This window comes from Passer domesticus, chromosome 1, assembly GCF_036417665.1.
Source record: "Passer domesticus isolate bPasDom1 chromosome 1, bPasDom1.hap1, whole genome shotgun sequence".
Lineage (NCBI taxonomy): Eukaryota > Metazoa > Chordata > Aves > Passeriformes > Passeridae > Passer > Passer domesticus.
The window spans coordinates 122,432,046-122,680,224 of record NC_087474.1 but is presented as its reverse complement, the minus strand read 5'-3'; the positions used below and the strand labels follow the sequence as shown (position 1 = coordinate 122,680,224).

The following is a 248,179-nucleotide window of genomic DNA, read 5'->3' as shown; positions in this document are numbered from 1 at the left end:
GTCACATAAACAATAAGGTCTGAGTTTTAATAATTGCAGCCTGTGCTGCAGAGGGCCTTTACAAGTGCTGCAGTACCACTTTAGTTAAAGGCTATGCAATAGAAAATAGGCTATAAATACTGACTAGTGAGGTTTATTTGTATATATTTGGGGGTGTGAATGATTGCCTACTTAGTTTTATTGAAAAAGAGGCAGACATGGATAGATACTCTCACAAGTAAGGTTATAGACCTGGCATCCTATTAGCTGATTTGGTTTACTGTGCATCAAGCAGAAGTATTCAAAGGGAATTTTAGCACGGTTAGACTAAACTACTGATTGTCTGATTGGCCTTTAGATACACTGAAGACATTACATGTTTCGCCATATGATCAGCATAAGCAGGATATGCTTTTTTAGTTTGTTTGGAAGTAGACCAACTGCTGTACTGACAGGTCTTCATCGTTATCTCTGAACAAGACCCAAATCTACTGACCAATTTACTGTCCTGTTGTGTAATAGCAGAGCTCAGTCTGAACATCTATTATTAGGATGCTTTCACATGAAATTAATCTCTGCAAATGCATGGTAGAGCTGTTAATCAGCACTGTCAACACAACTGTGTGGCTCATCCAGTATGGGGTTTGTTGTACAAGTATAGCATTATGTTGCTTCATCCTATTATTCTGTGAAGATACAGCTATGATGACAGTGTGTTAGCTCTACAGTTCTTAATCCCTATTAAGCCCATCATGGACGCTAGGATGCTTTTCTTGGTGTTGGCATAAAAAAATTGTTGTACCAAAAGTAAACGTGGAAGTGCGTGGAATTGCTACACAAGCATAGTAGTGCTGAAAATACATGTTAAGATAATTTTCCAAAATGTGTCTGCTGAAACTCCAAGAGACAATCTGATGACACTTTTTTGTTTTCTTTGATTTTTTGTTTTTGAGCTCAGGACTAATCGTAATGATAATCTCAAAATCATGAAGGGGAGCAGAGGGCTGGATTATCGCTCGTATGAAGGCAGGTTGAGAGAGTTGGGGTTGTTCAGCCTGGGGAAGAGAAGGCTCCAAACGGGCATTGGAGCACATTCCAGTACCAGAAGGACAGTACAAGAAAGCTGGAGAGGGACTTTTGATGAGGCCATGTAGTGACAGGACAAAGGGGGATTCTTTAAACCAAAGAGAGTAGGTTTTATTAGATATTAGGGAGAAATTCTTTACTGTGAGAGTGGTGAGGCACTGGAACAGGTTGCTCAGAAAAAGTTGTGGAGGCCTCATCCCTGGAAGAGTTCAAGGCCAGGCTGGATAGGGCTTTGAGCAACCTGTTCTAGTGGAAGGTGTTCCTGCCCATGACAGGGGGATTGGAACTGGATGATCTTTAAGGTCCTCTTCCAACCCAAACAGTTCTGTAATTCCATGATACTTTTCTCATAATGGATTATTTGCTGGTCTGCCTTTTTTTTTTTTTTTAACATAATTTTGCATTGCACAGATGGTGCAGATTTTCCAATTTGCAACCTTGAATTTTGTCACAGCATACCTTGCATGCATACCATTTGTAGCTTCCTGAAACATTTTAAAATTGTTAGAATTATCTCTTTATGTGAGAAAATTGGTCAGAAAGATGTAACAAACTTTTGAACTGTAGGGAGCTTTTTCTTAAAACCTGAAGTATTTACTAACACTTCTCACTTTTGCCTGTGTGTGAAACATTACAAGGTGAGATGCCATTTGGAATTAATATTAGGCTGCATCTATAAAGAAGACCAAATATTTTTTTCCCCATCATGAAGCTGAGTCGGCTGTTGTAGAGCAGTTCCTGTTCCACTGGGCCTTGTCCCTCCGTACCAGTTACTGTAATGAGTGAATGCAGCACTCATCAAATGACCTCTGGCTCTTGTTTTCCTGCTAAAACCATGCCATGCTCTGAAAACATGAGATGCCAAAGTTCTAACAAAACATGTATTATTCAGAGAAGATTTTGAAAGTTTAAAAAAATAGAAGCTGAACTGTGTTTACCTAATTCCTTTTAATGAGAAACACAATGTCCCAAACATCAGGGAGGGTAGGAATTTACAATTTTGTGTCATCTTTATACAGAACTTGTGACAGATGAATTGGGATGCAAATGGGACTAATCATGTATTCCAGATGGATATGCTCTTCTGTTTCTTTCAGTAGTGTTTTCTTAGTTCTACACTTTGCTCAGAGCAACTTATTTTTCTTTCAGTTACTTCCAAAGTGGGAACAGAAATGGAGACCCCAAGGAATATTTGTTTGTTCTCTTTTACAGAATCACAGAATCAATTAGGTTGGAACAGACCTTTGAGATTATCAAGGCCAACCTATGACCCAGCACCACTGTGTCAACCAGACCATGGCACTGAGTGCCACATGTCCAATCTTTTCTTAAACACCTCCAGGGATGATGACTCCACCACCTCCCTGGGCAGCCCATTCCAATGCCCAAACACCATGTCTGTGAAGAAATTCTCCCTAACGTCCAAGTTAAACCTTCCTGATCTATTTGAAATCTACCAAATGTACCTAGAAACACTTCTGAGTTATTTCTGTAATGAAGTTGTCAGCTCTCCAGACATTAATGATCAGATTTCTCCCTACCATCTGAAAAACACTTTCTTGGCAGATCCACCAAAACCTTTAAAGCATCCTGTCCATTTACAAATGAATTAATTTTCTTTTGCTCATTATGCAGTGGATTAATTTTAACTAGTGGGCACAGCATTTGCAGATTTGCTTGGTTAATGCTTTTTACTATAGATTTCCACTTTCCAGACAGAAATTTTGGTATTTGATCAGGCTTTGTCATAACAAGCCTGAGGGAAAAGACTGACTGCAACTTGGCTCAGTCTCTGAAGGCATTAATGAAAATATAAACCAAGTCTCACAGCTGAAGCAAGCACACACATACCCAAAACTACTTTTGGAATCCTGATTCTTGGCAATCCTGAGTCATATTTATGAAAATAAAACTTCCTGGCTTCTTTTTCTCCTTGCAAAACCTGACACCAGCACAGAAGCATAGCAGCTTTGATGGCATTTCCAGGACCAAGGTTGCTGTCTGAGTTGAGCAGTGGTGAGGGCACTTATCCTGGAGGACCAAGCTCAGCAGAAGACCTCAGGAACCCTCAGGGTTTGTTTGGAGCAAAGTGTAACTCAGTATTATGTAGAGGAAGATGTCTAGTAGTCAGTGCTATATTACACTCATCAGGTATTGCCCTTCCAGGCTTGTGGTTTCCTCTCAGAAGCAAGTTGGTAGTCATGCTTGCTACCCATTTCCTCTCTCTGCCACTTGTCTCTGCCAAAATCTTTTGTGTAACCATACCCTGTGATGATACCCAGGTCTTCAGGACAAGGCTTAAATCCCACTAAAGCTTTGCCTTCAGAGGAGGGTGAAGCAAGCTCAACCACCTGTGGTTCCCTGGGCCTGCAGCAGTGTGTGGTGTGGTGCTGTGCTGCGCTGCCTTTGCAGAGCAGCCAGAGGAAGAGGCAGCAGCCTGGCTGACACAGACACTCTGTTTCCAGTGCCTCACATGCCCTGGAATGTCTTGTTCAGCTCAGCTGTGGCCAGACAGACACAGGAAGTTACAGCCGAGGAGCTAATGTTAAGTTCGGGTCTTTGTGCACATCCCACCACCTCCTTAGGATCCTCATACAGAGCAAACCTGATAAGGGAAGGCTGCTTTTCTGAAAAGAGAGGAAGCTTTGTAGAAAGAACTTCTGGTATTTTTCTGTCATCCTACAGTATGCACAAATACCATTTCTAGGAGGCAATAAGCTTTCTGCATAGCAGCTGTAATTAATGAACCAATAGACACTTAGACTGTGTGATTTATTCCACCCTTCTGGTGCAGCAAAGGGTCTGAATTTGTGCTGAAACCACTTTTAAATTGCTTTGGTTACTCTGTGCCCAGTGCTTCATTTGCAAAACTCTCCTTTTGAGCCAGTGGATGTACATTTTGACAAGCACTTAAATTTGGAGGATGGCTTTTGTTGCTGTCTGCAGCAAGGTGAGTCAGAAGAGCCTTCCATGTGGGCAGCTAAACACCCACCAGGGCCCAAAAACACACTTCAAGAAAGAATGAGAGTAGAGAGCTGACCTAAAAAGGCAGCCAGAAGATCTCAGCTGTTGGAATACATCAATCCATCTTTAGTTTCTTAACTCATAATATCTTACATTAATGGCTACAGGACCAGATACTGTCTGGCTTTACACAGCAGCATTGGTAAATATACATGTGTGTTTTTATGATGCCCTGTTTCTTTGGTATAAACAGGAACATGGAACCTACTTCAACTGCTGATGCAAGGAAATAGCAGACCATTATTATTCAATCCACCTGGGCTTTGCAAATGTCAAGATGATATCAGTCATGCTTGCTTTGTCATTATTACACTTAAACATTTTTATTAGCTGGTGAACCAAGCAGTTTCTGTAGATGTGTTGATTTCTAACAGATTGCTCCTTTAAATCACACAGCAAAAATGGATAGCAAGAAAGTAATTACTTCTGTAGCCCAAGCTCCTAATTTTAATGCAGATCTCTGCAATTGTTGGAACTAGGTCTATAGGAAATTTTTATCAATTAATTTGCTCATTTCTGAGGATCTGGGCCCCATTTCCAGTATCTGAAGTAGGAGACAGCACCTATATTAACAGCATGCTCACATTAGGGCAAATAAAGCCAGAAACACTCAGGTTCCTGAATAATGTTTCCACCTCAACAAATATTTTTTATATTGTGTATATCAGAATATTCCTGCAGTCCAGAGAGAAATAAAACCCACACAGGATGAACAGATTTCACAATGAGGAAACCTGATATTTTCAAATATAAAAGTGTAGTTCACCTGTAGAAAGGGGACATCCCAAAAAACTGAAATTTTCATACTGGGGCTTTTCTTCTGAAGAAGCTTGATTTCTTTGGCAGGCTGTCCTGTTTCAACAGTCCCTCCTCCTTTCCAGGCAGCATGCCAGGCAAGAGACAGCAGCAGAGACAGACACTCAAAGGAAAATACATGAGTGTAGTATCAGCTCTTTTGGGACAGAGTGAGGGCCTGCTTCCATCAAATTTAATCAGATTTAATTCTCAAGCCGCTGGGAGCAGCTACTGTTTTGCAATTGGAGAGAGGAAAAGATGTTTGGCTGAGTGCAGGCAGGATGTGTTGGAGAAGGTGGTGGTGATTCAGCCCAATATAAATGTGCCACTGCTGGGGTGGGGCAAAGTCAATTTTAAGAGGTGCAGCAAGTGTTGGCAGCTGCATGAAGTAAATTAGTAAGTCAAATGAAGAAAACATCACTGGCTCCAGGTAATTCATAGCCCATGACCCAAATTTCCCTTCCTGGCATGCCATACTGCTCTGTGTATGTGCTGGGTTTACCTTAAATTTTAGCAGAAAAGCTGAAGGTGTATTTCTCCCAAGAATCCATTTGTGTAACAGCAGCACATCTGGAGTAGAAATATTTGATCCTGTAGAGGTTGCTGGGCTGTTTTTTCCCCTTCCTTCATTACCTAAATTTTTTGTTTAGTGAGCACTGCTGCCCCATTGCAACCATCCTAGTATGAAATCACCAAATTCAGCTGCCACTAGCACAGACATTACTTAGCAAGGCAGATTGTCTTAAGTTAGAAAAGCTGTCAAAATGCGAGATCTATGAGAAATAGCTAAGTCACTTGGTTTATTCAGCCTAGAAAAGCAGAAACTGAGGGGAGACCTCATTGCTGTCCACAAATTCCTCAGGAGGGGAGCAAAGGGGCAGGGACCAATCTCTTCTTTCTGGTGACCAGTGACAGGGAATGGTCTGAAGTTGTGTCATGGGAGGTTTAGGCTGGATATTAGGGGAAGGTTCTTCACCCAGCAGTTGGCTGGGCACTGGAACAGGATGTCCAGGGAAGTGGCCACAGCACCAAGCCTGGCAGAGTTCAAGATTTAGACAATGCTCTCAGGCACATGGTGTGACTCTTGGGGATGGTGCTGTGTGGGGCAGGGAGTTGGATTTGATGATCTTGTGGAATCCTTTCAACTCAGGATATTTTATGATATCTCAACATGGCTTAGATACTGCAGTTATTACCCTTTGTAAGAGGAAAGGAATTTTTTTTTATATGCCCAATTCCAATAACAATAAGATGTTTCCCCTGGCCAGCCTGAAACCTGCCCACCCCATGGCGTTAAGTCTGCTCAGTTCACATTTACAAATGCCATAACGCACATAATGGAAAACCCCAAACATTGCATCTCCTTTGCTGGCATCTGAGGGCAAGGGAAGGAAGGATTTTTAAACAGGGAAGCTTGCAGTGTAAAAAGGTTTGCTAACACTTTGGCCTCTGTTTTTTTGTTCTTTTCCCCCAAGCATATTGGTGGTAAGTAAGCTTGCAGTTCGTGTTTCCGATGTCAGGAACAATAAGGGCACAGGGAATTTAAAAGCATTGCTGCCTTGGCACAAGTGGAAAGTCGCATTGCTGAAGCAGAGATTATTCCTTTGAACACTCTCTAGCACCTCTGAGCACTCACACCAGATGCTGCATCCGTGTTCTGACAGCTCTCAGGAAGAGCTCAGACGGGCGCCGTGCGCCGTCCGAGCCAGCAGCAATGTGAGCTGGCACACAGGGAGCCTGTTCTTCTTGCAGCCTGATGTGGACTGAAAAAGCCAGCATGAAAAAGTTCTCGTTACAGCCTCTGCTTAAAAACCAGACATGTGGGACCTGGAAAGTGCCAGAACAAGGAGCACTGCCCTGCCATGTATAAAAGCTCAGCTCTGGCAGGGCGTCAGGACATGGTTACCATGTCCCCAGCTCCATTCGCCGCCCTCCCTGCCGTGCCTGACCAGCTCTGTGTCCTTGCTGCCTCTGCTTTCTCCTGCTGCACAGTTCGATCTGTGCACTCATGCCTTGACACTTTGTATATTTGTCCCAGGCAGTTAAAGATAAATAACGGAGAGATCCTGAGCCTAGAAGCTTCTCTGCTTTCTTCCCCCTAACCAGCTGCCTTCACAAGAGGCAGAGCATCTCCTTTGGGCCTGTCTTCCTGTCTGAATTCAAATGGCAGTGCTTTAGTACTTCCTTTGAATCAGGGTAGTAGATAATGCAGAGCAAATGACTGCTTCTGATAACTCAGGTTTCCGAGAAATGTCAGATAAAGTCTTCAAGGCAAACTGTAATGAACACAAGGCTTTTATGTTCTTCCAAGATTTTTTGTTTTTCTTGAAGGCTGCCCTGTTTTTTCTGAGTCTTCCTTTAGGAAATATAAGAGCTATAATCTCAAAAGAGGTTGCACATGTGCACACAAGAAAAACTATTCCAAAGGATAAAAGTGCAACCAAAACTTCACTTCCTATTTTAATTCTGCTTCAGGCAGAAATAAAAAGAGAGTATATTATCTCTGTGCACAGTCAGAAGCATCCTGTAGCATAGGCTGCTGGTAAAAATGAATTATCTATGCAAGAAAAGTTAATTAAAGAAAAGGTTTTAGGAGATCTGTATTCAAAACAACGTTGAAAAAGTGAAATTTAAAATTGAGGTTTCTCCTGTCCTACTTGCATGCACTACCAGGGCAATGGCATACCTGATTGGAAGCACAGTGCAGTGACTTCCAGTCACTGCTGAGGGAGGAGATGTGCCATGCTGGATCAGACCATGAGCCATGGCACCATCCAAACCGTGCACTGGTGAGGAGTGCTGAGTCCAGCTTGCCCTTGTGCAATTCCGTAGGGCTGCATGGTAGGTGAGACGAATCCAGAGAAAGCAGCAATTGTCCTGTGCTGAGCAGGAGGCACAAGAGCCTTTAAATTGGGCAGGAGCCGGAGGTGACCTCCTGTAGGGGCTGGGAGACAGGTTCAGATAGGAATGGTCCTTTCCATTCCCTCCTCCCCAGCCCACACTTTAAAGTCTCACCATCATGATGTGTCAAACAATCAACCAAGCACCAAGAACAAATACTAAGGACCATGTTCTTTGGATCCCCAAATTTCCAAGAACATTTCTCACTTAATTGCATATTATCTGAAGATGTCTGATTCTAGACATTCGTACAAAGATGTCAAAGACAGAAGTTTCACCCTGAAATTCTTCCTGCAACAAAGCCTCACAGAGGTGCTCTACAGGCAAGGTAAAATAATTTCATGTGCTAAATAATACACCAGTATAATGAAATCTTGTCCCATTAGGGTGTTGAAGAAATTGCTGTCACTGAAATCTCATGTCTTATCAGCACAGACTAACAGTTTGGGACCAAATGTAAGAAATTGATAACTACATAAATGGAATGAAGTTGGATAATTATAACTTTCAATATGAGATGGGTCAGATATATAACCAAAAGCCCATCTAAAGGCTAAACCTGATTCATTATTAGTTATGAGTCACACATAGGAGTTGATGCTGCTTTAAAGAAAGATATAACCATGAGGCATAATTATTCCTCATAGCTTGTAATGCCCTGCCTGCCATCAGCTGGGGCAGAGAGGGGAGAGCTCTAACCCCTGTGTGAACACCAGTGCATCTCATAGGAGGCAAAGCAGCCCATTTCTGCCTTTAAACCATATAATGGAACTGAAGCTTCAATCTCATTTTTGCTTTACAAATACAGCACACCCTGCACTGTGTAAGCTGCTCATGGGGGTAAGATAATTGGAGATGTCATTAAAGGAGGTCATTAAGACATGCTACGTGATTTATGCTAAAGCAGAGTTTAAGCACATGGCAGTTATTCGTGTTCTTGAGAAATGCTCTAGGATATTATAGAACAGCTAAAGAAGGGTCTCCTTGTTTTGAGTTGGGTTTTTCTAGATTTTAAAATATGGGCACATATAAAAGTCACAGAAATTCCGAGTCAGCACAACAGATCCTGTGTTGAAACTGCAGGCAGAAAATGGCACAGAGTACCTAACAAAACACTAACAGACAGGGAAGACGAGAGATGGGTTCATTTTCCTGCTTTTATCAGGACATTGTTAGAACATTGCTCAGGACATCAAACTCTGACAAAACATCACGAAATGTTACCTGTAACATAACCACAGAGCTCCTCACAAATGCTGCACCAACACAGTCAGCTGGAATCAAAGTCAGCACACAGAGGTGACAGAACTTGAAATGTAGTCTCAAACATAACAGATGGCAAGCAGAGCCCAAAGCAAAACAAATCCCCAAAGGAAAACACAAAAACAAATATCAGAGACAAATGGGCATTTAAAATAAATGAAGAAATGTATACAAAAGGAAAATGCCTTAAAGGGACAATCTTGGAAGAGTTACAAAATCATCAGACAAGAAAAAAAGATCAGTAGGGATAAATGTAGAATAGAGCTATGTAATGCTGCTCACTCAGTCTGAAGGAGACTCCAGATGTTCCCTCTTACTTTCATTTAACTACAAGTTGTGAAATGGCTGGTTTGCAGGGGGTGGCTGAGCTGAGGCTGGTCATGGTGCCTTTTGTCTCACTACAAGAGTGAAGATGCACTTAGGGAACAGAAACTACATTCATTCCACTGCAGTGATGGATCCCCTGGCCTGGTGGAAGAGTGCACAGAGCTAATGGAGGAATCAAGTAGGGTCAATGCTGGTGAAGATATAGAGGAACTACAGGCAGCAGCTAGAGCCCCACTAGTCATGGGGCTAAAATGAAGTTAGGTCTGCATTGAAAGGATTGGTGGACTTTAATGAATTGATGAAATTCTAAATTTGGACTGCTTATTGTCTTTACAGACATAGGAAATTTAAAATTAGTACAAGACTAACATGCTTAAAACTATGAAATAATTTGGTGATGACCTGCTGGAGACTACTATATCTGTAATAAACCATGAGATCAGTTCCAATTATTTATAATAGTAGTGTACTTAAAACTTATCCTTCCATGCTTTGGGACATTATCAGTGATCATGACTTCTATAAACTGGTCAAAGTAAGTCCTGTGAGCACACATAGCAGTCACACAGCAGTGGGAAGCAGCACATGTACCTTGGGTATGATCATGGCAACAAAGCCTGTGCTCACAGTGCTTAACAAGAACCTGATTTAAAATAAACGATCTGGCTGCTGAAAGACATAGTAAGCATGAGCATCAATTTTTTTTGTGTAGCTTCTTGTGGATGAGAAATCCTTCTGCCTTGGATGAAGCTTAGCACTGGAGAGCAGCCCCTGAAGCCAACAACATGCACAGCCCGCTGTGCTAGGTGGCAGCAAAGGCAGGGAAAGCCACCCTTCCAGTCGGCCTGGCTCTACATCCTCCGGAGCTTTTTGTCAGCAACTGAGCTCTCTCGCCATTGGAACAGAGTGCATGTGAGCAGCTGGGAATAACACTAATGTAAAGTAGTTAAAAAATGCATTATTTTGTGGAGAACACACTGTAGAGAGTAGAGAACTTGAGAGTTTTCTTACCCCAAAACCATGCCTGAGAGTAGTTTTCCAACCCATCTTCACATCAAACCTGAGTTCTGTGCTTGACCGTGGGTCTGAAATATTCCCACAGCAAAAGTACTGTACATCAGTTCTTACTTTTCTGCTTTCCAGCTTTGTTTCTGAAATCACTGAACAAATGCTGCTTATACCTGTTCAACATTCTGGAGGAAAATAAAAACCTTCTTATATCTAATCTACCTTTCCAGGTTTCCCATTGCTATAGTAGGAAGACACTGCTCCTTCCCATGCACACAGGTCTCTAGGTGGATTATTAGCACAGTACTAAGCTCAGCCTCTTACTAGCTCCCAAACTAAGTAAAGTAGGAGAAAAACCCTGCTTGAATAATTCTGCCAAGACACCCAGGACTTCTATTACCAAATCCCTATAGTTTTTCAGATTTTCTTTTTTTTTTTTTCCCCTTGAAACTATAGACATGTCAATTTGTTTAAGCCAGGAGAGACAAGTTCTCTGAATAAGCACTTTTCAAGCCACTTGCAGGTTTTTTTCTCCCCTTCTATTGTAAAGAATCTAATTAAACTGTCTACTACCTTTGTTCAGCCTAAAAAGAAGCTGCTCTGATTCTTTCATGTAGGGATGCATTAAAAGTCCCCTGAAGAAAGCTTTTTCCCTGGAGGTAAATAATTTGTATAAACCCATGCAAAATAAATCCCTTTTACCCCAAGATAACTAGACCCCACTGTGGCAGCAGCCCACCCAGTTAATGTGTCCCATGCAGCCTACATTTGGTGAGAGAAGTAGGAAACCATGCTAAGGGAGGGGGAAATATTTTAAAGTATGTTTCTATTACTGGCCTACTGGTTTTGGAGCCTTTGGTGGCGATTCACAGGGTTACAGGGACTGAGGATTTAGGACTCGCGTGAAACAATCCCAGTAGTGCTGCTGGGCTGCTGCTCTCTTCATCATGTTTTTCCAAGTTAAAATAACAAACTACTCCCTTCAAACCCTTAGCCACACAACAGACACAAATGAGAAGCAAACCCTCTGGGAATCTGTCAGTCACACATCATCCCTACTGGCAAATTCACTTACCAAGATACATACACATATATTCTTTTGTCTCTTTGAACATGTGACAGTTATTTAATTGTTTTGTGGGTTGTTTCCCCCCTCATCTCACTTTCTTGATCACCTGAGGAAGGCCAAGAAGCAGCATCTAAGGAGTGGGAACCTGGCTGTGGGACAGAAAGGCTGAGGGATCTAGGAGCTTGCCCTTCTGCTGCTAAGCTTGCCCTTACCTTTGGCTGCTGCTTGAGGTGGCGTTGCACACACAAATGTGGCAATGACTTCCAAGAAGGTTATCAAGGATATTGCAGATGCTGCCAAAGACAGCAACAACTTGTGTAATAGCTCAATGATTTAAGCAGTTATCCAGGAAGCAGAGGTAGAACCATCTGCATCTTCCCTGGATGTTTTCCCAATTTTTGGGGGCAGGAAAAGCTTGGGTTGAGGCTCAGCTCTCCCTTCTCCACTACTCAGTGAGTATCACTGAAAGGTGATCCTTTCAGGGGTCTGAAGGGGGTGTGAAAACAACAAAGCACCTTCTTCTGTCTCCTGTGGCTGGGGCCCTTCTCAGGTGATGGAAGAATCCTGGGTTTCTGCTGGTCTGTTCCCTGGGCCAGGGCAGCTTTTTGGAGACCTTTCAAGACAAGGAGCCCCATCCGTGGTGGCAAGAGCACCCTCTTCTGCTGCTCTGGGTGGGATGTCTGCTGGGGTATCTCATGCCATCCTCAGTGTCCCTGCTGGGGCAACCACCTGTAAGGTTGTCCAAGCTCCAGGTAAAGTCTTCTCCCAGTCCCAGGGGTAACCTGGGAGCCACTTGCATCACTCTCACATTCAGGGATGGGAACTCCTGTGGTAATGCTGCTTAGAAACACAAAATGATTACAGGTGGAGAGGATCTCTAGAGATCATCTGTTCCAAACCATTGCCCAAGCTGGACTAACTTTTTGCTAATAATTTCACAAAGGTTAGCACCCTTTTTCTGATGCACTAGGATAAAAAAAGTTTTAAAAAGGACTCAAGAGACAGGGTAAAATGACCACAGTGTACTTTATTTAATGATTTTGGTACCTTGTGTTGCAATAAAATAAAAAAAAATCTACAAAATCCAAATATATAAAATTTTCAAGTTTCCCTTTTAAGTTTTACAAGAAAAATCAAGTTGTAACCAAGGAAATTTGTTAGTATGAAGCACTACTTTCAACTTCATTTCATCACAAATTGCAACTTACTTAACAGACCAAAATAACTATGGTACTGCAGTACATCAATTACTTCACACACTGTGTTCTTTACTATAGCACATGTAACCTCCACCACGGGAGGCAGCGGTCTCTAGCCAATAAAGACACTCTTCACAATCTGAACTCTAAGGGAATGTTTGTATACATGGATTCAGAATATATATATTTACAGGAAGATTTCTTTTTATTTTTCTTTTTTTTTAATAACTATTTCGATTCTTCATTTCAAATAAAATACCAAATACATTTTTACAATGTTTACAAGTCAAAGCACAAAGTTCTGCAATGATTATCATTCACCTATAGTCACTGTGCTTGTACTGGGGTGGGGGGGTATCTACACTGTTCCATGAAGACAAATGTGATCTTCCGTCACTTTATTTCCGCAGTGGTGACTAAGGAGTATAAGCACAGTAACAATTCTTTTAGCACAATCAGTGTATAATGCAACAGTTTACAACAGACAGCTGAGAAACTATTGGTCCACTCTGGTCAATTTGCTGTTTATCTGCCAACTGTTATGTTAGTCTTTGTCACATAAATTGTGTACAAGAGAAGAATTAAATAACACAACTTGAATAGGAAAGAGCATACATTTTTAAGGCAAATTAATAAGCAGCTTATGGTGGTTTTTTGTTAAACTATACCTCAACACAACCTAAAAATAAAATGTATGTTCTGCAACTGTCAATAATTATGTCTTCTTAAACTGATCTCCTCTATAAATTGATCAGCATGGCTTTGAACCTGGTTATTCAAAACTGAAATAATTCCTCTCCCCAAATCCCCAAATATAGAAAGTGCATGACTTCATATGCGCCAAAACAAAACAAAAGGTAGCTGAGGTAGTTAGATGTAAAATGTATTTATGAAAAATAACTGAAAAATTTAAACAAGGACATATACAGTAAAAACCCACTTATTTGGAATTAATTTTATATCAGGCAACAACTTAAAGCAGGAAAATTTATGACTTCTGAAAAAAAAAGCAATAAAAACATATGAATGAAAACAGAATATACTATTGTAGTTTTAATTTCAAGTATTTGAGTGTATTTGCATGTGCATTTTTTTTACAGGCTTTGTATAGTATTAGGAAGTCATTTACTTTTTATCAGGCATCACATGAGATCTGGTTGATCTCTGGGAATGAAGCTCCTGGAAGGTTGAAATGTACTGCGGGTGCCTGAAGGAATGCCACCATGTGTGCCTGGAAGAACCACCATCTCACCTTGGGTGAACTTCTACACACCCACTCTCTGCTGAGCTCACCTGAGAGTGACAGGGCAGGGATCCTGTGCCTCCTGGGGACTGACTGGATAGATGTCCTGGGAGCCTGCCTGGGATGTACCCACATGCCTGGATCCATGCAGGATGTGTCCATGTGGTGGGGATCCTGCACGTGATGTTCCTGCAGAGCTGGTGTGTAACCCAGGCAGTGACCCTGTGCACCAAAGAGAGGATCAGCTTCCACTTTGGAGCACAGTCACAGCTCCTCATGGGCCTTCCTGCCTGTGCATTTCTTCCTGCACCATTGCATTTCAGCTCTCACGGGAACCTTTGCTCATCTGGAGAGGGGGACTGTTACCACTCTGGCAGACAGGACAGTCTCCAAGTGTTTGCTTGATTCCACTGAGGATGAATTGGGATTTTGGCTCACATCATGGACCCAGGGCTCCAGAAACAGCCCTGGCACAGAGGCAGATCCAGCTTTCCCTTCTATTCCTGTCTAGAAAGACAAGCATGCAGATTTCTTTAATGAAATGCTCAAATGGAGTGTGCAGGTGCATGGAAAGTCTTCAAGCTCTGGGAATGAAATTCACAAAAAAACCCACCTACTTGTAGGAGACAGACCAATTTGGAGATGTGTTCCTGCCTTCAGTAACAACAACTCAAACCATCACATTACTAAATGTGCAATGTGCTGGCTTTTCTGAGCCCTACTGTTAGACCCCTCTGCTGATGGCCACAACATGGGTATGTGCAATTTACTATCATGAATTCTGCACCTGACTTGAAGAGCATCACAGCAGTGAGCATCACAAACTGAAATAGTTCTCATGTGAGTAGTTTTTCTTTTTTTTTTTTTAATTGGCCTGTGAAAAAGTAGGATTTGTACTTCTGAACTCTGTGTATATGCCATCATTTATTCTTATTTTCTATTAAACAAGGAAATCCCGAAACCCTTTTTTCCCTCCTTTTTTTTTTTTTCCCCTTTAATTTTACCCTTCTAAGCTTACTGTATTATAAATATAATTTTCAAAAGTGAAGTGTGATTTTGGCCAACTTAATCTCTGGCAACCCAAAATGAGGAGTCACTAATGTTCACAGAGTGCTGAATGTATGTATTACGGTGGCAGAAATGGTAAAGGCCAATTACTCTTGGACATCCTGCACATCGTGGCCTTTTAATTTTTCCTACTAGAACTAGATGGAAAACTAGAAGACTGGACAGTGAGATTTCTTGATGTGGCATGATATTGCAGCTCTCCCCAAAATTTTTGTCAGGAATTTCTGCTCAGTTGCCCACATTGTTTCATCATGAGAGGGAGTTTCTCAGAGAAGTCATGGTTTGATAACTTTATATAAACCTAAGCAGAAAAAGATGCTCTGATTTTAAAGAGGGGAGAAATATTTTTTTTCAGGTCTGATTTCATAAAACACAAAGATGCTAAAAGGCACACTTTTGAAATGGATGTAAAAATTATTTTTCTGCTTGTGAAACAACAGAAAACAATCCTCTACAGCCTAGTAAATCCAGCTTGATGTTTCAGCATGTTGGCATTGTGAGTACTTGGCATACGTAGACATCCTCTTTACTGTGTCAGAACTTTTATTTGCCACACTTCCTTTCAAAATACAAATAATATTTCCAAGTCTCAGTACTCACAACCAACATTTGTCCCGAGAAGAAGCAACCCCCCTTCCCATCCCCAATTCAGTTGTGTCACTGATAGCCATTGGAGAAACTGGAAGAGAAGAGGATCTACCTGCACCTCCCTCATCCCTACCCTTGTGCCATTGAGCTGCCTCTGTCCAATTGCTGTAAGACTCAGCAGCAAACAATGAGATTAAATTTGTCAGGATACAAATGCTAGATCCATTTTCAGTGATTTCAGTGGTGAAGAATGGCAGGAAAGTACCATGGAGGGCTGGGTAGCAGGCTAAGTAGAAATGCAGGACTCTTGCCTGAGCTTAGGATAAAATTCCACTTCCCAGGTTTTTCCCTGAAGTCCAGTGGCTTGGACTTCACAGAACATTTGTCTTGAAACCAAAATTGAAATATATAGCTCTAGTGACAGTTTTTATTTCATAGAAAATATTAAAATATAATTAATATATTCAAAAACTATATGAAAATTTAAGCAGACATTTTAATTTATCCTGGAATCCGGTGAGGTATCTTGGCCTCATCCAGTGACTAACAGAATTGGAAGACCTAGAAGTGCTTTAGTATTATTTCCAGTAGACTCTTATTTTATAATATAAAGCCTGATATTTCTTCGTCAGACATTTTCAATAACTTAGCCAGATCAGTATTAAGTGCACAAAGACTGAAAATTTCACTTGACAGTAAAGTTCTAGTGCACTGTAAAGTAGCTACTGAAGAGATTCCTTAAAAATAAATTTTACTTAGTCTGGCGTTGCAAAATTTAAAAGCAAAATGCCCGTGTGCTTTCTCCTGGGGCTTATTGGACTCCACTAAAGTCAAAAGAAAGTTATTAATTTTCTGTGGTGGACCTTCAGGGAAGCCCTTTATGATTATAAACTGCCTGTAATCAAATCAAGTCCCAGTATAATAAATGCTTCTGTCCAGAGCATTGGTGTAAATATGACTGATTGACTTATTGACATGTGCATCAGGCAAAGTTTCTCCATTAGTGTTCTAAGAATGTCTTTTGGTTGCCTTTGGTTTTGTTTTTCTTTTTTTTTTTTTTTTTTTTTTTTTTTTTGCTTAGCTGTAGATTATTGAAGACGATTTTGTAAGCACAGCTGTTATCAAGTCTGTCTTTTAGGATCATTTGCCTCTTGTGAAATTGCTTTGGAAGGCTCCCTTCTTTTACTAACAGCCAAGAAACACTTTTGCACATTTTCCCAAACCAAATCAAATCCACCAGTCAACCTGAAAACAGATTTGGAGTTCTGTATATTAAGAAATAGAGGGTGGAAAAACACACAAATTAGCCTTATCTGAATATAAATTTTGCTGTAATGAATGGATAATATGATCTTTTAAATTATTACTGGATTAATTAATATATTTTGTAGGAATCCATTTGAAATATTCAATATGAATTAACTGACATGCTCCTAGTGCATTGCAAATTTCAAGAGAACAATGAATGCTGAGAAAGAACAATTAAAAGTTGGGGGTCCTTTTCTTTTCTTTTCTTTTCTTTTCTTTTCTTTTCTTTTCTTTTCTTTTCTTTTCTTTTCTTTTCTTTTCTTTTCTTTTCTTTTCTTTTCTTTTCTTTTCTTTTCTCTTTTCTTTTCTTCTGCATAAAGTTTCAAAGCATAGCTGTACTCTGGAAAATTGCTACAAAACCAATATGATAATGAACTGTGTTTATTGCATTCCAGAGGACACCATTTCCAATGTACTCAGCTTGCAGTAAGGAGAGGAATCTCCCATTTGCTAATGCCACAGGTCAAATCCAGAAGCCAAACTGGGTTTTGCTTGGCTCTGCAGCATGTGCAACAACAGTTGTTAACATTTGATTAAAGAGGCAGGTGAGCAAGCATGGGAAGAGCAGCAGAGGCTGCCCCTGTTGAGACTATCTCATACACAGAATGGCACCTGCAGGAAAACACAGTGATTCTCATTTGTTAGAATAAATATTAGCTTGTTAATAATGCAGAACTTGGAGAAGACACTACAAAATATCTGTCCTCTCAAGCAGAACAAATTACACGTGGGACAGTCTCTGCCCTTGAGAATCAATGGGAATTGATTTAAAGGAACTGCGGTCCTGGTAAAGGAGAACTGTGGTGGAATGGCAGATCCTTGTTTGCTAATCCAACATGATCCCTATTACAGGCTGTTCTGTGAGAAATTACCTCAGAAACAAGAGATACCAATTTTTAGGTTGCTATGGGCATATACCAAGGCTGTGGAATGATGAAGTAAAATCAGCTGACCTGAAGTAAAATCAAGATATGACAGCGGTCTTTAAGAAAATTCCTGCTTTGCAATTGAGAAAATTACTGCAGTGTTTGAATTTTAACTCAGTTTTCCATCTTAACTATAGAAATTACCCCATAGCCAGGTGTTATGCAAAGGAATTTTTGAGTTTTGTATTATGACATGAGAAAAGAAAGTTTCTTAGATAACCTGAGATTGCCTTTTCTCATTGGTGAGGTTTGTATATGAGACTCACACACACAAGAAAAAAATGGAAGCAAGGAAAAACATCAGAACAGTATCTAGCAAATGTTGCCAACCTTTCTGAGTAAATCTTTGAAGAAAACAAATCTATTGTAATATCCCACACTTACAGATCATGCATGAGGTTACAGATAACTTCACAGCGTTTTCTACTGAAATCTGAATGAGACTGTTTCTGCTACTAAACAACAAGAATTGATGGTAACATCTAATATAACTGGAAGTCTTTCAACAGTAATTTCCATGAGGAGCTGAGTGACAGAATACCTGAGCATGAACAAATGCTATGAAGGTTCACCTACTCTAAAGCTTCACAGCTCTTTCCTAATTATAAGGCTTCTACCATATCTACTGATCTCCATTTTCTCCATTTTTTTTCCTGCTCTAAGCCTTTACACTGTCCCATGCATGTGTTCCTCAGCTGTGCATGAAGAAGTGGATGTGAGGACTATTAGCAATAAAGGAACATGTACCTGCAAATCCACTATTTGCTCATGGATGTACTGTGTGAGAAATTGAGAGCATGAGAAAATGCACAACCAGTTGAGCAACCAAGCCCATAATACTTCATACACAGAAAAGACCATCTTTTGAGCCTGTTCTAAACTTTATATTTCTTGTGGAAGCCATCTGAGATTTATCCTCCATAAAGAAGGCAATGAGGTTCTCTGACCCATAATCTATTATAAAGATCTATAATTTCTAAATCTAATGATCACTGGCATAACTGACATACAAAATCCTTGTCTTCGAGGCCTTAGTTTGAGATACTTTTGTATCTTATTGCTAATAAACAATAAAGAGCAATGAAGTTATATCTAAGAAATATCTTTCACTGTCTCCCTGTGTGTTTCAGTTAGTTTGTAACACAAAGAATTTTCTCAGTCAATGTCTTTCCCCAAGGAGAGAGTAATTGCACCATAAGTAGTATTTTGGCATCAAGGTTTGTTGGTTTGAGTTTTGGGTAGCTTTTTTTTGGCTGTTAAAAGACTCTGCTCCTCCTTTTATCCACTGAAACACCAGGGGCAGATTTTCCACAGTGTTTCACAAATATCTCTTAATCTTGACCAGAGGAATCATCCTTTTGCTTTCATGTCTTTTTGATCTCTGGCCTCCTTGCTAAGATCACTAAAGAAGAGGCTTCTGCAGTGAAATGTGTGTACAGATCATTCACATGCCCTTCTGCACAGGGCACACCCTCTGTAGTCTGACTGGAGGGGGCTGTGACATCATCCCACCTGAAAATTCTGTATCAGGAGGGTCCCAAGCCAGAGCCCTTGCTGAGTCCCATGTTGCCATAATTGTGTTCCTACAAGTACCAGAGTTAAGTTAAATATTAAACCACCCACTCATTCTTGCTGATTTTTACAAAACTGCAAATGGACTAAGCTACAGTATTTCTGATGATGAAAAAAATTAAATGCTTTGCTAATCACAAGCCTTCCATTATTGAGATACCTCTGTAAGTAGCATTGCTTATTTTTTTAAACTTCTGCTTCATGGCAAAGTAGCTAAAATCCAACTGTGTGTTAAAAGCAGTGAAAACCAATATTTTCTTCATTCATTCACCTAGTTCTTACAGCTGTTGCTAAATGCTGTATGTTTTTTGTTACAGTAATTTCTCCAGGATAAACTGTTGCAAAATCAGTAAAGTCATCCCAAAAATGAAATTGTACTGCTGCTGGATAGAATGACTTTTTGGCTGATAAGATGAATAAATGACCAGAAGGAAATGTGGCCATTTTCACACTGACGGTAACTAAAGCTGTCTCAACCCTAGCAATCCTCTTTAAAATACAACTCCTTGCATATATGAAACAAATCAAATAGATAAATATTTCACAAGATGAAAGCTTAGCTAGGATGAATTCACTAATGTTGCATTTCTTCTACATCTCTCCAGTGTGGGGACCTCACTGAACACAGCTAACAATGGCTTTTTTTTTTTCCTCCTGAACTGATTAATGTTTGCTCACAGAACCTTGATTACTGTATTACAAGCCACACATTTGCAAGATTTAAAATGTCTGCTGAATTAATTAGCTGCAAATCAACCCAGGCAGAGCTCGACAAGTTCTAAGCAGTTCCAATAAAATAAAAAATAGGGAATCGATAGCAACCACAAATACATGACAATATGTTGGCACTTTGTGACTATAAATAGTGGCAGCTGCCCTCTCTGCTGACAAAGGAAGATTTTTCATTGTCCATATAGTGCTATCTAAAGGCTAAATCCTGTCCAGATTGGTGTGGTTGTCTCACTGACAGCTTAGGTGTTCTCAGTGAAATATATCCCATGGGCCAGCCCAATAACCCAGCGAGAACTGGAGCTGGAAACAAGCTGCCTGCTTTGTCTTCACTTTGAGCCAGAGTGAACACCACAGTGCAGGTGCCAGGAGTGATCCCAGCACACATGGATGTTGGCTGACAGGAGGACGAGGTGTGTCCCAAAGTGGAAATTCAGGGAATGATGTTGAAAGTCATTACTGACTACTTTTGAACTCTTCCTCTGCAGTTACGGTCATTATCTTACCCAGTCATGACAATTTTAGATCTCTCTGACCATATAACAGATCTCCTTGGAAATGTACTAGTTTTTTCAAACATTGTCCTTAATGCTGAATTGTGACACAGGTCAGGAACTCTAAACATATGTCTAGAGTTCATATATATCTGAACTTCAGAGAAGCATCTGCCTTCACTGGCTGATAGTCTCTTCCACAGCTTCATAAAATTTAAAACTAATTTTCATCAAATATTTTCTGGGAAACAGTCTGGGATTGACACATAATAATGTAGAACATATTGAAAAAACCATCAGTGGTTAGAATTTCAGAAATAGTTACTGCATATGTATGATACATTTAAATTGAGTATCATTTTCAAATACATGCATTTGAAATTTATCTTCAATACATAATCTGTGCAAGAGCAAATCTTTCGTTCCAACAGCTTGCATCAGGAAACTGCATATGTGTTGGATAACAAGCCCAATTAGCATTCTTCAGTCAAAATGCAAGTAAACCATCCTAATTATTGCAGGTTGTTTCCTTCATAAGCTATGACAATGATAACTGATAGTGCAGCAGATACAACCAACATTACATTACATGAAACAAAAGTTTAATTGATCCCTTTGCCATTTTTATATGATTGTTTTTTTCCTTAAGTAAATGTGATAAATTCTTTTTTTATTTCACACAATTATCTCTGCTCTATACTTTTACCAAAATATTTAAGAAATGAAATATAGTGTTAGACATATATTCTCCATAACTTTTTCTTAATGTGCTGGCACATTAAATCACAAGGCTGTTTCCAATAATGACTGGAATGTATTTTCCAATAATATAATTTTTTATTTTGCAGTTACCACTTGGTTATCCTTGATGACAATGCTGTTGATTCTTTTTTGTTTTAGGCTTAAGATTTGAATGAATTGTAAGATTGAATCCTAATAGAATCTCAGGACTCACTGTTGTGTGTATACACAAATACACACACACACACACACACACACATGTATATATACACACATGTTATATATATATATAAATAATGCATTTGAAACTGTAAATTTGCTCCCAAGCATGAGATAAGGTCCTACTATTTTTACTATGATAAAACTGAACACTTCCACACAGAGTATTCATTATAGTGTGCTGTGGACACTGAATATGTTGCATTTCACCACAACCTGGGCAATCTTCACACAACAGTGGTCCAAATATCCAGAGAAACCATGTCTGCTCCACATGCTTTGCTAGATGGCACAGAGCCTGTTTGCCTTTTGCTCAGCCCAAACTGATCCTTGTTCGGCAAAGTAGCTGGGATCACATGTATGAATCTTGGGCTCAGGGAGCTACAGATAAGCTACAAGTGTAGCTCTGGTGTCCATACAAAGTCTGGCTGAGCTCCAAGGAAAAACCACGTGAACGCGGCCAGAACAGCACACAGTGCATTAATAGACCTGATTCAAGGCAGCATGTAGAGATTCAGGCTTTGTCACAGTGCTAACCATGTTCATATAGCTTTTGGTCAGGTTGGAAGGTGAGCAAAGTGATTTTTGCTTCTGCCTCAGATGTTTACTGCAGACATTACCCTGGCTGGGTGTAGGCCATGGCACTGAATGTGCTCAGCAATTTCAGAGTCCTCAACACTAAAGGGATTGAACATGTCAAAATACTAGAAGTATGTCTACACTGCACACGTCTTCATTTATATGTCCACATTTACATTTTCCACAAAGAGGAAGAACTGTTCAAAATATGAGGCAGAGAGCACTGCCCTTCTCCTCATCAGCGTGCAGCCCTATATCCCTCCCCTGAGAGACAGCAGCTAAAGATATGAATCATTGCTAGCTGAAGAGATCACTGTACCTGGCTCTCCCCTTGGCCTCTGCTTACCACCATTTACTGCTGGAAAAGCCCTCAAGAGTATTTCAGTGCAAAGCTCTATCTGATAGCACCACAGAGGACCCAATTCTTTCAGGTAAAATGGGCAGGAGAGCATCTGCTCATAGGATCCTGGCAGCCTTAGGTGGGAGATAGCAGCTGAGCTAACCTTGTGCTGTGAAGGCCAAGTTGTATCTGACCAAGTCCAGGAGGCAAATCTGAGCTCCTTGAACATCTGGCATTAAGATGTTCAGGAGCTCCCAGTTAGTGCAGTTTGGAGGAGCAGTACGAGCCTGAGACCCCCGACGTGCCTGCGCCCACCTCTGCACCTGCGCTGCCATGGGCCGGCTGTCTGGTCCCCAAGTGTTGTGGCTTTCATCCAGCCCATGCACAAGGTTTTCCTCTCTCCTATGAGCTCTTTGGCGCATGGGGTGGGGAAGAGAGTGCTGGACTATGGCCAGGCTTTGCCCTGAGGAGGCTTGTAGCACACAGACACAGCCTATGCCTTGCCTTAGCACTGTGTTATGTCTCTGCAGGCTCTTCTGATCATTCAACTAGCAGCTTTTTTTACCTTGAGGAAATCACTTATCTGTGAAATTCTGTTTTGCAGTAATGTTACACACGAGGTGGCTGAATGGACACACCTATTTTATGCTAAAAATGCTTCTGTGAGGTTTAGTTCAGTGGAAAAAAAACTACCCCAAGCTCAATGCTTTGTTAAAAGGATGTGCACTCTCCTATAGCAAAGGGATCTTGTGTAGAAGAGTTGCTAGCATTCCTAGAGCTGCAGCATGCCAGAAGCAATTGTTTCCAAAGTTATCTGAAACAAGAGGCTGAAACCTACAGACAGAGAAAACTTGCAGCAGTCATATCTTTCTTTCTATGAATGTTGCATTTTGTTACATTGACAAATCTGTTACATTTTAAAAATTATTCCAACCATTCCTTGAAATGAGATTTTTGGTTACACTTTAAAGTTTCTTGGCTGATTTTATTTTACCCTGCCTTGCACGTAGAAGTTGAGATTTGATCTTTCTATTAGCTGGTCACTTATATCACAATTTATTGTAAATCTCTCTCAATGAATATAGCAACTACATGTATAAGTCTGTTGCAATTATACACAAGCTTCTGTTTGACTTCTCTGGCTCATGCAAATCACCCTATAAGTGTGCTGAAGAGGACTTTTTGCCCTGAATCTTGCATATCTGTTGCCTTTGCCCCAGGATTCACAGTAGGCACACAGTTTACTAATGGGTGTATAAGATCTTATGCGTAAGAATGAAATGCTAAGCATTTAGAACAAAATTAAATACAGGAGCCAAGCTTACACAGTTCGAAAAAAATCCTTTGAATGAATGTACTGGTCAGGAATTGGCTTTTGTAAGAATCACTGGAAATGATTGGTTTCAGAGACATTTTTCAAAGTCTTCTTAAGAGGATCACAAAACAGCAACTCAGTCAAAGTGGGTATAATCTGGAATGTTTGAACTAAAACGGAAAGAATAAGAAATCTTTGATTCATGCTGAGTCAGCACTAAGTTTAGTGCGTGTATTTCAGGCTGAGCCAAGTGCCATGCAGGCTTTTTGGCATTCAGCAAACCTCCAGCTGAGCTCAGTTTGGAGTGAAGAGGTGAAGACTTCCACTACCATGGTCTGAATTCATGTAGTTCACTCTAGGCCAGGGTCTGACTTTAACATATTCATACCAGTGAAAAAACCTCACCAAAGTCCTGAACTGTGGTCACTGAGGTAAAATAAATGGTAGGGGACCCCTCATGTGTTAAAACAGCCTTGCAAATCATCTCTTCATCAGTGACACCATTCCCCTAACTTTGCATGAACAAGGCCTTGTATTGTCATCTCTGTCTCTCCTGTAATGAAGTCTGCTCGTGCCAGATGTGAGAAATCATCTCAGAAGCAGATCACTCAGCAATCTGCATCCAAGTGAAAATGATGGCAGAGTTTGTTTTAAAAAATCACTACAGGGGAAATGCAGTAATCTGTTGTGCCTTTTTTTATTCCTAGATTTAAAAGAATCTGTTCTCATTTTGCATTTTATCTCTTTTATCAGAATAAAGAGGAATGGATTCCATACCATAATGAAAAGACATAGTCCTATAAACAATCAAGTGAGGATTTTATAGTTTAATGTCTCTGGTATACAAATGGCTGTTTGCCCCTTACTCCATTTGGCTTTCTGCTGAGAGCATGGGCTCTATGTGAGCTAGTATAATTGCTACAAGTAGTGAAATTCAATGGCTTATTGTGTATTTAGACAATTCTTCCCATGTCCTGCATTGTTACACTGCAGAATTAGTAATTGTGGTGTTGGGCTTGTAGATTTATGGACAAGGATTGCCATTAATAGCATCACACACATCTTGTAGGGGTTTAACTTACACAGGCTTGTTTAGATGGATGCACAGATGCAATTGACTCTGCTTCCCACCATGCACAGGAGTAAGAGAGGCAGCAGTAGGACCCCAGGAATCTGCTGAAGTCTTTTCCTTGGCATTGTGCGGGCAGTGCAGGGGGTGCAGAGTAAATCACAGAATAAATCTCAGCCACTCTGGATTGCACAACTTCAGGCAGGGATCAGAGAAAGGGCAGGGACTTTGGAAGATGATTCACTGGCAGAGCCAACTAAAACTCAGTACAGTGCCACTTTTAAGGCTCTTTAGGAATGATATGATAAAATCATAAACACTTCAAACTCATTTAATTTGTGTTCTAAAAACCCCAACAGTCTAGTTATGAATATTTTGCTGGCCAATAAAAAGTAAATGAACATATTGCATGATTGGGAGTCCCTTTCCAAGTAAAGAAGCACTTCTACTTTTATGAATTGCTCTTCTGGGGAGATAATGATGTATTGGAAAGACCATCATATGGTTTAAATTAATACAGGTTTAATAGCTATTCACCACATATTAAAAATTAAATTGCCAATAAAATTGTAATTTTCCTCCTCTGCTTAAAAGTTTACAAAATCAGGCAGATGAGACCTAGAATTAAATTTTGGAAGGAAAATTTTCTCCAATTTTATGAAAATTAATTAATAGAAAAGTTGTTGGTTTGACAATGAAAACATTGTATATATGCCATCAAGTCCATAATAACCCAAGAAAAGAAACATTGCTCTGTCACAGGAAGCATATTTAAATTGACATAAACAAAATTGGATACTAGTAATTTCATTATTAAATATGCATGGAAAGAAAGTATTGCACATATTTGTAAAGAAATTTTTAAAGAAAAATTATCCCATTACAGAATAAACAGCTTTTAAAATAAGTAAAAAGTTTTCTCTTACATTTTCTTACACGTTTTCTGAATGAACATGGGTATACATTACCTTTACTTAATTAGTGATAGTAGCTGAATTGTCTTTTCTGCAACAGACAAATCCACAACTCTCCAAATTTTAGGACCAAGTTTTTAACCAGATAAATTACAATTAAGTCTACTGCTAAGTTTGTTTGGTTAATTAGAACAATGCTCCCGTAAGTCTTACTGCTAACAAATAGATGTGATTGCTTTTCTTTGCCAGAATGTAAATATGAAAATGTGAACTTTTTTATATTCCTGTATTCTGCTGTGAAATTTAAAATGCTTGATGTTTTCATTATTTGAAAAGCAAAAGTTCAGGTTTTTTACAAGTCCTTTTTTTTAAATTTTATTTTTGCTATTGCTGTCTCAGTTGAACTTTATTGATTTTAAAACTGTCTGTGGCAAAAAGAAGAGTGCATATTGATTATTAACTGTCCATAAGGCCATAATGGAATTTCAGCATGGACTATGTTTATTCTTGGCAATTTCTATAAAAAATTCTTACGGCTTTTAATATGATGACTCACAGCAATGCAAATTAGGAAACTGTCCATGCAGTCATCAGTGTTAATATTTAAGTCACTGCCCTGTTCTCAGTGCGGGTGACACTGGTGTTGTGATTGTAAGAGAGCAAGATTTTGAAGAGCAAATTTTGACTTAGTGCATAAGGACTTCTACCTCTGCTTCAAACCACCAGACTGAATTCTGAGGACAAGGTGTGTATATGTAGTGCTGCATATATATAAATATATGTACACAAACACACATATATATGTCACTCTGCACTCACACCCTGCAGTAGTTTCCTTTAAATAAACTTTTTTGCAAACATTAGTTAAAAAAATTAAAAATGTTATGAGAGTAAAGAAAATAAATGCTAGGCATGAAAAACCACATGGATAAATCACATCTCTGTGTCCTTCCTTCCAAAACCAAATAAAAGCAAATCAAACAAACTCATCCCAAACCTTCTTCAGAAACCTTGCAATGCAAGCACTGGTGAAGACCTTAACCCTTTAAATTCCATACAAAGCAACTTCTCTTCAATTCTGTAAGCCTGGCCAAAGGGCTCAGAGCTCTGAGGAAGAGCGAGAGGATGAGAGGGACTTGAGAAGAGGCAGAGCTTCGCTGACAGCAGTGATGCTGCCTCTGTCCCCAGGAGCTGCTGGTGGGAGAAGGCTGCCCACTGTGCCTCACTCAAGCTGATAAAGCAGCACCAAACACTTCAAACTGTCTCCAAAAGAAACCCTCACATCTTGGGTCACAGAGCTTACATTTGCCTTCGTTGTAAAGAAAAACAGCAATTTTCTTGCGTGAACTGGAATTTGGTTCTGGAGTGAAGGGTCTATTGAATGCAACAGGACAAAGGACTTCCTTCCAAAATATTTTTTTAGCATTTTTTGCAGGGTATATTTTCTGAAAAAACATGAGTGCTTTTCTCTGAATAATCAGCTGTATCTCCATGAGGAAAAGGGTAATCACTTTGTAAAAAGCTTCAGGTTTGGACTATCAAAGATTTGATTTCTTTAAAAAATTTTTATAGAGGCAGTTGGCAATTGCTTAATTTGAAAATACCTAAGAAACCCCTGAAGCATAGTTTTTTTTCTCATCTGTGTAAAGTTCCCTCTGCTTTGCAGATTCCTGCACTTCCACAAGTTTTTGTTTAGAGGAACTTGCCCCAGCAAAGAACAACAGGTATTGAATATTTCGCTAATAAAAAAAGTCAACATTAAAAATGGCTAATTGAACACATACAAACAAACATAGTCTGTGTAACCTTGGCCATTTCACAGTACAAATATTTGTAATAGGAAAGACAGAAATTTACCCAGCAGCATACACAGCAGTGACTACACTGGATATATCTGACAGTCCAAGTATCAGGTCTTCTCCATCCTGACAATGCCATTTACAACAGTAACGCTTCAGTTCTGCTTTGCTCTCCTAAAATGGATGGAAATAGTTATAGCAAATTGTTTCTCATGGAATCACTTGGCGTCTTTACAAGCCACTTACATTTGAAGCAGGATCCACAGTTTATAGAGTATTCTAAAAGTACCCATGTAGGCTTTCATATGGCATTACACTGCAAAACAAATCCATAATGTGTGAAAAGCAGGTTTATGTCAACCTGCAAAAGCCATTTGATAAAATTCATGGACCAATTCTTAAAATCTAAGCTATAAAGAGAATGAAATGTATTAAAAGATTTGAGGTTTATAAAAAGTAACCTTTTATACCATATTTTTACTTTACAAAAATATTAAAATAATCCATGAGTTTTTAATTCTGCACCAGCTTTAAAAAAAATACTATCAAATTTTGACTTGCACCTTTAATGCATCTGAAAGCACCATCAGGGGATACTTTTAACATAGAGTATAATATCTTTAACTAGATTTAGGGAGGTATTTAAAACCCAAAAACTTGCATCAAAAGTACTCTGTTACAAGAGATTCTAATTTTTAGACACGTCTGGACACCAGTCTTGAACAGGTAGAAGAGGCTCTTCCACATAACTTGTTTATATTATACTTCTGTGAATATACTTACTAAGAGGTGGATGAAAGCCTTTAAAAGACATCACTTTCACCTTCAGGGGGAAAAATCAGAGCTGTCTCTACACATTGAGAGCTTGCTTGGTCTTTCCTGCTTCTTTTTCTGGTAGGGCTTGTGCCACTTGTTGTGTCCCTCAGGCAATATCAACCTTGCAGTTATACAATGTTTGGCACTAGAAGGGTATGGCATGTCAGTCTCTTGTCACACCTGCATACATTCACACACTGAATCATGTGTTCTCAGTCCTGGAACAGAGAAGTTTCAGTGTGTTCAGCTCCTTGTGGTTTCTTCTGAAATATCTGAAAGGGGTCCTCCAAAAAGTTTAGAATATGAAAACTATACTTCCTTGTTCTTTTACCTTTTTTTTTTTTTGCAAATTGTACACTGAATCATGATTATCATTTAATGAATATCACTACGTGCTAGAGCTCCTTATTTCTCCTCAAAACCAGAAGTGAGCTGCATAGAGTTTCTGTTGAAAATAATATTGAGAAGTTAAATTACATTTAAAAAAGACTTTGAAATTCCACAGAAAACAAACAGTTCTGGTAGTGTTAATTTTAATGACCTAGTTAATCAGAATTTCGTTTATTTTCCATTGACAGCCTTATAAACATGATGATGTTTCTTTTTAATTAAGAACTATTTTGCAAACCTATTCTAACCTGAATGGTTGATTTATGGGAGTGTTGAAGACTACTAAGCTCCTGTTTTTTGCCCCAGAAAACAGTTTTCCTAACAGCAACACTGTGTGCTACAGTATTTTTGAAAAAGTGTGGTTTGGTTTTTTTTTGCCATTGATTATGGAAATATCAATAATTCATTTCTAAAATAAAATGCACTACTGGCTGAAGCTGAAAGCTCTGGTCAGAGCCTTTATATTGATTTGATTGTAAGTACTGTGCAGTCAGAGTTTCATAGCAGTGAGGGGTGGTGGGTGAGTTCCCCCTGCTGATGTGACTGATCTGTATGTGTGGGTCAGGGTTTGGGTTTTTTTGAGGCTTTCAGACGATGCTGCTGTATCAGTGTCCTGCAGACAGACTGCACACAGTGGATCAAATGATAATCATGATGATAGCCAGACTAAGAATGCTATAGCTTGCTGCTCTACTTGTAGTACACAGTTTGGTTGTTCCTACAGCCCTACTGTCAACCCTTAATTTGGACTGTAACGTTGGAGCTGCTCCAAGCTGTGTTTTTGCTTTGTTTACAACGTGGTTTCATATTCCAAGCGCTCCTGAATAAGGGCATCATCTTTATACTGTAGCCGCGGAGGAGCAGGGGAACATTCAAACGCTAAGATCGCCTTCCTTAGGCTCCTGTCCAACACATGTCTCTCCCATGCTGGGTACCTGTTCCTGAACAGATCGATTTTAATGACAGACTCCTCAATCCTTGGTGGCCGGGAGGAAGGTGTGGATGGTGCAGTGGGTCTCACCTGAAACACCGGCACACACCCGTCCCTCTCCGCAAATTTTTGATCCCGCTCGCTCGTGACGCTCCGGTTGTTGGAGATGGAGCGCAGCGTGCTCGTGGCCACTTCTGGGGGAAGGGTGAAGGCAGCGGCAGGGTCCTCACAAGCACAGCTTGGTGACTGCCCAAACCTTGGTCCGTTGGGGTGAAAGAAGGCATAGTACATTAGCATAAAAACAATGCCTGTTAAAAAGCTGCTGAACACTACACACAGTGCTGGTATGGCAAATGCATCGGAGATTGGAGGGGCCTTGTACAGATACCAGAGAACACTCAAGGCGGTGTTTTCTAAAAGGATGACAAAATAGTAAATGAAAAGCCTACAGCGTGTCCTCCCTTCCTTGACGTTGAACCAGCTGAAGATATAGATTATCCCAACAACCATGTCGAAAACTATCTCCTCCCATTTAGTGATGCAAAACTCTGTCTCGCAGTGAACGATCCAGAAGGTCATGATGCACCAGTGCAGCACGATGAAGATCCCAAAGTACAGCTGGAAAACCGAGGCAAACAGAGCAAAAGTAATGACCCTTGCTGCAATCGTGAAGAAGTGCCAGCAAAACTGGATTATAACAGCCATATAACTGATGGGTTTCTTGTCATCTCGGGAGTCACGGAGGGCCTTTTGGTAGGAAGCCAAAGCCCAAGCCAGGGATACAAGGGATGCTGCAGCAGTAAGACCTAGGAGGAAACAGGAGATGCAGTTAAGGTATAATTAGTATGTCAGCACTTGGCTGAAAACAATGAGATCCTTGCTGCTTTAAATATGTTCTCCACCACTGGCACAATAAAACCTCTTCCCTCTCCTTTAGCTCAGAGAAACGAACCACTGCTGCTGAGATTTCATTGCCCAGTGCCAGATACACACAAACAAGAGCAGCTATTAAACCACACTCCAAACCTCTTCTCTAGCAATTGCATCTTTGAAACACATTAATTCACAACTTTGAGCAAGTAGATGTCTCTGTCACCTGGGTGATTTAAGGGGACCTGCTGTGGTTTATGTTGTCAAGAAAGAATATGAATTTTCTGATTTTGATAAGTCATTAAAGAAGCCTAATATAATGCAACCAAGTTTTTCTAATTAACATGCCAGCATCATCTACATATAAACTAAATCAATGACAATGTGAGCATAAATCTGCATTAAATCTATTAAAAACAAATTTATGTTACTTTTGTTACATCAAAATTTAAACTGACTGCCTTACTTTTGATGAGGGAAAAAATGCCCATATTGATATTTTCACCCCTTTTAAACAGAATTTTAATAAGTAGAAAATGTCAAAACTTACTGTCTCCAATCTGGAAATTAAATTTATTTTAAAAATGTTGGAAATTTTTACATAATTAAAATAGTGAGTAAAGATACTCTTGAAGTAGGGGGCTATTTATTTTAATTTATATAGCCATTCTGTCTCCAATATATCTCAGAATTGCCTATTTACAAGGCCCTAAATGACAATATTTTAGTAAAACATGACAAATATTTAGAACATTCAATATGAAATTATCTCTCATGAGATTTAAAACATTAGTTTTGTGAAAATACAGAAACTGTAAAACAATTGTTAAAAATAGACCTTTCTATGCTTATTTTAAACGTGTATTATTCTTTTCTCCTGAAGGGAATTTGATTCTTATCAGTAGGTAAATTTAGGAAAAAAAAGTTGCTTTGAAATGAATCTGACCTTCAAACGAATCTGTTGCTTCCATACACTACCAGAAAAACACATTCCCATTTCAAAAATGGTATAGATCAGTATAATTATTCAAATGATAAATACTTACATAGCATTCTGGTAGAAATGCATGATAATTCTTCTTTACTAGAAGATTCATTTTTATTTACTTACGCCTTGTATCCAGCTGCTTTGGATGGAAATGCGAATTGCAATTGAAATGCAAAATCCTTGCCTTTCAAGTGTATTTATTATTTAAATAAAATTGCAATAAATGTTGTATACAGAGGAAAAATGTATCAAGCATTTTATATTTAAAATTGGTTTACTACAAAAGCTAATTTTACATACAGCTAATGAATGAATTCATAAGTCTCAGGATCCCAGACTGAGAATTTATTCACAGGCCATTTAATGATAATGATGCTTCAGCTTATTCTATTTCTAACCAGTTCCTTAACTTTGAACTAGTTATTGAAGTAAATCAAACTGGCATGAAGAAAACATTTCTTTTGTCAGCTGTTAAAAGGTGTTTAATCATTTCAACAAGCTTTAGTTTTGGATGCATAGCCAGTATTTTTCTTTCCAATTAAACAGCTTTCTTTAGAACTTAACAATCAAGAATATATTTTGTAAATATTATAAATTTTAAGAAGTTGTATTAATAGAAAAGGTTAAATTTAAGCCTAAATACATGTTGCTATTTACTTTGAAAGAAAACAAAAAGGAATTATTTTAAAAGAGAAAAAAAGTAAGTTTTGGAGATAAAATCTATTTAAACATTTCACTTGGTATAACACACTAAGATTTTGCTCAGTATGTAGTATAGAGAGAATAATTGCTTTCAGGAGGGATTCTGTCTGCCAGTGTTTCTCTCTCTCTGGCAGGGTGCTAATAATGTGAGCTCCCATGAATCCATGATTTGAAAACCCCCTCATTTTAAAAAATAAAAATAATAACAAACAATCAGCAGAAATATAAGGTGCTTAAGGAACTTAGGATTCCAGGGAGAATTTTTATTATAAAACTTCATTGTTTTTCTTCCCATGCAGATGCCTGCATGAAAAACCACCAAAGTTACTTCTGGAATCTTCCTTCATGGACAAAATAATCTATCAGCAATGAAGACAGGAAAGAGACGTGGTATAAATTGGTGTTTTCATTTCTGACATGTATATTTGCTTTTTCACACTGAGCTGCATTTCTGTATCCATTATCTCTGATGACAACCCTGGGAGCTGAAAATGTAAGTTCTTGTTTTCCTGTAGGAATGTTTTAAGTATTGAAAAAACACAGTTCATTTCCCTCATGAAATGAAAAGCTGGGAAAGGTAGATGAATAGGATAAAGAATCTTCCAATACAAACAAGCCACTCTGAACAAGAACTCAAGAACAGAATTATCAGCACAGGAAAAAATAATGTGAGCAAGAAATCCATATATTTTCTTTGCAAACCTAACTATAATGACCTCACACACTCCCCCAGAGGTTTGAAGAGATATCATCAGTTTTGCATTAGGAAGTGTAAAATCATTCAATAGTGCACACAAAATACAATGTTAAACTCACAGGAATTTCCACTGTTCTAATGCTAATTAATTCATAGTCACTGTCTGGGACATAAAGAAGCAAGTACAATAGCTATGTAATTCTGTTATTTAAATAGTCATTAATAGGGAATCATCATCTGCTTTTACAGAACAAACTCAGGGATACTGGCATACAGGAGAGAAAAGGAGACAAGGGAATGTAGAAAAGGGAGGACTTGCCAGTTAATATATTATGTATCTGCTCTTGGCTATTGGTGGTGGTATTAGGGATATAGAATTAAGATAAAGTTAAATGCTTCATGGACTCCATCCACTTTTCTTTATTGAGGAGACCAAGCACTAAAGAATTCTTGAAAGTAAATTAATAATGAGAAGAATGATGTAGAAGTGATGCAAATGGCAGTTTGCTAATAAATGCCACTATATAAATAATTCACTGGGAATGGTTAGAAATAAAGTGAATTATTCTAGTACTAAATGGATAATTAATTAATTAGAATATAATGATGCATTTGCTGAGTATATGTTCATATAAACCTCTTTATCCCTATTTCAAAGAGGAACTAAAACAAATTTCTATTACTTTCAAACAAACATTGTAGCAATGCAGTTGCAAGTCAGGATGACTTATTTGCCACTCAGAAATGAACAGAGATTGGACAAGATCTGTGGGGCCACTGTTCATGAAGAATAAGAATCAGCTTTCCCACTTGCTCATCTGCAATCTCTGCACTTTTTTTGGATACTGCAGCAGCTTTCTGCTGTATTTGACTCTCTTGTATTATGAATCTTATATTTAGGGTCTTGATCTTGGAAATTAACACTAAATAGCCATTCCCAGTGAATATGCACACAAGCAACTATATGCTCATCCACTACAGACTGGTACAAGAACCAGAAAGCAGGAATTCTCTAAAATGGCCTTGGGAAGCATGAAAGGCATGCTCATGTTTCTTTCTTTTCTAAAGCTCAACCTTTAAACATTTTCCACAGTATATGATTTGATCTCTGAAGTTATGTCCTGAAGTGGAAAGAGATGCAGGCTTTGCACAGGAAAAACATCACAATTTGCATCAGCAAAAGGATGCTTTTGTATGGTTCTAAAGTGGACACCTGAAAGACTCTAAATAGCAAAGAGTGGGAGTGTACATCCCCACTTTCAGCCTTTGCAGCATAGCCCATCCACAATAGTCACAACAGCAAGAAAATAGTGCATTGTATCAGGACCACATTCTGCCAGGAACTAATTATAATCTGTTTTGAGTGAAAAATACAATTTAACCTCTTTTATTCTGTGAATGGTTTGCATTACTTAATTATATTATTTGAATAAAAGAATGACATTTTTTAATTAAAAATGAGTTTTGGATGTTCTTAACATAGTGAGAGCATATTAGACTTTCTGTCTGATAAATAAAGAACAGGACTGCTTTGATTCAATCATAATTTTAATTTATTTATCTGAAATTATTAATTTCCCCATATATGATATGTGCTTGCATTTTATAGATCGTGGCATTTCTCTATGTATACTTTAAATATAATACATAATACACTACAATGAACTACAGCTCATTAAAGGCAAGATAAAAAACTAACACACGTGACTTTCACAAGTGAAAGCAAATGCATATGAAGGAAAAGATAATGTATAGAGAGATGAATACCTTCACAAATGTAATACTGTTTCAAGGAAGCAAGCAAGCTTGAATAACTAGATGAGAATCAATGGAATTCTCCTCAATGGCATTTTTGAGAAACCTGATTTGGACTTGAAAGATTAAAGGTATCTCCAGGTCCATAAATGACTTTTTTTCTAATCATATCAGTACATAAAACCAATATAGCACAAGGACAGAACAGCTCGAGTCAGCTGGAAACCCTACAAACGAATGAACTGATCTGAGAAAGTGCTCCTTGACATTCAACCTGATTTCAGAAACCAAACTCCTGCCAAGGCATCTGTCTGCTTTATCCTTCCTTTAAAACTTGTACTCATCCCACCATTTCCAGGAGTAAATTCATCTAAAAGCAGGAACACCAAATGCAGCAGGACATCTAGGTGTGAAAACAGTGCCTGGGATGTGAGACTTTGAAACATTATTTTAAGAAAGCCTATTTTTTGATTTTCCTTCTCAGCTGGAGAAGTGACATTATATGCATCCAAGCTTCCAGGTGCTTCTCTGAACCACAGCCAAGGATCTCTAATATTCACATCTTAGTCCTTTAGGAAACAGCACATCAAGACTGTATCCCCCCAGCTTCAGAAAAAGTCTTGCTATATTTACACATCTATTGCCACACTGCTCTGCAAGTATAGGCATAAGCTAAAGATTCATGTGGAGGCAGCCTTGCAGGCAATTTGAAAATAGCCTATGGGTTTCTGCACTAATTCTTTTGTTCTCAAACACAGTGTGTGAGAGCAATGTGTGTCATGGTGTATATACTGTGCTTCCATATGTGGTTTAGTACACAGGAGGCTTTGCAGGCTTTAAGAGCAGCTTTTGGTCATATCAAGGGCCATGTGTCCAGGTCATGTTGTCAGTATTTCATGCTCATGGATCTCATTCCCTGATCAATACAGTGAGATGAAACCTAAAGATGAACCTTATTTTTGTTTCATGCGTTCCTGTTTTCTAAAGGGATAACAGTATAAACTCTTGCTCTCACCTGGGATATTTTCCCATAAACATATTGCCAAAATAATCCTATTACTTTCCCACATCAACAAGTTTGTCATGTATTAGCTATCATAAACCAAGATCAAAGGCTTTCTGTTCAACTGAAATAAGCTTCCTGAGGTCAGAAAAGCACTTTTCCTTTTTTCTTAACTCCCACTATATCTGATTGTGACTAGATTGAAACGGCACCCTACTGAAATGTTCCACTCCTGTGGTTTTAACACTCAGACTGTTTCCTACCCACAAACATGGGAGTGTCAGTGTCTGAGGATGAGTCTCCAGTAGGTCATATTTCCAGTTTTTGCCACAGGCTTCATTTATAGCTGAGGATTTTCAAGGCAACATAGATGGTTTCATCAGCTTGCCAACATTCAGCTTAACTTTCTCCCACTGCTCACTGATGTAGATTAATGCGTCATAATCTGTGTCAGGAACTCCTCCTTGTTGAAATGTAAGTCAGAATTACATCTGATATTACTCCTCCTATGTGTTACACAATACTCACAGAACATGCTAGCATATATATATATAGGAATAACGTCTCCTATGATTCCTCTCAGCTGCTTTCAATAGACACTTCTGGTGTTACAACTTCCAGCTGCTTCTTTAATTTGCCTCTCCACAACTTGTCATTGCCCTGAAAATCAAGAAATACTCTCTGTATTGTATTACTTTCAGCCTTATTCATTTTACCTACTCCTAATTTTTACCAGAAGTGGTTTGGACTCTGTGTGGAGGACCAAAGTTAATTGGCAAAAGTTTGGCTTATTGTATGTATTTTTAGCAGTTTCTTAGGGGCTGTACAGGACACCTGTTTAATGATTTATCTCCTGCTGCACTCAGAGTCTTATCCACCTTAGCAAATCTAACTTTTAGACAGTGTTGAGAAGCTCCTGCTGAGCAGCAACTCTGGTCATAGCTTTAAATACATGGACAATGGTCATAATTTTATTTCAAGATAAAATCAAGCACGGTTTCCCTTTGTCTTGCCTCTAAATGCAAACTAACTCTTTTACCCAGTTTTTGTTGTTAATGTTTCAGGAATTGTATTAGAAACTATGAATACAATCAATACACATAGAGAGAGAAAACTTGGTATGCAGGGACCACAAGAACTATGAAAGTTGGCTCTCTCCTGTCTTTTAAAAGACCCCAGTAAGTAATTGAGATCTCTCTTTCTTCACAGACACCAAAAGCTCCACTACCTTCTCCTCTATCTGTAGAAGTAATTGGCTATTTCAGATCCTTGAATGGAAGTCTCACTGTCAGGATACCCCAGCTAAGGCCAGTTACTAGCTCACATGCTGGGTGATCTCTTCCCCTTCAATTACACTTTTCTAAGATTTGTTATTTTCTTGCTCTACTAAAGATATGTTAGACTTAAAACTTTGAGTATAGGAGTCCTCATTAGCCACCAATCAAGTCCAGTCCTTCACTGGCAGTGACAACCACCAGGTACTCATGTGTGCTGAGCAGTCTGTGTGCTGCCAGGCTTGGCAAGGCAGCATGAGATCATTTTGCCTGTTAGGAATCTAAACTTAGATTCTGTACTTTCACAGCTAGACTCCTTGTCTGTTAGGTAATTTGGTGTCTTTTATTCTAGTGAAGTATGTGCAGCACAAACATACCCACTGACTCCAAGCTCATTTCCATGATTTCTACATTTCAGGGCTTTCAATGCCTTGAGCCTGCTGCAAGAAATCAAGGGATTATCTGGAGGGTACAGCAACCCCAAGCAGAACAAACCCCCTGCCATTAGCTCTTAAGAAACATCATGACAACCTAATGCTAAGTTAAATATAGGGCACCACCTATGGGAGGCAGCTCCACCTGTGCAAAGCACTGCGCGCACAGACACCTTCCCCAGCACCCACGGCAGCAGGAGCAGCCCGCTCCCTGCCACCCAGCAGGAGAAAGAGAAAAAGATGGAGCTTACTAGACATGTAAAAAATCCTGTTAGAACTTAACTCTTGAGGAAATGCCTTTCTGCTGGCCCACATTTCTGTGATTTCACTGGTATTCTTCTGTTGAGCCTTTACATGCTTTTGCTTATGAAGCTTCTGTACAAATTCTGTCCTCATACATTTCACTGATTTGGAAGAACCAGCCACACAGATTTTCTTTCCATGGCATCTAACAAGAACAACTGGAACTCTTTTAATGGGAAATGCTTTGGAAAAATATTAAAGTGACCCACCCCCTCCACCCCACCTCCCGACAATATACACAGTAAATGCCATTTGGATTATTTAAGTCTTCTATTAAAGAATACACAAAATTAAAAAAAAATATTACTTATTTGTGGGAGTGCAGAAGCATGAATAGGGAGAAAATTAGTATTAGCATTTGTTTCTTTTGCAAAGCCACTGTGCCACCTGCCCCAAGGTCTGTATGCCATCCTCAGCTCACAGGGCAGGGGCCTGCCAGACCTTGGTGGCTGGCTTGGCACTGCTGCAGGTGTGAATTGAACCCACAATCAAAAAAGGGCAAGAAAGTAAAACTTTGGACTAAAAACTCTCAGAGCAACAATACGAAACTAGAACTGAAATGATTACAAAATTTGGAAATAAATCTGTTGAAGCAAAAGTATGGTGGTGCTACAAACAGTAGTGGTTTCCCAATCAATTTTCTATAAAACTTTTTCCTAATTGTTTTCTAACTGTTTTCTAATTGGGTGTGAGGTGCCCAAGTGTTGTCAGGGAGACCCATGGGGTAGCCTCCATGAGGAGAGGTCAGAGCCTGTCTTATGTGGGACATAGTTGCTTCCAGCCAGTTTCCAGCCAGCTCCAAAGTGACTCACCACAGGAAGCAGCTGAGCCCACCAGCCAATATGTTGGTGCCTCTGGAAAACATATTTAAGAATGGACATTTAAAAATGTCTAATAGGCAGAGGAGGGGGAGGGGAATAAGGATGAAAGAGCAGCCATGTAAGCACTAAGGTGAAAGAAGAAGGAAGGGGATGAGGTTCTCCAGGCAACTCTGGGAGAGAATCATAGTAGAGCAGCTAATTTCCCTCTGCCTGTGAAGGACCATGATGGAGAGTATTTACAGCCTGCAGCCCCTGGATAATTCTTCAAGGAAAGTATGGCCTTTGGAGAGCCCATACTGGAGCAGTTTTTTCTTGAAGGAACTATACCATGTACGAGGGATACCACGCTGAAGCAGAAGAAAAATGTGAGGAGAAAGAAGCAGGAGAGAGAAAATGGTAGTGACTGACTGCAACTCCCCATTCCCCATCCTCCCATTCCACATGGAAGGGAAAGGCAGAAAGGTCAGGGATGAAAGAATGAAGTTTATTCTGGTAAAAAGGGAATACAGGGGGGAAATCTTGCTTTAATTAGTCAATGTTTCTCACTATCCATGTGTTTTCACTGTCAATAAATTATATTAACTATTATATTGAAAGCTGAATCTGTTTTGCCTGTGGTGGTAACTAGTGGGGTATCTCCCTGCTTTTACCCCAGCCCACTAGGTTTTTTATCCTCTTTTCTCACCCTGTCCTGTTGAAGAAGCAGAGTAAATGAACAGCTGGGTGGGTGTCTGTCTGCGGTCCGAGGTCAACCCATCACATGAATCACCTCACTCCAATATATTTTTGCATGCACAAACTGTACATATGGCCATGGCTTTAGGGGCCAGGTTGTATCTGTTCCCTCCAGGATCACTCAAGAAAACTATTTTTTCCTTGCACAGGGATACATGAAACATTCCACAAAATACTGTAAACCACCCTCCCTCTGAAGTGTGTCTCGCCACCTGCCAGTGACCTACAATGTACTGGCTGCCTCAGGAATGGATGTCTGGGAATATCAAAGCTGTCACATTATTTCCTGAGATTTAATGAGAGGATGTGGGAGAAGAATGCACCGAACACCCGGGAGAATTGGAAGGTTACTACAAACACAGTTTTTCAATGCCTGTAGAAAAAAGTACAAATTCTGTAAAAAGAAACACCTATAACATTTTTGTGTTTTAGTTTAACATAGTCACAACAAATTCACCATCTTAATTTCTTTAGTGAAACCTGTAAAAGATTTGATACTTTAGTAATGTGCTTCATAAATGCAGAGATATATTGAAAGTGAGATAGCACTGTAACAGTGTAAAATATAAGCCACTGAGCATTGCATCATGGACACCGAGTGAATCCTATAGTTGTGTTCAAAGAAGTGAATAAGAATTCAAAAGTTTCAAACAAGGGCAAAACATCCTTCCAAAGGATATTTTCCTTGACTTTAAATACACACTTTTTTTCAGTCTGAATTTATCTACCTTTGATTTTTGGCCATTGATTTGGCTGAAGTTCCATAGGGTTCAAATGATTTAAGGATAATATTTCATGGAACTTCAGAGTTTTAAAAATTAAAGGTTTCCAGGGCATCCATTTTTTACTCAGAAACCCTCAGTACTAAATAGCTGAAGACAATTTTCCTAAGCCTGAAATGAGCTGATGAAAGATATATATTTTTACTATTAACCAAGATTTCTGATGTGTTTTCCACAAGCATCCCACAAGCAAAACAGCTTGAAATAATCATACTGGCTGCAATATGGTGGAACATATCAGAAATAGTATCTAGCAAATTCAAACTATCTCTTCTGAGTATTTTTTCCAAGACATAGTAAATATCCTAAACTACAAATAGTACTATCACACTGGCTCTAGAAATGTCTGCTGAGGATTTGGAAAAAGAAAGGCTAAATCAATGTTTCAAATGCACCAGAGATTTTAATTTTTTTAAGATACTACACTAGGTGTGGCCAGCATCTAACACAGACAAGACTAGAAGCCAAGAAGCATTTTGGTGTGAAAAATATCCCAAATATCTTATACTAAGTTTCATTACAAATCAATAACAAGGGACCAGGCCACTGGCAAAAAAAGATATTGACTCCATACAAAGATAGCATGGGGCCCTTAAATCTCCTTAAGTCATGATTTTAGAATTGGTTTTCAGTGGTTCATATTGGCTTTCTGAAAGGGGATAAATTTCAGCCCTCATTAAGGAACTGATATTTCTCCCACTTGCACATTAAAATCAGTCTGAAGTTAGTACCTTATTTGACACAATTTCTCTAAGAAATATTTGGTATACGTAGCATTTTTTTGTGTTTGTCTTTTAAACTTTAAGCTCATAAGAAACGTTGAGGATAATGCCTGATATGGTGCTCAGGGACAAAACACAATTAGTGTCACTCTGAAAAAGAAATCAATTTAGTATTTGTTCAATCCCACTAAGCCAAGGAAAAACTAGACCTGTTAGTTCATGTTAGTACATGAAGAAGTTTCCTTTGGATCAAATTCTTTGCTATGTTTCTTTCACTTCGATAAAAGTCCAAGTGTATTTTCACAGTAATTCATTAAAGAGACTTATTTTTCTGTTTGTGAAAAAGCAATCACTAACCTCTTCTCCTCCATCTCAAAAGAAAATCCATATTTTCACCTACTGTGGAGATAATGCAAATTGAAGCAAAGCCTAACAAACTGTTTTGAAAAATATTCAGTGTATTTTGAAGATTAATTCTGCTTCCAGCTCATGCTATGCTTGGATTATTTTAGTTCTCATATTTACATCTTTGTCTTCAATATTAGTTGCAAAGTTATTAATTTGCATTAAGGAAGATCTACAACTATATATCTACTACTCATATATACCTATGTCTCATATAGTTGGAATATATACACACAATATATGCAGGTAAGTATTACACACATTCTGTATGTGTGGCATATTTAGAGTTATATACTACATGCACACATAACAACCAGCACAACTTGAATATACCAAGCAAAATAATGACTCAAAATTTCCTCCGAAAAGCTTTTGCAATATTTATCTGTGTCTTGTGCCAAAAATTTGCTCCTTGTTGCAACTTTAAATGAATCTAATTTCCATTTCTGCTGCTTGTCTAGAAGATTGAAAAAGTTCCTCTGGCTCCTGTCATTAAGCTTTTTTTTTCCAAATGTATAAGTACCCAGAGAGAGTGATTGAATTACTTCTTCAGCCTTTCCCCAATATTCTAGTCTTATGAGTTCCTAAAAGACATATATCCCAATGGTTGATTGATGGCCTCTGAGACCATTTTTTCCTGTCCTTTGAATTTCCTTGAGTAGCTCCTTCCTCCAGGAGGTGTGAGTCACAGAACAGGGCACAGTGGTCTTATTGATGGTGTTCAAAGTGGCTTGATCTTTTTAATGTGTCTACTGTATATTTTTTTTTCTCTTCATGCATGGATCAATATAAGGTTCCAAGTGTCAACTTGACACTGAGATCTCACAAAAAAGCTCTTCTCTCTCTTGCTATGCCATCTTCTGAATTACTGTTTTCTAAGACAGACAATTTCCCATCCTATGGGTGTATTTCTGATTGTAAAATACACTTTCCTGTATTAAACCATAACCAGTTGGTGGTGATAAGTTTTGACCAGTCAGTGAGATCAGCCTGTGATGGCAGCTCTCCTAGGCACTATCAGCTACCCTCACATCTCTGTGCAAAGCCTGGAAATGCCAGTCACTGGAAACCCAGCTGGCAAATGATACATGTCATCATCCATAAGGCTATCAAACAAGATGAGAGCAAGGACAGGCATTTAGTAGGTACTCCTGAACACTCCCTCACTTTTTCTTTCCTAATTTCCATATCCATCTAGATGACAGATTTTAGTATACTTTAAATGAGCTCCACTCCCTCCTGCTTCAAGATCTCATGTGATTTTAAGTCATATGAACTTAAAAAAAAATATTTATACATTATTCATTGTAGTTGCTGTGATTGTTCTGATTTCTGAGCTTGTCAGTGAATGATTACAGGTCTGGATAACAAGACCTGATATCCAATAAACAAAAAGGTTTGCAGAATTCTACTGTCTCACTTCTTTGTTACCCGAGTACACAGTTGACATTTGTATTATTTTCTGCTGAACTAAAGTCAGGATAATCTATATTAATGTTTATTTCTGTGTACACTTCCTTTTAAAATTTTAGATTTGTTTCTTTATGCATCTGCACATCAATGTGCTCTATGGCAATTTTTAAGAATGACCAACTGATTTCAACAGAATTTGTCACAGAAACAGATGTCTCAAAGATACTAAATTCGGTGATGTTTAGGGAAGACAGCAGCTAGAGAAGGGCCCAAAGAAATGTTCCCACTTAAAGTATAGTGAACTTCAGGCATTTCATTTTAATGCCTGAATTTCAGGCATTTTTATGCCTTCAGGCATTTTTTTTGCAACAGCTAGGGACCAATTAGTAAGTGAATAAATATGTCCCTGGCAGCTGGCAAATTCACAAAGATGGAACTTTGAGCAAATCCCAGCAGATATTGCCTCTTAGCCATCCAAAGCCAAAGTCATGAGAGAGAACTCAGAATAAAGCAGGGAGTGAACAGCACAGTGTGACAACCCAGGGGATCTGAGAAAAATTGATATATTCTCAGGGCAGTGGTTAAGGCAGGGAATGAGGCTTCATTATTTTTGCTGCTTAAAGAATGTATGTTAATAGGCACTCTTCTTGAACTCATTTACTTCTCCAATATTTTGTTAAAATGTAATGTTTCAGTGTCTCCAGACATACACGGCAGGGTCCTCCAGGCTGGAACGTGAAATAGTTTAGGCTGGACACAGAACACAAAAAGGGCCCTGCAACTGGAGTTCAAAGACTTAGATCATGTTTTAAAGATTACTGAACATCTACCTCAAAGTGCAGATAAATGAGTATTAGTTTTAACACCAGTGTGACTGTAAATCAGATTCTCTGCACACACAAAGGGGGGGTGGAGTGACAGTCAGCTGCATGCCTAATATTTATATGATTCATTGTTTTTTTGATACAGTGTGACAGCAGATTAGCAAGGCATTTTTATGACACTGGTGATCAAGAAGTTATCAATTCACATCACTGGGACATTTTAACAAAGATTATAGCAATAATAAAGCATTCAATCTATAACAGTTACCTAAGTATAAAATTTGATATAATAATCCAGTAACAACTGATAAAAGCCCAGAAGCAGTAGTTCTAAATGTATTGGTGAAAATACTAGACTAATAGGATATGGTTACTCTGGTCCACCTTATTAATTCTGATTTGGAAAGGAAGGAGGATAGTGTGCATGCCCTCGACTGGGGGAAGGTGTGCTAGGAAATATGCTATTTCCCTTCAGCTCTGGTAGTTGTTTGGATGTGCAACTGTGAATGACTCTTCATTCAGCCTGCAGAAAAAGAGCTTATCTCTGCTACTGCACCTAGATAACTCATCCCTCTCAGTCACTTAGGAACATAACTATTCTTTAGAAAACAAAGCTCATAGAAAGCCCTCTGAGCCATGCCATTAACACACTGCCAAGCAAAGAATCAAAATCAACACCATGACAAACTAATATCCCATTTTGAGATTTGAAAGGTAATATGAAAATACACTTCAAAGAGTTCAGATTCCCAGTTAGAGAAAAAAAAAAGCCATGATCTATTTGAGTAAATGATCTTCCACAGAGAGATGAAATAAATAGGTTAGGCAATTTTACATTTTTTAAAATAATTGTGGTTCTTACTAGAGTATGCACAAAACACCTTTCCCCAAACACTCCAGCACTGGTGGGAAAAAATATTTCACATTAATCAGAAATCCATTCAGTTTGTATGTAGATTGTCTCTATGTCTCTACAAGTTTTAATGTTAGGATACCAAGATGAATCCTATTTTGAGCTCCTAGCATTTAATTTGAACTCTTAGCACTTCTGGCCAGGTTATACTGTAGTGAGTTTCAGATTTTTCTATTGCTGTTCCTGATTGGTTTGAAACAACATACTATGGGCATTGATAATAGTCAAGGAATAAATGCAACACATTTGCAACAACCTAGCATACTTAAATTATTACTTTATTTCCAAATATTAACCTGATCTGGGAAACAGAAGACAGAAATTTTGTTTTGATCGTGTTTAGAACAGTATATGAATACAAAACTGTCCTTATTTTGTTCTTGAAAAGCAATGTCTATCAAGGGGAAAGAGTGTGATTTAATTCATCTTTCTGAGATACTAAACTCTTCCTTCTCCTCTCCAAAATAATTAACCATCTTGTTCATTTCAGTTCTACATATTTTCCTTCTACTGTTTCTGACCCCAAAAGGATTCAGCATCACCTCCTTCCCAAATGCTTCCTGACACACCTTCCTTTTTTTCTGTCACCTCATCCACTAGGTTTCCAAACTGCTTTTTTTCGCAATGCTCCTTATATTTCTTGCTTTCCCACAGGTTTCCCAGCTCATGTATTTGTTTTCTGTAGAGGTGCTCCATATTCTTAGCTCTCTTCCTCCCTTCCTATGTCCATCTCATCTGGTATCTCCACATCCCTGTACCCATCCCATCACTGGGACAGAGTGCCCAGGCATCTGCATTTAGATAAAAACTCTTGATGGCTGGAGCATTGAGATCAGTGCTGTCTGGTTCAGAAATGTGTTGTGGTCTACCATAAAACCAGAGACCTACCTTTTCATGCTCATTCTTCTTGGCAGCTCATTTGTCCTGTCCCATCAACTCACTGCTCTGGTTTCCAGCCTGTGTGTAGTCAAACACAGGTAGCACCTATTTGCTGTTCTTCATGCTTTCCCTCCAAGCCAGCTCATCTGCTTTCCTTAAACAGACAGGGTTTTTTTAAGTCCTGGTAACTGTGGTTATTCTTTAATTTTTTTTTAATTTTTTTTTTTGTTATAAGATCCTGCTACAGCAATGAATTTCATAGGAAACTAATATTCTTATGAATTTTAAAGCAAGTTTTACTGGTGCTACCTGCCTCATATTTTAATACAAGATGTCATATTGAGGACAAAGGTCTGCTTGTGTGAGTAACTGTCAAGCCAGCAAGGAAACTCACTACTTTCTAGTTTTTCCAAAGCAGCCTTTATTATCTAGGGCATTTCAATTCACTTTCTTCTGTTCTGACTACCACTCTTGTTTCCTAAATGATGTCATCAGAATAACCCCTGCCCTGTGCCTCTATACATTTTATTACCTCTCTTTCTCATAATGAGGTGAGAAAACTCCCAACACAATAGTCAAGTAATCAGGTAAAGTTCCATAGACTGCAGGAATATATTTGTAATTATTTGCCATCACACTGTTTTTCTGTCTGCATTAAAATAATTTATGCTATTCACAGAGTACCTAGATCCATAAATTCATAACTTAACATTAAAATAGATAAAGTCATAGGCATGATCTCAACACTGCCTATTCTCAGTGCAAAGAGTTCATAAACTGCGTACCTCAGAGGCTTCTGGGAAATGCAAAAGACATTTGTACAAAAAATTGTGCCTGACAATATTCAGTTAATAAAACACATAATTTCTGTCCCCAGTATAAGATTCCATCTCCTTTTTCCATGCTGAAAAGGTGACAAAATTTATAGCTCCATTGTATTCCTTTAAGCTCTTCAAGAGGAGAAACGTTGGCTCCCAGAATGTACCTGTTCCCGTGAATGGGACGTTTAACAATTCTCTGCAGATCTAACACCTTTTCTCAAAATATTTTAGTATTCTCTGCAGTCATCGCATTATTCTTAAAATAGCTGATGAAGAATGTCAGTATGACATCCATTTTCCTGATGCATGAACCAGAGAAAAAGGAGCTGAATGATTTTTCTGAAATATCAACCTACGAAGCCTTTTCATGAGTAGGAACCCAGGAGTTTTAAAGCAGAGCCTATTATCCCAGGCACAAAGAGCACGGCTTCCATGGCACCTCAGTACCACGTGGCAGCAGACTCCTTGGCTAAACTTTCACACACCAAATTATCTGCCAGCACTACAGTCTGTGCCTGCACTGCAGACATTGGCTCATCAGCATTGAGCTGGATCTTCGGACTTGGTTTATCTCAATTCTCTGGCACCTCAAAACTTTCTAATAGAAGAGGTATGAAGTACAAATAACTCTCAGTGGCAAGGATGGAACAAGTTCCCCATAAAGAACCCTCCCAAACAGTCCAACTATAACACATTTCTGACCTCCCACCTCTAAAGTAAGTACAGAACACTAAAACCTCCCAATAATACTTCCAAGACAAAACAGCCCACTCTATCTCCTTCCTCCCTAGAGAGGATGAGAGAACAAACATGATACATTAGTCATAAGCTCTAAGATCAAAGGAGACCAAGATCATCTTGTCTGACTTATTGTGTAAGAGGTCAGTAGGATTTTGGCAGTTAATTCAGGCTTCTTTCCTGAGCAATCAGTTTATCGAAAAAATATACAACTTGTATATTTTGGGAGTCAGTTGAGTCCCACTAAATCTATCAAAAGCAACTGGGCTTTGAAAATAGGTGAAAGCATGAAGGAGAGAATGTTTTTGAATGATGCTTTTTACAGTTGTGGGCAGTGACAGGTATATATTTCATTCTTTCAAGCACTTGGCTAGCAACTACAGTTCAGAATTATCACAACTGCCATTTCTCAAGAGCTATACAAATCAAGCTGTCTTACCAACTTAGCAGCTCTCTACATTCTAGATCAAGAAGGGCTTAGTTTATCTTCTTACAGCTGGAGGTGATGCTTTGTGCCTGTGCTCACCCAAGAGAGTGTTTAACCACTGTGTTTGAAGCACGCTGAGAATGCCTGCTGCGAACACTGGCATGCCTTTGGCTGAGTTTGAGAGACGTTTTCCTGGAGTTTTTCCAACCTTAGATGCCATTCACAAGATTATGACAGTGATATATTTGTTCAAGACTTCACATTTGTGCACGCAAATTTCTAACGGGTTTTGGGCCAGTTCACTGGCAATGACTGTTAGGTGAATTAATTCTTAGATTAGTTTTGCAGAGGCATAAAATTCCAGTGGCTTTCCTCATCTGAGACACTTGAGGACTGAGCATAAATTCTGTGATCATAAATTTGATGAGCATAAATTCTATGGATCATTAGTGATATTTGGTTCACTAAACCCTTATGGGCCTTTTTAAAATATCTTGCCTGGTATACTCAGTACAATTATTCAATCAAACACTGCAACTTGAAGTCATCATTTTTGGCCAATGGCACATTCCACATTCATGTCTGGAACTTCTGAGCTATACAGGGTATATACTCTGATGTTTAAATAGCAATTTAATAGCAACACTGTCTAAATAAGGATATTTGCCTAAATAAATTTTTTTCTGAAATAAGAAAGATTTGCCACTTGTCTTTAAAAGCTTCCTTTGTATCTATAGGAATCAAGCAGCAATTTTACTGATATATTTGCAAGTAGAATATTAACAAATTTCCCTAACTCTACAAAAGGTATTCTAGGTATCACCAAGCTGAACTGAATTATTACTGCATGGTAATAATGTCCTCAAAATAGAAGTCTATAATGTGAACACTTAAAATCATGTAATGAATGCCAATTATTACTGGACTTAGTGTATAATTACAGAAACTGGAGAATATTCTGGGCTTACAGTTTCTCTATTGTTGGACTGTTTGGTAAACTTGACTGGCAGCTTCTCTGCTAATTTTTTTTTTAACCAGAAGGGAATCAAGCCATGCAGCTATTTTGAGTGACAGCTAAAGAATACTGACTAATGAGCAAACACTCCACACTGCATTTTAAAAATGCAAACACCATCCAGGAAAAGGAATTGAAGTAGCCAATTTGTATAATAAATTACTTTATAAGGCATGCATGATAACAGAAATGAGGAAAAATGGGATGCCAATCTAGGTGGGCTCGATGCAGCAGGCATCCACAGCACAGGATGCCTTTACATCATGAAAGGCAAACACCACATACCTTGGCTAAATTTTCAATTAATTAAAGAAGTTGCTAATATAATTAGCTCGCTCATATTAGCTTTCCCAGGATGAAATTAATGAAAGAACCCTTTGCACTTTTGAAGACAGATACTTACATAATCACATGCATTTGCCATAGGAAATGTAGGTCCTTGGCCTTCAGAGCAGGAGGATGGATTGAGGGAGTCTGCCAACATATTATCCTGGCATAAATTAAAGGAGCTTGAAGGTGGCTGTCATTTGCCTTTGCTGCTGACAGTTTTAAAGGATTATTGACTCAGCTGACAAGCTTTGGAGCAGTGTAGCCACGTCTCCTTTCCCAAGGCCACAGTCTTTGCACAGGAGGGACAGCTGCTTGCCTTCCAGGGCATCAGGGGATTGCTGCACACCAGAAAGCTCTCCTGCAGTCCCTGGCTGTGAATTAAGGGCTGCTCCACCGTGGGAGTAATTGCCTGTGTTTGTGAAATAGGTCAGCCTGCCAAGCAATGCACGGCTCTTCCCTCAGCTGCAAAGTATCAAAGCCTTAGAGAACCGCCTAAGTTAAATGTTTGTGAGAGAGGACAGAAAGGGAGGGAGGAAAGCTGAGCAAAGGTCTAATGCATTGTAAGCAACCAGAAAACACCCGTGAGTCTTTCTGTGAGGAAAAAGAAGGCTCACCAGAACTGCTTTTCAGTAGAGGCACATAGTGACACACAAGGAAAAGAGTACTGCTGAGGAACATAAAGAGCTGGTTTTTAATATAAATTCCTCTTCTGGTTGTACTTGCCACCATTTCACCTTGGGGGTAAAACTTCTTGTTTGTTGACCCCTGGTACAAGAAGGTGCAAAGGAAATGGACCATAAGAAATTTGTGAAATGTCTGGTTTCCAGTGTCAAAAGTAACTTAAGCTTCAGCAATAATTAAGTGCTTAACGCCCCTGATGTCAGTGGGAATTAGACATTAAAGCACTTCAGATGAAATCCTATGGGCCAAGATCTCCACATCTAAAAATACCATTGATGTTAAGCTTGCTATAAGACTCCTACTACAGCTCAAAATAAACCCTTACCTTGAATCCTTAGTGCCAGCTCCAATTCAGTTACAGTTTTGGAAATGTAACCTGAGGGAATGTTGACCCAGCCCCTTGCTGAGAACTTCTTCACTGCCTGTCTGGGAAAATTAGGTTTCCCAAGACTTGAACTATGTTTTCAGTGGTAGTGTTGTTCTGCTAACTGTTGAAAGCTTCCTGTGCTGTTTCCAGGGTTCTATCCAGCTAAGGTATCTGCGTATCTCTTTTCTTACTTTGGTCACGAGCTTGCTTTCCTTCTGTGCTGAAGATCCTACTTAAACAATAGAACTCAATGAAAAGTCCAAGATAAGGCTAAAGCACCATTAGAATGATCTTCCAGGAGGCAAAGTAGACATGGCCAACTTTTCTTCTGAATTCAGTCAGAATAATACAAATGCTCAGAAGAAGCAGCAGTATAACAAATGGCTTCACTAATGTTTACCCAGGTGAAACATCAAATAGCAAGCCCAGAATATGTTTAAAAATCCTATCCATGATTCTGATGGAAGTACAATTTTTTTTACTGCTTTTGTAATATCTCCTGTAATCCAAATGAACCCTGTGCCAAGTTTCTTATTTTAAATTTTTTTGTTTTATTCAGAAAAATTTCAAGAGATGTTGAACATACTTGGGGAATTTTCAAGGTTAATTGTCAAATTCTTCATGACATCATGTCAACTTCTCTGTGGTAAATATAGGCTTGTAATCAGCAGACTGTCAACTGTATTTATTTATAAGCCAGTGTTCCTAGAAACACATCTAAAGGCTATACTTAGAGGTTGTGCCACAATACTGCAGTGCTGCAAAAACTGGTCACATATGGAGGTAAACAGTTTTGAAAGGTTAACCCTCCTCACTTGTGATATGCTCTGACATCCTGTGGATGCCAAGTGGCTGAACACAACACAAGAGGAAGAGCTGTGGGTATGTCAGAAAAACAGACAGTTGCTTATTCTGATGAAAATTTACAGCTTAAAGTGGTAGGAAGGAAAATCTGCAGGGTACTGTAGGAAGGTCAACGATATGGATAAGACCAGGAACAGACTCACAACTGACTTAGTCCTCAGTGAATTTTATGCCTGAGATCCTGAATATATATTCTAAGTAGTCAATTATTTATATTACATAGCATGCAAGTACATTTATTATAAATATGTTTTAAATACAGTATTAGTTAGAAAAGGCAAGGCACCTAGTCACTCTAGACAAGCATGCAAAATTCTCAAAGAGATTTTCATGGTCTAATTTTGTGCAGACTTAAAATAAACATGTCTCACACTCATCTGTTCTGAGAAAATCTCCTAAGCAAATATGAGCTGAGTGTCAGTAAATTCAGTTTGGTATGCACTCCTCTTCGAGCTAATAGAGCCTATACTATCAAACAACTCTCTCAGTTAAAGTTCCCTCAGTATTTATGACTGAGCCTCAAACATCCTTGAAAAGTATTATAGTATTTTGATTCTCATTTTATAAATTAAAAACTGAGACACTTCTTTAAGAAATGTGGCTTAAGCTTTTTCTTTAGTGTTTGGCAGTGATGAACCATTAGTTCATCTCATTCTCTCTATGCAGCCAGGTTAGCTATTTTTAGAAACCAAATGCAATATGACTCAAGTCTTTGTCCTTGGTAAGAGATATCTAGGTAAAATTTAATGGCTGGGGATATACAGATAGCTGGACCTTACATCCTATGAAACTCCAACTGTCCCAACCAGCATAATGGCCTCCAGGAGAAGTTGTAAGATTAACCCATTTTCCCATGTCTCTTTCCATAGAGACCTGCAGAAAAGGTCCTTTTCTACTGGGCTCTGTGTTCTCTTGCTAAAAAGAGCAGATAATTCTGTGGTCAAGAATATTTTACAGAAAGCATCACTCTTTTTGCCTTAAGCCATCAAAATCTGCAAATACATGCACTGCTGTGATATTTCAGAAGGCATATTCCATGGAGGCAAAGATAAAATAATGAAAAGAACAAAAACCCCTCACCCAGTAGATAAGGCAAAATTCATACCAGTCACATGTAATCCAAGATGAAAATACACCACTTTGTTAATGTCCAGTGAATTAAAGAGAAATGGTAGGCCATTGTTTATATATCCTTATTCTTCCCAGGTAGAATTGTCCTCTTCCTACATTAGCAGCCTTGTTCAGGGTCATTGTAAGGACACCTGGAACTGTTCTTGATGACACTTAATATGTTTGAGAATATGCAATGTTCTTTTCCACAGAAATGTGTTGTGATGATCACAAAAGTACAATTCAGAGATGCAAACAACCTGTCCATATAACTCTGCAAAACCAGATTGTTCAACTTGATTGATACATAAAAATGTAATAGCAATATCATCTGATCATTGAAGATATTAATTTAGAAAATTCATCAAAAATTAAGGAAAATTCACCCAAGTTTAAATCTATACATTTCCTAGTAGAGTGTTTTTATAACAGTCTAAAAATAAAAGAGGTCTTGTCAGAAAGAAGCCTTGAAAGAAAATACTGTCCTTAAGGGTTACTAAAAAAGGAAAGTTAGTTCACAAGAAAAATGTTCTGCCTTGTGCAGGCTAAAATAGAAGAACCAGCAAATTCCATACAGGCCAATGTAGGCTTCCCAGCGAAGCTATCTCCAGTGTCTTCTCTCCAGACCAGCTGGTAAGGTGTGTGGTTCTGTGTTGCAGGGTATGGCTGAGACTGTGCATCATTTGCACAGCTCTGCAGCACCATGTCCCAGTGTGTGCATGTCCCCCCACGCTTTGCCTATTCCTTCTGGCAGGCTGTGCTGGTTTTGGCTGGGGTAGGGTTAACTTTCTTCCCAGTGCCTGTAGTTTGGATTTGTGCTGGACACAGTGATGATAATACAGGGATGACTTGGCTTGCACAGAGCCAAGGCCTTTTCTGCTCTTCGTGCTGCCACACTGGTGAGGAGGCTGGGGGTGCATGGGAGGGTGAGAGGAGACACAGCCAGGACAGGTGACCCCAACTGACCCAAGGGACATTCCAGACCTTATGGCATCATGTTCAGTATAGAAAGACAGGGAAGAAGCAGGATGGAGGGATGTTTGGAGTGATGGTGTTTGTCTTCTCAAGTTGCTTTTATGTGATGGAGCCCTGGTATCCTGGGATGGCTGAACACCTGCCTGCCCATGGGAAGCACTGAATTAATTCCTTGTTTTGTTTTGCTTTTGTGCATAGCTTTTTCTTTCATTATTAATCTGCCTTTATTTCAACCCATGAGTCTTCCAGCTGTTACCCTTCTAATTCTCTCTCTGATCCTTCTGGTGGGGGAATGAGAGAGGAGCTGCGTGGGGCTTGGTGCTTGCCTGGGGGTAAATCATGACACAGACTGTGCTGTGCTGGCTCACCCGACTTTACATTGACTCCACGATGATGATAAGGGAGCATCCTCAAAGATAATGGTCCTGACAGGACTATCATTTAAGGTTAGGATAATTTTCAGATGGCTGATGTAATTTCTACAGGAGTCCATGCTATCCTTGAGGCAAGGGAGTGAGGCTGATGGAAACCTAGGCCTTGCCTTGGCCTCACCTTGAGAGGTGATAGCCATTGAAGAGTCATACAGAAGTGTTTTTTTGCTTAGTTGAGAGAAGTATCAGAAAAGGTATGATATTTAGAGGGCTGATTCAAAAGACACAGAAATCATCTTGTGATAATTCCCAATTTTATAAAATATTTTAAAAGTACCCAATTACCTGCAAAGAACAGTGTTAACGAGTAATTATTTTTTTTATTAATATAACAAGAGAAAAACATAAACAGCAATGAAGAAAGATTAAGAAGATAGAGCTGCCACACAGGCTCAGGCAAAGATGCAAGAAGCCTCATATGTGAGATGTAAAGAAGCCTCTGGCAATGGCCCAGATCAGTCACCTAAGGAAAGGTACATAAATAGGACAGCTGTACTCTTCTCTTTCCCCAAATGTGAACATAGAGCATTGAAGGCAACTGACACATTCTCTTTCATGACTGCTCTCAGCTTTGCTCTGGACTTGTCTAACATTTACCACCCAGAAGATCCTCACACCTTAAATATACCCTATATGAAAACCACCTCTGTTTTTTCATTCTTAATGTACCATCTGCTAAATTCCCTTCTTAGTCATCAGACAACGTACCAAATGAAAATGCAAACCACTGGTTACTTCTCATTGCACTCTCAAGTTCTTATTTCACATACACCATGTGAGCTGTCAGATTTCAGAAAGGGCTGAAAACATGATCCACAAGTGTTGAATGTCTTCAGTGTAATAATGCACCCACTTTTGTTCTCCAGAGAAGAGGAGCTGCCACTAGGACAAAGACACTGCAGAGCTGAATCAGGCACCATGTGATTGACTCATCCCTGGTGGACAAAAGCCAATGTTAGGTTTTTCCTGCTGCATAATGGGCTATTCCAGTCAGAAAGATGAAGGAGAAAGATGACACAGCTTTTCAGAAACTCCGTAAGGATGAGACTAACCCAAAAGGTCTGCCTGTACAATACTTTCTATTTATTTGCCAGTCTTCGTTTTCATACACTGTAAAGAGCAGTGAAATAGTTAATAGACTGGTCTCAGTTCAATAACTGCCACTAAAAACCTGACAACATATTGACACAAAGAAAATATTTCATGGTGCTCAACACCATTTATTCAGAATTTCTGAAAACACAAGCATACCTCACCTTCTTCATCTGGAGTTTCCATTTACTTAACAACTAGAGGAATTAGGAACTTTAGATATAACTCAGCTGAGATGCTGGAGGACAAAATACCAACATCAAACAAAACCAAGTTACCTTTGAACTCATCTGAACTGAGCTTCTGGCAGAAGCAACAGAAGCTTTCATGTGAGATTTTTCTTACTTTAGTCTCAGTTTCTGAGACTGTGCAATTTCACAGCACACACCAATATGTCAGATGCATCCTGTTGAAGAGGGAAGAAACTAGAAGATAACCAGGATGATTAAAGTCAGAAGATTTGCATATATGTCTTATAGACATAGGAAATAACATGACAAAATGGAAGCCTTTAATATATCAGTCACTCAGTATCTCTGTTTATAAACCAATGAAGTTTGAGGCATGAGGCCTCCTGATGTCATTGATAAGAAAAATCAAAGGAGTTAAGAAAACAGTTAAAAGCCACATATACTCTCAACATGTCCCTTTGCAGTGGCCTTGCATAGAAAGCAAAAAGAAGATCTTAAACCTGCTTACCCGAACTTCTTTCATTACTAGATTATTTTTCTGGTTTCCTCCAGGAAATAACTGACATTTCCTTGTAAAGTAAGTGATTATTTTGAATTGATGGCAAAATCAACAGGATGTGTATGGGACCTACTGCCCTCAAATTCCCTAAATGCTGCTTACTTGGACAATTGTTCTAGGTTCAATTTTTGCAATTAGGCATTTAAAAAAAAACCCTGTTGACCCTAGAGCTGTCATGGTATTGTATTCTGAACCAGCAGTTCCAATTAGCTTTGGCAAGTATTAGTGACAGGTACGTTAGCATGAGGGTCCATGCAACAAGTTTTTCTTTTTCTGAAGCAGTTCCATGCACATATTTCTACAGTTTGTATAGGAAATTTCCCCACAGGTTAACAGAGGGGCTATGTATATATACACCATAGGGGCTGAATCTGTCACTGATTTCTTGGCAAAGATGACCAGCTTGTGGCTTTTCCAGAGCTTCATCATAAGAAACATTCTGCAATGAGAGCAATGTTCACTGTAGTATACACCACCAGTTGAAAATATATACAGAAAAAAACCCCATATTCAGTATTTAGTACCTTGCACTGTTACAGCATGTAGCAAAAAAATGCTAAGAAAACACCTTGCCTCAGTAATCCTTGGCTGCAACTTAGGAAAAAAAAGAAGGAACCTTCTACCTGGAAAAATCTGTGTTGTTGGAAATAATAAAGCTCTATTGTATGGAGTCTGAAGGGTTTGCCATTTGAATAGACTACAATGCTCACCTTAGTTATGGTAGCACCTTGCTCACTACATCAATTTTCATCTTCTAAAAAAATAGATTTGGTCAATAGGGGAAATAGCATTTTTCTGATCAACTTGCACTGCCTGCATGATGTAATAGATGACATAGGGGAAGTTTTCTGCTTTATGGTGACCAAATGGGGCAATAAGAGCCTTTGCACTAATTGAGGTTTAGATTCTTTATCAGACAAATCCTGACCCATTTCAATATAGTATACTGATATATAGATATCACTAAAGATATCTTGTATAAAGTCTAGCTTAACTTCTTCCTTGTTTGCCAGTAATTGATGGCCAGGCCAACTCTGATTCATGGCTCATAAATATATCTTTCACTTAGCTGATAGAACATGCTTCTTTCAAAAACATACATAGGATTCATTGCTTTGTTGTGAACAATTACTAATTATTGCATTATTTAGATTCTTAGAACAAATAGGTTTCTGTCCCATGGTCTCGGTATTTTCATTTCATTTAATCTCACAATCAATCTAGTGTCTCCCCCAGCCAACAATAAATGCTGTGACAAACAAATTAAATAAAATCCTAGTCACTATGCCTAGACCCCTCTATAAGAAACTTATGCAAATATGAGTTTTCCAGAGAGTTTATAAGACAGACAGAGACCTTAATCACACAGGAGATGCAGCCTAGAGCTCAGAAGTTCATGATAAAAAGCATTTTGCCAAATGCACAAACCTGTACCAAGGGAGTTGCAGTACTTCAGCAATACCAGCTGCAACAGTACGAAATGAGTTGTACCAAATTACTCAACTTAAAGTGATAACAGCTGCTGTTTTGGCATGTTACTTGAAAGGGAGAACATGGAGAAGTCTTGCTTCCTGAGCTATTTTGGTATCTGCCTGCTGTGTGGTGAGAGACTGAACTCTGCAATGACAATGTGAGTTTAGACACTGTGCTTAAATGCCCTAGAAGCACAAGGAAATGCAGTTGCTTATAGGCAGCCAAAGGAGAAGGAGAATACTGTATATGCCTGTGATAAAAATCGTGCTGTCCCTGTTTGCTAACATCAGTAAGATCCCCTGCTCTCTCTATGAGCTTTCCTTCCATCCATCACCTTTCAGTCTGGATGGATTTATGCATGCCTCTTACAGAACACCACACAGCTGTGAGCACATCACGTCTACTTGTAATCCATACTAAAAAGACCTCATGACAGCAGAGCAATTACCCTCAGGAATTCATTAGGTTCTGCCTGAGGACAAAAGAGGAACATTGTAAGGACCACATCACCCATCCTGTTAGACCTGTGCTTCACAGTAAGACTGCCCTTCACAGTAAGAGTTCGCAGCTTCTCATAGCCCTACAAGAATCAGTATTTGCAACTTGTCCCTTCTCCTGCAAGGAATGGGTGAACAGGTCATGTAACTTCTTTTCCACATTCAGATTCCAATCAGATTGCTATCATTTCAGTACCATTTTGAGGATAGTATAGATCTGAGATATTTTATTTACAAAATAACTAAATGAGGAAACTAACAACAACCACTGGGATGAGCCTTCTAAGTCCATTTGTGAGCAGCAAAACAAACCATTGTTGATGTGGGGAACTGCCAATGCATATGAGAGTTTCTCTGACTATTCATCTGCAAGTCTGTGAGTAAGAATAAAAGCCAGTAAGGAGTTGCAGAAATATTCAAGATAACATCGTGCTGCCTGCTATTGAAGCAACAGCAATAGAAAAACTGTTCCCAATTGCCACTGTAATAATTCACCAAGAATATGACTTCAATAAACACATAAACTTGTAGTGCTGCTTCATGGCCAGTGAACTTGCGATTTTCTGAATTAATTAAATTGCAGGAAAAAAGCATAGTCTCAGGGAAAATTCTGCCTCTGGTTGTCCCAAATACAACAGTTGGCTTGGTAGGAGAAGCATTATAGTGTGTCTGCATTGTAAACATTATTCATTGGGAATACCAAATGGAAATTGAGGCTAATATTCATTCCAGGGTTGTCCTATCTACAAGCATCAAATACATATCAATGGGAAAAAACAGTACTGTAGTGGCAAATTGTATTATTTTTCTCTGGTTTGGATTAATACAGTCTTGTAGTCTGAGCAAATTTTAATTGCCAAACAGCTTTTAAATAAGAAGAGTTAAATGCAAAGAGCAATTAAGCATGTGATAAGTATTTTTTCTCACAAACAGCTGTTGAATTTCTAATTCTGATGTTTCTTTGATTCAAAAACTCCCAAATGTTCTTTGGGTACCAGGTAAATATTTAAAAGAAGAAATACAGCATTTATATGATGTGGATGATCTCTGATACTGTTGCTTAATTAAACAATAAGGTTTACAGAGGCACAGCCCAAGGCACAAAGCTCTGTTTGATTTAGAATCTGGCTATCTGACAGTCATCAGGGTGTGGAAAAATGTTCTTAAACTAACAGCCACCTTTCAGTAGTTGACAGGCATCAACCTTACCTGTAGTAAGGTATGTCAGAGAGAGACCCTAGAGTCTAAAAACTCATTTTGTTTTAGTGACAGAACTAGAAAGAATTTACCGAAGGGTTTTCTGCTGGATTTGTGCATGAGTCATGTTTACATTCTTATGTTGGGTATAGTTTCTGAAGAAAGTGTAAGATGTGCATTTCATAATGGTAAAGTTTCATTTGGTATCTATCACTGTAGTGCTGTGTAGCTGAAGTATTTTGATACTGGATATCCATGCTGGCCAAATTCTTGAGAATTTAAACTGAGGAATACTATAGTTAAAAAAACAACAAACTAAACCAAACAAACAAACAAACAAAAGAACGTGCTACAATACTACAACCTGAGCTAAAGAATCTAGATTTGAGAGGCAGCACTGTAGAAAACTAGGCACAGCTGCAAGATGACCTCCTATTGCATACTTCCTAATGGGATGCACAACATATTATTGACCCAAGTAGAAATCAAAACAAGTTAATAACTTTTAGATTGATATGTTTTTGCTGCAAACTCTTTCAGGACCTTTGGCTCATATGTAAGAATACTTACATATTCCAATTAAATATGAAATATAAATACTAATAATATTACATGTATTTGCCAGTGCAAGTTGACATCATAACTGTAAGTGAAATTTATTTACAGTGATTTATTCACAGCCTACTAGAGATTAGATCTTTCTCATACTTGTCTCTGAAGATTTTATAAGCTATGTAGGATTAGACTAGGTCAGATTTAGAAGCAATTTAGAGGTGCTATGAAAATTTAGATATTCTGGTTGAATGTCTCAATGCCAAAGATTCGGTCTTTTATCCAAGTAATTTCACTTAAGCTGAACTGTGAGTATGTATAGAGACTTCAAAAGGACTTTTCCTAATGTTTGAAAATTGAGTACAAAAAGCAGTTGAAATGTAAGCATGGTGTTTCTTTACTAATATGAAAAAGTTCTGCTAACATTACTTGCTTAAAAGTAATTCAGTGCAATTTCAAACAAAGGACTTCAGACTTCTCCAGAAATCCCAGCTGCAAGTATAGTTGATTCATGGAAGTGGATACAGTGGACACACAGCAAGATTTTGGTACGTAAGCATGATGAATGCCTGATTAGTACGTGTGGCAATAAACCATTTTTAATTTGCCAGAAGCAGAAGAAAGGGCACTGCTGTCTTATCTTGTGTTCACAGTCTGGCCCACTTTTCTGCAGGCCTCTGCAATACTGAGGCAATGCACTGAGTGCCTGGCATGAGCCCTGGAGCCTCCATCTATCCATTCTTCCATGCCAGAAGTCCCCTTCAATAGCAAGGTTCCCTGTGAAGGCCGTGTCAGAGGTTAAGCTGGCACAGATGGGTGTTGCACTGGGCTCAGTAATAACTCCCTAGGGATCAGCCATTTTACCAACTTGTGTGTGAGACCTGGCTAAGCTCTCCTTCCCCTCTTTCCTCTGCACTTTGCCCACTGTGGGTTAGTAATGCCATTGCAAAGGAAACCCTTTTCTTTGCTCTGGAAAGGTAATAAAAGAAGCTGCCTTGGTTTTCTCAGCCCCTGCTGATACAAACACAGTTAGACAGTGCACTACTTAGGCACTCATGGATGTGAAACAGCTCAAATGCACCTGTTGAGTGGGGGTCAGATAAACACTGATCCATGGACTGCATCATCACTGCCATTGCAGCTGTTAAGAGGACTTATACAGCAGATGGGATGCTTGGAATTGCTAAATGCAGGTTACATCTTTCCCAGGTAATATTCAATCTCTCTAGTGCATTTTTTAAAGGAATGTCAGGCTCATTTCTAAGACCTATTTTGATAGTACTGGTAAGATTCTGATCAACCAAGCTCTTTGTAGACAGACTCAATAGTTTGCAGACACATAATGGTCACTACAGATATTGAGAGTTGCTGATAAAATCTTAAATGAAGAATTAGTTTCTGCCAAGTTGGTCATCTAAGGCCATGTCATTTACCCTTATTTCAAGGCAGCAGTCATGTGCACATCTAAATACATTTTAAATGTTGATTTTTGATACTCTTAACAGCCTGAGAAATCCTTGTTTTATTATTACTTTTACCAGGTAAAATGTTAGAAATGTTGCTGGTGGCCTTCTTATGTCAAAATGTCTTGTCTTTCCTTTCCTGTCTTCCTCCTACTCTTAAAAGTGCCATTCTTAAGAATGAACAAGTAGCTTTCATTCCATATGATGTGATTGAAGATATTTATTAGCTATATAGTCCCTAACATGGACAAATAAAAGTGCCCAGATTCAGCTGAATACATAGATGAATATATAGCTTTAAACAATCTAAAGTAACCACGTTTAGGAAAGTATTTGAAGTGAGGTGTATTTTATAGTAAACTCCAATAAAAGCATTCAAATACTTAAGGCAAATAACTTGTTTAAGGATTTTGCTGAAGCAGAGTCTAAAGGAGAAATACAGATTTGAAAGACAAAGTGATCTACAAAAAATTGACTATGGAGTGCTAGGGTGATTTTTTTTTCTTTACTTGGTTTATATTGTAATTGGTTATATGTTAAGATATATATATATTAACAATTAAGATACATAAAAGTTTGTGTGTGTGCACCTTCCTATTACTTAGGTGTGCAAATGATTAGTTTATGCAAAATAAATTACATGCTGACTATTTACATGGTGACTGTGGATTTCTCTAAAAATGGTGCCTTAAAAATGGTTTTTTGCTGCAAAGGTACTGGAAGAACAATATTGCAAGAAAAGTGAGGGTCACGGTTTGTTTGTTTCAAATCCAATCAACTTAAATGTACAAATTAAAAGTGCACTGCTTTTGCTGCCAGTTATTTAAATTTAAGATATTCTTAAAAGTGACATTACTGTCTTACTTCAGCTACCATGAGAATTGGGCACCTGAAATTTAGGGCTGAACCCTGGTTCATAGAAAGGTGTCTTGGTGCTCTTTTGACTTTGTAAGGGGCAAAAAGCTTTCCCAGGACTGACACACTGCTGACTGACACAGAATTTTGACCATAATACTCCAACATGCATTGAGTTTCAGGGACAAAACCAGATGTTTTTCAAGGGAAGAATGGGGAGCAGTAACCTGTCTTGCTGTGCCCTGCTAGCCATTGTTTAAAGGTGCTTGAAGACTGAGAGAAAAAAAAAAGAATTATTTAGACCATGCACAAGCTGCAAAAGCAACACTCCTTTCAGATTTGTTAGAGGCTGAAGGACCATTGTGGTAAAGGCTGTAGTGGTGTTCAGGTATTGTGTTCTTTGTACAGCTTAGACTGGTTGGTCATGAATGACAGCTGCATGAAACTGCAATAAAGGAAAATGGGACAGATGGTTTATAGTCAGACTCAGTGTGTCACCCTGACTCCTCTAAAATGATATTATTGGACAAGAAAATGGACTGTCTGTGTAGTTGAATGAAGAAACTTCTCAATGTTACTTGAGGAATTGGAAAACATCTGTGGTTTTTAAGCACACCCAGAAAACCTAGCGCTGTTAAAAATCAGAATATGTATGCTTGGTTACTTTACATCCCAAAATAACCATGTGAGCCTAAATTGACAAAAATCTAGGGGGAGGAAAGAAGCAATTAAAGCTGCACAAAGAATTAGGTTGGCTGTGGTTATCGTAGGGGGTTGCTATTTTCTTCTTTTCGAGGAAGGATTGAGATCAGCTGTAAGTTGTGTCATTATCTGCAATTCTTTTAACAGCAGCATGGTGGAAAGCTGCCAAAGCATTTAAAATTAATTCAATCAGGCTAAGAGGAGTATGTCAAACTGACTTCTTTGCCTGCAAATTACAAAATTATCTGTAGTTAAAATTAGCTTCTAACCATCCTGGAGAGGGAGGAGATGAGCTCCTAAAAACCACTGTATGCTGTGATGAGTCTGTGATAGAGACTTGATGTCCCATCAGCAGGACTTGCACAGTCACTTGCTGTTGGTAGAGCTGTTGAGGTGTATACATGATGCACATGTGATTCCCACTGCAAAATGAAGAAGGTGATAATAGTAACTGTAAACTAAGAATAGAAGATTATTAACATGAAAAAAGCTAAAAACATCTAGATACTGAGTTATGTTCTCATTTCTCTTGAAAAATCAGCATAGCATAGCCTACTTAGCTCTTGCGGAAAGTAAAATTAACTTTTTGACTTATTACTATTGGCTAGAAATGCCAATAAAATTTCCCTTAGCAAATTTGGTTTCGGCCACATCTATCTTCTGTCCTTCAGCACAGGGACCATTACAGTCAATTACATTGTTATCTGACTCAAACATGTGGACAGCTCAGTCAGTGACCTTAATTACTTTCTCATCAAAGCCACGTTGGACAGTCTCTGAAATTCCTTCTTTGCCTCCTAGGACATTGTAAAGGACAAATGATTTTTGCATTCTGTTCATCAAACATGACAGGAAATCTTTTAGTTTAGTTATCTCAAGTCAAGTTCTACCAAAAGAAAGGAACTATACCTGGATTGTCAGTGGGCTCATATCCTTTGAGATCTGGCAAGCATTGTATACCTTCAGCTTCATGGTTTATTTTCAAAAATAACAGGCAAAAATACACATCTTTACTTGAAGTCTGAAATCAATCTATATGAACAGAATCCTTTCCTTAAATTATTCCCTTCACAATGCAAACATATTTTGAAGTCGTGTCCTCTGGAATGAAGGTTCACAACATCCTGTTCTTACATGCAAACCAGTTGTGCCTTGCTTTAGCCTTGCCAGAACTGCTGGATGGGGCATGTATGTTTTTCCACACTGAGTAGGGTTTCTGGTCCTAACTGTAATTGCCAAGACACCTCTCTGCAGTTATTTTCTAGCTTGCTCTAGAATTTCAAAACATCACATCCACAAAAGCAAAAAAAAAAACCCCTCAAAATATTTGTAGATTATTTTGAATGTGCAATGAACTTAATAATACTTAAGTACTTCTTAATGTTACTAAAGTCCATGGACACGTGGATAAAGAGAGAAACAGGATGCAATTACTGGGTGTTCATAACATCAACAAAAGGATATTGCATTATTGTAGAAAGCAGGACAAATACCTATAGCAGATGCATCTCACAAAACTACTGAAAATAATTGCCCCAAGGGGCCATAATTAAAACTTTTCAACCAAGAAGACTTATTTCCACAGAAGGTGTATTTGAAATGTCACTGATTTCTGTTGTATAGTTATAGCTGCCAGTCCATGCATCTAAAGGTGACATTTGAGCCAATGTTTGAATAAAAATAATCACAGTCTTTGTCTGAAGTAAATTTTATGAAATTATAGTCTAAATACTGTTGCCTTTAGAACAAACAAAACTGCAGCTGTTCATTTCATAAAAAACAGATTTAGACACGTGCAATCAGGGCAAGAACTGCTCAGAGATGTGATAGCTCTCTGATTGCAAAAGGGACAATTACTCCTACAAGGTTTCTAGAATCAATGAGGGACCTGGGTTACCTAGTCAAACTCCTGTTCAGAGCAGCATCAACACTGAATACAAGCCAAGACATTCAAGTCTTTTGATAATCTCCAAGGAGGAAGGGTTCACAACCTCTCTGGACAATCTGTTCCATGATTGTCTTCTTGATGAACTTTTTGTTCCCTCTTACATACATCTTGTTTCAATTGATGATGACAGATTCCCATACTCCTGTGTTGTGCAACACAGAGGAGAGCATGCCAACAGGAGGGAACAATATTTCCTACACATTTTTCCCAAGTATATCTCCTACTGGCCACTGTCAGAAATAAATTATTGGTCTAACATGACCTTCAGTTTCATCAGGTGCAGTGCCTCAGGTTCCTATGACAGAACCTCCATCACTTTTCTACATAGATCACTGAATAATAACTAGTAACATTACTAATATTACTAACAATACTAAAATTATAATACTACAATACTAACATTACTAACATTACTAATAATTTTTAACACTTCTGCTGAGCTAATGACTAACATATAAAAAAATGAAGGAAAATAAATGGTCTAATCTACAGATATTACAAAAGATGTTTGTCATTAAATGCCTTGCATATAATCTAGAAAATTGTATTGATTTTCTTGAGAACACAACATACAGGATTCATAATTTAACAACAGAACCTGGTGTATTACAGAGCAGGGATGAGGAATGGGAAAGAGCACTGGGAAAGAGCATGCAAAAAACCATGTAGGTGCCAAACTTGCATTTGTTAGGAAATATGTCACTCTGATTCTGAAGCGGAAAGTTACATCTCCCATTGCTGTAGCACTTTTGCACCTCTGTCCTTACATAAATGTGCAAGAAGAAATTGCAAGCGGTACAATGGAGGCGGGGGTGCATGATTACAACCACCCCCACTCTGGGAGGCACCCAGGCATTGCTGAAAGAAACAACAGGTTTAGACCTGAAGGAGTGCAGTTTGGAGGTGATGCTGAAGCTGTTGCAACAAGTGACCTGACAAGTTGATTAGCATGGGACATAAGCATGCATACCATAAAGGGTTTGGGCAATGCAGTGGAGTGCTATCAGAAGACAAGACTGATCAATAGGGCTTAAGCAGAACTGCGGTCAAGCATAAAAGTATTGGTATTGAGTTTATGATCTGAGCACACTCGCTTGATCTCTTCAGAGAGTTCAGATGGACTAGCAGAGTGAGCTCAAATGTACCATTTAAATATGTCATATTAATTTTGGTGTTTGAGTTGCATATAGAGGCACATGGGGCACTGTAAAACCTGCTATTTCTTTAAGAAAATAATTTACTTTAGGGTAAGTTTGTAGAGGGAAACAATACCTTTTTACACAACAATACCACTTATATCCTCAGAGCATCATGTTTCCAATGTTATTTGAAATTATTTTAGACAAGAGAGAAGTGGATTGTATGCCATCCTTAGAACTGTGATCCTCATAGGCTCTATCAAACCATACAGTAGCAGTCCTCAATTGGCATTTCCCCCCCCCCCAAAAAAAAAAAGAGATTTGAAGTACATGTTATACAGAAAAGGCTTGCAGAACATTTACTTGAATTTAAAGAAAGCCAAAATCTAATCCCAAGTAATTTTTTGTTATAAACACAGAGTAACTTGTATATACTCATTAGAAACACAAAGCATGGCAGATCTTTTGCTGTTTTTAATTTTAATTTCTTAGGTTATAAAATATTTTAGGCTTGGTTTATAATACAAACAGTGGTGGGGTTTGTTTTTTCTTGTTTCTTATTGAGGTAGTGCATGGAAGAATATATCTTTGAGCACTTATAAAAAAATAATCATTGAGGCACTGCAAGTAGGATATGGGAAGTTTGTACAGACTTCACAGTTGTGCTGTGGACTTCCTCTTTTACTCTGGACAAATGTTTAAAAAAATCTAATAAACTCCTCCTCCAAACTTTGTCTGTTTGCATATTAATTTCTCTTGAGAAGAAACAATAACGTAACAAATGAAGGCAGAGTACAACACCGACCAAGAGAAATGCAAATCCTCTGCTTACTGTAACTACATGCACTAGACTGACAATGGTGCCAGTTGGTTAAAATATTAATTGCTGCAAGTATGTAATTTTCTCCCTGAATACACAAATATTTTGTCTAGGAAGCTGTAGAAAACTTTTACAAGTCCACATATGAGCAAGCTTCTTATGCATTTTTGTGTGGTATAAGGGATTTCAAATTTTAACATTTAGTGTATGCCACTAGTTCATACATAAGTGGTGCCGCTTAAACTGGTTTAAGAAGTTGCCACCCTCCCTGCCTTGAATTGGTTTACACGTCCACACCTCCCCCAGTGTTGTCATGGCATATCTGAAATCATGGCTCTGCAGCAAACTGGATCAGTTATGTCATCCAGTCAAAACTGTTTCTGTCCATTCTGTTATTCTTCAGCAGGATTAGCTCTGCACAAAGAGTGAGGGTTGGATGGCTGGACCCAGTGGTTAATGGGTTGTGTTCTGCCTGGAGGCTGGTGAGAAGCAGAGCACCACAGGGGTCTCTCCTGGGACCTTTGTATCTTTGGCAATCACTTTGGAGGATGCAACACTGCTCACTCATCAGATGTGCTGATGGCACCAAACTGAGGGGCCAGCCAATATGCTCCGAGGCAGGGCTGCTTCCTGGACAGGCTGGAGGAGCAGGGCAACAGGACACTTATGAAATTCAGTAAGAACAGCATAGTCCTGCCCCTGGAAAGGAAGAATGGCTGGCAGCAATGCAGACTGGGGACAGATTGGTGGGGGAGTAACTCCAATGAAGAGGCCCAGAGGACCATGGCAGACATAAAAGTGGGACATAAACCTCATGTTCCCTGGTTGAATGGCATCCTGAGCAGTGTCATTAGAAGCACAACCTTTAAATTGAGTGAGCTGGTGACTCCATTTATGTAGCAGCTGTTAGGCCACATGTACATATGCACACACACATATATATACACATACATACATACATACATACATACATACATACATACATACATATCTACATGTAGAGTTAGGAGCCAGCATTACAAGATGCATCAGCTGGGTGGAGCTCAGCAGAAGTTCACTGCCATAGCCAAGGGCTGGAGCCCTTAGCATGTGGGAAGATGCTGCAGGACCAGAACTTATTCAGCCTGGAGAACCTATGAGATTGCCAATAAAATGAAGCCAGGCTCTTCACAGAAGTGCAAGGTGGAAGGATGAAGGCAATGATGTTAAGTTGAAACATAGAGCAGAGTTAAAAACCTTTTTCCCCAAGAGGATAGTGAGGCAGTGACACAGGCTGCTCAGGGTGGTGGTTTTACAGTCCCCATCTTCAGAAATGTTCAATATCTGACTGGATAAAACCCTCAGCAGCCTGGTGTGACCATATAGCTGCATTTGTTTTGAGCAGAGGCCACTTACAACCCCAGTGACTCTGTGATTGACATGAAAGTCAGGGAATGCTTGAACTGGCTCTGCTATGGATGAAACAGATATGGAAGTGTGTTATTTATCCCCAGGATCATGCAGTGTATTATGTCAGCAAATGAAACACAATACTTTCAACCCCTAAAAACACATGAAAGAGAAATAACATAGTATTACACTCTTAACCACTGGATAAGCAACACAAGGAAATTCATTACTAGAGATTGTGTTCATCTCTTTCCATATATATAGTCTATATTTGTTTTTATTTATATCTGTGAGTATGCAAAGATATCACTGCTTGAAAGGTTTGTCCCATGCAAAAATTACTCTGTACAGAGTGTTTGCTATGGTGTTGCTTACGTTTCATAGCTGACTCTACAGTGAGAAGAGTTAAATGTTTTAGAAGCTTTTAGAGGGCTAGAACTGGTAATAAGGGTGTGGAGAGATCTGGATTATGCATCCCTGATTATATGAAATTAGACAAGCTGATCGATGAAGCTGATCTCTGCATCACACTCGTGCTGTCCTACATGTGCATGTAACTATCTTGGATATATTAGGAAATAATTGGCTTGTTGTGCTTGTGTGCATTGTATTTCAAGAGATGGATAAAATGCCTGATTTAAGAGAAAAATAAATATCAAATCTCAATTCTAGCAGACTCTCCCATGAAGCTTGAGATATAAATTACCAGTGTTCCTTTAACATTGCATTATAAGGCAGGCATGCTTCATCCTCACCTTCTCAGATGAAGAAAGAGATGAACTGAAATTGAATGGCCTGCTCAGGATCACATGTTAAATCTCTGATGAAATCACAAAGAAAACCTGCATATTAAGGGCAGCATGTCCTATCTCTTTCTAAGCTTATCTTCAGTCATCCTGTTCTGCTAAATAAGAAGGTTACAGGCTCAGAGAACCTCGTTTTCTACCTGCATGTGAACCACCAATTACAACTTACCATATTACCAGTTATTAATTCAGTTATTCCTTAACGTAAAACTGTTCCTGTCTGTGCAAAAACATGAATGCCAGCTTTGCCCTGGCAGGCAGCATCTGCAATTGGAATGGAGTCTCTGTGAAAGATGCTGATATCCATTGGATACCATCTTGTAATTTAGTTTTGTATGAGCAGAAAAAGAGATCTTGGGAAAGGAAGAGCAAGAGAGAAAAAACAGAATGAAAGGGAACACCTTTGTGTGTTATTATATCTGCAATTTCCAAGTTGTGGCAGAAAAACCAAAATGTGGAAAGGAAAGATTAATATCAACAGTCATACCAGGCCACACAAAGTTCAGCCTGATCTGCATTGTAAACTTTCTGGAGACAAACTTATGCTTAGTATAACAAAGTGGAAATTTTTTTGTATAGTTCACTGTGTCTCCTAAAGTAAATCCATAACAAAGTACACTCAAAATACTGTATTACATGATAATATGGAAAGGGAAGCATCAAAAAGCTTTATGACACCTTTTTTTTTTGCCTGGCTTTTGCAAAACACCTTCAAAGTTCATTCTGAAACACATACCCAGATTTTACCATGTACACCACCACAGAAACAGCTATTTTATTTGTCATTTAATTAATTAAAACTGTCATAACTTATTTTAAAGATGCTATATTTGGGACTTTAAGAATTTCTCACTTGATTTTTTCCCCAGCTTAACAGAGCAGCTGGAACATTAGTAATAAAGAAAGGAATCAAAGATTTGCTTTTCTTCATTCTCCCCAAGGATAAGCAAATGTATTTAGACAATGTATTTTCAAGTGAAACAGACTATCATGTGTAGATACTTCTGTATCAAGCTAGAACTAAAGTATTTGTATTAAAAGAGATTCAAATCTACTTGGCAGAATTTTTCTTACTACATTAAGAGATTATGCATAGATAACACATATTCAGAGAACCAGATACCATTACATTATGGTATGAATAAATACCAGCTAAAAATCTGGCAAATTGTAAAGTTCTCTCAATCAATAAAAAACAAATGTGAAAACTTAATTTAGTGGAGAAATATGCATGTAACTATATTTTTTTTCCCCTGTGGATATACTTTTCTCACTTTCTCTCTGTCATTTTTGGAAAGTATAGTTAGTTTAGCCTGCCTTCCTATGAAAGTTTCTGAGATCCTTTCAATAAAGCAGCACAGGTGAAGAATCATATCTTTATCTGTGTTCAGAGAGTGGGTGGGCACAATGTGCTTTTGCCTTAGGTCTGGTACTTCTCACATACATACTCTGTGTCTTAACTTTTCCCATTTGGAGGCACTGACTACCTTCACTCTTCTGGGTAAAGTACTGTCTTTCTTCTTGCAAGGGCGAGGACACTGACATTGGTTCTCATCAAGCTTTAATTTAAAGAGGAAAAAAATAATCAAAACATTATGTGCACACTCGTCTGCCCTCAGCTCCACAATTCATCATAATTCCAAAACATTTAATATGTGTTTTCATCTGAGAATGGGTCTTCTGGGCAAATGACAAGCTTGTGTTTTTTTGAGGTTTGCCCTGCAGGACATGGTAGACAGGAAACAGAGATTAAATAAAAATGACATTAAAAAAATCCTAAGTACATCAGTCTCCTAGGAACTTTGCTGTCACTACTTTTCAAAGATGACCCAACTTAACCCTGCAGTGGGTGTCAAATGCTACCAAAACACAGGAAGTTAATTTATTTTTGTCTGCTGTGTGAGGGGAAGGTGTGGAACAGGGAAAATTTGTCCTTTCTGAAGAGCAAAAGACCAACAAATTCATAGAAACCTTAGGAAATCTAGTAGTGAGGCAGTGCTCCAAGGCTGACAACCAAGTAAATGCAATACATTCCTCATCAGCTTGAGGGACATAGAGAAGAAATGAGTGAAACTATCACATGTGAAGGGATACAAAACATTTCTTTACCCCACGCTGACCTCACCTGATTTCTGCAAAGGCCAGCACCAACCCAATCCATTTCTGTGCACTCAGTCTTCAACTGGGAGTGATTATCTGTGTTTAGAAGAGGTGGGCATGTCTGAAAGGTCAGCTGTTCTGCACCTTGGTACCTCATTTCCCAATGTGGTGGGAATAAAACTGGTTTTGATTGGGGCCATTCAGTAAGAATAAATGTGAAATGTGGTATGAGTCGTAGTCCCCCAGAATGAAGCAGCATGATTTTATGCATTAACCACATTGCTAAAGCATTCCAGCCAGGTTTAGAGTAGATCCTTCCAGCCTACTCAGGAACAGGGGCCTGCCCTAGATGGCCTCCAGGTACCCTCTGCTGAGCTCCCTCCCACCACTGCTTGTAGACAAGTGATTGCTCCTCACAAACCCACAAACCTCACCAACCTCAACAAACCCACATCATCATCACAAGGGTGACCAAAGTGAGGTCAAACCCATCATCTACAACAGTAGTTAGGAAAAAAAAACATGTAGCGCTCAGGTGATGGCTGCCTTGTGAGGGGCAAGACCAGATAAAGATGATTAGAAACCAGTTGTAGGTATTTCTCAGGGTGGTCTCAAACTGTTTCGTCTTTGCTTTTACTGGTGCCCAGGCACCAGTAAAATTGATTTTTAAACTGCTCATAGTTTCAAAAGGACCACATGTTGACATCAAGAAAACGGTAACTATCACTGAGGGTTCAAGAAGGAGATTGGTAGGAAAACTAAAGAAGATAAAATGGTTCCAAAGATCAATGCATGAACATTACAAGTCTTGAAATAAATTTGACACAAGGATGATACCTGTTTTGAAAACCCAATTAGAATTTTCAAAAGCAGGCTCTGGCCTGAAATGACTTTGAACATTTAAAAATGCCCCCACTGAGATAATCTGGGTTTGAGACAAATACAAAACAAAAGAACAAATTGCTGTTCCTTGGTCTTGGTCTGATTTTCCAAAAGTTACCACACTATGCATACTATTTTCAATTCATGAACTGTTTATGCATTATTTCACAGCTATAGTACAGAGAATTAAAGAAATGCAGTGCTGAAATTACATGCATCCACAACCTGCACTGTTTCTCCTTTATAAAGGTGGGCAAAGAGTTGCTCTCATCTTGATTACATCTGTGTATATCATCAGGAAACTGAGGGTGCACGTCTGTTGAATCACAGGACTGGATAAAAATAGATTTATTTAGTCACTGGTACAATTAATCACATGTCTATGTATATATAGATACATACACAAACTATTTAAAGACTTAAAATTTCCGTAGATATGCATGCACTTCAATACAGCACATCTGATGTTAACAAGCAAAAGGGTCACAGTAATTAACAGCCCAAGTGTAAAACACACTTACTGTTGTGTGGCTGATGAGACCACTGAAAATCAGATGGTTTTGGTGTTAGGTGAGAGGCCGCCACCCTGGCTGTTGGGTAAGGGTGGAAGGTGACACACAGGCACACCGTCTGGGGGAATGACCTGACTGGCTTTTCTGCTGCCCCCATCATGTGTCCCACCACCAAGGAAGAAGGTGAGGAGGATTCTTCCCATCGTTCTTTCCTTCTCCTGGGCTCAGACTCCCTCTCCTGGCTTCTAGTACCACTGCACCTTGTCCCCCCTTTTTAATCCTGTGCAGAGATTAAACGTGCCTTCAGCGTCACTGCTCCCTACAGAAACGTGGTGTCAGTTTGCCAGGGCTCCAGCACAGCCCCTACGTGTATCAATATGGACCTGCCTTTTGCTGTTTTCCCATGTTTTACCTCTAGCATAGAGCTACCCAACACAGATGTCACCAGAACAGGGGGACAGTTCACAGTATGGGGATCTGAAGGGATTTTTGGTTTCCTAGGTGGGCATTGCTCAGAGACTGGCTGGGCATCACTTTGCTTTTGGAAGCTGGTGAGTGATTTGCAGCAGCAGTATAGATTTTTCTCCTTTGCTTCACTTATTAAGCTGTCTTTATCTCAACTGTCAGGAGTTTTCTTGGGTTTACTCCTCCTGTTCTCTTCCCTGTACTCCTGGAGGAGGGAAGAGGAGTGAGTAAATGGTTGTGTAGGTACTTGGCTGCTGGCCAGGGTCAACCCACCTCAGCAGGATTTTACCCCAGTCTTGTAAAACTTTTACAAAAATGTAAAGAATGTTATGCATATTTTTCTGTCGTGCATAGAAACACAAGAGATATCTATTTAAAATATGATTTTGTTAATTAAAAGGAAAAAGAGAGGGATTATTTAATTGCCAGCTTGATTGTAAATTTTAACATTAAAATGTATATTTAACCAAAGTTGTCTTCAATTATATGCCAAAGTTTAAATGTGCAGAAAACTGCAGAAAAACTGTATTTCCTAACCAATCTTTTACCTTTATGACTGTAACACTAATCAGCATAGCCAGCTTATTTCTATTGCATAGAAAAATATTACCGTGAAGAATCTGAAGGATTTTTTTTCAGCAGAGACAAAAAACCCTCAAATATCTAAAGTTGGAGACAAATTTTCACTCCAGTTCCTACTTGCTATAAAGACTCAGGCATAAAAGAGAGAAAATGAATGTTCTTCCTCAACTGAAGATTTTACTTCTCAGACTTATTTATTGACGTATTTATTGGAGTAGGCATAGTGTCATTGTCTTTTAATAATCTTTGTAAATTAAGTTTGTATGTAATATACTTTTGCTCAATTATGTCCTTAATTTACAACATTTCTACTAATATTATCTTCTTCTTCTGCAGTCCTGTTTTGGTGATGACTTCTGGAACCAGGCTGGGTTGCTGCATCTCCATGGTGTGGTAGGAAACACAGGCATCATCTGCAAGTCATGTCCCAGACAGTGGATAAAGAAAGCTAAAAGCCTTTAGAAAAGGAAATTAAATTTCTCTATTACTTCAAGGAAAGAATTTTATGACCTAATATTTTGTTCTTAACCAAGCTGTACTGGCATAGGAAAACACAACCAATTTTTCATTTCAGGAAAAATTGCATGGAAAAAATGTAAAGAAATGCCACAGATTTCCATACATTATATTGTAGTAATTTTAACAGTAAATAGTCTTCAGAAGCTTCCTTTTTTCAAAAATTAGCTTCCTTTTTCTAAAATTAGCAATTCAATTAATTTGCCATGGTTACCTCCATGGCCTTTTCTTTTAAAGCAACACTTTCTTTTGGGTGTGCCTTTCCACAAAGAAGCTCTCCTCCCTAACATGTGAAGTGCTGATGGTGGCACTGGGCACCTGGACACCTGCTCATCCATCACTGGTTCAGCAGTCCTGCTGCTCTCTGCCCACAGTGCAAGTAAATCCAGCCTCTGTCTCCCAGGTTCCTTTGGGCAGGAGCTTGAACATGCTGTTTTTGAACAGAGAGGGAAGTATTACTGAAGTGTGGTTTGCAAAGATCCCAGAAACCAGACAAGCTTCCTCTCTTGTAGAAGGAGCTGCCTACCTCCTCCTATCCTTCTCAAAGGTACAGGAACAAAGGCTGTCTTGGCAAAGATTTCTTCTTCCTTGTTCAGCCAAACGTTCTTTCCTTTTTCCACACTCTACATCTTTTATTAAGAGTTTATGCAGACCTCTGGCAATCTTATAGGTTTTCTGCATAAAGGATTTTGATAAATAGAAGGCTTGGTGGGAAATGTTATTAATGTATGTAAGCAACTGAGGGCAGACTGTAAAAAAAAAAATGGATTCAGACTCTTCTCAGTGATGTGCAGGACAGAAGTCAATGAGCAGAAACTAAAACACGGATATTCCCTCTAATAACAAACACTTTTATTTATTTTTTTTTTTTACTGTGAGGGCCATGGAACATTGGAACAGGTTGTACACAGAGGCTGTGGTCTCCATACTGGGAGATACCCAAAAACTCTCTGAAAATGGTCCAGGTCTGTCAATGATGGCCCTGATTTGAGTAAGAGGGTTTGACTAAATTACCACCAGAGGTTTCTTCCACCTTAATCTAATCTGTGATGTTATGATTTGCTGTTTGTTTCTCCTCCTAACCATTGTGGGAGGAAATTTTGGACCCTTCCTTTTAATTTAGCTTTGCTATCCAAGGCACACACATCTGCAAACATGGATTTGCAAACTCCATAAGGGATTTATGCAGGTTTGTGTGTCTGTGGTGGATGTTCCTCTGCTTGGTTCTGGACCCTTTTCCCCTCTCCTGGACAGTGTACTGTAACATAATATTGCACTACTAGAAATGGCAGGACCCCTCTCTTGGCCTGACTTGTGTTCAGTCATTTCTTTCCATATCTCAGGAGGCATTTTAACCCTGTCTACATGACTGGCAGCAGTAAGGGATCATGTACTACCTTGCAGATGGTAGATCCAGTGGTTCATTGTAGCTGGTTTGTGCCTGGATTCAATGAATGAAATGAAGCTCTTTGGCCAGAAGTGCTTCAGCCTCCTGTCAGTGTTCAGATGTAATTTTGATTCTCTTTGTATTGTGGTGTCTGGTCCCAACAGAGCTGGGTCAGTTTCAGCTGAGCAGATGTTCTACTTGATGTTGTACTAAACAGATCTTTCTCTCTGCACAGTCCTCCTCTGATAGACCTCTCTCAGCTTGGAAGGCTTGCCACTATGTTGCACAAAGCCTTCAAAATTCTCCTCGGGGTTTTCTTCCTAAGTTCTTTCTGTCATTTGCTGTCACCATGACAGCTTAAAGCTAATCTTCAATGTTTCTGTCCCACGTATCTCTTAATTTCTAGCCACGAATAATTCTTGCTGATGCTTTCTGTTCATACATACCTGCCAGACACTGGCTCTCAAAAAATAATTTGGTGATGCTTTAGCCAAATTAGCAATCTCATTTTCTGACTTTATCCCAGTAGATAAATTTCTGAACCTCCACATGAATGATTCCGCTGCTGACACGTTCTTGTTTCTGATCCTGTTTTTCTCTTCCCTGAGCATGACTGGCAACTTCTCAACACTTTGAGTTTCACATTACAACCTGGTCAACCTGTTCTTTTTGTCTTTTTTGAGCTCGTCTGGTCAGCTAGCATTTCAACCCCCCACACCATCAGCAATACACCCCTGTTCTGCCTGTGTTTAATGTACAGAAGTAGCTCCCAGCTTGTCTTTTCCATACTAACAGCACCATCCTTTACAATTATAATATAGGCAGCCCAGTGAAAGGAGGTAGAGTGTACCTGTTGTGATCAGGGCAGATTGTCCCCATCACTGTTTTAGGTAGCTGACATGACCCAGGGCATTTCCTGCCCTCCTGAATGCAGGGCAGCAGGGCTTCACACAAAGAAGATGCAGAAGAATGCCTCCTGTCAGACTTGGGGCTCCCTTACACTGTGACACTCACACAAATAGGACAAAGAGAAATTGAGGAATGCAAAGAGAAGAGTGAATGCTTGTTTCAAAGCCATGCTGCCAGTTAAGTAAATATTACAGAGCTACCTCCAGATCTGTGATGTAGAAACAAACAGCTTCTAGTTCCCAGGTGTCTGGGTTGGGGTGATTTCTTAAGCTTTGCTTACAAAAGCAAAAGTGTTTTGTGTTACCAAGGTGTGATAGAGGAAAATCTAAGGCTGCTATGGTTGAATAAATAAATATAAAGGTGGGAAAGGATCCCTTGTGCCACTACTCATGCCACAGAGGGAGGTACTCCAGGGCACTTGATCTTGCACTGAGCTCTTCAGCTCTTGCAGTGTTGAATTTCTAAGAGGCTCTTGACTTTTGTTCCTTTTTCCAGATTCTAGTAAGCTATGGTCAAGAGTTCTACTGTGCTAGCCAGCACTAGCCACCAGAAAAGAGAGCAGACAGCCACTTGGAGCCATTTTAAAGAAAATCCCTGTCATTATTATTTATACTAACTGCAAACCCCAAATATTCTGCTGCCTATTCCAATGAATTTACCATCCCGTTGAGGACAAAACCTGTCACAGCCTCCTCATAACTGTCATCACACTTATCTCATCTACTGTCTCTCTGCCTCTGCTTTCCCCAGAATACAGCTCCTCATTGTCCATCAGCCCACATCTTCTTGTTGCTCTCTTGTAGTGTCTCTAGTCTCTTTCACTTACAGCAACAACTTCAATAAAATACCTGGATCATAACAAAATTTTCCTCTCTTTTGTTCTCCTCTTTTTGTGCTTCCATCCACCTCATCTTCATGGACAGGTAAGGAGACGACAACCTATGAAAATTTATTATATTCAGTGGTGGCAAATGGAATGTTTATCTTCCCTTTACATTTTTTTTATGTTTCTGCTTTGACCTCCACATGTTTTAAATCACTATGAGTTACTGCTTTTAGTATATGTAGGGGATGGCACATAGCCAAATTTGGCAAGTTTGACAAGTAGTTATAAATATTAGCAAAACGAAAATGAAAGAGAGTGAAAGGAATTCTTACAGTAATTTCTGTATGTGCCTTGGCAGAATCCTGCTTACTTAAAACTTCTTCAACTTTCTGTTACTCTTCCATAAAAACTCTTATGGTAAACCCTCTGATTCCAATTTTTCGTCTTTATGTTCTCAAAGGCACACTTTGAATTTCACTTCAGAAGACAAGATATCATGAAAGAGACACTGTTGAAATTGTAGCTCTAGCAGACCATTTGTGAGAAGAAAACAGGATGCTTTAGTGTATTAACTTATTTGACCCAAATGCTCTGCTCTGAATTCATATAGTTCAAAACAAGAAACTAGAATTTTGATTTAACAACATAAACCTCTCTACATTTCCTGATAAAATCTGAACAATAGTAATCTTTTAGCTGAACACTGTTTCAGTGTAGAAAGCGATCAGTATTTGAGTCTGAGTTTGTTATGCAACCAGGGGCAAGAGCAGGCAACTTGAATGTTAAAGTGAACAATTTACATTTACTGTAACCATTTTGTGGCTGAATAGTGTCATGTTCCTGCATATCACTGCTCTCACCATTACTAGGAGTTTGATTTCTCATTGCTTTATGCCTCTTGAAGTGTTCTATGCCTGTGTAAAGTGGGTATTTAAAAATACTCTTTTGGTTTAATCATATTTCATACCTTCTTTGTGCAGTATGGAGAGAACAAACTTTATGTCACTCCAGATGTCCATTACCGTAGACATGATGATCTCTTAACTGACTAAATCTGTCAATATTTGGAAGCATAAAACCATACTCATTTCAGGAGCTAGTGCCTTGACGTATCAAATTGCCATTTTAAAAATAAGTTGTCTTGCTTGGCTCTTGCACCCCCATTTCCTCTTCCCCATACTAACATCATAATGGGAACATGAAGAGGTTCAAACATGCCAGATGGCACCTCTGGGGATGAGGGAATACCCTGCCAGTGTGCTCCTAGACCATTTATTCTCAGCTTGTTATAACAAAACTGAAGGTTCCTATATTCTAAAATGTGATTGTAGTAGACAACACCTGGTTGCAGAGGTAGCTCTTAGGAAAGCCAGCAAATACAGGAGACATGCCGTACCTCAGTCCACAAAACCATTAACTTAATGAATGCATTTTCATTTTTGCAGTGTTCAGACCATTAGACAACAGGATAAGATTAACAGAAGAAGAAAGAAGACAGCTTTAATCAGAACTTTGTGAAGTGTGCTAATTATCTTCAGGGAATAAGATGCCACAGTGAAAGACTGGTTTAAACTCCCTTTCCCGAGACTCTGGAGCTTGCATTTGTTCTGAGTGAGCAGTGTATTAGGTAGGGACTCTGGGGTAAACCTAGAGTAGATGTGTTTTGTGATCAGTGGACTGTATAATGAAATACTGATGCAATATATTTCCCTTTTTCTTCAGGGGAGCTCCTCTGGGATTTGATACAGCTACATTTGATATTATAAAGAATTTAAAACTGGTAATAAATGTGTGCATATCTGTTCCTAAACAGCAGGTATGAATTTTGATGCACTGACTACTTATTATGTGTGGACTTTGTTGGATTTTTTTTGGCAAGCAATATCACAAATGTGCCTTGCTGTGCTTTCTTTTAGCAGTTTGGAACAATTTTATATGCACACCATGTATTAGCAGCCCCAGCAAGAAAGCTGAAGAAGCCAGCAGGATGAGAGAAGCATCCAAACAACTGCAAGCCTACATGACTACTCCTTTGATAGATCCTCCTGCTCATCCTCCCCAGATTACAGCTGCTTTCAGCTTCCCCTTCATCCAGCTGCATTGCTGTTTTCTGGTGGTCTATTGACTCTCACAGATGCAAGGAATGAAGTTTGACCTGAATTCCCATTTGGATTTTTTCAGCTTTTATAGCACTCTAGATTATGTGCCCAGTGGCATCAATTCCATCCCCAGCCATCCTGAAGAACGCCACCAGAAATGAAGAACTTCGAAGTCTGAACTTCCAAGTGTCTCCCAATGTTCCTCAGCAGTTCTCTCAGGTAGTGCTTAAAAGCCAAAGCCTGTGCTTTGAGCTGCTGGAGCCATCCTCTCCCCTCCCTCCTCCCTGCCCACCAGCAGCGCCACAGCTCCAGCAACAACTTCTTAGCACCGCCAGGCTGCCAGGAGACGGAGCAAAGCCCTGTTCCGTCCAGCGGGAGGGTCGCTAGGGAGCCCTGGGGACACAGGCACAGCGTGACCCCGAGCGGGGCGGCCCGAGCGCCGCTGGCTGCGGGGCCGGGCTCGCACTAGGTGGCACTGCGGGGCTGCGGCGGGACCGCGGCTCGGCACTCCGCACCCCGCCGCTAACTTTGTCTCAATGAAGCCTAGGAAGGCTGTTCCGTGTCTTTCGACAGCGAAAGATAAACAGGGTCTGGCGGCAGAATAGTCCTGTTCCCTCTCTCCAGCGTGAATGACGCACCGAGAAGGATTTTTCTGGGCTGTTTCTTCCAGCAGGCACGAGGAGATGGCTGGTTGCTCTCCCACAAGAAGATGTGTGGCCTGAAGGAGTGGGAAATCATACCTCACAGCTCAGTTTTGAATTGTACCACTGAGCTATGCCAATGTGCTTTAGGAGATCCTTGGGCTCACAAATGCTTTGCGTCTTTCAAAATCCCCCAAAACAGATCTGACCTGTTACTGAGACCTTGCTCTAGCCTCTGTAGAAAATTCCCTCCCAGACTGAACATGCACATGCAGCAGCTGAGAAACAACAGCATTCCTGATGTACCGGGGAAAAGCTGGAACTTGATTTTGCACATGAATGAGCTAGCTGGACCCAAACTGCTCATTACAGACTCAGTCAGAGAAGTTGCATGAATGACAGGCTGGAAAGGGAGGAAATTCCATTTTAATTGCAGAGGAATCACCTTTGGCTAAAGTGGGGCACAGAGATGCTCAATAAACAGCAGCGTAAGAAGCAATACCAGCCTTTTCATACTCTACTTCCCCAAAGTGGAGAAATAAACATACCCTGTTAGTGAGGCTTTGAGGCTGAATATCTGATGGTAGCATTAAGCTTTAAATTAACACACTGTTCAAATATTTAAAAAATGTTTGGGATTAATTGAACACGTGACCTGGGCTCCTTGGCCTTGAAGCAGCCCTCAGTTTAATGAAACTCCTGGAAAGTGTTTGTTGTGATGACTAAGAAGCACTCTCTATGTACAGTGAGTAAACTCTTCACTAGTAGAGGTGGCTCCTATTCTGACTGACTATGATTCCATTTCTATTGACCTATTTGGCAAAGGCTATGATGTGATGATTTCACATCCATACCACACAGGTAATTTAAACTGCCATTATGGTAATTTTTGAGGATGTTCCACCTAATTATGGACATTCCACCTATTCATTTGAAGGAATATAAAGCATTGGTCTCAAAAAACTTCTAGTACTAGGATGATGACTTAGTATTTACACACACACACACACACACACACACACACACACACACACACACACACACACAGAGTCTTGTCTCTGCAAGCCTCTGTCAGTAGTATGCCTGTGATGTAAATATGACTTTTTAAGGAGTTTAGTCAGGGTAGAGACGTTCTGACATAATGTAAGAGGGGCAAAAGGTCTTTGGAAATCATGTGGTCATTTGTCACAAGGGAGGTGGTAAGGAGTTTCTGGAAGGAATGGTGGTAGTTGTGATAGGAAAACAGTGCTGTGTCTCCCAACCACAAGGAAGATTTCAGACCCAGAAAGGTCTTGCTGCTTCCTGAACTCTATTTATCAGAGCTCACAACAGCTGGGACAAGTTTCTAAATAAGCTCTCATTATGTAGTCACCTCAACAATGGCTAAAGAAAGCAACCCTGGTCAACCTTTACTAATGTGTTCCTCTCTACACCTTTTGTATAACTGTCATCCTAATCAATACCTGAATAATTGAAATCCCCCAAGACCAAAGCTGTGACTTTCTGGCTGCCCTCCTCCTGATCTATGTTCTCTAACTCCTATAGTGAAGGAGAGCAACATGCAGAGTCAGATGATTGACTTTGCTGTGCTAAATGATGACCAGTCTGCCCAAATATATCCCCTCCTTACAAGCTCAATAGAACCATTCCATTTTCTGCTTCTGAAATCTCATTATCATTTACACTTTAGAAATTAATAAATACACTGGTGTTTCTACATGTAAGTTGAAATTTCAATTTTTTTACCATAAATTGAACATGCTTTTTTGGGCTCAAAAGCTTTTTTAAAGAATAATTTTGATAAGAATAAAATCATGTCGCTGCAAATCCAGTCTCAATTCTTATCTGGTTTGCTTCTCCTGGTAGAGAAATCGTGGCCACATGTGAGTAATGATAAACTTCAGGTGAATGGAATGACTCTAAGATTTTCCTTGTAAGCATTTTTTAAGGTGTTGTAGTTTACAGGAGAAAAAAATCCTCAATCCCAAGAATCTGAAACTTAAAACGTCAGTCTTGTAGTGGAAGCTAGATCCCTGACTCCACCTGGATCCTCAGTGAAATCAGCAGGTCTGTATGGTGTAGGAAGATATACAAATCCCATTTCCAGACTCAGCATACACTCATGATGAAACAGTAAAATGTTGCTCTTAGACAACGGTGGCTTGTGCGGGTTAATGGGATATGGCAGTAATAAACATTTTGGTATATATTTTCAAAATCTGTTTTGTTTTTTCAAACCAAAAATTCAGTAATCTTTTAAAATTATGTGGCTTTTATAATGTACCTCAGTGCATATAAGATGGTAGCCTTTGGAATGATTTCCATGCATTAGGAAGGAACTGAAAATAATGTTACTGCTAAAGAAAATGATGGTGCATCACATCACCTAGAACTGTGCCAAGCTCTGTATATTAAACATTGTCATGGATTTCCATATTGCAATAGGACAGCTCTAGAGAAATCATAATATAGGACTGATTTGTATTCAACAATCTGCTCTTTCAGATAAGAAACATTTAATTTAGATTTTTTAAGACTTGAAATAATTAGTTTTGTACAAATTTTATCTCAGAATTGTGTCGTTTGCACTTGATCTTTATTTTTTCCTAAGCTATTCATATATCTTAAATTTTGAAAAATTTCTGGTGGGTTTGGGGAGTTAAGCAGATTGCTGATCACTAGAACTTCTTTTTCTAAGACCAGTCTTAAGTGTGCTTTTTTACCTCTGTTGTCTGTAAATTATTCTGACTAGTTAAAAAAACAGATCTTTTGATTAATCAGCTTGAAGTTGCTGAAGTAAGGGAAGTTAGGCCTTTCCTTTCAGAATTAATGAAGGCATTTTCCATTATTTGTGTCACTTGCATAATCTCTCACAGGAACAACAATAACTATCCAAAACATAAAAGATTCAGCAATCAAAACCAGCCAGACATAATCCAGCCTTCCTGGCACCATGTACCTTCAATTCACTGATTATTTCTATCCAATATACTTCAGAAGCAACTTCACAGCTCAGGCCTCCTTGGCTCTATTAGCCTCCTTTTTATTTGATTTGAAATCACTCTAAAGGTAAGAAATCACGCTAGCTGCAAGATACTGCCTGTTAATTGCTCCTGCAGATAATGAGCACCCTAAGGGTCGAAAGAAGGTTACAAGGCCTATAGAGACACATCAGAAATGCATAATTTATGCCTCTTCCAGCAGTTAACATTGCAATGTTTCTGTGTGCACAGTCTATCTTAAGCTGCTCAGCCTCCAGCTTTTCAGGCATTTCGTTTTTGGATGGTTCACCATTGAACAAACTAGTGAAACCTCCCAAAATCTCCTTAGGGCTTTTTCCTCCTAAATCCTCTTCTGTCATATGCTTCAATTATATGATGGTGAAGGATTTTCCATTTCTCTGCTCTTTGTTTCTCTCCTCACTTCCCCATTTGAAGTCCAAATAAAGTGCCAAGACTGAAAAGTATTTAAAATAATTAACTTGGCATCCTGTACAGCTTGATTGAAAAGCAGGAATTATTAATACAAATGAGCAATGCCTGCAGGACCTTTAATATAATTGTTGTTTTGTTTATGCTGACAAAGTATAATGTTTGCATTTTGTTATTCAATTGTTATTAAGATTTTGAGACAGTGAAGTTATGTCTACAGTATAAAAGAGGCATTTATAGCTCTTATAAAAGGAACTGTAAGTTGTACTGCAGGCTTTGCAAATTACATGTTTGCCTGTGAGAACCTGTTAACCCAGGCTCTAAGGATGGGACAGAATTTCATATTTCATCCCTAGAGAACCAGTTACCTTATGGATGCCTGTGATACAGTGTGATGATACAGGCCCTTGCAATCAAGCAGTTTGGTTTGGCCTCTGTCCTCACCTCCTTTGCCCCAAGAGTTCTCTGAAGAAGCTGACAGAGGCTGGTAGTGCCTGAGTTAATCTACTGAAATGATCTCACTGATGAAATCCCATGTATCTTCTGATTCACTGAATTCAGATTGTGTCTGCCAGTTTGAATTAGGCAAACCAGTTATATGAGGATAATCCCAAGGTACCATATTGGAGCATTTTCTGTACAAGGCTGAAAGGCTGATCTTGTGACAGGTGGAACAAGCTGCTCCTTCCTCAGAGAGCAGCACTGTCATTTTTTAGGGCACAATAGATATTATAATTCACTGTATGACCTGTAGTAGTATTAAGTCACAAACATTTGCAGTGTTTCTTATTGCTGAAGATGTGACACAACTGCCGTTGGTTCAACTGTAATTTTTTTAAGTGCAGCACCTTTTTTCATACTCAAACTTTTAGTTTATTCTTGTATGATAACGTGAGAAAAATTTCTGTGGTGAAGGAATTCAAAATTTCTTAGATTCCATAGCAATACAAATCTCTGGTATGTGCACAGAGCCATGAGAAATCTCTTTCCACAAAATTTTCAAGCATCTATCTTGCAGTGAAAGACATAGAAGAAGTAAATGTGCATCCATCTCCCCAAATTTTAGCCATGTTTAAGTGAGATACTAAAACTAAATTAATTACCTGAGCTCCAGGTAGCTCATTTCTAGTCCAATGAGAGATGTGAGATTAACTATAGGGAATGTCATCCCATCTGTATTGGATGCCTCAAGAAAGGAAAAATGTCCTTCAGGTGCTTCTCTCTCTTAACTGGTTATAAAAGCAGCTTAAACAGAACATCTAATTTCTAAACAGAACTGTAGTTCAGCAAGATTAATTCCACCCTTAACATGCAGTTTCGTCAGTATCATCTTCACAATTCAGCAAGGTAGTTAAATACATGCCCAGCTTTCTACGGCTGAATAACTCTAATCACATGGACTGGTTTAAGTATCTTGTTACACCAGGACTGGATGGTTTCTTGAAAAGAAAGCTTAACACTCTGTGTGGCTGTCTCTGTTAGACTCCAGGCTGCTTGTTTATGACACTAATTCTCTTTAGCTTTCTTGAGAGGAAGTGTAGGTATTTTTGAGAGCAAATGGAATAAACAAAACAACTGTTTTAGGTCTTTTCAAAAGAAATACAAGGCATAATTTACTGCCTAGCTCTGTGCTGCATGTCTGACTAAGTGTTTGAATTATTTCTGCTTTCCTTTGCCTAAATCTTTTAAATTTATTTATTCTCTGCTATTATTTACTGAGACTGTTTTATGTAACTCTGTTAAGTGTTTGGGGACATTTTCATGGTGTGAAATGTTCCACACATAATAAAGAGCCATTGCACAGGCAGCTCCCATGGCAGTTGATGGTAAGGATGAAAGTACTGGGCCATAAATTGTATCAGTATAGTGTAAGCAGGACATTGTTGACACTTTATGTTCCAAATTAGAAAAAAAAATTATGAAGACACCTTGCCAGTTTTTGAGCAGCTTCCAGTAATTTCTTTACATGAGAATCTAAGAAGCATGCTCAGACAGTTGACATGTCTACATTTGGCATTATATTTATTTCAGGCAAAATTTTCCTCTACAACTGGCTGAGGAATACCTAGTTTAAGGCACTTTTTCTCTCTTCTTGACCTAACTATGCATGTTCTTGCACAAAACCCTGATGACAAGAATTGGATATTCAGATGAGTTTCTACAGGAACAGTGGATCACTGAGACCACTTCACAATGGAATATGAAGCCCCCATCCAAGAAGAGAACAGAAAGAACATTCCTACTACAAGCTCATTTAAGATAGCTTGAATTCTGGCAGAAAACAAAATGAGCTGAAACAAATATCAGCTCATTTAATATACAAGTCAGAAGAAGGGCCTGAGCCAGGTGATCAATGGTTATGTGAGAGCGTTGGCATATTCTACCAGAATCCTCTAAAATATTAGGTCACAGTGATGTCATTTGGGTTTTGCACTTTTTTTTTTAAATATGTTCTCTGTATTCTTCACATATATTTGTAACCCTGTCACCTATCGTATTAGTAGCTAGTTTTCCCAGTACTTTTCCATGGTGTTTTCTTAGGCAGAAAGGCAAAACAAATTCCAGAGCTCCAAGCCCCAGGAGGTACAAGACCCTGTGCTATCTTGATTCTTCCTGGGAACCAAGGCCAAGAACAACTCTTGGAGATACCTTCTCATGGACAAAGCACAACTGGTGCTGAACGGGGGGCTCAGATAAGCGGTTTGACCTGGGGGGGAAATTGCATCACCACTTGTCCTCCTAATTGGTGCTTTTTATCAATTATGCTAATTGCCTAAAACCTATAAAAATGTACTTACTCCTGGGTGGGAGGATCTTTTGTGAACATCTTTCCATAACTGCCTGTGAAGGCCTTCAAATAAAGATCCCCTTTTATATTATCTCCACACTAAAATTATTTTGAGTTCCATTTCCAGGTTGGGAAAAAGGCAACAACAGTAACCCTGTGACAGTGCATGGTGTCTGAGAAACATAAGTGAAAATCACTGAGCTGAAATGAACCTGAACTGAAGCCAAAATCAAGAGCAAATCACTGTCTATCAAGAACTGAAGGTGAAACTGAACTTCTAGTGTGAAATCTTAGTAGAATTCCCTCGTGTCCTCCCTCTCCTCTGTCAGACACCCATGAAAGGGCCCAGGACTGTTTCAAACAGCTCCAGTGTGATGAGGGAGCAGTGTGCCCCTGGGTAATGTGAAGCTGGCTGTCCTAAATGTCCCAGCTTGGAGTGCCCGTTGAGGCTCACGGGACCATTTGCACTGACATATGGAGTACACCAGGCTGCCCATGATTCCTGCAGTGCCGCTTCTCTTTCCCCGGCTAGCTGATGATAAGAGAGGGAGGGCGGCAGGTTCCCCCTGGAGCTCTGTTTAATCCCAGTTGTCAATTGTTTTGGCGCAATATAAAACACAGGCAGCGCACATGGATCCCAGGGAAACTTTATTTGATGGTAAACTTCCCCTTTTCCTCTCCTGGGACCCCGATCAAGGGGCAAACAAAGACTTATAAGTGTGAGCAGGTCTCAGGGTAGGCACAACTTTCAACAAATCAGAAAAGTTGGGAGTAAAAATCTAGGCAGAGATAATGGCAGTGAACCAATACAATTCCAAGGGAGGAAAAGCAGTTTCAATAAACAGCTAAAATTTGGAGAAATAGAAACTAGAAACTGGCTGACGAAATAACTGGGAAAAGGCGGAAACAAAAGGAAAACAGCACCAAGGAAAACCACCAAATCACAAATCAAACCATAAACCTACTAATAAAACAAAAAGCACAATACAACACTGCAGGTCTTAAAACAGGAGTTACACCGGGATGGGAGGTGTGGATGGGATCCCCTTGTAATGCGGACCTCAGCCGGGTTTTGGGGTGTCCCCGGCTGGCTGCCACGGGCCTGGATAGCGCAGTCCTGTTCGGAACAGCCTCCCAGACAGCTCCCAGCTGCAGGAAACCTTAGCAAGCAGTTCAGCTCTTAGTGATTTCAGCTCTTAGGTGATTTCTAGTCTTTAGTGATTTCAGCTCTTTTGCTTTGCTAAGGCCGCAGCAGCAGCAGACAGGGAGAGAGAGGAGAAGCGCTGTGTGAGGTTCCACAGAGATGTCCTTTAGTGGCAGCTTCTGCGAAGGTCCCAGTGACAGCTCTTCTACCAAACTGGGCAGAAGTAGGGCTTTTTATAGAGTATAGGGGTTTTGGAAATTATCCAATGGTGAGGGTCGAGGCGAATATGACCTATAGGCTTACAGAGAGATAAGCAAGGGTCTGAGGGCGGAAGAGAGGGGCTTCTTAGGTTCAGTCATCATGACTTGGCATTTCCTGTTTCAGGCTGCTGACCGCCATGGGGGCATTGCAGGCCCTGTGCCTGCTGCAGCCGTGGGCAGTGCTCAGCAGGGGTCAAGGCCATGCTTCTGCAAGGCCGCTGTGAGGCCTGGGTGCTGCCCAGGGTGCAGGAGTTGGGACAGCTCAAGATGGAATCTTGGCTGGAATATAAGATATGGGACTCGTGCTTTTCTTCAGCAATTGTTGCAGAAAGACTCAGACCCATGGTGCCTCACAATGGCTTTGAGCAAAGCTTGTGTAGAGGCAGAATTAAAATGTAAATTCAGGTTTGGCAGCTCAGTTGCATGCTTGCACTCTTCTGGCCGGTACCTTTATCTGTTGCCTCTTTCTCCCCCGCTCATAACAGCACACTTCTGCTATTTTAAATCTAGTTTTTCATATCCTGGGGTTATGGCACTTCATAGCAGGAAGAAGGTATAATTTTAGTGTATTTTAATTGCTAAGCCATGCTCTCCCAATCTGCCTCCTTATCTCCTTTTGTTCTTTTTCTCTTAAGCAGAAAGGCAACAGAAATCAGGCACTGAGGAAAATGAATACTGCTCCCTGACAACAAAATCCAGAGCCAACTGTTGCAGTCAGTTTCAATTTGCATTCTCTGGTGAAACCCTGAAGCTTACTGGGACATGGAAACAAACAGGCTAGAGCAATTTATGATCATGCACGTAGCTACTGCTTTTTTCTTTTAAACTTCTTTTTTCTCGCAGTTGTTTAAAGGAAATGTTAGAGATGCAAACTCCTGCCAAACATATGTAGCTTTTAGGATATTTACATGCAGCATGAATTCTCAGTCCTGGGTGAGGAGAAGAGGGCACATTTCTCATGCCCCTGCTGGGGAAAAATGCAAATTCAGTGCCAGCTTGCACAGACATCTCAAATCTCAGTCCTAAGTCCCTCCACCCATAAATACATGAGCTACTCTGCACAGTTTGTCTATTCTTGTCTCACTTTGGACATAGTTAATGCTAATTTTTGTTGATTATTGTTTTGCATTTTGTAGCATAGTATTGTTTGCATAGTATAGTTTCTTAGTGTTGTTTTTGTATAGTATAGTTTCTTAGTATTTCCTAGCAGGAGAGTGAGTTTTGTGATCCAAATATATTCCTTATCATCTGACACCTGACATTAACTGTTGGGAGAGGCCATAATAAAAACACCGTGTGAGTTGTACCATAACAGCCTTGGTAATGGCTTTAGAGGGCTGAACATATTTAAATGATTCTATTCAAAGACACTCAGAAGATAAAGCATCTGGTTTTGACAACAGAAATACTGGTTGAAAGCGTTACCTCCCTTTTCTTCAAAATTTATGACATTGTCATTAAAATATTGTCATTGACTTTTGCAAACAACAGTGAATAAAAAGTGTGTTTGGGTGGGGGAATAGAGGGGAGGAGGAAAAAGAGGGAATAGGACTTGTCATCATGGATTAATAAGCCAGACAATGAATATTTCGGCAGTAGTGCTTAACAGGAACCAGCATCAAATAGTCACTGTCAAGAACTAATAAACATTTTAGCACTCATCGGTGAGGTGCTAATGAAATAGTATGTGTGTTTTTGTGTCCTTATGGGGGAAGCAATCAAAACCTAAACATTAGCTAAATAATTATACTATCCTTAGGAAAAAAAGTTGTTCCTTTTGGTCATCTTATCAGACAACAAAAATGTAGACTCCTAAGTAAGTTCATAGTCTGATAGGTACAAGATACATCAATAAAAGAGCAAAAAAATTAAAGAAAACCTAATTGTACTCCAGACAAACCTATTTATTGAAAGAAATATATATATTCAAAATCAGGTAACTATTTTATAGTGCTTATTAAGGGAGTCATGAAAGCCTTTTAAGTTGTAAAATATCTTGTGACTGGATTATTACTTTTACAAGACTACAAGATACCAATGGTTTCACAAGATATCATAAAAAGACTCAAATATTTTCATGGTTTTCAATGATCTATGATTTCAGTTTTTTAGTGGGTTAAGATGTCATTTGGATCAACAAGTATTTAGAAAATTCCTCTGTAGCCTCAATGTATTTACAAACAAATAACTGCAAATTTTTCTTTAAGTTACACATACTTATCCATTTACAAAGCAGACTACATATTTCTGTGCTTAACTATGGACCCCTTTTCCTAGCTTTAGACATGCAATTTTTAAAGCTTTTTCAAAGTAACAGGTTATTGGTGTATTATAGGAAGAAACCAAAATATCACCCCAAAGATGCGATCTAAAAGCCTGGTGTTCTTTTCATTACATTCCAGCTTTCTGAAGATTTCAGATCTTATCTTCTCTTTACAGACTTGGCAATTTTAATATACGGTTCTTGGAAGCAGAAATTTGGTATCTGAGAACCATCTTTCTATAGCCTTCCCAGCAGGACTATTTTACTTAATAGCAGGTACAGCTCATATGTAGAAAAATGTGTGAAAGCTCTGACTGGAATCCTTTCTTAGCTGAAGACTTTGTTCTACAAATTACTCATGTTCAGATATTTGTGTAACCATCTTCTATAAAACCTTTCAATCTTACTTTTAGCTTTTGTATATGCAGCTCTCCATCTCTTCTGTTTCAAGACTGCATAAAGAATGCTCTACTTAGAATCAAATCTGGAAATTTATTCACAGTATGTACAGATACTGTCAAAGCAGAAGATATTCTTAAAGTGTCTGATCTTCCTAATTTTTTCTGCAGAGCCAGTTTAAATACTTCTGAATATATAATATGAAATATTTGGTCTTGATGACTGCTATTGATGAAATCTTGAGTAGGAGAAAAAAAAAAGCCCTTAATGCATAAGAGTTCCCCAACTGTAGTAACAAACAAACATAACACAAGTCAGTTGTGGTGGACTTGCTACTTCATTTGCTGATAACAACTAGAGCAAGACACTTCAATGAATGGTATCAAAAATTCTACAATAAACAGTTCAGGAATAGCCTGCCATGAATAAAAATGCTTTTTCTATCTCAGAAAGCAGAACTCTGAAAAACACAATGGCTAGATTGTAAACATTTGCTGTTAGAATGCTGAATAATAATAACAGCACTCATAATAACAATAATAATGTTCTTCAATCCTTGGTCACTTTTACTGGTTGTGCTTGGCCTCAGTGATGTCTAACAACAGAGATACCTTATACAGGCAAATGTTTTAAAAATAACACTTCCTCAACACACTTTGCCACTGTTCAAATCAGTGGTCCTTCAGCTTTCATGTTAGGTGAAGTATAGCTAATGTGCTTTCCTAGAGATCATTTGCAGCTCTGTACATTTTATCCAGCTGATCTTTTCATAAAAGCTTTTCTCAAAGCTCTGTTCTTTCTCATTGCCTCAATTGTATCTCAGTTTCAGAAACAAACACAGGACCCTGCCTTTGGGGTAGCAGATTTTGCTGCCCTCTTGTATTTAAACTTTTTCATTCTAGGAAGGCTTTCATAAAGAAATAAAGACCTACTGCTTTTTAGATTACTCTAGGTCTTGGCCCATGTCCTTGCTCAAGCCCCAGCTAAAAGTGAATTCTTACAGCTGCTTTAAGTAATTGAGAATCAAAATTTAGAAGTGAAATGCTGATACCTCCTTCCCCATTACAGCATTTAACTGCTTCTGTCATGAAGCAATCAGCCGTGTATTGTAAGTGACTGTGTTGTGAGCCTCTCTGATCTAAACATGTGTTGGCTTAAAATATCAATTCAATTGCAATGCATTATGCTCTGCTCAGAAAACCCATCTGGCTCCAAAGGCTGCTGCCACAGGATGTGCTGCTTCTGCAAAGCCAAAGATCTGTTTCTGCCCTTGTTTGCATGGCTCTGCCTCTCAAGGAATGGCACTGAAGTGGCTGAAAGTGAGCCACCCCAGAGCAGGTGTGGCAATGAGTCAGCCAGGTGTATGGCTACATCATGCAAATTTCCCAGCTTGTTTCCCTGATTTTGCCACTACACTCATTATCAAGGAAGTGAAAGAAAACCCCTCAAAAACAGAGAATACCTTTGGATTTCTTTTCAAGCAAATGACTGTGACTCCATTTCTTTCCTACTGAATCACCATTCAAGATACTTTCAGGCATTTCTGTGCTCTTTATAGCAAAACTGACTCCATAGGGGTGGAAAGTAAAATCATGCGTTTTAAGGGAAATGCCAAGAAAAAAGAAATAAAATATTCATCCCCTAGCAGAATTTCTTTTTACTGCAAATGATTTTAGTGTCTACTGTGCTTGCAGGTGAAAATACATCATTGAAAACCTGTAGATGAGAGTCCTGGTCTCTTGGCGTGAGGGAGACCTGCTGGGACTACAGCGGGTCTCAAGAAAAGGCATGGGGAGCCATTTTCAGTTTACTGTTGCCTTGGACTCAAGTTGCACATTTTCTGCCTTCTGCTGAGCAAAACCAGCACAGAGCCCAGTTACTGAGGAAAGCAGTTACATTCTGAGCTATATTTAAGGATGACAAGCTGCTATGAATATACAGAGAGTAAATGCTACCATGTCACTTAGGGTCAGGATCAAGAAGATCACCAGAGCTCAGTTTTTTTTATGGCTTTGGGGCATCTTACTTATTTAGCTTCATTACCAAGAGTGACTAACCTAGGAGCTCAAAATGAGCTCTGAATTCCTTTCTATGGCACAGGACACCTGGCAAAGATCCAGCTTTGCTAGATGGTGCTCGAACAGCTCTTTTCTCTCTGTCTATCTATCTATCTATCTATCTATCTATCTAATCTATCTATCTAATCTATCTATTCATCCACCTTTCTGGTGATGATGAATCACTCAATATACATTTATCCAGAGAGCAGGAAGGAGACTATCAGAGCACCAAGGGCATACATTAAAACCTGAAAACAGCCTGAAGTTGCATAAGCTTTCAGAGGGCTTTGACGCCGGGGTGGCAGCAGATGGCTGAAGGAGGGGTACACCCTGTCATTCACTGCCCCTGTGATAGGGACGACAGCACAGCTCACGAAGCAGCCCCTGAGCTACTGCAGATTTTAGTACAGCATAAAGCGTGAGATGGGGGTTAGTTTATTTCATTTTGCAGACTGAAAACTGCAGCGTTTTGGGAGGCTTTTCGTGAGTCACTCTGTTGTCCCCACTGCCGGGGACACGGCAGCAGCCTTGCTCAGAGTGATACGGCAGCTGGCAGAAGGGGTTTGCTGCTGCTGATCTCTGCTACACGTGAGCTCTGAAAGCTCTGTGGTCCCAGGGCCCAGCACCTGCAGGATGCTCCCAATCAGTCCCTGGGCTGCTCTCTGACCCTGCCACGGGGCTCCTGGGTCTTCCCGGTTTCACTGGGTAGGAGCTCCAGGGAGGTTGCAGCTGTCAGAGCTCCTGCAAAACTCTGTGACAAACCTGGAGGGCTGCTGGAGGATGACAGGGAGGACTACTTGTGGCTGTGCCAGGAAAAGTCACACTGAGGGAGGATTCAATTCACACTTTTGACTCAATTATGGGAGTATGGAAGAATTCCTCTGCATTTTGAAATGTCCAGAGGGTGGGGAAGAACATGCAGAGTCACTGTCTATTAGCTATAAGGGCCTGGGATCAATAGTAATTGAGTAGCCTCATACCACGAGATTCTTCCTGCCCAAGCTATTTAACTCCCGAGAGCACACTGGCCACCTATGCACAAATGATATGCTAAAAGCCCCACTCAAAACTAAAACTCAAAATTTCTCTTCAGCAGCAACACAAAAGCTGTTAATGATTTGTTTTTAAACTGTATTCATTATATACAGAGAACAGAACACAGTTTACCACTTTATTAACCGACATACTGTGAGAAATAACACTCACTGGAAAAAGAAAAATATTTTAAATTAATTTTCATTATAATTTAAACCAAAAACTAATAAAATACACTTAATAGGTTTTTATCCCCGTTAGGTTAGGTAGAATGTCATGCTTAACATAAAAGACAGCTACTTGAGACCTTTTTGTAAAACAATGCTCCTATAAATCCTAGCCTAGCAAGTAGATTTTATTCATTAAAACAGTTCCACTGAGTTCAGTGAGAAGGTGCCCACAGGGGTGAACCTCTTGTGCCTGACTGGACTTTTTTGTTTGAGTCTCACTGTAACACTGGTTATTCACTGATACTGGCAAAACTGAGCACAAAGCAAAAATACAGTGGGATTTTTTTTTATTTGCAGCTTGATACTCATCTAACACACAGCTGAAAATTACTCATATGTATAAAACTAGTTACAGGTATGAAATCCCATACAAATGTCACCATTTGTAGTATATTCTGTATACCACTAGACTTGGATGTCATGCGAGGCACATTTTAAAACGTGCATTCCCACTTTGACATGCAACTTGCAGCTGAAATCACTCTCAGCAGAAAAGATTACATTTCTGGTTAATTTTGGCATTAAAAAAAATTCTGTAGATTAACAAAATAACATGCACTCACATGCTCTAGCAATGAAAATGACATAAAATTTCAGATCTGTGGTTTCAGCGTGAAGCTGGACATGCATTTTGGCTTTGTGACTGAAGATTTAAAGGTCACTGCATGATGACAAATTCACATTAATTCTTATCTTTGAGGTATTGTGCAGTCTTTGGGTAAGACACAATCACGACTAAAATTTCTTACAGCTATATTAGACACAGGAAAGCTTTTTCTGTGCCAAGCATGCATCACTTTTTTTCCCATCCCTGAGCAAACGTACCAGTCATAAAAAACACAGGAACCCAAAAATGAAATTGGAAATTTTTTCCTTGGCAAGTTCACTCATAGCACAACAAAAAGGGAGCAGAAGGATATGCCACCAACTTTCTGACATTCCCCAACAAATAAAATTCAGTGTGTAGGCAATATATCACACTTGCAGAAACTAAATGCACTACTTTTTGTCTCAGGATGTCTTTACCACTGTGTATACATTAACAGCTTTGTGAAGGCATTATTAAATTTAAAAACATGTAGATAATGTGAAAATAATTTTTGTTGGGTATTTTTTGCCATTCTCTGCAGCAGTAAAGAATTTATTTTCACAATACCTCCAGGCTCATAATGCCCTTAAAGCCTGGATCCATCAGAGGGGAGCAGCTGATCTGCATGAGAGCAGGGCTGCCCTGCAGTGGGATCTCAGAAGACTGAGAGGATTGACAAAAAGACTTAAAAAGGCAAAGGAAAACTCTTGCATGTTCATATCACTTTGGGCCACCAGTACTGGAAATACTGTCACAAACTGGAGTGAGGCCAGTGAAGGGTCACTGAAATAAGAGCATCACAGAATGTCAGTCCATATTCTTGTAAATGCTCTCTTTCCATCTGCCTTGTAGGCCTCCTTTGGGTACTGAAAAGCCACAACTAGGTCACCCTATTTCCATGTTGAACAATCCTAATTCTCTTATCCTTTCCTCGTAGGAGAGGTTCTCAACTTGATGGCCTCCTTTGGACTCACTCCAACAGGTCCGTGTCCTTCCCATGCTGCAGGCCCCAGAGCTGGATGCAGCACTCCAGGTGGGATCTCACCAGAGCAGAGCAGAGGGGCAGAATTCCCTCCCTTGCCCTGCTGGCCATGCTGCTTTTGACCCAGCATGGCATATGGTTGGTTTTCTGGGCAGTGAGTGCACATTGCCAGGTCATGTCCAGCCTCATATCTACCAGCACCCCCAAGTCCTTCTCATCAGGGTTGCTCTGGATCTGGTCATCCCCCAGCCCATGTTGATGCTGGGGGTATCAACACCCCAGTATCACCTCACCTGAGCCAGGTGCAGCACCAGCACCTGGACTTATTAAACCTCAAAAGCTTCTCATGGCCCCACTTTGTGAGCTTGTCCAGTTCACTCTGAATATCATCCTGCCCTTTAGGTGTGTCAGCTGCACCACTCAGCTCTGTGTCATCTGCAAATTTGCTGAGAGTAAACTCAATCCCTTTGTCTATGTCTTCAATGAAGATATTAAATAACACTGGTGCCAATATGGACCCCTGAGGAACACCACTCGCCACTGATGTCCATCAGGATTCTGAGACACTGACCACTTCCCTCTCAATGTGACTGTCCAACCACTCCCTTGTCCATCTAGCTGTCCACTCATCAACTCCATCTTTTTTCAATTCAGAGATAGGGAGATAGGGGTGTCATGGGGAATCATGTCAAAGGCTTTGCAGATGTCCAGGTATATAACATTTGTAACCCTTCTCTTGTCCACTCATATCCACAATGTTAGGGGCTATGGTGCCTGAGCTGGGTTTGTGTAGCCTGAGGGAGGACTGGTAGAGTGGACCGTGAAACAAGAGGAGAGATCTAAATGCCATTTTCTCCTGCCTAAAAGGAGGATTATACAAAACCCTCAAACTTAGAGGCACACAATGAGTCAAAATCGCAGCAAGGGAAAATCTGATTTGCTATAAGAAAAGAGATTTTTGCCAGGGTGGTGAGCACTGGTACAGTTCACCCAGAGAAGCTGTGGGCTGAGCAACCACAGAAGTGCACAAAACTCAAACAGACATGGCCCCAAGGAAGCTGATTGATTTTTGAACATGGTTGTGCTTCCAGAAGGATTTGAACCAGATGATTGATTGAGAACCCTTTGACCTATCTTATTCCTTCATTCTGTGACAATACACTTAATTGGTGTGAGGTGGAAATATCACCCAGAGGTGAGATTATCAGGTTGGTACTTGAAAAAACTGAATCAAAAAGCCTTGGGAAACCAATCTTTAAATTACATTCCTATGCAAACATGAGTTTATAAAACCATTTATAATTATTTTCTTTCAGACTGGCATAATACCTCTAAGGTATGACAAAATATGTACCTAAAATTGTGTTAGAATATCCAAATGTCATGATTTTTCAAAATTTAGTGAAGGAGGCACCTACATACTATCTTTAGTAACCAGCTGATTTACTGAGACCTTCCAACAGGTTTTTGAAGCTTAGCTAAAGACTCCTCTACCTGCAAATGTAGCTAGGATAGCTAATGTGAGAAAAATAAGGACAAAAAGAGTAGCAGTAAAATGTGTACTAAATATTTTTAATACTGTTTTAATGACTTTTTTTCTATTAAAATTATATTATTAAAATTACATATTAAGTTATTATGCTGGTATGTTATGAAGCCTTATTACTATTCACTCAGAATGACCTGAATAGTTTATTCATTTTCCTATGATGTAATGAGTGGAAAAAAATGTTAAATGAGTGGCCAAGCTTCACAAATGATATTTTTTGCATCATAATGCAAACTCACATTTATATGTCTACATAGTGCTGTGTGATCCTTTGGTCTTTTTATCACCAGTTAATAGGTAATAAACATATAAGGATAAAGATATCAGTATAAACTCAGTAGAAAACAGTCACCAGAACATATTATTAAGAAAAAAAAGTTTGATGCAGTTCCCCTCATTACTAATGCTGCAAGAGGAATTAGGGTTATTTACTGCAGCTAAACAGAAAAAACAAAAATGTTCACTAGTAATCTCTGATTGACTTTCAGGGGTTGAGGTCCTGCAAAATAGGTTTGTTAAGAAGACAATACCTGTGTACATTGCCTCTTGCTTTTACCAGTTGTATTGATGTATCATACTCAGATAGATGAATGGCCAGGGACAGGACATAAAGCATTATAGGGTTACAAAAAGACCTGTAGGGTTACAGAAACACCTATGGCCTCATAATCACTCCCTGGACATGGGTGCTGAAAGAGAGCTGGTATTCAGAAAAGATGGAAATAATGGCAAAAGCAGTGTGTGTGAATGGAATGACAGCAGGATGTTTCAAAAAGGGTTCCCTGATAAAACAGATTCTGTTTGCATACAAAATCACTTTGGGGAAAGATTGTGGGTAGTTGTTAGAGTCTGCTGTAGAATTCCAGAGTTAAATTTGGATATGGATTGAGCTGTTCAAACTATTATTACAGGGAGATATTCTGCACAGAATTGTCTCGTTATGGCAGCCTCTGATTTGTCAGATATAGGCTGGAGAACAAGTGCTGCTGAAGGCAGCCCAGATATTCCAGGGTGTGACAACTGACAGCTTTTCTGAGAGAAAGTGGAGAGGATTCTTTCTAAACTTAGTTATGGAAAGTATTGAGGTTGTTACAGGACATCTAATTGTAGCAAAATAGCATTGAATCACATAAATGTTCGTTTAATTTATACACAATGGAGGGATAAACAAAAATAGATCTCTTAGTAAGTCCAACAGAATTTTAGAGAAATGAGTGAAGGCAGCAGAAGTTAATTGTTCTGTTTCCCATTTCTCTGTGGGGGAGACTAGGATTTTCTTTGAGGCAAAGCACAGAAGGATTTCTGGAGCTTTTGAACACTGAAACCCAAAAACTTTCAGAAAAAAAAGCCTCAAAACCTACATCAGAAATGGTTCTTTGATGGAAATGAAAAAAGAATGATGAGCAATAAAGGTTTTGCTTTATAAGACAATTTTCCATAAGGGCTCTTGAAATAAGAGCTCAAAGACAGAGCCAGCTGATAGAAAATAAGAACAGAAAGGAAATTTGTATTACTGTAGATGGAAACAAAACTGGAAGTTCCCTGTTTTCACTCAATGCTTCTCTGTCTCAGGATTCAAAATTAGCCAATGTATGAAATCCTGCTGTTGGTGAGAAGCATCTAACCTAGCCCCACTCAGAAGTGGTGCCACGTGACTGAAAAGGAGGCATTTCACAAGTACCTGGCTGAAGCAGGGCTACAGTGCAGGCTTCAATACAACACAAAGATTTAGAGCAGCTTTTAAAGCAATAACTAACTGAAAACAAAGGTAAATCTAGAACCATAGGATGGCTTGGGTTGGAAGGGACCTTAGAGGTCATCTAGTTCCAAATCTCTGCCATGGGCAAAGGAACATCAGGTTCCTCACAGCCCTGTCCAACCTGGCCTTGAAACATGGAAGTGTATGAAAAAGAATGGATACATTAAAAATGAAGCAGATAATAAGAGAGCTAGAGTCTAGAATAACTCAATAGCTTTCTTATATAACCCCTTTCTCAACAAGCAAAATGTGGCAGATCTAATCTATCAAATGGCAGAATGGTGACTACAATGCTAATGGGAAAGTACTGGTGATGCTTGAGAGGTTAGCAAATAGTAGAGAAGAAATAAGGCAGGTAAAGGAACTAATTAAAGAAAGATACTGCAGATTATATTGAAATGCTAATAAAGAACCCTTGAGGTGGAGTAGAGTTACTCTTACTTTTTCAATACTGATTACACTTGGAAACAATCTTGTCTCAGCACTTATCTTAATGACCTTTGTTTAAAATATAATGTACTAGTAAGTGTTTGGGAAATATTTTCAATGCAGGAAAGGAGAGTGATATGTGAAAAAATCAGGGGCACCTTGCAGGCTGGAAAAGTAGAAAAGAGATGAAATTTCATTACATACATTTAGTTGCTAATACATTTTTATAATGTAATTGAAGTCTCATCAGAGTGACATGACACTTGAAGAGCCAGTGTGTTTTAAAGGATCATGAAATAACTAGACTTAACTAGTCCAATACCTGAGTGAAGAGGGAATTACAACCCTAGATCATACCTAGTGAGATATTGCTATGACAAATAAGGGAGATCTGGATAAAAGTCATGTGGAGTCTTCTGTGCATCCTTGGTCATCTGTATACACCAAAGATTAATTCAGACTGGGACTGAGGAAGAAAAAGTCTATGAAGAAAATTCAGAACCTCTCATGAGATGAAAGAATGCACAGCAGGAGGAATGATTCCACTTTTCCATCAAAGTATTTCTTATTCCCCAATCCCATTTGTCACTCAGAACAGTCCCACTAGGCAGGGGAAAGCAGTGCAATCCTTTGTCTGGAAGGATGACTGGTGGCTGATAGGTAATAAAAAAATATTGGCTGAAGTCTGACTGTTTTTCCCTGTAGTGGAGGCTCTCAGTTTTTTTTTTTGTTGGTTTTTTTTTTTTTTTTGTTATACTTATTTTTATTTATTTTTTATTTGTATTGACTGGGTTTTTTTAAATTACATTTAAGAAAACATAATTATCTTTGAGATGTTGGTTGTTCTCTTATATTGATTGAAATACTGCAATGGATCAGAAGTTCTTAAAAGCAGGACTGAAGGACAGAAATGGGCTATATAATTGTACAAACCCCATTTCCTCAGGGAACAAGTGTAAAAAGAGGAATGGCACTAGAATAAATATACACAGACTGCTGATAAAATTAAAAAGTCAGGACAGGCATCAGCAGGTCTATATCAATCAGAGAATTAAACTTTCAACTGGTATATTAGATACTAAGGGTATAACTAGTTTTAAGATTGTAATCAGGTTATGAAATAGATTGTATGACATGATTGCCTTCAGGAAGTCCTCTCCTGGACTATCAGAAACAAGGGTATGCTAATATGATGCCTCTATCCTAATGAGCACAAGATAACATTTTTAAAATTTGCAAAAGGACTTGCAGATCGGTTTAAGAGTCATTTCCAGAAAACACATTTACTCCGTAGTATATCATACTTGTTGATCCTTGTCACTGGAAATCTGATTTGCAAAGTATCAAGCAGAATCTGTAACTATAGATTGCTCTGTTTTAATTTCTCTGTGGAAAGTTTGGGTACTGGACTGCAGTGGTGCAGAACCTTGACAACTCAGAGAAAAGTAATGGCAACTTGCCCAGAACTCAAGTGCTGCACCTGATTTCCATACAAATACACATTGAATTGTATAAAATATTGCATCAGAGTTATGTATTTTATTTATTTATTTATTTATTTATAGGGCACTGCAAATGTAGGCAGCATTTTACAGAGCAATCCAAAATTGCTGTGAAGGTACCAAAAAAGAAAAGCTGCGCAAAAGCATAACGTTTTTCACAAAAAATTTGTAGACTAAATGATTTTCAGTTTACTGTGCTGATATGAAAAGTCTGAATTCCTGATGCACAACATTGAGCTTTGCCAGAGGATTTTTATAAACAACTAGTGAACAACAAAATTTGCTTCTGCCAGATAAAGTTAGAACCTATCACCCATGTCATAAACTGCTATCAAATCTCTGAGCTTCTTCTTCTTCAGCTCAGGCAGGAACAGCAATTGGTTTAGAGTAGAAGCAATGGAGAATGGTGATTGGTGGCACTGTAAATGTTTGTGCACTGGCTGTAGTGTCAGCATATGAACAGTGTAGGGTTTCCAACAGAGTTAGTAGAAAATGGGAAAATGTTTGGCCAGGGAGATTTCCTGGAAATGCATTTTCAGCAGAATCCAGTAGCTTTGTGGTATGTGGTGATTTCAATGAAACTTGATGAATTTATAAACTGGTCTGAACTTTTTGTTTACTTCTGGCACTACTGTCAGTCCCCATTAAGAAATGCAGCTTTATATGACATAAACTTTGGTTAGACTTTGATTAAACTTTGATAGAGGCTTTGATTAATAGCACTGTATGGAGAAGCCAGAACAAATCTCCCAGGGGCTGATGAAGAAAAAATTGTCAATGCAGTAAACAGGAATGAGAAGCTAATCTATAATTTAAGCAATATGTTAATTAATACAGACTAAATAATGAAATCTGTGGTAAATCCAGGGACTAATCTTATCTATCTGCTCATCTAGGTGTGGTTAGAACACATACCTTGAATAGGAAAGTAGTATCTATATCTGTATGATAACTGAAGGGAGTCGCTTTCAGATGGTCAGCAAGATTTTTTGCCTTCTGGGAGTTTACTCATTTTAAGATAAGAAGCATTTCTAAAATCAAATGGCATAGTGCGAAAACTGAAGTAAGTAAAGGAGTGCCAAGGTATGGCTGCTAGTCTGTGAGTAGGAATCTATGATGAGGTGCCACATAAAGGGACAGCCCTGACCTTCCTGACCTACCCTGATGCCGTGCCCTCCCTTGCCTCCCCAGGGCTGACATTACCCATTGTTGATATCCCCCTGTCCCAGGAAGCTTGGCTGTGCTCAGAGCAGAGGCAGGAGGAACAGACTACCGTGAGGAAAAGAGGAAGGAATTACCTATTTCAAGGCACAACAGTCAGTCTTCTAGAGATATTTCTTCAAACTCAAAGGAATCACCAGAGTGGAAAAGGTGGAGGTAATAGGGGTATTAGCACAGCTCCAGTTTAGTCCCCTGTCAAACTGAAGTTGTTCATCTTCTTGAGAAATTTGCACCTAGAAATCATCAGCTTCCAACACAAGCAATTTCACTCCTCCCACTCAGGTGAGACCTGGCTGCTGGTTGTAAGCAGAAAAAGAGTGAACATTGCCTCTAAATGTGCCAGTTTTGATGAAATCTTAAGAAGAATCAGGTTTTTAGATGATAATTTAGCTATTGTTTTACTGTTACTCAGATATCTCTGGATGAGGATACAGAAGAGAGACGACATTCCATAAAGTCTGTTGATGGCCTCCCCCACAAGCCTTTCTCTGCTCCAGGGTCATGATACAGGGATACATAATCCTTGCTAGAAGCTTACACTGCAGTTTTAAAAGTCATGCTTGGGGAGCCCAGGCAAGTGGTGTATCCTCGGGGCTTTTGAAGTGGTCCTTTCTGCAGTGCATGCGAGACTGAGAGGAAAGGTTTCACAGATATTGCACAATATTGTTCATGATGCCCATAAAGATGTACTGGTCTGCACATATTTCTTCCCTTGATTAGCAAGGCTTAGTTACTGAAATAAGAAATAGTCTGAATCAAGCCAACGCCCATTATAAAACTTGGAATCTTCAGTATTCTATACTGATAGTATTCTATAGATACTACAGATACTTTACTAGCTATAGATACTATACTATTCATAGATAGTATTCTATAGATACTATACTATCTATAGATAGTATTCTATAGATAGATACTATATGCTGATAGTATTCTCCTGTTGGAAATAATGCTATTTTGTTGCATTTGGAATTAAAAATATAGAATTTCATAAATAAAACTTTCATAAAAGTTTTTCTCGCAGTAATTCATGGATTAATATTAGAAATACCCTGCTTACAGGTCATTCATTTCCCATGCCAAATTTGTGGTTTGTGAAAGTCATAAACTCTTAAGAACATGGACCAGTGATGTCACTTAACAATTCTCATAATAACTTAAACTAAGAGAACTAAAAGAACAATAAAAACAATAAAAAAACAGTTGCATTCACTAAACAAAGAAAATCAATCAAATACCCTGCTCATTGATCCATGTTGGAAATCTCTCTAACAGGCTCAGTGAGAGGACAGGTAGCTGAAGCAAATACCTTATGGCTGGGCCTTTTAAAACACCCATTTGTAGCATGATACTACTGAGAAAAATTATGCTCTTCTTATGCAGCCTCACAGCTAATCCACCATCCTATGGTGTAATGCATTAGCCTTATCATTTCTTTGAGAAAGGAGAGAAAACAGAAAAAGGATTTTCACAGCTGGCAAGATGCTAAAACATATTAGCTTTTGTCATGAGAGTATAATGGTACTACTGTTTAAGAAAATGCTAACACCTTGTTTAATATTCTTAGTTTTTTAAAATGGATCCTTTTCTCTATAGAAGCTGGAAAAAACTGGGGGAAGAGAGCATAAGTAAATACCTTCAGCCTTTTCAGCTGAAATCCATAATTATAGTTCTATTACTTTCTGGTTTCTGATATATAGGTTTCACAGAGCTGATTGCAGAGTGCAGGAACAATTTTTGCCTTTTAAATTGAGGCATTTCAGGTCTTCTCTAATTAACAACCACTTGCAGAGTGTATCACAGGCTGAATGTCTACTCACCAGGCTTATTTCTCAGAGATCTGTTATTGCACTAAAATGAGGATGAGAGGCATTCTGTATTAATAGTTTATGAAGATAGCTGAATTACAGCTGACCATACAGTATTCTGTCTATGTTCTTCTCCTAAGTCATTCTCTGGACTCGCTTTTTCTGGGGAGACAAATCTTGAAGCAATAATACCTTCTCCACAATGATAATAGTTGGAATTTTTTGGTGTGGGGCCTCATCATTTTGAGAAATTGCAGTAGGAAGTGCATAGGCAAACTTCCTTGTACAGAGCCCCAACTAATTAAAATAGAAACTTTGGTTTTCTTTTCCCATTAAGGTGGCAGAGTTTTAGATCTAATGAAACAAAAAACACAGGAAAAAGTACAGCTCTTTATGACATGACAGTTCAGAGCTCTGTAAAAGTAAAACCTCTGATTTATCCAAAGAAAGCTGCCCTGGATAAAGATCTTCACACAGTTACCCACTTTGTGCCCAGTCCTTTTTTATCCAATCACACTCTCTGCATGTTACTCATAATAAGTTAACCAGACCCAACATTTTCTTGCAGCAAGGAGCTGTCACATTTTCTTCTTGTACAGTAGTAAGCACATGAGCTGTTCCTCAAAAGCAAATGACAAAATTCTGCATTTCTTTCCTCCCTCTGTCCTTCTCATTCTTTCCTCCTCCCTTCACTCCTCATTGCCTCATGGCATTTTTGTCACCTTCTGGATTCCAAGTCCTCATTCACTTCATTCCCTTGCTAAAAAAATCTGTCCAGGTGCAGCCATAAGACAAAACAATGGCACAATACAAAAGGAGAGCTGTCAGGTAGCCAAAAGCAGCACGAGAAAAGCAATACTAAGTGAGATATTCTAATATCTGTATCACCGGCTGACAAAGCCATATAGCAGGACATATGCATGCATTTACCATTTTAAAGAAGTAACCACACTTGCTGAAAGCATCAACCCTAGAAGGAAACCCAGAGTGTGAAGGAATGAGTACTGCTGGAGAGATGATTTGTATTATTTCAGGTAAGCACAACTGAGAACGGATGGGCATAAACATTGGCATTTTCTTCACAGAATTGCTGTTATCTCCTGTGCCATCTCCTGTTTTGCATAATGCCGTATGAACCTCATTACTGCAGTTTGCAGGGTTTTGAACATTCACAGAAAAAAAGCATAGGGAGAAGAGTAATAGTTTGATTGATGCAATTTTCACATTGGCCCAGTGGATAATCAGAAGTGCTCTTCTATTACAAGGACACGCAGAAAGCAAAACATTTTAAATCCTACCCACGATCCAGGGCCATTAAGAAAGGCTAAAAAAACCTCTAATAACACAAGCTTTCTTGACAGAGTTATTGTTAACAGCTAAATAGCAGCTAGCAGGCAAGACCTGCTCTTATGCCAGGACTACAAGGTACACAGCAGTCTGAATGAAAGATAAATATGTATGTGTGGAAATTACATCTTCCAAAAATTATAAAAAATAAATAGATTAAATGAACCCCTACCTTGGAGAGCCTGGAGTGTACGAGTCTGAACAACAATACAGAGTTGCAGGACCAGCTGTGGTGCACTTTCCAGAAAGGTGGCTAGCAAATGCAGCATACTCACATCTGCATACTCATACACCATTTTCCAATAAAACCTCCATCTGTCATTCTCTCCACTTTGTCGACTCCGGATACCCAAGTACATCGTATGAAAATACCTGGAAATGAAAGAAAGTGGTTATGGAAGCACAGAATGATATTTTACTGGTTAGACTTCTGTTTGCAAACAATGTTTTGTTCAATGTACTTCAAAATAATGAACGTTTATTTAAAAAGATCATTGTATTTCAATTTGAAATAGTTGATGTGATAAGAGTAAACCAAACTGAAGACAATATTAGCCTTTAAACTCCATTAAAAAAGCTTAGCATTGTCTTATTTGTTAAACAGTATTTCTTTCAAGGACCCAGTATTCTAATTTGAAATATAGGGGTGATATCTTGATTATATGACCTTCCTCAGAGGTTTTGCAAATAATGAGAGGAACAAAACTGACTTTTTAATGAGAACCTGTAAACAACTAATCACCTAATCTCCTTCTGCATGGCTCTATTAGGACTTGGAGGACCACCCGCACTGCAAGTCTGAGGTGGTCTTAGCCTGTATCTCTGCTATGGCTGAGCTTATTGTCCTGCTTTTCCACCCATCTGACACACCAAGTATTTCAGATACTGCCAAATGTATCATGGTTTTTTCTTATAGTTTGGTTATTTTAGTCGGAGAGAAGATGTAGCTGTGAGTTCCTATTTTAGAAGGCGAGGAGATCTGGCTGTGGGTTCCCTTGGAGATCAGAAATTACTCACTATGGTAGCTCCTATGCAGCAGTAGCAGTGAGCAGCAGCAGGAGCCCAACAGGCTGCTGCTGCTCCCCGTAGTAACCAGCACATAAAGGGAGCAAGAGGCAAAGCCCGTCAGCTCTCGTGGCCTGTGCAACCAGCAGGAAAAACACCTGGCAACAAGCTCATTAAGTAGATTTTGGTGGGTACAGGAATAATGAGTGGTTTAGGAAGCAAGGGAGGTCTTCTGAAGGCTAGTACCCAGATGCTGTGATGCCTGTGGTGACCCTCACAGAGCGTGCAGCAGCCTCCCATGACACACCTGAGTCACAGCACAGTGATCACTCTGGGTGGCCTTTGATCCGCTATGTTATTCTGATCTGATCTCAGATATTCTGTGTCAGAAAAGCTCCCACATTGTTCCTACAATTTTAGTTCCAAACTAATTAAGGCTGGCTGAAAAAAAAATCCCCAATCTCACTTAATGAAAAATTTTGGAGATTAAGGTATTGTCTTGCATCAGGGTGCCTTGTGTCCTACAGTAGCAGACTGGGGGGGCTACTAACTGATGTAGATCTTTTTTTCTCTTTTGCTTGAGGTATGTTTCATATCCTGTTCCTGACATCATTTTCTTATGCTATTTTTATTATGTTTTCACAACAATTTTTTAAAGTATGATCCTATTTTATAATTTGAAAAAGTTAGTAAATTTGAACCACTTTCCATATGAATTGTTTTAATTAGTTAGGGTAAAGTATTTCAGTATTTCTTCTTTCCACAAGTTTTTGTCTTAAAACCCTTTTACTAACTGGTGGAGCATGGTGAATTGTGCAATCTCTTTTACAAAGGTTGTGTAGAACTTTTAATCTATGTTCAGCTGTAACTCTGGAGGTGTCTTATGCTGATGAGAAGACTTTTGGCTTCTGACTGGCAAAGAGCCCAAGACTTGGTTGCCCCCTTGAAGAATGACCCAATGTACCCTTGTACCCAATGCACACTCTATGCAGAGCAGCAGTTTTTATTCAGGAACATTCACCAGACAAAACCAGGGAGTAGCAGAGGGAAACAGCTGAGAGGACAGATCTGAGCCTGCAGCATTTCTCTTGACAATGCACATCACAGCAATATGAAAGGAAAACACATTAAACTCACATTTAAATTAAAATCACACCAGGTGGCTTTGAATTTTATCAAAGTCCCGTGTGGGAGTGAAGCAGCAATGAACTGCTCAGAGATAGAGACCACAGAGGTACACTAAACAAGGCACCAACTGTAACTCTCATGAAAAACACTGAGTAGGTCTAGATGGGTCAGAGTGTGATGGCATAACTGAGGCTCTCTGGTGTCTTTGGGGTTAGGTAAAGTGGAATGGCCTGCTGCCCAGATCTGAAAGCCGCTGAGCTGGAAAGGCATCTTTTGCTGCACAGTTCTGTTAATGGGGTCCATTGGACCCACAGATTCTCAGTCACGATCCATTTAATTGTTCCTGGACCTCTCATTAAAGTCCTGCAGCACAACAGGGACAGGTAAGTCTTGTATTTCCTTCTGCAGTTTATTGTTTGGGTGGGTTTTGTTTGTCCTGCCTAACATGTCCTCCCAAGAGGCACACCTTGGAATATTGTGCATAGTGGGAACAGACAGCATCTTCAGCATCATTCTTTTAAGATAGCACTAACCCTTGCTATAAATTCCTAAAGGAGCTGTGGCTGCTGAAAATTGTGCCAGGAGGCTCTAGCTCTGCCAGTGGAGCCATCTGCAACTTCAGTTCTACAACATTTGTACAAAAAATACTTTTCCTATTACAAAAATGACATACTGTGGCAGGTGAGGACCCCTAGGGTTCTTTACCTGCTCTGCAGAGTGGTTGTGCATGGCAAATATGTTGTGATTAATGAACCCGTATGGAAATATTTCCTCTCCCATTGCACTTTATTGTGAAACACTGGCAGTGAGTTATTGGGGACTGGGGAATCATTGTTCTTTGTCTACTTAGCTCTCTGTAATTTAAACACAAGACATAGAGGACAAAGATACTTTCTGTTTTTACACACTAGGGACCAAATTTTAGCCTAGAGTGGTATTTTTTTCTGTCCTTTCAATTTTGACCAAATTAATTGCAGGCTGAAATGAACATTTACACGCATAATTACTGTCACTGATTTATAGGCACAATCAGGTGATTAGACAGCTAAACATTCTGATTTGCATCCACAACTAATTGCACCAGCAATTGATGTTAGGTGTGCAAATTAGCAGTTATTAAAATAAAAAGAAGGTCTAATAAAATGATTCATATATCAAAGACACTTTTTTCTGATTGTGAAATATAGAAGAAAAATAATGGGAGAAAGTGCTTTGTTGTAGTGGCTTCCAAATATAGCTTAACACTGCAGCAATGACACATTCCATTTTATATATATATGCATTATGTAATTCTACTTCAGACACCCTCACTGGAGGCCTATTGTCAGCAAGTGCCATACAGACACAGTCAGAGGTAGTTCCAGATTTAAAGGGTTTTTATGTTTTGGTGTTCTGTTATAGTTTCAGTAGAAATTCACATTTTTTTGTGAGTCCAGGTTGTGACTCTTGGATGCAGTTATTTCAGAAAGATATAGGAAAAAGTAGCATAGAGTTCTGCATTGTAGAATGTCTTAGGTAAATTGATGTCAATGAACCTGAAAGAGCAGATGTGAATATTATTCTTTTGGTTGTGGTTGCATTCAGTCAACTACAGTCTTCTGCTGGTGCTTTACAAATATACAAAACCTGCCTATGTTCCCAAAGAACATTTAATTGATATGAAAAGAGATGAAAAAGAGTGAAGAATTGAGTTTAAAAAAAGGGAATAGAAGCAGAAATGGGAAGTGTAATAATAATACTGCCATCTAGTAAAGTAACTACTTTGTCTAATAGATCAAGTTTATCTTAAAGTCTCTTATTTCACTAGAGGAGTAAACCCAAATAAAAAGACACCACTCCACCCACTCCACAAAAAGACCCTACAATTCCATAGCTGTCTTTTTTGTGTAGAAGAACTTAGACATAACTGATTTTCTTAGAGAACTTTCAGTTAGAGGATTATGAAACCTCTCCTGTGAAGTCAGGCTGAGAGAGTTGAGGTTGTTCAGCCTGGGCAAGAGAAAGCTCCAAGGAGATCTTATTATGGCCTTCCAGTACCTGAACGAGGCTGAAGGTTATGGCTTCAAACTGATAGAGGATAGGATTAAATTAGTTATAAGGAAGAAATTATTCATTGCAAGGGTGGTTGAAACACTGGAAGAGGTTTTCCAGAGAAGTTGTCAGTGCCCCCATCCCTGAAAGTATTCAAGACCAGACTGTGGGGCTTTTAGCAACCTGGTCTAGTGGAAGATGTCCCTGCCCATGGCAGGGAATTGGAACTGGATAATCTTCAAGGTCCCTTCCAACCCAAACCATTCTTTCAGTCTGTGATGAAATGTACTATGAAAAAGCAATATCAAAACATTTTTATTTCAAAATTAATCTTTTACTCTCTCTGTGTCTCTTTTTTAAAAATTTTTTAACATTTTTTATGAAGACAGACAGCTGCTTGGGATCTCAATGATGATTTAAAAAAATTATATTCAGAATAAATACAATGGAGTGAGAAGCACTATATGACTGATAATCAGATGGCAACATATATATCGTTATTTGAGTCTTAATGTCTTAACCTTTGAAGGAAGTAGAGAATTTTTCAGCATTTAATTGTCTTAATTTCAGTGCATCACACAGCACAGTATACAGACCTTAACAAGCATAAACCTCAAGGATGTGAATCTGAGACAAGACCAAAAGTGACATTCTTTTTCCATTATATTAATGATGAAAGGCAGTAAAGTAAAAGAAACAAACAGAAAACCAGGCTATTCCTTATGTCCACAACAGGGTCCAAGATGCAAGACAAATAGAAATAAAAAATGGCCTACATTTGTATTTGGGAAAAAAATGTATTTTGGTTCTAAGGAAAGAGACATTCATTCTGATAAGACAGTGGTTCTCTAGTATTTCCAAAATCAAGAGCCTTCATTTTGCAATCTTGAAGATGGTCAGCATAGACTGAGATACCTACATTTGAAATAATTCTGGTAACAATTCACTTATGATTAAAGCATGCCCACTTGTGTATTTAATTGAGATGAGGTAGTGTAATTATATGATAATACCAAATATTTATAGGAGTGCTTTCCACGTCTAAAGTGCTGTACAACCACTGCTCAATTAACTAGGATGAATGAAAATAATCTTACAGAGTTTCTTCCTCAGGAGTTGGCAGCTGACCAACCTAACACCTTCAGGAGCCAGGTATAACTTTCAGTCAGCACACTCAAATCCAGCTGACATTTTGGAAGCCCATGATTGGGAGGATGTGCCTTTTTCTTATGTGAAGAAAATTCTAACTCCCTTCTCCCTTATTCTTAGGAACTTCTCCCAGATCTTGCACCAGTACAAGTCAGGCAAGGAGGCCCCCAGAATGCCTACCAAACAGGAGACAAATCCTCAGAGTCAGTTATTCTGGAAGGCTGTGCTAAGGATTTCCAACCTGGCAACTATTCATCTACTCTATTATAAAAGACCTTTGGTGAATATCCTGGTATCATTGAAACTGAAGATGCTTTTGGCAGTGATTTAACAGAGCTTGAGTTTTTCCCCAATGTACTTCATAGTATCTGGGTGTCATTTATGCCTATTGCTTCTAAGAAATTATTTCAGAAGCTGCTCCATTATGCTTCACAGACACCATTCTTTGTCATACAGATAGCTGAGACTTACTATAAGTGGAAAAGAGAAACCAAACCCTTATTACTGGTGGATACGTTGTTCCCAAACATGTGGGACTTGACTGCTCTTCCTGTACATACTTTGGCTTAGTCAATGTCTTCCAATTTTCTGAGCTCCTCTGCGATTCTCACCCCAAAGTTTGTTTGATTTTACCTCCGTTCTTCCAGTCCCATAACTTTTTCAAATCTTTAGCTATAAATTTAGATTTTTGAGATTTGGAAAAGTTATGTTCATCTGCTGCTCATTTAGACAGCGTGCACAACAAGTATGTGCATATGCAAGTGCAGAGCCATATGTGAGTCCAGTCTGACTATGGCTCTGAGCACTTGCTACAGATTTTCACCATAATGAAATTATCCATCTGATGATAATTTATACGGCTCTAGAAAAAAATTCTTCAGTTTAGAAGTGTCAAAGACTACATTGTTACCATGTGCTTTATCTAAGAAGTCCTTAGGATGATACACATGAATAAGAGACCATTTGCATTCTTTGTAAAAATGAAATTATTCTGATTTCATGCCTCATGTACTCCATTTTATTGCAATTGCCTAAGTCTGTACAGGATGCCTGCTTATGTTGCATAATCCAGTGCAGAACTTGTGAGAAGACCAAAAGTCATTAATGGCCATTTGGAGCAGTCCTAGACATTTATTCTGGTGCCTAATTTGCCCCTACATCAAACACTATATTAAACAATTTAGCTGTACCATAAACAGTTCTTTCTGTGTGTGAGGTGTAAAGGATAAAAATCACTACTGCAGAGCTAAAAATCAGTAGAATAAACAGCAATTCGGATAAGTGGTATTTTCTTCTGTTGCTTAGTTACCAGAGAAAACTTAACTGTGTTTGTATCTCAACAGTATTTGCCATGTTAAATAACAACAGATTGTTCTATTTTACTTCTTATGTGCCTTTTTATTAGGTGTGTCTGAATACTTAAATAAAAAAAGTTTCTTTAGAAGGAATACTTACTGTGTTAGCAGTATATGCTAAAGCTTATTCTTTTTGTTCTGAAGAAACAAAAAAATCCCTTCAGTTTTGATTCCTTATTCTAGGAAGGAAAAAACAGCCAACTTTTAATTTTCCAATCAAATTATTTTTGATGCGACCATTAAGGTTTAATGTGCAAAAGGAAACTGAAATGCATTCTGGAGCACAGCAGTGACAAAAACCTGTCCAACTAAGCATGGTTCTGGCAATTTACCAGCAGTTAAAAGTCTGGACTTAATTTACTTTAAATTATGAGTGCAGCATCCTCATCTGTGTCACTGAGATGAGATCCATGTGAGGAGAGATCCCACTGGGGGATATTTCATCATAAGAGACATTAAAAGCTGATTTCCAGAATATGCATACCCTACAAAGATTAAAAAAAAAAAAAAGAAACTAAACAACTCCTTGTACTTAATTTTACTTTGCAGTATTTAAGATATCAGAAAAATAACTGCTTTACTTCCTATAACATAAAGCAAGGCACTTTACGAGCATAAACAAAATGATTACATCTGTTTCATTACGACCTATAAAGCATTCCCCAGCATCTTCTATGACTGGGTGATCCTTCTCAAATGGCCATGAGTCGTATTACAGCAGCATTTTATGGTCATCTAAATTTTTATGGCCATCTGAATTTAGCTACTTTATGAATTCCCCAACTGTAGCCAGTCATACCCAGCACTTTCCTTCCTTTCCTGCCGTGTGCAAAGTGCAGACCTCCCATTTGTGAACCAGTGGTGGAGGGAGATGGCAGGACTGAGTTGGACTAGGTCCAGGTTTAATGAGGAGAAGGCAGGCTGGTCTAAAGAAATCTCTGATGCAGCCTGCTCCCCTACTCTCCTCACCCATGGGGTACAGCTGCTGAGCCCCACTGCTCAGCCCATTGTGGGATTTAACCATGTGTGAGGTGACAAATCTCCAGGAAACAAATCTCCTTGTACTGGAATGAGGTGCAGCCTGGGTGCTTGCACTGAGCAGCATGGATACCGGGCTGTCCTCTGCAGGCATCTCTAGCTTTACAGCAATTTACTGTCTCTTCCTTTTTTTCTGTACCCTGCAGGCTCAGGTGAGGCAGGCAGCAAACCCTCTTCCTCTGCACACAGTGAGGTGATATCCCCACAGCATGCCTGGCACATGCTGCCAGATCACACAGAAGTACTCCTGCATGTTTGCTGTTTAGTTTAATTGTTTCTCCATGTTTCTCCTCTCAAAACTGGGATATGTCCAGGATGCACTTGCCTCCCAGGGCTCCCTATCAGGCTCTGTTGTTTCCCTATCAGCCTGTGAAGTCCTGTGCTTCTAAGGCTGCCCCTGCCATGCCTGTGGTGCTCATCCCTGGGTCAGCTTTCCCCTTGTACAGTGCTGGGGACCAAGGGCAGGGGGCAGATAGAGCTTGGTGGCCATGGACCCATTGGACAGGCAGCTGATGGTGCCACTGCCAGTGATAGGGATGGCATAACCTTGTCAGCCAGTATGACACAGCCACTGGCCACAGCTCCTCTAGATGCTGCCCAGATACTTCTAAGGAGTAAGCATCAGTGCATTTTTTTGCACTATCAACTACAGGCTAGAATTGAAAAGGAGAATGCAGAAGTGAAATAATAAAAAAATTCTGCAGATTTGTATAGCTTTGTTTTTCACAGTTTCTTCACCAGGCATTGCCACTGGTGCTGCAAAGCATCTGCCTTTCCTGTTTCAATCGTGGGACAAGGTCATTCAGACATGTTCAGTAGCACAACTGAGAAGTTTTACTGCACTGTCATTTCCTGCATGGCATTGTACACCTGCATGCTTTTTAACTACAGGCACTGCTTCATCAAAAGCTGATGAAAGTGCTTCGGACCTCAAAGGTTCTCAGAGGCTCCCTTGGTTTCCACTTGTGGGAAACACTAGAGTTTCTTATATATTATCAAGGCTGCAGCCCTGGGAGTGATGTCCGTGTCAGATCAGATCCCTAAAGGCAAGCAGCATCCTGAGAGATTAGATATCTGCCCTGCTCTCTGTCCTCTGAGAAACTGAGAGCTTTCCTGCTTTGTCAAAAGGGTCCTTATGGGTTTCTGAAGCGATAGTCCACTGAAGCTGTTAGGAAAGCATGGCTCTGCTGATAAATGCCAGGGCACTCTAAAGAGATCATCTAAACCCCCAATTCATAGCCTGCTCTGCAACTGTCTCCGTTTGGTTTCATCCCTGCAGCCTTACATGGTTTAGGGAATGTCTGAGTGGAAGGCTATATCTGTCCTATGAAGAAGAGCTGAGATTCCCAACCAATAGTGGTTTACAATGACTTTCCTCTCTTCTGCTCCCTTCCTCCCCATGTCATATTTTTCATTTGCTTCTAAGCCTGTAGTCATCCTAAAGCACCCCAAGAAGTGAATCCTGGTTTGCCTCTGTCTCAGTTGGGACATATCAAGAATAATCAGGGATCAGAAAAGCCCAGAAACCCCCAAGGAGCTCCAGACATTCCCTGGAAAGGCAATTAGTCATGGCCAAGGATCTGCACCATGCAGCTGTCACAAGAATATAATCATTATCATAGGCATCCTCACTTCACCAGCCCCTGGGGCTGCAGCAGGAATTAAATTGTTTCCCTGTTTGCTCCCAGCTCTGACAGACTTATGATGATAGCCCTTGGAAATGGTCCTGAGATCTGCCATGTGAGACTGGCAAGGAAGATGCACCTGTGTCCCAATCACCTATCTGATTGCACTTGAAGGGACTGCTTGTAGAGGTAAGAGTGGAATGGAGACAGATGGAGAGCAGCGTTTCTGGCTTTTCAGCTTGGGGCACCAGGTGTATATCCCAGATCTCTGGAGAAGCAGCCAGGCAGCCTCCCATCAAAAGGGAGACCATCAAAAGGATAAGACCAGTAAAGGTACTAAGAACCCTTTGCCTATGTTACCACTGTTTCCACAGGAGTAAAGTGTACCATGGCACACTCTGCAAACCAGAGTTCTATGTCTGGAGACCTTGCAGTCTGGAGATAGGCGCTTCCCCTGGGTACCAGTGTTTATCATTCACACTGCGCACAGGGAGATGCTCAGTCCCCTCTGGGACAGCTGAGTTTCTCCCAGCATCCATCTCTTAGCCCAGGCCCATGGGGACACGAGCTATTTATCAATCTGTACAGTTCACAAGGGAGGGTTCAACACAGAGGTGGAGAAGCGAGCAGCTGGTGAGGTAAATACCCTTGAGCATTCCTGTTCCAGTCACAACTGCTTTGTAAGGGAACCCTTCAGTGTTCAAGTTCTCAACCTCATGGTCAAAGTCACCATCTGGAAGAGGGAATACCTTTGCATGGGTATCCACTAGAAGCCACATTGTTTGTCGCTTTCCCTGATGCCTTTGATAAATTAAGTAGACTGATCTGCCTGCTGATTATGCAACTTTCCAATGACAACTTTCACAGAACAAGAGCAGACAATTGTGATTACTTTGATCTAGGAAAGGAAAAAAAAAATGCATTTTTAAAGCTGAGGAGATGTCTGCAGTATCTTTTGCAAAAGTCAACAGTAGCAACAGTAGGGCAAACACTAGAGAATCAGAATGGCTAGGGTGGACACTATATTTTATCCCCACAGACAAAATGTAATGTGTTTCCTTCCATATAAACATCTTTCTTTCATGACCACTGGTGTGTGCCAGGATGAATCTGGGTTGTGTCACTCTGGGGGCCTAGCATGTAATTTCACACTATGAAACAGCAGGAGCTAGCTGCCTCCACTAACCAGTAAAACTGAACTATTGCCAACCTTCCCCTTCCTTCCTCCAAAAAACCTTCCAAATTGCTTATAAGAGCTTTTATAGGACCTGCTTGCTCTTTCTGGCTCAGAGAAAACACACAGCTGAGAATTCTGTTTGGAAATATCTCGCTGTAAATAACTTTTTATTCATCCTATTTATATAGCAGTCTCTGCTTCAGCTTTTTCTTTTGAAGTATTCAGGAGAAGCCATTAGCTAATCCTGCAGTAAAAAACTCCTAATAAATTGAATGGTCATTGTTTGGATGGAGCAATCTATAAACACTCAGGAAATAATGTGGGATTAGTCACTCATTAAGATATAGACAGGTAGTGCTTGTGTGATCTTTATGTGATATTCAAATGGCTGGCAGTGTTATTTAACAGGAATTCAGGCTAACTTCCTCTTGGTGCTTATCAGTTGTCTGGACTAATGGAGAATGTTCTTTCAATGTTGCCTGCCTGAAGAATTTTATATAAGAATCAATTCAAAAACAAATTTGCCAGCAAATAGCATTAGTAGGGCTGAAAAGCATCTCACAAAGAAGTGGTCTTGAATACCAAGCTGAACACCTCACCATGCACTATATCTGCGTGCTTTGCAAATCTAGTATTCAGAAATCTTAGGAATAACATTTCTGGCCTGGGTTTTCCTAGCGAAAAAGCTCTAGGGCAGATGACAGCATTTTCATGTCAGCCTTTCATCAATTCCCATAGGTCAAATCCAAAGGGTATCTGTGAAAAAAAAACCACTCTGAGGAATCTAGAGGGAATGTTGCCAGTTTACGACCTCCTAGTTTGCCCCTTATCAATATATTATAGAAAAAGAAGAAGAGATATAAGAGGTGACATGCTGGCAGCATACAAGCCAATGGACAAAATAACATGAGCTGGCAAGACAGCAATTACATTTAGGACTTGAAAGCAAACTGTGGTCATTAGAGATCTACTGTTTTCAGTCTAACTGGAGTTCTCTATTCCAATGCTAGTTCCATCTTAAAAAATAGCATAAAGTCCAAGAAGCACAGAAGGATAGTAAAGTGCCTTCAAGAAAAATGCCTGTATCAAAGGGCATGAATTTATATATGCTGAGACGGAGTCTGAATTCAACAGCCATTTTGTTTAAAAACTTATTCAGAAAAGAAGGCAGAGAAAACACAGGCATGAAACAAGAATTAAGAAAGATTTTTTTTTTTTGCTATGGCAGGAATAGAAGAAAGGTTTGAAAAGGTTCAGCTAAGGTTTGGTCTATGAACATTTTTGAACACTATTTTTAGCTGGATGTAGGATCAGTTTCACAGTGCAAAACACAACCATATTTGCATATATATGCATATGTATAATCTGTAATTTCCATGCAGTTTAGGCATCTTATTCCAGCAGAGAAGGATATAACATCTGATGGAAGACTTGTAAAACCTGGGAGACCATACTGTTGAAATGCTACAAATACAACTAATCAAACCTAAAATCTGTGTGCTGTTAAGTCCCAAATGGACGTACCTGCACATATAAACAAGAGCAGCACTTTCAGTATCATGTCTGAATTCACTATTACAATGAAAAATTGCTGAGATTAAGAGCCTGATGTAGAACAGGAATGCTTTCAAGGTGGTCAAAGGGGGCAGGGACTTGAAAGGAATAATAGGGCCATCTGCCCCTCACCAGGGTGAGCAGGGATATGCCATAGCTGGAAGGCTCTTTTGGGACTTCTGGAGTGAACACTTGTGCTCCACAAAGTATCTGGCACTATCCCTTGGCACCTGGGCAGGAAACATTCCCCAGTTCTAATTCTCCTAAACTCAACAAAGGTTAAAAGAGCTATGAAGGATGTCCAAACCCTATTTTGCCCATGGTATATCCACTGAAACTGGCAAACTCAGTGTGATCTGCTTCACCCTTCCATTGCCATCTCAATCACAGAATAGCTGAGGTTGGAAGGGGTCTCTGGGGGCCATCTGATCAAGGAGAGCCATCACCTAGAGCAGGTTGCTAAGAGCATGTTCAGATATCTCCAAAGAGATCTTTGAATGTCTCCAAAGACGGAGATTCCACAATATTCCAGACCAAAGCAACTTGTCCAAGTGCTCTGTCACCCTCACAAAGTGTTTCCTGATGTTCAGAGGGAACCTTCTGAGTTTCATTTTGTTCCCATTGACTCTAACGAAGTCACTGGGCACCACTGAAAAGAGCCTGACTTTGCCCTCTTTGCACCCTCCTTCCAGGTATGTGAGATGGTCCCATAGCCATCTCTTTGTGCCAAGCAGCCCAGCTTTCCTCAGAAGGATGCTCCTGTCTCTTAGGTATGTTTGTGGCCCTGTGTCAGACTCTGTCCAGTACTCTACATCTCTCCTGTACTGGGGAGACCAGAACAGGACACAGCACTCCAGGCATGGCCTCAGCAGTGCCGAGTAGAGGAGCAGGATCACCTCCCTCAACCAGCAGGCAGCCCTTTGCCTGATGTTGCATGGGACACCACTGGCCTTTGCTGACACTCAACTTGGTGCCAACCAGGACCCACAGGTTCTTTTCTGGCAAACTGCCTTCCAGCAGAGGATACACTCCAGCAGAGTACACTCCCCAATATTTACTGGTGCATGGAGTTGTTCCTCCCCAGGTGCAGGACTTTGCATTCTCCTTTTTCAAATCTCATGAGGTCCCATTTCTCCAGCCTGTAGAGGACCCTCTGGTGTATCAGCCGCTCCTCCCAGGTTTGTGACATTAGCAAACTTGCTGAGGACACACTGTGCCCCATCATCCACATCATGTAGTACTTCTCAAGATGATAAAGAGGAGCAGAGGTGGCACTGACCCCTTGGGTTCACTGCTGGCTGCTGGGCTCCAAATAGATTTCATGCTGCTGTCAGAGCCTTTTGAGATCAGCTGTTTGGGTAGTTTTCAATCCACCTCACCAGCTTCACCTACTTCAGGCCACACTTCACCAGTTTTTACAAGGATCATGTGGAGACAGTGTCAAAAGCCCTGCTCAAGTCTACATAGAAAATATCCACTGTTCTCCCCTCACCTACTAGGCCAGGCATTTCAGCATGGGAGGTTTATACAAAAACTGAGATGAGATTGGTATGGCAGGACTTCTGGTCAGATTTGTAAGTACAGCACTGGTGAAAATGAAAGCTTACCATTAAACAAAAAATTTAAAAAGTATGTTTAAGAAGCAGATAGATATTTTAACTATCCATGCCCACCACTGCAAATCCCTCAGATATATGACAGATGCCAGTGATAAAATTCCTTATTTAAACTGACACCTCATTTCCAAAATGCCACATGCTACAAGTCTGATTCTCAGCCTAGACTATACTTTATGACTTTTTCAAGGAAAATATGAGACATGTCTTCCCGGATCTTTGCAAAATGAATAAAAATTCTCTCAGAATCCTAAGTGCAACTGAAGTAATACATAACAGTAATAATAATACTATTAATAATAATAATAATTATAAGGCTGTTTAGCATTATTTGCTTAAATTGGAAACCATTCATATTAATACAGACAGAAAATTGCATGAACTTCCTTTAACCTCTGGAAACCATTATGAAATTCAGTGTTTTTGGCTAATTACAGTTGCAATTCATGGGACCTGCTTGCCTTCTAAGCTAGCTAGGTAAAATACCACTGTCTCCCTGACATTTCCTTCCTCTGTGTATCCCAGTTATCCAAGTGCAGAACTGGCTTTTCCACATTTGTGATCACTCTGAATTTAAGGAGTATTTGAGGTGAAGGTGGAGAGGGATGTAAATGTGCCTGATAAAGGAGGCATTAAAAACTATGAACTGCTCTTCTCAGCTTTTCAAAAGCACAATTAAGAACTTGCTTTATCTGCTGGTAAAGATGAGACCAGAAGCTAAAAGAGCTTGGGAAAGCGGGAAAAAGTAATTTTTGCAATTACTTTCTTTTTTTATTTTCCTATGCAGATTATTTTAAAGAGAAGCTTTCCCTTTTTAGACCTACCAGTTTCCTTTCTAACAGCAATCTGCCTGATTGCTGCTGGCTCCCAGGCCACACATATGTCCTTGGTTTCCAGAGGAAATTCAAAAAGAGGTAATGTAATTCATAAGACTGCTTCTCTACACAGAAATGTGCATGTATAGAGAATGTAAAGAAAATATACAGCGATGCAGTGAACAGCTCCTTCTGGGTCCTTTCAAGAAAACAAGGGACTTGTGAGGGATTAAGAGGGTGAAAGACCGTGAAGATGGCTTTACCACACACACGGCCATGGCTGGTCCCTGTGGGTCTCTTGGCACTTGCACCATATTCTTGGGATTTTCAGCCTTCCCTGCTCTGCAGAAAAATAAATTTCAAAGGCCTCGTAAGCATTACTAAAGCTAACTCTACCAAAGGCCTGTGTAATAGTGTTCAAAGATGCATATCATTTCCTACAGCTAGAGGCAGCCATTTAGTTTTGGCAGATGTTATTTTATTTGTTCAGGCTGAAAGGTCACTATAATTCTGTCAACTTTATTTTCTGTATTTAAAATGTCACCCCAAACAGGTAGCTAAGGTAACACATTTGCTTTCTACATGTCTTTTACCATTTTTCATGTCAGAGAAGGTCTTTTATGTCTTAGGAATACTAATTAATGTTGAGAACTGGTCTTTGAAAAAAAAAAACATTCGAAGGAAGTGAACCGCCTTTTTAAGACAATTGTCTCAGTTCCAGATGTGCATGGTTCCATTGTTTTTCTAGGGGCTTTGACATGTTTGCTTCTGGCAGGATTTCTTTGCTTTCTCAAAACATCTCTTCATGTAAAAAGACAATTATAATGATCTGAAAGGTTTCCTGCTACTTTTTCCATTTCTCTGATCACATTGCACACTCTGTAGGTGCAAACATCTCTGTGTTTGCACCTACAGAGATGTGTAACAAAGGTGACCCTGTGCTTTGAAGGCCATTTCAAAAAAAGCAATTAAAGCCATGGTTGTAGGGACAACTTCATTGATCTGTCTGCTGATGTCCACCATCCATGAATCCTGGCTGTGCAAACCAACTCCCTCCTTCACGCCAGCCTCCCAAATATGGCTGAATCTGTGCTAAGCTATTTTGACATGTCATGCATGTCACCATTGTCCCTGTTTTTCTAATTTAATTTGGGCTTGTTTTCTGTCATCTTAGCATGCTGAAATGGCTTCATGAGGATCACAGAGCACTAGAACCGCAGGGAGAAGGAAGAGAACAACAAGCCATGGGCAAAGGGAGGAGGAAGGTGGAACCAAGTGGAACCAGCACTTCCATGGAGTCCCACTGCCATGGCAGGACATCTTCAGTTATTGGAAAGACCTTGGTGGCTCCAAGGATGCAGTTTTTCCTTGCCCTATTTCCCCAGGGAATACTTCTCTTTCTACTTAGAAACCCCCTACCCTTTACTGACATTTGAAACACAGGTATCTAAATGCATTTGAGCTGACATGTTGGTCAAATATGGGTAACTGTGCTCTAGAGAACCCCATCTGCTTATTAACTAACTCATAGCAGGCACATAAAGGCAATAAAGATCTCTGCTGAATTGATTAATTCAATGCACTACAATTTTATTTTTTGAACTAAAGAATTAAAGCTCTTATTTTGTGGCATAAATGACTTGAAAGGAAGATAAAAACATTCTAGTTTTGGGATATAGTTATGAATGGTTTTCTTCTAATATTCTGTTTTTCCATCTTGTCCTTGTCAAAATGGGCATGAAAGCAAAAAAGACCAAAAACAACTCCACAAAAGAATACTTATTTTCCTTGTAAAATACAGTGATGATCAGAGCTGTCTCTAAGGACTTGTGATTTTTTCTTCCATACTGTTGTGCAAGTTCTAAACCAAGCTGCAGACTGGCATGATAACTTGTGAAGCACTGAGACCCTCGGTCAAGATAAAGACCGTCATTCACTCTTTTAATTTGCTTTTAAAATTAAGTTTGAAAAAGACAGCAGAAAACCTGTTCATTTTGTACCAACTATTTAGATATTTTCACAAATGTGTTTTTATCTTTTTTTTTTTTTTTTTCTTTCCTGACCACATGGTTTGGACACACAGGTCAATGTGACCTTACAATGTCCTAGGGGAAAATTAGTTGCAGAGAGATGGCAAGCAATGAAAACGCCTCTGACAAAGAATCAGTGGGTTTTCTGCAAAACACATTTACTGCTTCTTGGCAGTCTCTGCCCTCAACTCCCACCTTTGCTTTAGTAGCATCTGCTCTGATTTTCTTATCTTACATGGAGTGGTCCAACCAGAATTTAATAATTTGCAAAGTGCATTCCATTCACTAATGTGTATCTGATTAAACTTGGCTCTGGATTACCTTAAGTTAGAAGCACATTATAGCTACATCATCACTGAAAGCTGAAACATCCCACTTCCCAGAAAGCATTGGCAGAAGCCCAAATTTTACTGAAATCACCAGGACTGAGACCTCTAATTTCCTTTAAATATTGAGACAGTTTGATAAAATGGGACAGACTCAGGATTGTATATACAGGCATACACATATATGTGTGAACATGTCCCATGCATACACACTGACATGCTATTACCATACTGTTATACATCTGCTGGACCCTCTACAGGATTCTGCATGCTTGTGTCCTGACTTTTTTTTTTTTCCCCCAGAAGCAGAGCGATCTTCACCAAACTCTTCAAGGTAAATGAAGGCAATGAACTGACCCGACCCCAATCAAAGCTCTCCCACCTAAATCCAACAAAACAGTAAATTCAGAAAGTTCAGACAAAGGCAAAGAACAGGCCCCTGGCTGTTTTTTATGCCAGTCCACCTTGCAGAGCACATTCCCCCACTGTGGTCCCCAGGCTCATGTGCTACTTCCCTGGACTAAGCAGAGTTCATGGTACCTTTCTCATGCTACGATCCACTCTGAATGTTTCTGCTGCACCTCACTGCCCACAGGGGTGAATCTGGCATTTAGCATTAAGCTGCCATAGGTAGGCTTCGGCCACTTTGTCTAAAAGAAGAGTAGATTAAAAGGAAGTGAACTTGGTCTCTGCTATTCAAAATGAAAAACAAATAAACAAATAAACAAAAAGGCTGCTCTGAATAAGCCAGTCCAAATCCCTTCATTTAGCTGGCTTTCAACATTTATTTTTTTCACACTCTGGGACTCTGGTATATCAAGCAGGCCTGGAAAGTGATGAAACAAATTTCAGCAGCCTGGGAATCTGGCCTATGTTTGCAAGGGGTGGACCTTAACTAGACACAGAGAATGCCAGAAGTCATACAGAAAACTGATGATCCTTTTGCGATCTCCAAATTAATTTTAATGAACTGAGGAATTTGACTAAGCTCCTGTTAAGCTTTTCACATTTGCACTGCTGTTCCAAGGCAAACCTATGTGGTTTAATCCATCACGATCTTCCTGGCTTGATTTGAACTCTGTCCTGATGACAAAGGAAACCACTTCAAGCAGGAGGGAGGAAAGGCTCTTAAGATTGGCCTCAGCAGTGAGCAAAATCCAGTCCTGATTCTCATTCTGTATATTTCTCATAAGCTTGAAGAATGTCACTCAAATGGAGATAGGCTAACAACATATTCAACATAAAAGAGAAGGCAGAGGTTCACAAAAACCAGGTGTGCTCATAGAGTTGAATGCAACTCAATTTAAACACCTTTAGCTGAAGACTGATGAAAATCTTGCCTACTCCTCTGAGGAAAAAAACTACCAATGATATCTCGAGTTTCATCCACTAGGAACACCAAAACAATGGGAATACCCAGAGCTACCACCACCCTGTCCCAGCTGAATAGCTCCATATCTTCTCCTTGCTCTTGTCCATCCACAGGGCATGTACCACAAGTTACATGCCTGCTACTCTGATACGGGCCCAGTGCTGGCTATAACCTCAGTCTCCTGCCTAGAAACTCCCAGGGGGTGTGAGACTGGGGCTGGGATACCCCAGGCTGGGGAGAATCTGCAAGAAGCCCATGCATTCCCTGCACTCTGCTCTGCCCATCACACTGTAGGTTGCTCCAGTTACTATTTCTACAGCTTTTAGACAATTACCAAGAGCCAGCAGATAATGTTCAGCATCCACCATGTAACAAAAAGCAGGTGAGATTTCAGATACCTTCTCAGTATGCATTTCCTCCCAAGATTTCTCCTGTGCTTAAGGTAACACAATATGAGCCATTAAGTCTGGTTCAATGTAGTAGCTTTATCTCCTTGTACATCTCTCATCATGTCTATGTGGGAATGGTACTGTTCAGTAACATTGGAGGTATGTTCAGAGGCTAATTAAATTAGAATCTGCAAAATACTAGCTCCCTGGGATAGCAGGTGCTATATAAGTGAAAGATATTATATTTAAAAAGTCAGGCTAAGAGAAACTTCTTTTTTTTTCAGATTATCTCACAGAAATCCTCGATGAGTTTTAAAGCTGAAATTTCATTAGCAAGCTGTCAACACCAGCCCATCCTCCCAAACCCCTCTTTTCCCTCCCACTCTTTCCTCAAAACACCACCCATCTTGAAGCATCTAGAATGGCAAAGAAAAACCTGGCATTTTTGAAAGAGAAAAAGAATCAAAGCAACATGAAGCTTACTTATTTTTAGGGCTAAAAATGCTTCCCTGTCTCACACGTACAGTTACCTTATAGACAAACACGTGTATGAACAAACACACTCACAGAATGCTTATGTACCATGCTTGATGACAGATAAGTTTATGCAAAGAAATACAATTACCAGCTAAATGAAACAAAACAGCAGAAATGGCTGAGGACTTCAGCCCACCTTGTTCCTCCATTTTGAACTCTTTTTAAGCCTCATTTTCTACTCAGTAAATTCATGAGTTAGCAGAGGACTGTTCTAGTTCTTCTAAACGAGTTAGATGCAAGTAAGGCTCCTACCAATTCAATTTTGACAAAGAAAATAATCACTTCACAGTAGATACTGATTATAAATCAAAATTGCATGTGTCCATTCCATTCATGGCAATCACAGATACTTCCTAATGAAGATTGCTACCTGTATCATATCAGGCACTACTTTCTCCCTTGCCTTTTAATGTATACTACAGTTCCCAATGGTTATTAAATGCATCATGACCAGACATTCTTTTAAATTAACATTCCCTGTAAGATACAATATCCTCTTGAATTCCCCCAAGAACCATTGCAGCTGCAATCTGCACTTAATATTGAATTTGCACTAGAGAAATTCATTAGCTATGAACAGTATAAGACTTCCTTTATCTCTGTTTTCTTTTCATTCATCCAAACCCACCTTACCCCTTGGCTGCAAACAAATTGGCCTCTTCCCAGTAAAACTGACAGTTAATGCACATACTGAAAAAAGTCCTATATATTCAAAAATTATAAGTTACATCTTGGATCCAGAGATTTTATCCTGAATATCTTTTTTAGGCTTTGGCAGAGGTTTATAAGTTAAAATAATCCTCATCATGATACTCATTCCACTTATATTCTTAGCAAAATCTGGGAATATGATACAGAACTTAATAGTTGTGGACTAAATTTCTAAAATCAGAGCTACATAGATACTAGACAGATTTGAAACATTTAAATGTTTATTCTTCCAACAGTAACTTGAATATCTAAGTTGTGGAAGCAGACCTGCTCTACTTTTTTATAAATAGAAAACACAGAAAACAACACACTATATACACATAGACAGACAAATATGTAAAAATATTCTGGTTTTGAAACTGTGTGTTGCTACTTGGTGCTAGCTCATATTCACTCAGAACAGGTAGTGAAACTAATATCCTGCTCTTTAAAAGGCTTGCGATGTAGTAATCAATTACTACCCGCTTTGAGATGCCAACAAATGGGAAAGAGCCTGAAAAATTAGTTTTGCAAAGCTTAAACCTAGGAGTGGGCAAGGGTACTGACTTGAGCACTGCAGTATACATAAATTAAATAATTTGTTACTGTTTGTCTTAAACACAATGAAAACTTGAAAAATTACCTTTTCAGCTTTTTTTTCTATAACAAATGTGACTCTGTATAGTATAATTCTTTGAAATGTTTAGTCTTAGGAAAAGACCTCTAAAATCATCAAGTCCAACCATTAACCCAGCACTGGCAAGTCCATCACTCAAGCATCTCCCCAAGAAGTGTTTTTTAAATACCTCCAGGGATGGTGATTTCACATGGGCAGCCTGATCCAATGCTTGACAACCCTTTCAGTGAAGAAATTTTTCCAATTTATCCAATCTATACCTCTCCTACTTTCTTGTACTTTCTGGACACAGGATTTGAGGTGTGGCCTCAGCAGTGCCAGATACAGGAGGAATTATAGCAGCATAACTACAGACAGAAACTCTCCAGCCCTCCATTTCAAAGGATATAAAAAAATCCTGTAATTGTGTACCTTTCAAGAATGACTGTGCATTTACAGAAGTGCTGAAAGCAATTATCATGGCAATCTAGGATTCTTGACAGTTAAATTACAACATCTGACATAAATGGGGATAGTATGCTTCAATACATGATATTGTGCCTTTTGGAGTGAACAGACTCAGAAAATATGTAGGTTTCTCTGTATATTAAAAAGGCTTACTTAAAATTCATTAATTAATTTGGACAGGTTAATTCTCACACTTTTTCCTGAATGCAGTACTCTTTAATTACTATAGTTTATTAAAAGCTTTCTTAAAATCATATGCAATGAAGGTACAGAATCAAAATGAGTAATGCTTTTCTAAAATGCAATCACTCATGAAAATTAAGAGAATTCAGCTATATCTGGAGTAGATTGTCGGGGATCTCAAGCAGCTACATCCCCTTTCTTTTTCTCCATAGCATGGGCTTCTCTAGGCCATACAAACCAGACCCAAACTGTGGCAACCAGAGAAAAAATCCATTGATGCATTGTATGGCTAGTGCCTTTAGAGGTAAAGTAGCCTTCAGCTGACATAATCAGGAACTACAGAAGCTCAGTATCTCCTCCACAGAAGTTTTGCTTAAGTTTTACTTTATTTGAAAAAAATGAACACAGGTTACCTTTGTGCAAAATAATAGGCAAAAAATCTGACTGATTTTCTTTACTATGAAAAGATTTATTATATCTGTAGCAGTTCTATCCATATCAGTGCAATTACACCAGTATTTAGCCCAGACTTACATATAGCAGAGCAGAAGTAGAATTACATCCCACTTTCCTAATTTTACACTTATTTTTCTACTTCTGAATTATTTCTCAGGAGTGCAAGCTTGCCTTTTGTCCTCTGCTTCATACTTTCTGTATCACCAGGTCCTAAGGTGACATTACTAAGCCCAAATTAAGTCCAAAGTTCTATTTTGGTGATCATTGGCATACATTGAGCATCTTTATATCTCAATGGGGAATCAATCTATGACCTTTTAAATCACATCTTCCTAGTTTGTAACCACTATTAATATCTTGAATTTTCCCTCAAATACCATTATAATGATGTGACTTCTTCATCATGCATTTGATTAGCCTTACAGTCAGCATGAATGTCTAATGCTGTCAATAATCTTGATGGTTCAAAAGACCAGCATCACCTGTATATTTTTCTGTTTATAACAGAAATATATCAGCTGTAGAGTCAGTGGTTTAGGGACATTACTGGAATGGTGCTCCCTTGCACTCCACAATCTCCTCCAGGCAATACATGGTGTGACTGAAAATTCAGGTAGCAGTAATAAAAATGTAGTTTGAACTAGTGCACCTCTATTTTGTTCTTTTATAACCCGAGAACTTACACACTCCAACTGCAAGCAAGAAAATACAGTAAAGGGATGTGTTCAGCAGCTGCCTCTACTATTTAAAATGTCAAGTTCACATTTTCAACTATTGCCTTCAGTTCTAAGGCAGAAGTTAAACTACTTTAGCTTTTGGGGTAGAAAAAACATATCAGGGATTATGTTCCATGTTCGATTTACAGAAAAAGCATGAGATATCCCACTGTTTTTTTGCACTTGTGTATATCATGTAGCTTTTCCATGTGTTCAGATCTTAGTGGCACCAGCAGGTATATTCACAATTCAGATCTATTTATTCACCAAGTTCTTAAAATAATTTCCAGACTATACTCTTACATATTTTTCTTCAGGAAAAAGAAAAGTATTTTAAAAATGCTTAGATAATATTTTTAGCTTGCTAGTGTTTATTGGTTTGGTTGGGGTTTTTTTGGTTGTTTTTTGGGGGGGGGAGGGTGTGCTGTTTTGGTGCTTTTTTGGGATGTTTTCGGTGCTTCTTTTTTAGGGTATTTTTTTTTTGTTTTGTTTTGTTTTGTTTTGTTTTGTTTTGTTTTGTTTTGCTCAGAAATTTCATTTATCCTACATGTTCCAGACTGGAAAACTTTGTGAGAATAAGTATAACTAAACAAAATTTTATTAAATTATTGTTTATTCTGGACTTAGTAGCATGGATTTTTCATTTCACTGATGCACATTTTGGTTTCTCGTTTCATTTATTTTATGACACAAATATTTAAACTGCTAGAGTGCCCAGCTGGTGCATACAGAGTGTACACCAAGGACTGTCCCTTTGATTAGACTGTCTAATTTGCCTGCCTATTCCAGAAGCCACTGACAAACTCTTCCCTCTTCTGAGTTAAATCCATGCATGCAGACATAGCAGTTTTCAAAACTTTCACTGAGTCTTGAAAGTTGAAGTATTTTGCAAATACACTTCAAAAGGTTTTGTGGTGACTAATGTGGACAACATTTGCTAAAAATATGAAGAACTCATGCACTTGAGTGAGCTGGTACAATTTTCTCTTCTGAAACACATTATTTCATACAAGCCTGTATGAATTTATATTACCACAAGTATTCCAATAAAGTGCTGTATTAACCCAACCAACTGAACCTCATTACTGTCCTCTGTCTCAGAGTACATCTTACCAGGGTTTTAGTCTTCATGTCTTGGTGCCTTTACCCAAAGCAAACACACTCAGACCCAGGCAGCAGCCTTCTGAGCATTTGTGATCATCTTGACACATACTGGAATGCAATAGACTCAAGAGTTTCTTTTCCTGCTCTCTCTGAGACAATGAGAAAAAGTCTTAAGATTATCCATTCAATTAAGTTACTTAAAAAGTCTTTAGAAGCAAGGTTTCTAGGAGAAAAACATCAATACCATATTGTGCGCATATTTAGCTTTGCATTTTTCTGGAACAAAATGGCCCAATTCTGCTGGGCTTTCTAAGTCAGCTTGTCTCTACAGACAGCTGCTCACACATGCCAACCTTTAACAGCTTTTCAGGTTTCCTTTCGACTTGAACTCTCCATTGGTAAGACAAGATTTTCAGTATCTTTGAAATCAGGAACAGGGTCTTTTAAGCTGACAGCTCCTTTCACTGTCTTGGCAATGTATATGAAGATGAGAAGTGGTTGTGATGTTTGGTATGGATTTAAGATAGACTAATCATGAGGGAAAAGAATCTTAACATTATATATTAATCAGTTTTTCACACATTTAATTTACATAAGGTATTGACCTTAAGTTAAAACAGAAGACAGCGTTTTCACTGTCTAATTTGTTTGGGAATAGTCTAATACTTAGTTATTCTCAGATCTTACACAATCTCACTTCACTCTTAGGCCATTAAAGCACATGTGGGTCATCAGCCCTTGTGCAATGTCCTGGAGAAAGGTGGTAATTAACCTACTTCCATACTGACCAGAAGCCATCTATATATAGCTCTTTGTTTCCCTCAGTCAGTTTATAGTCTATAACACTGCTTTATTTTGGGCTTGCCAACCTCGAGTACTTAATTTCTTTAGATACCACTGACAAAACCTTATCTAAATCACAGGACCATGGCTGATTTTGTCCACTCTCTAGGTGCAATAACACTGAGATGGGAGAGTTGCTTTCTAAGAAGCCTAGAAAGAGTAATTCAGATTACCGAAAAGATCCATGAAGTATCATGCAGGTATGTGGAGCATTTATTTTATTTCCTCCTTAGCATATCCTCTGCAAAAGTTGTTTCTTATATCTCCAATAATACTTACTCCTGCCTTAGACAGCCTCATGGTATGACAAATGCCAGACATGGAATCCTGTTATAGAACTTTGGCAAAGTCTTTTCAAAAGTCTAGATAAATATCTGGCTGACACTACATTTTCTGCAATTGTAATGGCAGGCTAAAATTCTATGGAATTAGTAACATTAGATTTTTTTTCCTCATGGAAGCTGGAGTGATTTGTATCTATAACATGCTTAGTTTAGTGTTTTATAGGCTCTGCCTTGCCTTTTTCAGCTATTGCTCTGGATCCTAACTTAAGAGCTTTATGCTCCTCAAGTGACCCCCTAATGTATTTTTCTTTTTAAAAACGTAGTATTTGTTACAAATTAGGGCTGTTGATAAGTAACAGACTCTAGCATTAAGCTACATTTTTATCAGCAGCTCAGCCACTTCTCAAACATTCCTGTAATTCTTGTATGAACAGTGGCTAGACCCACTGTTTACTTGCAGTTTATTCTAGTGCTCAATTTTTGAACACCTCATCTCCCATTATGCCTAGATTTCATTTGCAAAAAAGAAGAGTTATAGTAGGAGAATATATCTCATCTTCTATGATAGGCACTAATGCAAAGTCATAATCAAACTGCTTTGAAATCACAAACCTGCCTTCCTCTGACTCAGGGCTTTGACTGCAGCAACAAAGGAAGAAAGAACTGCACTCTCTCCACTTTTCCATTGGCTGCAGAAAAACATCCTTTGAAGATGTGTCTGCAGCTTAGGCAGGATGCTGGGCTTGTGGGCAGGAAGTGCAGGTTACCTGGCAGAGCTGAAAAATCTCTCATTTTCCAGGTTTTTCTAACCTCTGTGTTTAGAGGTAAAGCACCTGTGACCAGATTTGAGGGAGGAAGAAGTAAAGGTCAGGCTGTGAACCATTATCCTTTGAGAGGCAGTAAGCATGGAGGAACTTGCTTCCCTCTATACCATGGCCCTTTGGCAAAGCCCTCAGTGCTGTGGGGTTGCAGGGTGTCTGTGTAACACTCTCTTCATGTGACACTGTAATTCTGGGAGATGTTTAACTTACAGACAGGAATTTTGTGGTGGCTGGTGTAGCACACACAGGCTGCCTTTTCCTCTGGCCTCTTTTGGACTATTTCTCTATTATATGGTTGGCTGTGTTTGCAGGCAGCAGGCTCAATGATCCATGAACGGCCATCCATTCCTATGGGGAACAATTGGGGATAACAGTAACAAAAACTCTGTGATTTTAGAGAATTTGGGAGTCTTGTTTTTCATTTCCCTTGTGTTCTGCAAGAGCTGCTGTGAATTCTTTAGCTTCCCCAGCTTTCAGAGGTGTTAAAAGGTTTGCTAGGCTTGCAGACCTGTCTGAGAACTCAGAGACATTGAAAAATAACAACAGAATGTCCCGATGAAAGAACAAAGGGCTGCAAGCCAGAAACTGTCCTTTGCCAGATGGTCATCTTAATAATACTTTGTATAAATGTAGCATTAAGAATTTGTACTTTGGCCTCTGAAGTGGATACATATAATTAAAACTGTTTTAAAAATGAGGAAGCTGAGGATTGAAAAGGTGCACTCAGCAGCCACCACATATGGGAGCAATGCCAAGAATTTTTACCCACAGGTTATGCAGGAAAGGTTTTAGTGGCTACACTTCAGTATTGGAGATCCTTGGAGTAAACTGTGATGTTCAAAGAAAACACAGTATGTCTCAGCAGCCACACTACAAACCTGAGCTAAAGGAGACTCCTGACTTTAGAGATAAGATGTGCACAGCTGCTTTTGGGTATTGGAGTTTGCTCCATTCCTTATTATAAAGAGCACCGTCATACAGTCCAGAGCTACACCCAAGCATCATGGTAGAGTTTGGCACCAACACTGACCCACATGTGTTTTACTCAGTGTGCCTCAGCAGGTCAGAAGATTTTTGTGAATATTTTTTGTTCAGCCTGCACATTCCATGGACAGATGAAATCTTGTTTCTGCCCATGCTGCAAGCAGACCTCAATTTAGTTTGTCTACACTCCAAGGCAGTAAAAAGGCCCATGCCCATATAAAATTGGACTTGGAATTATGCAGAAAAATTAATCTTTCCTTAAATTTCATCATGTATATCTAAACATGATACCAATATGTACGTATGGTTTTCTCCTCCAGTAATTATGCATTGATATCTGCCCTAAAACACAAAGAGTAAGCACATTTCCAATCTAACTCTTCTACACTAACTTCTAAGTAGGCTTCAGGGTTTCATCCTTCTCATGTGGTAGTGAATATAATTTTGAAAGAATGCAGAACTATGCCTTTAAGGTGTTACCCAGTAAGACATACTGCCAAGAACACTGCAAAATGTCTAAACCCAAACTGTTCTTCACTTCGGCTCCTTTATGTTCAATGTCATTTGTCCCTTGGCGTTCAAGTACAATTTGATACAAAGGATACTTTAATAAGGATTTAGGGCACTACTTCTGAACCAAAGGGTCACAAACACAGAAGGACAGTGAAAATAAATCAGGATGACTTGAAGTACTGTAAATTTTATTATATTATAAAGCAGAGAGAATGCTGGTTTCCAATTCTACACACATACCCCAGTCACTCAAGGTCAAATAATCTGTTAACCTCTCCAAACAGATGCACCAACATAATCTTAAATGTCCTTCTTGCTACTGTGGATATATTCTTTGTTCTTACATCTACAATAAGTAGAAAGAAATCATAAATAATTGATTAAGACTTTGCCAAGTTGAAAAGCTTAGGAACACTGTTTCAATTTATATTTTAAGAAGGAAAAAACCTGCAAATATTTAATCTGCAAACAGCTGCTGAAAATGGTGAGTTAATGGGAAAGATTTGTCTTTGAAAAAAGCTAGGCTTAAATAACAATATGTGGAAATAATAGTCACTTTAATATTTTGGAAAAAGTATTATAAAAAGTTTGATGCTCTAAGTACTATAGTTATAAAAGCCTCAGTAAGTACAGCTTAACAGTGATACACTGCTATGTGCTCCTATTTATGCTAATGGGATGTATGCTAAATACTTTACTGAGTACACTGAGGAAAAAAAAATAGCATAAAACCAAGTAAGCAGAAATTATTCTCACACAGCATGTACACCCATTGACCCCACTTCAGCTCTGAAGTGCCAATACATTTGGAAATGCTGTTTCAGGGAGACCTTCAGAGAGCCAGCTGAAGATCATGAGACAAATAACATTTTGTGATTTCACCTGTACTTCCAAAAAACCAAAAACTTAGTTGCAAACTAGCTAAGAATCAGTGAAGTACTGTCACATATTCTTATAATGCAAAAAAATGAGAAGCAGACATGAGCTTACCAGGGAAGAGAAAGCACCTGCTACAACATTAGAAACATAAAAGCAAAGAGGTGAACTTCCCACCATATCACCCATACACATGAATGACTTGGTTTTACTGCTAAACCATGGAGGAAATGGCCTGGTATTGCAGTGGCAGTGTTGCTTTGTTTAACATAAACTACTTCAGAATTATACACAAAAAATATGGTATCATACAGAGTCTGGCATCTGTTTTAGCAGCTGTCACACCAGTCCTGCAAGGGAGCATTCAGAGCTGCAAAAGAGGCCAAAGGGGACTATATTCTGCACAATCATCACCAGGAAAAGAGGGTGCCAAGTGGGTATTTGAGTCAAATTTATAAACCAACTAGCTTTAGAGCACTGCTGCTATTTTTAACATGCAGGGATGAGCCAAGAAGCAGTGAAATAATGCATTACAAATTACAGAAAGATATGGTTCTGCCCTAAGCTTCTCCCTTGTGCTTTTAATATTTGAGCTTGAAGGCTGCATTCAGCTTTGGGGTAGGTGTGTGCTGCTTTACTTATAAAAGCAATAAAATGGAAATTTCTTACAATAATTCAAAACAAGTGCTTAAAAAATATCATTTCCTGTCAATGACTGCTTAGCAATTTATAAATTATTTTGGCAGGCAGTAATGAGTAAATGAGCTAAGTCTTCACTTAAATAAATCAAGCCATGTCTTTTGGTTCAATGTTTCATATTTTACATTATGCTAATGTCATAAAAGAGTATTAAAATTATGTTCCTCTTTGCCCAAGACAAGGCAGCACCTGATGTTCTCATGTTCTCCAGATATCTATTGCATAAATGTAAAAATTCTAGACAGCAGAACCCCTAATGCCAAATTTCTGAAGATTTTTTCATTTACACCTTAAATAATTTTAAAATTTAAATTTTTAGAAAAGCAGTGTAAACCTCTCTATTTACACACTACTTTTTTTGGGTTCTGATTAACACAATTTTAATAACAGTCCAACAGCTACACACAGAGGTCTTAGTATCACTGATTTGGATCAGCCACAGTTTCTCAATATGTTGGAATCTTTTACCCAAATTTACACTGTGGATTTTCATTTGGGTTTTCAATAGGGTCAAAATATGTCTCTTAACCCCCATAGAAAACATGTGTCAGTGAATAAGCATATGTAGTCCCATTATTTGACCCAACTTGCAGAATTCTGATAATCCCTTACCTCCTTATGACTTTATCCAAAGTTCACTATAATTTGTGTGTCCAAAGCTTCAGTATCAGTGGAAGACCCTCATATTAAATCCATGCAGAAATAGTTGCCTTCCTGGTACCATCAGCCTGTGTTGCTGCCTTGTTGTCAACCACAGCTTCTGGAACATCAAGTTCAGCAAATCTTTTTTTCCCAGAATAGCGAATGTTTTAACAGGTCAACAGGGCAGCTTTCAGCACAAATGCATGTGATCTCACACTGATAATTCATGCTCAAAGCAGCTTTTTGTGAAGAAGTGAAGACCTGCTGTCCTCCATCTGACTCTTACATACCATTGTGGCATTCCTTCTGTGTGTTATGCCAGGTTAAAAACTAGGGTTTGAACTCCATCCTGGCTTTTATTTAAGTCCCCCAGCCTAGACCCCTGTCTCTTGACCCTTGTTTTTGAAGCACACCGCTCTTCTAAGGTCATATTAAGGTCTACCAAACACCAGCAAGGCAAAGAAGCTTGTTTTGGTCTTTATACTCTCAGAACAGGTCTGCCTGCAGCAATTTTGTTTCAAGTATCCTCATTCCCAGGTCAGTACAATCTATTTTTGTTGTGAATTTACCCTGCCTCCCTGCCACAAGTATTTACCCTTGGACAACACCTAGTTCTCAGCCTCACCAGTATTCAGCTGCTACTTTGCAAGCTGTCAAACAACCACTCAGGTGTTAAAAAACCCAACCAAGTCTCTCTAGAGCCTTAATTTAAGTGTTAGCAGGGAGCTGAAAATTAGCAGCAACGTTTCTGCCTGCAGCTACGGGAAAAAGTGTGAAATGACACTTTAATGATTGCTAAGAAAGGGTGGGTAGTGAGTTTGCTACTTGCTCTCCACTTCACCTTCCCTGCCAACTGCCGGATGCATAAGCACTGAGCCTACATTCCTGCAATTTCTCGCATGAAGGTAGGAATCTGAACTATGGATGCAACTTTGAAAGTAAGTGGCCATGTCAAATACATTGGTAAGGCCCAGCAACCTGTTTGGGAAACTCAGAATATTCCTCCCACTGCTGACTGCACTGCAGAAAGTTTTACATGCTGCTGTTTTTGAGTGCATTAATCCACACAACTCCTTCTTTGAGATTTCAGAATAGTCAACTTCTTCAGTGTCTACTGTGCTGATCTACCTGGAACTCCTCTATTAGTTTTTTGAAGCTGTTCAGACATTTATTTTCACGTCCCTGTTCTTGGCCTCTGAGAACTTATTGCCTCTTTGCTGTGGACTTAGCAGCTATATCCCATACAACCATAGACAATGCTTGCTCTGCTGAATGCTTTTAAACCAGTTGTGTGTGCTTTTCACTGTCAAATCGTCTTCCATGTCTTCTTGGTGTATACTGCTTCTGTGGGCACAGAGTAGCAGCTGGCTCTAATACACAGAGAGTACATCTCAGCCCTTGCCTTGATAAGGCTGATTTTCTACCACCAGCTGATAAAATTGGCTACCAAGACAAGATGGGAAATACTGTAAAAGTCAAATTTGCTAATCTGGTGAGGGAACTAACACTCACACCCTCCTGATATTTGCCTGATTTGCTATTTGCCACCACACTGGTCAAGGTCCACTTGTGTTATGCTCAAAGTGCAGTTGTGTGCAGCCACGTACTCAGATACTGTGTGACCCAAATCCTAACTCCACGCTGTCACCACTCAGCAACATCACTCTGCTGCACATTCACCATGAAGGTTTTTCAGCTTGAGTAACAACACACCCCTAACTTCCCATTGCAGCTTTCTTTCCCTCCTCTCTTCTTCTACTTCATCTTAAATCTGAGGATCTTTGATGGTCAGTTTAGCCATGTCATAACTTCTTAGTGGCACAGTAGCATTTTGCCAGCAGAAAAAATGATTCTGATCTGCTTCTGTGCTGAGAGCCTATCATTCAGACAAGGGTATTTGACAGACTGCATTACCTCTGGTCCTGCCTAAATTGCTGGTGACCACAGCCAATGTGTAGGCAGCCCCCACAGCTGGGCTTTCAGGACAGTCTGTGTTGGCTACGTGGCCAGATGCACATTATGATTAACAGCACAGGGAATGGTCTGCTGGCCAGGGAGGCTCTGAACACACTGAACACTGCCAAGTTTGTCGTGGTTTGGTTTGGCCACTTGTGCCCATACTAAAAATAAAATTGCAACAGTAGACACCAGGAAAAGCAGTTAACTTCTGACAGAAATCTGAGTGACAAGTATCAAAATCTCACGTCAAAAAATTTAATCTAAGACATCACAGGTCCAGCTGAACTCTGAGCCCAGGAGCAGTTTCCATCTGCTGGCTCTGCTGTGCTCCTTGGCTACGTGACAGCCCAAGGCTGATGATGAATTTGGGATGGGGACAGTTACCCTGTGCCCTGGCAGGTCTGTACACCAGGGGCTAAGGCTGCAGGTCACAGAACTGAACACATCCCTCCTGTGGTTTAAGCTCTGTGTAACAGAAAATGGTGCAGGAAGCAACTAAAACCAGAGAATTCATATCTTCTGCAAGTCATATCTTCTTCATAACTAGCTTTCTCTACATGAACCTTGATATCTCTTAATTACAGTGTGCAGTTTTTCATAACAGAGAAGGTACTTGGGATACCAGAGGGATACTAGGTTTGTGGAGTATGGGCAACTTCAGAGATAATATGAGCAACAACCCTCGAAATATGAGGCATTTGAGAGGTATTGGAGTAAGTGTCTGTAGCAGTTTATGAACAGATTCAGAGATGATGGTTCACAGTTCACCTATAAAACTGTAAACAGTTTTGAGAGATAGATTAATTCCATGGAACATCTTGGAAACACAGTGTTCAGCTGTGATAGTCTCCTAAAAGTTAGATGTATCTGTACTGTCTAATACATATATCAGGGGGAAAAAATCTTTTTACCGGAATGAATAATCACTACCCAGTGTTTAGTAGTGCAATTCTCCCTTTAATTGTCTATTCCCTACTCCTGATTGTTTCAGTGACTCAAGAATAAATATCAAAGAATAAATAAAGTGGATGCAGGAGATTTCTTAATACATAACAAGGCTTCACTTTTTAGATGAAATCTCAGACAATTTAATTCTTACATAACCGAGTCTCATGGTAATTTGGGAATTGCTGTAGATGAAGTCTGATTTCTCTCTCCTCTGCCTATCCTCACCATAGCTTAATCATATTCTATTTCTGACTTAAGTTACAGCACTTCACTGACAACATAACGGGCACCGATAGTATCTTCAAGACAAAGGAAAACTCTCTCTCTGAAGCACTGCAAAACTGAGTCATGCATAGTAATACCCATTTTTAAATCAAGTACCTCATAATTTACACATGTATTTCAAAGAAGAAATCATTTCAGTGACTAAAGAATACCCCACCCCTAGAAGTGTTCAGGGACAAGCTGCATAGGGCTTTGAGAAAAGTGGTCTTGTGAAAAGTGTCCCTGCCCATGGCAGTGGGGCTGGAACCAGATGATCCTTGAGATTCCTCCTAACTCAAAGCATTCTGTAATTGATACTATGCTTCTATGATTCAAAACAAACCCTGCCATTTTTCTCTTTGCATGGCTCCCAGGAAGGCAGCGGTGTTTTGGGTACACTCATATCATAGTCTGATGACATCCCTACACTCTTCATGTATTTTCTGAACATTCTGAGCACAAAAGAATGGCTGTAGGGCAGGGGGGCATCAGAAAGCTCACCCATGCTGACCATCCTTACAGGCTTGTTTCCCTATAGGTTTTCCCTCAGGAGCATTCAGGCTGTGCCCTGCCTTTGCTTAAAGTAACCAGAACCAGTCCCAGCCTCTTTTCCCTGATACACTGCATGCCTGTGACTGAGGTGGAATTTGCAGTAGTCTGCTCATGCACACCAACAGGTGGCAGGAGAAATTCTGCTCAGTATGATAGACCTTGTACCATTTCTATCTGAACCTGAATTCATATACTTAATAGGTTCTCCTTCCATCACACTTTACACTTAGTGATATAATGGTTTAAAAATAAAATTTTGAATTTTATGGAACTTAGAATTACAGAAAAGCTTCTAATTACCCTTCAGCCTTGCTATAGACAAATATATATTTTAAAACGTGAAGACACCACCATACCCACCTAGTTTTGTTTCCTGAATAACAGAAGCTAAAAAGATCACCCAGCAATTAGTTGGGAGGTCTAAATTTTTTCCCTCCAGGCACTGTTTTCTCCTATTATGTAAGTGCAGGCACTGCACTGACATTGAACTCAGGTCTCATGATTTTTACAAGCTTCAGCTGTCTCAGTGCCTTGTCATTACCCTGTGATTGGCAGGAGGAATGCAGCTGGTCCAGTGTGAGGTAACTTGACAGCAGTGCCAAAGGGGTGAGAGCCCAATACACCTATTATCATCATCATCATCATCATCCAGGAAACTGCATCCTGAAACTTCACATCCTGAATAATAGCCTCAAAAGCCAGTTTAGCACAGCAATGACATCTGAGGTAGCAAACCCAGACCTGAGCAGACATGCCTGAAGAAGATAGAGACCATAAAGAGAGCTTTAAGAGGGCCCATGTCATTGGTGTAAACAGATGGACGACAAGTGCCTTCTCTTAGTTTCTGAGGAACAGATACTTTGTTATCAGTGCTCTAATTACACTCTACTTTGAAAGTCAAAATGAAACCCTGAGCCATGCTCTCATTACAGAGCAGTTATATTCCTATAGTCTTTAGGTAAGCAGCTAATTTTAAATGGCTGGAACATAAATTAATTACATTAATTTTAATAACATTTCATTTAGAAGTCTAGGAGAAAAACTAAATGAGGCCAGTTAAATAGATAATGTTATAAACATTCATTTCATTTACTGATTTATTAGAGACATTCAATGTTATTCAAGTAGCTCCCTTATTAGAAAGGCTGCATTGTATGAACCATGGTCATGTGTAGCAGCAAATCAAGAGGCTTTCTCCCTTCAGTGATCTAGCTACAGGGCTCTGACATGGACACTGTGAGGGTCTGTCTGATCATCACTGAGGCCACTCAGTGGATTTTCTCATTCATCCCCAGCTAAAACCAGCTAGACAAGTGTAACAAGCTCCTTGATGCTACTTTGCTTTCTAATAATGCTAATTTAAAAATTAGAATTCTTGATGGGTTTTGTTACTGCCTTTTAGAGCAGTAAATAGAATATAAGTAACTACTGACCCCTGAAACTGAACTTTTACTGCTTTTGTATACAGTTTTTCTTAAATGCATAATGGAAAAGTACAAATATTTTATTATTTTACTTTTGAAAGCTTTCTGAAACTCCATACTTGTTTTGCTATCTCAAATTTTGCAAAATATATGCAACCTTACTGAAAGGTTTTGTTTTCATTTCCTGAACTTTGCTTCAGGACGTGTAATGAACTGATGATGTAAACAAAATCTGCTATGATCTAAAATCAAAGACTAAGATATGCAGTTAGGGCAGTAATATTAATGAGGTTTATGTTACACAATGAAAAAAAAAATATTACCAGCTTGGACCAGTTTGAAAGTTTTTTCCCTCCAAAATGTAAGATTGAAATTTATATGTCAAGTCAAGGACACAAATATTTCCTGGAGCAAAACCTCAAACCCACGTGTCCACCTCCCAATGGAATGCCTTGCCCACCAATCTCCTGAATCACAATCTGCCTGCCCCTGGATATTCAGTGTGTCCAAGGCCCCATTTGGTTGTTTTTTCAATTGCTGTGGCATTTTCAAATAGCGGAATCTGTCAGAGAAGACGAGGCACACATTTCAGATAGTCCCACACCCTCTCTCACAATGTTTCTCATGTTAAAAAATTTCTCTGGCTCCTGCACAGCTGGATCAGCCTAAGTAGCATGTCAGATACGGTCTCAGTTGCCTCAATAAAACCTAATTTGATTTTTCCTCTCATGGGTGTTGCACATTGACTCGTGCAATGATTCCCCCACAGTTTTTTAATTAGAGCCTAATCTTACCTTCTCACACATGGCTAGACTTCCTTGTACTCATAAACTGCAGCCAGATATTTGGCAACAGTGGTGATTTTGCTGATATATGCACTTTTTCCTCTTTAGCACCTCTCTGGGGCAGGATGTGCTGTTCAATTCTTGCTGCCACTGCCCTGGTCAGCCATTCAGCAAAGGGAATCAGGACAATGAAATCCATGGTCCAGGGCAAGCCACATCCAGCACATCCAGCAGGAACTGGGACACAGAGGAGAAGGAGCAGGCAGGTATTGATGATGTAACATACTCAGTTCTGGGGAAGGGGGTGCCCCTTCATCATGGGTGAGGAAAGAGGGATAGAGCCAAGAGCAATTTGGGCCAGTTACTAGTTTGTGTGACACTAGGGCACTGTGAGGCTGTTAAATGCTCATCTGAAGACAAATGCTCACAGCTCCATTACCTGTTACTCCGTTACTCCAGTTAACTCTTATCATCAACAAATTAACTCTTATCTTCTTCAAATTAAACAAGTTCTTTTAAAGCAAATAAGAAAAAAGACAAGGGAAGTGTAGATTTTCTCTCAGGTGTGTTTTTATAACATTCCATGGGATGAGCATCCATGCACGAAGTGCAAAACAGACTATATTGATGGTAAATTATGTTAGTATAAGACTATTTATTTTTCTAAATTACTACCTGGTAAATTTTTCTAGTGCTATTACCTAGAGAGAAAAAAAAGTATTACTAGGCAAATTCTCCTGAGTGTCTATACAGCTTCCTCTAATGCACAGGGGAAATGCACACCTTTCTTCACAGCACTTTTGTAATTTTCCTTGTGTTAATCACTATACTTAAACAGACCAAACCTTCCCTAGCATTTTTGGCAGACTTTTAGATTTCTTATTCACATTCTGTAAGCCCTAAAAGTATGCAGATTACTTTACTGGAACAAAAGCATTTGTGTTTCCTTGGGACTCTGCCTGCTTCTAGTTCAGAGCATGAAGCATGTAAACCACTTGTAATAGCCAAAAGGGAACCTAAGCAAGAGTGAGGATCATTCAGAAAGCTGACACAGATGCAGAACATAGATAATCTCCTTTCCACCATGAATGTCCTGAAGGCATCTTCCTGTAAGCAATATTCATGGGAACATCTTCAAATATATAACCACATGCCAGGTTTCCTCTGAGAAGAGGCATCTTTGGAAATGAGGTAGAATTACCAATCAACAGGTTTTTTATTAATGCAGAATGGAAATTGTATTGAAGTGGAGCAATCTTCTTTCACACTATCACTGTCATCTGATTTGTGCTATGGGCTAGAGGTTTAAGTATAATGTATAGGAAAAGGATATGAACTGTATTAGTGCTTTGAATTACATGTGTTGTAATCAGAATACACACTCTAATGCCATACTGATGTGCCTTCTGTGCAGTAGAAGATGGAGAAATCCACAGCCTGCCTGGATTGACACTTGCTGAAGTGCTGAGCTGGAGATACTGTCCCAAGTACTGATAAAACAAATGGGGGGGAAATGCAGAATAAGCCTAGAGTAGATGAGGGGGGAAAGTGACTGATACAATGAGAAAGTGAGGCTGTCAAGGTCCATAAGCACAGTATACAAACCAAGTTTATCAATACAGTCAGCCATCAAGCCAAAACCTGCTGCACACAAAATTTCAGATGAGAAAATAAATCCCAAAAAAGGAGCAGAGCCTGGATAAATGACGTAAGGCAGCAATGGATCTATCTTAACACTTGCAGAAGGCAAGATAAGGAGCCAAGAGGAGGAAGAGGCAGTTTGTGATGTTCAGAAGAAGCAGGTCAGAGCAGATTCCCAGGCAACCCACAAGTTCCCAGCATGTGTTTATTGTGACAACAGTGCTTAGGGCACAGCTTCTCTCCAAGAGTTCAGAAGTCAGTAACCTGGGGAGTGATTGCCCTCAGCCAGCCACAGCTAATTACAGAGACCATTCAAGGCATTCACTGACATATGCACCAATTTTTATTTTATTTTTTCGCTAAGTTGCCTGTAGTAACTTTACAGTTTTCCCAGGCCTACCTTTTGAAATTCCAATAAGGAATGGACACAAAAGGCCTCATAACCCCAAAACCTTATTGATCCCAAAAGAACAAAGGTATAGTTTTCTCTCCATTCAATCCATAGTTTTGTCATTTTTATCTCATCCTGTGCTTTATTGCATAATCTTGTTGTGAGTCACTACAATTCTGAGTACCCTCCAATGAGAAAATGAGTAAATATCTGATTTAATATTTTCTATTTAAAAAAAAAGCATTGTAAGCATCCTCCTGTACTATTTGTTATCCATAACTGGGAATTGGTTTTATCACAACCTAGCACTCAGTGCAAATTCTTGTGCATGAAATTTTTAGTAAAATAGCCTAGACAGCAATAACCTAGTGTTGGACATATTTCCTAGTGCTCTGAATTGGTGAAAAGAACATTTATGAGAATACTAAAATTACAACATACTATGGAAAGACCAAAACAAAGCCTTGTTCTCTTCCAGCAAAACACTAAATGAAGCCTTTTGGAGAACAAAAGCATTGATCTTCCCATGCTTTTTTTCCTGACTTAGCTGCATTGTTTTTTTTTTTTCCCAGAATTCTTCTGTCAATTTGCATTGCAAAGTTTTATATGAGAAACCTGGCCTCAGAATGGAAACACCAGGCAGTCTGATTTTAATGTTGCATTCTCATGCCTTTTAAATTTTTTTTCTTTTCCCTTTCCATAGGTCCATCTTAATTGCTGACTCCATCAAGTATTACCTATTTATGGGGCATTTTTGGTGCACTGTACTTGTGTCCTGACGTGACCCAATTTTCATAAAATCAGATTGGCTTGGGTTGGGAGGAGCCTTAAAGGCTACCTAGTTCTAGCCCTCCTGCCATGGGCAGGGACAACTTCCACTAGACCAGGTTGCACAGAGCCCCATCCAGTCTGGCCTTGAACAGTTCCAGTAAGTTTGTGTTACATCTTGATGGTGCTTAGTGTCCTGAGGTTATTCAGAGAACACTGCACTTTTGGAAGAAGCCAATGGGCATTTTGGAGAGTGTCTGCTCACAGACACCTGAATGTTCTGCACCACTTAACCTTAAGCATGTGCTTTATTAATAGAAGACCTGCCTACAACTCAGATTTAATACATCATCTCTGAGGGGGCTTTCCTCCTTTTACTGCATGCTTGTGTTGGTCCTTCATTCTCCACACTTCTTCTCTGCTGCTTAGTCACGGATAACACTGCTTTTCCAATCACATTAGTTAAGCTGTATTTTAGTAATTACAACTATCTCTGGAATGGAGCAGGCTTGGGGTTGAGTCTTATATTTGCATTTGCTGTGTTGTTGTGAGCAAAGGTTCTGTCATGGCTCTGTCTCCTTTCACAGAAAAACGTAAGGATAAACACTACAATTTTATGAGGGTTGGAGCAGGAAAAGGCTCCACTAGCTGAAATAAATTAAAAACTGGAAAGTTGCCAAATCCAATTATGAATCCAAGAAATCTAACCCAAATGTGTTTCTTAAAAGATACATTAACTATTTTGGGTGTTTGTTTCTATTAATTTGGCCAAAAGTTTGACTTGATGATCTTGGAGGTCTTTTCCAATCTTAATGATTCCATGATTCAATTCTGTGATTGTGTTGCCTGGAAAGAAAAATGCATGCTTCCCATGGCTTCAAATCACTGAGTGGAGAAGTGTAAATAAGCTCTGTGAACAAAGTTAGCTCTAAAAATTACAAGATCCATTGTAAGCCTGAAATAAAGCATTCTACAGCAGGAATGAGGAAAAAAAAAAAGAGAGATAACAGGGGTTCTCATGTGTCTGTCTCAAAGACCATTACTTGTTTATCACTTTATACCAATGCCCATTCAGAGCAAGAATTGCTCTAAGTTGATTGGACGTGGTTTTCCAGGTAAATTATCCTCATTCCCTATATTTTATGTGATATAATTTTCCTAATCTACAAATGCAGTAATTAATCAAGCATAAATCACATTTTATTAAAGGAAACAGAGAAGTCCCTGTGAATATATGGTTACACACTGATTATCTTCTTTCACTCTAAATTAAACAACTAATTTCTACTCTGTGGTAACTATTTTTTTATCATACTATTTCTATAGTTAAGAATGATTAATTTTGGCTTTTCCCCTGTATGCTTATTTCTTCCTTAAAAACAGTTTAGGTTTTTCTTTTACCCTATAGATTACAAATAAGCTTTTCACTTGAACATAAGTTAAGACCATTTTAATCTCATTTAGCTTGTCCAGAAGGAGTTTGATCTCTAACCAGTGCACTATTGGCTCATCTCAGATGCAAGGCAGATAAACATATTTGGATAACATTGTGGGGGGATGCATTTGGAAAAAGAGTGCAATGCTAACACTGAGTGGAAGAATTACTGCAGTCCTAAAACAATTAGGCAGATTCAGCTTCTTGATAAGTCCTTTTAAAAGTGATTTAATGGAAACATTTAAAGAACATTGTGCCAGATTAATTAGAGGGGTTGCCATATGTAATATGTATCTATTAATTGTAGTAGAACTCTATCTCTCCATCTTAATCTAGTGCTGTAAGATAAATTTGAGTAATAGGTGTAGGATTTTAATTTTGTATTATTTTAACTCATGGTGACAGGAACTGGGATCCATTTCACCAATTTTTCAAAACTGTCCTAAGTAAACTATGGTCCACAAGGGCTTGCATACAGCAGAAAAAAAGTGCAATGAGAAAAAAATTCAAACAGTCTGGCATCAGACCAAGTGCTGGCAGAGTTGGAAAATAGACCTCAAGTCTCTAACACCTCATTCCAGGCTTGTATCAACTAATCTCTCCTGCCTCATTTATTTACACTGCTTTTTCTTTTCTGCTGCTTAAATGAATTACAAAATCTACGTCCATAGCTGAACTTACAAATTGGGTATATCATTTTAATAAGAAATGTTTAAAAATTTCATTTTAATTGTCAGTGGTCATACATCTTGCACTAGCTCTCTTCCTTCCCCGAGCACAAACATACGCTGCTTTCATTTGTGTAAGTTACTGATCATTCATCTAAGGCTGGAAAGGCAGTGATAGCACTCATGATAACAAAAATCAATAGAGCTGTAAATAAGCTTTGCTACATCTCCCAACAATTTTAAGTTATTAATTTATCAAGAAACATAATGCCAGCCAAGGAAACATACTGGTTTCTACACTTTTCCTGTATTTGTACCCATCACCTCCAATGTGTGGGTCAGAAGAGAGGATTCTGTAGACCTTCCAAAGGCAAGGAGCATGCTTCCCACCCTATTTCACATAATGTGATGATTTTGCTGAATAAACACATAGAAGAAGATAATCAGTGTGTAACCACATATTCATATTCACATAATAGACTTCTCTATTTCCTTTACAGCCTGCCTTTTGGATCAACTCCTTTTTCCAAGCTCCCAGACACGTTTTCCAAAGGCCTCTGGGAAGAACAGAGTAAGTAATTTAAATAAATTCCGATCACATTTTGGCCTATGGATGGACAGTCAAACCAGTCAGGACACAAAGAGTTTACACTGCTAGGATTAGAAGGTGAAACATCAGAGTGTAAAAGGACAAGGCTTCACAAGGGAAAGAAAGCATTTGAAAACTAAAACTGTTGCTTAAAATGTGCTAAAATGGAGACACTGAATTTGAACCCTTTCAGAAAGGCAGTGAGCAGAAGGGGAATTTGACAATCTGACTGGAGTCGGCCTGGGTAGGAGAAGACTCAAACACTGCAGAGGTAGTAAGGTCAAATACACCGGCCATGGACTGCCACACTTTTCATTTTGCCTCAAGAGAACCAAAACACACTGTGGAATGATAGAATACTGCATCAAGAGACAAGACAGGCGAGGAATAGGCATGGTATTTTGAGGTCCTCTTCCAAATTTCTGAGAAAAGTAGCGTTGTAAACCATATCCCATACCATTTAATATATTCAGTTCTGCTCTTTTGATCAAGAAACAGAACCTTGGAAAATTTCCACAGGCTTTTTAGCAAGGAATACCTCCTAATTGCCAATTTTTTATACTTTAGTTGAAATTTACTTTTTTCTTACCACAACGTGAAGTTCCAGCTCCTCATACACTTTTGCAGAACAAGCTGGAATCTGTGGGGTTCAATAAATACAAGGGAAAAATGTGAAGCTTTAGAAATCCTGATAATCTTGATGTGTTTCTCATAAGACCATGAAAGAAAGCTGGATTCAATTGCTTGCCAAAGAACAGAGGAAAAGGTCTTTAAGCTAAATCTTCCTAGATCAAAGATGACATCTGACCACTGAGAAACAAATCCTTTGCAGTTTAGTAAGTAGCAAAAGCCTAAATAACTCCACCAGGGCACCATATATTAACACACATCTGACAACTTTGCCAACAGGAGCTCTTACCATTTAATCATAGAGGAATTTTGGGCTTAGCCTCCCAGGCAGAGATATAAATATTTTCTGAGAAGAAAACCTGAAATTTCTACACAGAGCGCGCACATACTTTGCTTCCCTATACCTCTCTACACGCAGTGTAAAGAGGACTGTACTATGTCGGGTATTTTCAGTCTGGGACTGAATACACAACCTCAGCTTTCTCATGTGAGGCTCAGACTGTCTGTATTAATTTAAGGTTGATGTTCACAGTGGCTGAGTTCCCTCAGCTTCATCTAGCGTTAAAGAGTCCAGCACTCATAAATAAGCAAGTAAATCAGATTCCCATGGTTGATCAGTCAGACTTACTACTAGACATGATAGTAGATATTTTCCCAGTGTAGCTACCCACAAGGAACAGCTTATCTCCTAATCTAGGAGTCATTAAATGAGGAAGATTTAACTTGAAGAGTGCTTGTGTCCTAGATACCTAAAAACACATTTGTCTTGGAGCTCAGGTGCACTTGTTAATTGGCACTGACTCTATATGGAGCCCCTAAGAATATTCATAGAATTGAGAACACATTTATAAATGATTCATGTTACCAATTCTCAATTACTCCTTTGCAGCACCATTACCAGATTAAATATGTGATGTTATGTGCACTCTTCATTGTGTTCAATGTTATCCTTTATTCTATTTATAGGCCAAAATCTGAAACTGAAACAGACATATCAGTTTCTGGGAAGCCTTGTCATAATTTCAGTGACTGAAAGCTTGATCAGGGTTGGGTGTGGGGGAGGGGAAAAACAGAAAAAGAAAGAAAACAGAAGAGTTTGACAGCAAAATCATTCTACAGGCAAGACAATGGAAATATTGCTAGAAGTTTATAAACCAGATTAGCTTTTCTTTCATCTGCTAGCATGAAGCTGTATCTACCATTCAAAACCTAGATTTGAGAAATCCTGTAGTATCAGTTATTCTCAGATCAGATTTCATTATAGGCACCACCCTGATAGAACAGAATTTAATGTATGCACAATTTCAAATTTCCTCCCACACATATTAGCGTTCATGGCTTATGCAATGTGTCTCACTTCAGAATCCCCGAGCCAAAATTGCTCAGCTATATGTGGCTTGAAAATAGCTCCAGTGTGGCTCCAGTTTGGGAGACAGAGCCTGCAATTCATACATGGTATGCCTGACAGGACAGTTAACATTTTATTGCTAAGGCCCAAGATTGCAGCCTAGCTGTGCCCTTGGGCAGCCTTTGGAGACTGGCTTGATACTCCTGGGACAGCCTTATGTGGGGAGCAATGTAGGCTGCTTCTCAGCATCCCTGCATCTGCCTGCTGGCCCAGCATTTAGCTCAGAGAGTGCACAAAATCTGAAGACGCAGGAAAACTTACAGCTGAAAGTTAAACTTAGTAGGACCAGACTAACTTTAGCAATGGAATGAAGGAGTTTATGAAGGAGAGGGTGAGAATTAGAAAAGGTTGCATGCTAATTCAAGTACTAACCAACCAACCAACCAACCAAAAAAACCCCATACCCTGCTGAGAAGCAAAAGTGAAGGAGTATACATCTACTTTTTGACTTTATGAATATTTTAGTGCATGTGATACAACATATCATTTTGCTAAATTGGGAGTTATTGTGTCAACATTTAAAGAACAATTTAGATCTACATGCAGCTGTTGCCTGTATGATCCAAAAGTTAATGTCTTCAGCTGTCCTCAATTGCTCTGAAAACCAAGATGATGACTCCTCAGAGCTTATTTCATCTAGATTGCATTAGTATTTTGATAACTGCAACCCTGACATTATTTTGATAGCTGCTCCTCAAATACAAGTCCCAAAAGAAGTCAAAAGGTCAGGCTCAGGAAACCTTGAAGGAACACAGAGAATCAAGGCTGAGACAATGCTATTTAATTCCATGAGAAAAATGGTATATTTAGGAAAAACAATAGATGTAAAATTCTGCCTTTTTGACCTGTTCCTTCCTGCTTGTTATAGTCTAATGAAGAGAAAAGCTTTCTTTTGAAGAAGCTGTTCTCCATAACTATATTTTCACGGAAATCATAGATCTGTGAAAAATCTATAACCAAAAGCCTCTTCAATAATACATTTGCTAAACAGGGGGTCTCATTATCTATTGACCTAGGTAAGTAACAGTGACTCATGTGTTTCCACTGTGTTAGATTTGCTCAGGCCAATAATCTGGAAAGAAGTATTCATAGAGAAAATCAAAGACACTGCACGTCATCTCATAACAGCCAGCTCTGTGTCATCACTGCACAGCATGAGAGCATGACTGAGTGATCAGGGCTGGGAGCTCTAGAAACATTTTCTTTAATTTTGGAGAACCTGTGCCTTCATCTGTACTAGAAAATAATGTGGTCTGAGACCTTACCCATAAGTCAAGTGTCCTTTGGCATTGTGTTAGTGACCAGTCACATCAATGCCTGTCCTTGATCTTGTATGGGAGTGACAGCTGGCCCATGCCAAAGCTCTCAGGGATGAGGCTCAGGGTGAGGGCAATCCCATGCTCATGCTTCGGCTTTGCTTCATTATGAGTATGTACACAGCCAGTGCAACCTGTCCTGATGTCTGACAGGGACATCCCACGGGCATCTTGAGCTGTCACCCACCTGCTGCCAGCTTCCAATACTGCTAGATCAGGAATATTCCCTGGACACCTATGTCTCTACCATTGATGACCTGAAAAGCCATTTAAACTTCAGCTCCCATAGCTCTGCCCTATGTCTTGAGACACAGAGAACCAGGGAGACTTGGAAAGGGACCATGATTCAGGTGAGGGAACACATATTTCAACAGCAGTCATCACCACTCCTCCTGTGGGCATGCCTTGAGGGGACCTTAACATCCTGCACAAGGTAGGTCACAGCTGGGGGCGGGGGGACAGGAAGCTTGCCACCCCAGGCAGAGCAAGGAATACAGGTAAATAAATGCAAATATCTATGAGTGAGCATGAAACTGAGCTAGTTTTGACAACAGAGCATGGGCTACTTAAATACTTGATCTGAGTTATGTCATCAGTACTAGAAGTTATGGATGCTTGAGGACAAGATGTGAAGACAAGAGAAGTGACATCCACCTTGGCTTACCAGCCACCTTCACAGCCTCAGGTGCTGAGGTACTGCCCCCTCTCTTGTACACATCTCTCCCATTTCACTTCTGACTCACTTACAGGACTTCCATCAGCTAGACATTTTTAGAACACCTTTCTTTGGAATTCATCCTGTGCACATATTGTGCTGCTGTACTGAAGCCAGCAAGGGTAAGGTTTTGTGACAGGGAGTAAAATACCAGTTAAATGCCAATAAATGTGGACTTTGGGAACCAACCTGCAAGGAGCTATGTGGTCAATGTGCACATATGTGACCAATTGTGATCAAGCAATTGAAATGAAGACATGATTAAGGCCCAATCTACACTGTGAAAATGTGTGGCACTCAGGTTAGCCCCATATCTAGTACAAATGCAGAAACCATCAAAAAATAAAACTGTAATCAGGGCAGCTTAATTTTGTAATGAACTCAAATTTACCCTGAGAGCTGCACTCAGCAATTTCCAATTTGACAAAATATTCATGCATAGATATTCCTACCACTAACCCAGTTTCAGCAGAAATGATATTTAATGAAAAATGAGAGTTGAGCAGTAAATATTGATAACAGAAACTGAAAGAGAATGAAGAATACAAAATTTAGTTTATCACAAAAGAAAAGCACATAACCTATTCTGACTTTTTTTCTTGTACTTTTTTCCTCCTGTGTGCAAAGGTGAGAGGAAATCAGAAAATGATCATAAGAAACATGAGAAGCTTTGGAACTTTGTGTGTAGAATGCCTTGAGGGTCACTGCCATCCTCCCAGCTCTCTGCAGAATTTTGATAATTTGTTGCAATCTGGAAACTTTTTGGTGCCAAAGAACAGCGGCTGCCTTCCATCACCCGAGTTTACTGATCTGGTTTCTAGTTTCAGTGATTCAACCCTTCCTTAAGAATAATGCCATTCTTGCACTTATTCTTCTTGAGGAAGGTATTTTTCTTGATTGTGTTATGAGGGAGCGAATAATTTCAGGGTACAATTTGTACTCTCATGTACAAATTGCAAAATACCTGCAAGTAGATTGTGATTCCCTTCAGTTTAGAATTCAAATACATTTGATGCATTTTTTCTTCTGTGGATTAATCATTAAATTATTTCCTGTATGTGATATCTGACCAGTGTAGTTTTATTTCATTGGTCAAAGAAGTCATACACTCTTACTTCAGTCTATTTCTGGTGCTAGATCTTCACCTGTGCTAAACAACAGCCCTGCATCTATTCAGGCATATTATTTCACAACAGTGAAATAAGTCACTGGTAAAACTCCATTCCTTGGAAGTTGAAGAAGGAGCAAAAGTAAGGCTGACATGCTTCCTGAAAATCTGGAATAAATAATTGGTTACAAAATTACAAACTAGACTTGAAAGAGAATGCTTAAAAGGTGTAATTTCAAAATCTTGTTTGTGAAGACTCCAGCGCAGCTGCCTTCTAAAGTGGAAGTACCAAGGCTCCCAAGGCACTTCCAGGTCAAAGATCTCCCCTGGAGGCAAGAGATCTGCGCCTGACAACACACATAATTCCCAAATGCCTCTAGGTCTGGCTGTCTGACTCAGTGCAGACATCCACAGCATTTCATCTGCAGAATTCAGAACATTTTGAGCAAACCCTACACTTTCTTTTCCTTTTTGTGGAATTTTCAGAGTGGCTTTGTTTTTTGTTTTTGTTTGTTTGTTTGTTTGGTTCATTGGGGATTTTGTGTTTGTTTTTGGTTTTGATTTTTTTTTTTTGTTTGGTTGGTTATGGGGTTTTTTGAGGGTTTTTTGGGTGTTTTTATTTGCCAGGCTCCCAGAAGAATGAATTTGCCCACTCTGTTCTATCTCCAACTCCTCCCTCTATATGCACTGTTCTCCTAGGGGAAAAAAGCACAAGGGAGGAATAGCACCAAGAGAACTTTCCCTGCTACTGGGCTGCTCTGGTGCTGTGCCCAGGGTAATGAATCTGCCTGAGAGAAAAGACTGGTGCAGGAATGCTGCAGCCATGCTGTCTGTAAACCCTAGCAGGTAAAATCTGTCTGGCGTTGGACTAAGTGATCGTAGACCTCAGAGGACTACACACTAGCTAGTGGAAACTTCTACAGGATGGGCAAGAACATCATAAAGGTAATAGGAAATCCCAGCAGTGGAGGACTCCCACCAGAAAATCCTGTGTGGGGCTAAATAATCACTGTGCCTTGGCTTTCATTTACCTTGGTCCCTGGACAAATTGCAGATGTTTGCAACTTGGAAGCAGTTTTGTCAGACTATCTGTTAGAAAGTAATTAATCCTTTAGAATAAATTAAATCAGAGAATGCTACTGCTGTGATGAGAAATTTTAATGCTGAGTTTCTTTAGACAGGGAAAAAAAATATGCCAAGGCTGGGGTAAATACATTCCTCTATATATTAATGAACTGTCAGTCTGTGATAGAGTCCATAGTATAAATGTATATTTGGCACTTGTCTTAAAGTTGAGTACTATTTAGCATTCTATTCTATTCTGTGCTTTATTTGGGCACGTCTACCCCAGAGCTGCAGAAAGAGAAAGAGCCCATGATGAGTGAGAGAAATCTGTCACCAGGCACAGAACATAGTCATGAGCACCATGTATGCTTAAGAACCAAAGAACTCTCAGGACACATTGCTGTCAGTATGGATTTTTTTTAGTTTTTATCCTCTGCCAGATGGAAATGGGTGTTCTTTTTTGTCACAGTGATTTTAGAGAGTTACTGAACACCATACTATAGCACAAGCATTTGAGTGGAGTAGACTGTTTCTTGTTTCAGGGTACAAACTGTCTGCCACTGCCTCTTGTGCATCCTCCCCTGCAGTCCTTTTGGCTCTTCTCAGGAGGGAAGTGACCCAACCTGACTGCCATATCATCAAGAATTTTTTGTTCATTCCCTTCAGTTATTTTTCATTTCCACTTCCATATGGTCCTCCATATCTTTCCTTCTCTCAGTTCCATCATGTTTTAAAAAAGGAGTAGGAATCCTTTACTCCTGATGCTGTGCCTTAGTGGTAGTCCAGATTTTTTGGCTTTATCTTTGTTAATGATTGCATTATAATCACTTTTCTGTCTGTGTTTATTTACTGCATCCATAGCACACATCTTTGCAGAGATGTCTCTGGTACACGAATGCCTGTTAAAGTAGTAACGGGAAGATTCAACTTGACATTGCAAACATGCATTTTCACAAGCATTAGTCACATCAAGGAGACATTAATTATTTGCTACCTGGCAGAAATCACAGGGCTTGCTAATACTCATTCTAAGATTCAGTTTCTTGACAAATATCTACCCACAAATACATTTATTTAGATTTTTTAATAATCTTTAGATAAAACATTATGCATATCAAATGGAAGCCTTGGCCATACACAAAACTATGCAAATAGCTTAGTGATAAGCAATATCACTTTTTAGAAATAGAGTACTTGACAAGTTGTCTCTCAACTGCCAAGAATATATTTGTTATGATGAAGCAACACAGTTTTCCTTCAAAAATGCTTACAAGAGATATATCAGTTTTGTGAAATTATGTTGACTGTTAATGTTGCTTTTCAATGGAAGAAAATCAGAATTCAAATTTCAAATTTCAATTTCAATTCAAGAGTACTTGATTCCTGCTTTTAAGCTATTAAACTTTAATACTGATTAGATGCCTGCAAACATAATTTTAAAATTCTATATGGATGCTGCGCTAATGAAAAAAACTCCAAACCATCAGCACTTGTACTGGAGATAATGAGAAGAAAAAGGATTGTCTCTTTCATAAGAACCTGAAATTTGGGGTTTCTTTCCATTTTACATTAGCACAAATCTGCCAGCAACCTACGCTCCAAATGTTGGAATTATGCACAGATTTGAAATGTCTACTTCCTACCAACTCTGGTTCCTATTACTGTGTCAGTCAAAGCCTTCAATGTGCTAACCACTGCTCCCTTCACAAGAAAAAGCCTTGTGAAAGAAATAACCAAGCCTTTCACAAGTAACGGGGGGTGGCACAGTTGGACTTCAACTACAGGCTTAACACAGATTCCAGCTTCTCTTTGGAAACTCCCTGCAGCCCAACCTCTGGACACCACGAGTGTGTCATCTCCAGCATGACATGCAGACAGAGCTGTTGACAAGTAGGATTCCTGATGGCAGGAAAGGGATATTTTTCCTGTTGTTATTGAGTCTCATTTTGGTCAAAATGAGACTAAATGCAAATATTTCTGTATTTCCAGAGAACCAGAATTTCTCTTAGCCTTGCAGCTGCTTGGTGAAAGAGACTTTTCCATCAGACACTTCTGATGCCGTCAGGGAAATAGATGCTCCTCTTTTGAACTCTGGTTTGGTTTGTGGAAGATTTAATCAAACACAACACCTTGTGAATCAGAGATTTTTGCCCCAAGGAATGAGAATTTCAGGATGAATCTTTGTTCCGTCAGACATTTTCTTAACATGGTACTCAGAGATACTCAGCAACTGCTACATCATATGAATAGGAAGAAATTTTTTTCAGTAATCAGGAACCAAACTGAGTATTTGCACTCAAAGGGAGATGTAACTAGGAATTTATTTCCTTTTTTTTTTTTTTTTTTGCCTTTATAGATGTGGTGTCCTGCTGTAACCTTCGCTAAAAATTTTTAATCTTACCTGGTCACTTTTTAATCAAGACTACCTTTACAGCATAATTATATAGTATATTTGCCAGGTAACTTTGTACTGAAATACTACCTCTTCTGGAAAAATCCAGGATATTTCACATATAATGCATAAGAAAATGGCAGTCAGCTTAAAATGGGAGTTTGCAAAGATCAAGCATTCCTTACAATCAGCTTGCTGTAGCATGTTCTGTGAACCTTACTGCTTGCAAAATTGCCTTTGGCATCAGTGCACTCTTTGACAAGTTCAGTGTGTGACAGTGCCTTAAACCAGCATGTTTTCCTGGATGTCCTTTGGCTTACGACCATTTTAAGCAGAACTATCTTGTACAGTAAGGTGCAATCACTTAGCAGAAGTGCTTGTCACAGATATTTAAAAAGAGCACAGAGCCCCCCCAAACCCAACAAGCTGCCATTGTCACCTCATCCAAACCTCAAATGCAACACTTGTGCATAGCCAAGGCTTCTCACTTTATGAAATACATGTGCTCCTACAGGCCTGATGTAGAAATGTGGAAGTGTAGATGATCTGGAAGGAGGACATTTGCTCTCCAGGGTGATTGCATAGCCTGAGTCTACCCAGCAAGGAGCTGCATCTCAGCCCTGCCCTCATAAATAACACACGCTAATGTCGTGCCACGAAACAATTTCATTATCTAGAGGCTGAGAGCTGCTACCTGGTTTAGACTAAATTTGTTAAATTAAGAGCTTTAGGCAGTTTCTATGAATGCAATTAAACACAAGGAGATCTGCAAAGAGGACCAGAAAATGAGGAGAAATGTTGCCTCGTTGAGGAGTCTGATAAGTGAATTGTCCTAACAGTATTTGACATTTCTATTTAAGATATCAGCATATTCACTTGGGAAACATCTTCAGATGAAAATAAAACAAGAATGACATTTATCACTCATTTTATCTCCTTTGCTAATTTAGTGTCATCAAACTTGACTCTATGTCAAGATCAGAAAACAACTGTTCCTGGGCAGTTTACAGTATAAAATATTCTATGAGTCTATCTTTGGTTTGATCTGCTAGTCTTCCACCATAAACACAAATTAGGTAAACAGTGTCCAGAGTGTAGAATGAGGAGGACACACAGAACTGTGTTTACTCAAACTGGACTATATCCAAAGAGCCCTTATTGGAATAAAAAATATTCCATGTTCATTTTCTCATAACATGAACAGTGCATTTTCTTGGGAATCACTTATTGGGAGTTATATTCTCCTCACTGAAAGCACTGGAGATTATTTTCATTGCAGAGTTTTTGCATAAAGAGAGCAATTGAGAGAAGCACAGCACAAGTTTTCTTCTTGCAGTGTGATGGAGATTTTATAACTATCTCCAAGGATATAGAATGATAATCTTCCCTTAACTTAATCAGTTTCTCATGGTTTTATTGCTTTTATGATCCTAGGTTTCTGCAGAGAGATGTAGTTTTAGGATGAGAAGTTTCTCCATCACCTGAGTGGTGATTTAGAATAAGTAAAATTAATGCTACTTGCACTTTAGTCTTTTCTAAGCTACTAAATAGCATACAGGTCTAGCAGGGAGACACTGTTAGCAGTTTTGTTTTTAGAAAACCATTTGAAATGCCTTATTTCTGAAAGCATGACCAAGATAGGAAGGAAAAAAAAGAGGGAAAAGGCAGAAAGGGAAAAGAAAGAAAGGAAAAAGAGAGAAAGTCAACACCGATTGATAGAGATAAGACAGCACTGTCTGACTACACTGAATTTCCATTCCGCCACCATTCTGTTGACATAAAGGATGTTAATGAACCTTATCCTGCAATTGCAAATCATATTATTAATAACAGCAGCTACCTTCTTGTTGAAGACTCTTTTAACAGCTATCCAACTCATCTGAATAGCATTTTGACAGAAGGAGTAGGTTACTACTCAATATTTTAATGAAGATATGGAAACGAAAAATGTAATGATGCTGTAAGCAAAAGGGATGATTCCCTGAGAGGAGTTTATGGAGTCCTTAGGGCCACTGTTGAACTATAAATAGAAAACTCCAATCACTACATTGCCATAATTCATTCAGGTATTTGCCTCTTTTCATGAAAAACGCCTATGCTTTTATCTCAGCCCACAAACAGGATAGGATGAGTGAAACATGCTTTCCTCATCCAGCAATAAAATTGAGAAACATATGCTTTTCCATTATAGAAGCACTATGTTATGCTCACTACACCACTTTGTGAAGTCTGTGATGGCATCTGGCTGATGTCTAGGTTATTTAGCATAAGCAATCACATTCTATCCATTATGCTAAAAGAATAATAATATCTTCTGGGCTATGAAATGACAGAAATTCATAGTTTCACAGACTTTGAACAGGTTTTTGCTGATTTAGCAACAAGAAGTTCCACCATTGAATACTCATTCAACTTTAAGGGAGCACTAAAAGGGAGAAAATGTAGATGTTTGTCTCCTTACTTTCCTTCAGGAGAAAATTAAACTAGAATAGCAGTCAGAATAATTTCCTGTCAAAATAAATATGTAAGTATGGCCATGTGCACATTATTTCTTTATAACAATAACTAAAATGTCTTTCATCCAAGACAGAAAAATATCTACTTAATCTAGGGCTTCACAGATGGACCAGCCTCTACAAAGAATGAGCCTGACTGCACCTTTTCTTCCGGAGAAGGCTTTCTTTGAACACAAAATAGAAGAAATCTACTCAATGAACTCTACTCAAAATCACAGGTTATAAGATGTCTTGTATTACAATTCAAGATGTTGTCTGATTTATTGTCCTGATTTTGCCTACATCTAATAATTTCCCAGTGACTCTAGAAGGCTTCTACTCCAAAAAGCATTTAAGATTCAACCCCTCAGTTGTATTTAAAAAAAAAATCAGGTTCTTGGTCCTGTAAGGAGCTGAATTGGAGCTCTCTGAAGGGATCAGCTGCTGCTGATATGCAAAATGAAATTCAATCACCTCCATTAGGGTTCATTTATAGTAGCTTGATAACAGTTACTTTGTATTTAATGAGTGTTAGCTTCTTTTTAAACATTAATCAAAATCCAAATCCAGTGAGTAACCCTAGGTATGAAAATTGTGTCAATTACCAGCTTTGAAGAACTACATCCACCAAAAGTAGGTCTTTTGAGGTACACACTTTATCTTTCTGCCCACAACTACAACATAAATAAGAACAAATATGCATTAGTAAATGCAGGTCCTATATTTACAGATTTAAAAAAAAAATAAGTCGCAGCTTGAGTTTGGAATATTAAAAACTGAAGGGCAATTAAACCATTTAGATGCAATTTTAATTCTGCTTACAGAAGCTGAGTAGCACAGCTGGAGCCATGTTTCTGTAATTCTACCACAGGATGGCTATAAGGTATTAAATAAAGAAAAGAAAAAAACAAACACCCTGAATTTCTCAGGCTATTACAGAACAGCACCTTCTCCTTCTTCCAAAAAGGCACTTAGACTTTTAAAACCAGTGACATGGCATCCCTAAAGGAAATTAATTTTATCACCACCGTCAGTAGAGACGTTCAGAACTCACAATTCCCATACTGTTGTCAAAGTCAATATTTAGGAAAAGTTTCATTTCAAATTGGAAAGATAAATGTTTCTGGGTAGGGATGCTTTCTCAGAATGCCTACTGGCATGACAGAAAGAATTACATGTTAGTCACACTTGTAAAAATTAAAAAAATAGAGACCCCAGTTCTGAATTGCCATAAATAATAAATACTGACAGTTTGGCATTTCAACTCCTGTTAATCCCAAATTAGAAATATCAATATAAAAATTAATATATGTTTTATGACAGGATTTATGTTTAATTAACATAAAGCATTCATCCTGTTAAGAAAATACACAGAAATAAACATTTATCAGGCTAATATCACCTGTCCTTAAGCAGCTGGCATGAAGCTGACTAAGGATACGAAGCTGCCCTAAATTACATACAACCTAGTTCTGACCCATTTGGCATGTTTATACTGGCCCCTGATCCAGCACCACACAGTCAGCATGTGCAGGACCGAGTCCCACAAGCTTCCACACAGCCCTGATCCCGACACCTCAAGGTATTGGTGAGGCTGACAAAACCTTCATCACCCCAAGCATCCCTCAGGCTCAGACCACCTCTGAGCAGAAGACCAGAGAAGTGATGGGGAGGGGTTTCTGTGAGGCAAAGTATGAGGAAGAAACCAGCCCCCAAACCTGAGAAGTCTTCAGGGAAGAGGTGATTTGGGTTTTCAATGAACTTTTTTCCATAACTCCTCTCTGACTGTCAGTTTAGTTTATTTATATCATAAATCAAAAGGTTAAGTATGAAATGAACGCAGAGAGTTACTTAAAGGCTCATAGCAACATCATCAATACTTTATACAGAAGTCAAAAAATCAGCAAAACATTAATTTTAAGTGTGTAGACAAATAAATTATTTTAACCAGTAATCAGAAGAGAATTCCACCTCCATAAAAACACATTAAAATCTTCAGGAGGCATAAAGTTCAGTCTTGGGCTACATAGCCTGCCAAATCTTACATTAACAAATCATCAAGAGCTAACGGGGATGTCAAATATTTTATACCAGAGTGGTTAAGTGCCTTGAAAACATAGTATTAAAACCTTTGAGTTAACATCCACCATTAAGGAAAAAAAAAGTGTAAAACCAGGAGTGATATGTCTTAAAAGTAGAAATTTTTATACAGCTTCTCCATAATGTCATGACAAGGCCAAACCTCAAAGAAGATATAAGAACTCCCTGTTAAAGGTTAAAGTAATAAGCCCACAAAATGAAAGGTATATGCAGATTAGTAGTAGTCTAGTCCCTTTTTCTGATTGAAAAAGATCCCCAGTATAATGATTTTTTAAGTGTTAGAGGTTGCTATGCATTATAAACTTAAATTCATTTGCATCTCCCTTCTTAGAAGCAAAACACTGTTGTTATAAGGAACTAGGATAAAAAAGATATTTCATTAAGGTCCTCACAGGCTGGAATCTCACTGCATAAAAATTGATACAAACAAAATCTTTATGTGCTCTTGCAGAAGGGCACTACTATCCAGATAACTCTGGACAAAAATGGTAGTTGTTTTTAACAGCACAAACAATTCACAGATAAAAGGAATGTCTCTACCACTCGTATCCAAATGGACCTGAGAACAGGAAGGAAAAAGCTCTTCCTCAGCATATGGAGGATCACCCTACTTAATAATTTAAAGATTATTTGAACACAAACAAGGCAGCATCTGTGAGCTCAGCTCAAGGCAGTGACAGTGCATTTGGTGACCCTGGCAAAAATTCAAGGACTCCGAAGGAATCTGAACAGACTCTGTTCAGTAGGTTATGATATGCTTTCACCAAACCATCCTCTGGAGAAAGCATTTTGTGAAGTTCATGTGGGATTTTTCAAATAGATCAAATTTGATAAGGTGTGTACAGTTAAATGTCATTGACTTTTTCTGTTCCTTAAAACAGAAGCAAGAATGTGATGCTCAGTAGGGAAAACCAGAGCACCCCTCTCCCCCTCCCAAACAAATATGACTACTCCTTCTTTCTCAACACTCCTAAAAATTCAGAGGCCCCTCCATGTGTGAGCTATTCACACTTTAAAGCATATACTTGTCTATACCTTAGGTTAGCAGTTATCTAGGAATAACATTTAAAAAACCCCATTGTCTTGTGGAGGTAGGGTAATATATCAAAATATGTGAGACACAGATCTGCTGCTCATTGTCCCTGAACACCATGATAAACTATTGATGGTGAAATATATAAATGTATTTGGATTCACCAAAACAATTTCAAGCTGTATTTCTCAGACGGTGCAGTACATTAAAAACAGTGCAGAAGGAATAAATAGACTGTTGCACCTTCTGGATGAAGGAGTTCATGTGGTGTCTGAGAAAAGGTCGTACACGTGACTCCTCCCTCCAGCAATAAGGTTCATTATACAAAATTTCTCCTTGGCAAGGGTGACATGAAATTTTGCCATTCGCAATATTCATACCGCAGGAGACTCATGCCATTTCATTCAACCATCTGGCCACAGAACTTTGTTTTTCAGGGTATTATCCAGTCTGCTCAAATTTGGATATTGCATCATCTCAGTTTTACGTGTTTGGCGAGGGAAGGCAGTTTAGCTTGCCCAGCTTCTCTACAAATCAATGGAGTCAGATACCTTTGAAGACTTGTAAAAGTACATGCAGCCTTCCTATCTTACCTATTTTTCTTTTTTTTTTTTTCCTGTCAATATATAGAATTCAGGCATTTCCAGATATCATCAATACTGTCTGCTTAAATGAAGTGTAGATCTTTTCACTTGAGATCAGAGGAAACTAAAGGAAAATTTTGCTCTGCTCCATTCACTCAGTCCACAGAGTGGTGGCACTTCACAGAACTGCATTGGCAATAAAAATGTGTGAAAGAAGTGAAGATCTGGATGCCAGGCTATCTGATCAGAGCTGAGGTCATGTCTCAGAAAAGTGGCCTAGTGATTGCTCAACCAAGAGCTGTGTCCAATTACCATGTCACTGTGTCCAGAACATTGAAGGGAAGCAAATGCTGGAAAAGCCCAAGTCCAAGTTATTAGTTAAAACATTCAGTTGTGAGAGGACTTATTTATGCATTTCTCATTAAATCACATCCTTGTCATATTGCTGGTAACCAGGGGCAGAAACTTAGATCCCATCTCTTTCTGCCTTCCCAGCAGTCTCCTCCTAAGAAGAAGCCAGACAGACACACCACACAGTGTAATATTTGGAGCTTCTTGCTTCTGGTACCTTTCTGTCTCATCTTAGATTGCAATATACCATTTTTCACTCAATTCCCCAGAAAGAAAGGCTCTTCTGTGCACACACACTGACAAAATGTTAGTGCCCAGGGAATATTCAGACTACATGGGAGGCATTTAATGAATTTCAATGCCTCCTGGATTTAATAGCCTTAGTAAGTAAGCAGGCTGGATCAGTGTCTAGGATTCAGCAGGGTTAAAGCATTCTAATCCTATTGTAGGCAAGATTTAGGCAGACTGGATCATAGCCTTTCATTTTCATGCCCTTAAATCAAGAAGTAGCAACAAATACTACAAATTGCAGTCCACAAGGTATTGTAAAAGTTCACAGAGACAAGCTTCACCAGAAGTCAAGTTTCTGACTTCATATGCATATATATTTTTGCTGAAAATATCAGTAGTCAGCTGAGATCTGATGCAAACTCTACATAAATTAAGCTGACACATTTTTAAGGGTTAAGAGGCTCCAGAGTTATCAAACATGAACAGCTTGCTCCCACTCAGCTAGTTATGCTACAGAGCACGTTTCCATGGTTAGAAGCTTCATATCAAAAGGATAAAAACAAATGAAAAATTCTCTCTAGAAAGGCCAGATACAGGTTATCCTACTGCCTGAGACAGAACTCCTGACCAGTTTACATTTTATAGTGTTGAACAAGGCAATAAACTATCTATACATGATCTATACATGAAAGTCTATTGTTCTTTCCAAAACCTCTGATCTTATGCCTTGCTCACACTCATTAAGCCTAATGGTACTTTCTTTTACTAAGGTGTACTCTATTTTTTGTTGAGCACACTTTCCAAAACAGAAGACTCAAACACAAATTCAAGTGATAAACTTGCTAATTTAAGCATCTTTGCTACAAAAGCCACTGAAGATTTGAGCTTGAATTTCTTTCAGTCTGTGAACCCACCCCATTTAAGACAGGAAGCATCACACCGAAGTGGCATGCACTTCTAAGAGATCACAAATGTAGTTTGCTGTATGACTGTGTCGTTCTCAACTGCAATATTGTACACTGAGTTAGTTGCTCCTTTCAAAAAGAATATTGCTGAACCAGTGGAGTTGCTCAGGGAAGAGAAATGAGAACACATTTCAGAAAAGAAAAAAACTTCTGTCCATGAGTATAATTGGAAAATACTGTTACTGTCAGCTCAGTGAAAGAAACAGGAATGATACTAAAACAGAAGTGATGCTTTGCTTTGTCTGCTGAACAGAGGGTTACATTGACAGGACCTGAGAAACAGGCAAGGACCAATAGCCTCAGTTCATTCCTCAATTTCTGCTATTGATATGAAAAGAAGAATTCAGGCTTTAGACTCTTCCTTTTTTCCCAGTGCAGATCAGGTTAAGTTAAGGAACAGTTTTCTAGAAGAGAATCTAAGATAACCTTTTCCGAATGTTTTATGCAGACTGGTGTTAAAGGTGTTCTCTTCCAATGGCAAAGGACATGGGCTGAAACTCTCCCAATAAGGAGAGGGATTTATGCCCAAATCCTGTTAACTACTGCTCTCAATGGAAGATACTGCTAGCAGTGGTAACAAAAAAAAAATATTAAAAAAAAATGTAAATTAAGCATAATTGCTTTGGAATCAACCATTTTTCATTTATTTTCTATTTGTACTATTAAAGCAGAAGAGAATAGAAATATACAAATACGCAAAATAATTCTGGTGGAAGTGCGAAAACAGAAGTTAGAACTCATAAACATGAAATTAAAGGGTATTCAGTGAGACAGAAAAAATAATATTGCTGTAATTTTTGGCAGCAGCATTGACTCTCAAATTTCCGGATTTAAGTCATACTCCTATTAATCAGAAGGAAACTGAAAATGGTCTTCATCTTTGTCTTTCCTGGATTCTTACATCCTTTTTCTTAAAAAAACCAAAGAAACCAAATGTCAAAAAATTGACATACCACCACCACCAACAACAACAAAAAAACCAAACCAAACAAACAAAAAAACCCTTGAGAGATACTCACAATAATTGGACTTTGTTAACATTGGATCTGATGTAAAACAAACATGTCTACCTTCCTTTTTTTTCGTTTTTGGTCAAAGACATCACAACTTCTAGTCCATTTTAATAGCCAAATTCTTTTGATCCTAGATTTTGTGTCGCTATCTTCTCTGTACATGCAGCCAAACTATAAGCACAGCCATGGTTTATTTTGAAGCCAATTGGTCTGCTCATGACTAGTAGTTAAAACCAGGAAGAAGGCAAAAAGCCAACCAAACCTCACCTCACCAAAAAAACACAGCAAAAAAAGTGTGAAGGATAGAAAGAGAAGGCTATGACCATTAGGAAGAGTGATTCGTTTTCAGGAGAATCTCATGGGAAAGTGGTTTTTCAGAAGCATGCTGGAAAGATTATCCGGGGGAGACAAATGAAAGGAGCCCTTGTCTTTATTCCAGCCATCAAACACCTGAAACATTTATAGTCAGCACACCACAAAGTAGATGAGACTGTAGTCAAATTTGCTTTTATCATTTAAGTATATGATCTTGTTTGGCAGCGTTATACTAGAATTTGTATTCAGATTTAAGTCAAAACTTTTCCTTGCTACATATCTCAGCCTATTCTACTTCAGTATTCAAGCCTGTCAGCCAACATGTCATTTTGTTTTTCACTGCTATCCCTAAGAGGAAACAATGAAGCTTTCCTATCTTACAGTTACCACTAATAAATTTAAATGCTGAAATGTCACTGATCATAAGAATACAAAATATTTTTCTGAAATAGGAGATTAAGACAGCATTATTTTTAAACAGAATATCACATGGTATTTCTCATAAAAACCTCTACACCAATTATAAATGTATGCAAATGAAACCAGATTGTGGCAAGGCTAGCAAAAGCTGGGCACAATGAAAACCACAGAAGCACATTTGATTCTACAGAGCTCCTCTCCATCCCTCTGTTGAAATGTTAATAATTTTAACATCTTCACAAGACATTTCAAAGGTATCTATTCCATTGCACACACGGTACTTCATGACCTTAGAGCCCCTCCAAAAAGGGAAAAGTCTATATGGCCATACTGCTCATCCCTCTGTGGGACAGAATGGCTGTAATGTTTATGGAAGCATGTCACAAACCCCACCTGGCATTCTCCTTTGCTGGCTGGACAGGTCTTAATGTCATCTTATAGTAGCTAGACCAAATCAAGGGACATTAAGATAAGAATATGAAACAGCCAGACATTCTGGTAATGTGAAGAAAATTTTTCTTGTCATGGAGAACCATGGGAAGAAATCCTCATCACAGCACTTTTTTCTTCATTAAGGAAAAAAAAATAGCAGCGTGAGCTACAATTGCTGCACACTTTACAACTCTCCTTGCAGGAGCTGCTCCAGTGTGTATCTTGAAAAAAAAAATTATGATGAGTGAAACTGAAAGCTAAAAATTCCCCACTTAATCGTGAGTTTGACTTTAAAACAAATATGTTAACTGTGACTTAAATTGCTTTTTAGACACATTGCATTGATAAAAATTGAAAAAACACCATAATTAATTCTGAAATAAAAATAAAGAAAATCCTCCTGTCCTAGAGGAACAACTCCACAAAACCAAGGTGATTACATTAAGTAATGCTCTGGCTTTTTATTTACATTTTCATTTTCTTGCAAAATATTTGGCCCAAAGTTCAAGTGTAAAGGTAAAAGAATTACATGTTGTACTGAACTCAGTGGATCATCAGAATATGTTGGGAAGAATACTGGACAAGGCTAACAGTGCTGCTCATAGGATCCATACATCAGGTGAAAGAAGACAAAACCAAAACCTAAGCCAATCTCTATTGCTGATCATCTGGAATTTTAAGCACAGGGTAGAACAGTAAGACATTTATGCAAATTAAAACCCAGACTTGGTCACCTGGATGTTCACAGTCACCAACTGACCTTCCTGCAGGTCTTCCTGGATTGACACTACTGACTGGGAAAGAACCCTGGAGGATCTCAGAGCACAGAGCCACAGACACACAGAGGCCACAAGAGAAACAGGCTCTGATGTAGGATCCTCACATTTGGCCTCCTCTAATGAGAATACCCACTGCTCCACACAGTAACCTCACAGAATACTTCATAACAAAGAGAAATATAAATGCCTCCTCCAACTCCCGAGCATCCCGTGTCTCTGAGCAAGCTCTAGGAGTTATTGGAGAAACGAATGCTAAGTGTATTTCATAGCAGATTTGAATATTAAACAAGCAATTTTATTCTGCTTGGCCCTGCAGACTATAAAGAAAATTGTTGCAATACTCTGATTTGCCCTACATACATTGCTTCTCACTTGCTAAATACCTGTTTAACCTGCAGTTCAGGTTGTTGAAATAATTAATACATTGCTACATTAAACACAAATATTACAGCATTAGTAAAATAAACTAACAAAACTAAAACTCCAGGACTGAAATGATCAGGGATGTTATTATGTATAAATAAATGCCTCAGAACTGTTATTGAGTGCCTTTTTTTTTTTTTTTTTTGAAACACAGGAGAAATACCAAAAGAGCAGCTCCTATGCTTCCCCTTCCTAATCAGGCATTCCAGTTTGGCAATGTCAGAAGAAAGGTTGCCTGTGCAAAATTAATCTAGTCCCTTTGGTGATACCCATTATGGTACAGGCTTGTAATTACACATTCATGCACTGTTTTCTCCCTCAGGACCCCTGTTGTATTCAGTTAACAGGAAAGAAGAGTGCTCTGCTAAAATTCAGCTGGACAAGCTTCAGTTTCTCTTTTGTTTCATCTTCCAGGGCTGATATGTGGTCCTGTGCCATCGTATTTACTGCTTCCTGACCATCCTTGCTCCAGTAACAGAGTCAGCATCCTCACTCCCTTTTCAGTAGTGCTTTTCACTGTGGTACTCAAATGATTCACACACATTAACTGATTTATTTTCTGAGCACTTCTCTGATTATAGATATAGTATTATAACACCTCCTATTTGGCACATGAGGAACTGCCTGGAAATTCAGGTATATAAGTTTCCACTCACCTTGAGTGGGCATAAACCAAGAGTTAATGAATTCAGCTGAGCACCCAGAAAAAAAGAACAGATACAATCAGGGTCCATTTGTGGAGATTTGGTTTAAAAGATTTATCTAGTGTTCTATCGAACTTATGGCAGGTATAGAATCCAGGTTCACAAAGGAAAATTTAGCTGTCTTGATCCTGAAACTCTTTTTCTGAGCTGTCTTGTGCTATTCAGAAACTTTCAAATTTCACACAAGATCAAAAAGCATTTTACAGAAAAAAAACCCAAGCTCTGTTACTGCACAGTCCAAATTCATTCCATTTCCCTCACTCACTCTACAAAATTTGGTAATGAGCTCATTGTTTGACTCCTTCTGCTCTTTCTTACTCTTGATTCTCCTTGTAGTGTCTCCCCCTACCACCACTTTTGATGGCAGAATAATTTCAATCTAAACACAGTCCAAATCCCATTGAAATTTTGGAAAGACAATCCACAAATTTGTAGACACTAAGTTCCCACCATAAGCAATTTCTGCTGGTCACTGTAGAGCCTGGCACATGCACAAATAAACATCTTTAAAATAAATTTAACAGAACTTTCATGTCATTTTAGTGAAAATTGGTATTTTTATTCAATAGCACACACATGGGGAAGGAGACTTTCTTACAGTATCATCCTTTATTGAAAAAATACTTACATCTGCAGGAGCTGGGGACTGTTTATTCCTAAATTTCTTTGGGTATTTCTTTGGTTTCTTTGGAAAACTTTTGTTGACTTGTGCACTTCTTCAGTTGGGGACATTCAGTCAGTTTTCTTATATAAATCATATCAATGCATCATTTTCAAAGCATGAATAGTAATGAAGTTGCATTTATGACGCTTAATTTGATTTTTAATTTGGCCTCTGTGGGTCAGTGCCTCAGAAATACTGCTGCTGCTGATCGGCATCATCATGTGAAGAAATCTGCATTCAGGCCAGCTGTGTTTATGTATCATTCACACTGGTACCATACAATGAAGAAAATCACAAATTTGACTCTAATTGTGGCAGCTGTGTTCAGTGAAGTGTCCAAATTAGAAGCGACCTATAAAAGACTGTATTACTTGTAAAAAGAATGTGCTCTGGGGCATTTTCTACACAATGGAATATTTGAAAGCAAGCTTTCAAAACAAATAGGAGATTATATGTGAATAAAAATCATGAATGATGCATGTAACCATGAATGAACTTTCTGAATGTACCTTCATGCCCTTTGATAAAAAATATTTGTCAAAAGTCTCAAAAAATTTGCATTTCAAGTTCCAGTAAAACTGATTGAAGCAGGCTCTGACCAAAAAAAAACCCCAAAAAACATTAAAGAACAGTTTTAAGAGACAAGGATAAGAATATTCTAAGAATATTTTGCAAAAATTAAAGTTACAGCTCTGCATACATTGAAAGCAAAAAATGTCACTTCTGCAGCATAAACTGTCAAGCCAAAAACCATTACCTCATCCAGAGATCTGAATCCAGGAATTCCAGCCAATTTGCTAGTCTACCTGGTGGTTTTGTCAGCTGCATGCTGGATTTACTTATAAATTGAATCTAAACTCTCCTGTTGGGCCACACAGATCTCACTGACTGAAAGGCTTACTGAAAATGCTGTGCTGGAATTAATGACACTTGCTTTGTGTGTCAAAAAAAACCCAAAACAAGACAATAATATTCACATAAATTTTTAGACATAATTGTCTAACCAAAATGAAATGTTTTTAGTTCACTTTTTATTCAAAACATGGGCTTCCCAAAAGTGTCACTGTTTTCTACACATTCAAGAAAATAGATTTATGGAAATTTCAGCATTCAATATTTTTTCCTATTTTGGTATAGTGTCCACCACAGTAATAACCTGTCACTTGTTTCACTGAGTGCCTAAAATACTTAGAGAATAAAATAAATTTAAAATGACAAAACCAGAAAAGTTTTAAAATTTCTGAGTGAATCAGACTCTGACAAGATTTGGAATATGCATGTCCTGGTTCTGGGTTACAGCAGATTTGTTGCAGAAAGATTTAAATAGAACATTCAATTTGTGGCTTGGTACTTCAGCACTCTGAGCATTTTTTGCTAGCTCCCCAAAACACAACTAAATTCTCTATCTCCTAAACATAAATTCCATTCTTAAGTCATTAAGGTTAAGTTTATGTAAAGGAACCCATAATATGAAGAAAGCAGTAAGACACTCCCATAGACTTGGAAAACATGATCTAGATGAAATCCTCATAACAGAGCATTTTCTGCTTGAAAAAGCTCTCCCAAAGACTTCTTAAAATAGGGTTTTGTCAAAATGAAATGGTTGTCAAAAAAGACTTCTGTGTGGTTTCACCTGAAACCCATATCAGTCTTCTTCAATGGATGATGGAACAAAAGGGGCAAGAGTTGCAGATATTCCAGAGGAAGGATGAAAACTCAGTGGTACAGGGAATTTCAAGGAATAGCCTGAATTCGATCCTGTGAAATCCAAGATATGAAATCCCAACATGCTTGGCAAAAAATACAAAGTATATCAATAAATGAGTAACAGCTCGCTAGACAGCAGTGGCATCAGGAATAATATCAGATTATGGACAAATACAGACTAAGAGCATTATGATGTTTCACACAAGTATCCAGAAGAAAACCTTCTGGTCTACTTAATTAGTACTGACAAAGCTGGAATACCACGTCTGTTGTTGCCCAAAATATAGAGTAAGGCAGTGACAGGCACACCAGGGAGAATTCAGAAGACAGCAGCAGAAATTGTTAGATATGGTGTTTGGAAACACAACGTTGTGAGGAAAACTGGAAGGCTTATGCTGGTGAACATGGACTAAGGACAGAAAGGGACACATAAGTAGTGCACATATAAAGTCATTAATGAGGAAAATAAGGACAGCGTTTTACTGAATTATCTCAGTCTGCTGCAATATTGATACATTAAGCACATAAATAATAATTCAGTTGTGGGTACTGACCCACTAAGATGGCAGCACTTCCAGCTATTTTTTTTCCTAGACTAGTTAAAGGCTCTGACATGTAAATACAGGACTCTGAAATACTGTTATGCAGCACCTTGATAGAATTATATAAAAAGGTTTCTGGAAGGTTTTCTGAGGTTAACCTTCAGCTTTCACAGCAGGAAGATGTAGGTGCTGAGTGAGGAAAGAGAGGCCCATAAATGAGGGGCCTATGTCTATATTCAGACAATATGTCTTTATTCAGACATAGCTTGGGGTGTTGAAGGTAAACCGTAAGATGTCATATACAGAGGGTTCAAAATGTGAAGCATCACCACCTCAGGAAGGGCCCTCCTTCTGGGGCAGGTGTTCATTATGCATATTACTGCCAACTGCAGAACTCAAACCCTCCAGCAAAGGTGGCAGACAGGATTCAGGGAAAATTGTCTTAAGTAAATTTCTGCACCCTTTCTGTTCAAGCCTGAACAGGCTTCAGTCACATGTTGTATGCTGTGTAAGCTAACCTCTGCCTCACAGGAGAGGGCAAGAGCATTTCACAGCTGCTGTTGAAGACCTTGAGGTACATTCTACATCTTCAGAGAGCAGCCTATGCCTGAAGTCTCTCTTAAGGGAGCAGCCTGGCTGGGCCATGTTGCACTGCTGACTTCTTGCATTCCAGTGTTACCTGCACAGAATAAAAGGCTAATAGTACCTCCTGTGCTTGAATAAGATGCTGGAGCTTTCATTCACATACCGACATGATTCTTTTTAAAAAAGGATTTTTTAAGTTACTTCTTAAGTTTGGTTCTATTTTTCCTTGGGCAATATACCATGAGAACAAAATTAATTTTCATTGTGCCTCTCTGTTAGCAGCAAGAATGCCTTGCTTTTTTGCTGTACTGTGTTGTCTCAATGGGAAAATTGCTTGAGCAACAAGTGATAAAAATGCAGGCAGTTTAAATCTAAGACAAGCTACTTCTTTGAACTGAAAAATGGTCAAAACAGAAAATTTGTAAGAAATATATCTAAAGTTAACTTCTTTGTAATGGTTGCAAAATATATACAATATACTCTCATGTTTGAAGAAAGGTTGTATTTTGCTGAAATACTGACTTCAGCTGCCTCATGCCTGAACAAAAGGCAGAGAAGTTTTTTCCATTTGTGGTGCTGCCACTAGAATATCAATTTCAGGAAAAAGAAAAAAAGAATATAAATAAAAAGTCTGTAATTTATAGGGAAACTCAGAAACTGATAGGCATACCTTTGACTTGCTGCTTCCAAATCTTCAGCTACACATATTTTTCCAAACAGAGCTAGCTAGTTTGCTGGTTTAGTTATGTGTACAATTACAAAGCATTGTTGTGAATTTAGTCTCTGTTACTTTCACTGCATTTAATGGACTGTACTTGTTCTTTATGCTGCAACATTATTTCAGACCTCCCTGGACTGAAAAGTAATCTTCTTGGATGTTTTTTCCACTGCTGTTGTAATCACACACCATTCAATCATTTGAGACTCTTATCTATTCCTCGCTCTCTTCAGCAGCTCTAATGGATGACCCTTGTTCCAAGTTCGTTCATTCCCCTTCCCTGAGAATGGCACCCAACAAGACACATTTCCATCTGCCTGGCAGTGGATAATACAGAACCAAAACAGACATTTGCATTGCATTCAGCTCACTCAGTGCAGTTGAGCCAATGCAATCCTACCTGACGTGTATTCATTTGAGTGAGTTCAATTTGCAGTCTGCATTGAAATATGTTGTGAGACTTCCTGGCCTTTTTTCTTTTTTTCTACCAGATTGTTGTAAAATTCCAAGTAAATGACACATTGTAAATAGAAAACGCATATACATGCACACAAAGGTAGTAATTTTTTACCTTTTCTTTTGTCTTTTAAGATGAACTAAAATCTAGAAGCAGAGGAAAAAGAATTGTCTGCTTTCACATGAATGTAACTCAGCATGCACGTTTCAATTATAGTATGGCTAATGTGACTCATGGAAAAACCTAAGGTCAGGATTTTCTCCCATATTAAGTCTTGATGGACCAGAAACAGACATTTGCTTATACAATTTAAATCTTTGAAACCATATGTTAACAGAAATATATCCAAAGGTCATGTGAATTCTATCAAAGAAAATCAACAAGTAAGAGATACAGGGAGAAGAAAGGAAAGAGTGAGGAGAAAGGAAAACAATACTTTCATTATTTAAATACTTACATTAGACATAAAAAAATACATCATAGGCACCTCAGTTTATGTGGTCCAATAGTTTTAAAGCATAGGAGGCTAGTGTAGATGAAGGTATCAGGAAACTGAACAAAATCAGAGATGAAGTCTTTTCACTGAATGGTGCCTGGAGCTATTAATTGGAGAATACTGCTGCTTGACTATAACTACTCCAGCAAATACTTTTTTTTTTTCCTTCCCTTTTGGAAAAAGGCAGAGAAAAATGAAAGACTGGTGATGAAGATGAATGGGGCTATCACCAGAAGCCTGAGAGAGTTCTGAAAAGGAAAAATCACAATATCTGTGGTTTTTGGGTTGTTCATGAAAGCAGATGAGCTGAACAGCATTTCCCAAAGCTTGAGAGAAAAGACTAAGATTTATGTGAAAGCAAAGTGTGATTTGAAGCTTTTTCTTTTTACCGTTTGTTTTGATGACCCTTAAGCAAGCAGCTAAATAATGTTCTGTTATTCTGTTTTGAATAAATTACATCTGAGTTGCCTTAATTTAGTTGCAGGTATGAAAACAAAAGAAGCAAAGACAGCTGAGATGGCGTATGGAGGTAAAAGATGCATATATCAGAAGTGAAGATCTTAAAAAGTCACATAAAAAATTATTTCATTCTTCTTTTACCTGAAGTGACTGAAGCACATCTAAAATACAGTCAAAACACAGCCTTCTCAAAGGCTGTAAGCAGTAACAGTAATAAGAAAAAATGGAGTTTTCTCTGCATTTCCCATTGCCATTTAACACATATGGATGGTTGGATGGATGGATGGATGGATGGATGGATGGATGGATGGATGGATGGATGGCTTCTATTAACATCACAAGAGAAATCCTACAGTTCACAGGACCTAGTCCACTGTTCAGAGGTCTCAATCACACACCATTGCTCCATGGCCCCTCCACTCAATAGCCAACATGGAAATGTAGTATTGAGAAACCTGCATTAAGCATACAGGTTTCACATGCAGTATGTAATACAAGGTAAAATGTCTCAGCACAGTAATTCAAAAAGCCAACACATCTGAACAATTAAGTGCCCAGAGTTTATTTCCCAGAAACATTCGTTACAGTTATAGCTGATGCCTTATTTCTCTCCTAAGTTAAAGTACCTGATTTACTACACCAACAATACTCTTGAGCATACGGTGTGACTCTGGGATGGTGCTGTGCAGGGCTGGGAGCTGAAACTGATGATCCTTGTGGGTCCTTTCAACTCAACTTATTCTGTGATTCTGTGATCTCAGGCCACCAACACCCAGAAAGCCTCGTTTTCTGCTGAAGAACTACCTGCCCCCAAAATCTAACGTAATACACTCTTCCTTTTCCCAGTGAGGGAGTATGTTAAATTATATCTTAAACCACAACTGAGACCAGTCTATAATGTAACATCTTCATGATTAGAATGACACTCACACATGGGAGACATCCAATTTTTCTCTTCCAGCATGAGGCATTTCAAAGCTAAGAGTGTGCTACAACTACCCCATTAAAAGGGGCTGAAAATCATCTTCTTTCTGAGGTGGAGACCATTGAATGAATCCACAGAAGAGAGTAAAGCCTCCAGGACTGAGTCCTCCCAGCATGGTTCCTGCTCAACACACGAGTGCTATATAAAAGACACATACCATCATTACTTTCTCTGATGGATCCATTTAAAAGAGTGCATAGCCTATCTCCTCATGGGAAGGGCCTGAATCCATTATTAATTAATTCAACAATTATCCTAGTGCACTAGTAATGCATGGTAGAAGTACTACAAATGCCTTACCATGCTGCATCCTTCACCTACTCTTTAAAACCTTTTGAAAGGTATTTTTCTCATAATCAGAGTCATTAAAATGCTCTTATCAGCAGAAGAATTGCTGATGAAGTTCATTCTCTGAAACTGGAAAAGCATTAGAGGCTGAAGTCTCTGAACACAGTTTTGAATGGTGCCAGTGTTAAAACTTGTCTTAAACTCAGTGCCCAGTGTGAAAATAAACAATTTAAGAGTCAAATATTGCTATAATTCCTTTCAGTGCTTCAAAGTCATGTAGGTCATTCCCTCTATGGTCTTCTTTTTGTGGAGGGAAGGCCAGGACTGAACAAGGGTAATCTCCTGGGAGTTACTGCTGCAGCTCATTTTCCCCATTCCCAGTCATTGAAGTCAAGCACTGGTATCATAAAACCATGGTGAGCTGGAAGGGTCCAAAAAGTAATCTTGCCCACCCGCTAAATTGAATTTGCCAGCACAAACTGAATGCTCTTCCCTCTACCCTTTGGTAGATGGTTAAAAAAGAATAAAAAAAATCTTATCATAAACACTTCCAATACACAAGAAATGTAATAATCAGGTCCTTTATGAGACACTTGGTGGTCTTTTACCATCCATGTAAATCACTCTTCAATACTAAATAGCCAAACTCCCCAAAAGGCAGAGTATTTTCAGACTTCTCTGATTCAGATTTGTGTTTACTGACATCTACTGGCTGTTCTGGCTCATACCTTCATTTGCCAGTGGAATGAGAGAGGTGAGTCCATTTGGCGCTGCTCTAAGTCCAGCTGCTTTGGTAGCATGAGCTACATGAGGGGAATCTGGCCCTTCCTGTTCCAATGTATAACACAGACAATCTAATTTGCATGTACTACTTCTAAAAATGATCCTTCTAAAAATATGGTTCATTAATAAGCTGCCTATAAAAACACCTCAGGTAAAATGACACACTGTGGAATACATTTGCCAAATTCATCTCTCCTGAAACATTTTTATCCTTTGTGACACCCAAGCAGAATCCAAGGAGAATCTTCCTTTAACCAGGCTATACACTTTTTATAAAGAAATATTGCTTGTAGCATTCAGTCAATAGAATTATCTATGGGACCACAAGAATGAGTTAGATGATGCTTCTTTCACAGTGTGTTTTGCCAACAGATACAGAAAAAGATCATTCATCATAATGAGATGATTCACTGCCACCTATTAACTAATTAGGAAAGACTACTCCAGCTAGTACACTCAAAAAAAAGAAAAAAAAAAAGGCATAAAATAACAAGCGTAGACTGAAAACCAACAAATGTTAAATTAATTCAATGTGATACATGTTGCAGGAATTTTTTCAACTAAAGTCTCAATGGCTTCGTCACCTCACCTGAAAGGTAACAAATTTTAGGGAAGGTTCATTGCACATCCTTCTATTGTGCCTTGGCATTTTTTGGAGGTAGTCTAGGAGGCACCACTGCTTCTTGTGTCAAAATCAAACAACCCTCTCTAAAATACTGTCTGAAAGGAGAGGAAGTCAGAGTTGGCTCTTTGAGCTAACACAGCTGGTCAATATGAATGGCAAAATTTGAATCATCTTTAAAGAACTTAAGAATCACAACTTTTCTTTGCTATAAAAAATTCTACTAGGACTTGAATCAATCTTCCAAGAGAAGTATTCAGAAGATTAGCATTTAATTTACTTCTAAATCAGCTAAAGACTTCACAAGAATGTTTCGCAGGGTTTCAAAGGAAGCAGTTTATCTCCAAGATGAATTTAAGACCAATTGATGATTCAGTCTATAACATTTTCCTACCAAAACTGACTGTTCTTCTAAAATCAGCCAATGCTGTCTGATGATATCAAAAGTTGAGCAAGTAACAAGGTTCATAACAAAGTGTCATTCTGCCATTACCAATGAGGAAAGAATTCTGGTTTCCTGAAATTCCATATTTTCCTTTCTGTCTTGCACACTGAAGTATTTCAATAAAACTATCATAGCCATTAAAAGTATTTACCTCCATCACTCTTCCTTAAGTAGATAACTTTTAAAATATAGAACACTGGACAGGTGTCTGCTTTAAATGAATCATGCTTTCATGAGGTTCATTACTTGGTGCAAGAGTTTTAGATACCTGGATTCTTTAGGCCAAATTTCCTAATTTTATAGAGGAAGAGTTAGAAAGAGCCCCAGTCTCTTGTGGATGCATAGATGAAACGGAATACTTATTGATAAAGAGCAATGCAGAAGAAATATGCATCAAACTTAAGGCAAAATATGGGATTTCAGGCAAAAAGTCTCGTAGGAACCCAGTAGATATGAAGAATATCTGAATAGACACTGAAGGGTTGGACAGTTCACTATCAAAAGCAGTTCAACTTCAGTTCATACATTTATAGTCTAGAGACTAATAAGAAAAATTCAAGTTATATTCCAATAAACTGAGAAGGCTTATTGGTATTCTGTACCATATGCTGTTAAGAAGATTCCAAAATTCTGTTATTACCCTCCTTTGAATATGTACCAAAAGGTTTTGCAAGGTTGAACAACACTGAATGCCAGAAAATTCTCATGGTGTCTCATTGTCAAATAATATTCCTTTTGTTTCATTCTGTTAGGTGCTACCTCAGATGGCAAGGGCAAATTAGGGAACTTAGTAATATCACAGATAAATGCTCCCTTTAAATATGGAAATGCATTCTACAGCTCCCAAAATAAATTCTCATATGAACACACATCATCCTGTGAAGTTTAATTAACTAGTGTTTGGGTTTGTTTATTTTTTTTAAAAACAGCAGCCTTTATGGAGCACTCTATAGGAGATCCTTTCGTTGGCCATTTAAATGTTCAAGGTCTGATTTTCTCTCTGAAAAAGAGACACTGGTTTCTGAAAACTTAGCTGGTGAAATCTTTTAGCATGAAACTATGAAAAACCAATATATTTTCATTAATAAAATATCCTTTCCACATAAGCCTTCTAATAAAGCTGAATGAGGTGCAGTTCACTAACTTAAGTGGAGTATCAAGCATACGGTGCTCACACTGATTTTTATTTTTGAGTAAATTTAATTCTGTCATCTAATCCTTTAGCTATATTGCTAAAACCAAAATTTCTGTCCAGTACATAATTAAAGTTTTATCTTTAAGTACAAAATGCTATGATAAAAATTCCATTGTTAGAATGACAAACATGAAGTGCTATTCTTCTTTATTCCTGGAGAGGGACAGACACCTCTGGCTTGATTCGCCTTGATGGCTCCTCTTGGAGAGGTTTTCAGAGAAGCACACAAAAGAATCATAAAGCATGGTTCCTAGATCAACAGCAACAAAGAATTAATATTTCTCTCATTTGAGACACGAGTTCACTACCATGAACAATACGTTGTTATAAGCTTCATAAAGGAATGAACCCACAATAATGATTTTCTGCTTTCCTATTTTCTATAAACTGTCCTGAAACTTCCCTTAAAAGAATGATGATAAAGCACAGAGGCTGCATACCTTGGGGATCACCAGCACCTTGAAGATGTACTAAATAAGAAGAGAAAGTATTCTAAAATTAAAGGCCATTGCTAGTAACCTGGTGCTCTAAATTCCCACCTGAAGAACATCAACACTACCTGAGAATCCAATCGACACAGCTCCTGAGTTTCAACCAGAAATTAGCAAACCAACAACTGCATGGCAGATCAGGAGGCACACAGGTAATACACTGCTTAAAGAAACACCATCACAAGGTAAGTTAAAATGTAGTGCTGTGGCTGAATATATAAGATAATCCTAAATTAATTTGGAGGAGTACCAGAAATAGTGAGGACATAGTATATCCTGTTTTCTGAAGGGTTGCTTTAGAAACCTAGACCATCTTTGCTTGATTATACAGGCAACATTTCATTCTTTTGTCAACAGATAAAGCATATTTTAAAGCAGGAGCAGTTATTACAGATATTATATAGATTTAAATACTCATATGTCACCATAATTGAAGGTAGCAAAACTATCTCTTTTTAACCAGGTGGTACTTTGGCCTTCTTCAAAGATGGAGGTATACAGACCACATGGGATAATATTGAGAAGGAAAGGGGAATTCTGTCCATCCCTTACTGAAACATGATACATTTTCCCACTACTGCAAGGATCCTTGCCCACTTGTGAATCTGAACAGCTGAAGATCCAGTAAGACCAAAACCGCAAGTAGTAACAGCCTACCACAGACTTCTTGGGGCAGAGTGCCTTCTGGAATTGCTAGACCAAATATATATAAAATTACAGATTAGCTTGCTTACTCACCCATTACACCAACACCCCTATTCTTGACTGTCGTAATTTATAAATAAACATAACCTTGCTCTAGAGCCTTTTATTGGTAAATCTCAAAGCACTTTTCAGTACTGGCATTTAGTTAACTCTTTATTCTTAGAGAGTGAAGCACAGGATAAACTGATTTCTTTGGTTTCTCTGCAAGATACACAAAGAGGAAGGGAAGAAAGTTGATTAAGGGACTGTAGCATTAAAGATACTACCCAAGCAGAAAGGTCTTTAACTTCAGTATTGAAATCTATTTTCATCCATCCTTACCAGAAATCTTTTTACACTTCCTGAAGGACCAATGAATGCCCCATCTAATTTCTGCCTAAACATATGCAGTGCCCTTTAGAAGAGTCCTACTTTCCTTGGACAAGAGTAGGAATGACAAATAGATTCACAGCTGAGCAATAACAATCTAAAAAGAATTTGTTAACATGGTTTGTTTTCAGCAAGCCATGCAGCACTGTATTGAAAATATACAGTATTTCATCACCTGATTTACAGAGTTGTAAAGAGTTACAGAATGAACTCTAGCATGTGTCTCATACTTTGAATCCTATAATATTTCAAAAGAGGCCTCTTGCCCGTGTTTATTGCTTCTCAGTGATCACAGATGAACAATATCATTGTCGGGGAGACAGCTCTTATTGTTAGCCCTGTAAATAAAGTCTGGAGCTAGAAAAGCAAGCTGTGTTCATCGTGATCATTTATCAGCAAGATTTTGACATTCACAACTTCATTAAATAACTTTATCCATGACACAAGACAGACCAATGTTCTTGTTATCCTGCAAGGCATCATCACTATCAGCATCACTGAAAGAGTAAAAGGTTTTCAAAAGAATGACTCTTATTAAAGGAAAGTTCTACAATTTAGTTCTGAATACACACACAGAGCAGACTGATGAAGAATAGATAATTTTAGAAGGCAAAAAAGGCCACCATCACCAGTCTAAGCCTCATTTTAAAAATATAGGCATTATTTAATCCTGTTCCTATTGTAAATTGCATACCAAAAGTCCCAGTAGAACTTTTTTGTGACATTACTAAAAACAGTTTCCACCCAAGGAGTTTACAGTCTAAGGTAGACCAAACAATCCCATGAATAAAACCTATTTTTAACTAAAAACAACAACATATATGATTCTCATATCTGTTTTATATTTATAATGAAATGGCACTCTGGGAGTTGAATTAAATCAAAAGTTTTCTCAGAATATTAGAAGATAAGAAAACCTTTTGTGAACATGTTTATCTAATCTAAAGCCTATTTTATATATTCACATATGGATATATATATTTACAAGCTCAGATATGATATTGGATCATAGAATATATTTCTGAACGAAGCACTGAAAACAATGCATTGACAAATTTCATATCTCAAGTTGAGATATTTCATATCTCAACTAATACTAATACATTAAATTTCCACTATTTTTAACTTCAGAAAAGCAAGAGGACACATGCAAAAGGATGTGCAATTGAAACCCCCATTGAATTTCAAAGCAGTTGGGAGGTGTGGGAGAAATTAAGTATACCTGTGTGGATCCTCTCCACTTCCCATATTGCTCATGAGATATCAGAATATCTGAAGCTAACTTTTTGGGCACAACTAGGTAAGGATAAAATGAGAATTAGCTACAATGAGACTTTAGGAGAAAATAAATCCATGATTACACCAAACATCAGTATAAATTCTGAAAAAATATGCCATTTCTTCTGTGCCAAATGCAAGCTTACAGAAGTTCAGCTCCTGTACCTGCAGAACTCTTCTAAATATCTTAAACAGGGTAACTGGGCCAAGAACTTTACAGCATGACACTCTTCATTGACAGAGACCATGGAGCTGCTCCAGAGTGAACCCAGTGATTAAATTAAATATTTTGGATCAGCTGAGAGGAACATATTTCTGTGTGAAACACAGCCAGAGCAAACTGGCTTGTGCAATCTGCATACAGCAAGAGACTCACTGCCACATCTTCAGTCTCCCTCTACCAGTCACCAAGAGGAGCATGAACCTCAGTCTGGCATGCTGAGTATGGCTCCCCGGCTTGAGCTTACAGAATAGTGCTAATAATTCCTCATGCTCATCTAGGACTCCTATATGCCAGACACAACTCTTCAGTGAATGTCATGCTCCATAACTTATGTTTTCCAAAGGTTCATGGCCCTGGCAGATGGGACCTGCCATGCTGAAGTGCAGCAGAGTGTGAACTTCCAGCTCTGTGCTTGAAGAAACCGCAGCAGAATCCAAATTTTCATCTGCTGCAACCTCAACCTTCTCCATCAAGTGACCTTGCACACATGAACCATGCACAAGCACAGCATGGTGCACCTTTCTGCATACATGAGGTGCTCAGTGTTAACGAGAGCTAAATGGAGATATCTGCTGAAATTCAAAATTCTATTTAGAAGTCAAAATCATGGAACTAGAAAATAATGCCTGTAGAAAAGGCCTAATGGAGGTCATTAGGCTTCTAACTGGGGGCAATTTTGAAGTTACATCAGGTTGTTCAGGGTCTTTTCCAGTCACATTATGAATGTCTTCAAGAATGGAGATTTCACAAGCTCTCTGTGTAACCCACCCTCCTGTTTCACTGCCTTTAAGGCAAAGAATTTGTTCCTTATGCCTGGCAGTGATTTGCACCCATTGTTTCTCATTCTTTCACTGCAGCCTCTGAGTCTGTCATTTGCCATGGTATATCTGAAGTCAGAAAGCAGTTTTTCTCTCTGTAAATGGTCAGGAATAAGATCTGACTTGGAAAACATTTTCAGACTTTACTCAGGTTTTCCTAGTTTGGTCAAAGCAGTTTATTTAGAACCTCCCAGTGACTAAAACATAACCTGCAGCTTTCATTTTATGAGCTATTACACAGTTTAAATGCTACAATAATTTTTCTTTGTAAAATAGGCTATTGGCAACTATATTTCTTTATTTAATTATGCACAACTTGAGAAGTGGTGCTAAAAGACATTTTTAAGCATTTTTGATAAAAATCCACTAAACTGGCTCCATGTCACATCATATGTGCTCAGAACATCTGCAAGGTGAGGAGAGGGTGACAGCAGCTCTGTCACAATTTACATTGCTACCAGAGAGGGCTCATCTACAATGGCTACCTCACCAATGAACCTCACCAAGATGTGGTGAGCTGTACATAATGGAGGGGGTAGCAAAAGTTGGAGAGGGGTTAGAGCTCCTTTTTCTGGACCCACACTGTCAAAGACGCAAGTGCTTCTTCTCCAAATCATTAACTATTAAATGCCAGGGGAGAGGCATTGGTATCACCACCAGCCACAAGAATGTGCTTTGTGGCAAGAAATAGGCAAAACTGTAACTCCAGAAGATTTTTGAAATTGCATTCTCTCCTCAATCTGAATTGCATTCCTCTCTGCAGGCTGGAGAGAGCAGAAAGGGGTGTAAGTCACAAGTCAACAGATTTACTATAATTTGCTGTATTCTAATAGGTAAGGTATTGGCACGGGTAATCTTTGGATCAATTTTCTTACAACACACATCTCAGTACAAACCTGCAGTAATTCTGTTTCAGTAACTGGTATTGTACTAGTGGAGAACAGCTGTTATTTCGTGAGGATTCAGACGTTTATCTAGTTACACATTCACAGTTCACTCAGCTGGGTCATGAGTGCACACCACAGTGTCTGACAGAAAACCTACAGGGTGCTAAGGCTTTGCCCCAAAGAAACAGCGGAGAAAATATATTCCAGAAGGGTCAAGAGAGAAGAGAAAAAAGATAAGAAAACAATCACACATATAAAGTGGATGTTTAAATCTTTTTCCTCCTGGAAATGTAAAATGACAGTTCGGGTGAATGTCTCTCACATGATGCTGTCACCCTTCATTCTGCAGCTCTGGCTGAATGACGTCTAACAGAAAGCTCTTTTCACCTCACCTTCAGGGATTAGATTCTTGAAGCATACTTAGGTAACTTCTAGATAAACGTTCAAGGCATTCAAATCTGTAAAGCAAGGAATAGTCTAACTGACAAATGCCTCATGGTTTATTCCAGTATACAGCTAATGCACTGCAGTGAATAGCAATAACTATTGGCTTGTACAACCTCATTATATCAATAGGCAATAAATCGTTGTTCTTTCTTTCCAGTAAGAAAATGTAGACATGAAATGCATTATATTTAATATACCATTATTTACAATGTTATCTGTGTACAGCCCATTCCTAATATGTATGACCACCATTAAGTATCTTCCTCAGTACAGTTTTTAGGACTGGGCTCCTATGTGGCAAGGTCGTTGGCAAAAAGATCATATTATAGGTACAGTGTTACACAGAATAATCTATTTTTGCTTATTGGAAGTTCTGTTAATTTAAAAAGTCATGGTGCTTCCATCTTGCATTGAAGTACATTCTTTAAAAAACCCCACAAATCATACCTGCTCAGTGTATGCTAGGTCAACCTTTTGTTATGCATCATGATCACATCAGGGGCTATTCTCTGATAGTCAGATGAACAGTGCAAAGCCAAAGCAAAGCAATGCAGCACCACCCAGAGATACCAAACCAGAGCTAAATGATCTGAACCTGATCTGAGTGTGTGCACTATAAGTGCATCAGCAGGACTGTAATCTCCCACCTCACAGAGCTGTGTCTCTTCAAGTGCCTGGGCTGTTCTTTATATACTCTGTGTGGTGGCTCCTGACCTGATGAGTCCACAGACTGAAAAAGCAAAGTCATAAATGGAACATGGGAGGCAAAGGAGGCAACGTCCTCAAGTCCACAAAGCCTGACATGAACAGGTAAGCATGTGCTAGACCATGAGGGCTAACGAAATGTCCAGGGTAATAGCAGGCACAGGTTTTGCTCAGCTCTTGCAGGAATTTGTAATTACTTTCTGTATTGATTGCTAAGCAAAGGACACTGATGAAGGCTGGTAGTGAGAGTACTAAGAAGTAACTTAAGGTAATACAAGGAGTACTACTAAGCAATATCATCACTGGATTATAAAAGTTGTGTTTTTCTGTCCTACATATTCTGCAAAACTACTGCAGATATTTATTTCTGTACTAGTCAGATTCTTCAGTAAAAATATTATTTATTTAAAACCTCTTTATCATAATGAAAAGCAGAAGTTGCAGATGAGTGCACAGACAATCCTCCAAAAGGTCAGACAAGTCAAGGCTAGCATCTTAAGGAGGAGGATAGTCAGATTCCATGGCAGGAATGTAAATGTATCAGTTACCTGATGTTAGTTAAGCAGTAGTTCAGCAAATTTTAATCTCAATAATGTCTAAATGCTGCAATTTCATTTCTACAGCAATAACAAGTATTCAAGTCCTTCTGTGGATGAGCCTTGTTATCTGCTGTTAGTACCAACATTGTAGAAGACACATCTGTGAGGATGCCAGAAGCCACTCTCTAACATCAAAAAGAAGTTTTATTTTGTTTATTTGCTTCCTTCTCCAGAAATACCTGTTTGTTTTATAGCTATAATGATTCTAAGATTATTACTCCATGATAAAATTGATGTATTATCTTGAAGTTTAGGACATGTGATGGCTGGTGAAAAGGTTTTGCAGAGGTCTTAAAATTCCACTACTTTAAAAACCTCAGAATTATGGAAATGTTCTAAATGGAGGTTCTTTGAAAAGCTAGGTAAAGAGAAATGCACTGAGTGCATGAGAAAGGTCTTTTTCCAGCCAGCAGAATGAGACTGAAAGCCTAATTTATCACTCACATTAATACAGTAGATTAGCATGCTATGTGGCATACATTTCTCAAAGCCCAAAAGTCACTGTAAATTATGAAGACAGCCATTCAGGTAAGTCAGCTAATGTATATTCACATTACTATATGTGGGGAGAGGAGGATGGCTCCCTTCTGAGCATGGTGCCAGCCTGGGGAGAGTGGGCAGACACAGAGAACCATGACCTTGCCAAACTTCCCCAAAACCCAGGGGAAGAGGGAAGGTCACAGCACAGGACCCCCCTGGCTCTGCCAGCCGTCATAGCTGGTGGTGGCTGTGGCAATTTCCTGAGCTGCTATATAAGGCTCCTTGCCAGCAAAGGAACAGGGAAGGGGGTTTGGGGTCAGCTCTCTCATGCAATAAGTGGAAATATGAACAGAAAAAGAAAAATGGTGTAGAAATCTCTTGGTGATATCATCCAAATTGATATCCAATGCCCAGAAGAATTCTTTATCTTTGTTTCAGAGATATTATACCACTATACTAGCAATGTTGCTCAAGATATGCCTCTAAATATTATAAATCTACTTACATCATGTGCAATCCATCTATCTGTCAAAAATATATTACAATTATTTTGGTTACTTCCAAGTAAAATTTTTCTTGTCTATTTTTTTTCCTGAGTTACTATACTAAAAGTAATAGGTCTTTTCTGTTTGGTGGTCCAAAATATTGGGTGAGCACAGAAAACACAGTATAAACCTCAAATGAGCATTTGAAAGGAGGATAGTACCACTCCAAAATAAAAGAACTTACCAAAAATTGCACAAAACATTTTAGCTAGATTAGCAAAGAGTTTTGCCTAAACCCAATCTGCAAGTTTTGGCAAATGACCACTGAAAAAAATTTTGCCTGCATCTGCATCTTGTATTAATTTGTACTCTGTAAAACCTAGCTACACTTGTGCCCAACAATTGTGTCTGTACACCTACTGGATTTATATCACAGCTGCTTATTAAAGCTCTATCTTGTAATCTGATCCCAACTACTGACATGTAGGCTTCCCCAACTCCTCCTGCTGTGTTAATGCTACCCAAGAAGGAGACTTTTCCTGTACTAAATCACAACCAAAACATCCATTTTTGGTTATACTTCAGGAGAGGTCTTGGGTTGGACTAACAACTGCTGACTCCCTGTAACCTTGGGCAGATTGCCTCACCCTTGCATGGCTCATTTTAATCTTCTGTTCAACATGAATAATAACACTGGGGAGCACTTTTATGTCTTTGTATGAAAGACTTAATATAGTACAAAGTATTTTTTATTTAATATCAGAATATAGCTTTCACCGTAACATCTTATATGGAGTGGAAAATGATGATCTTATATAATCTGTTGTATACGGACGCTGACAGTTTATCCTTGAGGGTCTGGCAAGAAATAACTATGAGAAGGTAATGGCTGTGAAGAATAATTTTCTCTGCCCATGACACATCCCCTAGGACACAAAGGTCTCAGCAATTAGTCTTGTTCCTCTTTTGAGAAAAACACATGAAGGAGTATCAAGGAAATACTGTAGTCATTTGGGGAAACACACCAAAATCCCAAGTGCTATTCTGTATGGGCAGAAATTTTTCTCATTTCTCATATGAGCCCCTTCCAAGATAGGCATAATGAATGAGCCAAAAATTGGCACCCTTTTATGTAACTTTTCTCAAAGACACAAAAAAATTAATTCTGGTTGTATTTTGAACACAATCCAAGGAAGAGCTCAGATTCAAACTCAAATTAAAAGAGTACATCAGTGCAAGCCTACTCCCATTCAGATACCCAGGGCAGCTCCTGGCTGTGGGTGGGTGGAAGATTCACTCCCTCCACCTGCATAGGAGATGCACACAGGCTGGCCCATGCACCTCTGGATATCCTGTGGCTGTGCAGGAGCCATGCTGGAAGGGTCTTATGAGGTATGTCACAAAGGCAGAAGGAGTTTCTAGCCTGTGAGCTTTACACTAAAGAAATTTTTAAAGTGCATGTACTTGCAAAGCACCAACCTACCAGCATCCTTCAAATATATAGAGCATATATATAGGGACAAGAAATTCTCCATATCTAGACCTCCAGTTAAAGCCCTAAGTCAGACTCCATCAGCATGGAATGTGTTGAAGGGAAATCCCAAATGAATGTTTATGGAGATGCTTCACCCCACTATTGGGAGAAAACAGAGCAACTTATAGTTGGATACCAAGTAAATATTTGGGGCTTTAATGAGTTTGCTTCAGTCTTCCAAGTCTTCTCTTCAGAATATGTCTTAAAGAGAAAGTTTAGAACAGAAGACAGAATAATCTCTGGCACTTTGATGTGTAAAAATCAGACCTGAAGACAACAAAAGTATAAAGAATGTACAACAAAGTGCAAACCCTTCTAAACTATTAACACTGCAAACACTGTCAAGCTGAGACTGTTCTCCTCTAGGGTATTTCTAGATACGTTGAAATGTCTTGGTGAAAAAAAAAAAAAGCAAAATAAAATCAGCATTTCTGAGAGCATTTTTCTGTAATTTTATATTTAGAAATTGGGATGGAATAATAGAAAGCCAGTTAAGATGTGTTAATTTAGAAAAAGGCAACACAATCTTAAAAAAACAATTCTGGTTTTATCTGTTTTTTGGGGTTTTTTTTGTGTTTGGTTTTTGTTGTTGTTTTTTTTTTTCTTTTTTTTTTTTTTTAACAGATCTGTGTATCTGTTTTAAAAAAACAAAACCACCAGGTTTTGGTAGTACGTTGATTATTTACTTTTCACCATCAGATGACCAAGTCAATAAACTGTGTGGGTCACACATGGGAGACCTGATAAATGAACAACTGGAAGAACTTAAGGCAAATGTCAGCTTCTCCATTAAGGAAATATTCAAGGTATCAGAATACAGAAATACTGAAAGATGAGTCGGAAGTATAGTGACACAGCTGGTGTTCCACAAATAAATAACCTTAGGAAATTTGTATCTACTCAAACGGAGAAGAGGTAATAAATATTACCTGTAAATAAATCTCTAGCAAATGCTTTTGTAAAACAAACAAACCTCTCCAACACAGTAAATACAGATGTTTGTTTGCATGCTGCTGAAGCCAAAAATCTTGAATAATTTTGGCCATTAGAGTGTACTTACTCTACTTCTATTTGTCCTTTCCTTTAAATAGAAATCTAATACTCCATTCTCCCTTGAAGGCTTATTAGAAGATAAAATGCCAAAGGATAAAACAAACACAAATTAAATGGGGTTTGGAATCCCAAGAGAAGAGTAATTCAGTTTGCATTTTGGGGGGTTTTAATTGCTGGTAAATTACACTTCTGAAATCATGTTCAGAGGATAAAATGATTTCTGCTCTGCTTTTTAAACCATTTTCACAATTTTCAGGCATGAAGCCAACTGACTAGAATGATATATAGAAGTCCAGAGCTCACAGGATCTGCACTCCCTGTATAGTCACTGGCATAAAGAAAAGTTCGAAGCATGGAGTTTATTTGTTAAGAGAAAAAAATTTTTGAAGCTTACATGGTCATTGTCTACTCAGCTACACACCAGTTTCCAAGAAAAAAAAAGATTAACTGATAATAAGCAAAAAGAAGCAAAAAAATTAAATAAGAACCTGACTATACCTGATCATATACTTCTAAACAAAATAAAACTAAATATTTTTTTAATTAAAATATTATTGTTTCTTGTGTAGCCCCATCGCTAACAGCAAAATACAGCAAAGTATGTAGTTAGTGAAAGGCAATTTTCCAGGACACAGCCCTATTTTTTTACTTAACTTCACTCATATCTGACACCTGACATTTCAGAACAGGAGTTCTCTGTTGCTAAGGTCAGCCTTTATGTACCAAACACCCCCAGTGGAATACAGATATTTTATTAAGAACCCAACAAACTACAACATGTAATGGCTACAAAAGCTGGCAGTGAGAGAGATGGAGTTATTTATATGTCTGGTAGCTCATGTTATGAGCAACTAATAAAAATGAAAAGGAAACAAATACTTTGGTATTCAGAAATGGGAATTATTCTTTAAACATTTGTGCATCTATCTGTGTATTGCAGCACCTTAATTATGGGATGGGCTGGGATGCACTGCATATTAATAAAGGTCAGGTAAAACAGATCTTTCACCAAGTTTAATGTTCTTAGCTCTTAAGGGCCTAACTCCAATCCTGTCCTAAATGAGGACTGTTCATAAAAGATCCATTCCCACAGTCTTAAAATTAAAATTCCTACCAAGGTGGATCTTGTAATAAGATTTTGTCTTCAGTATTTTTCGTTATTATTGTTATACAAGACTAAGCTATTGTTAGACAGCAGGACTCAATCATGTGAGTACTTTAAAATATCATGAGTCATCCCACTAACAGCAGTGAAGTTAAATAAATCCAAGTCACAGGTGCTATGCTGGAAACAAACATGGCTACAAGGTAAAAATGTGCTGTCCATGGGATCTGTCAAACCTCCATTTCAACAGTTTCCCAGACATTCAGGGATAGAAGCAGGGAGTGAGTGTTTTAAAGTTATTTTCTCTCTTGACATAGTCATATGGCTCCTAAGACCTCACTAACTTTGGTTGGTTCATAAACAATTGTTCAGCCAATTTGCACACTTTCACAGCCATTAAAAACAAGCAATGCAAACTTCCTCACCCAAAGAACAGGTTGTATTTTTTTTAATTATCTAAATTAAAGAAATAAGAAAAAAGTATTAATATACCAGTGGATTAAATTCATTGTTCTTTAACCGTATAAGAATTCTTTTCATGTCAAAGCAGTGCTTTCTGATTTACTGGCATTATGAAGGGATAGCTATGTTTATGCTAATTTACAATGCACAGAAGAAAAGGTCTTTTGATCAGACTTTTTATTTTCATCACTTTGATTGACTGTCAGCCATACTAATTATCATAGAACCATTGATCATCATTTGCTGCTAACTAGAAAATGTTGACATGTTTTCTATGGCATTATTTAGCATGCAAATTTAAGAAGAGATGGTGCTAGACCTAATAGGCAAAACTTTCATGTCCACTTTGTTTAAGGAAGTCAATATCTATTTAAGAATAAAATAAAGTTCAGCAAGAAAAGCCCCTCAAAAAAACACACAGAGTAAAGAAATAGAATTGTAGACAGTATAGAAATGCTTTCTATTTATTTTTGCTCATATTCTCTTTACACCTTTCTTGCTGGAATCCATTCCTTACCCAAATCCAGCAGCTGAAGCAAAAAAACCTTGACAATTTGATTTAAAAAAAAGAAAAACTTAAGATAATTTCAAAACTAAGAATAAAGTGCAAGTGCAAGCATAACTTCTTCAAATATATTTTTGCTTTAAAGCAACACTTAAAAAACATACCATATTCATTGAAAAAGTATTTTTTTCTTCTTTATGCACCAATCCAATATATAGAATGAAAGAAAAATATTTTGATACACCATAGAAAAGGAACAAATAATGTTTATCCACAATTCCAATGGTGCACTGTAGATTGTGGTGCTCTAATATGTTAATTAATAAATAATAAATTTTAGTAATAATAATATATTCTAAAACTACATAATGTATTATAATAATGTTTAATAATATATTGATTGATTAATAATAGATAAATAATGAATTGTCATATCTTTTAATCGGTCCATAAAAACTCTGTGCAATCTCACAGAACTGACACAGCAAAACCCTGTTTACTCCCTTGGCAGCTTCTTTATTATGATCAATACGAAAAACCAGGCACAGTTCCCATTCAGGAGCAACACAATTCAAACTTGCAAATGTGGCTTAGAAGAATAATAATTTTCTATTAAAATGTCCTCTAGTAACGACAAAAATCTTGCCTCAGCAGTCACCTAATAATCATTACAGCATTGTTGAAGCACTGCACAGCTAAGAGCAGGACCTCACAAACTCCTGTGACTGTGGGATGCCCATGGTGCTTCTGTAGCACTGAGAAACCACAGTAATGTCATGAAAGATCTCCAGGAGCAGCTGCATGGAGGTTTCACTTCATTAGAAAAGTAATCACTGCTGGCAGTAGAGTACAATATTTTTTTAAAAAAGATGAGAAGCCACAGAAATATGCTGTTCTGTCCACCATTTTTTGCTGTCCCAGATATGAAAGCTATTGGCTGGTTGAATAAAAAATGTTATACAGCAGTCTTTATGGTCAGGAGGAGAAAGCTATTGCATATCTGGCCAATTGAATATTCTGGGGATGGATCTAGAGGTTTGGAGACAGTATCTGCTGAAAAGTATTCCTTGCATCTGGATACAGGGCCTTTTTCAGTATATTCTATCCAAGTCAAAGTTCTTGGTTTCAACCCCTGGTCAGGAATGAGTAAGAAGACACAAGAGATACGATTTGACAGTGTGTACAATCACTAAACTCATATTGTCTTTATTTTTAAAAAACCTCATAGATCTAAAAATGACATTTTGTCTTTTTGGAAATATACCTGTAAAATTGGTACTATGAGGGACAAATGATTCCATGGGTGGGAACACTTCTCTGACACATCCCGCAGTCTATGGTTCCACTCAAAGCTGCAAAAGTTTAGGAGCCACAACTGCATTCCTGTTTGATCAGCAGCCATAGCTGTCCTTATCCTTCTCTGTCAATTCAGAGAGAAGACAGATCTTAATTTTCAGTTGCATGTTGTAATCTGCTTTTAACAATATTAAGGGAAACAACTCATATTACCAGCATGTTTTATCAAATTATATTCTTCCCCCAAAGAAAAGCATTTTTTCTGATATCTTTGAAATCAACATTAAAGATGATTCTTTCTGATTACTGTCAACACTGAAATGTCTCATGTGGTTCTGTGACTATACTAGCTTTGAAATCTGGATTGTTTTTAATTCCTATGACTCCCTTCAAATAATTTTCATTAAAAGCAGTAGAGGCTTTATAAAAGTCAATGGGAAAAATAATGTAGAAGTGGCTTTCTTCTACTTGTATTTTAGAATAACCTCATTTTCTGTTTTTGAGTCAAAAGTCCCACAAAATCCTAAGATTACCTGAGACCACAATCACTTTTACTACATATTTAGTAAAAAAGGGCTGTTTTCCTTTTAGTGGATGAAAGTCTTTTAAAAACCCTATTGACAATAGGCAAGTATAACAAAGTTCGTTGCGCCTTAGCTTTGAAGTACCTGGGGCTTTGAAATAAAATATTTTTGCAGTTACAAATGTTGACTTGATATTGCATGCAAGTTTGAATGTAAATATTACAGGTAAAAATAGCCTGAAACATTTCTTGTAGCTGTGAAGCTGGATTTGCCAGTGGTCTGTTTATACAGTTAAATTTCCAGAAACCAATATGGTTCAGCCAAGGAAACTGAGGGACAGAGAATGGGATGAGGCACAAGGACAAGAAAAATTCAGCCTATAGATTAAACCTGTGAAAGTGCCACATTCTTAATCAATGTTTTATTCAAACTTTTTTTTCAGAATTTTAAGTGATTATTTTGATATAATTAAGAGCATTAGCGAAGATGAGTTTTGCTACAGTAGCACAGAGGTGCAGTAAATGAGGAGCATCACCATATAGCACTTTTGTGTATGTAGCAACATACCAAAAATCAGCTCCTGTGCCACCCAGTCTGTCACCTAACCTGCTAATTAAAGCACAGGAAAGAGGATATCGTCCCTATGTTAGTAAGAAAAACAGAGGGAATTTATGGAGATTTTGTACGAGCAGATGCAGGAATTTATCCAAATCTATATTTCCTTATACCACTCCTTTCTTTAACCACAAAATCACTTTTAATCGTGTCTACACTGCAGAGCCAGCCTGACTGCAGCAAAGAAAGCTTAGCTGGAGCCCAGCTTAGTGTAATTGCACTGGCTGTGTCTAGGATGGAGTCAGCCTCCCCACAGCAGTCCTTGCTGGGCTGTCTTTTGCCTTGGCAGCTGAAAAGTGTTGGTAGCACCCCAGGGCTTTGGTACTGCTGAGCAGCACTGGCACAGCATCAGCAATGTCTCTCCAGTGCTCTGCTCCCCCTTCTCCAGCAGGCTGGGGATGGACAAAGGGTTGAGAGGGGACACAGCCAGGGCAGCTGACCCACGCTGACCAAGGGGTCCATGCCATATGACATGATGTGCAGCAATAAGAGCTAAGAGAAAAGAGGATAAGGAGGAGGGGCATTAACTATTAAGGTGTTTCTCTTCTGAAGCAATCACTACATGTAAGAGATCATAGGTTTCCTGCTGATGGAAAGCCAAGATTAAATCTTCACTAAATTGCCTTTGCCTCAGTTCATGAGTTTTTGATCCTATTTTTTCCCTCTTTTTCCCATTGGGGAAGAGGAGGAGAAGTGAGAGAGTGGCTTGGTGGGCAGTCAGCCAAGGTCCACCCACAATAACACATAAATACAGATGAAGTGTAATATATACATCAACTGAATAATGAAACTTTCCTTGGCTTATCATCAGAGCTTGTTTATGCTAGTATAGATAAATAGAGAATGGCAAAGTTTGATGAATAATCTTTGTTTTAGGGAGTTCTCCAGTAAGAAATCTCTTTGAAGGTGGTTAGACTACATAACTGTATTTAGTAGTCTGCACATATTTTACAGGGTAAAACTTTTAATTATAGAATGACTAATGTTAATTTGGAAGTCACTGAGTGACAGCAACTATAATCGTATTCTGTTTAATTTCAACAGTCAATTTTTAGTATTGACAGACATCTTAAACACAAAGGTGGTTTTTTTATGCATTAAAATCTACTCTGTTGAACTCTTAAAGGGCGTATAATGTGTTTAAGAAGTAAAGGCAGTGTTTCTCTATTAAGCTACAATAATATTTGTTCAAACATCTTTATTCTTAGCCACATACTGTATCAAGTAATGTGATATTGTTGATGGAATTTCTCAATCAGGAACATTGAGCATAGGCAGATTTCATATCCTTAAATAGCAGACTTTTTATTCAGCAGTTTGAGCCAAACAGTACAGTCCTTATAGCCAACTTCACTGGTTCTAGAAGGGACTAGACAAATAATTTTTCAGGTACATTTCACTGTTACAGACATAACTGTCTCCCATTTTTAAGTATGTCTAACAGCTAAAATGTGCAATTTACTTTTATATTCTTTATGCCATTATATTTTTTTTCTGACATCAAGATGTCTGAATAGGCTATTTAATCCTTCCAGAATCCTTCAGAGAAGCCTTGGTATTGCCTGTGAAGAGGCTGTATTTTATGTAACATATTTTACCATGCAGAAAGAAAGACACAGTGAACTCGCAGTGTTCATTGCTACAGCAACTAACCCCCTTCCTCCTGTGGGTTACCCATTCTTTTCCTTCCTAACTCTGACCTTTCACATGAACTTTGAACACACTCCCTATTGTTAATATTTTTACAAAATTGTTACAAAGGAAAAATAATCAGGAATATAATATTTTATGTCTTTCAAGATATTTAAACACCATTAGGGATAGAAAGAGATTAGGTTCCACCCTGCATGCTCAATAATTAGGTGCAAAATTTGATAGCCAAGAAAGGAGAGGAAGAATTCAGATGAAGACATTTCTCCTGCTTGTTCTGCCTGGGCAGTATAGAAAATGACTGTGCTGCAGCCTCCAGCTTCAAGGCCAGTGTCTTCCCTGCACTTGACAGGGGAAGAAAATGCAGAGTTATGGCATGTTGTACCATGGTATGGCCATCTGCCTTTCAGGAACACAACTGCACAGCCGATGGCCTCCAGGCAGCTTAAGACTCCCAATCCTCTGCTGGCAGAGATACCTAAATCCACTCTCTCACAAGTTGCAAGCAGATCTAAGTCCACTGACTTGTTGCTGCTTTGGATTCATGTTGGTCTATGTGAGAGTACCAGCCAGATGTGACAATGGGAAGCATGGAAAGGATTGGCTGTAAAATGTTGTAACTGCCATTTGATTTTTCCAGAAAAATTGATATTCATCAAAAGTTTCGTTTTCTCACTGAACTGAGACCTCCCCAAAAACTGGGGTTTTTTATCAGATGCTGTATCACCTTAAACAATAATATATAATAGCCAATATTAAATAGTAGTAATAATTATAAGCTGGACATTTTGTAATTCTGAGTACAGTTTACAGTTTGTGAATACTTTTCAAAGTCAACTTTTCCAAACCTTCCTCATGCCTGGTACAATGTCACTATTTATTTGTAACACATCTTCACCAAGAAATACCAACCAAAATCAGGGTTCTCACAAGACTGTCCCTGTATGAAGAGTCTCTACTCAAGGAGGTTCAAGCTAAATCAACAAAATTGTGTATGGAAGCAGAAGGGGTAAACCAAGGGCAATAGATTGAAACAAAAAAAAAAAAAGAGAGGGTTTAGATTAGACACTGGGAAAAATTTCTTTACTGTACGGGTGCTGAGGAACAGGTTGCCCAGAGAATTTGTGGGTGCCCCCATTCCTGGAAGTTTTCAAGGCCAGGTCTGGTCTAGGTAAAGGTGCTCCTGCCCATGGTGGTAGGGTTTGAACTAGATGAGCTTTAAGGTCCCTTCCAACCCAAGATTTGAGTAACATCTTAGCAGTCTGAAATGTATATTCTCCTAAAGAGAAAGCTCCTCTCTTTGAGGATACTAAATATCTGAATACCACACCACCTGAGCTGGAATCACAAAATGGAATTCCATTATCTTTCATATGTAAGTAGACAGCTAGAGTCAGTTCAGTCTCTTGTCTTGCTTCTACATAGTGTTTTTATGTGGAAGTCAACATTCCTTTTCTATGTAGGCATTTTCACATTTCTTAGCGTGATAGAGGGGGTTTAAGTAGTTCTCTCTGCCCACAGCTCATTTCTTGCCCTTATGGTACAGTTTGTTTTCTGCTGACTGGTGACAGTACAGCTGATTATGGGCTGTTCCACAAACCAGGTCACAAAACTCAACCAGAGCATATCCAACCTTGTGTTAACAACTGCAGCAAGGAAGGGGATCAGGAGAGATACATAAAGTTGCAAATAAACTTTCTGAATAAACTCAGGTGCTGAGACAGCTTCTAACATGTGCTCTTACAGATGCTGTCATTATCCCATATATTGATAATACTCTATTTACGTCCCTGAAGTTGACTCAAAGAGCAAGTTCAGTATTTAATTGGAGGGATTTTCAGGATCATCTACATGAAAGGGGTGGTATGACTGTCTGGGTATTGTTACAGATCCTGTCTGTGCTAATGAAATTGCTGTTTTACTGAATAATTCTGGGTAGATAGAATTGACCAAGATTGTGTCATGTCTCTCTGTAGCCAGAAATAAGGGAAGGTCCCTTGCTACAAAGACCTATTTAAGTGGAAGTATCCCATAATAACGAGATACTTCAGAAAATCCCCCTTGGAGAGCTTCTTTGAAGGAATTGGGCCAGAAGGAGTGGAATTTCCTCAAAAGCAAAACAAAAACCAGACATATTCCTGGGTTTCAGAGGCCTCAAAGCGTGAACAACTTGAAAGGAGCTGACATTCACAATGTCACAGGAAAAGAAAAGACGACAGCTCTGCTGCCTTTACACAAAAGTCTACTGTAATTATCAGACCATGGATGGGGTAAAATGGCTACACAAAGGAATGAGAAAGTGTCCTTTTACTCTAAAGAGAATAATAAAGGGACCAGTCACAGATCTCACACATGACTCTCGTTAATACTAATTATATTCAAAAAAAGGTGAAGAAAATAATGAAAATAATGATATGCTTCTCTTCAAATGTATACACCTCCTTTATCAGTTAGAGAGGTTTCCCTACCTCCCTGCTCAAAGGTTTTCTTTCTGGTCAGTTCTGCTTTCAGATGTCCTTTGGCCAACTGATCTATAATAATAAAATTACCACATTCCTGGGGCTTTGGGGTATATTCAGGGTGTGTTTCCTTGGAGGTTTTGGCTTCAATCAGTGGCATATTTCCAAAGAAAATCCCACAGCTGTTCTCATTTACTTTAAAAAGGCATATTATCTCTTGGTCATAAAGATATCTCAGGGCATGCATCCACTCTTCTTTTGGACATAAAAAACCCCAAAGCCATGACACAAAGTGCACCTAACCCACTTGAATTTTTAGTGAGCTAGTCCAAAGAAAATCAAGAGAAATTCTGGAAGCATGGACATGAGGGCTTCAGCCAGTTTCACTCCAGAGTGCCGTGCCAGCTACTGCAAGCACATCCTTACACATTTCCACAGCCAGCTATTCTAGGACTGATCACAGATTCTTTTATTTCAGCATCAGGGTAATGTTGGGGATTGTATCTGACAAGCTTCACAAGACTCCAGAAAACTTAAAAGCCTCCAGTGCACTAACCTGGCATGTGGCCGTTGACAACATGTCCATGCAATTTCTTTTAATTTTTGCAGCTAGCGCCTTTTAGTTTTAAATTTGCCCATTTCAAAAGTTTCATTGTCATGTTTATAGCTCACTTGATGAAAATAACTCTCTGCCATTTTAGATTTAATCATAATCTTCAAAATAATGCAATTTCTATTAAAATACATATATTCTGAAGACTATCAAAGACTGACAAAGAATATTTGCTAAAATTGCACAAGGTAGCTCTTCTGTGGACTAAGAAGAAAGAATGACTGAGACAATCCATCAACATAAATTTAAGCTGTATAAATATTTTTATCTTGCAACATAATTTGCCAAGAATTAAGTGTTCTTCTGCACCAGTCATGACAGCACATTTTATTCAGAGTTTTGTGAGGTTAACTTCATTCATTAAAAAATTTTCTTTCAGAAACTAACAGCTAACTTGTTAAAGGAAATTTGATTAATCTTAAGTAAGCTACTTTTTATTTCACTACAATGCAGTATTAATGGGAATAACATAAAGGATAATGGAATTAAGAACTCAGTAACAGCTCAGACAACATCCCATTACATCAAATTCCAGTGTGTTTCTGTAGTAATCTGCTCTGCACCACTCCAGTGTGCTTATGCAATCAGAGCAAAGAGCTGTTACCAAGGAAACCAATCAACCCAAGACCCCTCGTGTGTGGAAAATGCAGATATTTAACACCAAAAAATCCCATAGAAAAATAACTTCAAATAGCAACCCAGACTGGACCTATGTCTGACATTTATAAACTCATGCAAATCTGGTCATTGTTCTAACCTTTCCATTAATCATTTTGCAACTGTGGACTAGATAAGAAAGTTTCTGTAAAAAAAAAAAAAATTTAAAAAGGTTATTGGTTCAATAGACAGAAAATTTTATCCAGTGTTATTAATTATAACAAAAATGCAAACAGCAGAATTGCTTCCCACAATTAGTTCTCCATTGGTTTAATTAAGCCTCTAGCCAAAAAAATCTAGGTCTGCCCTCAATATTGGTCAGAGGAATGATAATTCTATTGCATAGCATGAACTGATACAAAGCCTTGCTATCAATGAACAGGTTAATCATAAAAGAAAGGCCTGACTTTATGCCTTCATACCTTGTGGTAAGAATCTTCTTTCCAAAGCTGCTGCTTAGCAAATGGTAATGCCCAAATTTCTGAAGTACATATTTCTTGTAAATGGCTACAGGAGTGGATACCAAGGAAGCTGCATTCTCCAGTAATGTACAGACTGGGCTTCTACGCAGAGAGAAGCAGAAAAGCAAAGCCCCCTGTTCACTAGGGTTCAAGTTTTTTAAATTAACAACTAATTTTGCAAATATTGGTGGCTAACTTCAGATGCTCAGTAAGACTGAACATAGATGAAATTTAAATAAATGTCCTTAATTTGCATTTAAAGATTGTTTTTGTAGAGATTGTCTGCAACAGCAATGGCTACAATTCAAAGCAGAAGTTTTCTAAGATGTATGGCTCGCATAACTGGAGATGTGAGAAAAGCTTTGTGCTAAGAGAGAGAAACTGCTGCCCATAGACACTGAGGCTTCTTAAATGACAATTAAGTCCTCCAGATGTAATTTATGAAAGCACGGGAGTACTACTTAAAATATGCATGTAGACAGCACAGAGCTACTTTTTGTATTTTAATATGTACTTTTTACTTTAATATGCATAGTACAATTTACTGTCTCTAACAAGCATTGATACTATCTTATTGTAGGACTGTACCTGTAAAGGACACACTGTGGGTAGAAAGATTAAATTGGAAATTAATTCCTTACTGAACAACAGACGGCCTAAAATGAAAAGATTTTGAACATATGGAACTAACAAATACTAATCGAGCTTAACAAAAATTTGCATGCTTCAGGGGATTTAACAATAGCTCTAAATCATTTGTGTTACTAAATATGCACACACTGCTTTAGAGAGATCAAACCTTCCAGTTAACTTCATTTGTGCTAATAAAAGTCAGAAGAGATATGGCTGTCCTGCTTCACTGGCACAAAGCAACGCCAGAGTTAGGAGGCAGTCACACAAAGCCCCAGATCAACCTCATTTTTAACACTGCAGAAGTGAAATAGGTTTTACAGAGATATCTGTCACTTTTAGGAGAGAGACATTACGTAAGGAAACTGATCTATGTTTCTTGAACAGATTAACTGAAGCCAATGTTATATATGGTAATGTTTTATAATTGTTACATTTGGTGTAGGTAAATACGAAGAGAGCATCTGTCTTGAGGTTTCCTTGAAGCTATGTTAACCCCAACTGCTTATCTCCCACCTTCATCAACTCTGAGAGCTGAAGTGGTTATCTAGCAGTAAAAGATAAATAAAACCCATTTTCAGGGCATAGTTGCCTTTATCTCAGCTAATCTCTGTCAGGCAAAGCAAAAAAACTTATTTTTCTTTTAAAAGCAATAATTTTGAGCCTTTCTAGAGCATTGCTAAATATCTAGCATGAATTTGTGTGAAGCACATTTGCCAGGCTCATTTGTCTCTTCTTCTTTTGGCCAGGTTGGAAGGAGCTAACTGGTAGTTTAGGGGTTCAGCAGATAAATTGTGTATCACAGGAATACTAAATAAAGCACCTTTCCTTCTGTGCACACAGTGCTCCCTTTTCCCCTTCCTTTTTGAGCTAAATAACCATTGCCATACAATAAATTGAATATCTCAGTTCTTGTAAGAGTCACTTGTTTTGTAAAAGATACACGTTTCATATCTTTTTTTTTTTTTTTCCCACAGGGAGAGATGACTGCGCTGAGTTAAATGCTAAGTGTCTCCAGATTAGTTATGTGGAAGTTAACATGGCAAAAACTCCGGCCTTTGAAAGTTAATCTGTGTTGGAAAGTCAAATTTCATTTTTTTCTGGTGGCCACATCCTCCCTGTTTCCTTTGAAGTTCACAGTTCAGTCTGCAGGATAATTCTGATGTGCAGTGAAGTGGTTTGGGTACCCAGCTATGTAGGGGGAATGGCTCAGCAGGGCCAAATCCACCCTGCTCTGAAGCAGACTACCCAAGAAGAGGAGTAAATTGTCATTGATTGTGCAGGTGAGGCCTCTGTGTATTTTTCATGTTTATTTATTTAATTAGTTGTTTCGGGGGGTTTTGTAGTTAGTTAAATTGCTAGTTAATTGCTAATTAATTTAGTTCAAGCACTTCAAAGCTACAATGAAGTGTAGCTATGTGCATCTAGCAACAAAGCAGTTAACAAAGCTGCTCATGCTATAACAGAATTCAATACCCTCCCTTGTAGTTTAATCAGTACTTTGATGCTAGCACAAACTGTAGTAACAAATTTATTTCAGTAACAGAAGCAGATGAGTCCTGGCAGCATTGCATGTATCAAGTCTACTAACTAGTCTTTACCATATTTTATACTTATGCTCATTCTTTCATCTTTTTTCCAGAAAAAATAAAGGCAGCACTGCTATAGAAGGCATCCTTAAACAGAACTGAATTACCAAAACCTAGCTACCTTGCATGTGTGCTCTAACAAGCCCATGTGTTCACAGAACACACCATCAGAGCTGCTGGGCAGTTTTCATCTTATCCATCTCCTCTCAACAAATAGGAACAGATTCTTGTTGGCAGTCACATTCCAGGTACCCAAGTCACACTACACAATGCCTTATTGCATGGAAAAAGATGTTTAAGTGTAACAACATTATCAAAAAAGCGTCTCCCTGTGTTAGCAGAACATAACTACTGCTGACCTGTGTTCAGTAAAAGTGTTAATGGAAGACATTACTACAGGATATTTTTTGATCTTACTATGTTTAAGTAAGATCAAAATGTTTAAGACCACATTTTGGTCTTAGGCTAAGAGAAGAGTATTATTTCCATGCTGGAATTATTATGAAACAATATGTGCATTATGTTGGAAAGGAAATCCTGAAGGCTGAAAACTCACTCACTGCTTTTCACAGAAAAAGCTTTCTCAAGCCAGAAATATCATTGAAATATTTTACAGCAATGCTTGCAAAATAAAAGCAAATATTGCTTTCGTATTAATGACCATTGATTCACTAAGCCCTGTTTTAATAAACTACAGTTTATTAAAAGTAGGAGATGAAGACTGTCTAAAGAGGAAGTTTCAAATAAAATGCCTAGTCATTAATGCATTCGTTCTTCTATGACCAGCTGGATTATTAAATGCACTGAAATCATTAAGTGACTTGTAAATTAAGTTCTGAGGCTTTTGAAAGCAGGCTTGACAGATGTTTCTATTTTCAGTAAAAGCTCAAGTTGAAATCATAGTAAGACAACATACATTAAGAATGATTATACAATATATGCATTTCATATAATGAAATATTGATTCACCAAAAAAGATTAGAAGTGCAGTTTACTTCCTATCCACCAAAATTTAAGACCAAAATTTAAGATTTGTATGTATACCTAAATGTAGAACTCAGTAAAAGGCACTGGTCACTGTTGTACTGGTAAAGGCTCATTTATTTGGAGGTGAATTCAGATGGGTATATGTTTATGTGTCTTGCTGAATTACAGAACAAAATATTGACCAAATAATTATAAAAGTGTTATCAGAGGGCAAGACTTGCTTTATGTATGAAATACCAGTAATTGCTGTAATTTGTACTAGCCTTACATTGAAGAACCAGTATATTTTTGTAACTGTATTTGAGCTATGATTCCTACCAGCTGGTCAAAATCTTGAGCAAATAATGTTTGGTGACATTTTTTAAAATCAAAAAATCTCAGTCATAAAAATTGATTATGATTTAATGCAGAAAATCAACAGAGATTAAAGACCAGTAGTGACTTGCTGTGTATTTGAAGGAGGATTTTAATACACACCTGTTCATTACAAGGACTAATGGTGGCTACAGCAACACACAGAGAAAACAGGATCTATTATCAGGATAGTTAATATTTCCATTGGGATTTGAAAGAAATTGCATTAAGTAACTTAAACAATAAAATTTATTTATGTCAACTTTTACATTAATCTAGGCAGAATAAACAAGCAGATGGGCTTACTAATAGTCTTTTCAGGTTTAAGTATTCACTCAGGAATTTATATTTTGTTTTTATCACTCTAGGAATGCTTGCTTCGGCATTAGCCTAGTTTTGCTGTATTGCTTCGAAATGTTAAGTCAAATTAATAAAAAAAGTAATAGGCTTAGAATATTTTGTCCATATGGATTTTTCCACTCTCGTATCAATGTATGCTACTTATGTAAACCAGAATTCCAGTCTTAATTGGTAAAGGAAAGACAAATCCCTACAACCTTTAAAAATTATGAACTGCATTTTCAGGAGACCAAGATCGACTTTGCCTTATGTCAGTTCTGCTTTAACAAATGAATTGTAGAGGCTCTTTTTGAATTAAGTCTTGAGATTACCTTTTTTAAAATATGCTCTTATTTTTTAATGTGGATTGTAATTGATGTAATAAACATTTTAGTCAACACTGAGATAAAAGTTATTAACCCAAATATACATACACATACACATATATATGAAAAGACATGAAAATACCTGAGAAATCAGGTGGAAATAAAAGATGCATTTGAATTCTCTGAAGCTTGTTTTGACTTCAGAATATGTGAAAACTTGTTCTTAGTGAGAACTTCTCTAATTTAAAAATATAGTCATGGTACTCAACTGGCTGCTGCCACTTCTGATTCGGGTCTTTGTTTTGACCAGGAAGCAAAGAGTTGAAGCATCCCTGGAGTCAGCAAAAGACTGCAGAAACAGCAATCATATGATTCAGCATTTAATAGCAGATGACTGCTAAGCCATTGCATTGATTCAGAAGGCATGTTATAGTTTATGTAGATGAGAAATAGGAATATTCTTTATGTAGTGGACAAAACTGTTCCTTTTGGCACAGTACAGTGTGCAATTAGCTAATAAGAAGTGGAGAAATCACAGTGAGACCAGTCTGACTCTTATAATGAGAAGGAATAAATGCTATTTACCCATTCTCTTTACAATATACAAATAATAAAGTGACAGTCTCTGAAAGCATATAATTGCACAAGCAAAAGAATCTAATTTAGCCATAATATCAGGGTTGCCTATGCAATGACACTAAAACCTTCTTTACAATACCAGTATTTTGCTTTCACCATTTATCATGAGCAATCATGACCTTGGGTCTGCCTAGATCCAAGGATCTCTATCATCTCTGGCTTCCTTGCAATGACCCTAATAATTCCTTCTCTGCTAATTGCCACAGGGACACCTGCCCACTTGGAGCTCTATTAAAAATATTGGGTTTGTTTCACAAGCAATTGCAAATTAGTAATGATTCTGGCTACCGTCAGCCTGGGTGGCTTCAAACCAAGAACCAAAATAAAGTGAAAACCTTGACCTCCTTCTATTATGTAGGGACGCTAGATTAAACTTAATCCATTATCTCTGGAGCTACATGGCAGCTGCTGGGAATACATCCAAGTTGTACAAGTCCTGGAAATATGACAGCATCAGGGAACTGCAAGAAACAGCCTTCTATACTCCAAACTCACATCTTGACTCTGGCATAATAAGTACTGACAAGGAAGAATTTCCCCTGTTAAAAGGGGCAATTTCTAGTGGCAGGGAAAGAGAGGAAGAAAGAAGAAAGTGGTACTTCTGCATTTCTTTTAACACACTGTGACTAATCCAACTACATGGCATACAACAGTCCAACAAAGGAAATAAGATAGAAGGGTACATTTTTTTTTCATTGTGTTTCGCAGGGATTTAATTATACAACTCCTGTAAATGTTAATGGGAATCATATGATCCCATCCTTGTATGGTGCAGTTAAAATGCACCCAAGAATATCAATAATTTCTCAGACCAGAAACGGTATCTTAACATAGCTAAATGCTGAGATTAAAAAAGGGTGTGCAGAGCAGAGAGAACATTGGATGTGAAGGCTGATTTGGGAACAGACCGAGGAGGATATGAGAAACCCAAATTCTGTCATAATCTATAAAGAGTTCAGATGAGAACAAAAAAGAAAGAGACAACAGATTGTTTACAGATAAGAAATGCTGGTGCTAACAGTCTCTGCAGATACAAATTCAATTTGGTTTAAGAATATTATAGCTAGGAGAATAGTTACACTGAAAATAGGAAACGGGATCCTGGAGCCTGTAATCCTTGGACTTTCCCAGGGTTTACCCAACATAAATGGGTATTGTAGGTGAAAAAATAGCTTGGCCTGTGAACACTGAAAGCAGGCCGCTGATAAATGAATGTGTGGCATGTTGCAGGGTATGAATGTCCAAAACTGAACTGAGTCCTCAAGCAGAAGCCTACTCTTGCTATCTTGCTAGATATAACTGGTACAAGCTGGGAGGAAAATTCAGTAACACCTGGGCTGAACAGAACTGGCATGTCCTGAATTCTCCTATTAATAAGGAGACATGAGACAAAGCCACCAATTAGGAGGTTGGTTGCACCTTGTGCTTGTGCACAGAAACTGTATAGACTGGGAAATTGAGGGTTTGTGTTCTGGGTAAAGCAGCTGCTGTCAGAAAGGATTGCTGAACAGAGGAGGTGGTCTCAGAAAGAAGAACCATATAATCATAGAATGTTTTGGATTTGAAGGAATTGTAAAGCTCATGTAGTTACACCCCCCACCCTTTCCACTGGCAGGGACATTTTCCAACCTGGAAAGCAGTTTAAGATCTTGGCTGAAGGAGAGATCCTGGAAGTCAGGGAAGATCCTAGAGATTTCCTTCAAAGTGATGGATGCTGTGAGATGCTTAGGGACCTTGGCTGGGGATGCTTGGAGATGGGTGACTGCAAGCAGTAACACGACATGAACCAGCATGACTTTCCACACCAGTGATCCCTCTGTGGACAATTCAAGACCAAGGAAATCAAGGGTGTGAGCTAATCAGACAGGGTAAAAGCTCTGCTCTCTTTGGCTCTGGAATAAGTCCCTCTATACAGGTCTGCTACCAGCTGCTGTTTATTCTATTTCATCCAGACCAGGCTACTGCACATTTTGAATTCCATGTTAATAACATTTTAGAGTTTGCAGCAGCTATGCTGCCCTCTAGTATCCAGTCTAACAGAGAAGTTTTATTATACATTAATAGAAATTCTATTTGATTTCCAGTGATAAGTGCCTGTGGTTTTTAGTTAAAATGATCTTGATTTTTATTCCAATTTATGATCCAAAATTCCAAGGCCCTGCTGTGTATTGCCTGAAAGAAACAAATCATTGGAGCCAAACCACTGCGAAATCAAAGACTGTGAAGACTTGAGAAGGAGAAACACTTTTCTCAACACTTTTCTTTTCTCAGCTTTCTCAGGCAAAATAAAAAAAAGGAAGCTATACAAGAAAATATTTGTTATTACTTATCTCAAAGGTATAAAGTTAAAATTTTTCCTTTCTGTGAATTAGCTAAAGAGTTTACAGGTGGTAGGTGTTATAAAAGTACTATATTAACCTTAATTATAAAATGTATTTCTTGGAAGTGATCCTTAGGAAAAAAACAGTTTAGACATTAAAGGATTGAACCCTGAAATAAACTTAGTACTATTTTTACCATGATTCTGTAAAATATGCAAGAAGACATGCATTTAATTGTCATCTTAAAACCTAAAACTACATGGTAAAAAATAGTCCATAAAAAAGGTTTCAGAAATTATCTTTATTCCACTTGATTTTTATACAATCAAAACATGCTAAATAAAAGACAGACAAGGGGAGGCAGGAAAAGGGAGTGGGTACACAGGATAATAAAGGTGAGGGATCTCCCTGAAGCTTGACTTGACACCAAATAACCCTCTGCTAGTCACACTTATTGGAACCATTTGATTGTGTACTACTGAATTAACATTTCAGTGGGCCACAAATAAGGATGTAGGAACTTCCGACCACTCCTAGAATCAGTCTGCTCTTTCCCAGCATCTGTGTGAAGCAAGAGAGATCTGACGGGAAAAAAAAAACTGGAAGAGATTTTTTCTACAGTGTGAGGGAGACCCAAATTCATGCCTATACTTTGCTCAGTTCTTTGACTGGGGAAACATATATGAACCATTTCTGTGACTACCATAAGCCAGACTGTTGAACACACATCTCCAAAGCAAATCTGGATCACTCTGCTACTACTGCTACTGGCTTTTCTTGCTGTTCATCAAGAATTTCATTCTGAATTTCATAAAAAATCACTAAGAATTATATTTTAAACAAACAAGTTAGGGAAATGTGCCGGCTTTTATCAAAACAGCATCTCAGATCAAAATCTTTTGAGAAGCGTTTCCTAAAAAGGTTTATTAAAAAAATAGCACATAACCATATAATGGAATGGAGGATAATATATACAAAGCAACCTAATGCAACAGATATTTTTTTTTCCTTTTGTAGCTCTTAGCTCACTTTCTGTGAAAGAAAAAAAGCAAATTGGGATAATATAATTTTGTGTTTTCTTCCCTTGTTACAGTAGCCAGGGACCACCTGACTGACTCTGGGGCTGTTCATGCAATGCCATAAATATCAGAAATTTGATGGAGGAAGAGCACATCCACTTTGAAAACTCAAAGAACTAAGAAAAGGAACATTAAAATAAAACAGCAAAACAAACAAACAAAAACAAAAAAATTACCCAGTTCCATCAGGAACTAAGAATTTCTATAAGGTGAGAAGTACTTTCACATTCTATTGTGTTGACTAGGAGTTGATGGAATTGAGTGATACACAGAACAAACAGAACAAATACCCACGTGCTTGGAAGCTCTACACAGAAAACTCTATCATTTCATCTGACATGAAGTGTTACACCAAGCAGAATGCAGAACTTTGCATGGGGTAAGGATTTGGTGAATCTGTGAGGAGGTGGCAATGTTGTTGTTGTTGGATTCACAAAGCACCATAAGTAGGATTTAATTCATCAGTCATAGCATTTGTGTGACTAACAGCCACAAATGAAAATACAAAAGAAAGAAGGAAAAGCTGTTATTTTCATTGTACACCATTCTATACTGGGGGAAAAAATAACAGTGTCCCTCATAAGAACAGCACTGCTGTTCCATCCCTAGACAACATCAAGAGTGCCACAAGGGGCAGCCACTAATTGGAAGATGATGGTGATTCTGGGCTTCATACATTAGTAAAAAAAACTAAATTGCTTCTATATTTAAATGTTTGTTTGGGGTCAGCAATTACCCTAAATGTTATTATATAGGGATTTCTTTTCCCCTCTTATTTTTATTATCTCTGAAAAATACTTGAATAAGTTGGATGGGGTTTAGAGCTATGTGGTCTAGTAGAAAGTGTCCCTGTCCATGGAAGGGGGTTAGAATTAGATGATCTTTAAAGGTCCCTTCAAATCCAAAACATTTTATGCTTTTTTAAGTTGCCCCGAATCCATCTTTCTTGAAAATAATTGGCTGTTTTCAACCACTGGCAGAACTCTGCAAATACAGGTGATGATAAGAAAAGTATTTTGACCCCTATTTAGCCCAAAATGCTATGTATTCTCTATTTCCTGAGCATAAAGAAGAAAATATTTTTAGAAGTGCTAAGACAGCAAAAAAAAAAGCAGAGTATTTACTGATACAGATATTGCATATTTTTCATGAAGGTCATGAGATAAAATTGGAATCCATTTAAAATAGCTTGTGCTTTGATTAGGCATTTTCAGCCCTGCCTTCCTTCACACAGAATCATTAATATACCCCTAGAACTATCATTATCCCAATATTCAGAAGGCTTCTAATTTCAAATTAAATACATTCAGCATCATTGTTCCTTCAACTGAAAAGAGACTGCAGGAGTACATGCATTACTTTTTCATAAATATTTTGCTGTGATAGCTGCCTGAAATTAGATGTTTTCCTAGTCCTTCTTACCAGAATACTATGATTATTTCAGTAGAACTGTGAGGATTTTCCAAGATCAAACACCTAAAAAAACGTTCACCTAACGTGTCCTAGCTGCTGTTCCCCTTCCATAGCCCAAAATGCTACCACCACAGAGGCTGTGCACAACTTCTTGGGCAAGTCAACCTTATCCACTCAGCTGCTCCCTCTTTTTGCACAGGAAGTCTTTCCTAAGAGTCACTCCAGTTTGAAGATTTCTTGGTCCTCTTGGCCACTGAGTACAAGAGATTACTTTTCGTCTTGAAATAGCCATTTGAAAGGGAGTTAAATAACTTCTTAAATAACTTCTCTTTCCTTTATCTTGATAGGGCCCCTGAATATTTCTGTGAAGTAAATATTGAAATGAAATCAGGAATACAGCAATAGTTACATATGTAATAAATGCCAGAATCACAGCTTCACAGAATATGCTGAGTTGGAAGGGACCCACAAGGATCATTGAGTCCAACTCCTGCCCTGCACAGCACCATCCCCAGGACCACACAGGCAAATCCCATTACTTCAAAATCAAACCCCATGATTACAAGGTATAATCTCACATTATACCTATGATCAGAATGTCTTGTATGCTCTTACAGTGCCTTGAAAATACCCAGGCATGGGATGCTTTTACTTCAAGAGCTTTAATACTGACACAAACCCAATGGAGCTTTCCAAAGGCCCTGAACTTTAGTCTCACACTAACTGGCATTAATATTTCCACTGAGTGGTCTGGGAACCCAGCTCACAGAGGAGCCCCCTTGGAGATCTCATCCTGAATTATAATATTTTCAACTACAGTCTATTAATTAAACAAATCATAATTTGTCCTTTCAGTTTAGCTTTAATCAGGAAAGCTTGTGGGCATGATCTCAGTGAAAACCTGCAGTATTATTAATTAAAATCAGCAAAGACACCTCGAATTTATGAGAGGGTAAATGCCAACAGAATTTGGTCTCTTGCATGCCACTGGTCTACTCAGTCTCTACCTTGGACAATAAATCCATAAAGACAATGAAATCACAGCATATTTTAAACCCATAAAAACCTTCAGCTTGCCAATTGAAGCACTAAATGAACATACAAAATGAGCTTTAACTCATTATTCATGAGTGTTAACAGAACTGGTAAAGAAAGGTTGTGGTTCCTATTTTGAGAGGTATGAATTTATTTAAAAGAATTCTAGAAAGAGTTCTGTGAAGAGTGGCAATGTTTAAAATATGAAGTAATCAAAAAAGGCATTCACCTATGGGTTTTCTTTTGTCTGCTCTATATCTGTTCTTCTTATCACTTCTCATGGGATCCAGAATAGAGAACAGAAAATATTGTCACATTATTCTCTGTAAGCTTTTAAGACTTTTTTTTTTTAAATACTTAAAGGGTCAGCAGTGAGATTAGCACTGTCAAGAAAGGGGTTTCTCAAGATATCCCCCACGGAAAGAGAATTAACACAACAGATTAGTCACCTCAGTGCAGAGATATTAGCATATGATACACTGCACCCTACCACACTACCATTTCAGTGTTGCCAACTCATGCAAATCACACAATAATTGGTATTTTCCCTAAGGCTGGTATAATGAGATTACATAAAAATAATGCGTCTTTAAAAACTAATACAATTCTGAGCCATACGCTTAGGAAAAATCTTGAAGTAATTGTTCTTGATCTTAAAAAGTCAACAAATAGAAGGAAACAAATTGTGAAATTCATTACAGTTAAAACTTTGTCCTTTTTAAGGCAATAGAGATCACCTAAAGATCAAGTTGTCAGTACTGCAAGAATGCCAGCACAGTTAATGACCCCATTTCGAAACCACAACTACTGTTAACATTTTCTACTCGCTTCTCCATCATATATTACATGGATTAGTTCTGGATTGGAGCTTTTTTTATCTTAGGTACTCATCACAAGTTCAATACGTGTCTTTGTGGGGAAAGAAAATCTTATTTAAATACAATAATTTAATTTTTTTATTTACTGGACACTGTCTGATGTTGCTTAACCAATGAAAGACTACACGGTTGTGTGCATTCTCCCTCTTCAGTGGAACAAGATGGAAAGCCAGCAAAAGGGCCATGTCAGCAAATGACAATGTGAGAAGGAACAGGAAAGAATTCACTGCAAGAGGTGTCTGGGAGAAGCCTCTTTGACTCAAAACCTTCAAAAGAGAATGACATGGCACAAGCTGGAGTGCAGCAGGGCTGACAGCAGACAGTGGCTACTGAAAGGGTTTTGTAGTTTCAGTTCATCAAATATTGCTAGTGGCAGTTTTGCTACTGTGCTGTGTGTTCACCATACAGGCTTCTTTACTTCTCCCAAAATTCTTTTAAGTTACACAATGGAATGCATAGAAGTATGGGTATATCACCAAAATCATCCTCTATTACACTTACATTGTTCTTTCAAGTACAGTAAAAGACGCCTGCCCTCAAGTTTCTAGACCCCTTATTAACAGGATTGCTCACCAAACTTAAAGCAACATCAAGCAACTTATTCTAGCTATTCGTGCCATGACTCTGCAGATAAAACAGCTAACACACTATATCTCTAAGTCATTTGGAAACCAAAGGCAGTAAAGCACAGACTTGCCTGTGTCACACATGTTACACAGATACCCTCATATGTATGTCTAGAAACTCTTCAGAGGCCAATAAAACGTAGAATGTGAATTCCGTACAGATACAAAGAGTAAGATAAGGAAATTGATGTAAAACTGGTTTGGGCCAAGACAATCAGAGAATTTACTTCTCCAAATGATTCAATGTCAGCTGGAAGCAGCTAAAAGGCACAATCTGAGAGCATCCCCTTCCGTAAGCCATGACCCCAGGATTCCCTTCCTTTGTGGTCCTGTCTTTCACTCTGGAAGGTCAATAGACCCAGATCTGCCAAAGCCAGGACGTTTTGCAGGCTGTGGCATCTCTTCTCTTCTCTGAGATGATGGGTGAGAGTTTAGAAATTATTGTTTATAGGCTTTGATGCTGGCTGACCTTACACACATACATTGTGGTAGACTTTGGTGTGCTGCTGTCAGCCTGTGTTTTATGTGTACATATCTCAATTTAATGGCATAGATTAAGACCCAAAAGGGAGATGAGAAGTGAGTTTTCTACTGGTTTTCTCTATTTTATAGTTAGCTCCTAAGACCGGGGGGCATAGAGAGTTTTGTTGCACATTTTCCAATGCAAAAAGAAGCAGGCATTCGGAACCTGAATTACTTAAACCAATAATAAATCATTTGCAGTTTTTAAGTTTTCCATGGCATTTATACTGTTTTCTAAAGCAAGTGCAGAGAGATGCCTTGCAAAATTGATCTGATTGATTGATGCTAGAATTTTGCTTCCCATTTGTCTTTTATACTATCCTTTTCTACCGATAAAACTGCATGAAGTTGGTTATGCTTCTGCTCTACTCAATGCATAAGAGATTTCATCTGCCTAGGGAATTTTTTAAGAAAGAAAACACACATATGTATACATTTTTTTTTTAATAATACTTAGCATCAGAAATAAAATAGCTCAAAATCATTTTTTGTTGGTCTTTTTTGTTACAAATTTGGAATTGAATTTCCATCAGGAAACTTATCTTCCTAAGGGAATGAATTACTGCATTTAAGTCCCGTTAGTCAGTAATTCATTGTTTCTGAGTAAATGCAGTAATTTAAAAATAATTATGATGAGACTTAAACTAACTTTTACTAAATAGTAGTTAAACATTATACAAATAAAGATTATTCTATGCTGATGGAAATGTTCCTTCTTCTAAATCTTTCCCTGGTTACACTCCACCATAAAAATTACTTATGTGTTCTTGGCAGATCTACAGCAGAGAGACTGTACATTTGATTTTACAGAGACTCTTTTCTTAAGGCAATCCTCCCATACAGAACTTATCTTTTCCTGCTTTATAGAGGGGCCTGATCTTCCTTCACCTATAGAAATAAGCTACAGCAGTGGTCTTCAAAATTTTTTGATGGTGAACACCTATCACTAAAAACATTTTCAGCAAAATAAATTTCCTTCAATCATTCATTATACTAATGTTAATATATTATACATATTGCAAAGCATACACAAAAATTAAAACAGAAAAGGATGACCTAAAGATGAAATAAGTAGTGTTTTAAAAAATATTTCATTAATAAATAAATAAACTATTATTATTTAACTTATTAATGGTACAAAATGTATTTTCTACCTACACCTCAATGGACTGTGGACCCCATTTGGAGATAATTGAGGTAGAGCACCAAATTGCTTATATATAACACGTGGCGTAAATGCACACCACAATCCTACCTGGAGTTTTGGCCTCTGTCACCAAGATCAACTGATGTGCTGGTATGTACCTTAACTCTTTCCATTCACATACCCAGGTTTATTTGCAGAGACACCAGGGCTATACAGCCAGGTTTCATCAAAAAATAATATCAAGGTGTGTTCCAAGGGTGAGCACCCTAAAAGCAAAAAAATGTCCTGGGTTCCTCATCATTTAGATGCTTTCACTGTATACCAGCCTCATTTTTCAGCAGGTCCTAATGAGTTTGACACCTGCAAGGGACATCTCTCTGGAGAGAAGGCAGGATGATAGATGCAATAGCTCAGAACAGCTTCTTCAGAAACCATAAGAATAAGCAGCTGGAGAAAACAGTGACACAAAAGCCAGGTTACATCTTGTCTTCCCTAACTTCAGTGTTCTCCCTGAGGCTCCTCTCTGGCCCTTCTGAGTCTGGACAGTTTTGTTTCTCTCTCTCCCTCAGGGAGCAGGAATGCAGAGTCACGATTTTCTTCAAAATTAGCTAGTTTCTTACTTTTCCTCTTAAATGCCAGCAGAAGGGTTGTCTAAGGCCATTGCCATGTTCAGTGTGTCAGTTGTCGGGCAGAAATTAACTCTTTAAAACCCGGTAACAGTTCAATAATCAAATTGTCCAAGACACACGAAAGTCATAGGACCTTCATAGTTCAGTAACAATTTTTACTGTCTCTTGGCTCTGACAGAGCGTGAACACAGGATCCTCAAAGGCTGTAATTCAATCTTCTATGGGATATACAAAAATCGGTCTTTCTGCTAAGTCCTTTAAGCTGATTCACATTTTACTTTAGGTGTCCTTACAAAATATCAGCTAATCTTTCAAATGAGTACATTACAGTCTTACAACTGGAAAAAGATTAGAAGTTTCTATTTCTAAGTATTAAAAGAGATTATGGACTCATAGCAGCTCAGATACGGTGTATTTGCTCAAAATCCATCTCATTAGAAATGCTGTGTAAAATTCCTCAATCCTGGAATGCTTCACAAAGTATGGATAATAAAATGTTTTACAATCAAATATTACAATCAAGCAGTTTTAATCAAAGTGACAATTCTAGAGAATCATCTCAAATGATACAACATCCTGATGCCAGGATTTTATAGGTTACATCACCTATCTCAAACATTTTCTCAGCACTTCTGGGATGTTCTCTCCCTCATTTCCAAGTCCAAGGACCTCATTTTGCTCCTGAGGGAGTCATGCAACCTGAAAAATTATTTCACCAATCTCAGATCCCAAAAGGCAATGTGTAATCTTGTCAATAACGCAACTAGCAAATGTTTTTTTCTATAATCCAGGCCAGATTTATTTGAAGTAGATATTGTCTATAAATCCATTATCTATAGAAATCACTAATGCAGAATCTCAGTGTCTAGATTTTTCTTGTGCCCTCTTGTTTGATTAAAAGCCCTGCTTCTATACAGGAGGAAGTTAGGCAGAATGGCAGGAAAACCCTATCAGCAATTCACTTTACAGGCTACAAGCAAAAAACTGGACCAGACTGCCCCTCTGCTCTGATGTCACAAATCCCTGAATTTGCTGGTTTAGGTGCAGTCATGACATTTTCACTGCTGTCCTCTGAACTCAGCTAAGAAAGGGGATGAAATTAGACATCTTCAGTTGAAGACATCTTATTTAAGACTTGGATGTCTTTTAGATGCTCCAGCAAATTCTGTAACCTGAACTGACAAACTTTCAAGCCTTATTCTTGCCTATCTACACAACTTAATGTCCCCAAAAGACATTAACAAATTTCTTGACATCAGGTCAGATATACTCCAAAAATAAAAATAAATTGGTCTCTGTACTTTAGCTCAGGTTAAAAAAATCAAAGACTGCAGAATCTGGAAACTCTCTCCCTCTTGCACCCGTCAAGGTTCTCTGAACTTCAGCTTGTCCCTGCATTCTACTTTAGTGTATACTGACTTTTTTTCTGACAAGGTGCAACCTTTTGATAAGGCTGCCTTCTGATTACTCTGAATATGTCTAACATATTAGATCTATTTAAAAAAAATACTCCAAAGCATCCAGGTTTAAAATCCTCCAGACACACCTAAATCAACTAGTCTTTAAAGAGAGCTAGAAGGAAATAATCTCTTTAAACAGCTAACAGTTTCTGTTTCAAGGATTAGTGCTTAAATTTCTAGTTGGGAAATACTTGGCTACCAAGACAACATCTGTTTTATGGAAGACAAAGAATAGAGTCTTCAAGGAGAATGATATGCATGCATACAAGCCTTTAAAAACAACTTTGTAGCTGAACACTTTATGTTTTTTATTTGTGTCTGGTTCATAAAGCAATGAGTTGTAATGCAGCTGCATTTGGTTTAGCCTTGAACGGATACTGAAGAAGGGAAGAGCACGATTATTTACCAGCATGCAAGTTCTTCCAAATCACAGATATCTAAAAGATAAAGGCTCAGATTCACCCCACAATGCATGAAGAGCCATCTGTAAATCTGCCAATGTAATTGCTCACAGAGCTCCCCAAAGAGCCAGATGCCACCACTTGAACACGTTCCCAACTTAGTCATCTGAGTACTGAAGACAGGAGGGAATAGCAGGAAGTTGAAGGGTCAATGGTATGCCATTTATATTCTGAAAAGATGAAACGGATTTTTGGAGAAAATTAAACTGAAAGGACGTCATGCCAAACAGAATGTGCTTTAGCAGCACAATTTAATACTAGAAATAAATGTGTGTGTCACTCTGGAGTTTTTAGAATATGAAAGGCATGAAAATTGTGCTCTGATAATAATACAGAATGAAAATGTGGCAAAATTTCCTCATAATTAAAAGATGTAGTGAAGACACTCTTGCAACTCGTTTTTGATTCTCTCCACTTTTCCAATCAGAGCTTTGTTTCCATAGCTTATTCTTGCAGTAAAATTAAAGCAGGCATTCAAAATCTCATTTTCTTATGCACCTGTTTCTCCATTTTACTGGCAATAGCTGCTGTAATTTCTGTAAGTGCTTGGAGGATGATAGTTGGTCTTAAAACCTCTTGCAATGGACAAAGGATAACAAAAGTGGGTAATAAGGACAAAGATTCAAAGTACAATTAAAGCATGCATTTGATATTTTCTCAACTCTGTAGCTTCTTTGTATCACATTACCATTACAAAGCACTGAGTCTTGAAGTCTCCAGGAATCCACAAATTTCTTACCGCGAAACTTATGACAAAATATCAATCAAGAAAAAAAAGATGACCAAGATAAATATGTTAGTCTCTGCATCAGTGGAGCAAGCACTGCTTCTGCAAGATGGCAGCTGAGACCTTATATTTCTTTATACATGGACAATCTTTTTTCTATCTCATCCCAATTGTGGCCATGACTTTCTGCTCTTTGCTTGATAGTACTTGGGTCTCATATGGTACTAAACTGGATTGTCCTTACACGTTCTTTGTATTCAGCTGAAGCAAGAGGCAACATCTTCCTCTCCATGCCTGTAGCCGAGATGGTCAACGAGTCCAAAGCATCACAGCAGTGCCAGGAAAATGGGACAGATAGTGGCTCAGGGAGGCCCTTAGGGGCATGGCTTACTGAGGTTTGTCACTCTTCATCTCTTTCACCCCAGCCTCGACCTTGTCAGGTCCAGTTAATGCTTCATAGCTCATTTGGGAGACCCAGGCTAAGGTGGGACATCGCCACAGGAATCTGCACCATTGAAAGACCTGCGCTCCTCCCCTTCCTCTTCCTTGTCATTCCCCTCTCCATTGTTGTGCAGATGTCAATCCACATTCACAGTTCTACCTGGCAGTATTGTAACCTCTCCTAACTCACATGATTTGATCATGAAAAGCTACTGAATAATTTGCTTTTTCTTTATACCATGGCAGCATTCTCCTCTTGACATCCTCATCTCAATGATTCCCTTCCAGCTTATTATCAAGAGTGGGTTAGGTCCATGGTGGTCTATTATTCCTTTCCAAAACAAAAAAAAATTTAACTGGTCTTCTCTATCCTCCTCGCTATTTGTGAAATGCTGTTACTCTGTTCTTGTAATACCAGAAATACTTGTTATCTCCCTGCTCTGATATGCAAAAACAAATTATATCTAGCAACTTCTTATGGCAAAACCAAGTATACCACCATGTGTACTTCACTTCTGGAGCTGCACAGCTATTTTCCTTTTCTTTGACAGAATTAATCATATTAAGGAAGAACAATTTCTGACCAAAGAAATAAAGCTCCTTCTTGGTTGGACAAAAGTTCTAATACAAATATCAAGTCTGAACTACTAGTTGCAATAACAGTCTTCATTTTTTTTTTTTGAGCATTAGCCTTTCTTTGACTTTTTATCAAGTTACCAAAGGTTTGCCAGTGCAAGGGTCACTCAGTAAAGTTAACTGAATTAAATTTTAAAGTGGATTAGTCAAAACATATTAAACGTCTGTGTAGACACTTTTGTTGAAAATTGCAGCACACTTAATTAACTCATTTTCTCTGGAAATTAAGTTAAATTGAATCAAGACACTTTTAATTCTGATTCATAGTATCCACATGAGAGTTTAATGTCATTTAATTAATCCACTGTGGATTCACACTTCTATTTAATTTGGATTACCTTTTTGGAGGGTTCCAGTACACAGTAGCTGTGATGCTGGACTTGGTCCAGGATCCTCAGAATTTAAAAATAAACTATGGAGCACTGATACAATTAAAATTCATGACAGAAAGCTACCCTCATTTGATTTCTGTCATTTATGAAGTGGTAAGCTCAATGAGTTAAAACAAAAGAAGTAATTTGATAAACATTTTCATTGAAACAGTATATTTAAAGCATCCTGGAATTAAATTCAGATGAAATTAATCTGTTTATTCTTGGCATTGATGGAAACCCATATCATTCACAGATATGGATAACATTTAACTGATTTTTCCTTGTCCCCATTCTTGACTGTTTACTTCATCTGCCATGCTTTTTGTCTTGTTATGTTTCACTGTACTGTTGGGGGTCTGTGCTCCCCACCTGCTTCCAGGAGAATCTTTCAAGGCAGAGCTCACCAGTAACAGCACTGGGCTGCCACCACAGGCTGAAACAATTGATCTCCTTGACTGAGAGCAAATGGTCTGAAAAGCTTTTGTTACAGGGCGATTTAGTGAGCTTCACAAACACGCAGGTCCCACAGGCTCTCCAGCAAGCCAGCAGCAGAGATGATTTTCTAAAGAGGTTATTTCTCCTTCAAGGCAGGCCCCAATGAGGGTTTATACCAAAACAGCAGGAGGAAGGACCATGAGTGATGTTGTGCAGCTTGATGGTCCCAAGGGCCACGAGGAACACCATTCTGGCCCACAAACGTGAACACCATCCCTCCTCATATACAGCAGGCAGGATCATTGGGGTTCATAGGGAAACTTCTTAATTTCCATCAACTGAGATGATGCACAGTTATTAAGCAGCTCTTTTCAGCCATTACTGCAGGAAAACTGACAAGACACCAGTGGTGGAAATTAGAACTAGTCCAAATATTAAGGGACATTTGTAAATGTCTGAAATTCAAGGCATCACACAGCACCTGAAAAAGGGCTGTAAAATTAGTGAGAAACAATGGATCTGAACATGGTTAATATTATCATATGTAGGCCTGTGCATTAATCCTTCTGCTTATGCCCTCTCTTATGGCAATCAGCTAGGGAAGGTCTGTGTGTGCTTGCAGGGATACAGATGAATATGGGGCTTTTTTTTCTTGGATAGAACTTTCTCTTAAAAAGAAAAAAAAAATATTTATCTCACTGTCTAGAGCAGAAGGGGTGTTGCCTCTTGGCAGAATTCAAGTGTCCCTTAAAGAGAAATTTTGCACTGACAGCATTCAAGTTGAAGTAATGCAATTAAGCACTTGCAGAAAATATTTAAAGAATTAATAATTTTTTAAAAAGACTATTTTAATCAAAAGCTATTAGGAAAATTTACTCCATTTACTAGAATGGCTTTGAAAAAAAGTAATTTTCCTGCCAATACTACCAGTAAAGATTTTAAGTTTCTAAGTACTGCAACAAAAATTGCTTCAAAATGGAAATGTAATTGTTAGTGTCACTTCTTAGCAGCAAAAGAACCAACAACACCATAACCCATCTGAACAAATTTAGAAGCTAACAATTTTAGAAGTACATGTTGGGGTCAAATATTTTTTGCTGTACAGATGCTTGCTGACAGCTGTCAATAAGAAAACTGGCTCTTATTTTTAGTTAACTTCTAATTATGTTCTTCCTGACTTCAGCTTATGAATAGAAAGTTCTTTCAGGAAAATCTTTCACATCTGCTCTTTTAACATTGGCAACACAGATGAACAATTTATTTATCTTTTTTTACAAAATCATGCTGTCACTTGTCTGCAGTTTTGTTAACTCACCAGAAAAAAAAAAAAAAACACCAAAAAAACGTGTTTACTTTTCCCTTATGAATGCAGTGGTGTGCATACAAAACATAATCTCTTTCATCTGAATTTATTACACCTGCCCTTTAGGAATCATACAGGAAGGACTGCTACAGGAACCATATCTTAACACACTGACCACTCACCTCTGCCTACCTCAGTACCTTCACCCCTGGCTTGTGTCAGTTCTGTCAGGTCAGTGCCGTTAAGCAACTCCCAAGCATGCAACACAAATCTCTCTGTGACTGCCTTTTGGTAGTGCTGCTGGAGGCATGATGGCTTCACGACAAAAGGCACAAAGCCTTGTAGGAGTGGGAAATATCTTTTATTAGTCTTGCTAATACATAAGTTAAAGCAGCCAGTTATCAGGATATGCTGTCCCTTCACTTGACATCACACAATTCCCATGCAAAACAATGTTCTGACTAAAAAAAGAAGGCATCTTTATCGTGAGGAGCTCAGACACCCTACTTGATTGTGTTAATTTCTGGGAAATCCCCTCATTACCTTCTGCTATTATTTTATGATTCTAGGCATATTACCCATCATTGCCAAGACACCAATTTTATAAGCACTTTAGTTATGGTCTCTGCCTGGCAAAGTTTACAGGTTAAAGGTTCAGCCCTGCTCAGCAGGCTTTCAAATGGGGCTACTTAGTGTAATTACCCATAGAAACATATTCTAAGACAAGACTGGGAGGTAAATGATACAAATACATAAGGGAGCAGAATTTGCTGAGAAGGGCTGAATTTCAAATTAACTGGGAGCTGACAACACATTTTCCGCCTTACAGACATCTATACATACTTGGGGAAAAATTACCAAGATTTTCTTTGTATATCAAACTTCATTTTGCATGAGTAAATAACTATCCAGCTCAATAAAATACAGAAAGAAACCTCAAACATTTTAGCATGGCTTATCTTCATAATTAATTTGTAGCCAGTAAGTAACAGTGATCACAACTCACAACTTGCCTATGAGACTTCAGACATCTCATGTCTTGTTTACAAAGTCATTAGAACACCTATTGTAACAAAATACCCAACTGTTTAAGAAGGAAACAAAATGGGAGTTAAACAAGTTTTTGCTTAACAAAACACAGACAATATTTGTTTTATTGTAGATAGTTTTCATCTGTGACCACTTAGTATTAGTAGTACTCATTTATGTAGAAAAATAACTTATCTATGAAAATTAAAAAAAAAAACAAAGCAAAATATAATGAGAATTTATAAGTAAAAGCTCTTTATAGACACTATAGTTTACATTTATGAAGCCTACTACATAACTGGTATCATCATCTGTATTCATTCTTATATATGAAGCATTTATCTTTGTACTGCTTAACAGACTAATGAGATATGTCAATTCTTTTGACTTTACAGAGAAAGACCAATGGCTTTTACAAAAAGGCTTAAACAGCTCATTTACTGCTCTAAATTTTGAAATCTGGTAAAAAAATCATCTCCACGGCCTACAAAATGAGAAAGGACAGCTACCTATGCCACAGAACAGCTATATTTCTATCCTCCACACAAATTGTATCATCAATATCACAGGATATGACCACCAGAGCTGGATCAATGTTACACAGAAGGCATTTGTGAACAGGAAAAGTAACACTCCCACCTTTAATCTGGTAACAGGGTACAAGAATGATGGGGGCAGGCAGCAGGAGTGTCAGGAAATGCAAGAAAGGGACAGCAACTACAGCCCAGGGCTAGAAATACACAAGAAAGCGAGACAGCAGGGAAGGCCACTTGGGGAGATATTTACAGTGCCTGACTTTTCTCCCTGCTCCCTAGGTTCCTCCTACAGGCAGCAGAGGAGATGGGCTCTTCCAGGGCGATAATTCAAAGCACCAAGCAGCTATAACCAGTCTTCTGCCATCAACTCCCTTCCTGGGGGAGACTCCCTCCTCCAAGCTGAATGCAAGATTAGGCTTCTTTGGATAAATTCAGTCTTTGTGAATTCCCATACCACAGATTTTCAAAAATGTCAATCTCCTAGCTCTCTTTTTAAAGGCTCTGGTAAAATTCTCATGGATGTGAGTGACAATACAGTTTGGCCAAGGCTGGTACTTATGGGTACCCTGTCCTAAGCCCCACTCTGTCACAACCACGAGGTGATCAGGGGCAGGTGCTACACCTGCACAAAGAACCTGAAAAAACACCTGAGCTCATGATTTCAGAGGTTTTGATCCCATAAATATCCACTGGCTACCTTGCAGGCTCTCTGTCTCACTTCATCCTCACAACAGATGTGTGGAACACTTCTTAATTTCTAGATCCCTGGCAGGGCTAGGGTGACCCAGAACAAGCTGACCAGCTTTGTTAATGCTGAGATATTTCTACTTGTCCTTTTCTTTTCTTTTTTTTAGTCATAAAAGTGTAGTTTAGAATAAGATGCCCACAATGTTCCCAGAGAGAACATTTCTAGAGAGATAGTGTCTGAACTGAATTTCAGATTGAAGTTTGGATGTAGATGCTCAATTTCCAAGATACCTGCCTTTTTTTTTTTTAATTGGTGGCATATTTTTATTTATTTCAGTTCTTCCTCCAGCAAATCGAGTATTATCTAATGATAGTTCAGGTCCTCTAGAGCAGTGTTATAATTAATCAATTATTCTTTCTTGTTAGGGAGATTACAAGAGAATATATTGTATGAATAATGTGCTAATAATTGTGTTACTACAGCACTTCCTAATAACTTTTCATTTGTTTGTGCAGCAAATGCTTGCAACCATACCAAACTCCTGTAATGCTGGAGATATCAATGATCTTATACTCTATAGAGCAGGTGGAACATGCAACTCAGTAATCTTCAATCCAAAAAAGTACAACCAGACAGGATAGAAAAATATGTGACTTTGATCATACTGTATCACATTAGCAGATTATCCCATCAAATAACAACTAGAGTTTTCAAACAAAACAGATCTGCTATTATCCTTTCATTAGAATCCACAGCCATATGTCTCATTAGGAAAAAATTTTCCTTTCAATTTTGCTTTTTTTGTGTTTAAATTTTCTTTTATGGAACTTTTAGTATTACATCAGACAAACAGCAAATTTTTTTTCTGAAAATAAAGAAGGGAAAGAACATTCCAGGAGATCTTGTTGCCCTCTAATGTCTGTAGACACTATTGTCTTGCCTGCTTTCCTAGACAATCCATAACTGGGGAGAATATAGCTCTATTAACCTTGCTTTATCAGCCAGCATGTCAAAATCTGTGCTATAAATCTTCATCTTAATCATTTATGATTAAATATTCAGATGAGATTATGTGCAACCTAATTCTACACATCCATCTTTACATCCCTAATTAACAACAGACAGCAACAGAGGGGAGAAACCACCACCTCTCTGAAGTAATGAGACAAAACCGAGCTTTTGCAGACAGCTTTCATTTCTAAGCACTTCTTTTTAATCACCATTTAAGAAAGAAATATGATTAATGAAGTTATGTATATCAAATTATACATCTGCTTCTTCAATAGATTGCTAAATATTGCAGTGTTAGTCCCAGTAGCCAAAAAAATTCTTATTTTTATGAAGCTTCACTGGTTTCAATTTTTCCCCATCTATCAGAGAATTTGACATCCATACATTGGAAGATGCATGGGAGAAAACCATCCAGGGCTCAGTGGGTAAAATTCCTCCCTGTTCAGCAAAGCAATCTAAGACTTAAGAACCACTAAAAACTCTCATGGTCTATCACAGTTTTACTTCTATTTAGAACTGCTTTAGCTCTAAGCACCAATTTTGAGATATTTAAACCCTAACTTTGAGAGAGAACGCAAAAATGTACCTTATACTGAAACTCAAGTTGTTGACACACATCACCAGATTTTCAGAAAAATCAAACTTGAAAGCTACTAAAGGCATTACTTAAACTGAGACAGCCAACTCAACCTGTAAATCACAGGCTCTAAATCAAAGAGATCTCCTAGGAAAAGACCTGAAGTCTGTCCTTCTATCAGCCTGAAACTGAATTTTCATTATACTTCTAGAACTGTGCAAATAGCAGATTCATTGTCTATATGGGATAAAAATCTCATGTTGGGAAAGGAAAGAAGCAGGAAAAGAAAAATATAATTGTGTACTCTTGCATCAACCTGGAACAAGTATGACCCAATTCATAAATGAAAGCACTAAATTTCAAAATGACAAGTTGCATTTTTAGCATGAAACTTTCCTCCCTAATATGCAGGCATTTTCACAAAATTACTGGAATAAAAGATCTTTAAATTTGCCCCTTCTAGCCAAAACTACTTACTAAATTCAACCTGACTCCATTATATTTCCCCAAATGACATTTTTCAAACTTATTTGGGGAGGAAGCAAAGGAGGGCGGGGAGGGGGAATTGCCTGGCTCCATCCTCTGCTGGTTTTTCTAATTGCATTTAAATGATCCGTGCAACTGGTCTCCTACGACTTCCCTGAGGGGTAATATTTCACAGTCTAGCTAATCTCACTATTGAAATGTGTCCTGTTTTTCAGCAAAAATTTCACTAGTATAAAGCACAACTGGAATAAGTTTTGTTGACTTTTAAAAGTTTTTAAGTTAGTTTTAAGATTAAGAAGTATATAAATACAGAATATCATCAGAATACACAAGTCTGGATGGTTTAGCAGGGCAAACTAATCTGCCACCCAAGGTGCCTCATGTCTATTCATGAGTCCAAGTCTTTTGGTCCAACAATATTTTGCTGTATCTGAATGAAGTTACCTTTCTAAAAAGAAAAAAGAAAGAAAGAAAAAAAAAAACCAACAAAAACCAAAACACCAAACAGAAAAAGAAGCACCAACAGAAAAAGCCCCAACTTTTTTCACATTGCACACAATTAATGCTTGATTTATTTGGTCATCTATGTCTCTGTCCCACTCATGCAACTGAATTTGTCTGAGTTTAGTAATCACAGGCCAGATTCCTCATCTGCTTGTGTGTCTGCTTAGCACAGGTGGCATGGTGCTTGCAGGACCAGAGCTTTGTACACATCTCCTCACTGTGAAGGCTGCTGAAGCATTACTCACCAAACAAAAATCCAAACTCTTTGGACAAAAAAAAGTTCTACTGGTCTACTGCTCTCAGTGGTTGAGTAATCCCTCTTGCAACTATTATTAGCAGCCTTACTATACAATCTAATGGCCTGATTCTATATATATTTATTTTATTTTCCCCTACCTTGACTAAGACACTATATGCTTTGTGAATTCCTGAACTAGTTTAGGAATTCAGCAGGCTGGTTAAAGGGGTCACAAACATTATTAAACCCCTGGGGACCTCCTGGGAACCTAAAGCAGGGGTGCCTCTGCCTGCAGACTGACGTGCAGGGTAATGCACCCACTCACCTTTTGTACTTTAAACTCGTTTGACACTCAGTAAAGTACTACCTCATCACTTAGGGCTGTGGCACTCTGCACAAGAGAGAAGGCATTCTAGGCTCAGACATAAGCATCTTTTTCAGATTTACTCAGTTTCAGAATCACCTAGCACCTAGATTTACATAACACAAGGGAAAGGAGACATCCACATCTGAGGTTAAAAAAACTCTAGTATCAACCAGTCAGCAAACACTACTGAACAGAGTCTAAAGTGCTTCAACACTATTTGGCATATACCTGTGTCATTGCAATTGTAGACAAGGAATATATATTCCAGCCCAGTGATGCAATGCCACTTTTTCTCATTTAGTCTCACTCTCTGGCTGTTGTGCTTATTCTATAGCAGCAGGTAAGAATGTTTCAAAGTATTAAAATGAAAATAAAGACATTTCCACAGCAACATGACATTATTTCCACATTTTAATTTAAGGATACTACAAAATTCTACACACACAAAATTCACAAGCACCTCCGTTTTCAGGAACTGATGAAAGTACCCTGAAATCCCAAGCAGGCAGTCTTTCAAAGTACGAGGCACAAGTAAAACACCTTAGAGTAGTTTATCCTACACATTGGATCTAAATGACATAATGTTACTCAATCTTCGGTAACAGCATTTCTTCCATCACTTTGTAGACACAGAATAAACACCTGTGTGCTCCCAGGGGCTGAGCAACCAGTAAACTCTCACCAAGAATAGGTATCTAAATGGAATATTGTACCTTTTGAAAAAAACACGGTCCTGTAGATATATTGTCATGGCAAAGCTTAAGCAAGAATTTTCTGGCATGCCACAACATATGGAAAGCTCCAGTTTAACTGTGGTCTCAGGGTATGCCACAAATATACAAGCTGGAATCCTATTTGAGGAGATGTTTAACGGAAGCTTAAATCATTGACTCTGAAGTTTTTAAACCCCCTGATTTCATAGCATGTGACAATACATCTCTGTGGAGCAAAATTAAACTGTAGAAAGACTCAATTAGTTTTGACTGTATTTCTACCAGCAATTTTTTTTATCTGTTCAGATCATGCCTGGAGAATAAACAAAATCCCAATATGCTCAGACTAGGCTGTGAAATGCAAACTTCTATCTGATATAAAATTCAGAGTTTTCAAAACAAAAAGAACTATAGTTTGAAAATTCTGGCAGAATGGTAATGCAGTGATTTAAAGATATGTCTCCTGGATGAGAGGCTGAGAAGGAAGAGACTAACAGCAGGCATATCAGCTGTCAGTGTGCCATGAGCTTTGGGTCACCCAGTGAAGCCATGGCTGTGCCCACACAGTGCCTCTCGTAATTCAGCTCCATTGGTTATACTTAAGCACACGTGCCAGTGAATTAGTTCCTTTCCTATTCTACAGTCTCTTGCTATTCCCCTTCTTGTCTAGCTCTACTGAAAACTTCCAGGGTGTATTACAAAATTTTCCTTGCCAGACAGAAAAAATGCAACACACTTCCTTTCCCTATAAAATTCAGTAAAGTACTGGGAAAGTTTCCTGCTCAGTCTGGCAGTGCCAATCTTTAGTAAACCCTGTTACACTTTATTTCTTCCCCCCTTGTCCTTTAACTGTATGTCTTTATAAAAGTTTTTAAAGGAAAGAACACTTGTAGCACTTAGTCATAGATGGATAGTTGGTGAATAATTTTATTTCTCATCTTCCTAAATATTTAGCTGTTGTCCAGTCTTACAGTGCCACATTTATATTAACAGAACACGGACGCAATTCACCAGCTCTTTCAGTATTCTGGAATTGGAATTATTGATTCCTTTTGATTTTTTTCCAAGACCTCATTTACTGTTGCTTTGACTGCAGTTGTGGCTATTTCTGTTTTACTGTAATATACATTATATATATATATATTTATATACATATATATATAGTATATATTTATGTACATATGTATGTATTATATTTACTATCATCATATACATGATATGTCTTCACTTTACCACCATGATAATAGAATTGTCTTTACTTAAAAATTAGGGAAATTACCAAGTTTACCTAGATTATCTTTAATTATCTTTAATATCCCTTCTTCTAAAATAGCAGCTGTCTTTCTTCCTTTTTCTGTCCCTATTACATAGGTGAAGAGTGTTTTGTTATTTGTTGGTTTTTTTTTTTTTTCTGTAAAGACCAGATCAGCTTGGTTTTGGAAAGTCTCACTTTTATCTTCAAACCTCTTGACCTCTGAGCCTCAGTGTTCCTTAAACAACTGGGAAGGAAAGGAGGCAAGGTAGTAAGCCATTATTTGCAGATTGCTAACGGTGTTGTAAACACACACTTTGTTTAAGAGCTACACCCTACAATTTTTTCTCTTTTTTTTTTTGATGTTCAGATTCCCTGCAGTGTTAGCATTATCAATTTCAAAGAAATTTATAATTTCTTTATATATTTGCAGGAGCAAATTTCTCTTACTAGCTGATTGCCTCAGTTATGAAATTTTGCTCTTTTGGGGAAAACAAAACAAAACAGAACAAACCATGTAGAAACTTCATTTCTTCAAGAAACATAAAATGAAGTTATCTGTCATCATGCTGTTGAAAGTTATTCAGTGTTATCAGTCTTCCATAGTGTCCTCATTCCTTACTGAGAAATTCTAAAGTTTTAAAATATCCCCATCAAAAACACTGTGACACATCCTAATACATTAGCTACTTGATGAAGACTCCACATGAAAACATCTATGATGGTTACTAATATGTTGTGCTCACCAATATCCATTCAAGCAGTTTAAATCCCCCACAATGGATAACATTTTCACAGATTTCTGGAATGCCTACTCTTCGATTTTCACAACACTACTCCTGCAGCACAATGCTAGGCCAGGTAAATCACCTTTGCAGACCTTCTAAAAAATTACTTTTTAAACACACATATCCCACGCTTTCAATTTATCATATCATTAATACTCAGTAGAATACCAGCATGTCACTAATTTCAGTTCTCCTTTCTTGGTAGTGCACAATATACAAGTCCCTATTTCCAGTCAAGAATTCGCATGATTCAAGTCCTGCACAGGGGTTTCCTGTTCTCTTTTCTTGCACAGGCTTTTGATGGGTCTGTATCCACGTTTCACCTTTTTACTTATGAACAACATTCAGCCACGGAACAGGTCAAGCACCATTCTAGGAGCAGTGTGCCATTGACACTTTATCAGCCCCTTAGTTTTCTTTGCTAACCAAATTCCTGTTAACAATTCTAGATCCACTGTTCTATCCTCATTTTCCCCATTTTCCTCATTTTACACCTATTTTATACATACATACATACATATATATATATAAATATATATATATAAATATATATAAATATGTTTGAAGTCCTTCTTCCAGATCTGTCAGCACCAACGTGAGACCAGCTTCTAAGTCAGACAAGAAGAATCTTTAGATGTCTCTTTCATCCAGTTGCACAATAATAGCTGATGCTTTAAAACACATCCCTTGTAGCCTCCTGAGTTATGTGCTGAACACCAGTGCTTCATCATGCATCCAATCTCTCATTCCACTGGAATATAAAGGAAATTTCTGAACATCTTAAAGACATTTTAAATCAAAGTAGAAACACATCCACCACTGACCTAATGTTCCTTACTTCTACATGTCACTGACCTAATGTTCCTTGCTCCTTCCATGCATGCCATATGATCAGCAAACTGTTTCCAAAATGAAAATTTCTGGTGGAGTTCTGATGAAAGGCCAAGTTAACCAGGAAGTTAAACAACATGACCAGCATTACATTCATATTCACAGCAATGAGCAAAAACCTGTGGTGTTGCCTTTCCTCCAGGAAGCAGGGATTTTTATGAAGATGGAATGGTTTCCCTTGAAGCATTCCTAAATCTATTCAGATTATAGTGGAACTTTGGAGAAAGAATTACTCATCTATAGCCTTCCTGGCAGGCAAACAGGTTGTGAGGGAAGTCCTGGCTATCCTTTTTTATGTTATTGGCTGGATGTATTGTAGAATACTGTAGAAGTTTGAAAGGCAATTATTTTCTTCACAACAACACAGGAAAACATGTTACTCCTCAGTTTCAGTTTCAATCTGTTATTTTCCTGGAGAAATATGGAAATATGGTCCTGGGCTGCCTCTTATCACCAAGACAATTACAGCTCTCTTGGTATGATTTCATCACACATCTCTGGCATAAACATAGATAGAAGGCTACCTAAAAAAGGCCTTTCTAGAAGATACAGGCTGTAGAGAACACAAAGGGCAAATACATAAAATTAAGCATTGTACTTAACATTTCTTGGCATGCCTTGCCTTCCATACAAACCCACTTCCAAGGATAGAAGATAAATTGCTATGGTTTAAATGATTATAGCCCTAAACCTTCGTAGGAGTGCCTATTGTTATTCAGCCAAAACAGAAGAAAATTTATGCCGAATTTGTGACAAACCAGTGTGAATACATTTGAGCCACTCCAGAAAAAACAATGTATGAAAAGTCCCAATCTGAATTCAGATATGACAGTTCTAGTAGTACATTATATCTGCCATTGATATACTACCAGTTTTACATTTTCCTATCAATAGGCAAAAACATTGGAGTGAGAAGGAAGTTGTCTCTTTTTCACCACAGTTATTTATGACTGTGAGAAAAAGAAATCTTGCTCAACCAATAGCTAACACTCAGTGGTGTTGGGTTACTAGTGGGAATGGAAGGGGAAAAAAAAATGAAACTGACTCTTTGAAAAAGCAAAAGAGGTAAAATTTCCAGAAAGCACATTGTCCTCAGCTGATGGATCCCATGTGTCAGACAGTTCAGGAAGGGTAGGTTCAGCCTTTCACGCATGGGATAAATCAAAGGTAACTAATATACTGAAATACTGCCTCAAAATAATAAGTTAAATTAAAAAAAGTTACAAGTTTGTGAGATGCTAGTTAACAAGGTTCAGAGAAAATATTCACATGCTTTAAAGCTGGTCCTGGGCTACAATTTGAATTCAGAACACAAGCAAGCAAACTCTGATTTAGCATGTAATTAAGAAATCCTCTCTGAATTATGCAACTTTCATTCACTTCTTCAGAAGATATGAGAACACTGCAACCACTTGCCAAGTTTGATCCCAACATGCCATGAGGCAAATGGAGACCCTAAACTGTCATATTCTATTTAAATCATATGTAGGCTAAAGTGAGTGCGATTGCTTGGTATATTAAATTACTACTAGTGTGTTGATAATTCCTCATGAACAATCTATGATTCTGAATTATTTATTGAGGAGGAAGTGGCTTTTGAAGTGAACATTATTCCTCTCTAAGAGCTAATGCTTGAATATGATAAAAATACTTGCCAAGAGAAAAAGGAAATTAAAGAATATACTTCTACAACTCACAGTTCTGAGATTCTACCTTATTTCGTCATGGATTTCTTCTCTTTGTGAAGTCTATAGGCAAAACTGATGCTCATATTAAAAAAAAAATTAAAAAAAAAAAAAGTGGGACAGCCTGTGTAAGGAAATTGCTTGCATCAAATCCCAGGTATATACTCATTCAGTGATGGCAATTAATATCATTCCTAAACTATTCCCATGGCTTTGTGCTTCCTTGCTTTTAGAATCCAGTACAGCTTCAAGGGAGCCACAGAGCAACTTTTCTCTGGCATCATGAGTGGTAGATCACAGAATCAAGAGCTTTGGCTTGTAGTGCAGATGAAGGACACTTAACAGAGCATGGAGTGACAGCAGGACGGAGAAAAGGACCCAATTCTCCCACTGGTCCTTCAAGTTTGCAGACAGACTTTTCAAAGCCTTGTCCCCTTAAAAGACTTCACAGGTTTTTGAGGATGGGGAATTGAAAGAACAGATGAAGCAGTGACAGGCTCCCACGTAGTAAAGATAAATCCAGTGTGAGACATTCTCCATTATGGCCAAATTAGAATTTCATTGCTCGAAGATGCAGTATCAAAATAAGATGCATTCTTGAGTCACAATATTATGGCAATATTTATACCCAAAACAATTGCTTGAAATAAGCATAAACCCTGCTGTCTTCTTCATATCTATTAAGGTTGCTGTTCATGAAAAATTTTCCAAAGAATGATTTATGAAATGCCATTAGAAGACATATTTCTGTCATTTATTTATTAGTAAATAGTTTATATAGAGTAAGCATGCATGAAAACATTCAGTAAATTTTCTGTGAACAGATTTGAATGTTGAGTTTATTCTTATTTCAAGGTTATTCTTAGTTTTCAAGGTGCCAAAGTTAATTTCTTTGACAACCAATCCTTTGTTCCTACTAATTAGAAATATCCAAAACAATTTGCTATTTAAATCATATGTCATTGCTTCTGATCCTTGATTGGATGAGTAATGAAATTAAGTAAGACCCATATGAATTGGAATATTACTACTGAATATGTAATTAAGGTTTTGATTAATATTCTGGCACTCAGGCTTAAAATACACCTTCCATAAGTATTTGCACTCATAAAGCTCAAGCTGAAGAAATCAGTACAAGTCATTAACACAGTCAAACTGAATTCATAAGTGAACTTCAAAAGAATACTTGTAGGGTTTTTCTTATGATGACGGGTATGTACAGTGTCCTTTTAAGTTTGACTCCTATATTAGTGCTAGCTGTCAAATAAAGCTATTGGCCATATTTTCTCCTTAGGTGCTGGTTTAATATTAAAAACTAGGGATATAGGTTTTGCTGAGGTATTGAAAATATCCCATGTTAATACACGCTGATTATGTAAATGCCAATTGTTTCAAAGCTCAATGAATCATTTTGTGGATATTTAAAATCCTTTAAGACATAGCATTACAGTTAAAAACTTGAAATTTTATGGGGTTTTTAATGTAATGCAACTCCATTTCCCACCTAGAGAATGCATTAGGAAAATGTTTCATGTCATTACTGAAATATACTTAATTAGGGTGGCAATCAACATTTTTCAAAATATTCTTTCCATCCAATACTTTCTGCACTTCAAGAAAGCCAGAGTACCTGATACTTTAAAAATAGAAAGATATTAAAGCATAATTTCTTTTATTTTTGTTTTATAAATCACCCATTTGTAAAACAACATAAGAATTAATGATAACCTATTAACATGAATTCTGACACAGTATGGTATTCCACACACCTGTCCTAATAAAAGATAGACCTGTAGGAAAATTCTGGTTCTTAGCAGAGAATGGGTTGACTCCCTTGTGAGTTCATCGTGTGTGATAAAGATATGGGCAGTGTAAAGAGTCCTAGATTCAAGAAAAAAGGACTGAGTCTCGGTCTGAAATTGATTTTGGGATGAATTAGGAAAGGCACCTGCTCAAAAATACTCCCCTATCTTAAACACGTGCTTAAACCACCAGAAGTAGTAGCAACTCCTCATTACTTCTATTTCAGAAGTATCCCCAAACCAGCATATAATATTATCCTCCTGCTGTTCTAGGAAGTTTTTATAGGAACAGGAGAATCCTGTTCCAGCTTGCCACCTTTTCAACATGGATGAGGCTGGAGGCTGTTAATAAGCTCTACTGGATGAGCAGAGGACACACAGAGATTAAAGATTTGCTCTGGGCTATCTCAGGCAAGTCCCACTTGAAGAACCTTCAATGGCCCAATTCACAGTTTGGTCAGGAGACCAGCATTCTCTCTCTAAAGGAGCTATACTTTTTCACTGATGAATGCAAAGCATCCATAAACTCACAAAACAAGCCAAAATCCTCGGTCTACCTGACAGCACACAAGTAACAGGTACAAACTGACAAGGGAACGAGTCCATTTCAACTACAGTCTTCACAGTTCCTGAGATTTTGTGTTCTGCTTCTCCAAACCAACCATCAGGGGCTAGTAAGTCTCTTATGAGCCAAACTCAGGAACTGATGGGTGACTTATTTTGCACTCTATGATAGTTTTCTGAGAAACTCTCTTGATTTAATCCAACTACGAAGAGAACACTCCCAATAACTAATTAATTCGCTAACCCCATTGGATTATTAATGGAGTAGCTCCTTCACAGAAGTGACACAAAGAGAATGAAGACAGGTTATAGAAAAATGTACATGTCCAAAACTTTATTTTTTAGGTACAGAAAAAAAAAAATTAATAACATACTTAAAGACTAAATACAGCCCCTCATTCAGAAAGGTAATTTTCATACAATGTTATCATGAGTTCTTAATTTGCCTGTGTGGTAAAAATTGCTAACAAATGGTTGTTGACTGTAAATGCAATCCCTCCTTTTGACACATGCATTAACACACTATTGTAAAAGTTCAAAGCAGTTATTATTGAGTTCTCTCTGCCACATTAATTATCCTCTGCACTGTATTTGGCTTCACTTGGGTAATTCTTCTATAAGTGCCCAATCTTAACATATCCATTTAATATTCTATGAGCTCTGTTTACATTCATGCTTTTTTTTAATAATTCTGCATTGAGTCCAGTTTCCACCAATACTACAGGCAATGTTCTATCCTCAGCCATTTGTCTGCTATCACCTACTCACGTCATTGTTTCTGAAGCTGAAGTGTCCGGTGCTTGGAAGCTTCAGGTTGAAGTTGATTCTAGCTCCTCCACTTAGTTTAGAAAAATTTCTAACCCTTAAGACAGTTTCCCACAGCATCCTGGATCCAGCTTTAAAAGCAAAGTAACAAATAAGGAAAACAGCTCAAAAGATGAGGGGATGAGCTAACCTGAAACAGCAAAAGTAGCAGGTGAAGGAAATGAGGTGAAGGACAGAACTTTTTTTAAGCTATACCATATGTTCTGGGTGTAATAAGCATAAGACCTTATGGAAAGAAATCTTTAAAATATTAAAATCTTACTTTAATAGCTCAATACTGTCCGTTATAGAAAGATGCTCATATTTCAACATATTTAACTTAAAACCTGTTTTGACAGACACATTGAAGTGATAATTGATTTTGAATTGTTTCTACATAGATAATTTTCCATCTGAGTATCTCAAAGTATATTACAAAAACAAGGCTTCATAATATCCATAGACTAGACTGCAAATATGGACTAGATAACTAAAGAATAACATCCTCAGAAGTATGCTCTGCTTTTGACTACCCAAGTTGAGCCTTTAAATATCCTTCTCTTTTATGAAAAAATAATATAAAAAGCTTCACTCCAGTTGAATTAAAAGGGAGCTGCAGTTCTTAATTTCTGATATACAGACTAAAGGCAACCAAAAGCCAACTGAAATTATGCATACTGAAAAGCTGGGGTCCACTTGCTGTGGAGCTTGAGGTGAGTTGGGAAATAAGAAGCTGCGACATGAAGATCAGGTTTTACTTCAGCCACTAAACTTCTGCTTATGTTGATAAAAATCAACTACAAAAATTGTATCAGGAAATCAACTCAGAGAAAAAAACAGGAACTCAAACAATTTTTAAATTGCAGTTTTAAAATTGTTATTTCATTCACTTTTGCAAGAAATGGCAGAGAAAATGTGTGGAACTACTGGGTGCATACATCAAAACCAGCTTTTTTCTATCTCTTTTTCTAAGTTTGATTACATATGACAAAGAAAGGCTGATAAAAAAAATGAATAAACCAATCCTTCAGCTAATTCAGTTCAACTGGAGCTACTCTATAAGCTTAAGCAGGGATTTGCATGGATATCTGTGTTATGGTGCTCTTTGTGGTTATACTATACATGAAATGTGAATGTTTGTAAACAGAAATACTGGTAATGTACTTTTAGGGTAAGAGAAAAAGAGAAGTTTAAAGGGTGGAAAAAGGTAAAAAAAAATTAAACCACAAAGAAGAAAGGGAAATCTGGTTTTGATCTCATTACAAGACCCTATTAGGTCTTCCTCTGTGTTCTCACAAAGATGACATTTCTCTGTCAGTGTTATGTCACAGCTCCAGCAGGAAGGGCAGTAAATGTCCCCATCCAGCCTTGCCTAAGCATCAGTGCAGAAACCAATCAGGGAGACACGAACTGACCCCTCACAGCTGCAAAGGGCAGTGGACTCAAATCTTCTAAAACCTGAGCAAATACTCTAATCACAAGGGACATTTCTCCAGTACTATAAAACAAGGCTGAGTCTGCAATATTTGTTGGGTATATAAGCTTGTCATTGCTCATAAAGCAGATTTAAACAATGCTTGCCAACTGGATCCACTAAGGGATTTTGGTGCCACTGCAGCCTAGCATCTGGTTTGCAATGGGCTCAAATGAGGAGGAACTCAGGCTGTGTGCTGGGGAGGTTTTGGACACAGCTAAAAGGCAGGAATACAAGCCTCTAGGCAGCTTTCAAACTGAACATTATGGTCCATGATTTTTAAGTTCCTTAAGTAACTTCATACAGAATCACAGAATAACAATGTTTGGGGTGGGAAGGGACCTCTGGGAGACCATCCAGTCCAAGTCCTCTGCTACATCAAGTTCACAGAACAAATTGCACAAGATCACATTCAGGCATGTTTTGAATATCTGCAGAGAAGGACACTCCACAAAGTTTTTGGGGAGCTTGCTCCAGTGCTTTGTCACCCTCACAGTAAAAAAGCTTTCTCACAAGACTGTTAGGCCAAATTTTCTAGGTCATCTTTTCAGGTCTATATGCCTGAAGAACATCTAAATTCTTCTTTCAGAGCAAAGTCCTATTATAGATCTGTCTCACGGAAATATTTGCATATAAAGAGAGACTATAAAGGTTAGGGATGGAGAATAAGAAGAAAAGACACAATTGCATCCATGCCCTTCCTATAGATAAAAGCCCACACACATTTATAATGACAAATCTTATCACTCCACACAAGCCACTATTAAAATGTGAAAATATCAGCATAGTGGCTTTCATTGCTTTCTGTGCATGTATAGATCTCTCTACAGATAGCTGATGTCTGGTGCTTTATATTTAAGGGTACTCTCCTTGGTCCTGCAGGAAGTAATCTACTGATCCTATGCATGGGAATGCACCACTCAAAGAAGTTGGCAGGTTCCTAGAATAGATCAGATCTTTACATGAAAACATCCCATTAAAGCGAATAATGTTGAAAACTGTGGCAATGCTAACCTTCACTTTTAAGGGCAGAAACTAATCTGATATATAACAGCTGATAGAGATGAGGAAAATTGTCCATCCAACTGTAGGTTAATTCACTTTTTATTCACCATAAAACATCTGCATCTTTCTCTAAAGCAGCTGGCACCATCCTTGGTACATTAGTCTCATCTAAGTCACACCTTCCAACTTCAGAAGAACAAAAAGTAGATACTCTCCCTGTCATACCATTACCTGCTGAAATTCCTTTGAAAACACCCCACAAAACAGTCAGGCTCCATGTGCTCAAACTCGTGACATCAAATCATTTGGGATTGATAACATTAACCACCCCCACTGATTATCCCTGCCAATCAAAAAGATTTATACAGCTCACCACACAAGCCTTTTACCATGAACATACTGAGCAGCACAGGCTTGTTGTCAAAGGAAAAGTAATGAAAATAATAACATAATATAGCAATTATTTTATCTTGGGGGAAAAAGTACATTACAACCCATTTCAGCCATTCAGGCAGAGAAACAGAATAAGAAGGAGAGTGATAAGAAACCACTTCAGCAACCAGAGCCCACGGGGAGATGATAATTCATGTTATGGTTGTCAGAAAATTCAGGTAAAATATCTTGGAAAAATATATACCCAAGACCTATTATTTTTTAATTCTAAAATTTATGAAAAGATGTTTTAGAGTACTCTCTTTCCTGTCAGCTTATGCCAGACTGATATCTCACATTTTTATTTATCATTGTTCAGATGACTACTCACTGCAGTGAGAGTTTATCTAGCATTTTCTTCGTGTATCTTACATTTTTACTGTGAATTTTCCCAGACATAGAACTCTTCTGTTTGCCTGCCTGTTCTACAGTTTCTCAATCAGTCATTTAGGAAATTATTCAAACAATTCCTCTTTGGTCAGTGGCTGAAAGGAAACAAACTGGAGTTAGGTACATGGTTAGCAGTATTAACTGATATTCCCATGCCTTTTCAGAACCTTCTTCCTTTTGTACATGCCCTATCATGTGCTCCTTAATATCAGCCTCCATTCATTTTAAAAAACAAGTAAATCAAAGCAGTTCTTTTTATAGCCCGTTTGCCCCTTCCACACCTATATCCACTCAACACAATGCATACAACTGACAGCTGTGCTAAAATTGACAAAAAAGACACCTCTTTGTAAATGTACTTTAGCAAACAAAAAATTTTTCTTGAAGTGCAAGCAAAAGAGCTATTGATTTTGTCTGTGCCTAACAAATTCCTCCCAAACAACCTGTTTACTGAAAATGTAAGTCACTGCTGTGATTTATCTGCAATACATTAAAAGCTACTTAATTGGAACACAGAGACAGAAGAACAAGGTAACACCAAGTGACAGAAGAATTGATTTAATTTTAGTTTTATTACAGCTTTTGTATCTTTGTGGTCAAGTCAGTTCTTATGGATTAATATTAACAACTAAGCCAGATGACAAGGAGAATACTCTTCTGAACAAATTCAACTGTGATGTAAATAACCTGATGAATGAAGGAGGATCACTGAGGCTACAGATTATGCTGTGGTGTTACACTTTCTTGCTTTCCCACAAGAGATGTGGACATGCAAACTGACCTTTCAGAAACAAATACTTTTTCTGATATAAGTAACAGAGATTTAACAATAAAAACCAACCAAACAAACAAACAAAAAAAACCCCAATAAAACAAAACAAAACAAAAAAACCTCCAAAAAACCAAAAAAACCTATATATGGTAACATGAAATCCTCTGAAACACAAATCCCTGTAATTTTACTAATTTTCCACTCTTGGAAAAAGGCAAATATAAATTCTTCCCATATATAAGTTTCTAGAAAGCATTCTGTCTATAAAATATTAGTTTTCCTACTAAGCCAATTGTGTGATCAGAAATCAGTGCTTAAGCAGTCCTTTGAAAATCTGAAAACTTATGTAACTGATAAATATTCTCTACAGAGAGAATGCTTGTTAATTATTAAAGTCAGTATCTTTCTTCTAAAGTACATCAGCATCTTTTACACATAGCTAAGGTTATTAGAATAAACTGAATACCAAATCTGATTTGTATGCAGACTTGTAAGAGATTTTTAAGAACATAGTAAAGCTTCATTCCTGTGTTTCAAAAAAAATATGAAAGGCACAGACTTCATCTGCATACCACTATCTTCAGAAAAGAGAACAAAAAATAAAGAAAAAAAGGGAATGAAAAGAGTAAAAAATTTTGAATATTTATTCTGATGAATAAACCAAGAGTTTAAATGTGGTCAGGCCATTTACAGCATGGGCTGCCCCTTCTAATCCTGCTGAGAGGGGAAAAAACACACGACTTTATTTCCTGTTTCTGACAGCCCATAACCTTTCTTGAGACCTAAAGACACAGCAAGCAAAGTAGTTAGTCAGTAGGATTTTAACTCAAGCACTGCAGTAACTCAATAAAAGAAATATGGCAATGCTGAGTGGCAGCATTTCACTACACTAAGAGACAGATGGGGCGGATATGCAATAATCTTGTCTAGGAAATGGTTGTGATTCATAAATTTGGACTCCATGTGACAAATTATCTGACAGATTTCAAAACAGTGAGAAAAACTGGTGTCAAATTGAGATATTATCACATCTTAGTGTGAAGTCCAATGGCAGCTGGAATTATTGACCACATAACTACACCAAACTCTTACATTGCTACTGAGCAAAAGTGTCAAAAACTACTATGTAGATCAAAAGTGTGAAAAGAAATAAACCTATTTAAGTTTGGAGTCAAGCTAAGACTGATGATGTTTTTCTTAATTTGAACTACCTTGCTGGCACTTCCAGTTTAGGGCGTCAGTCATGCTCAATGGTGAGCACCTGAAGTCATCAGGATTTCTCACAGGCAGGGCAGACGCCCTTTACCCTTTTTTTTTTATTGTTGTTTTGTTTGAGTTTTTTTTCCTTCTAAGAGTGTCAAGTTATTGCAGAAGTGAAGCTTATGAGCATAAGCAATGACATTTCTTCAGCAGATGATCCAGACCTGTGAAAAATGTTTCCATAGGGCACGAGAGAAATTACAACTCACCCTGGTCTCAGAATCCAACATCACCTTTACAACCTTGCCACAACTCCTTTTTTTTCCAAATTAGAACCAGGAAGAATGAGGAAAATAATGGCTTCTTAGTACTACACATAATCCATAGCATCATTCCACTTAGGAACTGTCCTGCACAATGCCACCAGGAAGGACAAGTAAGTAACTTGGTGTGTCCTCCTCCTTCTCTAGGTGGTTTCCCATAGAGCTAGGAAGTCTCAGTCAAACTCCCTGACTCTGTTGAGAGGGATATACTTAATCATCTCAGTATTGCTTCAGCTATCCAGAAATAATTTTACAGGGTAATTTCCAGTCCTCATCTTTTCAATGATTCACCCTTCCTCTGGCCTTGTTAGCTACAGAAACCTGACAGTTCCCTTTCAGGCACATTGACTGCAGCCTTTCAAACAAAATGACAGATACTGCGGGAACTCCCAAGCACTCTGAGCACCAAGGCAGCCTGCTCACACCACCCTGCTGCAAGGCACAGGAGCTGTCTCAGGGAGCTACTTCTTGCTATCCAGACACCACAAGATGGGCACCAGCAAGTGCTCCAGTCTCCTCCTGCTGTTCCCACCCAACTTCCCACCTCCACTCCTCCCAGGGCTGACTGACCTCTTTACCCAGCTTCAGGAGCATGGCTATCTGAATTCTACCAGACCAAGAGAACCTCAGCAAGAATTTTTTTTTTAAGGAAATGAACCAGCTCTACAGATGCCAGATGAACACTATGCTCTCTTACATCCAGTCACCAAGTCCTGCCATCCACAGCAAAATCTGAAAGTCATGGCTAAGCCTGTGAAGTTTAGTGAATCAAAGGGATGCTCCAGGGCAGTGGTTACAGTCTCAGGCCAGGCTCAAAGGGCCATAGTTTATCTGGATCCTACTGGCTCATATACCTCTACAGAGGTCCTTACAGACTCCAAATTTAATCATCTACTTTCATTTTTCCTTTCAATGGGATAGAAGCACCCGGAGTATTGCATCCAGAGTCTACTAATAATAGGAGAGGTCTCACACATCACCTGCTTGGGAGAAGAGGGCTCCATAGTGTGATTTCCATGGCCAAATACTGGTGAAAAGCAGAACACAGTGGAAGTATGCATAAGGAAACATATCTGTATCTATTTCTGAAGGCAGAATCTCATCAGTGATCACATTTCACCATGAAATTAGCTGCCAACAAATGCCTAGTTCCTGCACTCTGCTGTGGCAAGCAGATCCTCAGAGACTTGGAATTTTAAAAGGTGGTCGCTGCCATCAGGAAGTCCATGAACAGCCACACCCCAGAGGAAAATAAAATTATATATATATATATATATATATATTTTTTTTTTTTATTTTTTTTTCCTTTTAAAAGGGGCCATTTGATATTTCAAAGTTTTTTGGGGGGAAGCTACACCAATTCCAAAAGAAAAAATGACAATTTCATTCAGAACTGATTGGCAGCTTAGCTGCTCCTGCAGTTCCCCTTTTTCACACTCAAGGAATAAAAACTGTTTTAGCAATTTGAGATTGCCTACTTCTAGAATTGTTCCATTCCACATTAAAGACCTCATTCATTTCCCATTAGCACATTTTAGTTAAAATTAACACATAATAATTTTCAATGATCTGGCTTTCAGTCTGTTTGTAAACAAAATATTAATCTCAGAGGAAATGCTTTGAAATTGTTAAAAGTCATTCTGACAGAAGTAAAACACATTTTTACAAATTTTTTATTTAATTTAAGATTGTTAAGAGCACTGGGATTGTCAGTTGTACTGCTCTTTCCTCAGGATAGTTTTCTTAAATAAGCAGTTGACACCATTGCCCCCAAAACCTTTGACAATGAGACAAATAAAGGGAAATTGAAGACCTCAGGATCCACTTAATTTTAAGAGGAGACAGAAGACAACAAATACCATGTGAAAACAGAATGATCACCAATTTTAGTAGCTTGAGAATCAGGCACGAGCAAACTTTTTCCTCATTCCCTGATAGAGAAATGAGAGACATATTACTGTCATTTTTACTTGTGGGAGATTCAGTGCAATAAGTAACAGAAAATTTAAATGTAGCTACAGGAGAGCTTTAACCAGGGGCAAAAGAAACAAAAAAAAAAAAAAAGGAAAAATGTGAAAGCTAAGAAGAAACATAATGAGAGGCACAGAACAAAGGGTAACAGGTTTTGTCACTTGTTGGGATGTGATCCCAGCACACGTGCACCTGTGGTGCTCACACAGCCAGCATGATCTGTTCAGCTGTGTCAAAGAAGGAGTTAAATCTCCAAACACAGGCAACTTGAAAACACTTTAGATCATCTTTCAGCCTAAATAACTTGAGCTATTTGCTCAAGGTACCGATGTGACACTACAGAGTAGAAGTTCTGGACTATTAAGTGTCTGATTAGAGATACTATTTCCAGAAAATTTCTACACATCTTGTTAGTTCTGACACCATGCTTATGTACAGAGTTTCTCAGAGTTTGATGTAACCTCATCTCTTTGGGGCTGATTATTAGCTGTAGATGTCTCCAAAGGCTCTCCCTAATCAGGAATATTTGTAGGGAACTAAAATGGAGCCACTTTAATCAATTATGAAGTGGTGATATGAAACACTCCATACTGCTGACCATATAACTTCTAAGTTTGTAGCAACTGCAAATAAACACTACAAAGTTACTCACAGACAGGCAATTTGATGGTTCTGTTTCACTGAAAAAATTTTTTTTTAAAAAGTGTAACAAGCTAAACCATAAATAATGTCCTAACATGCCTCATCAGTTTAATATTCTGGTAGTCTTACACTGCTGCACATAAAACATGACGAAAAGCTACATATGATCAAAAGAAACTCATCTAGTTTTAAATATAGAGAAGTAGGTGCTTTTGCAAGGAGGAAATCTTATGTTAAAAGACACTGTTTCATCAAAAAGCAAGCAGCTGGTGAGCTCTAAATCCCAGACACCTCATCTGACAGAAGTGCTGTACAGTACTGGATCCCACCCTGCTCCACCCACAGCCCTCCCTGCTCTTTGTGTTCTCCAATACAGAGTCGTGACACCAGACCTCGTAAAACTCTCTCCTCTATCACTCAGCATGATCCACACTGTTTGACTTCTATCTGTATGAATATCAACACGAATTTCTAAGGACAATTTAAGCCAGTGTACTTACTTTCTACCTCTGCAGGGTGGGGACTAAACATTACACAGAACCCATCACATTCAGAAAGTCCTAGCCTTAACTTGCGTTAAACAATTCTGAAGGCAGAAGATAAAGGAGCATATTGGCATTCAAGATTTGAAACAAAGCATCACTTATTGTTCAAAATTCTGCTTCCCTTTCAAGCAGAATGTCATTGTTAATATGAGCACACCTGTAACTTTTAGTTAGTTTCACAAGTTTGGAAAATTGAATTTGTAACAATGAACCAAGTACTCTGGAAAGCAAAGGTACTTAGTTGTGGCATTCCAAGATCTTTGGTCAACTATCTTGGACTCCTTGATTTTTAAGGGTCACAGGCAGAACTGAGCTGTACTGGATATTGTGCTGACAGAGCAAAAGACAGACTTTGCCCAAAAGGATGAGAAAGATATTAAAAGTACTGGCATTAGAAGTTTACAGTAACAACAAATTAAACTCCCTAATGAAGCAGCTATGAAAAGTCCCGAGTGTTTCCAAAACAGAAGGATGACATAATTTCTTTCCATTCATCAGACAAAAAAACACAGAAGGTATTTTCCACTGTTGCTTTAGTGCATTTGCCCTACGGCATGACCTTCTTCAATACAGCATCTATCTTCCAAAATTTTATGTGAAAGTTTTACCTCTTTATACACTCTGCCTTCTGAACTCTGCACTTTTCAGGCAGCACTAAATGTATTTGCAGGGCATTCAGCCTCCATATGAATCTTTCCCAGAAATTTGTTAAAACTGAAGGAAAACTTTACTTTTGAAAACTATGATGTCATCTCCTTTTCCAGCAAGTGCCTTTCCCAACCCACTTCAGCACATCCTTTCCATAATGCACAGTACGTCGCTTGCAGATGGTTTTGAGAACTGCTACTCAAAACTTTGATTTAGAAGGCATCCAAATGAATGAATACATCACGTATATAGAAAATGGATATGCACAGCAAGGAGATGACTGTTTGTAGCATATGTACACACAAATCTCAAAACTCGGCATCAGGGCGTTACGGGAAAGTAACTCTTCCCTGCCAGTGAAGTTCCCTGCTGGCGGCAACGATGTGCTGGCCGCATGTGAGGAGACCAGGAGATGTACATTAGCGGGGTATGTCCACTTTTCCCCACCGGTTCCCTTATTTTACCGAGCCTCCGGCGCAGGTTTCCCAGGAGGTTCTGGGCACCTGGCGCTGCGCGGGCTGGAGGCAGCCGGGCGCCTCCCGGGGCGGTCACCCGTGCAGCACAGGACGCTCCGGGACCCGGCGGGGCTCCCCTCGGCACCCCGCGCCCGGTCAGCCCTGCGGGAGCCCGGTCGCCCCGACGGCCCGGCGGGCCGGGGCGCCCGTCCCCACGAGGGACCCCGCGGCGGGGCAGGCGGCCGCTCGCCGGGGGCAGTCCCGCCCGCGGCCGGGCGTGCTCCCCCGTGGCCAGGGGCTCTAGCCCAGGCCCTCGCACCCCCCTCGCCCTGCTCCTCACCTCCAGACCTGCCCCAGCTGCAGGATGTGGACGAGCGACTGCAGGAGCCAGATGCAGAAGGCGCAGGACGCGGAGCGGCCGCCGCCAGCGCGGGGACCGGCGGCGCCGCTGCCGGCGGCGTGGCTGCTGCTGTTGCTGCTGCTGTTGGTGGCGTTGCCCTTGCTGGCGGTGGACGCCTGTCTCTGCGGCGTGCTGGGGCGAGCGGCGTCGATGTCCGCGGCTGCGGAGCCGCTGCTCACCAGCAGCTTGCTCTCGGCGGCGGGGCAGTGCCCGGCGGCGGCGGCGGCGCTGTCCTCGGTGCTGAAGTCGTGCGCGAACCAGCGGAAGCTGAAGACCTGCACGGACAGGGAGCCCAGCAGCACGAAGAACAGCGTGAGCCCGAACCACCAGCGCTGGCCCCGCAGGTAGTAGTCGACCGCCAGCCAGATGTCGGTGCCCACGTCCGCGAAGTACACGGCCAGGGCGGCCAGGATCCAGAGGCAGTCCCACAGCGAGTAGCGCCGCTGCTCCCTGCCCAGCCGCAGGCACAAGGAGGACGAGCCCCCGCCCGAGCCCCGGGAGCCCCCGCCACCGCCCCCTCCGCCGTCTCCTCCTCTGCCGCCGCTGCAGCAGCAGCAGCAGCACCGGGAGCCGCCGCCCGAGCCGTCCCCGCCGCCGCCGCCGCTGCAGCACCCGCCCCCGGGCGCCTCATCGTCGTCGCTGCCGCCGCCCGGCCCGGAGCCGGCGGGCAGCCCCGGGGCCAGCGCCTGCACGGAGCCCGAGTGCTCGGAGTTCTGCAGCGGCGTGAACGCCACCTCGCCGCCCTTCTTCATCTTCCGCCGCCCGTCCGACTTCGCGGCCATGATGCCTCTCTCAGCCCCGCTGGAGAGCGAGCGGGAGCAGCGAGCGCTCCTTTATCCCGCGCCTCCTCCTGCTCCTCCTCCTCTGCCTCCTGACTCCTGCCTCCCGCCCTCCGCCGCCGCGGACCCGCCGCTCCCCGCGTCCCCTGTCCCCGCTCCGCGCCGGGCTGCGCGCCCGCGGGCGGCTCCTCCGCGGCGGCCGCGTCCGCAGCGCCGCCTGTCTGCGGGGAGCCGCGCTCAGCCCGCCCGCCCCGCCGCCGCCTCCGCGGGGGCCGGCGGTGCCGGGGCCGCCGCCGCCGCGCTCTGCTCGAGCCGGGAGCAGGCAGGGCTGCGCTGCCCGGAGCAGCGCATCCCGCACCCGCCTCCCTGCCCGCCTCCGCCCGCACCCGCCGCCGCCACCACCCAGCTGACTGACGCCGGGAAAGAGGATGACCTCATCCCTCTTCCCTCGCTGCCACCGCCCCCCGCCCGGCACCGGCACCGGCACTGGCGCAGGGGCGGGGAAGGGGGCGCTCGGCGGCCGGGAGGGGAGGGCGCGGCGCTGCCCCGAGGGTGCGGAGCACGGCCCTGCGGCGGCGGGGCGGGCGGTGTCTCTGCTGCCCGGCCCGGGGAGGTGGGGACGGCGGCGGCGAGCGAGCGGGTCGGCGGGGAGAGGTGGGGTGTGGCCGGCTCCCCCCGGGGCCGGGGCTACGGGAGCGGGGGGTCGCGGCGCTGCCGCCGGCTCCGCTGCCGGTCTCCGGTGTCCTCCGAACAGTTTGGGTCGCGTCTGCCCCGCCGGCGCGGGGGTGGAGTGGCGGAACGCGGGTGGGTTCGGACGGGGCGGGCAGGAGGGCGGGGGTCCCCCCGGGCTTCTCCCTGCGAGCGGGCATTCTCGGGCTGGGGGAGCCGCGGTGGCTGGGCGGCGATGCCCCGCCGTGCCGGCCCGCCCCGCGGAGCCGCGCTGAGCGCCCGGCACGGCGCGGGGCGGCGGCCGCGGTCCCGGCCGTCCCGTAGGAAGCGCTGCCGACGCTCCCCTAACTTTGTGAAACGCTGTTGCGAGATGCAGTTCTCGGGCTGTGCCGTGACTCACGCTGCCTCAGAGGCGTTCGGGGGAAGGTGAGGAGACACCGTTTTATTCCGCCACCTGGAGAAATCGTATTTTAGGCGTAAAATTCACCAGGCGAACTCACGACGCCTTTCACCGCTCCCCGCCCCTTTCCTCGCCGCCCCGGGTGCTCACAGAGCGCGGCCGCTCCTCAGAGCTCACCCGGTGTTTCGGCAGCGGAGCCGGCTCCGCCGGCAGTTCCCAGCTCGGGGCGGGGGCCGCAGCTGAGCTCGGGAGGGGATGGAGAAGGAGCAGCCGTCCCGGGTGGAGCCGGCGCCGCTCTCCGCCGCGGAGCACAGAATCCCCCGGGCGCCCTCGGAGCCCGGCGGGGGACACAAGTGAACGATGGCTACCCGGTCACGGGAGGCCACCAGCATCCGGCCTCCGAGAGTCACACGGGCATCGCAGGGCTCGGGCTGCTGGCGGGCTGGGAGCGCATTTACCGCCCACCCTTGGCCCTGCCGCCCTCTCTGTCCCCCAGCATCTTCAGCCATAAAGGATGAGCAACTAATTGACACCTCTTCACCTTTTTAATTTTTTTTTTTTTAAGCCTCTGCAATATTTTATGAGCATGCCCTCTCCTTTCTTAAAATAGAGCAGTGAGTTCGTTCAACCACGTTGCTGGAATATCTTAATAGGAACGGCAGTGAGACTGATAGGGTAGTGTTACATTAAGCTCTGTGACTAAATATAGTCCCTTTAACTTCATTAATTAAACAGAAGAAGTCATATGGACAGCTGAGAAATCTGCCTTCTAACTCTTAAATGTACATGGTAAGTATAAAATTGCCTTTAGGAAATTAGCTTTTACTGATATATACCCCAGATTTCAAGAAAAGACTGCAGCATGCATTACAGTACTCAGAGTGCTGAACACACAAAAATCAAACTTTGGAAGGTGAAAAGCACACATGAAACTAATTTGACTAGTTATTTTGCATGTTATCACACAAGAGTCTTTTAATTACATTGTCACATAATAGTTCTTAAATAATACACATTTGCTATTCAGTCTCTGTTACAATGATATAACTGCACTTTATTTCTATTCCTTTTGGAAGCCTGTATTTTATTCTCATTACAATCTACATGATCTTTCTTGCCTGAGACTTGTAATACAAATTGCTTCTTTCTCAAGATATCTTTTAATAATTCAGTCAGCACCTATATATATTACAATACAATCACTTAAGGTCCCTTTCAACCCAAACCATTGTATGATTCATTCTATGATTCCAGGATTACCTTGTGAGCAGAGAAGGTGCTTAATGATAAAGCTAATTTAGCTGCAAGTTTGTGGTTTATAACCAACAAGTTTTCAGTGTTACTCTATTTCGTAGCATGGTTTGGGTTTGAAGGGACTTTAAAGACCATTCAGTTCCAATTCCCTGCTGTGGCCAGGGACACCTTCCACTTGACTAGTTTGTTCAAAGCCCATCCAAAGTGTCCTTGAACACAAACAGGGATGGGGCCTCCCCAACTTTTTTGGGGAACAATCTGTTCTGGTGCCTCACCACCCTCACAGTAACTGGTTTTTTTTCCCTTAATGTCTAATCTAAACCTGCCCTCTGTCAGTTTGAAGCCATTACCACTTGTCCTGTCACTACATGCCCTTGTAAAAAGTCCCTTTTCAGCTTTCTTGTAGTCCCATTCAGGCAGTGGAAGGTGCTATAAGGTTTCCCCAGAGCCTTCTTGTAGTTATGTCTTCAATAAAATGGTTTAGTGTACACTGTAGGTTACTTTAATTGAGTCTGTTTGACATATACAGGTCTAAAAGATGCCCCAAACTTATAATGGAGGTTATAGTGTGATACATGGGTGGCAGAAGGGGAACTGTGCTCCTAGAGCTGAAATCCTAACCTAAATTGCTTGGGCTGCAGGTGGGGTAAGAGAGTAACTCAAAGGTGTCAGATTTAAGAAGGAGAGAATGAAATGGAAGAGATCTAAGTCCAACATGCTAAAAGGGCAGAAGGTGGCTCTGAACAATGCAGGAGATCTTTAGGAACATAAATGGCATCAGTCTCACTGTACATCATTTTCAGAAGTCATGGGATCCTGCTTAAGGCAACTCTACTGCTTGCCATTGGAAAAGGTAACTCCTGAAGCCAAGTGTCCCTACATCCTCCCCTCCCTGCTCCATATGTGGGACAAATCTTCTGGTATATTTTACCTGAACCACTTCACTAAAGGATAGAATTTGCTAGAACTAGGAGCTGACCCATCTTCCAGGAGGACTTCAGTTCACCCCCGTGGGGTCAGACCTGTAAATCTGAAGAGTGTTCAGTTTGCAAGACAATTTGTTAGAGGTGGGGGACAGTTTTACACTTTCTTTCCTATATATTTACCTCTCCTCTCCTCTCCTCTCCTCTCCTCTCCTCTCCTCTCCTCTCCTCTCCTCTCCTCTCCTCTCCTCTCCTCTCCTCTCCTCTCCTCTCCTCTCCTCTCCTCTCCTCTCCTCTCCTCTCCTCTCCTTTCTTTTTTGCTTCTTGGTTGGTTAGTTTTGCTCTGTTTGGATTCAGCTACTGTTGCATTTGAGAGGGAAATAATATTCTTTCACACTGATTTTCATATTAACAATAGCAGTCTGTGACAAGAAAGGCAGTGCAATAGATGAACATTTAAACTTAAATTAAAGGCTGTTTGATACTTGATAAGAAGAATGTCTTCTGGTTTGTTTTCTCACTTTAAAGATAACAAATGAAAAGGATCCCAAACAATAATAATGATAATAACAACACAACCAAATTTCCTCTCTGTTAGACTGGCATAACTTCTGTGGAGCTGTATCAAGGCCAGAAGTGTTTGTATACACACTGTGTACAAACCAGCATGCATTCAGCAAGCCAATGTTGTTACTAAACCTCAGAAATTATTAATTACAAAATATAATTGAAGGACAAAAATGAGATCGCAGACATAAATACATATTTCATAAACTAAGTACAGACAACCAAGTACATTCATTTCTCCTGTAAAGCTAGTTTTTCTCTGAAGGAGATTTTATTTGTGGCTTCCTTTTTCTTCTCCTTTATTTAAAGAAAACATTTTTATGGGTACCACTGCTTTTGCTTTGTTCTCAGTTACAACTGTTTCCCTTTTTTGCCCCTTAGAATCTTGGTCTACTTTAGGAATATATTTGTGTGTGTATGTCCTTCTGTCATTTCATTCTAGACCATTATCAACTCAAACCTAAATGTCCAGGGAACAAGCTTCCAATCCTCTTATCTTTACTCTAAAGTACTTTTAGTTCTTCACATCCTAACGATGATGTTTTTCCATCTCTTCTTTAGCTGTGTTGTGCAGACTGCCCTTTCAAAATACACTTGAACTTTTGCTTGTACATCTCTAATTTTGACTTTAGAATATCATTATACTCTACAGGTCTAATCAATTTTTGCACACATCCTTCAAAATTATTCCAAAATCTATTTTCTTTTGTTTGGCAGTGCTTTTGTCAACTGCAGTTTAGTGCTTTAGTTTCTGCACTTTCTTCTGGTTCAGACCAACTGAAGCATTAAACTCATTGTACCTTGATTTGACACCCTCTGGAAGCATTCTGGCACAAAACCCTGCCTTTCTTACTCTAGTCTGTCCTTTAGGGAGTAGTTTTGCATCAAGAAGGAGTTGTGCATAATCCTGCTGTCCTGGCAGGGCATGCCGTGCTGAGCAGAGCTCCTGAGCAGCCCCTCTTAGAAACAAAGGAAATCTTAAGGGGTTCCCTAGTGATCCTTCCTTCCTTCCTTCCTTCCTTCCTTCCTTCCTTCCTTCCTTCCTTCCTTCCTTCCTTCCTTCCTTCCTTCCTTCCTTCCTTCCTTCCTTCCTTCCTTCCTTCCTTCCTTCCTTCCTTCCTTCCTTCCTTCCTTCCTTCCTTCCTTCCTTCCTTCCTTCCTTCCTTCCTTCCTTCCTTCCTTCCTTCCTTCCTTCCTTCCTTCCTTCCTTCCTTCCTTCCTTCCTTCCTTCCTTCCTTCCTTCCTTCCTTCCTTCCTTCCTTCCTTCCTTCCTTCCTTCCTTCCTTCCTTCCTTCCTTCCTTCCTTCCTTCCTTCCTTCCTTCCTTCCTTCCTTCCTTCCTTCCTTCCTTCCTTCCTTCCTTCCTTCCTTCCTTCCTTCCTTCCTTCCTTCCTTCCTTCCTTCCCTCCCTCCCTCCCTCCCTCCCTCCCTCCCTCCCTCCCTTCCTCCCTTCCCTCCCTCCCCTAGCTACCTTCTAATATTATCTCTCTCCAAAGACACCCAGTGTCTTTTCCTGCATCGTGCTTCCCTCTGTCTAGATGTGTTTGACACGAAGCTGGGTTGACCTGATGGAGAATCTGATGAACATTTATTTTCTCATTCAGTCACTCAGACATAGTCTCACTCCTACATCTTCCATTCAAGTGGCTTTATCTTTCCATGTTAAAACAGTGCCCTCAGGCACAGATGCACATGAAATCAATTTCTTTAGGAGCATCAAGTAAGAACCATTCTACAAGATGTTCATAGGTTTCAGGTATTTTCAATAGATTTATGTTTAAACAATACACACAGGTGTCAGTGGAAGTTGTAATCTAGGCTGTGTGTTTAACATTTATGTACTAAAATACTTGATTGTCTTTTTGCCCAACTAGCTTCATTCAAACAAGCACATGCCGCTGCATGCTGTGATACCTGAGATAACTTCATTGCAAAGGGAGGATACATTTCCTTTCAATTAGGACAATACTTCAGCAAATTAACATTAGCACAAATCAGAAATACATTCCTAAATCAGTACACTGTTTAGAAAATTATCATTATAATACTATCTATTTTTAAAAGTATAAACAATAATTGGTTTCTTTCTTTAGCTTTAGGTTATTTTATTTATAGGCCTACATGTAGAAACATTTTTCAAACTCTTTACTTTTAAAATTGCAAAAGAAGGGTGAATCCCCACCATCTCCATATGTTAGTCCACTTTTGCAATAATACTCTGGAAGGTTCCCTGGCTTCTGAAATTACTTTTTGCTTTATAGCACCCTGATATTGTTATGTGTATTTGGTACACCTTAGACTCCTTTCTGCAGTGTGCTAAGGTTCGTGTGAAAATGCCAACACACAGACACACACACACCACATGAGATCTCAAAGGAAGAGACTCAGTGTTGTGGGGTTCTTAGGTGTACACTTAAATTAAGGAAGACTACAAATCAGAGCAGTGGGAATTATTATTATATACATATTGTTTAGGCAAACACATTTTTGGCACATACTTAAATTTCATGATGAATTGTGGCTGTAGTTTTTTTAATTATATTTCCAGATGACTAAACATTAGAAATGTATAAATAAATTCAACTCCAGATAGGTAGATTCCAGGTTCAGGCAGAGAGAGAATAGCCATGCTTTGAAGATAGCATATGAATTTTTTAATTACCTATGAAAGAATAAATTATTTCTTGGTATTTTTTTAAGATTTAACTCAGGATTTCTTAAATTTACATTTATTATTTAGAAATAGAAATAGAAATATTTAGCTGACTGATGTCAGTCAGCTTTCAAGTTGCTTCATAGCTTGTATTTAAATGTATAATCAAAGATAAACAAAAATACATAAGGAATGATAGCAGAAGACAGAGATATAGGAAGACAGTAAGGAAGCAAGCTTGCAACCTTTTACAATGCTGACAACTCTTTTGCTTCTATTGTTCATGTAAAAAACCCCCAACCACCATGCATATCACATTTTATGATAAATGGGAAAAGCATTTCTAGAATGCCTAAGGAAACATTAACATGCCTTCTGACACTGTAAGATGTAATTAAGAATTTTCAAAAATTTGAAAAGAAAATTAAAAGTCCCATTTTCTTTCCCCTTCTTGATTCACTGTTTAAAATTAATTTCAGTCAAGCAAAAGAAAAGGGTCTAGCCACAGCACAGGAAGTTTTGACACTACTTTGCACTGCTAAGTACAGAGAATTTTATTAACTTTTCCAGTCTACTGCCTTTCTTCATGGAGAAGTGCAAAGGACCATTTCAGACTGATATGTGAGCAGAGGTTGTTTGTATTTGCAAAGACATTTATAAATACTAACAATGAAGGACTAGATGAAATTCATCCAAGATGTCTAAAGGAACTCAAAGGAGCACTTGGTACTTCCTTTTTTCTTATTCTCATGCCATTTCCACAACTGACAAACTACAGGATGGATAGATGCAATACAACTGCTCATATGTACTTAAAGCAAGGAATCCTTTCTTATGTATGATGAGTTTCAGAAAAACACTACTTGGAGTTGCTGAGAGAATATTAAATGGTCCAATAAGCCAGGCAGAACATGATTATATTTTTTTTAAACACTTAACATCAGCAGCAAAAGAAACTGAAACACTTAAGGGCTTAAAAGAGCAGAAATGTATCATCTAGATCAAACTAATAATAGACATATAAGAGCACACCAGGAGAGGCAGATGAGGAAGAAAGATAGAGTTAACTGGACTCTAATGGACATTTTCAGACTCAATTTTAAGGGTCTATGATATGGTCTACAGGGTAAATATTTTAGCACCCAACTTCAGGCTTTGCCTGCAGTGCATAATCAAAAGTTCAATAATAATAGCAGCAAAATCTTCTAGCCTGCCTTCTTTCACAGATCTTTAGCCAGGTTGCAACAGAGAGAGGCAGTAGAAGTCAAACCCTTCCCTCCACTACAGCCCTGCCTGCTCCAGCTGGTTGAGTTACCTCACTGCTCCTTCCAAGACTCCTCTGTGTGTTAAATTCCTGGATTACTTGTTGACCCAGGCAGTCTCTTTTCCCTGCTACATCTCTGTTCCCCATGGAAGCATCAGCAGTGTCAACATCTGCCCAGTCTCTCCATAGGCAGGGCAGGGTGTTGGGAGGAAAAAAGCAGGGCAGCACCCTTGCTGTGTAGGAAACAGCAGAGTGCACATGAGGAGGCACCTTTCTAATGTCCCTGTCTTTGGCCAGCTATTTTTCCAAAAATCATCCCACTGGCAAGGGACAGAGATTAAGTGACTTCTGTGCCAAACACAGCACACACCATGTGGAAGAAGCATGTTTGGGATTTGGCACTAGTCACAAGCTAAATATGCTAACTGGCATGTCTTCCAAGCAAGA

The 248,179-nt window shown here is 38.9% G+C and overlaps 1 protein-coding gene and 2 long non-coding RNA genes across 6 annotated transcripts; 1 reads left to right on the top strand and 2 right to left on the bottom strand.

Moving 5' to 3' along the window:
• Positions 1-14,742: 14,742 nt before the first annotated feature.
• On the bottom strand, positions 14,743-240,166 carry XKR4 (XK related 4). Its single transcript, XM_064386456.1, has 3 exons — positions 239,165-240,166; positions 103,542-103,741; positions 14,743-30,498 (listed from the first exon to the last, which is right to left on the bottom strand). Exons 1-3 carry the CDS (start codon positions 240,004-240,006, stop codon positions 29,552-29,554), a joined length of 1,989 nt encoding a protein of 662 aa, XP_064242526.1. The 5' UTR covers positions 240,007-240,166; the 3' UTR covers positions 14,743-29,551.
• Positions 34,536-49,271, bottom strand: LOC135279269 (uncharacterized). 4 transcript variants are annotated; one of them, XR_010346558.1, is made up of 3 exons: positions 48,617-49,271; positions 45,222-45,366; positions 34,536-36,367 (listed from the first exon to the last, which is right to left on the bottom strand). It is a non-coding gene; the product is annotated as an uncharacterized LOC135279269 (long non-coding RNA). The 4 variants fall into 4 exon arrangements; XR_010346560.1 differs by lacking the exon at positions 34,536-36,367 and adding an exon at positions 36,402-37,863; XR_010346561.1 differs by lacking the exon at positions 34,536-36,367 and adding an exon at positions 44,198-44,322.
• On the top strand, positions 73,531-78,192 carry LOC135279278 (uncharacterized). The gene is made up of 4 exons (XR_010346563.1): positions 73,531-73,676; positions 77,279-77,460; positions 77,556-77,649; positions 77,753-78,192. It is a non-coding gene; the product is annotated as an uncharacterized LOC135279278 (long non-coding RNA).
• Positions 240,167-248,179: the final 8,013 nt, after the last annotated feature.

Bases quoted from the DNA above. Each gene is read 5' to 3' on its own strand.
- XKR4 (XM_064386456.1), bottom strand. From the start codon at position 240,006: ATGGCCGCGAAGTCGGACGGGCGGCGGAAGATGAAGAAGGGCGGCGAG. The intron at 103,742-239,164 runs GTGAGGAGCAGG...TTTCATTTCCAG, and splicing joins CAGCTGGGGCAGGTCTGGAG to GTATTTTCATACGATGTACT. The intron at 30,499-103,541 runs GTAGGGGTTCAT...GTTTCCTCCTAG, and splicing joins TACACTCCAGGCTCTCCAAG to GTCTTACTGCTGCAGCATCC.